The sequence below is a fragment of the Notechis scutatus genome, chromosome 1, assembly GCF_049901735.1.
Source record: "Notechis scutatus isolate UNSWTSFEM ecotype Mainland chromosome 1, rNotScu1.2, whole genome shotgun sequence".
Classification (NCBI taxonomy): domain Eukaryota; kingdom Metazoa; phylum Chordata; class Lepidosauria; order Squamata; family Elapidae; genus Notechis; species Notechis scutatus.
In genome coordinates this window covers 75,398,919-75,662,255 of record NC_142009.1, presented here as the reverse complement: position 1 = coordinate 75,662,255, position 263,337 = coordinate 75,398,919, and the positions used below count along the sequence as shown (strand labels likewise).

Sequence of the window (263,337 nt, the reverse complement as noted above, 5' to 3'; positions counted from 1 at the left end):
CATCATAAAAATACATTCATCATAAATCATGGGATACAACACTCAATGATAGTCATAGTCATCTAAATAAGAAATCAAAGTAAAGCATGCTAAGATACTAAATAAAACAATATAAATTGTAAGATACCAATAAAGCTTAGATTTATATACCACTTCACAGTGCTTTACAGCCCCCTCTAAGCGGTATACAGAGTCAGCATATTGCCCCCAGCAATCTGGGTCCTTGTTTCACCAACCTTGGAAGGATGGAAAGCCGAGTCAACCTTGAGCCTGGTGAGAATCGAACTGCCAAATTGCTGGCAACTAGCAGTCAGCAGAAGTAGCCTGCAGTACTGCATTCTAACCACTTTGGCAGCCCAACCACTATACAACCAGCAAAGTGAAAGCCATAAGATAAGGTAATAGGAAAGATGAGAAGAAGAATATTAATACAGCCCTACTAGACAGGGGTGGGATCCAACAGGGTTAAATACCAGTTCGGTGATTTACGATGTGCTTCCCTGCACACGCGCCTATAAATTGTCATCAGCATGCTGCGTGCACAGAAGCAGCCTTTCAAAAAGCCCCCTTTTCCTGCTTTTTAAACTGCAGCTGTGCGCATGGCAGCTGAAGTTGAAAAAAATCAGGAAATAAAGGTCAGGTAAGAGCCTGGGTAGACGGGTGGGCAAAAACATCAGCAGACATAGAACTGGTTCTATGTCTGCTGCTCTTCAGAGCTACTGGTTCTCCAGAGGTGGACAGGACCACCCCTGCTACTAGGTAGTTTGAAAGTGTTGTGAGAATTAATTGTTTAGCAGAGTGGTGGCATGGGAGAACAAACTCTTTGTGTTCTAGTTGTTTTGGCATGCAATGCCTATAGCATCATCTTGAGGGAAGAAATTGAAACAGTTTATGTCCAGGAAGTGAGGGGTCTAAGATATTTTCACAGAATCGCTAACTTTAATATCCTGCTATCAACAACAGTCTAATTCTGCATGAGAAGCAAAACTTACTTTTACTTCTGGCGCCTTTATACCAGAGTTGGTATTCAGCAGGTTCTGACCAGTTTGGAAGAACCAGTAGCGGAAATTTTGAGTAGTTCAGAGAACCTGCAAATACCACCTCTGGATCCACCCTCATCTATTCTCTGCCTCCCGAGTCCCAGCTGATTGGCTGGGTCTTCTTTTGTTGTCCTGCATAGGAGAACTGAGCTGGAAAGCAGGTTAGTGGGCCGGGGAGGCAATGGGATTTTGCAGTAACCTTCCCCTGCCACACCTACTAAGCCACACCCTCAGAACCAGTAGTAAAAAAAAATTGAATCCCACCACTGCCTTGTACTTTACAGAATGGATTTGATTTCTGCAAACGAGCAATGTCAGCAGGGGAACAAGAAGGAAGGTGCAAGTGTGACCCTCAAAAAGTCTGCTCATTTTGTACGTGCCGCTGTATGACACGTGCATGAGAAAGGATGGGGCATCAGTCACAGCACTGCATCCTCTGTCTTGAAGGTTTTGACGTACATACACACATATTATGTGCCAAAATGCCTGCTATGGTCTTAAAGATGAATTCAAACAGTTCCTGGAGATAAGTATTTGCCATTAATAGCAAGAGTACACATTTGGCCCTAAAAGTTCCTTATTGCACATATCATTCTGTCACGTGAGGAGTCTTCACGCTAAAGAGTGGATTTTTGCCATGTTTCATCTTTCAAAGCTTCTTTTATTTCCTTTGGCTAGTCAGTGTAGGCTTTTAGTTAATGATAATAGCTCATTGCTTGTTTGGTGCCGGTACTGAAACTTGCTCTGTGCTTTTTAAGAAGAGACCAAAACTTTATGGTTTAAGTTATTCCTTTTGAAATATGAGCTGTTCCAGGATAATGGTTTAGTTATGGGGAGCCCTCAGGAAATAATGACTCAGTAAGCCATTAGAGCGATTTTACCATATCAAGATAAGCACAGTAAAGCTGTGCCATTACAAGCATCAGTTGTATCCCAGCATAGTAATAAACGGACTGAGGATAAATGAAAGAACAGGGAATGCAGTGGTAATATGGGTTCTTCTGGAAAGCTAATGGTTGATTCAGACATTTGTTGGAATGAAAATTTATGAACAGCTTATACATATGTTTTTTTAAAGTAAACATATCATAGAAATACCTTTGCCTGCAATGCTTTTCTGATGAAACTGAATCTTGTACAATCAAGATATTGTAATGCTCCAATTGATTGTGGTTAAACTGATTACTTATTCCCAATTTCCCTTCCTGAGGAGATCTCTTTATTCTCTAATAGTTAAATCTTCATAATGATGAGCTGCCCCATTGCTTTTCTGAACGGGTGGGCAGTTGGGGAATTCTGGGTATTGTAGTCCATACATCTTAAGTTGCAAAGGCTGAGAAACATTGTGCTGTGCCAGGGGTATCAAACTGGAGGCCTGTGGGCCAGATGCGTCATGCACAGGCCACACCCACCCCAGCTCCACTATTGGAGAAAATGTCATGAAATGTCACATGATGACAACGTGAAGCGGCAAGTTTGGCACCTGTGTGCTATGCCCTTAACTTCCAGTCTCACTGGCTTGACACTCACACCCCATTTATTAACAAAGGCTATATTTTTTTGTCAATTGATTTAGCAATTAATAGTCTCTTCAGAAAGGTAGCATAGCAATTCTGCTTTTTTTCAAAAAACATTATGGTCAAAGGAGCATTGAAGAACATGCATTTGTCAGACAAAGGGACAATAAAATAAGATATGGTACTTTTTGTTCCAGGACAGGAAAATGCCTTCATGTGTGAACAAAAGTTGTTATTTTAAAGTGTAACAAATAAAACCTAAAGAAATTATATTCTGATAATCTTATTTACAAGGAAGTTGTTTTCAGCTGCTGATAAGAAAGATGTCTGTTCTCTTCTTTCCATTAATTTAATTTTTGTTATGCTTGTTCATAACTTGTGTTAAGGGGTTGTGCCATCAATCAGAAACTGGACTATTAGAAGTTATTATATTGAGAATTCTGTTTTTGATCTTTAGCAGTAATGGACAAAAGCCATATTGCTGCTTCATTTTGAGTAGTTGGTATGGAATTAAGAATCTTGCAAAATGACTGAAAATATAGTAGAAACCACAGTGTATATTGTGGCATCTTTCAATTTACAATTGTTGGAAGAAATATCCATCTGGTTCAATTCCAAGCTGGGAGAAAGACATTGGAAACATGGATGCTGATTGGAAAGATGATTTAATGATGGACAGAGCCACCAGAGTTTATGGTTCTGGTGCAGCTGACAAAATGGAGTTGAGAGTGAGGGTTTTTTTATACCTTCTTTGGGCTTTGTATTTGAGCTTCCTGTTCCTGTGCAAGACCAAGTATTCTATTGGCTGTTGTCAGATTCCTATGAGGTCATGTAGGGGTTATAGCTGGCTCTGTAGGCAAAAACGGAAATGCAAATCCTAGGTGCTTGTCTGAGCTAATTTGGTCAACCTCTGTGTGATGATCTGGGGCGCGGCACAAATGCAACACAGTCACATAAGTAAGAAAAGTCCCTTTAGTACCTCCAATTTAGCTCCCAATGTCCAGGTTACCTTCGGCTGGAGAAAAAAACTCTCCCAAGAACAGTCCTTAAGTGGAGGAAATTCAGTCCGAAAACAAAGTACATACAAACTGTAAATAAAAATCCACACAAACCACGCTGCAGTAATTAACTTGACACAGCAGGAGAAGGAATTGCAGACTTGAAAGGCCAGAAAAACACACACAGTTGGGAAGATGCCAGGAACTCAGATAAACCTCGACAATACCAGATAATTCACGATTTGCTCTCAACATTTGGCTGTGCACAACTCCCCCTTTTAAACACTATGTTCCCAGCTGCAGCTAATGAATGGATCAGGGCCCTTTCCTCCCTCATAAGCCACGCAACTCACGTTGTTCCCTTCTCCGTTCCTCCCTTCGTGCCCTAGGATGAAGAGGGAGTGGGCCTGGGTCTTCCTCCAAATTCCCTCTGCCTTGCTCTACCATTCCCCTCCTCTGCCCAGCCGGAATTTGCCCTTCCCCAGTTTCTTCCACAGCCAACAGAGCCACACTCCCACTCCCTGTCAGCTGCTCGGCCTCCCCCTCAGAATCAGATTCTGACAGGGGTATGACACTCTGGCTTATTGTTTGGACTGCTCTGAGGGTTATGCAATGAAGGGGCTTGTGTTCTGAAAGGGTGTTGGGCAGTGGCACAGTGGTTAGAATGCAGTACTGCAGGCTACTTCTGCTGATCACCAGCTGCCTGCAATTTGGTAGATCGAATCTCACCAGGCTCAAGGTTGACTCAGCCTTCCATCTTTCTGAGGTGGGTAAAATGAGGACCCAGATTGTTGGGGACAATTTGTTGACTCAGTAAACCATTTAGAGAGGGCTGTAAAAACACTGTGAAGCAGTATATAAGTCTAAGTGCTATTGCTATTGCTATTGCGGCTTAATGACTTTGTACTGTGTTGGATCTTGGATGACAGGTTGGTGATCTAATCCTTGGATGATCTAATCCTACCATTTTGCCTTTGTTCAGACTTTGCTGCAGAGTGTTTCAAAATATTTTGTCTTGAATGGATTTCTGCCTGCAGTATTTCAAATCCTCCTCTGGGAGGCCCATTTTTCCCCCTCCCCGAGCCTCTACATGGGCCCTGCATTTACCTGGGATCCAAAATGGGCCACATGGGGACTCCTGGGAGGGGTGGGGTGGGATGGGCGGAGCCAGGCAGGGGTGGGATTTGCCAGTTCACTGAACCATCCATAAAATTAACAACCAGTTCGCCTGAACTGGGGCGAACCAGTAGCAGCCGACCTCTGGGATATAAGGGGAAGTGGGGACAATAAGAGATGGCTAGAGCATTGCCAATCAGTGTAGTGCTGTGATTGCCAAATGGTTTCCTCCTTTGGGAAGATGTTGTTGTTTAGTCACTAAGTTGTGTCTGACTCTTTATGAGTCTGCCACTCTCTCTGACCCATGGACCTTAGCCCACCAGGCTTCCCTGTCCTCCACTGTCTCCCAGAGTTTGCCCAAATTCATGTTTATTGCATTGATGACACTATCTAGTCATCTCATCCTCTGCTACCCCTTCTCCTTTTGCTTCAATCTTTCCCAACACCTGGAATCCTTTCCAATGAGTTTTATCTTCTCCTTTGGTGGCCAAACTATTTGAGCTTCAGTTTGGGAAGATGGGGAGAAACATCCCCCCACCCCAAAAATGAAATACCAACACCATCCCCTGGGTGCAAACCAGAACAAAGGCAATTGGGATTGGCAATAAGGAAAGCAAAACCTTTGATCAGTTTTCTGTGGATTTACAGTAAGGAGGACAGCTGTAACTGAGCAGTGTGGAAGAATGCTAAAAAGATATTATAATTTTTCCTAAATGAATAAGCCAGAAGAATTCCTGACCGTTTCCAAAAACAAGTTTAGAATTAGTTTAGGTTTTGCCATAGAATTAACTCAGAGAGTTGGGCTAACTGTACGAAGTGGTGGTGGAATCACATGAGAAAAACAAATCTAAGCTCTCACATTATCTTTTTTGTGTATGTGACAAATACAGCAGTTTCATTTCTTTGGGTGGCTGAATCACCACACACAAATAGAATTTGTTTAGCTCATAAAAACGTTTTCCCATGCTTTTGATAGAAACTCACATGCAATATTGTTATTTTGTTTGTCATGATTGTTGTATATAGACATTTGCATACTCGTAATACTACGTTCTGATTGGACAACTACTGCCGCCAAGTGATTGGTGGTTAAACAACTGTTGCGATTGGTCCACCAAACGGCGGGAGGTTTAAAACAATGCCATTGGCCGTGAGCCGCGAGCAGCTGCTATAAAAGAGGCTGCCGCGGCTCAAGTTTAGTTGAAGTTACTGACATTTAATAAAAAGCTGAATTCAACTCCAGTCTCCAGTCCGTCTTTGTTCCACAACAGAACAATGATCATTATAAAGTAATCTATCTTCCCCTCTGAGCCTAACCTCAGGATATGTACTGACTTAGATAGTCATCCAGTTCCAGAGTTTATATAATTCTGTTCACACTGAGAGAATATGCATTTCATCATATACTTCATTTTCCACAATGTTCTCCAAGAGACATGCAAAAAAGGACACATAGAAATAAAAAAAAAACTCATTTGCTTGTTTCTCAAGAGTAGTGTTTATGAAGCTTGGCAGAATTAAGATATGTGGATTTCAATTTCCAGAATTTCCCAGCCAGCAGGCATTTCTGGTATTTAAAGTCCACACATCTTAAATCCTACCTAGTATCAAGGCTCTTAATATAACATATCTCTTCCAAAGAACTGCTGGTTGACAAAATGCTCACCATTATTCTTCATGATTGGCATTCACATTAATTTCTTTTTTAAAAAAACACACAGCAAGAACAACTCAGTGTACCTTACTAATATCAGGGAGTTTGTACCTATCTCTTTCCAACAAGATCTCATGACAGTTTGGTGGATGAAACCCATATGCATTACTGATGAAAACAATTCATTAATTTTTAATAAGGTGGTTGAGAAAAGTTCTTGCAATTAAGTTGTATTTATTTTTTAAAATCTCTCCAGGGATTCAATTATTATCTTCCCCAGCAGCATCTTGTCAATACCGTCATATCAAAGACAAACTACTGCATAAAAACAGAGTTTCTCTGTCCCCACCATAGGATACTCGCCAAATGCTGAACTATTGCTATTGCAATTCCCATGGTGTTTGCAGAAGTTTTTTCTTTTTAAACTTTGTGTTTTATTGAGAGTATCCACCGGTTTTTCTTTACCATTGTAAAACAGTTCCTTCTTTGTCGTTTTTCGATTCTACCATAAGGAAATGATAGTGAAACAAAAGTCCAAAAAGGGAAATATTAAACATAAACATCTACCATACATTCTTCACTTTGCTTGTTCAAAAGGGAATAAATCAGTTTAGTTGGGAAAAAGATACTTTAAACAATGAGGGGCCCAAAGGCTTGCAAAATATGGAACTGTAGCAGATATAAACCTAGCTCTCAAGAAAAGTTAAAACTGGGGGAGGATATGTTCACATGTGAAAACATTGGAAGAAAAATCCTCCTTGGATCAAATTAATATCACTGAAACAAGTAGAAAAGAACAATCAAGCTGCCTAATATGAACTGAAGGAGTAGATATCTTAACAACTGTCTGTGGAGATTCTCAAACATCCAGATCATGGTTGTTACACAGGTGCTATTTGACAACTGGACTTTCTTGTTTTTTCTTTGAAGATGTTTTACTTCTCATCCAAGAAGCTCATCCACCGGCCGTGAGTTTGACAGCCTTGTTTTAGACAGCTGTTGAGGCCACTTCGTGGTTTGTCTATGTCCTCGGGGTCACTTGAGTAGTGCAAATGGGAACTGCTGAAAGGACTGTGTGTGGAGCTTTGTTTTATGTGGGATGTTTCTGCCTTGTGTTCCTTCATTCTGTTAGGGATGAGTCTGTGTTGTCTCCATCTCAAACTGAAGCGCAAATGGCTCCTGTAGTCTGCAAATTTTTTTTTCTGAAAATCTGTTCATGAAAAACACCTTTGGATTATCCTAACAACAAAATATTAATGCTTATCTACAAAATATATTATGGTGTATCTTCTGAAAAGCCTTTCCAACAATTGTTCCAACAGAACAATTTATGAGATGCAAATCTGTTTGAATAGAGTGACACATATTATGCCAATGTTGTGCTGAATGGGGATAGAAATGATGATTGGACAAGAGAAAGATGTCAGAAGGATTCAGCCTTGTCATACAGGTCCTATTTTTAAAGATGAGAAACCAGCAAAGAAAAAAGATGAGTCATTAACATCTAGCAGTATATTTAGGGGGATAAAAGATTTGGGATTGGAGCCAAACTTCTAATGTGGTGTTTCTTAACCCTTGCAGTTTGAAGATGTGTGGACTTCAATTCCTAGAATTCCTCACTCAGTAAGCTGGTTGGGGTATTCTGGGAATTCAAGTCCATACATTTTCAAGCTGCCAAAGTTGAGAGATGCTGCTCTAATGATTTTAAAAACAGACTGATTTCCATGGGAATGGGAAAGCACCATAATTTTCTACTCCATATGTAGTTTTTTTATGTATTTAAAATATGTATAGGGCTACTTCTCTTAAAACCATAACCCTAGGCAGCTCACAATGGTGAAACAATATCATTAAAAAAGTAGCAAGAAAATCCTAGACAGAAAAACCTGACAGCACTATCCAACTCCCAAATGTGAATTCACAATACTCTCCTCCAGCCCTGACTTCATCCTAATCCAATATCTGGGTATAATTCATCTTTATATCAGAAAGCGTTTGATTTTTCATATTTCTTTTAGCTCAGATCAGCTACCAGTCTTCGCACACATAATATCCAGCATTGGTTACAACCATGTGATACTGTGTGTTTAAAAAGCCTCAGTTTTATTTATAGCTCCTCTAAAATGAGCATCAGCTCATCATTTCAGCGCAGAGTAGAATATTTGATCACTGAAGCTAATTTCAAATTTTCCACTTAGTTTCAATCTTCCTTGGAATTACATTGAACTATCAGACACAGTCACAAACATATACAGATTCCAAACGAAGAGTTTTTAAATCCTCCTTGCCATAATTTAATGCAGACTTTTATATTTCACCCTTGGCTTTTAAAAAAACAGACAAACAAACCCTTAGATATAAAGTTAAGGAAGTGTTATGTGTGTAGCTTATATCATACTATCAGTGCATGAAGTGGAACTAAGTGTTATTTCCAGTGGTGGGATTCCATTTTGTTTTACTACTGGTTCTGTGGGCGTGGCTTGGTGGGCATGGCAGGGGAAGGATATTGTAAAATATCCAGTCAGAGGTGGTATTTGCCAGTTCTCTGAACCAATTTCCACTACCGGTTCTCCAGAACTGGTCAGAACCTGCTGAACACCACTTCTGGTTATTTCCCATATTGTGCCACCTGGTTTAATGCAATGTTTATCAATCCTGGAAGTTTTCACTTCCCAGAATTCCCTATTCAGTATACTAGCATTTGAAATCCACATATTTTAATATTGCTAAGGTTAGGGAACATTGGTTTAATGTAAAGCATTGTTACAATTTGTTGGGTTAGATATTCTGGCTGCATGATTGCAAAACTAATGGACTGAAGGCACAAGGGTCTTGCAGTGGGGAGAAATGGGGTAATGAGTGGTCTTGAATTAATTATACTATTTTATAATAATTTCTTTATAAACACAGACTGATTTATTATGTACCATCAAGTTGGTGTGGACTTTCAGCCACTCCATAATATTTCTTTTTGAGGGTTTGTTCCCTTTACTACTATAATTGTAACTATCCATCTTACTGCTGGTTGCCTTCTTCTTTTCTTGACTTCCAATATACAGATGTAGTACTGCATATATTGTACGCTTTTAGCTGTATTTTTCTGTTAGTTCCTTTAAGTATGGGAAACTTGCCTGTTGATGATTAGGTAATTTATACCTTGAGTAGATTTAAGAATCTACATTTCTGTGCTTCCTTATCTTTGCTTCCACCCAGGATTAGTTTATTTCAATAACAGAGTCATTGTAAACAGAGTCAACAGACCCTCTTATATTAAAACTGTTATGTTGTATTCAAAGAATGCATCTGTAATATCTTTATATGATGAATCATATACATTTATTTTAGAATTATCTTGTATTCTTATTGCTTGTAAATCTTTCTGTTGAGCTTGCCTAATCCCTATAACCTGTTAGCTTTGGAAAATAAAATGATTGTTTGGATCCTCTCCAAATGTTGGCATGGATTGAGTGAATTTTTTTTAAAAAAATCAAATGGTCTTAAGACAAAGAATTTGCTCCCTGGCAAGGAACCTGACCAGAAGCAGAGCCGTTTCTTTGGGTGAGGGCCCAGTTTAAGGCAATCTCTCATATTAGATGTCCACTTACAGCTTGTTCCAACTTTACCATAACTGCTACTGTCTCTATTACTGCCTTGAAAGTCCCCAGTTTTTCAGGATTCCTTCTCTTTCCATCCCTATCTTCAACAATAGCAACAGCATTTAGACTTATATACTGCTTTAGAGTGCTTTGCAGCCCTCTCTAAGTGGTTTACAGAGTCAGCATATTGCCTCCATTTTACCCACCTCGGAAAGATTGAAGGCTGAGTTAACCTTGAGCCTGGTGAGATTTGAACTGCCAAATTGCAGCCAGCCAGCAGAAGTAGCCTGAAGTACTGCATTCTATCCACTGGGCCACCTCTAAATGTTACAAATCACAAATGCTGTTGCCATTGCTACTCTCTCTAATCGTAGACTGTGAGAATTTGTGTCAGAGATGCTGCAACTATCAGGCAATGTTCCAAAACACCACTGATGATGTCACCTATGAAACACCTACAAGAAAACAACCAAGCTCAGAGAGCAACCAAGGACCCCTCTTAGAAGATTTTTCTTCTTATTCCCTTCGTTCATGAAACATGCTCATGCTGTAGTGTTCAGCTTAGAAAACATGCAAAATCTATCCCTATAAACAATAGCATTAGAAATAAAACTTCTGGCTTTCCAAAGGGGTTAAAAAAACATACCTGCTCTAAAAAAAAACCCCAATCTGGAATGTTATAAACTAAAAATAAAAGTTTAAACTAAAAGAATTAAAAAATAAATAAAAGGAGCTTTTAAGACATACAGCCAACTGACTACATTTATTTCCTTGAAATATTGTTATCAGGATACCCGTATATCCAAGGAAACCTGGAACATGAGCTTCTCAAAAAGACATTTCTCATAACAAGGACATTTTTACAATTTTACCACTGGAATGGGGGGAGAGAGAGAAATAGAGAGGAGAAAATGTAGCTGCTACATAATAAGAAGAGCGCACTTGACTTCCAAAGGAGACTAGAAGGAAATCAAGGAAGGAAGGAAGAATGGAAGGAAATAAGGAAGGAAAGAAGGAAGGAAAGAAGAAAATTCCTTTGGAAATAACAAGGAAATAATGAGAATGATTGCAGGGCAGGTTTCAATACTGGGAATCCCATCCAAATGGGGAATTAATCCTGCTGGCATCTGGCCCTCCTTGCTTCTCATTTAGTCAAAAGGCATATTCTGAAGCAGTTTTCCTTCTCAACAGAAATTTTCCAAACTTCTTTTTTCCCCATTTATTTATAACCTGCTTTTATTATTTTTAAAAATAACTCAAGGCAGTGAATATGCCTAAAATTCCTTCCTCCTCCTATTTTCCCCACAACAACCACCTTGTGAGGTGGGTTAGGCTGAGGCAAAATGATTGGAACCCCAGGAAGAAACGGTGGGGAAAGAAATGAGAACTTTGCAAGGAGCATATCAGTGTCTGAACCCCGCATACAGTTTAATGCAGGGGTGTCCAACCTTGGCAACTTTAAGACTTGTGGACTTCAACTCCCAGAATTCCTCAGCCAGCAAAGCTGAGGAATTCTGGGAGTTGAAGTCCACAAGTCTTAAAGTTGCCAAGGTTGGACACCCCTGGTTTAATGCATAAGGCTGGATGCATAAGGCTAGATCAAGGAATAAAACTGGATAATAAAACTCATCCTGGAACCATTTAATAAAACTCATCCTGGATAATAAAACTCATCCTGGAACCATTTCTGTCACACTAAAGGCATGACTTTAGCTTTATATTGGAGTCAGGAGTTCGGGAGCCCAAAGTTTCCCTTTGCTATTAAGAGAGACATAAATGTTCTTGTCAAAATTCTTGTCAAGAGAGTGACACAATATGATAAATGAGAGCTAATTACTTACATCTTTATCCCACCAACAATTTGAACTAAGAATCTGTGTGTATGACCCTGCTCATAAGGCTGTAAGCCATTAAATACAATTGCCGTTTCAAGAAATGAACTTACAGGAAAGTGGCTTCTGTACTTTGGCCACAACATTTGAAAAGTGTCATCTTCTTTTTCTTAACGGAGGGAATTTTAAGAGTAGACTGTATGCTAAATGCCATTTCAAAGATTATGATGTTCAACAAGAAATATGATTGGGGAAATGAATGTTAGTTCCATGCATTTACTTTTATTCATCTTCTTACGTGCTGAAAGCAAACCAGCCTTTTTTTTTTTTTAGTGGTCAGGGCACAAATACAATTTATTCACCTCATAAAAGCTAAAGTGGATTCTTGTGTTGTGTGTGGAAGCTAAATCATTGCTCTTATTTCCTTGGCATAAAAGCGTGACACATTTTCGTGCTTTTGCCTAGATGCCTGTCCCCAGAGGCTATTGATGATGACTCAGTTGGTCAACCCATACTGTGGGCTTCACACTGCCATTTTCAAACCCTGAGCAAATATATCGAATCTCATGCTTTATCGGCTGTTTCTCCATCAGGTAAAAAGTCTTGGCGTGAGAGACAGGAGGTATAAAGCCCTCCCAATATCTTCATATTTCAATCTCACAATCTGAGCTTTAGATTTAAGTGGGAATTACTTTGCCAACGTTGACTTTTATTTAGCTAAGGGCAAGCAGGTATATGATTGATTGGAAAAAACACAGTTCAACCTGTGCCAAGTAGCAAGTGACTTTAAAAAACGTGGCTTGTGCATTAAACCCAAAGAAAGCATTTGAACAATTAAATATTAAGTGGGTTATTATTAAATATTATAACCCTCAACCCTGCAAGTCTGAAAAGTGTACCTGTGTGTTTTGTTATCATTTGTATTGCACTCACATGAAATTCTGAGCAAATTGGATTTTAATAACACAAAGTTAGATGCTGGGGGGAGTTTGCAGAATGTTCCGACATGCACAGTCTTATGCCTCTTAGATATCTTGTTCACTCAGTGCTTGAGGACAAAATGCATCTATTGAATTAAAGCCATTCTCAAGATTTCAGACTCAGAGGGGGAAAAAACTATACTTACAAAGAGGTATCATCCTAAAATATGTAAAGCATATAAATAATAGTAGTACAAATATTTAATTGCCAAAGATTTTCACTCATTGAAAAGGAAGTAACACAGGAGAACACTGTGTTTTGCCAAATCTGCTCAGCTGAATCTATATTGTCTTGCTTTAAAGATCTTTTAGAAGTTAGAACATTCTTCCAAGTTATTATATTAATGCAATGAGTATAAATAAGATATTTAGAGAAGGCAGGGGACAAATATGCAGATGTATCTCAAGATGTTTCACTGTGTGATACAAGAGGCAATATGGCATTCCAGTATATTCCATGCAAAGAAGCAAATGGGTGGTTGAATTTTACTTTGACCCTGATTATGGAGTAATATCACCCATGCTACTTGTGGGTTGTAAATGAATGTGAGGTTACAGGACAAGCTCTGGAGCTTATCTTGCACCGTCCTTCAACCATGGGAAATTGCCAGGAGATTCAGAATGATTGGAAAGAGAGTTGCCACTCTCTGTGCAGCATATGTTGTCTAACATAGATGGTAGGCCCAAGCCCATTTGATTATATCTAAAAATGTCACACATCTTTTAGAGGGGAAGCCACTCCTGCTGAATCCAATCACTCCTGCTCTATGCACAGAGATCTCCCAGACAAGATTTGAACACAAGAGCCTGCTAGTGATACAACTGAGCTGCAGGAACCCAGCAAATGCCCATTGACATCAATGTGAATGGGCATCCAAACAACAAGCCTAATACTACTAAGCGTATTTTATTGATTGATTGATTGATTTGATTTGTCAATTGCTTATAAGATAATAGGTATAAGTATAAACATAGTTATGAATACATGAAATGGATACATATAAGAAAAATAAAAGAAACAATAGGACAGGGATGGTAGGCACGTTGGTGCGCTTATGCACACCCCCTATAGACCTCTTAGGAAAGGGGTGAGGTCAATAGTAGACAGTCTAAGGTTAAAGTTTTTGGGGTTTGGGGAAGAAACCACATAGTCAGGTAGAGTATTCCAGACATTGACCACTCTGTTGCTGAAGTCGTATTTCCTGCAATCAAGTTTGGTGCGGTTAACCTTGAGTTTGTATCTATTGTGTGCTCTTGTATTGTTATAGTTGAAGCGGAAGTATTCATTGACAGGTAGGGCATTGCAATGTATGATTTTATATACTATACTTAGATCGGACCGAAGGCGACGTAGTTCTAGGTATGAGTAGTATGAGTATGGTGTTGTAATAGGACCCTGGCTTCCCCACAATAATGGCTAATGATTGTCTTTTTGATTCAGTAGACTTCAATAGGATGTGAAGGACTGCAGTTGCTTCAACAAGGAGCTCTCCAGCAGAATATAAAGCTATTCTGTTAATTTGCAGCTAACAAAATTGTGAAGCAAAAGAGAAAACAAGACTTGTTTCGCTGAATTCTAAAGGCAATAATCTCATCATCTAGGAAAGGAAATGATTCCCCCCGTCTCTCTCCTCATTACAACACCTATTACTACATAAAATAAAAACAGCAACCCCCCCCCCCCAATATCTTTCTGCAATAGCTGTGAAACATAAACACTATTTCAACCAGCCAGTCCCCGCCCCCAGTTAAAATTTTAAATCCCAGGAAAAGAGAGAAAGGCTTTTGTCTGCCACCAAAACAAATAAAGTGTGAAGCCAATCATACTGCTCATGGAGAAGGACAGCAATTCTGAACTCACACTGAGGTTGTTAAACTTCTCAGTTTAACTTAATCCCTTCAGAATCACCAGAGGCCCCAGTTCTGTCAAACCATTTACGCACACAGAATGTGTTACACAATTTTCCAGCTAGCTTTGTGATTTTCAGTTAGCTGAGAGGTATATTTCATATCCATGGAACAAATGTTTATGTTATTCCAGATGTGAACTTTGAAATCTCATAGAGGGATGAAATGCTCAAAGGAACACATGGCACACCGGGAGTCTCTTAAACCATGAAATTACAGTTGCTTAAACATGGCGCATGCACACATATATTGCTGTGCTGCACTCTGGCCAAGGGACTGAGGAAGACAGGAATGTTTTATATATGACAGTTATATGTACAAGTTGGGTTTCTTCTGACCAGTCCACTAGGAAGTTTTCCTGTTAACCTTTTCCAGCTGCATTTTGTCAGTGTTCATCAAATGTCAACTCACCTGTCTTTTAATTGACCTATTAACCAGCAGTTAACATTCCTATCTTAGGTTGCTATTTCAAAATTGGCTTCTTTATTTTTTTAGGTTGCTTACTCTAGTACAGGTATGCATCTTTCTCTAGGGTCATTTTTTTTGTCCATTCTGCTCTCCCAACATTTTAGCTATTGCCACAACATGTTCTTCATAGATCTGAAGGCAGCATCCAGCTAAATTCCTAGATGTAGGCTGTTGAAGAAATTGACTGCTTCACCATTGACCAGTGTCTATTATGAAGTAACATCAGGATAGATAACATCACACAAGGTCAGTTTTGTACCTCAGGGTACTCTGTATTCCCTTCCACTATATTAGTCCCCAAAGGGGTAAAGCAAAGATGCATCATGGCCCAAACTTTACTCAAATTTCTACATTTATCCCTTGGTAATAAAAGGAACACCACCCATTTATGATGGTTAACAGTATTATATCAAATATTATAAGGATAGTGTTGCCATCTTTTTTCAAATGGGGACAAGGTGATCCTCCAAGAACACACGTTGTAATGTAAGTTAATATGATCTTTTTTAAAAAAAATTACATTATTTTAAAGAGATTGCATCATGCCTGGAAAATTGAGGGCACTAGCATCAAACATACCAGGCTAGTTAAACGTTTCAGAATCCCTTTCTAAGCCTTGATGGCCTGGTCCAAACAGCTGAGATCTATGTCTCTGCAAGACAACTTTTAATGACTGACATCTGCTTGACTGTTCACAGAGGCAATGGGCACATGCTGAGTGCATTCAAAGTCTTCAGGGTTAATGTATTATCTGATTTATGATTTGCGGTTATTGCAACGTGCACCCCATGGAAATTGTTCAAAGTTCCTAAGATCTCTGCTCTTCTCTCTCAGATGTGTCTCCAATTCCTAGAAGCTGGCCTGATGTCATGAGAAGCCTAATTGCATTGGTCTTGCCCAAAATACTGATCTCAAGCAATAAACTAGTTTCTCTAAAGCTTTTTGGGCTCCTAAGGATTGCAGGATAACTTAATGGCTAATTGAAATAAATTCTGAAGCAAGATCCTGCAGATGTTTTGCACAATATTTGATCTCAGTTCTGTGAGAGGCAAACAGCAGATCTAAGCTCTATTCAGTTTAGAAATGTTAGAACATTTTTTTTCTCGGCAGCCTCACTAATACCTTATGCCCAAACCAGAAAGCTTTCTATGAGCCATACTTGATATCTTGCTCTTTTGAAGGAGAGATTTAATAACACATTGAAGCAAGAATGCCTATGTCCATGCCCACAGGAGAAGCAAATCAATGGCATACATTCTCCTTTGTTGCCTATTTTAATTCAATTGGCTCAAAGATTTAATTACATCTTTTTTTTTTAAAATACCAGGCACAGCTGAAGTGATGGTAATCTCGTTCCTTCTCCTTTTAGTGGAAACCTCAGGCATGATCTCCACTCCAGGGAAGCTTGATTGCAATTACTCTCTGATCTGTAATGCATTTCCTGATAACGATTGCATTAAACTGTAAGTTTTTTAAAACCTTCATATTTTACCAATTCTGTCCTCTCTTGCTTAACAGTTCTGGCAAATTAGTAAATTATTTTTGTGTTTTTTTAAAGAGCTTTTACAGTAATAACTAATTTTATTTATACAGTATTAATTACATGTTACACAATATTTTAGCTTATTTTATTCCATTTGGTTTATAATATTATACATAATTCCAGTCACTGGCTGTAATAAAGATAATGAAAATTAATTTTCCATCAGAATAAAAATGTCTTGTTTGCCTTTTATACATAACAAATGGAAATAAGAGGAAAAAAATAACCTCTCCTGGTGAACTTCATGCATGGCTATGTTGATAATGGAAAAGGTGCGCCTGCAACTCTTAAACTATTGGGAATATAAAAGTAGGAATAAGACTAGATTAGGAAGTTGAAAAAACATACTAGAAAATGGCAATGGCAAACCATTTCTATAGTGTTGCCAAGAAAACAACAGAAGAACAGAGTTGAGAGGGACCTTAGATGTCTTCTAGTCCAGGGGTCTCCAACCTTGGTAACTTTAAGACTTCCAGAGTTCAGCTCTTTTCCAGTCCTCTAATGGTTCCTCAGTGCTCCAGGATCTATGAATTATATGGTTGTGTTCATGTAAAACCAGTAATAAAGCTGACCTCAAGGACACCTTTTACCTTAGAAATGCCTTGAAATTAAAGTTTGTAGCTCCACTGGTTTTGTGCCAGTGGAGCTTATTTAATAATGATATGGCTCCACTAGAATTTTGTTATAGTACTGTTGGAAGAAATATCCTTCTGGGTTCAGTTCCAATTGGGGAAAAAGACACTGGAAACATGAAGGCTGTTTGGAAAGATGGTTTAATGGTGGACAGGATCACATGGCTTGGAGCTCCAAAGTGAAAAGGATGATCACATGCTTCAAGATGTTGGGTGAAGGAAAAGAAGGGAGGGCTGAGATGCTGAGAGTCCTTTATATACCCTCTGTTGGGATTTGAATTTGAGCTTGTATTCTGATTGGGGCCATGCAGGGGCAACTCTATAGGCTGTCCTAAGTGCCAGGCTTGGTTGATCCTTGCTGGATGATGATGTAATGAAAAGGTTTTGGGCAATTCCTATTACAGCTCTACCTGGAGATCTTTGTTATGTAAAATATTCTGGCCCAGGCCTTCGTGGCCCACCCATTAACAAAGGTGGGGGTGAGTTTCTGCTTCTGAGTTTCTACTCTTTTTAGGGGAAATATTCTGCCTTTTTAATATTTCTTAGGATATTTCATTTTTCTAGGAGAGGGGTGGGTGATAACTTCCTACAGTGCATACGATGTCTTTCAACATGTACGGAGGGAGACTTCATGCTGGTGAGAGAAAATGCTGTCGACATGGCCCAATAGTGGGTAAATGTAATTTAGTTTCAATTCTATATATTCTATCATACATTTTACATGTGCTATATTTCTGTGACCTATGTTATACCTATTTTATTCACTTTGTGTTGAATGTCTGTACTTTGTATGTGTTTCTGACACAAAGAACCAGAATTTTAGCACTAGAATTCTGTAATAATTGGAACTTCTCAACCATTTTTAAGGCTGGCACCATGTTTATGGCGTGACAGAAATCTGACCAGGAAAGGGTCAGAAATTGGATCGCTTTGGGAGGTTAACTCTGTTCAGGAAAATAACTAGTATCATTGAATCTGTAATTGCAACTTGGATTCAAGCTGTTCCTCTGCTCCTTTAGGAGGAGTACAATCCCATCTAAACCAGGAGCAAGATGCCACCATATATTAAAGAAGTTGGTGACAAGTTATTGGCACCTTGATAAAGAATGAAAGCCCAAGACAATTGCTGATTATAGGAAAGCAAATTTAGAATTCCCTTCATGTACAGTAATCTACAAGATTCAATAGCATCAGTTATTATGTTTGAGCTCGACCTGCTCTCCGCTATATAGTATCCGGATATTTCTTCACTACTGCTGCATCCTTGCAGACAGCCAGGCAAACTCTGTACTCTCTATGGATGACTGTTCCATTTGTTTCTTGAAGACAGAATTGTGTTTGATTGTAGTGAATGCTTTCCAGAACTAATGTCCACTTATTGGTTTTAATTGTTTCTCTTAGTTCATGAGTTGCATCATGCTCAAGCAAGAGAATTTTCCCCCTATTCTTCTTTGCAGGGCAGCCAAGTGCAAACCTATAATAACAGTGTAGTAAGGTTCCCTAAGGAGGAGACCAGCAGTTACTAAAGGTAGAATACATTTTTCCCTTGAGTTCTCAGATTATATTGGAGCTCTCTTTTTAGCGTTCCCCATGTACTTTTCTTTCCATAAAAGCAGCTGTGTTTGGGTTTAACAAAATTAATTCTGCAAAGCTGGGAATCATGTAGTGTCAGTTTGCTCAATTTATGCATGCTACAGAACATAGCTCTTTGTGGAACAGAATTTTTATTATCCAGGGATTATTTTTTTTCCCTTGCTAATTTATAAAATGCAGAAAACACTAAGCTCTGCTGACAATTAACCATATTTTTAACAGAAAGTAACCTTATTTATAATTAAGAAAATAGATCAATTATAGATACAGTTGTAGCTATAGAGAAATGACTCTTATAGTAAGAGTGGAGAAGCCTTGAATGAATGTCTAGTATGGAAGTAGAAAACAATCAAGTGGTCAGTTTTGAGTAGGTAAGCTTCTCCAACCTTAACTTCTCAAATTTTTGCAACAGTGAGAACCATCTTTTTCAAGAGAATGTCAGGCTCTTTTTCACAGTTTTGTGGAGTTTAAAAGTAGGAATGGGAGAACTTTGCTCCAAAGGCTTTCCATTCCCATTTTTAATTTCAAAAAATAAAAATATGGCTGAACTTTAATAATGAGAACCCAGGGGATTCATACAAACAAAAGGCTGGATATAATTCTAACAAGAAATAAATGAAATTTGGAAGGTTGAAAGGGCACAGGTAAGAAATTCTTGGCCTGATTCTTTCTGGGAGATAAAAGCACTAACATCTGTATTCATTTACTTAATTTTCACCAGATTGGGAAAAATACTGGGTGTTTATTCCTAGAAATGACAGCCATATTTGTTATAGCTCATTTCTCCATTAGTGACTTAGAACAGGGGTCTCCACCCCCTGGTCTGTGGACCAGCACTGGGCCACAGCATGCCAGGAATCAGGCCGCTCAAACAAGCTGTGCCTAAAGTGTAAAGCCTGTCCCCATTCCTGACACAACAATGCTTGGATGACTGTAGAAAAAACAACAACAAACTGCTAGTGGGGAAATAATCACAGGTAATTTCACACTCTGACCTGAATGTCTTTTTCCTTGGGTGGTGGATGGTTGTTTTGATGGTAATTTGTATACTTCAAAATGTGACAAGCCTTTTTGCTGGATGTGGGAACTCTGCTGCTACATAATGTGCAGGATTTCACCCCAACGTCAGGGGCCAAAGCTTTTTAAAACTACTTATCTGCGTTTTCCTCAAGTTGAAACAGGAGCTGATAGCAATGCATAAGTCCTTCTTTCCTCCTCCCTTTCATTCGATATAATTTGCTTCTGTCTTTTGTTATGAAGTCATATGTGTCGTAGCTCCAGCTGCTTCATTCCAGTTTAATAATGCAGCCAGGCAGCATTTTGGCTTATATTCAATTTAATCACTATAATTCCTTCAGCTTCCAATACAGGTCATGTCATGTCTGATTCAAAGTCTTTATTAATCTGATACGTTATTAATCCATTTTGTTTATTTTAATGCACCTCTGCTATTCTGTTTGTTTTACATACTGGTGCTTATTGAATTGAATTTCTAGTAAACATCAAATGTTTATGTCACAGAGCTGCTTTATGAAAAAGCTCCCTATTGACTTTGCCATAATTGGAGCCAAATAGATGCCTTTTCATATTTGAGTCATTAGTTAGCTGAACAATGGCCCATCCTGGCTGTCTACTCAGGTGGCTCTGTGGAAGCCCTAAGAATTTCAGAGGAAATGCAGAAGGACTGATGTACTTCATTTCCTGTCATTCAGTCCAACCTCCAAAACTATAATATAGAGAGAATACATTGCTATGAATTAGAAGTATCATTCTGGATTGCAAACCTCCCAGCAACTGCATGCTGATAGCAACAATTACCCAGACGTTTTTGCTACCAACTACTAGCTATCCAGAGTTTAGCATTTAGTATGCATTCATAAACTGAAGTCAGAAATCTGATTAGGCCTGGTACATATGCATGATTCTGACTTCTACATTTGGTTATTGTCCATATGAGTCCTTTTACATTTCCCCCCACAAATAAAAAGAAGGCAGGAGAATTGTGCCTGCTGCCCCTGTTTTTAATCTTCTACATGTTTATGTGGAGTTTGAAATATAGATATGGATAGATATAGAGATATACAGTATTCAAATGCCATCTGGATATATTGAAGATTTTTCTGATTTTTCAGGATTTTAGATGTTATGAAGAGAACACTACATAATGCACAAATAGTACTGGCAATTCCATGGCTGAATTCAAGGAGGTTAAGATCCAAGATCTTAAGGTTAAGATCTTCTCCTTTCTTCTCCCCACTCTACCCCACCTCCTGAAAATGAAATCATTTTAAAAGTATGAAAGCGGAATGACAATATTGCATTTAACTTAAGTAGCCTTTCATATCACCTGAGCTTGAAATAACTAAGGAAGGAAGACTGTTTACTTTGCTAGCTACATTTTAATCTCAAAGAGGAAATGAAATATGGGATGGGTTTCACTCCTCTCCTTCTTTACAGACTATTGAATCCTTTGCAAGAGATACACGGTCAGCAATCCAATTAGTATAACTATATATGCTGAACATTTCCATTATGAAAGGTCAATCAATAGGAATATTTTAGCAAATGTGGTTTCTACCAGATTTGGATCTTGAAATAACTCTGAGCGACTGTCACGTTTAGTGCTAATGGAGGAAAACCAGATTGTATTGTCGATGGAAGTTTATGAAGATGCTAAGATAGATGTCAATATTCAGTGTTGAGTTTTTGAATCCCAAAGGTTTTAACCAATGTAACAAATGAGAGATGGCAGTTTGGCCCCAGCCATGTTGGTATTTGAAAAACTGAAGACTAATCAGGCACAAGGATCTGGATGTGTGTGTTGTCAATATTGTTCCTTTGCCAGCCAGCAGATCTCAAAAAGCACGAACATTGTCTCATGCAAATTGCAGCAATTCATAATACATACCCCCTCAGTTGGAAAAATCATGATCATCATCATGATCATTGTGATCATCATCATCATCATCGTGATAATGATCATGATCATGATCATGATCGTGATCATCATTTTTAGCCATTGTCTATCCACTGCAGGATGAAGACCTCTTCCGCATGTTTCCAACCAATACAGTCCTGAGTTTTCTTTTGCTGACTGAGCCCGGAGTACTTGCTGATATTGTTGATCCATCTTGTTTTAGGTCTCTTTAATGGATGCTTTTTATCAGATGGCATCCAGTCTATGACTGCCTTGGACCACCTGCCATCAGTTCTTCTTGCTATGTGACCAGCCCATTTCCATTTCAATTCTTTTTTTTCTCTTGCAGGTCTTTTTATCTTGTCTTGTAATGCTGAGCATGTATCTTTCCATGGCTCTTTGCGCCATTTGTAGCTTTTGTATTGATTTTGCGAGGTTAGTGTCCATTTTTCACCAGCACATGTTAGAGCAGGTAACGCACACTGATCAAAAACTTTTCTCTTCAGGCATAGGGAGAGGTTGTACATGAAAATTATGCTTAGTTTGCCAAATGCCTGCCAACCACATTTAACACACCATTCAATTTCCTTTATTGTATCACCTTCCATTGAGATCTGTTGGCCAAGGTATATATAGTAGTCTACTATGTCTAGTTCTTCTCTCTCTCTCTCTCTCTCTCTCTCTCTCTCTCCCTCCCTCCCTCCCTCCCCCCTCTCTCTGTATTTATATGTATGGTATTCAGCTTTGTTCGGGTATTTTCCCACGTCATTATAGTTGTGCTTTTAAAGTTGTAGCAACGTTTTGGCAGAATCTCATCTGCCATCATCAGGCTTCTGTATAGTGTTCGCCTGTGAAAGTCTGACACACACAACGAACACAATACAGAAGCCTGATGATGGCAGATGAGATTCTGCCAAAACGTTGCTACAACTTTAAAAGCACAACTATAATGATGTGGGAAAATACCTGAACAAAGCTGAATACCATACATGTAAGTACCCGCGAAAACTTAAAAAAACAAATGTATGTATGTATGTATGTATGTATGTATGTATGTATGTATGTATGTATGTATGTATGTATTCATATTCCTTTCTTTGGTGAAAAGGTTGGAAAAATATGCTTTATTATACACATAGAGTCAGATGCCCCAATTCTTCCCTTTACTGAATGAAGGGGAAAAAAAGTAATTTTAATCAAGGAGGTCCAACTGGAGAAACAAGACTGAGGGAGGCACAGAGCTAACAGTGTTCCCCAACAGCCTCAGATTAAAGCCTGGCATTTACAGGAAAAAGAGAGGAAGGTCAGAAAGCAGAAAGACTTTGTTTGAAGATTATTCTACTTGAATAAAGTGACATATGCACTTATTAGTTTTATTTCTCTTGCATGTTCAGGAATTATATGTCCTTCAGCCTTTTAATCATATCTCAGACATGTCCATGAAGATATTATTTTTTACTGTAATATTCTGTTTGTTTTAATTTGGAATCTGTTCACCAGACGTCTGTCCAGCTGGGATTGCTCCATTTATAGTAAAGAGTAATCATCTTATGATGTGCCTGGAGCATTTTCTTTTGTAATTTTCTCTTGCCACGTGATCATCATGACTATCTCTGCTTCAATATCATTGTGCCCAAAACCTGGCTGACCTAAAGCAACCAAATAACTCTGAAGATGTAACATACTTTTAATTTGCATGAATGTGCTAAGGGGCCCAGTTTCCTGCTTTGTTCTTAAATGGCCAAGTACATAGACTACTGTGTATGTTTATTTCAGATGTTTTTTATGTTTTATATTTTAAAATGTTTTTATTGTATCTATTTTTTGTCATATCTATTTTTTTTTAATTACGAGCCGCCCAGAGTCATTGATGGATATGGGTGGCTATAGAAATTGAATAAATAAATAAAAATAAAGTGCACACAATACTATTTACAAACATTATTTATACACTATTAACATTTAAAATAAACATTTGAAGTTCAATATTTGGGGTTTTATGTTTTTCTTGTTTTTAAAAAAATACAATTTGATTTTGTTTACCTCTTGTGAGATTACTTTATTTAGCCCTAAACCGTATGCCCATACTGTGGTGCTATTGAAACTATTTAACTTTTTGCACATTTTTTATCCCTTTTATCATCTAAAAGGCATATTTACTATGCTACGCTAGTCTTCCAATCATCCCCAATGGGTGTGTGAGTGAGTGAAAAAAATAAAATGGATGACTACAACAAGATTGCTGAGTAATGAGTAATGGCTGTGCATCCTATCTTTCCCTTGCTATTAGATAGCAGTTGAACAGATAAAAAAGGCAATGTTTCTCATCTAGTGTTTTTTAAAAATAAAGATTAAAATACAGGGGAATGGAATAGAGAGCAATAAGATGAACAAAGTCTCTCTTTTTCTCTTTTGTGTTGTGTAACACTAACAAAGTAAGTAGTTTTACCTCAGATTATTTGCATTTATTGATTTGCATTACACGGCTTTTTCTCAAGTGTATCTCTCAGGGTCCCTGAAGGATTTTTAAAAAAAAACAATGGAACTGTTAGCACTTCACCTGATGGACCATGTGGCCTTTCCCCCCCTGGATATGGAGTGCGACTCTAAACCTGCCAGAGCTGTCTGGGTGCCATGGGAAATTAATGTAACAATTGCCTGAGTGGATGCTTCCCTTTCAGCTGACCCTGATGAACACTCTCTCGCTCTATAACAAAGCAACATGCTGATGTAATTTCCTATATGGATGAGTTGCTGGGTTTCATTTGTTCTGTGATCTGTTTGCTGGATAATACCTTTTCGTGGCATTTGTCTGCTTTCACTGGAAAGCTCATCCATATAAAATACAAAAAGCCTATCCTCTCGTCTCCACTTCCAAATATCAAAGTTATGTATTTCTAAAATAGTACTTCCAGGCATCTGTGCAACTTCTAAATTCCACCAGGAAGACATTACTGAAGCAAGCAGTTTAAATAAATTGGTGAGAACTGGGATTCTAACTGCCAGAAAATCAAAAACAAAGATTTTGATTGATGTTTCCTCAGAACATTGATTCTTGGAGCAGAATCACTGAAAGGGGAAGCCTTTGTAAGGCTTAGTTGTTCAGTCACTAAGCCATGTCTGACTCTTCATGACCCAATGACCATAGCATGCCAGCCCCTCCTATCATCCACTGTTCATGTTCATTGCATTGATGACACTGTCTAACTATCTCATCCTCTGCCGTCCCCTTCTCCTTTTGCCTTCAATCTTTGCCAACATCAGGGCCTTTTCCAATGAGTCTTCCTGGCCAAAATATTTGCGTTCAAATTTACTGTAAAGGTAGGTCCCCTTAACACCATGTCATCAATCAGAAGAGATCAGAAATAGCTAAATATAAATACTTTACTTAAACTGGTAAAAGCACAAAAATTAGAGTTCTTTAGATAAAGATTTGAAATTGGTGTGAAACAAGACCCAGGATTTTAGTGCAGGCAAAATCATCTCTAACCTGGATAGAATCTGTGTTGGAAACTCTTTTCATTTCTTCACACAGATTTCAACATTATTAGCACAATAACTTTTTCCCAAGATTTACTGGGTAAAATTCTCCACTATATTCTCTCTCCCTCTCCCCTTCTCTCCACCCTGTCTCTCCAAGCATACACATTTTTAATTCATTCGTAACTCCTGATGACTGCCTGGACAAATCTCTGCAGTTTTCATGACAAGATTTTGGAAGTGGTTTGCCATTCCCTGCTTCCTAGGGCTGAGAAAATGTGACTGGCGCAAGGTCAGTCAACTGGCTTTTTGCCTAAGTCTCACAATCTCCTGGTTTCTAGCCTGGTATCTTTAACTACTACACCAAATTGACTATATAGTCTAATGTCAATGTATAATAGAAGATGGAATAAGAGTTTGATAATGTCGATAATGGTTAGATGTGACCATTTGCTATGATTAAACAATTCAATAATGTATGGAAATTGTATCCAGTTAGTACTTGAATTATTCTTCAAAGAGATCTAGAAAAAACAATACACTGAAGGAGAGGTGCAGTTAAGATCCTAGATTGTGGAGTAGGTATGTTGTATGCATCATGAAAAAAATAAGATCCAGCAGTGACAAGGTCAGCCTGAATATACATTGGCTGCCATACATATTGGGAAAGAAAGGCCATCATTTGCAGCCAACATAGTCTATCAATGGTTCTCAACCTGTGGTGTGTGGGCCCCTCAGAGGGTCTGCAAGGGCTTGAAGAAATGTTATAATTTAAAGCTTGAGTTAAGGCTTAGTGGTTCATCAGTACAAAAGGTATTTAAAAGGAGATCGTGGTGAAGAAAAGGTTGAAAACCAACGGTCTACTCTAGACCAAGGGTCGCCAACCTTTTGGACCTCAGGGACCACCAAACTCATAATTTTAAATCCCATGGACCAGAGACCCTGGGAAAATCCCCCAAAAAGTCTGCAGGAAAATTCCCCATCTCATTTTCCTATCAATCGATCATTCTTTATTTGGGATTGCAGGATACTGTCTCCAGCTCCGTTCTTGGGGGAGAGAAAAAGAGAGAGAGAGACTTTTGGCTTCATGCAAGGAAAACAGAAGCAGCAGAAGTCTTTCTTTCTCTCCCCCCCAACTCCACCAGAAATTAATCTTTGTGAGACTTGTCGCACCAGCGCAGTCTCTTGGAGCAGGATGCCTTGCAGGGTCCCAAAGACTCATTTCTGGCGGAATTTGGGGGAGAGAAAGAAAGACCTTTGCTGTTTCCTTGCATGCAGCCAAAAGCAGAAGAAATAAAGAAGCAGAAAGAAACAGCCCAGTGGCCAGGCCAGGCACATGGGGCGAATGGGGCAAGTTCCCCCCCTCTGCCCTTTTCCCCCTCCCCTCACTACCTCATGTTGTTCATAATGCAAGCAATGCAAGTCTTGTGTTCCCACAGGCCATGTGGGTGGTGCAGCCTTGTGTTCCCACGCAGCCTGGATTAATTGCTTTGGGGGGTGCTTTGGGGTTGACATTTCTCTGCAGACCACCAAAATTTTCTCACAGACAACCAGTGGTCCCTGGCCCACTGGTTGGTGACCACTGCTCTAGACTGACCAAAATTGGCATAGAATGTTAGGTTTTGACTGGGGAGATCTAGGTTTTGTAGGTTCCTTCTCTTCAGCAAATTCACACATGGTCAAGAGAGAAACTGTGATAGGACTTTTCTTTCTGTAAATGTATTTATCAACTGTTCTCTAAGGAACTTTTTCCTCCTCAGATAAGTAGGACAACAAGGTATTTTCATTTATTTGCTGCCTTTAGTTGTCCTTCTCCAGGGTGGAATCAATGACAGTTTATTTAGAGCTAAGGTTCTCTATGCCACATTGAACAGTTCAAGAAGCTTTGCAAGTTTTTAAATCTTGAAAGAAATACATCTGAGAAGACATTTTGAAGAGTGTCATTTTATAAGAGGATTTTTTTTGCTTTCCACATTTGTGTGTATTTTAAGAAAAAGAAGTATTATTGGATCTGAATTTTGTGAACTGTCAAAAAAGGGAGGATTATTATTCTAGGCAATATAAAGAAATCTGAATATTATTCATTCTCACATAATAACAATTCTGGGAAGACTTAACTCAGAAATACATTTAAATAAAATGTATTGTATCTGATAATTAAAAAGTGATTGGAAATATAATAAAATATAATAAGAGGTTCAGAAGGAAGTCAAACAGACTAATGATATCAAATTAATATGTAAGGGGGAAATTAGCTTGCTGTTAATATGCTTAAAGGCTATTTGCAAGCATGTTAACCGTTCCAAGTAAAAGGTAATTCAGACATTATTCTTTTCATAGAGGCAAGTGTGATTAGATCTGGGTATATTTCCCCCTAAAATATCACTGTAATGTTTTTTTTAAAGGCAATGGATTTAATGATGTTATAAAACCCAAGATACAGGAAGAGCACAAAAGGGATGCTAAATATAAACTTTCTCCCCAGTGTTTGGAGGAAGCATGAAAGTGTTTAGCGTACACTGCAGCAAACAGTCATTTGCATAATGCAGGGACCTCTAAACCTGCCAACGTTAAGATTTGTGGACTTCAACTCCCAGAATTCCTCAGCCAGCCGTGCTGACTGAGGAATTCTGAGAATTGAAGTCCACAAGTCTTAAAGTTGCCAAGTTTGGTGACCACAGGTGTAATGCATTGAGTGACACTTCCAGGTACATTAGGAACCTGCCTATATTAGGTCAAGCTTTTGCCCCACTCTATCAAGCCTAGTGTTTGCTTTCAGCAGCACTCCTAGGACTCATATCTGGCCATAAATGGAATGTGCGCCCCCCTTCTTTTTTTAAAATAAAAATAAAAATCCAGGGCTCCATTCCTTGGGAAAACCAGTGGGGAAGTGACAAGTGGCTTAGTGGTCTGGGCTGGTCTGGGTCAGAACTTCTTAATGTTTGGCTGGGAAACTTCCAGGAAAAAAACAGAACCGAAGGACAGTTCTGATCCGAAGGGGTGGGACCCAGAAAATGATGGCAAACCACTTCCAAATTGCTGAGATTTTAAAAATGCACAGGCATGCCCATGAATTCATCAGAGAGTTTAATCCAGAGAAGTTGTATATTTCAGTGACAGGTGGAGCTTAGGTTAATAGCGGAAAGGGATAAATCCAATAGTGGAAGAGACTTCCCATTCTTCCCGCCTTGGCCCTTTTTTAAATTTCCCTCTGGCCTTCTTTTCTCTCTGCTCAGATAGCACAGGGTGCCAGAACAGAGTATTCATGGGAGACACCTAAATGGACATGCTGCAATTAAGGATGATTTGCAAGGACAAAATAATATGGGGAGGTATAACGAATGGGCTTGATGTAAACCAGATTTAGTATATTCCCTTTCCCCCTTTTTTAAATCTTAGGTCTTTATTTTGCTTACTGTTTCTTACTTCTTTTCTGCACTTTAAGGTAGTGCTTACCCAAAAAGAGAATAGGCTGATGGCTCTCTCTGTCTGTGTGCATATATATCCAATAGAAGAAAGGCAAGTGAGTGTTGTGACTGGAAGGATCGATCCTGCTGGGAGTTTTGACTCTGATGACTCTGAAGACGGAAGGTTGGAGCCTGCTGTGAATGTGGAGTCTGAATTATCAGAGGACACAGATGTGAGCCAGGAGGATGAGAGATTGTCGGAGAGACAATCCTCCCCAGAACCTTCGACGTCACTCATGCCGGCAACTGATCCACAAAATGAGTCAGAGGCTTCTAGTGGGGAAACTGACAGATCTTGGCTTGACGCTAGAACTAGGAGAAGATTGAAATGTCAATCTGAAGGGAGGTGTCAAGCCAGACATTGATTAGAGAGACTGACATGCCCATCCAGGTGATTTAAGGAGGCGTGCTGACTCTCAAACTTTGCTTGGAAGCAAAGTGTTTGATGAGTCGAAAGGATACATGTGGAGCGGCCTTGGTGATTTATGGACAATTCTGAATTACCAGACAGATTCCGGGAAGTCTGCCAAGGACTGGAAAACAGTACTGTTAACCCTTTTTAGTCTGGTTTTGTTCTTGTTTGAATATTTTGAACTCTGTCTGTATTCTCACTTGTGAATATAGGTGAGACATAACAAGTGAGTATATAATTCAAGGATATAAAATGTTGCATGATGCAAACAAAGCAGAGAGGACAATTGCTTTCCTTAAAATACTATATGCCCTAAGATTTGTGAGGGAGAAAAAAAAGTACCACTTTATGCAGTGTTTAAGTAATTTTTGGAATTTTACAGCACAAGATTAGTGAGGCCCATCAAGCTAGATGGCTGTCATAGGAGATTAGTCAAATTCATGGAGAATATGGCTATTAATAGCTATTATTAGGCATGATGGTTGCATGGCATCTTGAGCAGAGGTCTCCAACCTTGGCAACTTTAAGACTTGTGGACTTCAACTCCCAGAATTCTCCAGCCAGCTATGCTGGGAGTTAAAAGTCCACAAGTCTTAAAGTTGCCAAGGTTGGAGCCTCTGAACTTGAGCGAGATAGGCAATATCCAGACCATCCTTCTTTAAACCAGGGATCTCCAACCTTGGCAACTTTAAGACTTGTGGATCAAGCATAGCTGGCTGAGGAACTCTGGGAGTTGAAGTCCACAAATCTTAAAGTTGCCAAGGTTGGAGACACCTACTTTAAACTGACTTGAGATTCAGCTGCGGTTTTTTTTCTTTCAACAACTGAGTACAGACAACTATCAGCCAATTAGTGCTTGCTTGCTATCCTTTGGCCTGGTCTGTGCCAAAAGAAACACCTCTTTTCTCCTCTTCACAAAAAGGAAACAAAAGAATCAAAATATTAAAAAAACGTCCCACCCCTTCTGCATATCTTCTGTACACCAGTTGCAAATATTTGTCTATTATTTTGCAAATAAAATAAAAAAATTGGAAGGAGAAGCTGTAGAACAGTAAAATTGAAATTACTCTTTTGGTTCCCCATAATGGAAGTTGTTGACTACAGGGAAGTAAGAAGGGACTCACTGGGTTCCTGTCTTTACAGGCAAATAACTATAAAGCTATAAAGACAGAAAGCCAGTTAATCCTTGCTCACTTGCTAGCATTTTGTGTACTGACCACTGATGGTATTCTACCAGTTCGGGCTGGTTCTGCCGAGCCGATAGTGGTGATGAGCAGTTGAGACTGAACTGGTTCTCTCCACTGTTGGGCCCACCCGGGCTCCCATACGCACCTTTATCCTCTGCTTTTGAAGTGCAGCTGCTTTGCGTGGCACAGCAGACTGCCGCGCGGCAGCTGCTGAAGCAACCAGGAGAGGGCAGGCTTGCAAGAGGTGAGTTGGAATGCCCCTGCGCCTGCGCAAAGTGCGCATTTGGCGTGTGTGTGTGCACAAAATGTGTGCACGTGCGCAAAGTGTGCCCACCAAGTTACACCCACCGAACCAGTGGTAAAACTTTTTGAATCCCGCCACTGGTACTGGCCATGTAATTGCCTTTCCATGTCTCTTTTCTATTCTTCATTTGGTCAGCCTTGTAAGCCAGTTTGGTCTCTCTGATATTCAGTAATCCTTCACAGTGTACAAGATTGCATCGTCTTCATTGTCCTTCAGATATTCTTCCAATTCTCTCCCCTTCCCCCCTCTTTTTTTAAACTCCTAATGTACCTGTAACATTTCATACACACCTGTGCTCCTTAATAAGTAGTTGGTCAATGTGACTGTGTGAATGAAGGCCATGATTCATTGTCATTATTTTTCTCACTTTCCTGGTCAGGGCTTTTAGTTCTGCTTGGGTCCAGTCCATTCTTTCAGCTGTGTATCTAATGACTGAAATTGAATGTTATTTACTCCATTAAATTTGGAGTTTAAGATCTCCTTCACTCCCGTGATGAATTCATTCCTAACCATTTTCTTGGCTTTAGTATGTTTGATCTTGAGAAATGTCCAGGTATTTGTACTGATCTTCTTCATCCAGATTTTGTTGTTATTTCCATAGGTCATTTTGATTCCTACAGTTCTTACTGCTTTCCCATGTAGATGGTAAGGTTGCCTGTGTCCAGTCCAATCTCCCTTGTAACATCTTGGCTAGCGTTGATATATGTATGGCCACTGTTGAAGAGGGATTCTATTTCAGATGTATTTCTCACAGTTTCAGATGTATGTAAAAGGAGGTGGGATAGCCCAGCGAGTATGCTTTTGATATGGGGATAGCCATGGCTTGACTTGGACAGTAATGTTGACATAAGAATCAGTGCAGTGACATACAGTAATGGTAATAGTGATTTCATTGAAAGAGTTCTCTCTTGATATTAACCTCTCCCAGTCTATCACCATTGACTAGCAACTGTTTCTTCCATCGTGCCATTGATGTTCTGATGTTTCTACTGACTGCTGTTATTTCTAGACACTTGATTATTCAATCATGTAGCAGGGAATCAAATGCTTTCTTGTAGTCAACTTAAGCTTTTTCAAGTTCATCTTGTTTTTCTTTCGCAGTTTTCCAAAATCATGTTTTCAGTTAGGAGCTGATTTTTTTTTTTTTTATGCTTCTGCTGTTTGGGTGGTTTCCTTTCTGCTTAGAAGGAAAGAGTTTGTTTTGAACTAGATGCTGTTGAATTGCATTGGCTACCAGTTGGCAATTGAAAGATGTTGATAAGCAGGTAATGGGCTCATAGTTGCATGATGTTGCCCCTTTTGTTGGGTTTTTCATTATCAGGCAAACATTACCAGATTTTTACCAATCTTCAATTTCACCACCCTGCAATATATGGTTAAATTGCTTGGCAATGAGTGGTTGTAGATGGTTCAAACAAAAGCCATGCAATTCATCTTCATCTGGTGCTCAGCAATTCTTGATCTTCCTTGTCCTTTTCTCCATCATTTCTGCTGTTACGACAAGTTCTTTCAGTTCAGTTTCTTTTTTTATTTCTTATCCACCTCCTTTATCCAGGCTGCATTCTTGTTGTATTTTGTTGAGTTACCCCATAGCTGCACCTAGAATTGTGCTGTTTTAGATCCCCATTGGTTTATTTCAAAATTGAATTTAGTTTATTCCTAAAAATATTTTTTTAAAAAATATTTTTTAAAAAAGAGAAAGAGCAATTTAGGACAGGGAGCCTGCTAGAAGGTGTCTATGGAATATTGAGGCTTGTCAGCATCACATTCTTTGCCTGGGAATCATGTGATGGACGTGTGAAAGTTCTATGATTAATTATTGTGTGATGAGAGATAATCTGTAGCATAATCAGAGCCAAACCTGGAAGTGACCTAATTTGGCCACCATCACCAAGCTCAGAAAAATGACATGGTAAGTCAAACTATAAGGAGCCAAGTCTCAGTTCAAAAGAGGAATGGGAAACCAAAGCTGGCAGTGATGAAATTCTGCCTGTTCCCTGAGGTGACCTCCAGATATACTGTTATTACAGCCCCTGGGACTCAGCATAGCCCCCATCCCAATTCTCCTGCTTCTTTGAGAAATAATCATTTTGTTTTCCAAATCAACCTTAGTTGATCCTTAAAAGCAATGTCAGCACTGAGTAGTTAGTGCTTCAATGAGAGGCACCAGGGATTCCCAAGACTCTAATTTAAGGCTGGGAAATTGAGAAAAAAAAACATCTGGTGCCTAATCAACAGTGACTGAGTTCAAAAAGCTAAACAGGGTCAGATTTATTTATTTATTTATTTATTTGATTTGCCAATTGTTTACAAGATAATAAGTATAAGTGTATACATAGTTGTGAATACATGAAATGGGTACATATAAGAAAAATAAAAGAATAAGAGAAACAATAGGACAGGGACGGTAGGCACGATGGTGCGCTTATGCACGCCCCTACAGACCTCTTAGGAAAGGGGTGAGGTCAATAGTAGACAGTCTAAGGTTAAAGTTTTTGGGGTTTGGGGAAGAGACTACAGAGTCGGGTAGAGTATTCCAGACATTGACCACTCTATTGCTGAAGTCGTATTTCCTGCAATCAAGTTTGGTGCGGTTTACTTTGAGTTTGTATCTATTGTGTGCTCTTGTGTTGTTATGGTTGAAGCTGAAGTATTCATTGACAGGTAGGACATTGCAATGTATGATTTTATATACCATGCTTAAGTCAGACCGAAGACAGGCGTAATTCAAGGTTTTCTAGTTTTAGAATTTCAAGTCTGGTGGCATAAGGTATTCTACAACGAGTAGAAGAGTGGAGAACTCTTCTTGTGAAATATTTCTGGACTTTCTCAATTGTGCTAATATCAGATACGTAATGAGGGTTCCAGACTGATGAACTGTATTCGAGTATTGGTCTAGCAAATGTTTTGTATGCTCTGGTTAGTAGTGTGATATTACCAGAGAAAAAACTACGTAGGATTGGGTTAACAACTCTTAATGCCTTTTTGGCTATGTAGTTGCAGTGGGCTCTAGCACTTAGATCATTAGAGGTGAGTATTCCAAGGTCCTTTACAGAGCTTGGATCATCAACAAGATCTTGACTATTCAGCTTGTATTTTATTTTCTGATTTTTTTGCCAATATGTAAGACAGAGCATTTATTTGTTGAGATTTGAAGTTGCCATTTGTTTGACCATTCAGATACATAGTCAAGATCTTTTTGTAGGGTAGCAGTATTGTCTGTGGTATTGAACAGCTTTACATCATCAGCGAAGAGAACGCAATTGCTCTTAATATGATCACAGAGGTCGTTTATGTAGAGTATGAAGAGAGTTGGTCCTAGAACACTGCCCTGGGGGACACCACTATTGACAGGTACAGAATTTGATAGGACGCTCCCAATTTTGACCATTTGTTGTCTGTTTGCCAGGAATGCTTCTATCCAGTTATTCAGTTGTCCAGAGATACCATAGGATTTTATTTTTAGGAGTAGTTTGTCGTGTACCACTGAATCAAAGGCTTTACAGAAGTCTATGTAGATTGCGTCTATTGCTTTGCCCTGGTCGAGTTGTGTAGTCCATATGTTTTTGCAGTGTAAGAGTTGCAGATTACAGGATAGTTTTTCTGAAACCAAATTGTTTATTGGAGAGTAGGTTGTTTGTCTCTAAGTGGAGGATGATGGATTGGTTAATAATTGATTCCATGACTTTACAGGTGACGCAGCATAAGGAGATTGGCCTGTAATTTTCAACTAGGCTTGGGTCTCCCTTTTTGAAGATGGGGATGACTGTGGCTTGTGACCATAGGTTAGGCAAGGAGCCGGTCCTGAAAGATTTTTCAAAGATTATGCTTAGAGGTTTGGCTATGGCAGTGGATAGCTTTCTTAAGAAGTAGGCACATATTCCATCCGGTCCAATAGATAGAGATGGTTTTAGATTGCGTAGTGATTTTTCGACATTGTCTTCTGTGAAATCGATATGTATTAGATCATTGTTGTTATCTGTGATACGGCTAGGAAATACTGGGCATGATCCATTGCTGTTTACAAATACTGAGCCGAAGAATGTGTTAAAGATGTTGGCTTTAATGGTGTCATCGTTGCAGTCTTTACCATCAGGTCCTATCAAGGGAGGGATGGACCTTGAGTCTTTTAGTTTGTTGTTTACAAAATTGTAAAAAGCACGGGTGGAATTGGTGCTTAGAAGGTTTTCCTCTTGTTTAATGTGATAATTGGTGCATTCGGTCTTTATCTGGTGGCATAAATTTTTGTATCGGTTTTTGAAATTGGCAACGTGACCAGATTTGTTTTTCCGCCAGAGTGATCTCTTTTTGGATTGAAGTTTCCTTATTGATATGGGTAATCTGCTTTTTGTTTTGTTTTGGGAGTTGTTGTTGGAACATATAGTTTGATGACTCTTTTGACTTCAAGTAAAAATATGTTGTAATGGTCTTCAACGGTATTGCATCCAGTGAATAGAGATTGCCAATCAAGGGATGAGAGGTCGTTGTCTATAAGATCATAGTTGCCTTTTTGAAGTTACAATAGGGGATTACATCATTGTGGTGATTTTTGTGTGGACGTATGTTGAGACAAAAGTCAATCATATTGTGGTCACTACTGGAAAAGGGTTCTTTAGTTTGTATTCCGTAAATTAAGTTCAAACTGTTGCAGAAGATGTTGCAGATCTAAGAAGGCTCTGCAAACCCCTTCTGTATAGAAGTCAGTGCCCATGTGATCACCAGGAGTCCAACTTAAGGGAGTATTTATATTTGCCTGCTTTCCAAATTGTTCTTTAGACCAGATGTCCCTAAACCCTGGTCCGCAGAAGTGAGTGAAGCTCCTTCCGGGCACATGCGGGATCCAAACAAAATGCGATTCCCCTGCCGCCCCTGCCGCCCACAATGATCTGTGGAAAAATCACCCTCCATGGAACTGGTCCCTGGTGCCCATAAGGTTGGAGGCTGCTGCTTTAGATAGCTTCTGAGATAAATCAGGATGAACCCTATTATTTGGGTTCCCACAAACCATTACAGATGGTGGGGCATTAGGTCGAGGTATATTGATGATCTTAGAAATTCCCCAATTACTTTCTTAGCTCAGGTGTGTATGTTTAAATTTAGGTCTCTCAGTTCTAGGTTGAAATCCAAGACTCACCTTCTATTGAATTGATTAAAGTAGCAATTTTCATCATACTGGCTTCCATCTAAATCTTTTTATACCACTCACACACTACATAAAGAGCAATCTGGTGACAGAGTCACTTCCCATTCTTCTAAATGCAGCTGCTCTTACTCAAGTGCTTTTGATTGCTGCCTGTGTAACCCTTCCTCCCTCCCTCTCTTCCTTCCCGAGATGGTAATCTAAAAATCTGAATCGATGTAAACAGGAAGCAGAAGTAGATCCTTCAGATCTGCTGCTAATTCTTTTCAAGGATGAATAGATATTAGAATCCTTGAAAATAGTTTGGTTTGCAGCACACTGCATTTTTTCCCCCTACCCAGGGTTTTCAGATAATTTTGGAAAGCATATATGTTATTGACTTGATTATTTAAATTGTATTTTTATCCCTTCTTTTATTGTGGGAGGTTACCAGAGTGACAATGAAAAGAAAGCATAACTTTTAGAGAAGATGTTGAAATTCTAGAAAGAGTGCAGAGAAGAGCGACAAAGATGATTAGGGGACTGGAGGCTAAAACATATAAAGAATGGTTGCTGGAATTGGGTATGTCTAGTTTGATGAAAAGAAGGATTGGGGTGACATGATAGCAGTGTCCCAATATCTCAGGGGCTGCCACAAAGAAGAGGGAGTCAAGCTATTCTCGAAAGCATCTGAGGGTAGGACAAGAAGCAATGGATGGAAACTAATCAAGGAGAGAAGCAACTTAGAACTAAGGAGAAATTTCCTGACAGTTAGAACAATTAATCAGTGGAACAACTTCCCTCTAGAAGTTGTGAATGCTCCAACACTGGAAGTTTTAAAGAAGAAATTAGACAGCCATTTATCTGAAGTGTTGTAAAGTCCCTTCCAATTTCAGGGGTCTCCAAACCTGACAGCTTTAAGACTTGTGGACTTCAACACCCAGAATTCCTCCTCCAGTCATATTAGCTCAGGAATTCTGGGAGTTGAAGTCCACAAGTCTCAAACTTGCCAAGTTTGAAGACCCTTGTTCTACATTCTATATTATAAACAAACAAACAAACAAATAAATAAACAAATTCCATCTCTCTTGTGTAGGCTTCCGATCTCTTCTTGTTTTGATGAGATGAAGTACTAGAACCAGTTTTGCCCGCATATTTTAAGATTGATATTAACAACATGGAGTGTGTTCTGAAAAAGATGTCTCATATGGTGAAGAATTTATACTAAGCAGGGTTCTAGGCAGGGGTGGGATTCAAAAATCCCAGCTTCCAGTTTGCTGCCCATGGTGAGCATGGCCTATCAGAATTTCTGGGTCGTTTTTTGCCTTCCCAAGGGTCCGGAGCCTTCCTTTGGGTCTCTGGAAGGGTGAAAACAGCCTCCACCTGGGTCTGGAGCAGGGGTGGGATTCAAATTTTTTAACAACCGGTTCTGTGGGCATGGCTTAGTTGGTGGGCGTGGCTTGGTGGTCATGTGACTGGCTGGGCGTGGCCAACTCAATATCACTCACATCGAGGCACGCATCTCCTCACCTGGCCTCCCATGACTGTGGGGATGCTGCAACAGTCGTAAGTGTGAAAAATGGTCATAAGTCACTTTTTTCAGTGCCATTGTAACTTTGAATGGTAACTCCATACAAGCAAAGTACCAGCAAAGGAAGGAAAATAACCAGAGAAGTTCCTGAGACAGGAAGTCTAGTCCTGCCAAGCATGTAATAAGGGTTAACAGAGAGGCAGTTTCTGTAAGCAACACCAGAATGTTTCCTTCCTGCCTTCCTTACAGGATTAGGCCAGTAATTTCTTCTAACAACCGGTTCTCTGAACTGCTTAGAATGTTAACAGCCGGTTCTAGTGAATAGGTGCGAACTGTTGGAATCCCACCCCTGGTCTGGAGGTCCTCCAGAAGCCGGAAACAGGTCCATTTCCGGACTTCCGGAACTTCCAGGATGGCCATTTTTCACCTTTCCCAGGGTCTGGAGGCTTCTCTTGGGCATCTGGGAGGACAAAAACAACCTCCCCCAGGATCTGGAGGCCCTCCAGAAGCTGGGAACAGGCCTGTTTCCAGACTTCCAGAAGGCCCATTTTTTGCTCTCCCAGAGCCTCTGCGCAGACCCTGCACTTTACCTGCATCCAAAATGGGCCACGTGGAGACTCCGGGGAGGGGAGGGGAGGGGTGGGCGGGGCCTGCCAGTCGGTTCAACTACCGGTCCGGCAAACCAGATGTGAATTTAGCATTCGGTTTGCCCAAACCGGTCCAAACTAGCTGAATCTCATCCCTGATTCTAGGGGAAAAACCTGGATAGGATGACTGCATGACTGAAGATCCATATCAGTTATGCATATTTTTAAAAAGGGGAGGCTTCAATCTTAAAGTTGCAGCTGCTAGTTTGATATTTATTTATTTTTTGCACCTTCTGTCTTGCCCATGGATAGCCCGGGGCAGAACATGGCTAACAGGCAGAAAAGGGACTTGAGGGGAACTAAAGAAGCTGTCATCAAGGGCTGCTACAGAACAGAAAGTTGTTCTTACTTGCTTCAAAGTACAGGAATAGAAGAATTGAAAGGGTGCAGATTTCAGTGATGGGGTGGAAGGAGCTCAAAAAGCTAGAAACAATGGTAATACCTGCTAGAATATCAGGGAAGCAGAATAAATCTCTTTGCTTTGACAAGTGAATGAGATGATAGCAAGCCTTTGCCTTCTTTAAATTGTAACGCTTTTCTGGAAAAGTGTTCGGAAGTGTACTTAAAAATGAAAGGTTGCATTTTGGCTGGCAAGTGTTATATTGTTAAAATTCAGGGTGTTCCAAACTTTTGACAGGCAATTGTTCAGAGTTCAAACACTTAGTGATTCAAAGAGTTCAATGGCAGTTTTTTTCAGTGAAGGATACAGAGAACCAAAATCATATCCTATAAAATTTAAGTGAAACTTTATTATTGTCTGTTTCTATCAGGTGCCTGCATCGTTATGCTTTTTTTAAACCAAAGTCCTTTTTTGAATATAAATAATAGAAAAACAGCTTAGGAAGAGAATCATATAGCATCCTTGCCTCCAAATATTCATCCAGAGTTTGAGGAATGAATACACATCATTTGCCCTCTTTACAAACTTGATTGGCTGCATTGTATGGCACATTGTTGCATTCACTATGTTGATGTATTGGAATAAAATAGGAAGAGCTAAAAGCTACATCTTGAATCAGCAGGAAAGCTAGCTTGTAAGAAGCATGAAAAAAAGCAATTTGTCACAAAGATAAAGTTAATCCATTAACAGGATTAATAAAACTCTGCAAGAAGGAGCATGCATGCTCCCACTATCATTTATTTGATAATTATTATATATACTATTTGAGCTGCCTGGTGGCCCCTGTGGTAAAGACTCTCGCCTCCCACTCAGAAGGTTGAGAGTTCAGTCCTGGGTAGTGGAAGATGATTTTTTTTGGTGATTTCAATCTACCTTGGTGATTTCAATCTACCTCATATTGACTGGACCCTAAATGATTGTACAACTGAAATCATACACACAACCTTCTACAATGCTATTACAAATCTGGGACTGGAACAACTAGTAATCAACAACACTAGACTAAACAACTGCCTCGATCTCATCTTCTGCAATAGTTTGAATTTAATTTACGGAATACAAACTAAAGAACCCTTTTCCAGTAGTGACCACAATATGATTGACTTTTGTCTCAACATACATCCACGCAAAAATCACCACAATGATGTAATCCCCTATTGTAACTTCAAAAAAGGCAACTATGATCTTATAGACAACGATCTCTCATCCCTTGATTGGCAATCTCTATTCACTGGATGCAATACCGTTGAAGACCATTATAACATATTTTTACTTGAAGTCAAAAGAGTCATCAAACTATATGTTCCAACAACAACTCCCAAAACAAAACAAAAAGCAGATTACCCATATCAATAAGGAAACTTCAATCCAAAAGAGATCACTCTGGCGGAAAAACAAATCTGGTCACGTTGCCAATTTCAAAAACCGATACAAAAATTTATGCCACCAGATAAAGACTGAATGCACCAATTATCACATTAAACAAGAGGAAAACCTTCTAAGCACCAATTCCACCCGAGCTTTTTACAATTTGTAAACAACAAACTAAAAGACTCAAGGTCCATCCCTCCCTTGATAGGACCTGACGGTAAAGACTGCAACGACGACACCATTAAAGCCAACATCTTTAACACATTCTTCGGCTCAGTATTTGTAAACAGCAATGGATCATGCCCAGTATTTCCTAGCCGTACCACAGATAACAACAATGATCTAATACATATCGATTTCACAGAAGACAATGTCAAAAAATCACTACGCAATCTAAAACCATCTCTATCTATTGGACCGGATGGAATATGTGCCTACTTCTTAAGAAAGCTATCCACTGCCATAGCCAAACCTCTAAGCATAATCTTTGAAAAATCTTTCAGGACCAGCTCCTTGCCTAACCTATGGTCACAAGCCACAGTCATCCCCATCTTCAAAAAGGGAGACCCAAGCCTAGTTGAAAATTACAGGCCAATCTCCTTATGCTGCGTCACCTGTAAAGTCATGGAATCAATTATTAACCAATCCATCATCCTGCACTTAGAGACAAACAACCTACTCTCCAATAAACAATTTGGTTTCAGAAAGAAACTATCCTGTAATCTGCAACTCTTACACTGCAAAAACATATGGACGACACAACTCGACCAGGGCAAAGCAATTGACGCAATCTACATAGACTTCTGTAAAGCCTTTGATTCAGTGGTACACGACAAACTACTCCTAAAAATAAAATCCTATGGTATCTCTGGACAACTGAATAACTGGATAGAAGCATTCCTGTCAAACAGACAACAAATGGTCAAAATCGGGAGCGTTCTATCAAATCCAGTACCTGTCAATAGTGGTGTCCCCCAGGGCAGTGTTCTAGGACCAACTCTCTTCATACTCTACATAAACGACCTCTGTGATCATATTAAGAGCAATTGCGTTCTCTTCGCTGATGATGTAAAGCTGTTCAATACCACAGACAATACTGCTACCCTACAAAAAGATCTTGACTATATATCTGAATGGTCAAACAAATGGCAACTTCAAATCTCAACAAATAAATGCTCTGTCTTATATATTGGCAAAAAAAATCAGAAAATAAAATACAAGCTGAATAGTCAAGATCTTGTTGATGACCCAAGCTCTGTAAAGGACCTTGGAATACTCACCTCTAATGATCTAAGTGCTAGAGCCCACTGCAACTACATAGCCAAAAGGGCATTAAGAGTTGTTAACCTAATCCTACGTAGTTTTTTCTCTGGTAATATCACACTACTAACCAGAGCATACAAAACATTTGCTAGACCAATACTCGAATACAGTTCATCAGTCTGGAACCCTCATTACGTATCTGATATTAGCACAATTGAGAAAGTCCAGAAATATTTCACAAGAAGAGTTCTCCACTCTTCTACTCGTTGTAGAATACCTTATGCCACCAGACTTGAAATTCTAAAACTAGAAAACCTTGAATTACGCCGTCTTCGGTCTGACTTAAGCATGGTATATAAAATCATACATTGCAATGTCCTACCTGTCAATGAATACTTCAGCTTCAACCATAACAACACAAGAGCACACAATAGATACAAACTCAAAGTAAACCGCACCAAACTTGATTGCAGGAAATACGACTTCAGCAATAGAGTGGTCAATGTCTGGAATACTCTACCCAACTCTATAGTCTCTTCCCCTAACCCCAAAAACTTTAACCTTAGACTGTCTACTATTGACCTCACCCCTTTCCTAAGAGGTCTGTAGGGGCGTGCATAAGCGCACCATCGTGCCTACCGTCCCTGTCCTATTGTTTCTCTTATTCTTTTATTTTTCTTATATGTACCCATTTCATGTATTCACAACTATGTATACACTTATACTTATTATCTTGTAAACAATTGGCAAATCAAATAAATAAATAAATAAAAATAAAAATAAATATCAACCTAGCAGATTACTTAGATTTACACAGGGACGTTTTAGTATCTCTCTATCACACACACACTACTATCTGAATCAGTTCATAGACATGGAAGATCAGAGGACTATTTCTGAAAATTTTGTTGTGTTCTCATCCCATGATTTTAACTGGTGTCATTTAGAATCAAACCTTTCTCCAAGCTATCTTGATTGACAGTGAATCAAGGTCTAAGACATCATACTTACTTTTTACACCTTCATCTTTCTTGGGTGAATTATTTCATTCATATTTCCCTTTTCTATTCAATCAACTACTAACAAGGTCTAACAATATAAAATTATAGAATGCAAGGGTGGGACGGAATCTTGGAGATCATCCTATTCAACCCCCTGCCCAGTGCAACAACCCAATTATTCTAGCACAACTGACAGTTGGCCAATCCAGACTCTAAATACTTCTTCCACTACTTTCCAAGGTGTCTGTTTCACTTGAACGGTTCTTGTCATTGCCATTTGTTTTCTTGATGTGGACCTAAAACCTACAATATTCCCTTTTAGTTTAAATCCATTCTTTCTTGTCTTGCTTTCTGAAACAACTCTGAGTAATTCTATCTTCTACAAGACAACCTTCTAATATATGTTGATAGCTATGTCCCACCACAGTCTTATTTTCTTGAGAATAAGCAAACCTGGTGGTTCCACTCACTGCTCAGATAATTTTCCTTCCAAGCCCTAATTGCTATACTTTGCACATGCTCCACTAGTGTGATGCTTAGAAGTGGTTGCAGTGTTCGAAATGCAATCTAACCGATGCCCAGTAAAGAGGAAAAATGACTCTTGATCCTGATAACACACTTTGCTCATGCCAGCTGGGATTGTATTTGTTGGTTCGCTTGTTTTTATAGGTCTATCTTACTGTTGGTTCCAGGGGTGGTATTCAGCAGCTTCTGACCAGTTCTGGAGAACCGGTAGCGGAAATTATGAGTAGTTCAGAGAACCAGCAAATACCATCTCTGACTGAAGATTTTACAGTATCCTTCCCCTGCCACGCCCACAGAACCGGTAGTAAAAAAACTTGAATCCCACCACTGGTTGGTTCATGTACAACTTGATCCACCAAGACACCTTGATCCTTTCCACTATTTTATATTTGTTCTTCTTTAAATGCATCGTACTATTTTGTCCATTGGTTTAGCCTAGCAAGTTCCTCCTGAATCTTCTAAGATGTTCACTCTTTCCTCCTCTTTCTTTGTGTCATTTGCAGATTTGATAATAGTATATTAACCCCTTGTTCAAATGATTTATGAATATGTTGAACTGAACTAGGCCTAGAATGGAAATTTCTGGTATGCCACTCAATATTTCCTTCTTTATGTACAATGATGATTAATGCACACTCAAATTCAAAGATTCTCAAGAAAAATATTATAAAACATACATAAAATCAATACTGAAATTAATAATTAAGCATATATAAATAGGAATTTTCAATAAAGGAAGTTTGTTTTGTTTTGTTTTAATTTAAGATATGTTTGTTTGCAGAAATGGAAAGTTATAGTTTAACACAGGGTCCCCAACCACCGGTCCGCGGACCGTGCGATCAGCGGAACAACTCCTACCGGGCCGCTGGTTGCTGGGCGCCGCCATCTTTTTGATGAAAAAGTGCTTCCGGTGAGCTTTTCCGGTAGAAAGCTCACCGGGCTTTTTCATCAAAAAGATGGCGCGCCCAGCTGATGCGATACTGGGCATGGCGCCCAGCTGATGCGGAACCGGGCGGCATAAAAGGTTGGGGATCACTGGTTTAACATATCTTTAGTTCCAAAAAAATCAGTCTGAAATTCTTTTCAAAGAAGAGAAAAAATAAAGGGGAGGCAAATGTTTTATATTCTGGGGAAGTTAGAGACTAAGTTTGGATTGTCAAAGATATAATTATGAATTTACTGTTTTAATTTTGTGTAAAAATTATAATTTGATATCACTAAATTAAGATCAGAGTTGGTCATATGCACAAATATTTTACAACTCTCCTCCCTGTTTTTTGTGATAATCTGTAAGTCTTCCATGGATATTCCAATAATCTTTATTCATCCCTCTTATCTTCTTCCTCTTCTTTAATTTCCCCAAGAGTTGCTTGGCATGGTTGTTTTTCTTGTCCGTAATCTGCTTGCATCATATGCCCTGAGTGCATGGGTTTTTTTCTTGTTGATCCACATCCCAAGGGAGCAATCAATGTTTTACTAATTGTGGTTGTGGTTTATCCGTAGTATCATTCAGGCTCTTTTGACCTTTTCAGAAAATGAATAGAATACAATAGAATAACAAAGTTTTTGTTTGTTTAAAAATCAATAAAATTAAAAAAAAAAATAGAATAACAAAGTTGGAAGGGACCTTGGAGGTCTTCTAGTCCAGCCCCCTGCTTAGGCAGGAAACCCTATACCAGTGGTGGCTAACCTTTTTGGGCTCCTGTGCCAAAAATTGTGTGTGTGCTGGCGCTCACATGCCAGCACCCAGAAGGCAATGCACATCTCCCATGCCCCCTGCGCATGCGTGTGCAATCCCCCCTGCCTCCCACCCCCCCTTACCTGTACTGCACCTCACAGCTGATTTTTGGCTGTTTTGAGGCCTTTTTTGGTCACCTAGAGGCTTGAAAAAAGCCTCTGCAGGCCAAATAGGCCCGTTTCATCACTTCTGGTATTACAGGAAGTGACGAAACGGGCCTGTTCGGCCTGCAGAGGCTTTTTTCAAGCCTCTGAGAGGCCAAAAAAGGCCTCAAAACAGCTGATAATGAGCTGTGAGGTGCGCACATGCACAGCGAGGTAAGTTTGCCTGTGGCTCATGTGCCGGCACAAATGGCTCTGCGTGCCACCTGTGGCATACATGCCATAGGTTCGCCATAACGGCCCTATACCATTTCAATCAAATGTTTGTCTAATTTCTTCTTAAAAGCTTCCAGTGTTGGATCATTCACAATTTCTGAAGGCAAGTTGTTCCACGGATTGCTCTAACTGTCAGGAAATTTCTCCCTAGTTCTAGGTTGCATCTCTCCTTGATTAGTTTCCACCCATTGCTTCTTGCCCTGCCCTCAGGTCCTTTGGAGAATAGCTTGACCCCCGCTTCTTTGTGGAAGCCCCTGAGATATTGGAACACTGTCTCATGTCACCCCTAATTCTTCTTTTAATTAAACTAGTCATACCAAATTCCAGCAGTCGTTCTTTATATATGTTTTAGCCTTCGGTCCCCTAATCATCTTTGTTGCTCTTCTCTGCACTCTTCTTTCTAGAATTTTAACATCTTTTTTACATTATGGCAACCAAAACTGGATGCAGTATTCCAAGTATGGCCTATAACAGGAATTCCTGCTGCCACCTGCATTGCTGTTAGTGTTGCTGAAGGTCTGAGTCTTCCCATTGCATCACAGTTGTAATTAAAATATAGGCATAATTATTAGGGATAATAATGGGGGTGCAATCATCTATTTGTCTGAGAGAGATCTGGATTTAACTCAATTGCACTAAGAAACTTATCTAATTTTCAAGTTACTTAAACTTTAAATTAACTATTTTGCTTATCCATTTTTTTAATGACTTAAAGTTTAAGTTAATTAAATTTCAATTGTATGTTCTGCAATACGGCTCAACAATAAATTGCATGTGGGAGGTATATACATGTATATATTTCTTACAAAGCAAGAGAAATGCATAGTTGGAAAGCGATAACCAATTTATGTATATGTCAGTATATGCCAGTACACACAGACTTGTGCAACCTTAACAAATGAACTCATAATCCAAAACAAATTAGGTTTGTTTCAAACAAATTAACGTACAAATGTTTGTCCTGGTTTGGCCAAAAGAATATTCAAATAGTCTTTGATTTGCTTTAAAAATACTGAAGAATTAACACATTAAAAATACTGAAGAGCATCTTTAATTTTATAATAACAGAGCACTATTAAACATTCTAATCAAATATACAATAAAATAATTAAACTTCTAATACTAAAAGTAAGACATACATAAAATAAATAAGATTGAGTTTGAGAGATCCATGAAAGGTCTGAATTGTTCCTAATCAGTATATAAATGTGGAGCTGTAATAGATGAACCTATCTCTTAGGTTTGTTTCATAACATACTTGGAAAAGATTTTGTCTATGAATATAAAGTACAGACTAACTAATATAAGTAAATATATCAGTCAAGTCTGATATAAAAGTCTGCATGCCCCTTTAAATGAATGGAGATATACCTCCATACCTAGTACCAATATGTTTTAACTTAGGGGTGTCAAATCCAGTTTTACTGAGGGCCGCATCAGGGTTGTGTTTGACCTTGGGGGGCTGGGGTGGGTGTGGCCAGCTCAACATCACTTGTGGGGTGGCCAGGGTGGGGGTGGCCAGCTCAACATCACTCGTGTTGGGTTGCTCTGCCAGCAAAAACAGGTTCCCGAGTTCCATTTTCGGCTGCGACGGCTTCTGCCAATAAAAACAGAGTGCAGGAGGGCTGCCCATGGCCCTCCTAAGCTACGTTTTAACTGGCAAAGGCACCTCGGGCCAGTCCTTCACTATTGCCAAGGCAGCCCTACGGGCCAGATCTAAGCACCTTGCAGACCAGATCTGGCCCATGGGCCTTGAGTTTGACACCCCTGGTTTAGGTTGTTCCTCCCCCCCTCCCCCACTCATGACTGTATATAGTAAGATCAGATCTTATTTCAGCCTATAATGGCTAGAGACAACACATGTTGTTGTAATTATTAACTTGGTTGGTTACACAGTCAGTAAGATGTTTAGACTGGATTTGACATTTTCATCCACCTATTGAGTCCTTCCCAAGGACCTGGGATAGTAAGATGTTGTTGTTTAATGGTGTTAAAGGTATTGTCACAGCATGTAAGCTGTTCCAAGTAAAACTGCCTTTTGCGATTGACTGGTGGTGACTTTGTCAATGGCAATGGTGTTCAAGTGGTGCTCCAGATGTTTGGGGATTGCCTATCACTATTGGTACTATTGTTGCTCTCTTTTGCCACAGTCTTCCTATGTGCAAGCCCTTTGTATTTTGTAATTTTCTCCAGTTCTTTCTCTTCCATTCTGATGTCACCAGGAGCCACAACATTAACTATCCAGATTTTGCATTGATTTGTAGACCAGATCCGTAGTCTGGACCTTCAGTTATTTCTCAGTAAAAAGTAAAAATAAAAATAGAAGTTTGAAAATATTTGAGAATTATTCAGTATCTGTACTACTGAAGCAACTTCAGAAGGAACATAGTCATTCCCTGTAAAATGCTTCTTTAACATCCCATATTTTAATTTTATACATTTATTGTGTAGTTACCATGTAGTAACTGAGAGTTGCATGTCACTTTCAGGGAATCTTTAATGCAGAATAATTTTTGTAGGAAAATTCAAAGCAATTTGGAATGGGAGCTCTCTGATTCATTGCAGGCAAATAGCTGTATCTGTTCCAAAGATCTGGGCTGCCTTCATTGTGGCCACTATAGCACTGTGTTTCCAAAGTACAGACCAATATATGATATGGTCATTGCCATTCTTGAATATATTGCTACTGGTAAGTATAAGCATTTTCCCTAATGGTGGCAAGGTCTCAGCTTCTGTGGTCACCTCCAGATCTCATTTTCCCCTCTTTGCAATCTTTTTGTTGTTGTTGTTGTTGCTTTAAAATATGCTCTGCACTCTCTTTGTCATGATGGTAAATTAGTGACACTCCTATTTACACCACTACTAAAGTAACTCGAAGACCCTAAATCATAGCTGAGTGCAGCGTATCTGCTTATAGATGCTTTTTTCCCCCCGAGGAAGTGGAGGTGACAGGATGGTTATTATTGCCAGGCGCGTGTCTTACGCTGCTGTTTATGCAGAAGAGCATGCCATTTTTCTCATTCCGTTCTGGCTCCAGGCATGCCTCCTGCTGAGTCCTGCTGCTTGCCGTCTTCCTACCTGAACATGTGCCAAATCTTTAATAACCAGTGGTGATCTCAACCTCTTCTTATAATAGTTACTGCAGTTACCGCCTTAATTCGTAATCTCAAGGGTCTTGCGGTGGGACTCCAGGAGTTGTGGTCTTTCAGCACCAGAGCGGCGGACAGCTCCTTCCAGTAGGGTAAAAGAGACAAGAGAGACGCAAAGCGATCTATCTCTTCCCAGGATAGATTCCCACGGAGATCCGGGAAACGGGCTGCGTGGAGAAAGGCATCAAGTAGCTTTAGCGCATGACTCGGAGTTAATGAGCCACTTGCAAACTTCTCGCGTTGGATCCGTAGACTTTCGCGCAGCCTCTCGTCTTTTTTCTCAAAACCAACTCTGTGATTTTAAACGGCGGAGATCCTCCCACTTAAAGGCGGGGAATGGGGTGGTCTCAGGACATCAGGAGCGCTCATAAAACCCCACCTCTCGTTTTTAGGACTGCAGCTGTCATTGGCTAGATGAGGAAGTACTGGAAGAGATGTTAAGCTGGCTGCTTCCACCCATGGCTCTGCACACACACAGGGGCGGGTTGTGCCGGGGAGAACGGGAGGCTGGGCTCCGAGGTGGCGGAGGCGGTGGAGGAGGAGAAAGCGGTGGCGGAACCGATGTTTCCCCAGCCTGCTTGCCTACTTCGGTGACCGAGCCGCTCCTGCTGCTGGGTTGCTGCCTGCGGCCGGAGGATCCGTCGGAGCGAGGGCGGCTGCTGACGCCGCCGGTGGAGATGATGGCGGAGGGCGGCGGCGGCGGCGGCGGGCAGCGGCTCAAGGCGCTGTCCTTGTTAGAGGCAGCCCGCTGCCGCTATGAAAGCCTGCAGATTTCCGACGATGTCTTCGGAGAATCGGGCCAGGACAGCAGCGGCAACCCATTTTACAGCACCACCGCGGAGTCCCGCTCTGCCTCCGAGGAGGAGGACGAGGAAGAGGAGGAGGGCGAAAGCCCCGAGGGAGGACGCAGCCATCGGGGCAGGACTGGTGGACGCCAAGGCTCCAAGGCGTCGGCAGCGGCAGAGCAGGAGGAAAAGCAGCAGCAAGTGCAGGGTGGCTTGGAGGCGAGTTTCCTGAGTCCCGCGGAGCAGCAGCAGCGGGAGGAGGAGGAAGAGGAAGGCGAGAGGGGCTGGAGCCAGAGCCTGCGGAACACCCCGACCCCTTCCTTCAAGGATAGCAGCGGTAAATCGGCTCGCGTCTCCTGAATGACTTGGCCGGTGACTCAGGATGTGTGGGGTCTCTGTGCGTGCGTGCTGCAGAAGTAGGGCTCCTGTTCTGGAGGAGTGTGGGAGAAAGTGGGGTTGACGAAACGAGGCAGTGAAAGGTCGCCCGACCACCCCCTCCCCCCCAATTCGAGACTTCAAAAGCATCCCGGACCTCCACCTTAGAGGGGAGGGGGAGAATCTTTGGGTTAGGAAAGACGCCCGAATTCAATGCTGGGAGAGACTGTTTCTCCCCATTGGGTTGTTTAGAAGCAGCCCTTTCCTTAAATCAGTTCCCCTCACTCCCGTGCCTTCCAAATGCTTTGGACTCTAACTACTAGCACTCTTGGCTCGGTGATCAATAGTCATGGTGGCACATGGTAAGAGCTCAGCTCAGCTGGAGGGGGGGGGGAGTTGGCTGCCTGAAAGGGTTGCATTCACTTTATTTCCAGAGAAGTGTAGCTAGTTCGGGTGACCCTCTGTTGCATTGGAGCGATTGTGTCGCCTCTGCTCTTTTTCTGCAAGAGGAAAGGGTCAAGACAGGGTTTTGTGGAAAAGCACAGGCTCCTCAATTGTGGTCCTTGTCAGACTACATTGTAGGAATCAGGACAAGACTCCTTGATGGTAGGAAATTGTGCAAATGCAAGGAGGAGGCAGATCTCCAGCCAATGCCAGTCACTGAAATTTTATTATTGAAATTTCAAGTCAAAGTGAATATAATTCCGTGATATAAAATGGGAAAGTAGGAAATTATGCATCCAAATCTATTTGGAGGGCAGATCCTCAAAGTAATTACAAATATATAATGGGTTGCATAGATTCTGAAATGCAAAAATCCTGGCCTACTGAGCTTAAAAAGGTGCCTTGGAGTGTGACACTCTAGGTAAAGGGACAGCTGTCTACCATAACTCCCCTCAATCTGTTATATACATATGTTGGGGCTGTTGGCAATTCTGCTAGCTGTCCTCCAAAATATATTTCAAATAATCTGCATCTTCCAAGTAATATGAACTGTTGTGGTAGATCACTTTCTTACTGCAAGTACCTGGGTATTCAGCTGCTGAGCCCTGCCAGCTAATTGTAAAGAATTGGGCACTAACTCATAAACATCTGAATATCTTTTGGGCATCTGTAAAGAATTTTGGATCTCCAGGGTAATGGTGACAGCCTAGCTCTGAATGCACTCTAGTTTACTGAACAAATTGTTATTAACCCTTTGAGAGCTGGGGTCAGAAAAACAACTGCAAGTGGCTTTTTAGCTTCAGTTTTCTTTGGTTTCATTTTAATATTGTCAAGAATTTGGAAAGGTTTGCCTTTGGAAAACAATGTCAGAAATTGACAAGTGAATCACTTTTTCTTAATATAGTCAGCCTGCAAGTAAAGCCAGGATATGTTTGAGAGTAAGGAATTGTTGCTCATTGCTTTTGACAATTAGGGGTTAAATTCTGCAATTCAATGTTCCTTATTTGGTTGCCAGGAAGATACAAGTTGGTCATATAATATATAGCACAGAGCCAGCTTTTTTAATCTTCCTATCATGATCTGGTTTTCCTCCAAAACAAGCACATAATGCCAAGAGTCATTGAATAATGAACTGTGAGTTATAAACATTCATGCATGAATCAGCTATAAGGATAATTATAAAAAGTAGAACACATGATGCAGGATTCTGGCATTTTGCAATATTGCACAAATTGTAGATTTTAGTTGCTTTCACCTTGGCTGTATGTAAAAAACAAAAAGGCATTGAATTAATGTATGTAGCTTGTTGATTGTCTACATCAGCTGAGACTTCCAAAGATACAAGTTACGAAAGTCAAAGTTAGACCAGAAACCTATGCACAATTCTTAATAAGGTCCAACAAATATGGCATCTTACAATATATGCAAGACCAGATGTCTTTGGAAGGTGATAGTGAGGATGAGTGACATTTTTATTGTTGTGTTTTTCCATTTGCATAATGCAGTATCCCTTAATTATGTTGAACATTCGTTCTGCTTAGTTATAGTGAAGACTTTTGGACCATAGAAGGTGATAAAAACAAGTAAAATAAAGCTTCTTTTGATGATTTCATGGACACATCTGTGGTTTCCTAGCCAACTAAGTGATTCACTACTGCTTTCATTTGAAAGTTTTTCAAAATTATAAATCTAGCCAATATATCTGGAAGACTTTGACAGTCTGTTTTATCCTAGTACCAGCCAGGCTCCAATTTGCTTAGCTTCCATGCCCAGACAAGTTTAACCGGGTACTGCCACCTGCTGAGATACATTAGACAATAGATCTTTAGAAATAAGTCTCTTTAGAACTGGTCTAGCATTTATTAGAATTCTGAAGAGGAATAATGCTTTGTTTTCAGAAAATGATTTTCTAGCCTGTACTATTTTGCTCTGCTATTTTTAGAATAAAATATACAAGTGTGGGCAATGGCCTCTCCCAATTTGGAGGGGGGAAAAAAGCAAAGCTGGCCAACAACACAGAAAACATATACAGACACTCCACAAAGGGCTCCAGCTACCCTAGCCCAGGTCTGGGAGAACAGTCAGGTTTTTAAGCATCTGGAACACCATCCAGGTGGAAATCATCAAGATCTCAGAAAAGCTCTAATTCCATGACATGCTTCCTGGTTCCATGACATGCTTCCTGGTTCCTGAAAGGTAACTTAATTTAACTGAAGGCATTTGGAATGTGCAACCCTACTGGTTCATACTGACTGCAGTTACATGGTCCCTCAAATAATTGGCCCCTGTGTCATGCAGGGCTTTATAGGTCACAACCAGCTCCTTGAAACCACAACTGGTAGCAAGTTTGAAATCAATGCAACTCATGGACCACATATCACTTGGGCACACTGAGGCATGCCCATCATTGTCTGTGCTTTTGCATTCTGGACCAGTTGAAGCTTTTGAGGGATCTTCAAGAGCAGCCCCATTGAAGTAATTGAGAAGGAAGAATTACTCCCTGTCTGAAGGGCCTACTGATTCAGGAAAGAGTACAACTGGAAGTGTGCAAAGGCTCTTTTGCCCATAGTTGCCACCGACTTTTCAAGCAGGAGCTTTAAGTCTGTGAAGATAATCCTCCCCCAGATTGTGTACCACTCTTGAATAGATAAGTGATACCCTATCCAGGTTTAAAATGGAGTTTCCTTGGATCTAGATGACACTAGCAACAACTACTTTGGTCTTGACTGAGCCGAGTATATTTTTTCCATATCCAAGCATTGGGACAGAGCTTTCTCAGCTTCACTTGGCTGGCCTGGGGTTGAAACATATAATTGGGCATCTTTAGCATATTGCTTGTTGTTGTTGTTAGTTGCGAAGTCATGTCCGACCCATTGTGACCCCATGGACAACATTCCTCCAGGCCTTCCTGTCCTCTACCATCCCCCAGAGTCCATTTAAGCTCACACCGACTGCTTCAGTGACTCCATCCAGACACCTCATTCTCTGCCATCCCGTTCTTCTTTTCCCCTCAATCGTTCCCAGCATGAGGCTCTTCTCCAGTGAGTCCTTCCTTCTCATTAGGTGGCCAAAGTATTTGAGTTTCATCTTCAGGATCTGGCCTTCTAAAGAGCAGTCAGGGTTGATCTCCTCTAGGACTGACCGTTTTCTCCAGCACCATAGTTCAAAGGTCTCAATTCTTTGGTGCTCAGCCTTCCTTATGGTCCAACTTTCACAGCCATATATTGCAACTGGGAAAACCATACATGCTTTTGTAAGCAGGGTGATGTCTCTGCTTTTTTGTAGGTGGTCTAGATTTGCCATAGCTTTCCTCCCCAGGAGCAAGCCTCTTTTAATTTCTTGGCTGTAGTTCCCATCTGCAGTGATCTTGGAGCCCAGGAAAATAAAATCTGTAGCAAACCCCAAATCTCTCCCCCTCCCATATCATGTAGATGGTGAATGAGGAGGGAGGGTCAAGTCCTGAAATACCCCCAAAAGAAGAAATCTAAGGAGCAACATCTCCCTATCCCTTTAACTGGAAGTGACTGTGAATAGAGGAAAAGAACTGCAGTAAAGCAATTTCAAGGTCCCTGGAGCTTAGCCAGAAGGACACCATGGTTGATGGAGAGAGAAAGGAGCATGAGGATGGATGTACCACCCCCATCCTGGCTCTGGCACAGATCATCAGCAAGTACACTTTATTTATTTATTTTATTTATTTTATTTTGTCAAGCAATTATAAGATAACAGGTATAAGCATGGTTATGAATACATGAAATGGATACATATAAGAAAAATAAAAAAGAAACAATAGGACAGGGATGGAAACAGGTCTAGATAAACTGCTTCCTCAGATTTCTTGATGGCTGCAGCCTGACATCCTTTTCAATAACCTTCCCTTTTGCATCTATTTTGTATTAAGATACATTGGACAAAAAAACATTTTTTTATGCTTCAAGGAACGTCATATTTATTTTCCCCTAAATGTGGGACATAGCTCAAGAAACATACTGTGAATGTTGTTTGAGGAGGCTAACTCAGAGAAGATGAAGCTTATGCAGGCTAACCTTATATCTACAAGTTTTCCCTATTGCCGTTAGGATTGGCCGGAGTCCAATCAAAGTATATATCAGGATGGGAATCTGTCTAGACATTTTGGGAAGGTTCCTTTAACTCAGCCAGGCAAAGTCAGCAGTTACATAATGTTGCTGTGATTGCAACAAGGCTGTAGATAGAGCAACAGATGAGGAACTCTACGGTCCTATGAAAAGCCAGCCTTTCATTGGAGGTGGTAACTTGAGGCTCTCTGGATGTTGCTGAAGTGTAGCTCCTAGCATTCCTCACAATTAGCCTGCCGGGAGTTCTGTTTCAGCAATATCAAAAGTGCCACAGGCTTCCTATCCCCACAGGTCTTGGAGGGCTTTGTGTGTGTTGTGCTTTCATGTCTTAGAGCATGAATAAGCCAACAGAAACATAACCCATCTCTGGAATTTAGTTATAGCCCACCCCTTGTGAAATATTAAAAGTTGCCCTTTGGACCTCAGTATGTTCAGAAAAAAATATAACCTATTAATTTTAATTACGCTTACTTCTATTCTTCATGAGGTAAAAACCATGGAGTTAGTAAAATTGAGAACTGGAAAACATTCCAGATTGTATGAATTTAAGACAAATTTTATATTGCTTTTGTCTGAAAAATACTTTGGAATTGAGTTAGATACCTCTTGAGTCACACAGTTTTCTTCTCTCTTCAATTGCCTCACTGAATGGCAAAATGGTGTTTATGCTCAACTAATATTTTCCTTCTTTATATGTATTTGTTTATGAAACATATATGGCCACTTTGTACCATAACTCTTGGTGGCTCCCAATGTGAACAATAAAAGAAGTAACAAAAACCAGCATTCCAAAAAAGTCCAACCCCTATGGCCTCAGTACAAAAATAATCATAGTTCTGGGCTGCAGCCTTATCCTGTCCCAAGAAAAGAAGCCAGTTTTTTCAGGCCTTCCAAAAGACTAGAGGTGTAAGGGGCTGCTAGATTTCAGGGAGGAGACTGTTCCACAGGGCAGGGGCCCTTACTACAGGTAGGAAGGTGCACTGCTTACATCCTGTTAGATGACATCTTTTAAAAGAAGAGACCTGAAGGGCCCACCTTTTCTGATTAAATCGGATTTAGAAAGCAGAGCAAGGCTGAAGTAACGCAACAAATGGCAAACCAGAAATCAACAAAAGGACTGGATAGTGAAAAAGTTTCTAGACGTTTATGAAAATGATTTCTGTATGAGGACATTTCTATTCTAGAGGAATTCAGTGTGGCAATTGTGGTTCTTTTTAGCTTCACAAGTCAGGGATAGGTGGTGGCCTGCCCTAAATTACGTAATGGTTGTACTTTGCACTTAGCTGGGACAATTATTTACCCAAGTATGCTGGCAATACACCACCTCCAATGTCCTGTCAGATGGGAACTTGGCGTTTTCTACATTTTTTCCCTTGATGGATGGGAGGTTGTTATTTCTTTCTGTTCTGCTTGCTTTTACTTTTGAGGGTTAGGGTTAGGGTTAGGGGTTAATTCTGTTAACTCTTATTTCCCTGGTTTCATTACCTGGCAGACTGGGGTTGGTTAGTTTGTCCTCAAAAGAACCATGGACTCAAATTATCCTCTTTTAATTCCCTCATTGACTGTATGTAAGCATTTGTACCTCATGGTGAAAGCCAGTTTGTTGAAAGGGCTAAAGGCCAGAAACTGGGAGTCTTTAAGTCCTACCTTAGGCACGAATGCAGTGAGGTTATCGTTGGGCCGGTCTGTCTTTACATTTTTCCCGAACCAGGAAAAATACAGATTTGTTCATGTGGAGGACAGGAGTCAAAACTGATTCAAAGGCAGCTCCACCTGCAACTTTTTGTTAGCTCTCTTTGAGCCAGTCAAGCATGCTGTGTAAATTGGCCTATTGACTAAATTCACCTATTATATTTAACTACAGAAGACGGGAAAGAGAAAGAGAGAGAGAGACCAAGATAGTAGGCGTGAAAACCCAATTGAAACTGCACCCCTTTGTACATGAATGTTATGTGGATGCATAGACAAAGGGGTAGGGGGCTTTGACCATGTGGTCATGTTTGCTGCCTAAGCCTCTTACCCCACTCCAACTATAGTCACCCCTGCTTTATTATGAATTGTTAACTGTAGTTTTATTGAATAAATCAAAATAGGCTTGGATTGCAGAATAGACTAAGTCAAAGCTAAACAAAACATGTTTTGACGTGGTATGGATATAAATCCAGTTTCTGCTCCTTGATAATAAAATGAAAAAGAGCATTCTACTGCTTATTCCAGCTAGTCAAATCTTCAAAAGTGAATAGGAATACATGAAATACAAAGAATTGAGGCCTTGCTGTCTTGTAATGACTAAAAATCTGTGTATACCCTTAAGGAAAGTGAAATCTTGGTAGACCAGAGTTAAAGGAGAAAATGTACTAAGTACCTTCAGACAACTTCACTTTAACACACTTGTTACCATTTGCTTTGTTTTGCATTGTAGCATTTTGTGCATTTAAAAGTATTACATTAGTAATAGACGTATACATTAACAAGCTTCAGCAAAAGATACATTATCATCAAAAAGTTCATTGAAGCAGTTACCCATGGAGTCATTTACTCCATGATAATGTTATTAGTCATTCTCCCACTAGAAAAATGTTTAAAATGAACTGCTAATTTTATCTTAGAAAGGTCTAAAAGAAGGATTTTAAAACTGAGCCCCATGACTCCAGGTGGCTTCAATGAACATTTTTTTCACCCTTTTATACAATTGCAAATTTAATGCTTCTATATTTTAGGAAAGGAAGCAAATCAGTATCAATGTATAGTATATACAGTAATAAATATATATGATATGTATACAATAAATAAGGTATGCAGTGTTTTATATCTAATGGTGAATTCATGCTGAAAAAATTGTTTTTTGATTCAATAGGGAGTAGTGTGAACAAACAAGGAGGACATACATTATGGTTGGTTTCCTTCTCTCATAGCAGTGGTGCAGTGCTCAGTGGTTAAAACACTAGGCTTGTTGGCTGGAAAGCTGGCAGCCTGGGTTCGAGACCTGAGCACTATGCAACAGGGTGAGTTTCCATCCTCGCCTCAGCTCCTTCCAACCTAGCAGTTCGAAAGGATGCAAATGAGATCAGATAAATAGGTACCACTTAGGTGGGAAGATGATGCCATACTGGACACATGACCTCGATGGCCTTGAAACAGAGATGAGCACTGTTCCTTTATAGTCGGCAACAATTAGCAGAATAAAATCCACAGGGACTCTTTTGCCTTCTCTCATTAGGCTCCTCCCACTGCATTTTTCAGATCCACCCCATATAATAGATGACTTTCCAGAAGAGTGCCAGAGGTGGCATAAAGGACTACAGGTGACAGCAGGAAAGGTAGAAGAAGGAATCAGTGAAATTCATCTCTCCCCCCCCTTTTATAACACTTTTGTGGGATTAAACAGCTTTCTGTTTAATCTTTTTAAAGGACAGTTACTAGGTAAAACTAGATTGTTCAGACAAATGAAGTTATTGGGATTAGATGGAATGTGAAATGGATAATCTTCTAATTGATATCTACAAATTGTCGCTCAACCAAATCTTGCTAGAAGACTGGAAAAAGCCTATTTTTCAAGAAACAATTCTTTGCAGGCAGGAAGATGTCATGAAACGAAAGAACAAGCTTCCTCTAACAAAAGTTATCCTAACATTTCAAGAAGAATTGGGCTTCTCGTGCAATCCCAACTTCTACCATTTCTTTGAATATTCACAAACCTGTGAAGAAAGATAGTGGTAGAATAGACATTAAATATTTGGGGTGTTGTTAAGCCTTCTAGGTTGTCCAGACAAGAAGGACAACAGTGAATACTAGCTCTGTCTAGGGAAGGTTCCTTCTGAATAATTTCCCATGATCCATCTGCTTCTGTGGACCAAGATACCTTTTGCATGACAATTTTCTAATCTGTAGGCTCTTCCTCCAACTACCCAAGGACATTCCCGCATACTGTACCATTACAGGGTCCCAAGATCTGCTCATACTTAAAGCAACCAGGTAAGAGAATGTGTTCTTTTCGATCCAATAAGTGATTAATAGAAAAGGCCCTAGATAGAAATGATAATTTCCACAAAGAAGTAATGGGAACTAAGTATGAGGCTGCCAGACTGTTTATATGCCAATGGTGACGACCACAGGAATCACAAGTGTGTTTCACTATTGTTCCAAGGCCTCACTTGGAAGTTCTGCCAACCAAATTTGCATGATTTTGTGCATGCAAATGGATAAAACTTTGGTCGGGCATGAGGTGAAGTGACATGGCTGGTTTTAGAGGTAAAGTGTGTGTGGTGGACGTTGCTTCTCCAAAATGATTCAAAGGTGTACACACCGGAGGTGGTATTCAGCAGGTTCTGACCAGTTCTGGAGAACTGGTAGTGGAAATTTTGTGTAGTTCGGAGAACCGGCAAATACCACCTCTGACTGGCCCCACCCCCATCTATTCTCTGCCTCCTGAGTCCCAGCTGATCGACTGGGTCTTCTTTTGTTGCCCTGCACAGGAGAACGGAGCTGGAAAGCAGATTAGTGGGGTGAGGAGGGAATGGGATTTTGCAGTAACCTTCCCCTGCCACGCCCACCAAGCCATGCCATACATACCAAGCCATGCCTCCAAAACCAGTAGTAAAAAAAATTGAATCCCACCACTGGTACACACCTTAGTTGAAAAGAGGCATCTCCTTTACACATAGCCCTAGCAAAGGCATTGGATTTTTGGCTGCTGAAAGTCAAGTAAAGGTTCAAAAGGGCTGAAAAGGTAACAAAGGTGGCAGATAAAATTCAATGTAAGAAGGATACACTTTCCTAACGCAATAACCATTGGACAAAGCATTATCAACAGGCTGTATGTAAATATGGTTGAAATAATATGTAAATAATAATATCAGATGTAAATAAAGTCACTGAAGCCAGTAATGTAAAATATTCTGTGGCTTTGTCATGGCGAGGATTTATGAGATTATTAAACCTAGGTGAATTCTAAAACTGAAGGGATAACAGTAGAGCTCTGGATTATGACAAGGTTGGAGTCTACCCATCCAGTGAGGACATTAAGTTGAAAGTCCTGTCTCTCTCTCTCTCTCTCTGAAATGAGGAAGGAGAGGAGGAAGTGACAGATGGCTCCCCACCCTCACCCCACCCTGGATTGTAAAGCTGCCTCTTTTATGCATGGAAACACGGACTGTATTTTAAAAACTTTTTAAATTTGCTGCTAGGAGGATACTCATCAAAAAATTATTCCTCATCTTGGTGCCACCCGTGCAAAAGTCCCATCTCTTATTCTACCACTCGCTCTACATTTCCATATTATTCATTTACAAATTCAGTCACAATAAGAAGAACCAGGGAATTAAATTGTTTCATGGGAACCGGTTTGTCCAGTTTGAGAGTGACATTCAATGTTCTTTGGCAACGTATGCATAAATACAAAACCACTGCAGTTTAGTCTCATGAAACAGAACGAAAGTGGTATGTAGCACTGGAAAGTAGAAAGTTTAAGTGGACCTTGACAAAGCAACCATCCTTCCATAATGTTGGGATCCCCCCAAAATAATAAATTGATTTAGAAAAGAAAAATACACCATACATCACAATTAAGGACATTTGGGTTCATTATTTTGACTTTCATCAGCAGAAAGTATGTCGTGAGGAGAACTGCAGAATATCTAGCCACTTTTGTTTCTCTAGTTGTCCTTTTGGTATCTACAGTAGCTGTACAATTTTACTGCAAAAATAAGCAAGATTCATTCATTCACTCAATTTTGATGCAGCTTGACTTCAATGACTCTGGGTGACTCATGAAATAAAGAATAATATAAAAACAAGTAAATAGGCATAGATTAAAAATTAATCCAGCATAATAGGCAATAAGAAAAATCCTGAGAAACAAGAAGAAGAGCTGCAACCGAGAGAATGATCACTTAAGAAGAATTTGAATCTGAGGCAGAAGCAAAGCCACAGGAAATAGGTGATGCCCACAGGCCTAGGCCATGTAAGACTTTCTAGGTGATGATCAGCACTTTGAACTATACTGGGAACTACCCTGGCAACCAGCACAGATCATGAAGCAAAGTTGTCAAATGTGAACATGCCGAGCCTAGTCCATCACAACTGCTATGCTGCATTCTGGATCTATTGGACACCCCCAATAGATCCCAATAGAGAGGTCATTGCAATAGTCAAACTGCAAGACGACAAAGTCATAGAACATAGAATAATAGAGTTGGCAGAGGCCTTGCAGGTTTTCTAGTCTGGCCCCTATGCCATCCCAGACAAATGGCTGTCCAGTCTCTTCTTGAAAACCTCCAGCGATGAAGCATGTGCAACTTCCAGAGGTAAGCCATTCCGCTGATTAATTCTCACTGTCAGAAAATTTCTTCTTAGTTCTAGGTTCCAAAAGGCAAGGCAAGAAGCAATGGATGAAAACTAATGAAGGAGAGAAGCAACCTAGAACTAAGGAGAAATTTTCTGACAGTGAGAACGATTAACCAGTGGGATGGCTTGCCTTCAGAAGTTGTGGGTGCTCTAACACTGAAGACTTTTAAGAAAAGATTGCACAGCCAATTGTCTGAAATGATATAGGGTCTCCTGCTTGAGCAGGGGGTTGGACTAGAAGACCTCCAAGGTTCCTTCTAAAGATATTATTCTGTTAGGTTAGATCTCTCTTTCGTGAACTTCCACCTGTTACGTCTTGAACTGCCCTCAGGTGCTTTGAAGAATAGGTTGACCCACTTTTTCTCTGTGACAGCCCCTCAAGTCCTGGAAGACTGCTAACACACCACCCCTAGTTATTCTCTTTGTTATACTAGATATGCCCAGTTCCCTCAATCATTCATTGTATGGTTTAACCTCCATATCCCTTATCATCATCACTTCATTCTTTCTAAGGTCTTAGCATCTTTTTTATATCCTGGTGACCAGAATTGGACACAATATTCCAAATGTGGTCTCACCAGTGCAGTATAAAATGGTACTACCACTTCCTGTGATTTGTCTGCAAGGGTACCTGATCCAAAAAAAAGGTACTACTGGTATACCAGATGGAGCTCTTTCCATAAGTTACCTGCTCTTCTGAACTTTCTGAGATAGTTGCTTCTAATCTGTTCATTTAAAATTATGCTAAATAATACTGAGGATATATAATTATATGCTGAATAATCACAAAATAATCTGTTTATGGTAAAGGGTCTGCTTATTTAATTCAGGGAATATCTGTCTCCTGTAGTTTCTGCTCATCCTGCAGGATCAGACAAGAGTTGGCATGCTTTAGGTCCCATCAATTAAACAATAGCAATAGAAATAGCATTTAGACTTCACAGTGCTTTCCAGCCTTCTCTGAGCAGTTTACAGAGTAAGCATATTGCCCGCAACTATCTGGATGCTCATTTTACCAACCTTGGAAGAATGGAAGGCTGAATTAACCTTGAGCTGGTGAGACCCAAACTGCCAAACTGCTGGGAGTGGTAGATCAGCAGAAGTAGCCTGCAGTACTGCATTCTATCCACTGTGCCACCACGGCTCAATGTCATCTTATAAGACCCAGAAAGTGGGCTTTCTCTTCTCATGGTTGCCCTCTGGAACAACATACCTCAAGAGGTCTATATATGATCTTTACCCTGACCTTGTTTAGATGGGTCCCAAAAAACGGCTTTTCCACTGGGTCTCTTAAAGCAGGGTCCCCAACCACCAGTCTGCGGACCGGTACGGTCCATGGAACAAGTCCTACCGGGCCGCTGGTTTGCTGGGTGCCGCCATCTTTTTGATGAAAAGTGCTTCCGGTGAGCTTTTCCGGGTAGAAAGCTCACTGGAAGCACTTTTTCATCAAAAAGATGCGGCGCTACGCTTCGGTGAGCTTTTCGGGTAGAAAGCTCACCGGGCACTTTCATCAAAAAGATGGCGGCGCGCAGCGCTTCGGTGAGCTTTCCGGGTAGAAAGCTCACCGGGCTTTTTCATCAAAAAGATGGCGGCGCCAGCGCTTCGGTGAGCTTTTCGGGTAGAAAGCTCACCGGGCACTTTTTCATCAAAAAAGATGGCGGCGCCAGCGCTTCCGGTGAGCTTTTCCGGGTAGAAAGCTCACGGGCACTTTTCATCAAAAAAGATGGCGGCGCCAGCGCTTCCGGTGAGCTTTTCCGGGTAGAAAGCTCACCGGAAGCACTTTTCATCAAAAAGATGGCGGCGCCAGCGCTTCGGTGAGCTTTTCCGGTAGAAAGCTCACCGAAAGCACTTTTCATCAAAAAGATGGCGGCGCCAGCGCTTCCGTGAGCTTTTCCGGGTGAAAGCTCACCGAAAGCACTTTTTCATCAAAAAGATGGCGGCGCCAGCGCTTCCGATGAGCTTTTCCGGGTAGAAAGCTCACCGGGCTTTTCATCAAAAAGATGGCGGCGCCAGCGCTTCGGTGAGCTTTTCCGGGTGAAAGCCATTTCTACCCGGAAAAGCTCACGAGCGCATGCGCGCCATCTTTTTGATGAAAAATGCTTCTGGTGAGGTCACCGGAAGCACTTTTTCATCAAAAAAGATGGCGGTGCCCAGCTAATGCCAGTACCGGGCCGCGCCATAAAAAGGTTGGGGATACCGGGCGCGGCATAAGAAAGGTTGGGGATCACTGTCTTAAAGGAATGTTTCAAACTCAGGGCTGTATTTTTTTATTGCTGTTTGGGGACGTATACTTGTTATTTGTTATATTGTTGTGGATTTATTTTTTTATGTTGTATGCTGCATGCAGTCATTACAGAGTTGAGCGGCCTTAGAAATGTGACACATTTTGCCCTATAGAGGCATATGAAAATTTTTTAAAGGCAGATTATTTGAGAAGATCATCTAAGACTTTGAAACATTCAGAAGTGGTTCAGAGTCAGAAACAAGTCCCCTTCCTCTTGGGACGAGTTTGCAGACAGGTACAAATCAATGTCTTGAAAAATGTGTATTTACATGCAAAGAATAAAAGAAGTTTCTAACATGGTGGATTGTTATACAGGGTGAGAAATTACATATTTCTAAGCAGAAGTAATGTAGTATATAATAATAATATAATAATAGGTTTATATCATTAATGAGAGACAGAAACCAAAAACTGAGGACTAATCATAGCCCAAAATCTCTCCTCTGTCTAAATTTATTAACAACTTTCCCCCAAATTTACCTAAGGCAGCTCTAGGTACATACAAGTGGTGGGATTCAAATTTTATGACACCGGTTCTGTGGGCATGTCTTGGTAAGTGTGGCAGGGGAAGGATAGTGTAAAATCTTCAGTCAGAGGTGGTATTGGCTGGTTCTCTGAATTACTCAAAATTTCCGCTACTGGTTCTCCAGAACTGGTCAGAACCTGCTGAATACCACCTCTGGTACATGCTGTTTTTTATTATTTTTACTGGGAAATTTGAGTGGTGTCACATGAAGATGAATGAAGGGGATGCATTGTCTGCTGCAACAAATCTTTTGCCAATTACTGGGAGATTATATGCCCAGTCAACATGACTGTGTGATAAATGGGCTTGGCTTGCAGGTTCTTCCTTCATATGCAATAGCTCTCAAAAGTGGAGAGAAAAGAAGGAATGTTGGTTCATACTTGACCTTTGGAAATGGAGGTGTCACATTATTTCATCAGTACCGATTAATTTTGTCCTGTTTCACTTTCTGTGTTTAGGATTCCAGCTGAACAGAACTAACAAAGCCAGGATTCTCAGAAAATATTACAAGTCCACAAGGACTCATTTTAACATGCCAATTTCATATATGTATAATGACAGGTAGTCCTTGATTTAGAGGAACATTCATTATTTGACCATTCAAAGTTGCAATGGCGTTGAAAAAAGTGACTGATGACCATTTTTTAGGCAATTGTTGCAGCCTCCCCATGGCCACATGATGAAAATTCAGCCACTTGGCAACTGGCGTGTATTTATGACAGTTGCAGTGTATCTGGTTCATGGGATCACCTTTTGTGACCTTCTGACAAGCAAAGTCAATAGAGAAGTCAGATTCACTTAACAGTGTTACTAATTTAACAACTGCAATGATTCACTTAACAACTCTGGCAAGGGAAGTTGTAAAATGGAGCCAAACTCACTTAACAACAGTCTTGCTTAGCAATGGAAATTTTGGGTTCAGCTGTGGTTGTAAGACGAGGTTTACCTTGTATGTTTCAAAGCAGTTAGCTGAATGTTAAGTTTGGAGAATGAGGAGACCAGACATCTGACCAGTGACTTCAACTCTTTAATAATAACAGGAATCAGAATGGAACAGAGCAATGCTATGGGCAGCAGTAACCCCTTTATAGGGTTAGCTGCTGCCTGATTAACCAATGAAACTGCGCAACAGGTTCCAACTACTGACCAATAAGGACAGTCCCAAAAGTAACCAATCAGGGACTGGTTCTGGCCCAATCCCAAGTTGTTGTATGAGGACCAATCAATTGTGCAGGTTTTCAACCCCTAATTTGCATTTAGGTTATTTACTTTTATTGATTCACAACACCCCTCCCCCTTGGGTTCTGTTTGAGGGGAGCTGTGATAAAATCCTCAAGATAGGCAGGCCGTTTGGTCTGCCTGGAAGATTTTCGAGGCTCCATCGGGTTTTGTCCAACATCCGGTTCCGGTGGAGCGTTTGGATGACCATTGTTAATTTCTATTTCGCTGCACGGTGATTCCGTGCTGCATTCACTGTGGATGTCTCCGCTGCTGCGTGTTTCTTCGGGGTTTTGCAGTTCGTTTTCCCCTGTATTAAAGTTCCCTGGCGACATCAACTCCCTCCCGCTTCACGTTCCGGTGCTTCGCTGGGCTGTAGGGCTCCCGTTGACCCGCTATTAGTTGTATCAAAGTCAATTCCCTCGATACTCCCTCCCCCTTGAGTTGTTGAACTGGGAAGGTCATGGCCGCTGGGTGATAATCTCGATCGGAGTTGGTCTATGTGGCGTTCCACACCCTCCCATCGTCTGTTAGCAAGCGTGTAAGATCTAGGCCCCGGTGAGGTGGGTAACAGTTGCGGGTATCCATAATTCGGTCGCGGAAAAGTTTTTGGCAAAGATTAAATCGCCTACCTTAAATTCCCGGCATTTGCTGCTGGAGCCGATAGGTTTTTCTGGTGCGAAAGCGGGGTGGAGTCGGTCCAGGTGCGACCGTATTTTCCGCCCATGAGAAGTTCAGCGGGTGTTTTGTTGGTCACGCTGTGGCGTGATGTGCTGCAATAAGAGGATTCGATTGATTTTCTCGTCGATGTTGCCAAATTCCATTTTATGCAGGGTCTTTTTCACAAATTGTACCATGCGTTCTGCACGTCCATTCGCCGCAGGGTGCGCGGGCGAGGTCAGCGCATGGCGGATGCCCGATCAGCCAGATATTGTTCAAAGGGCAATGCAGTGAACTGCGGGCCATTGTCGAGACCAACACGTCCGGAAACCCGTGCGTGGCAAAGAGTCTGTTTAATTTATTAATAACTGAGTCGGTTGTAGTTGTGTGCATTCGATGAATCTCGAGCCAGTTGGAATAGGCGTCGACAGTAATCAGGAAAGTGTGACCTTTGGTAGGCCCGCAAAGTCAATATGAATACGGGACCATGGTCCCCTCGGCGTTCCCATTCGGTTGGGCTTGCTTTCGGTGGGGCGTTGCTGACGTCCTGGCAGCGTTGGCACGTAGCGACCCAGGCCTCGATTCTTTTGTCGATTCCCGGCCACCAAGCGTAGCTGCGTGCGAGTGATTTCATCCGCACAATACCGGATGTCCCTCATGCAATACCGCCAGCACAGTCTGTTGCAATTTGGTAGGGATTACGACTCGATCGCCCCACAAGATACAGCCTTTTTGGGAAAACAGCTCGGTTTGGCGGGCTTTGAAAGCGCCCATTCAGGTGCAATTTGGTCCATCGGCCACCCCCGTTCAACCCAGCGTAGTATGTGTTGCAGAACTGGGTCACGTTTTGTTTCAAGAGCAATGTCTCTAGCCGTCAAGGGTGGTGCCTGTAGAGATTCAATCTGTAGTGTTGAGAGGGTTGGGGCTGGATCCACAACAGCGTCTGGGAGCGGTGTTCTGCTCAATGCATCGGCGTGGAAAATCGATTTCCCGGGCAGTGCTGAAAAAGTGTAGTTGTAGGCCGCCAGGAATTCAGACCAACGGGTCATTCTGGGGGACAATATATCGAGGGTTGGTTTATTACCCGCAATGATCCCCAGTAACGGTTTATGATCAGTGATTATTGTAAAGGCACGACCATAAACATATTCGTGAAATCTTTTTACTGCAGCAACAATAGCTAAAGCTTCTTTGTCCAGCTGACTATAATTGCGTTCAGCTTTAGCTAAGGTTCGCGAAAAAAACGTGATGGGGGCTTCCGCTCCATTTGGTAACACGTGGGCCAGAATTGCCCCAACCCCAAAAGGCGATGCATCACACGTGATAGTAAGCGGCAGAGTCTCGTTGTACTGCATAAGTACTGAATCAGAAGTTAGCAATTTCTTTATCTGTTGGAAAGCATGTTGTTCCCTTTGTCCCCAAACCCACGTTGCTTTTTTGTCTAATAGTCTATGCAATGGTTCAGCTACTGTTGCTTTGTGGGGTAAAAACACATTATAGAAATTGATAAGTCCAAGGAACGCCTGTAGGTCTGCCTTGTTCCTCGGAGTGGGTGCCTTTTTAATTGCCCGTAATTTGTCTTCGGTGGGATGAATTCCTTGGCTGTCCAGGAGGTATCCCAAAAATTCTACTTTTTGGTACATAAGTGGCATTTATCTTTTTTTTACTCTGAGGCCTGCATTTTGGAATCTTCGTAAAACCTCTCTGAGTCGTTTTCTAGGGTGTCTTTGTTAGGTGCGGCGATGAGTACATCGTCGAAATATGGGACAACGCCTTTTATCCCTTGTAACAACCTTTCCATTAAACTCTGGAAGATTCCAGGGGCGCGCTTACTCGAATTGGAGCCGGTTGCATTTAAAGCGCCCCTATGTGTTACGATCGTTTGTGCCTCGGCTGTGGTTGGGTCTACAGGCAATTGTTGATATGCCTGGGCTAAATCTAGTTTGGCGAAAACTTTCCCGCCGCCCAGAGAATGGAGTAAGTGTTGCACTACCGGTACTGGATAAGCACTTTGCTGCAGTGCGTGGTTTAATGTGGCCCGGTAGTCTCCGCAAATTCTTAGGGACCCATCAGGCTTGATTGGCGTCACTATGGGGTTTCCCAACGGGCATGGTCGGTGGGTTCCAGTACGCCCTGCGCTATCAGCTTATCGAGTTGTTCGTCGATTTTAGGCTTTAAGGCGAAGCGGCACCGAGCGCGGCTTAAGGCGGATGGGTGCTATTTCAGGGTTCAAGTTAAGCGAGATTGGGGTCCCCTTATACTTGCCTAGTCCGTTCGCAAAACGTCTTTGAAGTCTTGCACGAGGTCTTCCTCCCAATCGGCGCTTTCGGCCTTGTGGACTCCGGCTACAGTGATTCTAAGCGGCCTGAACCATTGGAGGCCTAGAGAAGACTAGGCCTGTCGCGATCCACGACAGTCAGTGGTAGTGCGACGGTGCGGTCCTTGAATGAGACCTGGAATCTGCAGGACCCGACAACGGGGATTCGGTTGCCCTGATAGTCTTTGAGTATAACCCTTTGAGGGTTAAGGTCTTGGCGGCGAATCGTTGGAAGGAGCTTTTGGAGCGTTTTCCACGACACCATCGAGAGGGAAGATCCCGAGTCTACCTCCATCACGCAAGGTTTGTTTTCGATGGCGACCTTTACTCGGATTTTCCCGGCATCAAGGGATGTAGCGTGGCCTATGGTGATTGTTTGGTGGGTCTCTTCCGCCTGGTTTCCTCACGCCTGGTGGAAGTGGTGGACGGCTTGTTTCTGTAGGAGTGGTTCACTTTTTCTCGGTGTGTGCCGAAGAATCCGGAAGACTGGAATTCGGCCTGTCGGGGTTTGGAGTTCTGTTTGCTTCTGCAAACCTTTGCGATGTGACCGCGTCTCCCGCAATGGTGGCAAAGTGCGTCAAGGAATTTGCAGCCGGATCGTGGGTGATTCGCTCCACAGCCGGCACACAGTCGAAATGAGTGTTGTGAGGACTGCTCTCTCTCCGTTCGAAGTCGGTTTACCTCTTCCTCATCGCTGTCGGACGGGGACTCTAGGTCTTCGTGGTGAGTTGATACCGGTGTCTCTCTGAGCGGCGAGGTATCAGTGGCGAGTTTACGTGGCGGTGCGTTGGTGCGGCGCATTTGGGCTGCTGACTTCTTTGTCGCCTCTGCTGCTGAGGCTTCTTTAAGGGCATCGGTGAGGCTGATGTCCCCCTTAGCCATAATTTTGCTCTGGATAGCACCGTCTTCTAGGCCCAGAACCAAACGGTCCCGGAGGGCTTCTTCCAGGTCGGCCCGAACCCGCAGAGGCCTCCTAGGTTCCAGAGGTCCGCGATGTAATTGGCAAGGCTTTCGCCTTCCATTGATCCCTCTGGTAATATTCGTGTCTTCTTACTAGGGTCGATGCGGAGGCGCATAGTGAGCCCGTAGTAACGGCTCGAGGATGTCCCAGTCCATTTCTTTTACCTCTGCTGGCTTGGCAAGCGACTTTGCCATTTTAAACACGGTTGGCCCACAATGCGTTAGAAAGATAGCTCTTTTTTTGCCGGTTGTTGCATCTTTCAAATTGTTAGTTTCCAGAAACATCTGGAACCGATCCATGTAGGCCTCCCAGTCTTCGGTCTCTGGATTGAATGGAGCGGGTGGTACGGCACCGCTGGCCATGTTGCCGTTGATGGTGCGTGTTTGACCACGTGCTCTGTAGGTTGCTCTGTAGGTTAGTCAGCTCTTCGGTCTCCGCATCCCACCTTCGTCGCCAGTGTTAAGTTTGGAGAATGAGGAGACCAGACATCTGACCAGTGACTTCAACTCTTTAATAATAACAGGAATCAGAATGGAACAGAGCAATGCTATGGGCAGCAGTAACCCTTTTATAGGGTTAGGTGCTGCCTTATTAACCAATGAAACTGCGCAACAGGTTCCAACTACTGACCAATAAGGACAGTCCCAAAAGTAACCAATCAGGGACTGGTTCTGGCCCAATCCCAAGTTGTTGTATAAGGACCAATCAATTGTGCAGGTTTTCAACCCCTAATTTGCATTTAGGTTATTTACTTTTATTTATTCACAACACTGAATGCATGGAAAAATTGTACCAGAGACACAATGGTCTCTTTCCAACTTGGAGGAAATAAGGGCAGTTTGCTAAACCTCTGAAGCAAGCAGGGACAGCACCATTTAACTCTGCTGCAGGGAGAAACTGTTCAGCTTGAACATTGCTGGGAGCTTTAGCCACATTGTTAGCCCAGGAATACTTAAAAGTTGTTTCCAAAAAAGGCCTTTTGTCCTAGTCTGCCTTGTAAGTTTCAGTAAAGGCAGTAAATCCTTCAGAAAGATTTTGTGCAGAGCCTTCCAACTGACTCTTATCCAGGAGTCCAAGTCCTTATTGATAGAAGCCAATTTGCTCAAAAAGCAAAATAACTATTTGAGCTTACTAAACAGTAAGAGGAAGCATTGCCTGCCCATAAATTCAGTGGAGCCACCCTGAGTAAAAAGCCTTCCCCACTTTCTCTTTTTGCCTAGTCTTAGGAGCCGTGGTGGTGCAGTGGTTAAGTGCAGTACTGCAGGCTACTTCTGCTGCCTGCCAGCTGCCTGCAATTTGGCAGTTCAAATCCCACCAGGCTCAAGGTTGACTCAGCCTTCCATCTTTCCGAGGTGGGTAAAATGAGGGCCCAGATTATTGGGGGCAATAGGCTGACTCTGTAAACCTCTTAGAGAGGGCCATAAAGCTCAATATTGCTATTGATATTGCTAATGCTTGCTTCAATAGGTATAAAATAGAAGTTGAAATAAAGAGGTGGCAGAGCAAATGAAGAAACTAGGAGGGAATTAGTAGATCATATTTTAAGTAAGCCAAGACCTCTAACAGATGTTGGTTTTCTATTTTGTTTGAAAGGTCCCATTCAAGCACTCCAGTGATAGAAACAGTGGTAGAGGTAGAAATTGGCTTATGTACAGTTTCCTCACACACCAGGAATTTCTCTAGTTTTGACTGGTTGAATTAATAGGTGGTTGTCATCCAGACGTTCCTCCATGGCAGTTCTTCCTTTGGCCCATCTTACTCAGACAGATTCCTCAGGCAGACTACCATTTGCCCCCCTCCTTCGCTCCTTCTTTCCTTCTCTCAACAATCAACCATTATTGCAATTCTGTGATGTATATATATATGTATATATATAGCCTATATTGCCATTCAAAAAGAAATTAAAACAAAGTTGCTCATGAGAATGGCTTCTGGCAGTTTCCCATCTTGCTTCGCCCCTCCTTACAATCTGCTGGACAAAAAGCTTGCTGAGGCAATGCAGGATTGCACTGGGGGTGGAGAGATACTGGAATAGGAATAGACAATATTATGTTAACTCACAAACACTTTCCTAAGTTTTATTGTGACTATGTAAGAAAACCAGGAAGTCGCCAACAGTCCCTATTGGCTTCAAGGAATACTTTTGGAAATGAATAGTAGAAAGGGTAATTTCTGGCAGGAATCTGACACACCACTTCCAATTTAGATCCATAGTTCATTCTAGATTCTCTTCACCCACCCCTATGTTTTATTAATTGTTTTAGAGAACTCTTTAAAGAGTTGTGAGTAATGTAATGTGTAGTTGGGTCCTTTAGAATTCCTAATTTATTTATTTTATTTATTTATTTATTTATTTTATTTATTTGATTTGTCAATTGTTTACAAGATAATAAGTATAAGTGTATACATAGTTGTGAATACATGAGATGGGTACATATAAGAAAAATAAAAGAATAGAGAAACAATAGGACAGGGACGGTAGGCACGTTGGTGCGCTTATGCACGCCCCCTACAGACCTCTTAGGAAAGGGGTGAGGTCAATGGTAGACAGTCTAAGGTTAAAGTTTTTGGGGTTTGGGGAAGAGACTACAGAGTCGGGTAGAGTATTCCAGACATTGACTACTCTATTGCTGAAGTCGTATTTCCTGCAATCAAGTTTGGTGCGGTTTACTTTGAGTTTGTATCTATTGTGTGCTCTTGTGTTGTTATGGTTGAAGCTGAAGTATTCATTGACAGGTAGGACATTGCAATGTATGATTTTATATACCATGCTTAAGTCAGACCGAAGGCAGTAATTCAAGGTTTTCTAGTTCTAGAATTTCAAGTCTGGTGGCATAAGGTATTCTACAACGAGTAGAAGAGTGGAGGACTCTTCTTGTGAAATATTTCTGGACTTTCTCAATTGTGCTAATATCAGATACGTAATGAGGGTTCCAGACTGATGAACTGTATTCGAGTATTGGTCTAGCAAATGTTTTGTATGCTCTGGTTAGTAGTGTGATATTGCCAGAGAAAAAGCTACGTAGGATTAGGTTAACAACTCTTAATGCCTTTTGGCTATGTAGTTGCAGTGGGCTCTAGCACTCAGATCATTAGAGGTGAGTATTCCAAGGTCCTTTACAGAGCTTGGGTCATCAACAAGGTCTTGACTATTCAGCTTGTATTTTGTTTTCTGATTTTTGCCAATATGTAAGACAGAGCATTTATTTGTTGAGATTTGAAGTTGCCATTTGTTTGACCATTCGGATACATAGTCAAGATCTTTTGTAGAGTAGTAGCATTGTCTGTGGTATTGAACAGCTTTACATCATCAGCGAAGAGAACGCAATTGCTCTTAAAATGATCACAGAGGTCGTTTATGTAGAGTATGAAGAGAGTTGGTCCTAGAACACTGCCCTGAGGGACACCACTATTGACAGGTACTGGATTTGATAGGACTCTCCCGATTTTGACCATTTGTTGTTTGTTTGATAGGAATGCTTCTATCCAGTTATTCAGTTGTCCAGATATACCATAGGATTTTATTTTTAGGAGTAGTTTGTCGTGTACCACTGAATCAAAGGCTTTACAGAAGTCTATGTAGATTGCGTCTATTGCTTTGCCCTGAGTCGAGTTGTGTCGTCCATATGTTTTTGCAGTGTAAGAGTTGCAGATTACAGGATAGTTTTTCTGAAACCAAATTGTTTATTGGAGAGTAGGTTGTTTGTCTCTAAGTGGAGGATGATGGATTGGTTAATAATTGATTCCATGACTTTGCAGGTGACGCAGCATAAGGAGATTGGTCTGTAATTTTCAACTAGGCTTGGGTCTCCCTTTTTGAAGATGGGGATGACTGTGGCTTGTGACCATAGGTTAGGCAAGGAGCTGGTCCTGAAAGATTTTTCAAAGATTATGCTTAGAGGTTTGGCTATGGCAGTGGATAGCTTTCTTAAGAAGTAGGCACATATTCCATCGGTCCAATAGATAGGGATGGTTTTAGATTGCGTAGTGATTTTTCAACATTGTCTTCTGTGAAATCGATATGTATTAGGTCATTGTTGTTATCTGTGGTACGGTTAGGAAATACTGGGCAAGATCCATTGCTGTTTACAAATACTGAGCGAAGAATGTGTTAAAGATGTTGGCTTTAATGGTGTCGTCGTTTGATCTTTACCATCAGGTCCTATCAAGGGAGGGATGGACCTTGAGTCTTTTTAGTTTGTTGTTTACAAAATTGTAAAAAGCACGGGTGGAATTGATGCATTAGAAGGTTTTCTTCTTGTTTAATGTGATAATTGGTGCATTCGGTCTTTATCTGGTGGCATAAGTTTTTGTATCGGTTTTTGAAATTGGCAGCGTGACCAGATTTGTTTTTCCACCAGAGTGATCTCTTTTTGGATTGAAGTTTCCTTATTGATATGGGTAATCTGCTTTTTTGTTTTGTTTTGGGAGTTGTTGTTGGAACATATAGTATGATGACTCTTTTGATTTCAAGTAAGAATATGTTGTAATGGTCTTCAACGGTATTGCATCCAGAGAATAGAGATTGCCAATCAAGGGATGAGAGGTCGTTGTCTATAAGATCATAGTTGCCTTTTTGAAGTTATAATTGGGGATTACATCATTGAGGTGATTTTTGTGTGGACGTATGTTGAGACAAAAAGTCAATCATATTGTGGTCACTGCTGGAAAAGGGTTCTTTAGTTTGTATTCCGTAAATTAAATTCAAACTATTGCAGAAGATGAGATCGAGGCAGTTGTTTAGTCTAGTGTTGTTGGTTACTAGTTGTTCCAGTCCCAGATTTGTAATAGCATTGTAGAAGGTTGTGTGTATGATTTCAGTTGTACAATTATTTAGGGTCCAGTCGATATGAGGTAGATTGAAATCTCCAAGAAAGATAAAGGGTATGGGCAGGATGTAGCCCATGTTAGTAATGTATTTAGCTTGTTTACATGTTCGATGTCATAATCAGGTGCTCTGTAACATAGTAAGAATCGGTTGTGATATTTAAGGATAGTTCACAGATGATGGTTTCAGGAAGGGTAAGCTCCTGGGTAACTTGGATATTTTTTAGATGTATCTAAATGTATCTAAACATTTATTTAATAATGTATCTAAACTGGATATAAACATACCAATACAAGAGTTATGACTAAAACAATTATTTTTCTTGGATTAGTGACAATAAAGTAATCTAGATTCTGAATCTAACATTTGGACATAATTAATCTTTTATGTAATTTTAAGCAGTTTGGAATTCTGTTCTTTGAATTACAGTGAGCTAGTTTGTTATTGGCATTTGTAATGGGATTGCCAATGGTATGTTGTGTACAGTATCTGTTCAGTAATAACTGCTCCATTTTAGAGCTGTTTATTACTGACTGAAAATAGTTATTTTTTGAGCGTGAAGATATGATTGATGGAAAGGTTGTTGTCAATTAAACACAATGAAGCTCGTGTGCAGGATATGTATTTGAGTGAACCAAGCCTGCCAGTGGATGGCATTTTTTAGAGGTTTATGGCCAAGAAAACATCTAATGCAATTTGATTCCACAAAAAGCAGAGTAGAATTTGGAGCAGAGAAATAATTTTGGGTAAAGAAGAAAAATCTCCAGGAAGAGAGATGTGTGATATCCTGTTACTTCTTCTTCTTCTTCTTCTTCTTCTTCTTCTTCTTCTTCTTCTTCTTCTTCTTCTTCTTCTTCTTCTTCTTCTTCTTCTTCTTCTTCTTCTTCTTCTTCTTCTTCTTCTTCTTCTTCTTCTTCTTCTTCTTCTTCTTCTTCTTCTTCTTCTTCTTCTTCTTCTTCTTCTTCTTCTTCTTCTTCTTCTTCTTCTTCTTCTTCTTCTTCTTCTTCTTCTTCTTCTTCTTCTTCATTGCAAAGTTGTGTCCAACTCATCATGATCCCATGGACAATGTTCCTGCAGGTCTTCCTGTCCTCTACCATCCTCTGGAGTCCATTTAAGTTCACACCTACTGCTTCAGTGGGCAGGACAAGAAGTAATGGGTGGATTGTTAAAGAGAGACATTAAGGAGATATTTTCTGACAGTAAGAACAATTGATCAATGAAATAACTTGCTCCCTGGAGTTGTGAGTGCACCAACACTGGAGGTTTTCAAAAATGGACATGGACAGCCATTTAACCAGGATGGTATAAATTCTCTTGCCTTGAGCAAGGAATTGGACTAGAAGATCTTTGAAGTTCCTTCCAGCCATATGTTCTATGTTAATCAAGATTTTTCCTCCTCGGTCCCTAAAGAGGCAAGCTTCTAATTCATTGCCAGGCACAAATCACTAGTTAAGGTCCTGACTAGTTCACTACCAGCTTACTTAAGGGATCTTCTATTCTCCAAGTAACTCCCATCCTAGTAGGCTTGATCTATGTCTCAGACCTTAGCAGGCAGCTTTTCCTTCTTTCCCCTTGGCACAGATAACTCTTTCATGGCTTCCTCTGGCAGTCCTTATCCCAAATCATTACAGAGTTATGGAGTGTGGATTCACATGAGAAATTATTCACTCTCCCTTGCCTGATGAGAACTCTGGTTGACAGCCTGATTCAAATGGAAGACAGAGAGATAGATCTATGTTTACATCAGAAAATCCATCTGCTGTTATTTGTCACAAAGCAAATAATTTTAAGACTTCAAATAATCAACTTTAATGGGTGGAAACATAACTAAAGGGATGATATCTTGCCAAGGGACCTTGGATCACATCCAAGGTCAAGAAAGCAGGAGGAAAAACCTGTTCATTCAAATTCTTTTATTTACAGTATAAAGGGACTTTAATGGGTGCCATTAAAAAGGTTTTTGGATGTGTTTCAAATAGATTACACTGAATCAATTAAGGTAGTCCTCCAGCAATAGCTGTCATCCAGATATAGGTCCTCACATTCATTCTAATCCCACTATCATTGAGTTTCTTTGGAGAGCTAATCAAAATTAAAATATTACAAAGAGAACAAATTTGGAATAACAGGAAAAGAGGGTTATGTTTTTTTTTCCAGATCTTTCTTTCGGTGTGATGTAGATACAAAGAGAATTCTAGTTAACTCATCTAAAACTTACTGCAGTTGGGCAAACAATAAATTTGAAAAACAAACAAACAAACAAATATTCCATATTTGGTTGTCCATGAAAATTCGCAAGAGGAAATTGTATAACTCTAAAAGACTATTAATTATCTCAATTACCTCAGAAACGTTACCGGTTTGGAGGATCAATGGATCTATCAATCATCATCATTATTGTTGTTGTCATCATCATCATTATCAGGGGTGGGTTTCTACCGGTTCTGTCCACCTCTGTAGAACCGGTAGCTCTGAAGAGCAGCAAACATAGAACCAGTTCTATGTCTGCTGATGTTTTTGCCCAGCCGCCCACCTGGGCTCTTACCTGGCCTTTATTGCCTGCTTTTTCAACTTCAGCTGCCGTGCGAGGCACAGCTGCAGTTAAAAAAGCAGGAAAAAAGTACTTTTTCAAAGGCTGCTTCTTGGCCCGCAGCGCTGCTCAGCTGTCCAGGCCCCAGGCTGATGACAATTTACAGGCATATGCGCAGCGTGCAGGGAATCAAATCGTAAATCACCTAACCTTGTAAATCATTGAACCGGTAGTTAACCCTGTCAGATCCCACCCCGATCATTATCATTATCTTTCCTTTATTTTGTCCTTTACTAGTAGATCAGATAATACTTAAATTACTTTAGAAACCATTCAAAAAGAATATGCTCTTCCCACCCGCCCCCCAGTCACAGAATTTCACATCTAGGAATTAAATTTTTTAATGGAAATATAGAGCAAACCAAGAGTATACATGCAATCCTCAAATAGCAATGGTTCAAAGTTATGACAGTACTGAACAAGGGGGACTCACGATGGGTCCTTGAAATCCTGGCTGTTGCAGCATCCCCAGAGTCACATAATTGTGATATAGGTACTTGGTACCAGGCTTGTGAATTACAATGTTGTAGTGAGCCATGGTCACATGATTGAAACTTCCAACATTCCCTGCAAGCTTCCCACAAGCCAAGTTAATGGGGAAGACAGAAGGAAGTACAAAGTCATTCCTGCTTCTGTTGCTTTTTTTACCCATCCATGCTCTGTAGCATCAGCCTGTGCTTCAGAGCACCTACCCACAGTACCTCCTTCCCGCCCCAACATGCACCCACCACCTTGCTTGTCTAGGACTCTTGCCTCACTTGAAATATGCTCAAGACTTATTTATTTTTTACCAGCATGCTCGATGGTTAATTTAGTGGAGACATTGGAAAATTGCTTCAGTTTTACTTTCTGGTTGCACACAGAAAGTAAACATTATTTTCTTTCAATAAAAATATCCTAGGTATCCCAATTATCTGGGAAATTATACTTTAATAGTTCCTTGCTAGAAGAAACACAGCTTTTTAGACCAGCATGATGATGATGATGGTTTTAATTTATATGAACACTCATGCACTATATGACTCTAGGCAATTTACGACATTTAAAATGGCCCCCAAATACATCTGCAATAAAAATGCAACTAACTAGTAGAGACACACTTGATATACATAGCACTAGGCTTAGTCATTCACAAAACACACATTGACATATCCTGTTGGCTCACATTATGACCCTGAGCCCTAGGAAAAAGCCAGGTCAACCACTGAAATTTTCCAGAGGGAAATGCTATTCCACAAAGCAGGTGCAGCAACATAGAAGCAATACTTCCTGGAACCTTTAAGATGATACTACTTAATAGACAGGATGTTTAGATAGCAAGAGCAATAGCATTTAGCCCTAATATACTACCCCCTAGTGCTTTACAGCACTCTCTGGGCAGTTTACAATGTCAGCATTATTTGCATATTGGTCCCAACAATCTAGGTGCTCCTTTTATTGACCTCAGAAGGAGGGGAAGGCTGAGTTAACCTCGAACCCCATCAGGATTGAACTCCAGGCTGTGGGCAGAGTTTGCCTGTAATACTGCATGTAATCACTGTGCCACCAACTTGGGGGTGGTTACTTTGGGATTTAAAGAATTTATTTATGATAATAGCCTATGCCTCCTGGCAGAAAAAGATATATGAATCACAATTGGGAACCCTTGAAGGGTTGAATGATGCCTCCAATGTTATGTCAGAACAGTTGACAGTACTGTTTAGCAGCTTCTTTCACTTCAATTGGTGGGAAGTTCCTATAAAGTTGGTACTGTTAATGAAATAGTAGCCTGCAATAAATACCTGTCAGCACACATTAAGCAACATGCCACGATTGAATTTTTGATGATGATAGAGTCCCTCCAATTGAAATTCACTTGTTGGGATCTGCAGGTTGTTTATGGTGATAGAATAGAATAACAGAGTTGGAAGGGACCAACCCCCTGCTTAGGCAGGAAACCCTGCACCACTTCAGAGAAATGGTTATCCAACATCTTTTTAAAAACTTGCAGTGTTGGAGCATTCACAACTTCTGGAGGCAAGTTGTTCTAACTGTCAGGAAATTTCTCCTTAATTCTAAGTTGCCTTGATTAGTTTCTACCCATTGCTTCTTGTCCTGCCCTCAGGTGCTTTGGAGAATAGCTTGACTCCCTCCTCTTTGTGGAAGCCCCTGCTATCATGTCTCCCCTAGTCCTTCTTTTCATTAGACTAGACATACCCAGTTCCTGCAACCATTCTTCATATGTTTTACCCTCCAGTCCCCTAATCATTTTTGTTGCTCTTCTCTGCACTCTTTCTAGAGTCTCAACCTCTTTTTTACATCGTGGTGACCACAACTGAATGCAATATTCCAAGTGTGGCCTTACCAAGGCATTATAAAGTGGTATTAACACTTCACGTGATCTTGATTCTATCCCTCTGTTTATGCAGCCTAGGACTGTGTTGGCTTTTTTGGCAGCTGCTGCACACTGCTGGCTCATATTTAAATGGTTGTCTACCAGGACTCCAGGATCCCTCTCACAGTTACTGCTATTGAACAAAGTACCACATATACTGTACCTGTGCATTTGTTTTTTCTTGCCTAAATATAGAACCTTACTTTTTTCACCAATGAATTTCATTTTGTTAGATAGCGCCCAGTGTTCAAGTCTGTCAAGATCCTTCTGGATCTTGACAGACTTGAACATTGACAGACTTGAACATGACGATTGTGTTCAAATGAGTACTGTGTATCGCTGGGCTAAAAAATACGTAAAGATGGTGAAGCAGGAAAGACTGAATTATGGGATCAACAATAAAGTGGATGACCTGTGACTGCAACCAATGAGCTTTGCATGAAAAAGTTTGGCAAACTGATTCAGGGTAGACCCCCTCAAAAGAAAATGGCTGTCAAACTTGGCATTTCACAAGAATGTGTGGGTCAACTAATATTGATGGTCTTCAATGTCAGGAGATTAGTGCAAGATGGGTTCCTCAGATGCCGATGACAAAGTTGAGAGTTTCAAAGAACTGAAATAAATCAGCAACTCTTGTTACCTTATGACAACAAAGATGATGAATGTCTTCATGGTATTGTGTCAGCCATAAAAAACATGGACTCATCATTATGACTCCCAAATGAAATATTCATCCACAGAACAGCATAGAATTAGAACTTCGGCTTTGGCAGGAAAACACATGGATATGGTTTTGGGGTGGGTGGGTGGCACATTGTTTTCCACATAACGTTTCTTAAACTTAGCACCACTACCTATTTATTGTACAGGTAGTCCTCAACCTATAGCCACAGTTGAATATTGAAATAAAAACAAAATCTCTTCGATCATAATAGCATCAATCAACTATTATGTAATATCTTAATCAACTATTATGTAATGAGATTTTAAAAACTTTTGAGACTTTTACAAAAGGAGTGGAATTGACCTGCAAAAATTAAACGGTAAAGCATACAGTTAAATATTTGTTAAAATATTTCCCTGTTCCTTGACACAACTAACAATATAAGTCAAGGCCCACTTCTGCCACTTCCACCTCCACAACAATCCAGTGGTTTTCTCTTTCAATTTCCTTCTACCAAGCTATATTTGCTCTTACGTTACTTTTTTTTTCCAATCAGCATGCTGTATGTCAGGTCTGTTTTTCCCAGAGGTCCCGTCCATATCTAACCCATTTTTAAACTCAATGTTTCTTCTTCTACCATACCAAATTTGGTCCAGCTCAAGGTTGACTCAGCCTTCCATCCTTCCAAAGTTGGTAAAATGAGGACTCAGATTGTTGGGGGCAATATGCTGACTCTGTAAACCACTTTGAGAGTGTTGTAAAGCCTATGAAACGGTATATAAGTCTAAGTGCTATTGCTGTTGCTAAAATATCTATGAAAATGACAGCCATTAATAAATCCCATAAATACTATCCCTTTCCCCCAAATTTTGGTTTTCAAGCAAAATAATTTCATAATTAGGAGACAATTTTATTGAACCAAATTGCTTTGGCTTTGGCAACCTAAGGCAAAATAATCTGATTTTTGAAAGCAAAAGGGGGGGAGGGGAGAGGGAGAGAGAGAGAGAAGAAAAGAAAAGAAAAAAAGAAAAGAGATTTGTATTACATTTTCTAGGGCTCTTGGCCAGGCAGTACACCATGTAATAAATGAGACAAACAATAGAAGAGACATGGAATCTGAATTTCCAAATGGCTATAATGCATTCCTTTCTATTCTTGAAATAAAAATAGAAACTTAATCATGAGCAGGTGCTTGAAGAACAGTGTAGTCTTTATATACTCCAAATAGAAACATAGATATGATCGAGGATAACTGATTCACTGAAACATAGTGTAGCTCATTAGAGTAATGTGCTGGGAACAAGCCAAAAGAGGCATCGCTCAGCCTGGCAGAATGGTATTCTGCCAAGCCAGGAAACTCATACCAACAGGTAGGAAGGAAATGGTTGCCCTCTTAGTTTTGCTTCTTGTCTCCTCGTTTTCTTTTCATTCCCTTGGTATTCTCCCCTCTCAACATTTAGACTGCTGGCTTTGCAAATTAACCCTGCGTTTAGATAGAGAGATCACTACTTTCAGGCATCGGGGACCGAATGGGACATTATAGTGAGGTTTTCAAATGTAAGCCATGTACATTTTTCCATGAGGGATGTGCCTCCCCCCCCCACAAGATGAAGTTAATTGGAGTGGGTGCTGAATATTATTGTTGTTATTTTTGGATTGGAAATGCTGATGGATCAGTAATGTTTGTAAAAGTGGTGGGATTCAATTTTTTTTACTGGTTTTGTGGGCATGGCTTGGTGGGTGTGGCAGGGGAAGGATACTGTAAAATCTCCAGTTAGAGGTGGTATTTGCCCATTTTCTCAAAATTTCTACTACTACCGGTTCTCCAGAACTGTTCAGAACCTGCTGAATACCACCTCTGGTTTGTAACATTTGAACTGTACACTAAGAAAATAATTGCACTTTGAACCGGTTGAAACGTTTGCGATGTCTTCAAAAGGAGCACCCTGTAGAGCAGTGGTTCCCAAAGTGGGCGGTACCGCCCCCTGGGGGCGGTGGGATGCTTTAGGGGGGCGCTAAGAGGCAAGGGGGCTGGCAGGGGGGCGCTAAGAGGCAGCAGGGGGGCATTCGAGGTGCCGGCCCTGCAGGTTCACTCATTGACTGTAGCACCGCTCCAGAACCAGTGCCTCCAATGCAGAAGCAGTGACACATTACATGCCACCACAGCCGCGTTCGATGCGCCGCCCCCCTGCCGCCTCTTAGTGCCCCTCTGCCGGCCCCCATGGGGATGCTAAGAGGAGACAGGGGGGCATTCAAGGCACCGGTCCTGCAGGTTCAACCATTGACTGTAGCACCACTCCGGAGCCGGTGCCTCCATTGCGGAAGCGGTGACACATTATGTGCCGCCGTGGCAGTGTTCAATGCACCGTCCCCCTGCCACCTCTTAGTGTCCTCAAGGGCACCAGCAGAGGGGCACTAAGAGGCAGCAGGGGGGAGTTTGAGGCGCCAGCCAGCCCTGCAGGTTCACCCAATGAGGCTCCAGCTCCGGAGCGGTGCTACAGTCAATGGGTGAACCTGCAGGGGCGGTGCCTCGAACGGCCCCTTGCCACTCCTTAGCGTCCCCAAGGGGGCCAGCAGAAGGGCGCTAAGAGGTGGCAGGGAGGTGGTGCATCAAACGCTTCCGCATTGGAGGCACCAGCTCCGGAGCAGTGCTAGTCAATGGGTGAAACTGCAGGGCCGGCCGGTGCCCTCCCTGGCCACAATTTTCACTTGCTGTTCTAATACAGCCATGAATCCAGAAGAACCCATATCATAGGCTTGCTCTTTGGGGAGGAATGTGAGTGTTCAGAGACAAAGCTGGAGCAGTCGACAGCGAGCAGTAACTTTCCATCTTGCAAGGATTTAATTTGACCTTTGTTTTGACCTAATCAGGCTTCTGCAGCTCCAGGCACTGGGTCAAAGATTTCCATACCATCTTTGGTCTAGTCATGTGTGGCAGTGTACAGCTGACTGACAGATAATTTGTGCATTTGTGTACAAGCGGGTATACATGTGCCTTTGAGTCATTGTTGATTCCTGGTGATTGCCTAGAGTAGTTCTTGGTGACTGTTTTTTTTGGGGGGAGTGGTTGCCATTGCCTCCCTGAGCGTGTTAATGGCCCAAGATCACTCAGCTGGCTTTTTTTTTAAAGACTTTTTTTTAAAAAAAAATCCTGCCTTTTATTATTTTTATAAAACCTTCCTGTCCCCCCACCCTGCCTCCTAAAAATCTTGTGAAGTGAATTGGGAGAGACTGGACCAAAGCTACCCAACTGGCTTTCATACCTTAGATTGGACCAGAACTCAGTTTCCCAGTTTTGAGCCTGGTGCTATAACCACTACACCAAACTGACTCTTAATACTTAATAGAGATAAGACATTACCTGAAGCTTATTTCCCCCAAAGACTTCAAGCAGATGTTAAACAGCCTGCTTAACACAAATGTGGAATCCTGCACTAGAGTAATCTTAGGCACAACCACTTTTTCCCCATCACACTGATTAGAACCATTGCTTAGAAAGACAGACTCTGTAACGCAGTGACTCCAAGCCCTAACTCTTGCAGAAAGTCTACAAAGATCCTATGATATTGAATGTAAAAAGTCTAATGGAATCAGAAGGGTGTGCAGCCTCTCCCAACAAGTCATCCAATATGACCACTACTATTTCTGCCCTAAGCCAAGCCTGAGTCATGGCTATATAAGGTCTTGTTGTTAGTTGCCAAGTTGGGTCCAACCCATCGCAACCCCATGGACAATGTTCCTCCAGGCCTTCCTGTCCTCTATCATCTTCTGGAGTCCATTTAAGCTCACGCCTACTACTTCAGTGACTCCATCCAGACACCTCATTCTCTGCCGTCGTCCCCTTCTTCTTTTCCCCTCAATCGTTCCCAGCATGAGGCTCTTCTCCAGTGAGTCCTTCCTTCTCATTAGGTGGCCAAGATATTTGAGTTTCATCTTCAGGATCTGGCCTTCTAAAGAGAAGTCAGGGTTGATCTCCTCTAAGACTGACCGGTTTGATTGCCTTGCAGTCCAAGGGACTCACAGAAGTCTTCTCTAGCACCATAGTTCAAAGGCCTCAATTCTTTGACGCTCAGCCTTCCTTATGGTCCAACTTTTCATAGCCATACATTGCAACTGGGAAAACCATAGCCTTGACTATAGGCACTTTTGTTGGCAGGGTGATGTCTCTGCTTTTTAGCATGCTGTCTAGATTTGCCATAGCATATAAGGTCTAAAAACTCTTTTAAGGTCTCCACAGTGAGACCTTCTCCAAACCCTTCTCTGAAAGGCAACATAGGAGATCACCTGATGTTTACTTAAGAGATGATTTCTTCAGAGGAGATCCCCCTCCCACCTTTTTCAAGATCGTCAGTACCTCCCAAAGAAGCATTCATAACTCTAAATGAAAAATGGGATATCTTTTTCAAACAAAATGACAACTCTTTAACAAGCCCTCCACAATCCTAGTAATCCTTGCTGTCAACTAAACTTTTCAGGGAGTAAACGTTAGTATTGTCTTTATTTTGACATGCTATTTTATACTGATAGAATTTCAGGGAAGGGAGGATGAGGTAATGATAGCAGAAGTGTTGAAATGCTTGATTTACATGTTCGCTAAGACCAGAGGTCTCCAAACTTGGCAACTTTAAGACTTGTGGTCTTCAACTCTTCTGGGAGCTGAAGTCCACAAGTCTTAAAGTTGCCAAGTTTGGGGACCCCTGGCTAAGACAAATGAATATAAAGTATTAATATCTACACCAGCAAGAACTCTGTTAAGCAAAAGGCTATTAAAACTGGGACTAGTACCCTTCATGTTGCAAGTCACACATTTTATTGGGAAATGCAAGAAAATATACTAAATATGTTAGGGACTGTATAAAAGGAAGTTGCTGGGAAGCTATTTCTGAGTTCGCACTTTATGAGACCACTTAGAAATATTTTTTTATTTTTTATTTTTATTTATTTATTTATTTACACTGATCAAAAAAAATAACGGGAACACAAAAATAAGACATCCTAGATATGAATGAATAAAATATTCTTATTAAATACTTCGTTCATTACAAAGTTGAATGTGCTGACAACAAAATTACACAAAAATTATAAATGGAAATCAAATTTAGCAACCCATGGAGGTCTGGATTTGGAGTTACACTCAAAATTAAAGTGGAAAAAAACACTACAGGCTGATCCAACTGTGATGTAATGTCCTTAAAACAAGTCAAAATGAGGCTCAGTAGTGTGTGTGGCCTCCACATGCCTGAATGGCCTCCCTACAACACCTGAGCATGCTCCTGATGAGGTGGTGGATGGTCTCCTCCCACACCTGGACTAAAACATCCCCCAGCTCCTGGACAGTCTGTGGTGCAAGGTGGCGTTGGTGGATGGAGTGAGACATGATGTCCCAGATGTTCTCAATTGGATGCAGGTCTGGGGAACGGTCGGGCCAGTCCATAGCATCAATGCCTTCGTCTTGCAGGAACTGCTGACACACTCCAGCCACATGAGGTCTAGCATTGTCTTGCATTAGGAGGAACCCAGGGCCAACCGCACCAGCATATGGTCTCACAAGGGGTCTGAGGATCTTATCTCGGTACCTAATGGCAGTCAGGCTACCTCTGGCGAGCACATGGAGGGCTGTGCGGCCCCCTAAAGAAATGCCACCCCACACCATTACTGACCCACTGCCAAACCAGTCATGCTGGAAGATGTTGCAGGCAGCAGAATGTTCTCCACGGCGTCTCCAGACCCTGTCACGTCTGTCACATGTGCTCAGTGTGAACCTGCTTTCATCTGTGAAGAGCACAGGGTGCCAGTGGCGAATTTGCCAATCTTGGTGTTCTCTGGCAAATGCCAAACGTCCTGCACGGTGTTGGGCTATAAGCACAACCCCCATCTGTGGATGTCGGGCCCTCATACCACCCTCATGGAGTCTGTTTCTGACCATTTGAGCAGCCACATGCACATTTGTGGCCCACTGGAGGTCATTTTGCAGGGCTCTGGCAGAGCTCCTCCTGTCCCTCCTTGCACAAAGGCAGAGGTAGCGGTCCTGATGCTGGATTGTTGCCCTCCTACGGTCTTCACGTCTCCCGATGTACTGGCCTGTCTCCTGGTAATGCCTCCATGCTCTGGACACTACGCTGACAGACACAGCAAACCTTCTTGCCACAGCTCTCATTGATGTGCCATCCTGGATGAGCTGCACTACCTGAGCCACTTGTGTGGGTTGTAGACTCCGTCTCATGCTACCACTAGAGTGAAAGCACCGCCAGCATTCAAAAGTGACCAAACCATCAGCCAGAAAGCATAGGAACTGAGAAGTGGTCTGTGGTCACCACCTGCAGAACCACTCCTTTATTGGGGATGTCTTTCTAACTGCCTCTGCTTTCCACCTGTTGTCTATTCCATTTGCACAACAGCATGTGAAATTGATTGTCAATCAGTGTTGCTACCTAAGTGGACAGTTTGATTTCACAGAAGTGTGATTGACTTGGAGTTACATTGTGTTGTTTAAGTGTTCCCTTTATTTTTTTGAGCAGTGTATTTTGTCAAAAGCTTACAATACAATAGAAATAAGAATAAACATAAGTTTAAATAGAAATAGGAACTAATAAATGGGGACAATAGGACAGGGACGGTAGGCATGATGGTACACTTTTGCACGCCCCTTACAGACCTCTTAGGAATGGGGTGAGGTCAATAGAGGATAGTTTGAGGGTAAAGGAGTGGGGGTTTGAGCAGGTGACAACAGAATCAGGTAGTGAGTTCCAGACATTGACCACTCTGTTGCTGAAATCATACTTCCTGCAATCAAGTTTGGAGTGGTTTACATTAAGTTTATATCTGTTGTGTACTCTTGTGTTGTTGTGGTTAAAGCTGAAATATTCATTAGCTGGTAAGATGTTGTAACATATGATTTTATGTACTATGCTTAAGTCTAATCTTAGCCAGTGTAGTTCAAGGTTGTCTAAGCCTAGAATCTCAAGTCTGGCGATGTAGGGTATTCTGTTGCGAACAGAGGAATGTAGTACTTATAAATATGCGCATGAGTTTTACACAGGTGAAATCCTGCAGTTACCTCCCAGATTGTGGTTAGGATTTCTGTAGAGATCTTGGAAGGTAGGCCTGGTCTGTATCCAAAGGCCTGGTGCCTTGCCACTCAAAATGGGTATTCCTGAATTAGATTGATCAGCCACCTGCTTTTGCAACAGATATTTTCTCATGGGAAAAAATAAATTTGGCTCAGCTCTTTGGTTTTCTTTAAATCAATGTATATCTTATTTAATCACTCCATTAGACAAGGGAAAAATATTCAACGTACAATATGAAAAAGAAGAAGAAGAGATGGTCACTGGTTGCATTTGATCGATAGCAATTATGACAATCAGCCAGACCTATTTCTGTTTTATTTATTACATCATCGTCTTCTTTTAACAACCCCATAATCCCTTGCGGAGTGGAGTCTGGGCAACTGAATGGAGCGAGCCAAGTGTTTTAATGGCTGGATGCCCTTCCTGTCACCCATGCGGAGGTCTGTTCAGCAGATATATTCTTAGTGTGCCCAGAGAGAGAAATATCTACCTCTACTACCTAGGATCAAACTCACAGCCTCCTCTAGGCCACCACACCACTCTGTTTTATTTATTACACATCTCTGTTATATTAAATATACACGTTATTGGTTTACCATACTTATTAACAATGTGCAAAAAGACTGAGACTGAAGGCCAGATTCTGGCAGCATGGGCAGAGGCAGGGAAATTGTGGGCAAATGGATGCAGTTAACAACATCTCCAGATGGATGAGTTTCATCCTGAACTCCTTGTGTGAAGCAAAATCATTGAGTTTGAATGGATTGGACAACCATTTATCTGAAAAGGTATAGGGTGTCTTATTCGAGCAGGGGGGTTGGACTAGAAGATCTCCAAGTCCCTTCCAATGCTATTATTCTATGTTTTATGATCCTGCAAATAGCCAGCTTTATTTGGGTTCCAAATACAAGGAGCAGCCAGTTCTTTTGCTATCAGGCAGTCAGAGATGGAGCAGAGAGAGTTATACACGGGAGCTCTGCCTATGGTTTTGATGAGATTCTATAAGTAGCAAGCCTGTTCTTTGTTTTTAAATGTAGAAGTAAATAGGAATTCAGTTGCTGGGGCAAAGGAAAAATAGGACAATGTTGTTCCTTCACTGAATTGTAATTATTGGGTTCATGAACACAACACTCGGTAAGGGGAAAAGAATATTAGCTTCATCAGAATTTGTTCTGTTCTTTATATTTGTGTTGATTACATTCTATTTTAACTTAGGGCGATAGAAGTTATCTTAGTCTCTTTTTAAAAAGTATAGTTCCATTAAATGAAAAGAGTTTATTTATCATTAGAGTGCCGAATGGAGTTAATTTTTTTAAAGAAAACCAGCAAATTGTTGTTACACTATTGTTGTTTCTAAAGACAATGTACGTCATATGTCATAAAACAAATTGTACAAATCATGTTCCTAAATTTTCTTGATCAAACCCATAAAGCATCCATTAAGTTGCACACTTTAATTCACTTGGATGTGACCCTAATTGCTAACTGTGTCCCAAATGATTATGTTCAGAATTGGTACTGTAAAAAAAATAAAAGAACAAAGCACATACTGAGAAAGGATACGCAGGTGATGACAGAAAAAGGATAACAGATCCATTATGTTCACAGAAAAGGTTTTATGGTCTATGTTCTTTTCTTAGTTGAGCAAAGAATTATCTCTCATAATTTCAAAGCTTTAAGTGGAAACTGAAGTCGGGAGCAGTGGTGAAGGGGAGGAATTTTTCTAAATGACTTCAAGAATGAAAATTTCCATCTGGCTTGGTATTTAAATCCTGCAGCTATAAATAACAGCTTGGACTGAGAAACTGTGGCCCTTTTATTATGGAAAAAAACTACTCTCACTTCCTCCCTTGATGGATAAAGGGAAGCATTGAACTAAGAGAGCAAAGGTTTGTGGACAAGCCCTTTGTTTCCTTCAATAGTATTAAAATAACATTAAATACTAAGAAAATGTGTTTATAGGAAAAGAAATGGCAGGGCATTTTGATGAACATTTGCAAAACTGTATTTCAATGCTAGCTCTGGCCAGATGCCATTTTAAGTGATTGGAAGAGGAAGAATGCTGTGTGTACATGCATGAGGCTGCCTCTCTGTGGGAATTTAATCCGAGCAAGTTTGAATGGAGTAAGTTATAACAATAACCAAAAGGAGATCTACTTTTAGGATATATAGTATATGGATAGGCAAAGCATCCATATTACTACATCCTACCAAGAGAAGAGTTATGAGCATGTGTTTTGTGTATGAATGATTTGGAAATAAAGGCAGAAGGAAGAGACCTGAGATCAATAAACTCTGAAAGCACTATTTCTCAGCCTTGGCAACTTTAAGATAGGTGGAGTTCAATTCCCAGAATTCTCCAGCCAGCTGTACTCATTAATTGAGATGAGCAGTTATATACTGTAAACGGACTAAATAAATACTTTTACCAGTTTAGAGAAAACTTGCTTAAAGGCAGTGGTGGGATTCAAATAATTTAACAATCGCTTCTCTACCTTAATGATTTCTTCCAACAACCAGTTCATCAAACTGCTCAGAAAGTTAACAACCAGTTGTCTCGAACTGGTGAAAACTGGCTGAATCCCACCACTGCTTAAAGGCTCCAATCTACAGGTAGTCCTCAACTTGCAACCCCAGCTGAACCTAAAATTTCCATTGCTAAGCAGGACAGTTGGTTAAGTGAGTTTTGCCTCATGTATTTCTTACCACAGTTGTTAAATGAATCACCACAGTTGTTAAATTAGTAACACAGTTGTTAAAAGAATCTGGCTTCCCCATGGACGTAGCTTGTTGCAAAAGATGATCACATGATCCTGGGACATTGCAACCATCATAAATAGAAGCCAGTTGTCAAGCATCTGAATTTTGATGACCGTGGAGATCAGAGGTGGTATTCAGCAGGTTCTGACCAGTTCTGGAGAACCGGTAGCAGAAATTTTGAGTAGTTTGGAGAACCGGCAAATACCACCTCTGACTGGAGATTTTACAATATCCTTCCCCTGCCACACCCATCAAGCCACGCTCACAGAACCGGTAGTCAAAAAAAATTGAATCCTACCACTGGTTGTAAATGTGAAAAATGGTCATAAGTCCCTTTTTTCACTGCCGTTTTAACTTCAAATAGTCACAAACAAATTGTTGTAAGTTAAGGATTACCTTTGAAATGGGGATTTTTACAATCATTTCATGAGCATTGCCATTTTAGGTCATGCAAAATATAAAGTGAGATCGATAGGTGTGGGGTTTTTTTTTTTTCATTTGCTTATCCAACAAAAATGATTTGAACATTTGAAGAAAAAAAAAAAAACATTTTTCCCAAAAGCGGTAGCACAGAAATTTCAGAAACATAGAAGGTAGTATAAAAAGCTTCTGCAGAGTTTTGTCTCTCCTTTGGTTAGCACAATTTCCTTGTGATGCTTTTTTATATAAAGGTTTCCTTTAGCTCTAGAAAGACTAGCATATAAGCGTCTTGAATCTGTATGAAATCTGATTGAAAAGCTCCTTTGTTCAACTTGCTGAAGAGAAGAAAAACCAAAAGAAAGGATGTTGTGAAGCAAAGTTTGAACTGGGGCAACTCTCAGCACAAGCTGCTTATAACTGAAATTCCAGAAACAGATTTTCGCTCAAGCAGATTTGCAAGATATTTTTATTTCTTTTCTGATCCTTTTCCCCATGTGCTTAGCGATAGCAGCCAATATTTTCTGATGTACCTTAAAATTGCTGTATTAAACCACTATTATATATTTCCTATTATTATTTCCGAGCTCCTTTTATATTTGCTTTTGAAGACTTGGGTTGCATTTTTAATTTCTATTTTCCTAACATTTTCATTGAAGATTTCAATATACTTAGCTTTAGATCTTTCTTTATCTGCTAAGTGTTTTGCTTTCTTCTGTTCAATCCTGCCCAATTCTCAGAGTCTGCCTGGAGAAATCCCTGCAGTTTCCTTGGCAAGGTTTTTCAGAAGTGATTTGCCATTGCCTCCTTCCTAGGGCTAAAAGAAAGTGACTGGCCCAAGGTGAACCAGTTGGCTTTGTGCCCAAAGCAGGACTAGAATTCATGTTCTCCTATTTCTAGCCTGACATTTAATCACTACACTAAACTGGCTCTCATCTGCCTATATACTTCATTTTTCTGACCTAAATAGTTTGCTTTAATGCTACCCTCTCATAATTTCATTATTGGTCATATCTTAGAATCCACGGAGTTGGAGAGAGACTGCACAGCCATCAGAGATGAGGGAACTGCTAGGGAAAAATGAACGAATCTTACTCACTTATTTCATTAGCCAAAGAACATCTTATCTGGAGTTTTCATAAAGCAATTATCAAGGCAGGTAGCCCATATGTAAGGAGAGTTGGCTTCCACATATTTCTATGTAATTTTAGCATGTTGTTGTCTACACATATCATAAAGTGAGAAAGACAATTGTGAGGTGATAAATTGGTCAGAAATAATATAGGAAGGAAGGAAGGAAGGAAGGAAGGAAGGAAGGAAGGAAGGAAGGAAGGAAGGAAGGAAGGAAGGAAGGAAGGGGATGGAAGGCTTATAGGTCTGTCAGATTAACAATAATGAAGATAGTAAATTAACAGGTATGTACATCTTTTTCCCCTACTCCCCCCTTGCATAAGTTGGGTGCATCTTCTCCAAAATGTTTAAACATTATCAGACCATTAATACATCATCCCCAGCAATGTCAAAGCCGTCCAAGATATTATCATAATGAGATCAAGGACCTCAGTCAACTCCTACACAAATCATGAATTATATTGACCTGACAGATGAAATGTTATCTTCCACCTAAAATCTAGTTGACAGGATGCTTTATTGAATAGTAAATCTCTGACTCAGCTGAAATACGCATTGAACCAGTTTTAGGAGTAAATGTAAAGGCTTCCCCGTTCCCCATGCTTTGTTTTATTCCTAAAAGGCTATTTAAAGAAGTTTCCATCTCAGTTTGATGGCCCCCAAAAGGAGTGACACTAGAATCCTTTTAGTGCTTTTAATATGGAATAGTTCTTTTCCACTGTGTTCAAGAGGTTCCCTTTGACCTTAATGGAATACAAGGAGCTTCAGAGGAAGGGAAGAGAAAGATCTGTTGTGTGAGCTTGCCTTCTGCCTGCAACATCCTGGATATCACCCAGCGTTTCAGTAAATAGGGCAAGCAAGAAAAGACAGATGGGCAAGAGAGAAGTGGAAGGAAGGCAATATCACCCAGCGTTTCAGTAAATAGGGCAAGCAAGAAAAGACAGATGGGCAAGAGAGAAGTGGAAGGAAGGCAATAAAAATAGAACAGAATCCAATGAGGATGCAGATGAAATAAGGAGGTAAGAGAACAGGGACATAAGGAAAGTGGGTGGTGGGTGAAAAAGAATAAGAAACTGAATGGGATACATTCACTATCTCCCCTTCCTCTTTATTTTTCCCCCATTTCTGCTAGAGCAATGGACTTGGCTCTCTGGTTATTCTCATCATCCAATTAATGTTCATGTATACATATACATGGCCAAAAAAAAAGGATCCTGAGAGTTTATAAGAAGGATGGCATAAGGAATAAAGCTGTTACAGAATCTAGTAGTCCTGCTATAGATACTTGGAAACCTTCTCCCAGAGGGGAGAGAAACAGACTGTGACCGTGAGATCTAACAATGCTTCAAGTTCTAAGCACATAGTGCTTATAAGCAGTATTCTGAATAAGGGGAAGTAAGTTTCCTATAATCTTCTCAGCTGTCCTCACCACTCTCTATATGGACTTTCTATCTGAGGCACTGCTGCCACCAAACAAAACGGTGATGCAGTTTGTTAAAACACTCTCAATTGTGCCTCTGTAAAAAAAAAAGTGGCCAGGACAGAAGGAAAGATATAAAATGCTATTATCTGCCTTCTGAATCCACACATATAGAACTGAGCTGAGGTCAGCACTGCAGACAAATGGTGTTTAAATCTGGATTCCAATTCATTATTAAAATGCATTACACTATTCCACTGTGCTGTAAGTATGAATTGGACTGCTGGATATTTCTGTGGAGGCAAACCCTATTCAACTGTCCAAACATGGGATCAGTAAAATATTTAGCAGAGAATAGTCATGTTTGACATACATATTTCAAAGTAAAACAAAATCTCAGTAACTATTTTTGAAGATATTGAACCTATAACTTTTTTGGACACTTGCATAGTGAGGAAGATCTTTAAACTCCTTATTTTATTATCTGCTTCCCAAAATAAAGAGTTATTTAGTGATGGAAGGAGCTAAAAGTAAGGAGGTTCTTTATTAAAAGGATAAGCTGTTGAATAAGCATGAACATCACTTTGAGACAATACTGAATGTAAGTACTTAAGATGATAGGAACCTAACTAATTTTTCGAGTAAAGACATCATGAGTGTTAAGCCTTCTGTAAGATTTATTAGGAAACCAATCTAAAATCAATAACTTCAGAGAATCCCAATAGTGTAATAAAGTTTCTGTACAAATGAGGCCATGTCTTTCTACATCTGGAACAATGGCATCTTAACTGGTATTCAATTAATCAGAAACTAATTATAATTCCAGAAGACCGTATCTTGTATGTTAACTTCTTTGTTTTTCATTTACATGATTCATATTGCTAGGCTAAGGAATGTACTATAGAAGGAAGATATAGCTTTCAGCTTTAAAAGGCATTTCACTATTCATTGAATTGAATTTATTTGCAGCTCCCATGCATATAATGTGGCTCTGTAGCTGGATGTAGAGAGATTGCGCAGGCAAGAGGCCTGTTTTTCCTCTGAGCAAGGAGAGACAGAGGAGGTCAATTGTGGCAATTGGAAGAAGAGCAGTCCCAAGGTTGAAAAGAACTAAGGGTCATAAGCAGGCCCCCTTCATAAGCATGCATCTTGGCAAGCGGTCAAAATACTGATCTTTTATGCTATCATTTCAGAACAATATAATAGCACTTAGACTTATTTAGCACTTCACGGTGCTTTACAGCCCTCTCTAAGTGGTTTACAGAGTCAGCATATTGCCCCCCAATAATCTGGGTCCTCATTTTACCGACCTTGGAAGGATGGAAGGCTGAGTCAACCATGAGCCGCTCAGAATTGAACTCTAGTGAGTGAGCAGTAAGTTAGCCTGCAATACTGCATTCTCACCACTGCGCCGCCATGCCTCTTACCTGATTTACACAATAATGACTTACCTCATAAATTATTTTACTCATATGATTATCCAGTAATACAGTATTGATTTTCTCACAATTATTGTGTGTGTGAGATATGTTTCCTTGTATGCCTCCTGAACAATGCAGGCACCAGAGAGGAGTTTGCAGAGATGGCGTTCTATCACCAAAGAAGTCTTATACCATTTCTAAATAAACTTCCTCAATGCTGCTGGCCTGTAGCAGCTAGCTAATTACAGCTAATTATGAAAATACTAAGTCAGATTGGATTTAGTTATAATTTAAGTGGGCAATCATGAGGAAATCACAGGACTGTAGGCCAGACTTGCGAACTGAAAATGAATTTCTCTACAATTTTTGTGATTGTTTTCTGCATACATCATCAGTTCAATCCAAAACTAAGGAGCAAAACAAAATTTATCATGTCCACCCATTTTATAATTGGCTACTATGGCCAGCAGAAGTAAGACCTGTAGTTCTTATCTGTAAGTTCAGATATTTGATAGAAATATTTTTTTGCCTATCATCATATCTAACTCTATGTAAATGTGAATACAAGTGATGCTTCCCAGGTGCCATTTATACAAATGCAGTAATTGCAAAATGTTTTGTTTGGGTCAGATCAGAGCTGGTAACTCTGAGGCAGCATGCCAACTGAACAAATTTATTGTACTTTAGAAAATAGGAAGACAGCCAGCACTGAACTTTGAAAATTAACTTCTGTGAGAGGCTTCTCTAGAAATCAGATAAGCTCAGTGGATATGCCAATAGCTTAAACTTGAAACTGAGAAATTCCAGCTATGATCTTTTTGAAAACAATCACATATAGTAAATGACAGTAATAAGGTTATTCCTCTGGGGACTTCTTCTGGAATATGGGTTCTTCACCTGGGGTCCCCTGATCCCTGGGGTCTTTGGATAGGATACATTTCAGGGGATGCATGAACTTGGATGGGAAAAAATACATTATTTTCACTAACCTGTAACCGAAATTTAGCTTTTTATTAAATATTGTAAATAGACATCAAAGTAATTTCGTCCCTATTTCTAGACTCCAACATTTGTTAAATTCAGTAAATTTCACTATCTAAAATTGATTGGAAGGAGGTGCAATGATTCAGCTCCTGCCCACCTAGCAGTTTGAAAGCATGCAAATGACATAGATAAATAGGTATCACTTTGGTGGAAAGGTAACAGCATTCTATGCATTCTGCCTTGGTACATAGTTATGCTGGCCACATCACCATAGAAATGTCTTCAGACAACAGTGGCTCCTCAGCTAAGAAATGGAGATGAGTTGGATACAAATGGACAGGAGAAATCTTTATCTTTAAATTTGATTGACTGATTATGTAGTTGGTGCTGATTCTTAGCAACTAGATAGATAGATTTTCTCCATAATGATCTATTCCTAACCTGGTTCTTCGGGTTTCACCACTGCAGTTGAGTCCATCCTTCTTGTTACTGATTGTCCTCTTTTTCTGTTTATTTCCACCATTCCCAACATTATAGTCGTCTCCAGAGAGCTAGGTGTTCAAATAATGTATCCAAAATAGCATAATTTGAGCCTGATTATTTATACCTCAAGTAAATGCTCTGGATTGATTTTTTTGATGATCAACTTGGTTGTTTCTTTGGCCGCTCATGGAATTATCAGTAATTTTCTCTACGCCAAATTTCTAAAGCATCAATACTTTTTCTATTCAGTGTTATCAAAATCCAACTTTTGATTCAGTAGAATGTCACAGGGAATAAGCTCTCTTTTTATGATCCTGTAATCTCTTAATTCAGAGTAGAGTCAAAAGTGACTGGATGAAGCTGAGCACTTACTGGACAAATGCCCTTGCTGACACCATGAAGTTCTTAGCAGTTATTTTTTCTTAATGAGTGTCACAGAAGATGACATTAGCTAAATACTAATTACCCTGAAATCTGCATATATATTATTATATTACAGATGTGTTATATTTAAGTACTTTGATAACTATATTTAAGCATAACTGGTTTCCCACATAATGCAATCTGTACCTATGTTCAGATAAGAGATCTATGACACGGAAAGCTTAAGAACTTCTGTTCCAGAGAAACCTTCGATATTTCCACTGTTTAAGGAAATGGACCGTGAAGGTAAGATTTTATGGGAAGGTGTCCTTCTTTTCCTTTAGGTCATTGGAAGAGGAGCAGGATAAAAATCTGGCTAATATGAATAATTTGAGAAAAACTGGTTACTTTCTCCAGAAAGTAGGTCATGCTAGGAGTTCTTTACCATAAAGTAAATGGCAAACATTTGCCTTCACCCAACATTTTCTGATAATAGTGAATGGAGAAAGAAGACCTCTTCCTATAATATTTTTAGCTGGCTCTGATTAAGCAGACTTAATCTTGAGGGATTACTGAGGAAGATTTAATAAAAATTTAATAAAGAGATTAGGTTAGGCTAATCCCTTCCGTTTTCTTGGAAACTTAGGGACACTGACTTGTAAGTATCTAGCTTTCCTCTTTCTACCCAATTATTATTATTTTCTTTTGAGTTTTTTGCACTAAGTTAAAGATCAATTGATAAACAATGCACCTTGAGCAATGTTGTCTTCAAACACATACAGCTGATGAAGCAAAGGGCCATTTCCCTGAAGAATGTCCCTGTCAAGGGTGTGTGTGGGGAGAGAGAGAGGGAGGGAGGGGGAGAGGGAGGGAGGGAGGAGAGGGAGGGGGAGGGGAGGGAGAGAGAGAACCTTGTGAGTAGCACTATGGTGGCACAGTGATTAGAATGCAGTATAGTAGGCTAATTTTGCTGACTGCCAGCAGTTTGATCCTGACCAGGTAGACTCAAGGTATACTCAGCCTTCCATCCTTCTGAGATCAGTAAAAAGAGGACCCAAATTGTTGGGGGCAATATGCTGACTCTGTAAACTGCTTAGAGAGGGCTGCAAAGCACCATGAAGTGGTATATAACTCTAAGTGCTATTGCTATATGACTCTCAACACTTTTTGAATAGCAATGGCCAAGGACAGACAGGGTTTAAAAAATAAAATACTTGAAGGCAACAGGAATATTAATCCATTAATTCAGATTTTGTCATTCAGCCTTTCCAAAAGTACTTTCTCTAGAGTGATGGAAGTGATACTTTCATAGATGGAGATCAGGAAATTGGAAGAAGACCCATTGTAATGATATTTCTTCTGTTCACTTCTCTTCTTTTAGTTTCAATTCCCTCATTTTCTCTAGAGAGCCATGTAGACTAACTACTGATTCACTTTACTCCAGAGAGCCGTATTTGACAATTACTGATTCACTTTACTGTGATTTATACTATAATTCCTAGTGGAAACCTGCTTGTTCAATGGTGATTTAAAGTTGGCTTATTTTTATAAATCACAGATTATAAAAAGCAATTGTACAATTGTAAATCTGATTGTGTTATATAATTCAGATTCATTATCTGTTAGAATCAGGTGACATGAAGAATGACAGCTTGCCTCAAATGGAAGAAAAAAGCATATTAACCTTTCATTGCAATAACATAAGACAAGTGGGCAAACTTTCTCAAAGTTGGAAAGGTTGCATTTAACATTTGAATGACACAATTTTCTGCTTTTTAAAGGGGATTTCTGTGGTATTTTCATACATTTTTATCATGTTTGTGTTGTCCAGACAGTTTATAGTTAATTGGGAATTGGGATAGTTAGTTAGGAATTGGGAACTGTCCCCTTAAGGGAGTGCGTCATGATAATGTAGTTAAGGCATCCTGGGAAATGTAGTTCATGTCATGTGGTCACATCTTTAATCCTGATTGGTCACTGAATTGACCCTATAAGCCTCTTTTAGAAACTATAGTTTCTTCAAGTTTACTAGTAGAAGGGTAGGAAAGTGCACCTCAAATTATAGGGCCCCAGAAGGGAATTTAAGGAACACAGATAACTAATGAGGTATAAATTGCCAGTCCCTAATGTAAAAGAGGAGGAGCAAGCCTATGAATCTGAGATTTTTCATTTTCCTAATGCTAAACCAGGTCCACTTAATAATTTCTGGATGTTTTAGACCAGGGGCCCCCAATCCCTGGGCCACGGCCACTACCGGGATCGTCGCCTAGTCAGAACTGGGCCACGGAAGTGGCAGTCAAGTGCATGTGTGCAGCTCTATTTGTGCAAGCGGCTTATGCAGAACCATGCCTTCTTCCCCCACCTCTCCACAAAGCTGGAAGGGTTGCTGTTTTAGACTGCAGCTCCCATCTCTCCTAATCAATAAAGTTGCAGAACAAGGTTGTAACCCCCCCCCCCCAAATATGGCAGGTACCAAGTTGCCTGTCCTTCTATTAAACTGCAGTTCAACTTTCTGACTAAAATAGTTTTGTTTATTATTGTTTGGAGCTCTATACACGGCTTCACAGCATGTACATCATGCTAACCATAAGGCACTAGTACAAAATGTGGGAGGTGTCAGTAGCACCTGTTGACACACAGCTCCTATTAGAAGCCAGTTATACTTACAATCAGAGGTGGTATTCAGCAGATTCTGACCAGTTCTGCAGAACCGGTAGCAGAAATTTTGAGTAGTTTGGAGAACCAGCAAATACTACCTCTGATTGGAGATTTTACAGTAACCTTCCCCTGCCAAGCCCATCAAGCCATGCCCACAGAACCGGTAGTAAAAAAAAAAATTGAATCCCACCACTGCTTACAATCAACCCTGCAAATAAGTGTGGGGTTATTTCTTCCCCTAAAATTCACCGGTCGCAGGGTAAAGATTTGATCTGTGATGTGGAAAAATATAAATCGAAGCCTGTATATGTTGGTAGGACAATAACTTTAGTTTCTTGTGTCTCCTTTTCCATATTTCTGTTTTTTAAAAAGGTGGTTAAAATGGTAACATTATCAGTATGTTGTATCTCTGGTCAACTATTGCTTTCAACTAGCATATTTATTCAGTGTTCCTTTTGGGTGAATAGTTGAATCGTGACTGCATACACAAAAATATTGCCTGGAACATATTCCCTGAAAAATGTATTATTACCCTTTCCTATCTTCCATTAAACTCTTTTGCTTATAGAACTAGAAATTCCCTGCTAGACTGTTAGGTGAATCACAGCTTTTAGCCTTTCTTCTTCTATTTGGATATCTCTGTTGCTCTTTTGAGCTTTTGCCGATTTGGAAAAAATAGTAGAACCTGAAATTGATGTGGTTTTAAGTACATTTTAGAATCTTTTTCTTCAATGGTATATTGCTTGTAGGACAACTTCAATTAGATAATTATGTTCTTAATTCTACTGTATTATATTGCCCACTTAGCTTTAAGGATGCCCATTAACTACTATGAAGGTTTTCCTACTACCACCCATCAGTTTTAATGGGGCAAAAACTACAGTCGCTACGGGAAGATTAGAATATGGCTAAGCATATCCTTAGCATATCATGCATACTTCCAACTGATACCCCCAACCTCACATTTAAGGATACACTATTTCAATTGCTGAAATTTCTATAAATAAGAGAGATAATCACTTTGAAGAACTCATTAGACTGTAGATCCCAGAAAAGCTAAAATGGGCTTTTGTCTTCTTAAGCTTCTTGTATTTAACCCATTAGTATTCTGTGACACAAGAGAAAGAAGAGATTAAAAATACCTTTAGGAGTAATATTCATAGATGCTCAGCTTTTTTGAAGAGAGTTAAAAGGAATGTAGATCTGGTGGATGAATATATGTGCTCTGAATTCTGTGAATGGAAAACTTTCTGTAAGTCTGGATACAATCCAAGAAAAATGGTTTTCTTCCTTTTTTTCCTGAAATCTTGAATACGATCCAAGAAAAGATGGTTTTATTCTCATTTTGGAGACTCAGTGTAAACATTGATTTAGGTATTGACTGTAAAAATGGACTACACGTTTGCAGTAGTATTGCAGTAATTGGTGTTCAATTCCAATCCAGAAATTGTGAACTGTGTCTAAATCCCACTGAAACTAATGAGAATTTAACTCACTTCTCTTTTTAATCTTGAATGGAAGCTAAAGGTGGACGACTTTTCCTTTTACCAGATTAGGTTTCTGTTACTCTTTTGGATCTGAGAGTCTTTATTGTCCTTTTCAGTGGTATGTTAGGGATTTTCTTCTAAAAAGAAGAAGGCAACAATGCGACCAAAAATGAAGGACAGGAAAAGAAAGCTAAATTTCAGTTGATTTACATCTTTTATTTGAAGTTATCATAAACTCTTAGAAGTTTCACAGTCAAGTCCATATGAGGTTTTTGTGGCAGTAAAATGGAAGCAATTTGCCACAAGCTTCTCAGATATTTTTTCTTCCCAGGCTAACCTGAAGCCCTTGTGATCTAGGAAACTATGAACCAGGTGTATTATTGTGTTAATACTGACCATCTCTGTGATTCTTTCCCCCTTCCATCATATCAAAAATTACATTTTTGATCAAGTTTGGAAAGGGCCTTCGCTACTTTCCCTCAATAGTTTTGCCTCTGTTAAACAGGGAGTCTAAAATAGTGTTGAATCATTTCATTTTCTTTTTTTTTTCAAATTAGTTTCATCCACAGGAGGTAAAAAAATGTGTCTGTCTGTCTTTTTGGATATTTGGGTGGATTTTCATTGTTATTTCTAGGATTATCACTGAAAAATGAGGGTAGTTTTTATTAATATATTTTAAAACCTAGGACTCCTGGATACTTTTATAATCTACAAATCGATGGTTTTATTAGCATGGCAAAGAGGATAAATTTATGTAAATGGAAAGAAATTTATCATCCTGATATTAAGGAATGGATTCAAAATATGAGACTATTATCTATTTTTTGAAAAGTCTTTGTGTTCTTTAAATGAGATATTGAAGCAATATGGTCTAGATTTAATAAAAGAAAAGCTAAGGACTGAATTAATTTTACATGTCACCAATTTTACAATGAAGGTGATTTGGATATTTTTTCTTCTAATCAAGAGTCTCCTTCTCCTTTTCTTCCTTCTCCTTCTCCTTCTCCTTCTTTCTCCTCCTCCTCCTCCTCCTCCTCCTCCTCCTCCTCCTCCTCCTTTCTTTTATTTCAATCATAATATATTTAACCCCCCCTCCTTTTTTTAACTGTATAACACTAACACACACACACCAATCCCCAACGGTGTTGTGATTTTCTATATTTTACCATAGGAAAAGAATTAAAAGGCTGCGGATTTGTTTTTCATAAACATAGATTGACTGAGTAAGCAGCCAGGAATCTGTGAAATAATCTATTGTTTGGAAGACTCACATTTGCAAAACTAGGCAGTGTAGCATTGGATTGATTGTTTTGCTAGGTGAGTGTGTAGCTTTCTAAGCTGCCTATAATGTATTGCATTCAGTGCAGTTCAGTTGGCAAACCAAATGTGCCAATTGCTCCCCCCCTTCCCCCACCAATTTGCCTCTGCAGACTGGAACTACTAGTGAGACTACAGCAGCGAGGCTCTTGTTTATCAGATCTAGAATGCAGCATTAAAAATACATTCATATTAAAATCTTGTCAGGTCCCTTCCTGAATTCTGATATTGACTTTATAGTGAGTAGTGTGTGTGTGTGTGTGTGTGTGCATGCACATATGCATTCAAGTTTTTTTTTAAAAAAATAAGAAGTATGGTTTTCTTTCAGTGTCTTGTTTCCTTGTTCAGTGGTTTGAACACAAAAGCTTTTTTGCATGATTTTTTTTTTTGTCCAAGTTCGGCCAAAAGAAATTTGACAATTGAAAATGCAACAGAGAGGAGGACATGAGGGTTTCTAGTCTTAGAGATATTTCATAGAACCAAGATGTTTGATCTGACAATACTATCTCAAGTATTCTTTATGGAATAAGGTGCTTAATTCCAAAATGCTCGGGTTTGTTCATTTCCTCTTTTTTTGTCACACTAATCTGGAACTTTACTGAATCACTGTGGAGGGATGTCAAATAACTGAGATCAACAATGGAAACAGCAAATCCCATGCTGGTAGAGTTTTTCTGCCAATTCAGGGATAGGTAATGGGTGCTTCAACTTAGTGAGGAAGGTGGCTCAAGAGTTTGTGGCTTCCATGACAACTATGGACGTATCCCAGGTTATTGTTGGCCAACATTTATATATTAGGAGCTGGATATCAGATTAGTTTTGTTTCAGAGCAAACATGATCTGATTTTGGAAAACATTGTCCAATCTATTGCTGTGGTTAAGTCATTGTCTAATTGCTTTTTGGCTGGCTGGGTCACTCCACCTGTTATATCCAGCCTGCCTCAAGCACCTGATGGGGCTTTAGATTGTATTGTGTTGTATTGCCCCTTTATGGCTTCTCCTCTTGTCAATCTTGGGCTGTTCCTTGGTAGGAGCAGCTCTGGGAGATGAGATGCTAGAGCACTGGAGGAAGATGAACAGCAAACATTGGTAAGAATCCCTATTAAGAATCCCTATTAAGATTTGGATGACAAAACTACGTTAATTTTTCACTCTTGTTGCATTTGCTGATACCCCCTGTATGCTCTGCTTAAGGACACCCAGTCTCTGCTGAGGAGGACAGTTCATAGGATTACTGCATGACCACTGTGATGAATATTCTCACTATTTGGCAGAAAAAGTCACTTGAGTTCACTCAGAGTTGGATTCTGACCTTGATATTAGCCTGGAAAAAAGGTTGATTTGACTATTTATGGTTTAGGCCAGTGGTCGCCAACCAGTGGGCTGGGGAACACTGGTGGTCCGCGAGAAAATTTTGGTGGTCTGCAGAGAAATGTCACCTCCAAAGCACCCCTCAAAAAAAATTAATCCAGGCTGCGCGGGAACACAAGACTGCGCCGCCCACATGGCCCATGGGAACACAAGGCTTGCGTTGCTTGCATTATGAACAACATGAGGTAGTGAGGGGAGGGGGGAAAGGGCGGAAAGGGGGGACTTACTCCACTCACCCCACGTACCTGGCCTGGCCACTGGACTGCTTCTTTCCGTTTCTTTCTTCTTCTGCTTTTGGCTGCATGCAAGGAAAGCAGCAAAAGTCTTTCTTTCTCTCCCCCAAACTCCACCAGAAATGAGTCGTTGGGACCTTGAAAGGCATCCTGCTCCAAGAGACTGCGCTGGCGCAACAAGTCTCACAAAGACTCATTTCTGGCAGAGTTTGGGGGAGAGAAAGAAAGACTTCTGCTGCTTCTGCTGCTTTCCTTCCATGAAGCCAAAAGTCTCTCTCTCCCCCCCACCCCCGAGAACGGAGCTGGAGACAGTATCCTGCGACCCCAAATAAAGAATGATCGATCGATAGGAAAACAGGGTGGGGAATTTTCCTGCAGACTTTTTCTCAGGGTCTCTGGTCCACGGGATTTTAAATTATGAGTTTGGTGGTCCAGGTTGGTGACCCCTGGTTTAGGCTGTGTGGATGTGCAAATCTTCAATAGTTGTCCTCTTTATTTTTCCACAAATAATCACGATCCGGTATCAGCTGTGCTTGTCCTTTCAGATGGGCAGAGACAAACCACTGGGGAAGACAAATGAGAAGGCACCACTGTTACTGGCCTGTTTGTCAGTGCTGTGGCAAAACAGAGAAAAAGAAAGATGCTACAACATTGTGAATTGGAATTTCAAACCAAATCCCCCAATTCAAAGCTTCATCCAGACCTGATGCCTGGCTTGGTAATAAATGCAAAAAGGATTTTAGAATTAGAGTTGATCACAAGCTGACTATGAGTCAGCACTTTGATAGTGCTGCTAAGAAGACAAATGTCATTTTGTGCTGCATCAATCAAACCATTGTTAAAATTCTACTCTATTCTGTATTGGTCAGACTTCCGGGAGAAACAGTCCTCACTGTTTCCTCCTAAGTGATGCTCCGTGTACATAGGCAACCTTCTGGATTTGAACTCACATTTCGAATTCTGAGAGCACATAGTGCAGTGGTCACCAACTTGTGGGCTGTGGCCCACTAGTGGGCCATGAGAAAATTTTGGTGGGCCACAGAGAAATCTCACCCCCAGAGCACCCCCCCCCCAAAGCAATTAATCCAGGCTGCGCAGAAACATATGGCTGCGCCGCCCACATTGCCCGCAGGAACCCTCCCCGCCCACTAACTCCTTACCTAGCAAACTTGCCTGCTAAATTGTTATTTTTCCTTTTTCCGACCATCTTCTGTTCTGCTGTGCCGAGAGATTTAGATTAGCTAGGAAGCAGGAAATGGTTGAATTTCTTGCTTTCTAGCTAGTCTTTAGTTCTTCGGCTCTACTTTTAAGCACAGCCAAACCTCCCTTAGGACTGAAGGTTCTATTATTCAGTGCAGACTCACGGCAAGCAAATATGAGAGACTAAGCTAGCCGATGGCAGATAGATAGATCACTGAATGATTCTGTGAGCAACTCAATCTGCCTGCTTGCTTTGCCTGATTTGGGGTAAAAGTTGCTCTTTTTAAAAAAAATAAAAAATCAATATTTACATACATGATGTGTTGTGAGTTAATTTTGTGAGTTTGCTTGCTAGCAAATTTTATGAATTTGCTTGCAAGCAAATTTTATGTGACCGACTGAGCTAGTCAATGGCAGATAGATAGATCTCTGAACGAATCTGTGATCCTGTGAGCAACTCAATATGCCTGCCTGCTTTGCCCGATTTGGAGTAAAAATTGCTCTTTTTTAATAAAAAATTCAATATTTATATAAATATTTATAATATTTGCATACAAGCCATGCCCAGCCAGTCACATGACCACCAAGCCACACCCACAAATTAGGCCACAGCCACAGAACCGGTTAGTGGTCCCTGGGATCTAAAATTATGAGTTTGGTGGTCCCTGAGGTCCAAAAGGTTGGCGACCCCTGATCTAGTGGGTACTTTCCAAAAATTCCTACTATGGAATACAGTACTTGCCTATTCATAAAGTTATAACAGTTATAACAGTGATCTTGGCTAGGTATAAAACGTCAATTTACTAAGAGTTAACTTGCTTCCTACTCTGTCCCCAATGCAGAAATATGGGATCTTTCTGGGATTCAAAGCAGTGGTGGGTTTCAATTTTTTTTTACCACCGGTTCTGTGGACGTGGCTTGGTGGGCACACTTTGCACACACGCACGGGGTTTGCTACTCACCTTCTCCTGCAATCTTGCCCTCTCCCTGTGTCTTCAAGAACTGACACATGGCAATCTGCTGTGCCGCGCGAAGCAGCTGAGCTTCAAAACCAGGAAATAAAGGTCAGTATAGAGTCGGGACGGGCAGGAGGGCCCAGCAGCTGATTGTGGGAGTGAACCAGCTAGCTCAACAGACGATCCTCGGAGCTACCGGTTCAGCCGAACCAGGCCAAACCGGTAGAATACCACCCCTGATTCAAAGGCCTTTCAGGAGAGCAGTCTAAAACAGAGAAGCTTGGAATTTGCTTTGCATAATAATATCAATTTAACTGCTTTGTACCAAATGATGGATGACGATGATACTAAAAGAAGTTTGTTTTTTTAAAAAAGAAAGTCAGATGGGGCAAGGAACCTGGTGGACATCAAAGGCAACATTTTGGAGATATATTTTTGCTCCACAGTATCAGGTTACCTTTCCATGAGCTTTGGGACAGGGAAGAGGAGGTCTTCCTTGGCATTAGATTGGTTTTCTCCCATGAATTTTGTGGCATCCGTGGTTGGATGGATCATTCATATTCACATTTTATTACACAAGAGAAACATGTTTTGCAAATAAATTGAAAATGCTTGTATGCAGAAAACTTATCTGCGATGCAAATAAGAACCACCATCATAATCATTTCTCAGAAAAGAACGGCATTTCATTGAGCTATTAAAAAGACATTTAAACAAAAATGGGGGAAATGATTTTATGCTTCCCATTACCAAATGGTGTTTTTGTGTGTTAATAAATATTAGCTGTTTTTCAATGTACAGAACTTGTGTAACTTATGGCCCTTCAGATATTGTTGAGCTACAGATCCCAGTAACACAATTCATTGATTAGTGGTAGTGGTAATGACTGTTAAAGTCTGTAGTTCAGCAACATTTGCAGGGCCAATTCTCCCACCCACATACTTCTATTTAGAAGTAAAGAAACTGAATCTTATTTCATAACAAGTAAGCTAAATTGTAAGTGATACAAATATTTCAAGTACATACAAAAAATAGAACAGAGTTCTCTGGAGATTGTCTAGTCCAATATCCTACTCAGGCAGGAAACCCTATATCAGTGGTGGCTAACCTTTTAGGGCTCCTGTGCCAAAAATTGTGCACGCGCTTGTATGCTTGCACTCACGTGCCAGCACCCAGAAGGCAATGCGCGTCCACTCCACGTCCCCTACGCATGCATGCACAAGCCCCCACCCCCCGTTGCCCCCTTACCTGCACTGCACCTCACAGCTTTTTTCTGAAAAAACTGGAAGTGATGAAACGGGTCTAGATTTCGGTCTTCAAAGCTTGTAGAAGCCTGCAGAAGCCTTCCTCATGCCTTTGGGAGGCCGAAAAAGGCCTCAAATGGGCCGAAAATCAGCTGTGAGGCATGCACATGCACAGTGAGGTAAGTTTGCCTGCAGCTCGTGTGCTGGCACAAATGGTTCTGCGTGCCACCTGTGGCATGTGTGCCATAGGTTCGCCATCACGGCCCTATTCATTTCAGACAAATAGTGTCCAATCTAATCAATAGAAAGTTTTAAGAAGAGATTGTTTCTCCCTTGAAAGAAAAAGGACCATGTCACTTCATGAGACAGCTTAAGGGATTGTTTCATTTGAAATTTCTTCAACGCTTCTTATGGACCTCAGAAAAATAATGTGGAAATGATCAAATACAAAGCCACTGGTATTAGGAAGAAAGATAATGAGTCTAGAAGTCTTTGGAACTCAGACTTAATGTATTGCTTTGCTTAAAGTAAAATGTGTAAAAATCACTGATGCCTAAATAAGCCAATTTAATGCCTTATGACCAGATTATAGTTGCCTAGAGAAATGTAGAATTATTAAGAAAACCGAGTGAACATTTTCACTCTCATATTAAGTTTGATTCCACTAAGCTGATCTCTTGACACTGCTTTTTTTCACCTTTTTCATCAGGCTTCTCTTACTTCAAGATGTACTAATCTGTGCGAAACTGATTAGAGATGCTTATCTACTTATCTCTTACAATCCTTTCTCTCAAAGTATGAAGGAAGTCTATGAAAAGAGTTCCTTAAGATATCTTTATTAACATCTCATGCCCATCTTTCCAATAATGCAAACCTACTTTTTTAAAAAAACAAGGCAGCCACATTGGGTAATAAAAGTATGAAACTCAGCCCATATTTTAGCGTGAACCCTGTTGGAAACAATGAAGAGTTGTGGCATTAGATAATAATTTTCAAGTTATAAATTAAAATTTAAATAATTCATTGTTTGGAAATGAGACTTAAGGGCACTTTCTCATTGGGGAACTTCAACAGGCAAGCAGCATTTCAGCTAAATATAGAAAAAAGTCAAAGAGCAGGAAAGTTCTTTCACCAGGAACTTTTAATTAAAAAAATATCTCTACTGTCCCCTTGATTTCTTTCCTTCTTCAAATCTGTTCAAAAATATACAGTTGGATAAGAAATTCTGGTTACTTTTACTCAAAAAAACCTACATTAAGTACAAGCACATTAGCAATTTATAGAATCGATAATATTATTTTGTGAAATATTATCTTACGCGTGACAATAAGCTATTTCTAATTTAATAAAGATATTCTTTTATATTTTAATCATTCTTATTTATAATCCATAGAAATACCTGTTAGATCACAGCTAAGTCAGAGGTGGTATTCAGCAGGTTCTGACCAGTTCTGGAGAACCGGTAGCGGAAATTTTTGAGTAGTTCAGAGAACCAGCAAATACCACCCGTGACTGGAGATTTTACAGTATCCTTCCCCTGCCACACCCATCAAGCCACACCCACAGAACCGATAGTAAAAAATTTGAATCCCACCACTGAGCTAAATGCATTTTTAATGAAATCGGTTCAATGTTTATCTAATGGCAAAGGAGACTTTCTCTTTAAAAAGTTAATGATTTGACAAAAAAATTGACTACATGTACACTTCTGACTAAATTAGTTTTGTATATCAGTAGCATTTCCATCTACAGTAGAAGTGCCTTATCCTCTTAACAATGGGTATAATATATTACTGAGTGCCAATTAAGAAACAAACTGTAGAAACAGTGCTTCCTTGAGTGAGATGGACTAAGTAGCCTAATTACACTGTTTCGGGGTTCTGCTTCATTGCAAATATTCTGAATGTTTGGAAAAATGAGCTTCATTTCTACATTTTTCCCTTTTAGGTCCAACTCGCAAAATGCCACCCACTTCCAGTGCCATGGACTTCTTCCAACACTTTGTTCCTGATAATGTGCTAAAGAACATGGTGATTCAAACCAACTTGTATGCCAAGAAATACCAGGAACGGTTTGGTAGCGATGAGGCTTGGATGGATGTCACCCTGATAGAAATCAAGGCCTTCCTTGCGTATATGATATCTACAAGCACTCACCATTGTGAGTCCGTCCTCAGCATCTGGAGTAGTGGTTTCTATAGCAACAAGAGCATCGCATTAATCATGACTCAGGCAAGATTTGAGAAGATTCTTAAATACTTCCATATTGTGGCCTTTCGTTCGAGTCAGACGACACATGGCCTCTATAAAATCCAGCCCTTTCTGGACTCTCTGCAACATAGCTTTGACTCTGCTTTCAAGCCTTCCCAGACACAGGTGAGATTTGATTTCTGTGTTGTGGGAAATCTTACTCCTTTCTTGCACTAAAACTCTAAAACATTCAATGAATAAGCAAGAAAACCTAATCTGTAAAGAAAGAGCATGAAATGCTCAATTAAAACAGAGCATGTGTCAGGGTTCCGGCGAGCTGAAAGCATTTGCATGTTTGGTTTCTCAAGAGCACATCTAAAATTTTTCAGGGCAAACAAATCCAGGCTTTAAGGTTCTACTTCTCAGTGGTGTACAAATAGTGATGGTGGGCTTGATGGTGGCCTTATGGGGATCCACCTTCCCTTGAGCCATGTTCAGTGGTGGAATGGTGTGGGAGACAAGGAGATGTTTCCATTGTGGAGAAATATCTCAGCAACACACAAACACCTCCTGAGTCTTTCCAGGGAACCTACAGTGTGGGGTGAGTGATGTGGCTATATTAAAAAAGAGGCCCCTGAGTTCCTGGCATCTGCTAAAACAAAGCCAGTGGCCTGAAAAACCCACAGTGGCTCCTTCTGTTCTCTGAATTTTCTGAAACAGAACTGAGGAAAGAATTTGACAACAGTGCATCCCTTAGAGATATATCACTCACTGGTTCAGTTGACATGATGAAACTGCTTAGTTTTCCTTCTGCATTTATGAAATCCAGGCTGGGCATAAGGCGATTTCACACTTCACTCTTGACATACCTTACTTTTATGAAGCTCCTCAGCTTCATAAATGTAAGCGGCAGAGAGTATGGGATATAGAAGTGAGACAGAATATCTGAAAAGGTTAAATCATGGCAACTGGACCAAAGGTTATTAAAACCAAGACATTTCATTATTCATCCAAGTAACTCCTTCAGTCAAAATTTGGGTAGGCAGAGTGACTGAAGAAGTTACTTTTGACTGAAGTACATCTACATACTTCAAAAATGAAATGCAACATCTCCATGGCTTCCCTTATAGAGCAAACAAGGTGATGTGTATCAGTGGTGGAATTCAAATAATTTAACAACCGGTTCTCTGCCCTAATGACTTCTTCCAACAACCAGTTCACCAAACTGCTCAGAAATATAACAACCGGTTCTCCTGAACTGGTGCGAACTGGCTAAATCCCACCACTGATGTGTATCCTTCTTCAGCATCATGGTCTTGATTCCTATAGTCCTTCAGTGAAGGAGATCCATATTTGAGCATGCCATATGTCTCAATTGAAATTAAATACTTCTTGAGTCATTCTTTATGCCTGTACACACATGCATACAATTCTGATCACTGGCTTTTTCTATATGTCCCCTGTTGCCAGCTTTTGGGGCTTTGAGAAGCCCACAAGAAATGTGCTTGTGTGAGTACATTTGTACAAATGTGCTTATATGATAGAAAAGAACTAAGAAAGCCACCTATCCTGCCTGATGGTTATTAGGAAAGATATAAATGAGCCAAGCACCTTAGGTAGAAGTATAAGGTGATATAGTAAGAAAAAAAAATTATTAGGCCATTTTAATCTTCTCAACCTGTTTCCCCATTGTCTTCCCACTTGATTGAATTTCAGTTGTCATTTGGATGACAACAAGTGAAGGAGCTGATATTTGAGCCTAATATTTGCCTGCTAATATTATTTGAAAGGATTCTCTAATACACTTAAAATGGATTTGAGATATGAATCCTGCCTCATGCTTCCATTTTCATGCTTCAAATGGAAATAATTCTGGCAGATTGGAGGCCTTGTGAATGACACATCATCATGAAGCATATGCAAATCCATCCTGAGTTTAGACAGATACATAATTTGATTACTAATGTGCCTCCCCTCTTAAGGTTTAAAATTCTTATGTTTATTTTTTGTAAGATGGTTGCCTCCCAGTAATGTAATTAAGATGAAGCCAGAATAAACAGGATAACCCTATACCAAAATAATTAGTTGGTGGGAGCTACAGATTTTAATTTTGATAGCCATAAATCACAAGAATACCTAATTCAGCATCGGTCTTCTAACTATACTATTTCTTTTTATAACTAGCTGTTAAACTAATTTGAAGTTATGAAATCCCTAATATCCCATCATACCCTTTTTTTCTAGTACAATCACGTATCAATTTGAAAATATTCTTTGAATTAGACTCTGTGACATGCTGTCTCCCAATTTATGGACTTCAGTTATCATCATCTCTATCCTGGACAGCCACCGACTCTGAGATGATGGAATTGAAGCCTAACACACTAGAATGCAACTACTGTTCTCAAATGATTGCTCTGAAAGTTAGTGGTAAGACTTGGTAGTTATTACATTGATACAAGAAGAGTCATACACACCCTCTTGCACTCAGGGGTAGCATAAGAAAAAGATGGTTTTCATTTAAAAAAATCATTTGTATCATTGAAGAGAATATAGGGGGAAATATATGTTTGTCAATTAGAAACCTAGTAGAGTCCTGTTCTGGTTTCAAATACTGACTCACACATAATTTCTATGGTAGTTCATGGTTTACTCAATGCCAAAGAGATGACAGTTAAAGCATGCAAAACAAAACAGAGTCTTTATCAGACATTTGTCTGAAGTTTTGTTTTAACAGGAACACACAGAAGAATAGCCCCCAAATCAGTCAAAGATTCCAAGAGCGGAGTCAGGGTTGTCAGCCAGACCAGAAGTCAGAATTTCACACGCATAAACCACACAAATGTCATGCAATAGCCAGAAGTTGCTTCCAGCAATGGAACAGGGTTCAGAACTGCCTCCTGAATCAGTTTGCAGCCATTTGTCATTACTCAATGAGATTTACTCCCTTACTTTGCAAAAGCCTCAACAAACTTCTCTGATCTGCTCTCCATTCTATTCACTGGTATGGAAGCTGGGTGGACTTACAATACATCCTCACTTGACTAATCCAGCTGTTCAGGTAATGACTATTTTTGGTCAGCCTCGTGTGATTCTTCACTTTATCTCTCCTGAGGTTGATGTTCCATTGGTCAGCTGGAACAGCTTCTTAAGAATCAGATTCAAAGTCTAAGGCCTGGGCCGTGACACATAGCACTTTTCCTAATTAACAAAATTTATTACAGAAAAATCTATATTAAATAATATTTTGCTAATGTAATGATCATGAACGGCCTCATCCCTGACTCTATGTCATTTTCAATATGATACAATCAATGTACCTGATAATTCTATAAAAGGTTTCTTTAAAATGCAGAACTGAAAGGTCCTCCCCCACTCCCAATATAAAAAATACAAATTCCTTCAGAAGCAAAGTCTTTTTAGTATCACAGAGCTACTTCAAATAGCTACTACAGGATGATGGTAGTCCCAATAGAAATTATGGTAACAGCAGCTCTTCCTTCTGTGCACTTTGCCTGGATATTTGCATAAACATAACCCATACATAGGATTACCAGATTTGGACTGTAAAAATCTGGATGATCACTAGACACTGTAACCCTTTACTGCCAACATTACTTTGCTATGATCCTTTACTGCAAATGTTTCGATTTCTCCAACTCATATTTGAAAGTCTCAATAATTTCTGCTTTGATTCTGAGACTGATAAAAAGCAATCAATGGAATTAAGTCATAACCTAGATCATTGTAGTAAGATACCACACAACAAACATACTGAATTAAGTCAACATTTTTCACTGGTATCAATCCAGCATTTGGATTCTTCTACATCAGGAATGGGGAATTATGGCCCCTTTGTGACCTGTGGACTTCAACTCCCAGAATTCCTAAGCTAGCATGGTTCCCATTCAGTTCCCCACCCGTGTTCTAGATGATGGCAACTAGGTGCTGAGACTTCAAGTAACACTTGTCAATGCGTTGTATGAGACACTCAAAAGTTTGAGCCTCTAATCTCTAATTATCCTTTTGGATAATCTAAATGAATATCCTTTTAGTTCATTTTCTTTTGCTATGAATATTCTTTTGTCTATGGCCACAATTTGAATAAGAACTGTACAACATTAAACAACTTTTATAAAATCTGATACTTTCTACGAATCTGTAATTGACCGTACCTGGAAAACAGCTACAGCTTTTCAACTGGTGCTGCCTCTTGGCTAGTCTCTCTTTCAGACTAAAGGAAGGATACAGACAAGCAGGTTTAATACTGATTTTGAATGAATTATTCAGAACCCTTTAGGTTTGGCACCTCATTCTGTTGACAGTGTTTTTGGTTATTGAATTTATTTCCTAATGTACCAAGTGTGACTATTATTTTACAGTGGTGCATAAAACACTGAAGAGAGACAAAATAAACAGTGCCTTTCCTAATAACAAAAGGCAGTTGCTGGAATAAATATTGTGTTACATGTAGCATGTTGGAATGTGGGAATTAAATAGTCAGTATTTATTTAATTTATATGATAGCCTGTATCTTTTTTGCAAGGGAAGGGAGGCTTGGATCTTGTGAGAGGGAGTTCCAAGATTCCAATTCAGAATATGGAAAAGTAGGACGCAGAATGGATATATTATTCATTGACCGTGGTATCATCTCTTTCTACCTATGGACCCTACCCTGGTAGATGGGGAAGGAGTCTTCATTTGCCTGTTTTTAACTAAATATGTCTCTGTCTTTAGGGCGGGAAAGGAACTTCCTAATAATTTCTGTCTCTCTTCTATTCAAGACACTTTAGGTAGAAATGAAGCTTTCCTATCCCATATCTTTCTTTTTAAAGATCCAACTTTTACTTCAAATCCTAACCAATGTCTTAAGGCAGGGGTCTCCAACCTTGGCAACTTGCTGGCTGAGGAATTCTGGGAGTTGAAGTCCACAAGCCTTAAAGTTGCCAAGGTTGGAGACCCCTGTCTTAAGGCATGCAGTTGTCTGTATCCAGGGCAACTATATTATGAGCTTTTATTTATTCTTTTTCAGTTAGACCTTTTGCTACTTAATTATCAAGTATTATTTTAGTATTCTGCATTTACTTCTACTTGGGAGCACATAATCTAATAATGACTGGTGTTGAGTTGAAGTGTCCGACATTATTTTAAATATAAATGTTGGTTTGTTATTTCATTATTTTTTATTGCTTTATGACTGTTTTATTTATTGTTTTTGTGGTTGCTTATGATGGGCAGCCATATAAATCTTTAAAATAAATACATAAATCTATCCTGACTAAATGGCTGCCATGATCTCTTTTAACTTACTTACTGGGATACCTGGGTTTGTTGGTTAAAATATTCTTAAATGAATAAATGGTTAGATGATGATCTATAGCTTTTTGGGGGAGGGAATATACAGGTCATCTATAGACTCAGTCAAGTTTTATTTAAAACAAGGACTACTGTCACTTTTTAGGTGATCAGATGCATACAGGTTGCTCCATTTATCCATCTCTAGATCCTTCCACCCTAATTAATTTTTCCCCATGGTCCCCAGTCTGAAAAAAAATTGCCTAGATACAGATTATTCCAAAACTTTATAAAAGTCAGCTATTGACAGTGGAAAAATTCAAAAACTCACTGTGCCCTTTTCCACTTAAAAATCAGATTGTAATTCATGGTACCCACTTCCGTGACACCAGGGGAGACATGATAACGATCTTCCAATATTTGAGGGGCTGCCACAGAGAGGAAGGGGTCAAGCTATTTTCTAAAGCACCTGTAGGCCAGACAAGGAATAATGGATGGAAACTGAACAAGGAGAGATTTAACCTGGAAATAATGAGAAACTTTCTGACAGGGAGAACAATCAACCAATGGAACAGCTTTCCCTCAGAAGTTGTGGGAGCGCCATCACTTGAGACTTTCAAGAAGAGATTGGACTGCCATTTGTCAGAAATGGTGTAGGGTCTCTCACTTGGGTGGGGGGTTGGACTAGATGACCTATAAGGTCCCTTCCAACTCCGATTATCTTTATCTGTTCCATCCTCAACTCAAAATATTCTTCAAAAATGAAAAAACAAAAAACAGAAACAGGACAAATGGCAGTGTGGATTTGCATAATGGGATTAAAGGGATGTGCTAAAACACTGACATACGTTATGCCTAATTACCTAATGTAAATGGAACCACAATAACATTACTTCAGGAAAGAACTCTTAATTTCTGATATCTGCATCCTCCATCCCCAATTCCTTTTACCATTCCATATGCATAAAAAAGCTAAGAAGGAAACAAAAAGACCAACACCCAGATAAGCAAGGATTAACATCAGGCAAACAAGCAGAAAACAATACCCTAATTGAGAAACTACCAAGGATAAAAAAAAACACCTTCATCAACACTGGCAGGCCAAGTTAATGTAGATAAAACCCTACACACCTCTTGCACTGATAATGTTACCTAGTTGGGTAATGAAATGTCTGCAAACAACCAAGAGAGCACTAAGGACTCCACAATTCATCCTGTGCTACATATATTCTCTTTTGTCAAGACAGTCCTTTGTTTGACTAGATAACCTTTTGTTTCCTTTTTTTAAATGCTTACTTGATAGTTTTGATGCTGTTGGTATCATCTGGAGAAGTAGAACACAATTGGCAAAATCCAACATGCACTTGGGCAAAGTTTAACATTCTGATGGGAATTACAATTACCAAGATGAGTCTTCTGGAGGAATCAAGTTCATTATAAGCATTGATGAGCCACGGTGGCGCAGTGGTTAGAGTGCAGTACTGTAGACTACTTCTGCTGCCTGCCGGCTGCCTGCAGTTTGGCAGACCAAATCTCATCAGGCTCAAGGTTGACTCAGCCTTCCATCCTTCTGAGGTGGGTAAAATGAGGACCCAAATTGTTGGGGGCAATATGCTGACTCTGTAAACTTCTTAGAGAGGGCTGTAAAGCTCTGTGAAGCAGTATATAAGTCTAAGTGCTATTGCTATTTGAAAATTTGTCAGTGCCAAAGAAAACACTGCAATTTATGATGGTGAATTTTTTGTTCTTAAGATGACCTGGACAGATACCACAACTGAATGTTCTGATCTACATAATTAGAATACGTATTCAGCAATCGGAGATACACTTCAACAAGATTTATGATTTAGATAATTTATAATACCTGGTTCATGTTTTTCTAGACATTGTTCACTAGCTTCTTTGTTTCATGGAATATTTAGTATGAGAATTGAGGTCCATTGTTACAGTATATATTTGATGGGTGAAAAATAAGGGAGGATTTTTTTTTAAAAAAAAATCAATATATCTGGGCGACTTTCTAATCCATTAAGTTGGGTAGACCACTTGTATAAGAGATTGATTTGATTTTGGCATGCTTAAGGGGATTTCTAAAAATGGTTTCCTAGCCTAAGACCAAATAACATTAGCATATTATGACTTTAGGTCCTCCATGAGCCTCTGATTGATGAAGATCCGGTTTTCATTGCCACCTGCACAGAGCGAGAATTACGTAAGAGAAAAAAACGGAAATTCAGTCTCTGGGTACGGCAGTGCTCATCAACCGGTTTTATATGCCAGGTAAGTGCCAGAAGAATGGACTGCTAAGTTCCAAGCCACCATTTAAAGAAGCTGTGTAGTCTGCTGTAACTTTTAGTAGACTTTTATCCTATACAGAAAAAATAGATAGATCCAAGTTTATAAACATGTGATTCATACCCAGTTGAAGTTTCCCTAAGATATTGAATAGGAAGGGTTTTTTTTAGTGAAACTTCCCTAGCAACAGATGATTTTATATAGAAAGTATTGAAACAAGAATAGTTCTAAGAGATTTCATTGTCATGGGAATGCATAAGCCACTGTTCCAACCTACCTTTCAAAATGTATGTTTTAGGGACTAATCTCCGAGTACAAAATGATGGATGGTATTAAATTCCATTCAGCAGTGTTAGTTCATGCTATGGCTACATCAATTTGATGGAGTGTAGCAATTTACTTCCACTGAGATCCTGGCAATTTTCTTTGGTATCCATTCCTTCTGTTGGGTTTTCTCCCAAGTGAACATTACGTTATTTATGGGAAGTTGTAACTTCCCATCTTTTTTTTTTAATTAACTGGAATATTTCTCTTAATATTTCTCTTAATCTCATTAAGGGGTTCTTGTGCACTCAAAGAGCAGGATTTTCTTTGAAAACTATAAATAAATGTAAATAAAATTATCCTAAACTCAAGAGATAGGCCACCAGTCCTGTTATTTCTCCAGGAAGCTCATCCTACTGTTAGTTTTGTCCATTGCTACATATATGTTTGGACTCAATTACCAGTGATGATGAGTGCACTTTTGGAAGATCTGAAAGAACAGTTTGGGATAGATTGTCAAAAAAAAAATCTACTTTATTGTATAAAACTGAAAACTGATGACATGTCTATCAATTATCCAACCAACCAATCAATCAATCAACCAACCAACCAACAAATCAATCAATCAATATGTTTGTTTGACATGGAGAGCTAAAATTCATACTGTAGGAAAGTTTGGACTCAACTTATGGGCCATGACTGGTATTTGACTGGTATCTGGACTGGTATTTGAAATTCCCATCTTTCACCTTTTGAAATCTGTCATGATCACCAGTTCACTTGTTTATTGCATTTATATGTTTCCTTCTTTCTATGAGCTACAATAAACTGGTTTCCAAAGGTTATTCCTGTCATTTTATTCTCAAAAGAATTTGGTTATTCATAGAAGGCATAGAATCACAGGACAGGAAAGGAGCTTAGAGGTCTTTTGGTACAAAACTCTGCTCAAGGCAAGACCAGAACTGGAAGCAATATTCCAAGATGGGTCTCACTAGTGCAGTAGAAAGCGGTACTATTGCTTCTTGTGATCTTGATGCTATCCCTCTGTTGATGCAGCCTAGGACTGCATTGGCTTTTTTGGCAGTTGCAACACATTGCTGGTTTATATTTAAAGGACTATCCACTAGGGCACCTCGATCCCTCTCACAGTGACTACTGTTGAGCCAAGCATTGCCTATTCTATACCTGTGCATTTGGGCTTTCCTGCCTAATTGCTGGACCTTACCTTTCTCACCATAGAACTGTATTTTATTGGATAGGACCCAATGTTTAAGGTTACTTTAGTTAGCTTAGGCTAAGAGAAAATGATGGGAGGACCGAGTCCAAATTCTCCAGTTTCAGTCCAGGATTTCCGTCATGACATTGCACTGTTAAGTCGTTTCCTACCCAGCCATTGATCCCAACTATTTATAGAGTAGCTTCATACCCTTCATTGTAAGATTAAGTAATATTAGGTTTTGGCCATGGAAAAAAAAGGCATAATAAAGCAGTTCCCATGCCTACGTGGGCAAAAGAGGCAAATGAAATTACATGTATCACAATGTTATGGCACACATGATTCAAATTAATAATGTAATCTGTTATGTTGCTGCTGATGCCATTTCCATAAGTTGTGTTATTTGCATGATGAAAGCTTAAAGCATGTGACTTCATGGTGGCTTGTACCAAATGTACTTATGAGAGCTGAGTGTGCCGAGAGATGGGGAGCTGCCTAGTGAGTAACAGAAAGCAAACTCTGGACTCTCCAATGAAGCTTATTTCATCCAATCCCTTGACCATGCAGGAACAGGGTTCAACAATAAAAAACAGACCTTTTGGAATCTTAGCAATGCAAATAAAGAAATCAAAGTACCCCTCAAAATCTAATATCTAACCAAGGGAGTAAATAGGTCTGGTTGCAGTCGTTTATTTATTTTACTTATTAAGAAAATGTCCAACTCACTTAGCGTGACTCCAGGCAGCTTACAGAAATAAGAGCCCAATACAAAAATCCAATAAATCCTCACTCCATTGCTGAGAGTAATCAAGCCAACTACTTGATGGGTTCCCTATCACCCTGAGGTCCTGCTAGGTTTGTTGGCCAGGCCTGAGGCTTGTTCTCCTGTATTCACATAATCTCAATAAGCCTTCTAGCCTCAGCATATCAGCGCCTCCTTACCTGAGCAGTCTCTGGTCTCGTCCTTTCCTCTAAGTAAGGCTTCGTAGCATGAGGAACCAGCTCTCTTTCCTGCCTGGGCAATGAACTCAGTCCTGGCCAGCCAACAGGGAAGGGTGGGAAAATTTACTTATACAGGCCTGGTCAGGCTTATCGAGCAGAACACTTTCTCTGTAAGCTTCTCTTTGTCCTCCTCTGGCATCTGCCACCTCCTTCCAGCTTCTTCTCCAACCCTCACATCTGCCTTTCCTTTGGAGCAGCCTTTATGCCTAGCAAGCACTGAGTTTGCAGGCACCCATTGTCATACTCACAAGGAAGCCGGTATTTTCCCTTTCCCATGCTAAGTTATTATGAAAGCATGTTTTTTTTTAATTTAAGCAATGTGCTGTTTTGCTTTGCATGGTAACAGGCACAAGACAAAGGCTATCGATGATAAAGCAAATCTGGCAAGAATGTAGCCCTTTCAAATATACTAGGATGTAACAGTAAATTATGTTCTGTCCATCCTCATTAATATATATCATCCAACTCTTAGGTCAATGAATGTGAATAGTATTCAGCACATCAACCTCAACAGCGTGGAGAAAGGAAGGCAATTGACACTTATGTTGGCTTCCAAATAACATTCACAATAATCTCAAGAGCTTTTGTTTATCAGCATCTTGAGAGCACTTTCTTAACATTAGAAAAGAGTCATGTAGGAAAGGATTTTTATGAAGTTTTGAAACAAACACATCATTGGTTGCAATGACATATGTGGGATTTTTTCCCCCCAGTGACTATATACTTAAATGCATATTTGACTTTATGTTGATGATCTCCTGGGTGCATTTATAGAAAGGCCAAGTTGAAGTCAACCATTTATTTGGAGACTGCCTGCTGTTCTGTGCAGAAGGAAAACAATAATTTGCTCAGTATTGTGACAAAAGCTTTAGTTGTGGGGAAAATGATTAGTCTTAGCCAGAGATATAATTGAATTAAAAGAGAAGAAATTGCATTCTCTCTCTATATCTCTCTCTCCCTCCCTCTCCCTCTCTTCCTCTCCCTCCCTCCATATATAAATGGATGGATAATTTGTAGTTAAGTATATTGGAGCTATCAAGCCATTGCATTAAACCATAATGTCCTCTTTTGGACATGGTATGTTACTTGAACATAGCAGCTGTGATTTATTAATTAGGATTTTGCTAATTCCTCTGTGCCCTGGGCTATCATCACCCACAGAGGAATACTTGCCTTATTTTTAATAGCAGTCCCACCCCCATTGATCAAAGGATAGAACCTTCAAACTGATCTTCTGACATGAAACTGGCATTTGTTAACCTCATGTTAGACATTCACATCCCTCTGATCTAGTAGCTTTCAGTTGCCTGTTTTGGATTTGAAGAGAATCTAATTATATGACTGTGTAATGACCAAGACTTAGCTTGTCTGCATAGGAAGATTAAAGTTCAGAATTTGGAGTTTAGAACCCCCTTGAAGCTGCAAAAATGGCGGTCCTTGAGAATTTGGGATACAGTCCCAGATGTTCCCACTGAATTGTACATATTGAAGTTGCAATGGGCCAAATTATTAAATACAAAGGAATAATAAGCTTGCTGCATTTAAATTACAAAATAAATAAATAAATAAATAAATGGCAAATGACAAATAAAATAAAATCTCATTTTGGTCCTTTTGTGCCCATCTTATTCTCCTTTTTGTCATGTTGCACTTCAGTGTATAAATCAAAGCCAAGGGCACTTTTCAAGCCATAAAACATTGACCATCTGTGCTTTCAACATCAAATAAGAGGAACAGTGCAGGATAATAGGTAAAAGTCAATTTGATCTGCTTTTGAAAGTGAACTGGCCTGATTTTGATGGAATATATGAATTTAGTTAACTCTCTAAGAAAGAGGACAAACTTTCTGGCAGACATCAAGCTTGGAATCCCCAAATGGACATCTTCTACCTGAGTCCACTGTTTCTGTGGTCATTAGCTGTAAATTAATGTTGGGACAATTTTTATTCTTTTCCATTCATGAAATCCTTTACTCCCTGTTTTATTCCTGATTTTTTTTTTCACAAGGAGTAAAAGAAATGTTTAATTTTGGAAGAGGTGACCAGGGGGATTCTGTTTAGTTCGCCTTTCTTCTCATTTGATTCATGTTCTTACAAGCATACAATTGTCAGGGTTCCAAGTAGTACATCCATAGCAAACAGAACTTTAGCAAACAGAACAGTAGTTTTATTGGATATATCATATTGGCACAGGCTGGTGAAAACTGACTCTGAATGTTCCCACATTTTCACCTAATTAAAAGTAAAAGTTTTTTCTCTTCCCCAAACAATCAGTCCCATAGTCTAATCAAGGTGTGGTCTGGTTGCCTGGTAACTTCATTCTTCCTCTCTCCGACCACCTGTGGGAATGTCCTTGGTTCCCAGGAGAAAGTATTTTGTTTTTGCTACAAAACCCCAGCTATCTCTATTCTCCCCTCCCTATCCCTCAGCTCCAGTGTGGCAACACTGAAGCCTCAAAATGGCTTTGGCCAGGTTAGCTTCAAGGTTGACAACGATTGCTTCCTCTGGAAAGTTGCTCTTTTCCTTCGTATAGTTAAATTTACTCTCCAATAAAAAGGAGAGTTTGATGTTTTCATATATATGCACAAGGGCCTTTTTAAAATGAACAAAGGAAAACAAAAGATTAAAATATGCCTTAAGCTATTTCCATTGGATGTAATAAAGTCATGCAACCTTTTATTTTTCCTGACCCATGCAACCTTTTATTTCTCCTCTCTCCCTGTTGAGCACTAAATAAGTGCTCAGTTCTTTGCATTTGTTTTGCTCTCCTGTTGATTTTGTCCCTTCCTTGTCTCAATGGAGGAGAAAAAATAAAGAAAAACAGTGGACACATTGGCTATTATAACCTGATGAAGGGAGAGGATTTTATAGTTTTGTCCTCTACAGCTTTAAATGATTTGTTGCTATCCTATCTGTGTTGGACAAGAATAAACAAATTTTCTTGTTTATGCTTTTATAGTTTGATTATTGTTTTGGTACCTTTAGGTCCATTGGAACTCCCGAAGAAGCCCCTGCAATTTTCTTGTGTGTGTGTGTGTGTATGTGTGTGTGTGTGAGAGAGAGAGAGAGAGGAGGGAGGGAGGGAGGGAGGAGAGAGAGAGAGAGAGAGAGAGAGAGAGAGACCTCCTGGTTTCTAATTTGATGCCTTCACCCCTATACCATTACTCTTTTTAGTCTGAGGTAGGCTCAAATATTTGACAATATTTCTTCTCTGAATCTTTTTAGTTTCATGGCTCTGCTTCTCGAATGCATGGAAGTGAGACCTATGAGCCAATTTAGACTTTCCTTTTAAATTGTCATTGATACTTGTACATGTTTCTTGGCTTGCATTTTTACATTTGCTCCTGTTGATATGCATGATCAACAACTACATTTTACTACGTATTTTATGAATGTGTCTGCTCCTCCCTCCCTCCCTCCCTCCCTCCTTCCTTCCTTCCTTCCTTTCACCTATTTGTAAACCTATGGACATTTTAAGTAGAAATTTACCAGTGCAGGTTAATGGATGATATTGCCTGCCCTAATTTTGAATAGGTCTGACTCCCAAACCTTAATTGATTTACTAGCTCTGCACTGAGAGTGAAAAATATAAGCCTGGGGTGAATTTCCTTTTCAAGGGCAGAACTGTAGGAGAATTAGCCATCTGTCTTTTTTTAAAATCAAGCAGCAGTGAAGAACTAAACAATCCCTGTTATATAAACCCAGATTCAACAGTTATGTCTGTCTGAAGAAAAAAAAAACCAATAAAAATACAACAAATTAAAGCTAAACATTTGTATCATCTATGCTTCTTCACTTCTTTCCATAGTGGTATATTTTGATATAACATATGCAATTTTACTTTTAAATGTATTTTTTAAAACAAATGTAAACATAAAGGTTTTGTGCACTATAAAGACCTGTGCTGATGCAGTGGTTAGTGTGCAGAATTGCAAGCTAACTCTGCCCACAGCTAGGAATTTGATCCTGATGGGGCTCAAGATTGACTCAGCCTTCCATCCTTCCAAAGTCAGTAAAATGAGGGCCCATTTGTTGAGGGCCATATGCTGACTTTGTAAACCACTTACAGAAGGCTGTGTAGCACTATGAAGTGGTATGTAAGTCTATTGTTATTGCTACTGCTACTTGGGCATAATGGTAAACTACATTATGAGGGAAATAAATATGAGTTTTTCTTTTTAATTCTTAGATTTCCCTCTGCTTCAGAAAAGTTATCAGGATAGGTTGGATTTCATTTAATCAACCTCTAAGGTCACCTGGAAAGTGATTAATTTTAGAGCTCTTTTGCTCAAAACAAGTCAGATCAATAAATCACAATTTAAACTGGTGTAGCCACAGTGTGAAGTTGAGCTGGCTGTTTTTAAGCTAAACATCCTTAACTCAGCCAACATGGCAACCTGCAGTTAGACTACAATACAAGCAAAACTTCCTGGATGATTATGGCTATATAGTTTGTTTCATTGCTTGAGTGGAATCTTTGATCATTTGTTGACACCTCTCCAGGTCTGAGATGGCATCAGCTATTGACTCTATGGGTGGATTCTAGAGTAAAGTTTAAAGTAAAGATAAGTTTAAACTCTTGCTTCTTGAGGAGTGAAATTGTGACCTTTCCTCTAATGAAATTGGGAATATTGTTCCTTTTGTGGCATTGAGAGAAGAAAACTGACAAAATATTGGGGAAAGGACCATGCAGTTAAAATCTCATCTTGCCCCACTACCAGTAGGCATAGTCAACTGGGAAATAAACAAGATTGGAAATTGCAAAAGTTTAAGTCCAATTCTGGAAGGTGCCAGGAGGGAAAGGGTTGGTCAATAGCATGTCATAAATCTCTTTGTACATTAACTTTTTTTCCCCTTGCTATTCTCTGTCCACCCACCCACCCTGTTTCTTGTTAGATCTATGCCCATCTGAAAGAAAGCAGTGGGACTGAGGGTCTGGATGCTTTGAAGAACAAAGCTCAGCTTCACAGCATAGTGGCCAAGAGTCTTTGTCAGAATGTCACAGGGAAAAACTGTATCATCTTCACTGGCCCCAGCATTTCCAGCCTGAACCTCTTTGAAGAATTTGAAAAACAAGGTTAGTTGCCAGGCAATACATGGATCTTAGATCAGTCCTTTGTGGGGCGCCTGGAACCATCACGAAGGTTACTCTTATTACACTGCTAAATATAAATATGGCTCTCCCAGTGAAACATAATAACAGGTTTCCTTTGTTATTATGATAAATTGGAGATCATTCGTGTCTCATTGTTGAGTTTTGGGGCAGGGACAATAGTAGAATCAGGGATAATATAGCATTTCTGGACCAATGAAATCAATGAAAGATGGTTTGTGCATGTTCTATGTTTGGACTTCTGCTAGCCTTCATGCTGTATAATCTCTAGGAATCCATATTATTTATCCTTCTTTCAGGTTGTGTTGAAAGTTAATCTCCCAACTTTTTTTTATGTTTAAATTTCATTTTAAAGCAAATGGCTGGCTTTTCTCTTTTGGTTGGCTACAAGACTGACATGGAAAATGAAGTCTTATTGGACATACAAAAAAAATGGTCGATGTTTTCAAATCAAAAGAGAATTACAAATAGTAAACCACTGAATATTTTTTTAATCATTTGATATAGAAAGCTTGGATGAATCTTGTGAGAAGGGACAAAAAAGAATCAACATCAAGTTTTATAATATTATTTGAATGGACTAATGATTAAGATTGTTAGAAGTGAAAGAAATGTATATAAAGTTGGTTTATTTAATCAAGATTAAAGTAGATATGGTATTATTTCTGGCAACCCTAAATGGACTTTTGCTGACTGATGATGCTTTAGAAATTTATTGATAGATAAGAGATGAGTCAAACACACACACACACATTTACTATATACTTAACTTTCTTTTCTCTACATTTATGTCACTTCCTTTGCAATTTTTACTCTTTCTACTTTTCTTTTTTTTTAGTTTGTGCTAGTTTTACTATAGAAATTATAATCTTTAATAAAATTATTTTTTTAAAAAGTTTAAACATTGGAATTTGTAGCTAATGTTTGGATTATGAGCCTGTCCCGCCTTCTCCCTTCCTCCCTCCCTCCCTTCTCTCTCAACACCTACATACCAGACATCTATCTAAATATGTTCAGAACAATTTTATGGTTCTCATCCAAAAGTCAGTTCCATTGGCATCAACAGGGCTTTTTTCCCTTTGTAACTCTGGAGAGAATTGCAGCCTCATTTGTCTACTTTTGTCATCACTTTTTCCAAAACAACTCCCTTGGCTTCTCTGAGAAAGATCATTAGAAGTTGCCATCAATAAATCTTCACACAAACTCAGTCTCTCTCTCTCTCTTTCTCTCTCTCTCCCTCCCTCCCTCCTCTCTCTCTCTGTCTCTCTGTCTCTGTCTCTCTCTTTCTCTCTTTCTGTCTCTCTCCCTTCCTCCCCCCTCTCTTTGTCTGCCTGTCTCTGTCTCTGTCTCTGTCTCTGTCTCTGTCTGTCTCTGTCTCTCTCTCTCTCTCTCTCTCTCTCTCTCTCTCTCTCACACACACACACACACACACACACACAGGAAGAGGGAGAGAAGGGGGGGATGGAAAGACACCCTTAGTCTTTATTGTCTGTTTTGAAAAAAAGCCATTTGCTGTTTGCTTCAGCAGCAAGGTCACTCAAAGTGACAAGTGCTATGAAAATAGCTACTCAAAAGCTATTGAAGAAGGAACCAGTTAATGTGTAGAGGGTATCACCATGGTGGCTGCCTTGTTTTTTTCTTTCTTAGACTGAGGGTGAGATGAAGGGTTTGATTCTGTGCTTGGAGACATTCAGTGAACCACATTAGATGAAGAACCAGCATATGATCAGACTGTGATCATCTGGATTGCCTTCATGCAGTCCAGTTTCTGCACTGTTGTGTTGTGGCATAATATTGTTTTGGATGAAACATATGGTTTAGACTTAAAAACAAAGGACAAGACAATTGATTCAGTTAAATTTTATTGCATGTTCTCATAGTCACTGTCAGTTGTTTTACATTTTGCACATCTCATTTATTAATGTGGTCCATAGAAGAGCTTCTTCAGAGGATTTTAAGCTATAATTTCTCTTTTAATTTTAATAAACAATCAGAAATTTGTAGCACAGATCAGGGTGGTTGGAAGCCATTAGCTTCCAAAATGGTGGCTGTGATGGGTGAAGTTCTGATTATCCAATTCTACCCACCATTTTGGAACCATTGACCATTGATGCAGTTGCTTCTTAGTAAGATTAGGTGTCTCTCTTTCACATATGTGTACACCAATAATTTCTTGTGATCAAATAATATGTTTATCTACTAGATTTTCTTTTTTTATTGGTTTTTAAGACAAACATAGACAAACAAAACATAAAAACATCAAGCCATCTTCCATATATATACATGCAGTGTGTCGGTTGGTTTACAAATTGTTTTGTGCTTCCACTTCGTAGTCTTCAATCACGGTTATATTGTATACATTCTCATATTTTCAATCAAATATTAAATACATTAATATCATTCTTAATCAATCATTTGACTACACTTTTATTCATTCATATTTTACTTAATTTGTTTTATGACAGTTCATATTATCAGCTCAAATCTATCCTACAATCATTTTGTAGATACAATAAGAAAAGAATACATCTTTATATATTTATTATTTTCTAAGAATCTACATATTTCATTACCATGTTTTATTGTCTAACCATTGATAGAATAGATCCCAAATTTCATAAAATTGTTTATCATCTCGTTCTCTGATTTCAAATGTCAATCTACTCATCTCAGCACATTCCAATATTTTCTTAATGATTTCCTCCTGTAATGGTATTTTCTCATTTTTCCAGTTTTTGGCAAATACAATCCTAGCCTCTGTTAATATATTTACAATCACGTACTTCAATTCTTTACGATATATTTCAGGCAAAATTCCCAATAAAAATATCTCTGGTTTCAAGTCTATATGCTTTTTTGTCATTTTTTTCAACCACGTGTGGATTTTAGTCCAATATTTTTTGGCATCCACTCAAGTCCACCACATATGGTAATTTGAGCCAGGTATCTGATGACATTTCCAACATTTTTCAGATTTGTTCTTGAACATTCTTGCTCTTCTGTCGGGGGGAAATGCCACCTGTAAAACATCTTATACAAATTTTCTTTATATGCTGTTGACATTGTCATTTTATAATTTTGAGACCACAGTTTTGCCATTTCTCTAGATCCAAAATTCTTCCCCCAAGCAATCATAGTTTCTTTAACTTGTTCTTCTTCTAGTTTAATTTCTAATAAATATCCATACAATTTTTAATCACCTTTTCATCAGTACCTGTCAAAATCTTATCTAAATCAGTCAGTTTATCATAGAAACCTTCTGTTTTAGAGTCTTTATCATACCTTGAATGTATTTGCGCATATGAAAACCAATTCATCTTTATACCTTGTTCCTCTAATTTTTGCATAGATTTAAGTTCACCCTTTTCATTCAATATTTCACCATATCTAACTGTTTGTTCCGTTTTATATATTATAGGATAAGAAAATGCTTCAATAGTCGATAGCCAGGCTGGAATTTTCAAATAACATTGTCTTTTAATCTTCTCCCAGTTTAACCACAGAGACTCCCGTATATAATGTCTTTTAAAATACCCTGTGTTTTAGTTCCTTTGTACCATAAAAAAGCATGCCACCCCAGCAACAAATCATGTCCTTCTAATGTCAACAATCTAGTATTTCTTAGTGTTATCCATTCCTTAACCCACATCAGATTTGTAGCTTGGTAGTACAACTCCCAATTAGGCAAACCAAATCCTCCTCTAATTCTAGCAACTTGCAAAAGTTTTAACTTTATTCTCGCTTTCTTACCTTGCCATATATATTTCAACACAATTTTATTTAAATCTTCACAGTAGTCTTTTCCAAGCCTAATTGGAATTGTTTGAAACAAATATAAAATTCTGGGTAATATATTCATCTTGATTGTTGAAATTCTCCCTATTAGTGACAGTTGTAAATTTTCCCATTTCGCCAGATCTAGCGCTATCTGCTGTTTAAGTTTGATATAATTATTCTCTTTTAGTGTACTACATCTTGCTGTCAAATATATCCCCAAGTACTTGATCTTATTCGTGACCTGAATTTTCAATAGGTCTGCCAGTTCTTCCTTTTGTCTTAATAGCATATTCTTTGTCAAGATCTTTGTCTTATCTTTATTTATTTTCAAACCAGCCATCTTTCCATATGTCTCTATCTTTTCTATCAATTTTGATGCTGTTTCTAAAGGGTCTTCTAAGATGAAAACCAGATCATCCGCAAATGCTTGCAGCTTAAATTCTTCCTTTTTGATTTTCATTCCTTTTATATTCTTTTCATCTCTAATATTTCTATTTAGCACTTCCACAGTTAACACAAACAACAAAGGTGATAGTGGGCACCCTTGTCTTGTTCCTTTTCTTATATTAATAGAGTCTGTCAGTTCTCCCTCTATCATTACCTTTGCCGTTTGCTTATAGTATATAGCTTCTATTGTTTGAATAAATTTTCTAGCAAAACCCATCTGTTCCAATTCACATTGTCAAATGCCTTCTGTGCATCTAGAAATATCAGAGCCATTTGTTTTTCAGGATGTGCCTCATAGTATTCCAAGGTGTCCAAGATTACTCTCATATTATCTTTAATTTGTCTCTTTGGCAGAAATCCATTTTGATCAGGATGGATAAAATTATTTAAATATTTTTTAAGTCTTTCTGCCAATATTGAAGCAAAGATTTTATAATCTGCATTTAGTAGAGAAATGGGTCTATAGTTCTTAATTTGTAATGGGTCAGCCTCCTCTTTTGGAATAAGTGTAATATAGGCTTCTGACCATGATTTAGGTATCTTCTTTAACATAACTTCATTTATAACTTCTAGCAATGGAAGATTCAACGATTCTTGTAATGTTTTGTAAAATTCTGCCGGAAGTCCATCTGGGCCTGGTGCCTTTCCATTATTTTGCTTCTTGAGTGCTTCAGTTAACTCCATCATCGTTATATTGCTTTCTAACATTTTTTCAGTCTCTTTAGGTATCTGGGGTAAATTAGCATTCTGTAAGTACTGCTTAACTCTTTCCTCATCAATATTCTCTTGCTTATATAATTTCCCATAGAAGTCTTGAATGATTTCCTTCTTCTCTTTGCTACCATGGCAAACTTGGCCTTGGTCATCTATTAATTGCAATATTTTCCTTGATTCTTTCTCCTTTCTCAATTTGTATGCTAACCTGGTTTGTTTGCATCTTCAAAGTAGTTCTGTTTAGCACCTCTAATTTCCTGTGCTAATTCTTCTTTTTCTATTTGACCCATTTTGTGTTTAATTATATCCATTTTTAGCTTGATGTCCTTTTTCTGTGGCATTTTCTGTAGCTCTTTGTCAAGTCTTTTATGCTCATCCTCTAGGGCCTTAGAGGCTAGCCTTTTCATAGTATTCCTTTTCCTTGTATAATCTATTATCGAGCCTCTAACATATGCCTTCATTGTATCCCATACATTCTGAATTGATGTATCTTCTTTTTTGTTTTCTCTAAAGAAAAAAAGCCAGTTCTTTCTCCATCCACTGTGTGAAGTCTTTTTCCTTTAAAATAGTATTATTTAACGTCCATCTAGATCTTCTTTTTTGTCCTTTCCATTTAATTGTCATTGGATTGTGATCTGCCCAAGTACTTGTTTCAATATTTATTTCTTGAATGTTAGATATTAATTCTGTCAACATCCATATCATATCTATTCTGGACCGTGATAAGTGTCTATTTGAATAGAAGGTATATTGTTTAGTTTTAGCATTTCTTTCTCTCCATGTATCTTTTAAATTTATTTCATCTACCATTTTAAAAAAAGATTTTGGGAGAGTCTTTCTGCTTTGCTTTATTGTTTTCTGTGCTGTATAGTCCAATTTATTGTCTACAATTCCATTAAAATCTCCCATCATAACTATATTAGCATAGTCCAGTTCAATTATTTTCATATGTAATTTTTTGTAGAATTCTTCTTGTTTGTCATTCGGAGCATAAATTGCAATCAGGAGTGTTTTCATATTATTGTCCATTATTTCCACCATTAGTATTCTTCCATCATCATCGGTATAGATCAATTTTTTTGGGGTAGTCTCTTTAATATATAAAACCACTCCTCTTTTCTTACATTGGGTCAAGGAAGTAAATATTTTCCCTAATTTTGGCTGTACCAACAATTGTTCATCTTGTTTTTTAATATGTACTTCTTGTAGACAAATTATATCAAATTTTAATTTCTCTAGTTTATGAAAGGTTTTCCTTCTTTTAATGGCTGAGTTAAGTCCATTTATATTAATTGTAATCAATTTTTTCTCTTCCATGCTTATATTTTATAGTTAGGTTTAGCAGCTCTCATAGATCTTAGTTCACGTTGTTCTTTGGCTTCCACCTTTCCACCTACTGCGCCTTCTTTTTCAGTTGCCATTTGGCAGTCCTCTTGGAATTCAGTTAGTGAGATCTCTTTTTCTGCCTCTTCCTCTTTCCTTCCAAAAAATTCTGTATAAAATAATTCCGCTTTCTCAATTGAGTCAATTCTATGTCTCTGTTCTTGCCATGTGAACATTAAACCTTCTGGAATCAGCCATCTATAATTCACCTCTTTTTAAAGTAGCATTTTAGTCAGAAATCGGTATTCTCTTCTCATCTCTCTCACTCTTCTGGGTATTTGTTTCAAGACCACAATCTCCTTGTCTTTGTATTTCAATGTTTTCTCTTTTGCCACTTGCAATATTTGCGTTTTAATGTCTTTCTTTGTAAATCTAATGTGAACTTCACTTGGTAAGCTATTTCTCATCGCATATCTTGTGAAAACTCGATAAACCTCATCTATTCCATCCTTCATCTTCTCTTGAGTTATTTCCAAAGCTTCAGCCAGTATTTCTATCAACTAGGTTTTGTCCTTTTTCTTCCTCTACGTTTTGGAATCTGAGGTAGAATTCTGATCTATCCAACTCCCATCTCAACATACCACTTTTATCTTGTTCAACCACTGTTAATCTATTATCAATATCTCCAATCTTCTTGTCTCTTTGTTTATCTTCTTCAATTTTTTGGAATCTCTCATCATACTTCAACATCATTTGTTGGATGTTCTCCACTTTTTCATCCGTTTTCCCTGTTCTTTGTTCTTTGTTCAATGTTCTCTGTTCTTTGTTCAATGTTTTCTGTTCTTTGTTCAATGTTCTCTGTTCTTTGTTCAATGTTTTCTGTTCTTTGTTCGATGTTCTCTATTCTCTTTTCAATATTCTCTGATCTTGCTTGAATATTTTGAATTCCTTGCATAATCATCTGCAGAGTCACTTTTTCTTGTTCTTTTTCTTGCTTTAACATTGTCTGTATTGAATGTTGTCCTCCAGATGGTGGAAAGGAAGAAGTCGAAGTTGAAGAACCAGGAGCTGTAAATTTCCTACTCATTTTAAGCAATTCAAAATCTTCAGGTTCTTCTAAACCTTAATCCAATTGTGAAGTAACCAATTATAGTTCAAAATAAAAATAGTAGAAAAAAGAAGCCCAATAATAATAATAATAATAATAATAATAATAATAATAATAATAATAATAATAATAATAATAGGGGAGGACAAAATTTCTTCAGGTTCTTGTATACCTTAATCCAATCAATAGTTAGATAAAGAAAAAGACTTAAGAAAAAAAGGGGGGAAAAAAGGAAAAGGAAAAATTCTTCAGGTTCTTCAACACCTTAATCCAACTGAAAGGTCTCAAATAGAAAAAAGTGCATAAGAATAAACCAGAAAGGTAGATGTAAAAAAAAAACTCAGTAAAGAAAAAAAAAAGGCTTTTAAGGCTTTCCATTTAAAATAAAAAGCAAATGTAGAGATTGGACTTCCAAAAAAAAAAAAAGAAAGAAAAAGAAAAAGAAAGACAAGCTCCAACAAAGCCAAAAACCCAAATATTTATTACAAAAAAAAAAAAAAAATTAAAAAAATACAATAAAGCTGGTGAGGAGGGATAGCACAACTTAGGAAAAGTAAAAAGGGCACACTGCACTTTGTTTAATTATCCAAGGCTCCTATTATAACTCTCTTCTCCAAAAACTTATCACCTTTTCCCCCCCTACGGTTCAACATCAGACTCCAGCTGTTGATAGAAACCCAGAAGAGCACCTGCAATAATACTCTCCCATGCTCTTCCCTCTATCTTATCAAATAGCAATGACCTTGAGAAAGAGTCTCAGTTCTTTATTTCTCAGCTTTGTCTGGTCACAGGGAAATAGAATGTTTTCAAGCCTCTAGTTGGCAGTGTTACAAAGTTTCGTTGCTCTCACTTTCCCCCTCCTTTTCCGAGCAGGATATAATAAAAATTAATAAAAAAAGAAAAAGATATTTTTTAAAAATGAAGTAACTAAAGGGAGCCTCTAGCCTAAAATATTACAAAATCAAAAAGGACAAGAAAAAAATAGATATAAATGAAAAAACCAGTCCAGTTTTCAAAATACAAGATCATATATAGAAAATCCAGCAATGAGAAAAAAAACCCAAAACATTACTTTGACATTCCTGTTTAAAATAGCCGCTTAATTCCTTCTGTCAAAACTTTTACAGATTCTTTCTTTTCCTTAGGGTGTCCTTTCAGATCTTAGAATTAAAAAAAAAAGTTCTCACCAAACCGGCACATTCTCTCTTTCTGCTCTCTTCCATTTCGGAGCTGTCCCAACTTCAGCAGCTTTAATGGCTGCCTCTTTGCCGCTGGCAAGAAGAGCTTCTCCTGGATCTACCAGGGACTTTGCGGTATCCCTGGGATCGACAGGATGCACTCTTCACTTTCACCATCTCTTCGGGATGGTTTAGTTCCGATAGGACTATCCAGGAGCAAAGATATCGGCAGCGATCTCAGACCTCCAAGACCGCATGACATATCGTCGCGATGCCAGCTCCACCCTCCCGTCTCAGCTAGGTTTTGTCCCTTTTCTTCCTCTATGTTTTGGAATCTGAGATAAAATTCTGATCTGTCCATCTCCCATCTCAACATCCCACTTTTATCTTGTTCAACCACAGTTAATCTGCTATCAATATCTCCAATCTTCTTATCTCTTTGTTTATCTTCTTCTTCATTTTTTTGGAATCTCTCATCATACTTCATCATCATTTGTTGAATGTTCTCCACCTTTTCATCAGTTTTTCCTGTTTTTTTGTTCAATGTTCTCTGTTCTCTATTCAATATTCTCTGTTCTTATTTGTATATTTTGAATTCCTTGCATAATCATCTGCAGCGTAACTTTTTCCTGTTCTTTTTCTTGCTGTAACATTGTCTGTATTGAGCGCTGTCCTCCAGATGGTGAAGAGGAAGAAGTAGAAGTTGAGGAACCAGGGGCTGTTAGTTTCCTACTCATTTCGGACAATTCAAGATCTTCAGGTTCTTCTAGACCTTAATCCACTTGTGAAATAACCAATTGTAATTCCAAGTAAAAATAGTGGGAAAAAAGAAGCCAAATAATAACAATAATAATTAAAAAAAAATTCTTCAGGTTCTTGTATACCTTAATCTACTTGATTGGTTAGATAGCAGTAAAACTCAAAAATGAAAGAAAAGACCATAAACACACACACAAAAAAGAAAAAAAAATTAAATCCTTTGAAAAGGCAGAAAATAGAAAATAAAAAACTAAAGAAGAGAAAAGAAAAGTTCTTCAGGTTCTTCAACACCTTAATCCAATTAAAAAGTCTCAGGTATAAAAGGATGCATAAGAAAAAAAAGAAAGCCAACCAATATGGAAGGTAAATAGAAAAAAAATACAAGGGAGGGAGAGAGAAAAAAGAAAAGAGACTACTCCCTTAAAAAAAGGGGGAAGGAAATCATTAATACTAAAGCTTTTCCTTTAAAATAAAATGCAAACGTAAAAATTAGACTTCAAAAACAAAAAGAAAGACAAAAACAAATTCCAAAAGACCAAAAATCCAAATAGCTATTACAAAAAGTAAGCTAGTAAGGAGGGGGTTCGTTAAAGTAAGAAATAGCCCAGCTTAAAAAAAGTAAAAAGAGCACACTGCACCTTGTTTGATTATCCAAGGCTTTTGTTAAAATTTATAACTCTCTTCTCCAGAGTCTTATCACCTTTTTTTTCTATAAATTTCAACACCAGACTCCAGCTATTGATAGAAACCCAGAAAAGCACCTGCAATAATACTCTCCCATGCTCTTCCCTCTATCTTATCAAACAGGCAATGTCCTTGAAAAGATGTCTCAGTTCTTTCTCAGCTTTGTCTGGTCAAGGAAAAAAAGAGATATAATATTTCCAAGCCTCTAGTTGGCAGTATTACAAAGTTTCTTCTGTTTTCGCTTTCCCCCTCCTTTTCCAAACAAGATACAATAAAAATTAATTAAATAGGGGAAAAGATATTTAAAAAGATGACTAGAAGGGAGTCTCTAGCCTAGAATATTATACAGTCAAAAAGGAGAGAAAGGATAGGTGGGGGAAAAAACCCAGTCCAGTTTCAAAATATAAAATCATGTGTTAGAAAATCCAGCAATGAGGAAAAAATAATAAAAAAAATATTACTTTGACTTCCTGTTTAAAATCGCCACTTAATCACTTCTGTCAAAACTTTTACAGATTCTTTCTTTTCCTTAGGGTGTCCTTTCAAATCTTAAAAGTAAAGAAAAAATTCTCACCAAACCGGCACACTTTCTCTTTCCGTTCTCTTTCGTTTTGGAGCTGTCTCAACTTCAGCAGCTTTAATGGCTGCCTCTTTGCCGCTGGCAAAAAAAGCTTCTCCTGGATCTACCAGGGACTTTACGGTGTCCCTGGGATCGACAGGATGCGCTGTTTACATTTACCATCTCTTCGGGATGGTTTAGATCCATTTGGACCGTCCAGGAGCAAAGATATCAGCAGCGATCTCAGACCTCCAAGATCGCATGCCGTAACGTCACGATGCCAGCTCCGCCCTCTACTAGATTTTCTGACCCCATCCTTTAATGCCATTAGACAATTTCAAAACAGTTTCATGAGAGATGTGACTTTTGTACAGATGATACTTTTTTTTTACAACTAATCAGAATAAAGGAAAAGTGTTGTTTTAATTAACTCTGGATTTTATTGTCCCAGTGGGGAATGGAATGGAAGGATTTACATTCATTAGAGGTCTCCAGGTGCTTCAAAAGGATGCAAATGACCAGCTGTCTGCAAGGAATATAAGTCCTTCCATTCCCCACTGTCCTGTCAGAGTTGAAAAAGCTTCTTGGATGAGAAGCGAAACGTTTTTCAAAGAAAAAAACAAGAAAGTCCAGTTGCCTCCTGAAAAAAAAGCACCTTTGGGACAACCAGGACCTGGATGACTGAGAATCTCTACAGACTTCTGGTTTTTATTGTAATTGCACTTTTTAGTTTGAAGATTGATAAGGTACATATGGTTGTGTAGCATTCCTAGGGATAATAAGTAACTAAATGGTAAAATTAGTTATGTCATCTAATACTGGGCATGTCATATTCCCTTCTGAAATGAATAAACTACATATCAAGTCTTTCAGATTTTAATGCTTGAAAGTGTGGAGGAGAATAGGACAACAACTAGTGTTTGACTGAGGTGGAGTATTTGTTTGGAATCAATTTTGCTAAATAAAAATATGACTTAGTTCGTGTTTTTATGCTAGAACCAAAAGGTGATAGTATTCTAATGCAAACGTTTTATCATCTTCCAACTACAGACATTTATTGCTGTGGATTGCTAAGTACAAGAAAAAGTGACTGTACAGGGCTGCCTTCCTCAATGCTAAACAACCCAGAGACCCACCAGTCTCGAGGACATTACAGGATAAAAATGAAAGGAAATATGTCTTTGATCTGCTGGTACAACAAAGGCTACTTTAGATTTTTGACCAATGCTTATTCTCCGACTCAACAAGGTGAGTGGTTTGTTCTAAAGATGACTTCTTTCTATGACAAGGGGATTATGTAAGGTCTGAACTGTAAGAAAATTGAACAATCTAGGTTAGAATTTAGAGCAGAATAAAGTTAACTGCATCTTTCAATGCCATGCATATACTTTATAAATTTAAACCACACCATCTTGGAACAGTAGCTTGAGAGATTGAGGGAAAAAATTTCTGCTGTTACTTAAGACACTAGTACAGGAAGGGTTAATCATTCTCTGTTTCTGTTATTCATGTGGACTTACACATTTGCTATTGTTACTTCATATATATACAGTGAAACTCAAAAAATTAGAATATTGTGCAAAAAGTTCATTTATTTCAGTAATGCAACTTAAAAGGTGAAACTAATATATGAGATAGACTCATTACATGCAAAGCAAGATAGTTCAAGCCATGATGTGTCGTAACTGAGATGATTGCGGCTTACAGCTCATGAAAACCCCAAATCCACAATCTCAGAAAATTAGAATATTGTGAAAAGGTTCAATATTCTAGGCTCAAAGTGTCCCACTCTAATCAGCTAATTAAGCCATAACACCTGCAAAGGGTTCCTGAGCCTTTAAATGGTCTGGTTCAGTAGGAATCACAATCATGGGAAAGACTGTTGACCTAGAGATTTTCTAAATATTGGGAAACTAATGCTGTGTAGGAGGAATGTCCAACTTTTAAGACTGTAAGACTTCAACTCCCAGAATCCAACTTTCCTTGCTGTCTGGGGAATTCTGGGAGTTGAAGTTCACAGGTCTTAAAGTTGTCAAGGTTGGATATCCCTGCTGTACATATCCTACTTCCCGTGTATTCTTTGAATACTGAACCAGGTATCTTCTCAATAAGTTTAAAATCAGGATGGGATGCCCTGCTGCCCATTGAGTCAACAAATCCAGTAGTATTTTCAATCAGCAGTATGGCATGATGATATGTTATGCATTTTGGTTGCAACAGGAGTTATCATTAAGAGGAAGAGTGGAGAGATCCCATGCCCTCTGGCAGTGGAAGCCTTTGCTGCTCATCTTAGTTATATTTGCAAATATGATGACAAATATAGCAAGTAAGTAAACAACAATTTATGTGGTTGGAAGTGCGAAACATTTATTAATTATTTAAACAAAATTCAGGACCTTATATGACTGTGTAGCAGCAGAGTGAAATACGAAATTACCTACCAACTTTTCATTCTCGGCAGGATATTTCTTTTTTAAAATGTAATTGTTTAAGTAGGTAGTTTAGCAACTTTTAAGTATTTGGACATAATCTATGTACAGTTGTTTATTTCCAAAGCGCACTTGTCAAATCTTCAGTTCTGCAGTACTTCAAAAAATTCAAAGGAAATACAGCTAGTTTAAATAAGATCACTGTTTAATCACATTACAGGAATGGAAATTTAAGTTCTAAGAAAAGATTGGGGAAACTGAACATTATTAGCCTTAAGAAGAGAACCTAAGGGAATATGGTAGGACTCCTGAAATATTTGAAAAACTGTTACATACAAAATAAGACTACAATATGCTTCCTTTCATTTCAGAGGGCATATAATAGCACAGGAAAGGAGATTCCAACTCTTTCCAACAGTAAGAATAGCTTAATAGTGGAATCACTTCACCAAATAAAGTGATAGCTACCTCTTTGTTCTGTGCATCCATAGACTTCTGGGTCCTCTATCATGGATGTTTTATTTTGGATTCCTGAGCTGAATTTAGACAGGGATTGGTGGTGAATTTAGACTCAATGAACAAGCAGACATCTTCCAGTTGTATGATTCTGTGGATTTATGCTAGTGAATAACTGTAAGAAAGATTGAACTGATTTGATTCTGTAAACTGCTATAGATTTGTATCCAATAATTAAAATCATATCCTTACATTTACAAATACAGGAAAAGTAGCAGCTAGACAGTGCAATACTGCAAGTATATTTCAGCGTTCCAGAAAAACCCAACTCCAATTAAAAACTCTGAGACAGGCATTTTCTCAAAGTTTCCTTTTATTAGAGTAGTTATACTACTCTAAGCACATCTGGGAAAACCCGAATCTGAAAGTTCCGGGTTTTCCTCCAATAAGTAAAAAATTACAAATCCACCCCCTGCACCCATCATTCCATTACATGCCCCAATCACCATCCGTTCCAACTTGAGACATCCCTTCTACTACTCCTCAGCCAGGTGCAGGAATAACATGACCTTGACTTTAAAGAAGAATGCTATTATGTCTAACCACATACGCTCCATGAAATCCCTCCTCACAACTTCCCACGCTTAAGAATATGGCAGCGTGGAAGCTTCTGGTGCTATGGCTTCCAAAGCTGACATAGGGAACTACACATTTTAATGTTCTGCCACATGAAAAGAGAACCACTTTGGTCTTCCTTTAAGCCTATTTCAAAATTATTTCAACCAGATGAAATAGCTTCAGTTCAACTTTGTATCCTAAAGATGGCATATCCAATGTAGGTATGGAATTCACAAGGGGAGAAATAGAGGATATCTATTTGGCATATCTTTGGAGGGGAAGGGGGAGAAATCTCTCATTTTCTCCCTGTTCCCCAAATCCAGTGGCTTAAGCAAATTTTCCTTGACCCGGCCACTTGTGATATGACCAGATCACTTTCACCTTAAAAAGAACTTTTGTTGTTAGTTGGGAAGTCATGTCTGACCCATCAGGACCCCATGGACAATGTTGCTCCAGACTTTCCTGTTCTGGAGTCCATTTAATCTTCTGGAGTCCATTTAAGCTCATGCCTACTAATTCGGTGACTCCATCCAGCCACCTCATTCTCTGTCGACCCCTTCTTCTTTTGCCCTCAATTGTTCCCAGCATTAGGCTCTTCTCCAGCAAGTCCTTCCTTCTCATTAAATATTTGAGTTTCATCTTCAGGAATTGGCCTTCTAAAGAGCAGTCAGGGTTGATCTCCTCTAGGACTAACTGGTTTGATCGCCTTGCAGTCCAAGGGATTCTTTGGTGCTCAGCCTTCCTTATGGTCCAACTTTCAGGAAGAACTAAGGCCTACAAAAAACCAGTGATAGCCATTCAACACATGAATCACATCAAGTCACAGAGTTGAGCAAACAAGAATTTTTTTGCCTGACTACAGACTTGGGACATTTCCCAAATGTTTCAGGAAGGGAAAGGCAGAACCTGGCCATAGATCTCAAGCTTGCTCCCTGGCAGGCTTGAAAAATTACTGGTATTCCCAGCTTTTCAAAGATCATTGACTCTCCAAATAAATGTTGGAACTGTAAAATGGCAGCAGGCATGTCCAGAAAATTCAGGCTTGTGGCAGAGAAGTTTTCATTTATTAATAGATTTTTCAGCTGCCCTTCAACTTCTGTCTCAAGGACAGTTTTTAAGCAGACCATTAGTAGTCTCAATTCTTATGCAGTAAAATAAGTGGAGAGATTTGTGGCAACCTACTGCAATAAGCTAACTTTTCATAGATCGACAATGTTGTGGGCTGGGGAACATGGAAAAAAACTTCTTCCAAGGTAGATGGGCAATTCAGAAATTTGGAAAATAAATAAATATAAATAATGTCCCCCACACTTTTGATATAATATGGCAGTTTTCCCTGGTCTGGACTACCAAGAGTCCCAATCAGTGTGACCCATAACTTACCAGCTAGATTCTGGAAGTTTGGGTTCCAATGTATCAGAAGAATATCCATTTGTGAAGGTTAAGTTGTGGGAACATTGGCTCAACAAATGTGATAAAGTGTATATAGTACATGCCGTTCAATTAATCCCTTTAGAGAACAAGAGATTGTCCATCTGAGCTGATAATGTTGTGATCATAATGGCTTAATGGGACTCTATTTCCAAATTGTTTTTTTCTTAAGCTAAAGAAAAACTGTAATAGCTACATTTTCAGTATACAGATGTATTTTTGCCAAAAAAAAAGGGGGGGGGGGAGAAGGGAAGAATATTGGTATTTAGTCTAACTGCAGATAGAATAGATTGTCTGACCCAAGGTCATTGAACACTCTTATTGAATGGTTTTTCCCCCCTAAATTATCTATAGTTTATAGGTGGTTTTAGAAATAGTGATGGATCGATAGGAGCCACTTATATCACAGCGTCAGAAAACCATATCCGTTTCTGAGTGGCATAATAAAAAATAAATAATAGCATGTGTGATTATAAATATATTGTGTTATAGTTGATGTTACACGTGGTGGGCTTTTTAATGGGCTATTTTAATGGGCATGGCTTGTCAATTGTCATAATCTTCTGGAATAATAAATTCCAAGATGGCAATCACACTTCTGTGATTAGGCCATTTATGTTCAAGGTACATTTTGAACAATTTAATCCATTGTTTTAATGAAATAAAACATGGAATAAATAAAATGAGACTCTACCACTATCTTGTGCCAAGGAAAAACAAAAGTTAAAGACATTGTACTTGTAGTGCTCTAAAATAGTAAAGCTGGCAAGGCAGGGATCTGGATTGCTTAGATTAGACAGAACTGCTATGTTAAAATTCAGCAGTTATTTGCCAATTTGAAGGTGTATAAAGGAATGACCAAGAATCTGCTACCCAAAAAGGACAGCAGGAAAAGATTTAAGATTTAAACGACTGAGATATAGGTATATGTTTTGGTTTCTGTGTTGGCATCAGACAAATCTTCTGAGTGTATGCAACTTTTTGCAAGCCATAAACTAACTGCGTCTATGAAAATTTCTGTGGTTATCTAGATTGTAGAACTGAATGTCTGGAGGAGGAGAGATTTATAGTCATTCCTATCCTGAATACCCCCCCAAAAGTTGTCAGCAGAGTGTACCATAGACTGGAAAGTGGAGCAGTGGGATGGGACTCATTGTTCTGGCAGCTTCCTGAACCTCTACAGAAAAAGGAAAGAACTTGGCAAAACCAAGCTGAGGCATTACTTATTCAGGCCCTTGTACAAGAGTCCATTAAAATTTATTAGGTGGAATTCTTAGAAGCTGCAACCCAATTCAGTTTCTAAGGTAATATTTGCGTGACCTGCTTTTGCAAAATTCACAGGAGTAGTTGTAGCATCACACTAATCTGGCTTTGTGCAAGCAGTAAAGTTGCCGAGTTGGATGGTGGATTGTTGAGCACTAATCAACATCCAAGAAAAGAGCAATACTGTGAAGTATTTGCCTACTTTGAAAACAGGAAATCAGAGCTTTCAAAAGTATCTATTGTGGCTGTTCAAAGGCTACATCCAAAAAAAAAAAAAAAAAAGGCTTGGTTCATTGGTTTATTTTAGGACTTCTAGAGTTCATGATTGGTTCTTACTCATTTAGTTTGATGTGACTTTGCTCCCATCTCTAGAGTATTGACACATAAAGGCACTTCACCTATGCTTTAGAGAGCAATGGAAAACTAATGTGAATCTGGGACACAGTGATTCCTGAAAAGAAAAGAAAAAACAACAACTATGAAATTATATGAAATACATCATATAAATCCACTAAGAATAAATCAATCACTGATTTTAAGATTGTAGTAGTAAATATAACATACAACTTGAGATCTTCATTTAAATGCAAAAGACGGGCTGGGCTGCTTCTTCACGGGCCATCTTATTTCCCTTATTCCTTGAAGCTTGAAAGGCCTGAAGCATTCAACTTAGGAAAATCTCAATATTGCAATATGAGAAAACCTAGTGAAATCAGTAATCAACTTTCTGCATCCCCACCACCTCCGATTTAGATTGCCTACTGGTTTACAAAGCATTGGGACCAGGTGAATTGACAGAACAGATACACAGCTGAAAGAACCTTGGATACTGAAGTGCTAACAGATTCTGGAAGGTGACAGGTGGGGTATCATGCTGTGTCATTCACAAGTATCTTGGAAAATATTGCATATTTAGAGCACCCTGCATTTGGATTCTACTACTTTTTGAACATATCCCTTCCTTTTTGACTTAAGACATATTTTAAAAAATCATTTCATAACCTCACGGTTTTCTCTCTCTCTCTCTCTTTGGTGCTTTCTAGGTATTTCATTTCTCATAAACCAAACAAGACCTGGCAACAAGTCTTCTGGTTTTCCATCAGCATTGCCATAAACAATGCTTACATCCTGTACAAAATGTCTGACGCCTATCCTGTGAAAAAGTACAGCCGAGTACAGTTTGGTGAGAGACTCGTAAAGGAGCTGCTTGGATTGGAGGATCCCTCACCAGGCCATTGATGGATCCTTCTTCACAGCTTAGGCTAGGAGTGGGGGAGATGGAGGAAAGAAAAGGGAACGAACTCTGGGATGCCAAGATAGGTAACTTACTATTCCATGTGACAAAATCACTAGGGAAGCCCTTAAGTAGGTTGGTGTCTTCCCAATGGCCTTACTGATGTTCAAAGGGCCCTCAAGAGAGCACCGTATGAAAGCTGCACGTGTGAGTGCAACACAGGCACCAATGTATCAGAAATGAATTTATGTTAGCTATTCCTCAAACTGATTTTTCAAACAGGATGTTAGTTGTCACACAAATCCTCTTTCCTATCCCTTTTCAAGCTAGAAAGGCTCAGCAGTTCCAGTTGGGCATGTTGTTGGGTGGTTGTTGTTTTTTAAATCAGTGCACAATGTGTAAAATTATGCACTGCTGTGTGGCTGAGAAGAGGTTGCTAGAAGAGAAATATATATATATAATATATATTAAAAATGTAAAAATCTATTTTGACAGCCAGTGATTAGGCAATGGCAGATGAAGACAGTAGACTGAAGATTTTATTTTGTTGCAATGCTTTTAGATTGTAAAAGGGGGTATAATTTTGACAGAAAATGCTTTTTTTAATATAAAGGAACAGTGAGAATCTGAAAAGTTTACTAAGTTCATTGTGCTATCTGAAGTCAATTAAACTCCAAGATTAATTTCAGTTATGCCATAACAAAAGCATAAGAGATTTAATTGCAAACTTCTTATATCGGGGTGTCAAACTCAAGGCCCAGGGGCCAGATTCGGCCCACTGGGTGCTTAAATCCAGCTCATGGGGCTGGCCTGGAAATATAAAATGACTGGCCTGCGGTGCCTCTGGCGGCCAAAACGGGCTACATGCAGGGCCCCTGCGCCTCGTTTCACACTCTGTGGCCTCTTGCAGCATGCTGACAGCCGAAAATGGGCTGAAAAGTGGTTCCAAAACAGGCCAAAAATGTCTGAAAAACAGCCCCCAAAGGGGCCTGAAAACGTCCTTAAAAACAGCCCAAAAAATGGGCCGAAATGGGCCAAAAACAGACTCCCAAAAGGCCAACCGAGTGCTGCAGGAGGCCATGGAGGGTGAAAATGAGGTGCAGGGGGCCGCACACGGACTCCAGTGCCCCGTTTGGCTAGCAGGGTACCTCAGGAGGCATCCGTCCAGCCTCCCACAGCCCACAAAGGAGAACTACAATGCTGATCCGGCCCTCAAAGAAATCCAGTTTCACACCCCTGTCCTATATTATTCTTCAGGCATTGAATTTTTCTACACAATCTGAGAAACATAAAATATTCTCTGAAGAACTAGTTCCTCCTTAATTGTAGCTGGATCTGTGCTCCCCTCCCCCCACAGTGCTGCATAAACATACATGCCAAATCCAGAAATAGTTAAAGGTAAAATTGGAGTTCCCAAACCTAATGATATATACCGGTAACTCTAAAACCAAATGACATAAACAGTTTTTTGAGGGTTGATGAGTCATTTGTGAATTTGCTGAGCAAGGCAAAATATATTTCCAAGTGTTATTTCCATTTGTCCTTTAAAAAACCCTTACACAAAGCAATTTAACATTTCTAGATGCTGAGAATTATCTAAGTACCCTTTTATTTGAGGATTGACCTAAACCGAATGGACTTCAACTTCCAGAATACCTCAGCCAGCAGATGTGGCTGAGGAATTCTGGGAGTTGAAGTCCACAAGTCATAAAGTTGCCAAAGTTGGAGACCCCTGACCTAAACTGTACACCTCAATACTGCTGAATGAATACTGTTCATGAAGTGACTTCCCAAAAGTTATGACAATGTTTTCTTATTTTGCTCAGTTAACATCAGTCTTGTCAGCTAGCTTTTTCCCAAAGCGTTTACTTCATTATGGTTCCATTGTATTGGCCATCTTGCTGCCTTGTCATTTATGACGAACTAGACACTTTTCTTGGGGTGGGGGGAATCATTGCAACACTAGACAATCAGAAACATTTGCATGTTAAACTTTGTGATGAACCAGTTCCAAAGCTTTAAAAAAAAAATTGTTATGCCTCCACTTCAGCATAAAAGGTGCTGAGAATCACATGGCTGCCAGCCGCATGTGGGCATGAAAAAAAATTGCACAGAATGAAATTATAGACTTTGACTGTAGCATTGGTTTGTGTGATAACAAGTTAAATATTCAGAGATGACATTCCCTTTGAAAGCAAGTTATCACACATGTGAAGATGTGTTTAAGTACCTTGGTAATTAAGTACTACTTTCATGATTGTTTAATAGTTAAAAGCCCTATCTGGAAGGAAAGATTTGGGAAGGCCACCACAGAGATTATATCAATGTAAACCTCTTTATGTCCTCTGTAGGTTTTGATGGGCTCAGTGTTAGGTGCTCCCAATGCAGGAGCTGGTAAGTATGTGAGGTGGTGCAGTTTGAATCAATTGCATTTTTTGAGTATTTTTAAGGGCAGTACCCAATAGAGAGTGTTACAGTAGCCTAGCCATCTGGTGACAGGGGCATGAATTATTGTAGCTAGCTCTTCTGCCTCAAGCCAAATTGCAAATTATATACTAACTGAAGCTGGGCATAAACAGCATCCACCTTCTATTCCAGCAGAAGCTGTGAATCCAGAAGGATCCCATGTTACAAACCTACTGCTTGTCCATCAGGAAACTCTTAGTGATGACCGGCAATCCTGATGTGTCCACAACTGTTCAGACTTAGCGATTTGGCAATCAGAATTTACAATCCTCCAATAAAAAAAGCCATCCTATTTCCCCTGGGCTTGAGTTCTATTGCTTTGGTGTTGGAAGTTAAGGAAAGGTAAGGCGTTGGTTTGTACCCATGTTTCTGCATTTATTAATGGGGAATCCAAAATTTGAACATCACCTTGTGATGTGTCCACTGTCATACCCTGCACTATTGAATTGGTAGTCATGATGCTTATAGAAAAGGAAGTGACATAACATTTTAAAGCAAAAATTAATCAAGAACAAAGAACTTTAACAAGGAGTCTACAAAACTGAATATTAGAAAGATGAAGCTGACTTTGTGACCCATCTGTCCTTGTATGCAATTCAGCTTAAAATTCATCAAGTTAATTCTATCAAAACTCTGTAATAGAGTAGCCTTATGCAGTTCTATGACAGCTCATTTTTGTATCAGAAGTTGTAGTCCATGAGAAAAGACTTAAGGCAGCTGAGATTGTACAGTCAGATGTGAAGCTTACAGCAAATTTACCGTTTGGAATTTTGTGCTGTTACCTCTTGCAATCCAATTGGAAAAAAATAGGGCTAAAGAATTCAATGAATCACCAGAGGTGATATTTGGTGGGTGCACTTTTTTTTTAAAAAAAGGAAAATATAGTAGCTTCTGAAGGCTAAGGAGACAAGGGGCCAGTGACATCATCACTAGGAAGGCAGAATTTAAGGGCCCTTTCTTGTATTTTTTTTATGTCAGCTTATTGTAATAACGTACTTATTTTAGTTTATGTCACTCTGTACTCTACTATGCTGCTTTATCGCCAAATTTAAATAGGAGTTTCAAGGTTACAAATATAGGGAAGAGGTTTGAATCTACCGTAGTATGCAATCCATTTACCCACCCACCCATTCCTGACCTACCTATTCCTTAATAAAAATGAATTATGAGTTTTAGGTCAGCTTCCAATGAAGAATCTTATGCTCTCCATCTATGATAGATTTCAGTTCCTACATCTTTTAACTAGCATGGCTATTAGCCCCCAAATTGAGGAAGATTGCCCTGGTTACTGAGGCACTGACTATATATTGGATCCTGAGATTGCCCTCTTCTGATAGCCATTAGCCAATGGCAACTGCCAATAAGCAAGGAAGTATTCAACAGTTAATTAGAAAATGTCCATTGAGATATAGTCATGTCTTAATCAGTTACACTTAAGTTAGTTATTTACTATGTTTATGTTCAGCTTTGAAGGCTTTTTTTTTACTTTGAAAGAAGATTTTATTATTTTAAACATCTTAAAGATCTTTCCCCATTTAAGCCAGGTTTAGACTTTTGTGTCAGTGCATGTCACGGAACATATGTGTCTGTCTGTCATTCCAAGACAATTGCACGTTATATGTCTATAAAAGTTACATTCTGGCTAGGGGGCATTCAAACCTCAAAGCACAGAAAACATAGATGGATAAACCAATCAGCATGCAGGATGCACATCTCCATACAACATTTAGTGGAGATTTGGGAATTGTACAAGTTGGGCAGTCTGCAACCATCTGCAACCTACACTTACCCATCAATCCCTTCACAGCATAGATATGTGTTGACATCTACACACAGTTGCGGACAAGTCTAAATCGAGCTTTACACTTAACCCTGGCACAAACACACTGTCAACCTTTTTATTTCTGCCATGCTGTCATTTCACCTACAGACTATCTACTGAGTGTTATTCCCCCTCCCCTTTTTTTCTGGAACTGTCCAAAAATAGCCATCAGGTATGTAAAATCTGTTAGGCTTTGTTACCCATTTCTTTGGAAGGATGATAGAGGACTGCAGTGACTGGAAATAGAGGCAGGATAGGAGTCAGCCATACACCCTGGTAGAGTCTTCTGCCAACTCAAGTATGGTGGATAGAACCAACTCCACAGTGTAAGGGGGAACAACACAATTTTGCTTCAAAATAGTTAACATTTGCAATGTAGAATGAAGTTTCTTTATTCAAACTTTCATTTGTTGTATAATGCCTGTTTATCTAAAGCTTAGTTTAAGGATGTTTCCCCCCCGCCTCCCAAAGAAGGGTAAGCAGGATTTCAGCCACGTTGGTTGATCATTAAAATCTTCCTACTCACCTCAGATAGACTTCAATTAAGTACAAGGACACTCCTTAGCAAGCAACTCCATTTCATTTAACACAACATGCTTCTTATAGAATTAGCTAGTCTTACTACAGGGGTGTCAAATCTGTGTTGTCACAGCGTTGTCATGTGACATATCAGGATTTCCCCCCTTCACTAAACTGGGCGGGGGCGGAGCCAGCACGTAACGCATCTGGCCCATGGGCCATGAGTTTGACACCCCTGTCTTAGTGACTTATTTATTGTGGTGAAAAATTCTTGCCATAGATAAAGAGCTGATTGATTTGTTTGAATTAACATAGGTTAGCTTTCCTCAACTTTAACATAGTTGAAGGGCATGGACAAGTATTCTTCTTGAGAAAGACTGATCTAGATGTGTTTCAACATTTGAAACTCTTTAGTCTTCATTACTTTGTTTTATCAATTTCCTTAAACATTATTTGTTGGGACTAGCAATATTCAGCAGGAGGACTTGTCTGCCATGTCGAGTTGGGTATATAAGATAATACTGATAATATTTCATTCTTTAAAATGTGAACTTGTAGTCTTCCTTGTACTTTTCTTGAAATTTAGAATTTCTATACAAGGATCACTAAGCATACCAATTTCCTCTCAATCTCTCACTGATTCTTGACAGCAATGTTCCTCTTATAGATTTGTAGACTGCTCCTGAGTTCTCCTGTCAGTGCTTAAATTAGGATATAACCCTGATATAACAGAAGAGTATAAAAGTATTCAAGTTAAGGATGTAGTTATATATTCAACGCTGAACTTGGGGTATTGAGTTATGCATACATTTTTGTAAAGACCATCCAGATCGAGATGGGTATAGTGGTGGAAATCACTGTGACAGTAAGCGTTTAAAAGATGCTTTTTTTCAAAAGGCAATTTGGACTTTTTTTTCCTTGAGGAAAATGTTTCACTTCTCATCTAAGAAACTTCTTCAGTTCTGACTGAATGATGGTGGCGGCGGAGGGAAGGTTTATATTCCTTTGACACACACACACACCATTTAGCCAAATCTGAAGTAGCTTCTTGGATGAGAAGCAAAATGACTTCCTCAAGGAAGAAACAAAGTTCAGTTGCCTTTTGAAAAAGCACCTTTAAGAAATCATGACCTGGATGACCGAGAATCTTCAAAGATACTGTATGTGACAGTGGGCCTTCCCTAAGAGCTATCCAAGGGGCACATAAACCCACACTGTACCTTCCATGGCACACTAACACATTTATTGTCATTCTGTGAGATCGTGGCACATAACCAACAATTCACTCAGTGACACTAAATATCATTTGTTTAAAAAAGTGTAAATTATCATACCATGGTTTAAGAAGTAGAAAAAAAGCATTAAAGCAGGTCATGTAACATTTTTTTAAAAGTGTGAAAACACTACTCTTTAAACTCTTCTTATGACTGGATTTTAGTATCATTTTGTACCCACTAGATTGGCACTGAGGTACAGAGCTCAGGCAGCATATTAACTGGACAAAATGAAAATAGCTCTTTTCTGGATGGTAACGTGAAACTTAGGAAACTGAATAGGTGTGGATGTTCAAAATACCAACTTGTTTCAGGACATGACAAGATCTGAGATTTTTTTTTTTTAAAAAAAAATGATTTTCCCTTGAAAAATTTCATGACACAAAATTTAGTGTAGGAGAAATGCAGAGTAGAAAGTAACATTCCTAAACAACAGATGGAAGGACACCTGCCTTTATGATCATGGATCATAAACATTTTCCAATCATTTTGGTAAGCAGAAAGACCAATGGAAAGTGTCATTTTCCTATTCTTCTAGCAGCTCTTAACTCCTATCATTCATTCTCAAAATAATTTTGTAATGGCATTTACAAATTAATCTGCATTAACATGTACAATTAACAAAGATCCTGTATTCCACCACAAAGTGGAGTGAGATGGGGGAAGAGGAAAATAATTGTTGCAACTTAGCTTATTTTTTCATATTTTTGACCTTTTTTTCCTTTCTTTTAATCTGACATAGTACCAAAAAGACATTCAACTCAGAAAATAGAAAATTTAGAGGAGATAAAAATAATCAGCCTTGGTAAAGCATTACTATTAAAATAGCATTACTATTGGTTAGGGAAAGTGAAGGACAACATGAACTAGACGGGTGCAGAAGTCCAAAACAATTGATGTAGAGTTCACAGCTTTGTAAAAAGTAGTATGAATGTCTTATATTGGTTTAGGAAATGCTGTACTTTTCTGGTTATTGAGACCTCATTCTTTTCCTCTTCAAAAATAAAAGCAATCAATATAGGAGGTCCTTGATAAACAAAGCCAGAAATGATCCAGGTCTGTTCCATCTATGCATACTACAATGTTATAGCTGCTGCACTATCGGTCAACACACAACAGCAAGAGCTCAGGGGCTGATTTCAGTAAAACAGGCCAAGCCATCATATAGGAAATAAATGGGATATTTGGAAGGGAAGCCCTATGAGCTATAATTTTTTCCTTTCCACTTTTGCAACGTACGTGTCATTAAATGAAGTAATACCCAGTACACTAGTGTAGTGCTGTTATTGTGAAAAGTGTGTTCAGCAATTGTGTGTGATCAACTCTGCTCACCCATCAGCGGCTGAAGTTCAGTCACAAGCTTCCTTCACAAAGTGTGTTGAACAAGAGGTTTTTGTTAAACCATGTCAATGCCGGATTAAACGTGCAGTGTTGTTTTCTTATTTGGGTTGAAACAAAATATTGATTTTATACATATGCATCTATTCAAGAAATGCTTGTGTGGAAGCCCCTACACATGAGTACGGTTCCCATCTGTATTTCTGGCTCTTTGGTTCAAGCGAGGACCTAAATTTTTGTGACTGTTTTTTGTTCTACACAAAAGCACGCTTGCAATAAATTTTTAGAGGTTTTCTATGCCATGAGTTAAATTCTAAAATGTGAAATGTGGTAACAACACAACTCAATGGATTTATATCACTCTGATGTCATGTGATTTTTCCTTCCACAAAGTTTGTCTTACAGTCAACAACTTTGAAATACAGTCAAATATAGATTATAAATTAGTTTTCCTTGTCTCATTTTTCCTGGGGTGAGGAAGAACTTTGGGTCAAAGATATCAAAGCCACAAGGTTATGGGTTGGGCACTGGGTAAAATGAAATGGGAATGCTGCAATATTCATATTAAATTTAAAAATTAAAATAGTGGTTAATGTCGATATCAATCTGAATAACAAGCTATCAATAAGTGCCATTTACTCTTTGAGGCTAACTTTCATACTGATCATGCTATTATCTCTCAGGATAAACAATGTTGTGTAAATTGCAAAACAAGAGTAAGAAGTTGTGAAAGAAGGAAATGAAAGGTATGTAATAAGAGTAAGGGAAATCTAACTGAATGTACTTTACACCGACATCATTTGTTATATCTGCCTTGTAAAAACACTGAATTAAATTTAGAAAAAAATTGCCAAATAGCAGAATCATCCAAAACCTCAGACATTGAATGAGGTGCAAATTTTAACTCAAAACCTGGAATTTAATTAATGTCTAAGTTGGGAACAAAATTTCATTCTTCCCTGGAATAAGTTACATTTGTACCTTTACTACTAAAATAATAAGTCCATAGCTTTAACTTGGAAATAACTCAACAGCTGTGCTAAATGGTGTCTTTTTGAATCCAAAAAGTGGTTGCTTGAAGTGCTACAATGTTGTGATGCATGCCAGCCAGCCAAAAATATTTTTATTTTGGGAAGTAGCTGAAAATATACATTCATAATGAACCTCTAATGATGCCAAAGGCAATAGCAGTCATGTGTCAGATCTGAGAGTGCAATATAGATGTTTCACTAGCAAATGCCAACAAGGCATGATTTCCCCCTCTCCACTTGTTAAATAAGCATCATTTGTGATAATCACAAATAGAATGACCAATATAAATACACTGAATTGGAAGTGTGGGTTTTGTCCCGTGAAATGCATTTTTGTTATACCATGTGGGGAAATTAATTATCTTTTATCCCAGCTGCAACATTTCATCATCATCCTAATTCCAGATATTTGGATATAAATCAACCTTGCCTGGCATATTAATCTACCTTTATGATTCTATCACAACTAAATAACCACAATGGATAGTTATAGGAACAATTATTTTTTTTCAAAGTTAAATACAGAAACATGCTTGTTATAGAAATGAAAAGGAGCATTTTAGGAAATAAAATTATTGAATCTTCAAAAGCAAAAACAAAACAAAACACCATAATCATGCTATTTCAATAAGATTAGACACAATAAACCTATAGGATAAATCCCTCCAATACTTTAAGCAATATTTCATGCCTATAATTCGTGGCAGTCTTAAATACTGTACAGCACGTAGACATTGTATGAAAGCCAGCCTAGTATGGTAGCCAAAAATCAGAAGGAGAGAGATATTACTTTTCCAGACTAACAAATTAAAGTTGGCAGATGACTGCATATATTACATTAGAGGATGTGCCAGCAATGCACTTCTTGATTCTATGTTGGACTAACAGGTGATATGTTATGCAGAAGAAATAAAACTCAGATTTGACATCTGACAAGGACTAAATATCATAGTATTTCAATTTTCCAGTTACTCCTTGACAAATCTCAAAGTAGCCATCTTGGAAGTAGGAACAATTGAAAAAGAGATTGCTAAACTCACATGCATCAAAAGGTTTTAGGCTATCTCAGAAGGTCTCAACACATTACAAACTGTTAATCGATAAGGTACTTATAATTTGTCTTACATCATCTGATGCAACCACCGTTTTCTTTCTCTGCTTCCCACAACCATGCTTCCACCTTATCCCAGTCTAGCGGCCACTCCAATGCATCTGATGGAAGTCTGTTGTGGCCCACCATATCTTGTCTTTTAATAAAATATATTGATCTGGAAAGATGCTACTTGAATCCTTCTGATACAAACAACAGATGGAAATCCTTTGATTACCATTTCAAGGACGCATAAAATAGAGCTACAAAGAGTACCTCCCCTGATACTCTGTGAAGTCAGTTTAGTACTCTTGGCATTAACTGTTTCATGTTGATTCTGGATAGAAAAAAGCACAACACCATCTAAACATGATACATACAGTAGCAAAACCTCTTAGCGTATCTAAGGATATATCATAACGAATATGGGGATGGGAAGCATCTAATCATTATTTAACATTTCAAAATATCTTTAGAAAAATTTGTTTCATTTACGTGTCATTGCAATCTGGTACAGAGATCTTTGAGGATACTGGATTTCACTGAAAGTGACACTTTTAGGAACAAAAAAAAGTGGATTTCCTCTTTGTTGCAGTCAGGTCAAAGTTTACTTCAAAATTATAATTCAAAATTATTATATCTTATATGCCAATACATGAATTCCTTATGCCTGCAGTTTTTGGTTTAGGAGCTTCATTGCAAAACAGTAATGAAGAGACCTCAATTCTGGCTTAGGTGAAAAGAAGTACAATTATTCTTTGTTCAACCACACAATTTTTAGAACAGGAAGGCTAAGCGCTGTACTCTTTGTGCCTGACAGATTAATTTCCTGCTCGCTGGATGAAGCACTACTAACAGGTTACCCAAGGACAATGGCTTTTCAATGAAGGCTCATGAACTGGACACAGTTGCATAAGTTGGGTGGCAACAGGAAAATCAAAAAAGAAATCAATTGTTATCCATGAGGACTTACTGTTTAGAAGATTAGCCTAATATTACACCATGGTCCTCTTATTTTGCTGCATTCCAATTATGGTTTTCAATTCTACTTCCATGAATTAAGGTTTTTTAAAAATAAATTTAACATGTTCATTTATAAAAGTAGTTCATGTGCACCAATTTTCTAAGTGTAGAATTCAACTGCTGAAATCTACCAGCTTTCAACAAAAAATGGAAATTTATATATTTGCATTCACGTAGTAAGGTGGACAAGTCAGTAACACTCACAATGAAATAAAATGAACACATTTTTCGTTATGCTTTGCAGTCTGAAACAGAATTCAATTGCATAAACAAGCCCTTGTCTTAAGATAAATTTGTCTAGGAAAAGAAAGTTCTCCAAATGTTGCTTTTGAAAAATCAAATAATTATGACAGGTAAGCAACTATGATAGTGTGCAGAGACTGTAAGGCCCACCATGTTTAATCAAATACCTATATTAATATGAGGATGTTAAATTAAACATCCTCATCCTCTTTTATTTCCAATTTTAGTTTTTCCCATTTGTTTTCAAAATTAAAACACTAAGATCAAACTTGCCTAAAGTTGTATTGGCGTAAGTGATTGATGAGAATACCGCATTTCACTGAACATTTTAATCTTTAAAGAAATACAAATTATGTTTGACTATATTTTCCATGCCATTTAAATGTAGGCAGATTGTGAAGTGCTCCTTAACTCAAACAAAATTAAGGTAAAATAGCTGTATTAAGAAAGGCTTGTGCCCACTGTTTTAGATTTTTGTTTACAATATAACAATTGCATTCAGTAGTAAAATGCTCACTTGAATCAGTTCTCAACTAGGAAAATTGGGGAAAATCAATCACAGGTGACGTGAATATAGCCAAAGGTTGGGTTTTTAAAGTCCCCATCCTCACAAGACAACTTTCTAACTATTTGTGAAGCACATGCCAAAATTGTCCCAAGTTCATTGTTAACTGTGGACATTGTGGCAGATAAAGGCAATAGGTAAAAGTTGACCAACTGGGTAGATCAAGAGCTGTTCACTAAAGTTCATGTACACTGATCAGGTGGGTCTTCAGCACACGCAGACAGAATGACAGCAAACTTTGTTATCTTATCTATAAAGTATTTATTTTCTTAAGTTAAACAAACAGTTTTTTCAAGGATGGTTTCCATCTATAAAATGAACAAAGTACAAGCTCTGTACAGCAGATTTTAAAGAACCAACAGAAATAATTTTCTAAACCACATTTAATTCGTAAAAGGAAATGTACATGTACCACCATTATTTTTGCTTTAAAGTAGCTTAAGATTAGGACAGAGATGACATGGTAACTGGTTATTAAATTTCCTGGTAGTTTATAATAAAAAAGATCAAGGAAAGGTTCAACTATTTCCTGCATCTAACTTCAAAACCTACCACCGACTGCTTCTGCGTATCGTCAATTTGCTTGAAAATCTTTTCCAACAAGGTATTTAGTATTTTTGCACTGATAAGGAGGGGTGCAAAAGCAGTGCTTGGTACACTACACATGAAGTTCATAGTTGTGTAAAAAAAAAAAAAAAGAATGTAGTCACAGTAAATAACTTTGGCACACTGTGTCATGTAAACATAGCTAGCATCACATTACTGCATTTTCTGATCCAGCATCCATGCCTAATGATCACTTTCATCCCTAGAACTTGAATACAACACATAGATAACATTTAAGACTTTTTGGAAATCCTGCTAACACACCTGCTTAAATATTAGTCAAGCTAGTAGCTTTTCAGAATTCAAAACCAGCTATTTATGGATAGCTTCTACCTCCACCTCTCAAAAAAACCTTTACAATTTAGCTTCCTTTATCCTCAAAAGTTCTTCCTCCAAAGTCCTGGTTTATAATTAGTTGCCTACTTAATAAGCACTTCAGTGCTCTCCCCCAATGCCCCAGTTTTATAAATGAATGTTACCTTCATCTCATGACTTGGGCAGCCTTAAAAAGAATGAATTTCAAAAAAAAAAAAAAAAAGCAAAGACTGCATTTATTATTTTTCCTGTCAAGGACATAATTACACGAGAGGTTTTAATCACAGGGAGGCAAATTTAGTTCAGAAAAGAATAACATTCACATTGAGCCCATCAATGGAATCATCATTCTTAATTAAAACAATGTAGTATCTCAATATAGTATCAACAGACACAAATTCAAATTCAAAGGTTCACCGGCTTATCTGAAACATTGCAAAACTAGAGTCCTCATCTGAGTGGAAAGATGCCCATTTTTTTTGCAACGAATATTGTGGCCGTCATGGAAAAATGCACTTTACAGAACACTCAAACACAGGTAGAACACTGGAGATGAACACAGTCAAGGAATGATTGCATAATAATTTACCTTTTGTCATTTTGTAATCATTGGGGAGAGGGGCATGTTCTGTGAACGTTTTCATTTCTGTTTAAAATTTTACATAAACTGTGTTTTTTTTTTAAAAAAAACAACCACTTGATGAGGACAATACATGCAGAGATGGCATTGCTCCAATACAGAAATAGCAGAATGGGGCCATCACTTCCAAAGTTTTACTTCTGCACCAATGTTGAGACATAGTGACAAGACATAAAGAAAAACCTCAAACCATGATACTCAAGAGCAGATGCCTCACAGCTGCAACGTTGGTCATTTGTAATAGGCTTGCTTGTGATTTCACAAGAAGGCTATTTGTGGGTCTTGTGCTATCTGTCATTCTGACAACTTTTCAAAAGGAGTAAGAAACGGTAAAGAGGAGAAACCAAGAACCGAAGCCCCAAAGCTGTGTGTGTGTGTGTTTTTTTTAAACCTTGTTTTCAACACAATGTAGTCTAAAGTTGCTCAGTACAAATACACAAGAGTTATCCAGAGCACACGGCACGGAATTCCTTGAACAGAAGGTGACGCTTATGCTGGTGAGATGAAGCGGGCAAGCCTCCTTCTGCCATTCCATCAACCTCTGCGACGGAGGTCTGACCACTTTCAGGAGAACGAAGTGCAAAAAAAAAAAAAGTAAAAAAAGGCACACTTTACAAAGCAGAAGCATCCAGTGTTTGCGTGTGAACACAAGGCAGCGGCACAAACTCGCATCTTCACAAAAATGTTGTTCTTCCGCAACTGTCCAATCTATGTTCCAGTCAAGTGTTAAAACGCTTTGTTGATAAATTACAGGATGATGAAAAATTGATAGAAAGTTGTAAATTTTGACAATATATATTTTATATATATATATTTATATATTTATATTTATATATAGCGTTTATATCTAGAGTCTCATAGAAAAAAAATCCAGGGTCCGATATACCACGCACACATGGCAAAACCTTCTGAATGATGCTTTTGACAGCTGGACTACCACAAACACCTATTTTTATGTAAAGGGAGACTGCTCGTGAGGTTCTTCCAGACACTTCTCTCCCAAGTATGCCCTTCCCTTCCCTGTGTTGAAAGGAGGTTTCTACCATGTACCTGTGGTTTCTAAGGATGTTAATCGTCTGCTCAGAAAATACCGGGTTGAAGGTGGAGAGGAGCCAACAGTCCTTGATGGAAGCGGGGTGGGGATGATGAGCACTGCTTCAGCTACGTTTGATTAGATGATGGCAGGATCCCCAGTTCCTTTGATTTCCTTATGTTCACTTTTACTTTTCAGACAAAGATGGAATACTGAGGTATATAAAGTATCAGTAATGCAATCAAAATGTTGCCCAAGGTTTAGGAAATGAGACAGTTACTTCTGTCCGAGCATTTCTACTGCTGTAGATTCAGTGTGAACTTCCACTGCTGTGACAGCGAAGGACTGCACACTTCAACAGTCAGGCCACCATTTTTGGCATTTCGGCTGTCTAAACACAAGTTGTTGCCCACGTACCGCAGTTTGGTATTGCTTTCTATTTGTTCCCATTTCTAGGAGGGGGAAAAAAAAGTTACGCAGATTAGATAAATACACATTTTTAAAAAAATAACAAATGAGGTTCCTATAAGGTATTTATTTATGGGGCATACAGGTAGTCCTTGACTGGGCATCATGCAACCAACCTTTTGTAAACCTTCTGACAAGCGAAGTCCATAATAGGAAACTCAGATTCACTTAGCAACCATGTTACTGATCTAACAATTGCAGTGATTCACTTAAGAATTGTGGCAGGAAAGGTAGTCAAACGAGGCAAAATTCACTTAGCAAATGTCTCACTTAACAACAGAAATTTTGGGCTCAATTGTGGTTGTAAGTCGAGGACTACCTGCATTAGATGGGCTCCAAACCATCCAGCCTGCATTCAAAGGAAAACAAATTTCAAGCTCTTTAAAATGTCTTCATACGTAACATAGTTTTATGTCATCTGCTCTGCTCTGCTTTTTTTTTTTTTTTGCAAGCACACTGAATTTTTCTGTTCCATAGTCCTTCCAATACTTAGGTAAGGACAAGTTTTGCAAAAACTATGCAGTTTGATGTTGTCTTCTTAGAATCTATACAGCATTATTTCTGAAAGAGCCAGAATTGGCTCAAAGGCCAGCAACAGAACATAAATGGGCACTAGACATTTATGACATTGACAACAGAGTGTTGATCGACCTCTTCTCTTGGACTGCAATCTTAAATGACACAGCAAGAAAGGGTTAAGAAAATGAACCTAGACAGTTCTGTCCAGGACTGTCTCCCAATCCTGAGCAGTTTTTACAATTTACTCATCTGGATGGGTGCTATTGTTGTAGCACTGCTAAGCTTTAAACTATCCTCTGAAGTGGGAGGGAAACAATCAGAAGGCTAAGATAAAATTAAAAGCTCAAAAATAAAAGGGAATTAAGGCAGCAAGGAAAGCTCACCCACAGAGGGTGGTATAATGGAAGGCATATAGAGTACAGGCAGACTAATGAATAGAGAAATTTTAATTACAGATAAGCCACCTTTAAAATATTTTTTAAATTTAATATAGAGATTCTAGTTCTTCGACGTGAGCTAGAAAAGACCCAAACCTAAATATTTCAAAAAGTAAAAAGCACCACAGATTGCTGCAGTTTTTTTTTAAAAAAAAGAAAAAGAAGAAAGCAACAAGTAAAAATTATTTGGCAAAAAAAACCCAAATACAATTAATTGTATATTGCCTGATAGTAGAAAAAAAAGTCTTTTAAAAAACCAAATCTTAAACTATGAAAGTCTCCCTAACTTTTGCACTGCAGTGAAACTAATAATGTGATCGTTAATTTTCTGGAGTTCATAGTTCTGATTTTCCAGCATTTTTTGCTTCAAGATGGCAATAGGTGGTGTGGTACTAGTCAGAAAACCTGGCACTTCACCCTCTGCAGTTTGCTTAATAAAACACTATAATTAGACAGTGCTTATTCATATATGCAAACTATGCATACAAGCAGTGGGAAAAGTCTGAAGAAAAAATTACCCTGGATAATTAGAAGTAACCAATTTAACAGTCATGTCATGTGGCATAACCAGGAGAAGAGCAGACATATAAATACAAAATGGCAGTCGGCTGCTTGATTTCTATGAACAATCTTCACCATCAAATAGATGGGAATAGAAGTAGAGAAGTGTCATTTTTGGGAATCTGAAGGTCACAGTCCTTTGAGAGACATAAAGAACGCGGCCAACACAAAAACCTAAATTTATTTCAGTTTCATATTAGTTCAATTTCAATTAAAAAGGTCAGCTCAAATTAATGAAACAATTCAGTGATTGGACTTTTACATTCAATAAACGTGCTCTTTGGTCTCACTGATAATTGTAATTTTTCAACATTTCTTCAAGCTACACCAAGGGCTGCATCTGTGGCTTCTAGGAGCTGTAGGCAGCCTTTGAGACTCAGGTTGTAGATCCAGACTATAATGGGATTGCATTTATAACAGCACGTCAAAAATCCCACAGTGGAAAAATCCCAAGAGTTCAGAGTTGATAAGGAGGGACCAGGCTAGAGGGCCATATCTCATCTTGGAGAACATTCAAAACTGTGGCTGAACTCCAGGTACTGACCTGTCTACTATCATTCTCTCTGCAGCCCTGAAGTTTGATGAGTGATCCAGCAGCTCGATCCACCACCGTAAGGCACAAATCCATATGCTTCACTGACTTGTCCTTTGTTAAGGCCCATTCCTGGAACATAAAGCAATGACACAGAATTACCCCCCACACGTACACATCCTGCCTGAAATCATTCCATCTCTTTTCATCCTACCTTTTAACTACCCAATTTTTATTTTGTGGGGGAAACTTATTTAATAATGAAATGTTGAAGAAGTAAAAGGGAAAGTTAGAAATCAAATACTTAACTACTTTTTCAGAGCAGCTTTTTTTCCTTAACATTTCTAAATATGAAATAACACAGTGGGGGTTCTAGCATTAAGTTAAAGGACATTAAGAAACAAGTTCAAGGACAGAAATCTTTTATATTACGTATTACAAAATAAGGCATTCTAAAATTCTCTAGCAATGTTATACTTAGCTTTGATTGTACAATTCAAACAACCTTATGTTTATTAACACTTCAGAAAATATATTTTTAAAGTTTTAACTTATTTAAGCCATCATAGTGTTACCGGTAACAATTTTTGATTTATATTGCAGTTAATATCTGTGTTTCACATTATTCGCATCTCATAATCAGAGGTGGTGTTCAGCAGGTTCTGACCAGTTCTGGAAAACCGGTAGCGGAAATTTTGAGTAGTTCAGAGAACCGGCAAATCCCACCTCCGACTGGAGATTTTACAGTATCCTTCCCCTGCCACGGCCACCAAGCCACGGACACAGAACCAGTAGTAAAAAAATTTGAATCCCACCACTGCTCATAATGCAATAAAATAATTACTGGGGAAGAGGGAGTAAATGTCTGACTTCATTTGACACTGCTGGTAACTTGCATTACTTTTTTTTCCTTTGGGGAAAAAAAGTCAAATAACATTTTTGGGGGGATGCTTGATATTAGATCAGAATATGTTTACATTTACTATATTCACTAGATCTGTAGCAATCTTTAAGCTTAACTAGAAATAATTTGTCATATACCTCCATCTGCTGGTGCTATGGCACAACAGCACTCAGTTATCATACTTGCCAGATAAGACAAGCCTCATCTCGCTACAGAAAACAGAAACCCAGACAGAAATCTTATGTCATGCCCAATTTCTCCATCTATCCCAAGTCAATTTAAATTTGCCACTCCAAAAAACAAACTGGAGTCGATCCTTCTACCCTCAAATAAACATCTGTGAATGTGATCTACTTCTATATCTGTGTTTTTCACACACACACACATGCCACACTCTAAAAGAAGGGAGAAAAATAAATCAATGCATCTTAATTGAATAATCAGCTATTTGGTTAACATTAATCTCCCATAAAATAAAATACCCTATGTATAAAATTGATTCCCATTTACACACACCGATGATGACCCAATTTCACACAGAAGAATGAAGAAAAATATTTAGCAGCACCTTCCTCCCTCCCTCTTTCCAGCCAAAATAACAGGAGGAAGGAAGAAGAAGAGAGAATAGAAGAGAGAAAAAGAAAATGGAGATGTGAGGAGGGTAGGAATAGTAGGAACTGAAAAGGGAGGGAAATAAACAAGAAAGAAGTGCTCTCTTGATGTCAGAGGCCAGGCAGGCAGCAGGGATGAGCCTCCAACTTAAGGAAAAGGCATCCAAGCTGCAGCCATTTGCTCTTCAGCTTCTGCTCTTCTTCTCAGAAAATGCAAGGAGCTGTACTTCCCCTTCATAAGAATTCATAAAGGGAAAAGAGGGGGGGGGTCTTCCTCCAGAGTAGGTCACTTACCTATCTTTCATTCGGAAAAGAAATAAATCCATGCAACTGAGAAGGGCAGGTCAACTAAAATACTTTTTCGTATTTCATTTCTCTTCTGTGTTTCTTCTTCTTTCAGTTTTAACCTCTATTTTTTCATACCTCTTATATTAAACATTTTCTAAAGTTTATATTACTAAGGTGATAGTATGTATATGTGTGTGTGTGTACGTATGTATATGTACAATATATATACAACACACACACTCACACTCAATGGTCCTGAATGGAGGGATTTACAACTTGTGCCCGAAGTTACAGATATTGAGACGTCCACGGTCATACGATCAAAGTTCAGGTTGAGATGTTACAAAGAATTAGGACTCAAGTTGATTTTTTTTACTCCCATTTAAGAACCAAGTGATGATTTTTTGAAGTACTATTATGATGCTTACCTGATTTCCCCCAGCATTATGACATTCATAAACACCGACAACGCCATCTGCAAAATGGCCTAATGTGTCAAGGCAATTGGTTCCTTGCTGCAAAGCCCCAAAAGCTATGTCCTGGTGATCAGGTACCCTGAGGAGAGGGAAAAAGAGAGGGACTTCTTAATTCTAATCAAAATGCAACTTTAAATACTTATTCTACTTGGTATCAATGTTAGATATGCATCTACGCAATTCAATACATTTTTCCCGAGTTTCAGTTTTACTCAGTTTCTCTCACCAAGTCCCCAAACTTCCATTCTAAGCTCCAGAAGAGCTGGAGATCTTGAGAGCAATGATATAGAGTAGTCTGCAATTACAACAACAGTTTCTCAATCAGCAGGTCCTCAAACTTCAATGGATTTAAAATCACAGTTGATAAAGAAATGATTTATTTATTTATTAAAAAAAATTATAGCCACCCAGCTCACACATGGGTGACTCTGGTGGCTTACGACAACTTCGGGCGGCTTACAAGGTTATTTTAGCATACAATTAATTCTGCCACAATGTACTTGCTGATTAAGCTATAAGAAAATTATATTGTATTGATTGGGTTAAACATATTACCTTCATTAAATAAAGGAATGTAAATAGAACTAACTGCACATGATCATCAATGCTATTTGTTTTCTCAATGGTGTGGACCCAATCTTATTCCCACCCTGAAAATTACTTCCTCTTCAGGAATTCCCACATTTAGGAGATAGAGAAATGATGAGGTTAGATTTAAGGTTATGCAAACACTTCTATCATCTGCTTTGGCTTTTCATATCACTACTGTACAATCAAGATTATCTGGTTCTATCATCAAGGTTTCCAATGAGTCAACAACTCTCGGAGGAAAAAAGGGATGACTAACAATGCAGAAATGCTTCCTTTCTTCAAGCCCCAAATCTGACTATGGCAACCGACTGATTTGGCTGCCGAAGAACAACCCTCTATGACACATGGGCAAAGGGCAGTCAGAGCTTGTCTTAGGCTGATATTCCCCACCTAACCATGCTGCAAGTTATGAAGACATTAGATCAGACAGAAAAGAGATTAGAAGTGTGAGAATCAAGGATATAGCTTATTGATCTATTAGATTCAGTAAGTCCTATGGATGATAGCAGGCCCCAGTAGAAAGAGATATGAACCAAAGTTTTCAGCTAGGATGAAAATATACCAGAACTATTTGCAATCCTGCTGAGCTGTTGCTAACTGTGAAAACATATTTTTGCAAACTATGCACTTAGATGGATAAGTTTAAAACGGGAAGAATGAAAGTGTTGGAAATGAGGAACTGAAAGTAATGTACACAGGTGTTTAAGGAAAGTGAGTTAGTGAAGTTGTGAAGCGTGTATGTGGTTAGAAGAAAAGTATAAAAGATAGGGTTGGAGATCAGCTTGGGGCCCTTTGATTTATGGCAGTCCTTGCAGGACCTGCTGTATGTCATTGGACCCCATTGCAATGGCTTATTAATGTAAGAGTATTAATGTAAGAGTATTACTGCTATTATATCTTTTATATCTATTCATTTCTTATGTTCCAAATTATTAGAAACAATAAACCTCTGATCTTAAAGTAAGAATTTTTGTTTGTGTTGCTGTCTGTTTCCTATTGGTCTTTTTTTATGGCAGAAGGAAGGCCCAGAAGACAAAAAAAAAAAAATCAGACTATATTTATCAGTCTGGCATCAGTTAAAATAATTTTATACAGGAATAAAAACTTACCTCAATTCAGGATATACATTTTCAAGGTACCACTTGAATGGTTTGCAGTTAAGTCTCTTTCTCAACTCCATTCGGCTTTGAATACTATTGAGAGAAAAAGCTTTTCATTGCATCTAAAAACTACCCCAATCGAAAAGCTATTTTTATGGACAACCTATTATTTAAATAAGAAGCTGGCAGCTAAGTATTCTCTGCAACTTTCGGACCTCAATTCCCATCATTCCAGCTGCCCTAGCCATTAGCAAGCAGAAGAAGTCCAAAACTGGGCAGAGTACCGTCTTGCCTTCTTCTGATTTAAGCAAAGATTAAAGATAAGGTTGTGTGCTTATTTTAATACCATTAATTTCCACCCTGCTGCTTCCAGAAAATAGGCTCAGATAGCTGAAAGAAATAATTGGACTTACTTGCCATAAGGTACATTTCTGGCAGAAGGCACTGCTGCATAATAGAAATTTTTGTATTCATCCATCCAGACTTCTGCTGCTCTGCGTGTATTTCTGGAAATAATTTAAGGTATTAATTTTGTTTCCTGGTATTTGTTTACTCCTTTAAATAGCGAAAAGCCTTCCACTTTAAGAACACCACTATGCAGAATAAGTTATCTTTCAAAAAGCACAACAATTTGTTGGCTTTGTATTCTTTAGCTCCTTTCTTCAGGATTTGTGTTTGTGGAAGGAAAATGGTATGAAGGATCACTGTATTTTGGCAATGAGTCCCTACACTTAAGACTACAGAGTACATCTAGCACTGTTCCGTACTCCAAAACCCTGGCTAAATAGGAGTCATACTCATTTATCTTGTACAGAGGCACAGTCTCATTTTTAAGACATAGTTACCTTATGCCTTCAGGACATCTGTGCTCTCAGGACAACTCACATGAAAAAACAGATTATGTAATCTTTTCTAGACGCTTCATCATGTCTCCCCAAAACTATTGAAAGAAGTGGGACTAGAAGGGCTGCAGTATTCCACTTTCCCTGATATGATTCTACCTTTTAAAGTATATCAAGCACATTTCTGGCTATTCAGAAGAGTTCTCAATCTCCGATTCCCTTTGTTCATACCTACTACTTAGCAAGCCCCAAATCCTAAGACTTCTCTCAATAGGATCCTTTCCAGATTTGTCAAAGTTAGCTCCCAGATTTCACTAGCCAAATACCATGTTATTAAGCAATTTGGTAGAAAGGCTAATGTTTAATAATTAAGGTACATCCATACAAAGTTTGATTATATGTTGGAGATACATTGATTCTTTCTCTAAAAAAAAATTGGAAGAAACTGCTGGATCACCAAGGAATATATTAACACATGAATGGCATACAATAAATGTATCTGGAAACAGTTTTCAAACTTGAAAAAATACTATATACTAGATCATACATATGTAATGATCTAGACTATAGCAAATCCTTTTTATAATTATTCATATTATATAATATATGCTATATATATGTGTTAGGTATAACATTGATACCAAATATGGTTTGGGTGAATAAATATATAAAACTTAGATATCATGGTTTAAGTGCTTATCACTTTAAGCACAATGCTGCAGGCAATTAGCCGATTAAGGGTGCGGTTAGAAGTTACAATATAAGGAAGCATTAGAAGCTGGAAAGCTTACTGCGACTAACTGTGTCTTACTGTGACTAACTGTGATTACTGACTGTGAGTGCCTGTGACTGAACTGTTCTTGTTTGCTACTGTTTGCTGATTTACTGCGTAATTCTACTGTTCTACTGTTTGAACTTCTTGCTGAATATCCAGCGATTGTTCCTCTGGAGAGAGGCACCAGAGGAGGAGAAGATATCTTTATCGGCTGATAAAGATATTGCAAGGACTATTAACTTGGACTATACTAGTGAGTCTTACTGGATGGAAATACTGTGAATGACTTAATGGACTGAATGATAATGCTTTAAACTCTAAATGGATTAAAAACTATTTAAACTACAAACAGTGTTTGTGTTCAGTGTGTGTATACTCTGGGGCCCTTCCACTCTCGTTGGCTGCCTGGCTTGACTACTGCTGCAATACTCTGCTAGGGGTTAATCCCCAAACCCTAAAAATATGAATAATTATAACAAAGGATTTACCATAGTCTAGGCCCGTGATGGCGAACCTACGCAGAGCCATTTGTGCTGGCACGCAAGCAGCAGGCAAACTTACCTTACTGCGCATGCGCACGCCTCACAGCTGATTTTTTTTTCTGGTTGGTTTGAGGCCTTTTTTGGCCTCCCAGAGGCTTGGAAAAAGCCTCTGCAATTCTCAAACTGAATTATAGGCCCGCTTCATCACTTCCTGCAATACCAGAAGTGATGAAATGGGCCTATAATTCAGTCTGAGAAGCCTTGCAGAGGCTTTTTCCAAGCCTCTGGGAGGCCGAAAAAGGCCTCAAACAGGTAAGGGGGTGAGGGATTGCTAGCACATGCGCAGGGGGCATGGGGAGGGGCACGTGCATTGCATTCTGGGTGCTGGCACACAAGTGAGGGCGCACTGGCAATTTTTGGCACAGGAGCCCAAAAAGGTTAGCCATCACTGGTCTAAGCCATTACATTGTTCTGACAGTTTGTCTCCAATGTTAACAATAATGTTGAAAGTTTTCAAATTAACTATCAAAAACCACATGTAAGCTTTTGCTGCCCAATAAAGCATTTTTATAATGTAGATAAATAATTTATAATTTAGATAAATAAGTAAAAAACTTTTTTTACATTTCTGATGATGGGTATTGTTTTGGTTATGGACTTGGTTTTGTTGTTTGGTGAAAGACCCCATCTCTTGATTATATTTGCTAACAACCATTGATGTGACATTCTTCCTAGCTGCTGTGCATGTTAAGTTTTGTATCTATGATGGAAATTTGTTTTTAATTTATTTTCAGATTGTTTGCTACCTAGAGTCACTTGCTGAGATAGATGGCCATTTGGATTGAATGAGTAAATCAATCAATCAATGTTACTGAGACTTAAATTTACCTTGCAAAAACAGTCCCACTTCCTCCTGGAAAGGTATAAGGATGTTGCTTGCGGAAGACATGACCAACTCGGCTACATGGGATGATTTCAAGACTCCCACCGCATTGCCACACACGAAATGAAATCTCTGCATTCAGAAAATAACCAATACACAGAATAGTTTTTCCCCACATCTTCCTACCGTGTTTCTCCAACAATACGGCCTCCACCAATAGGAAGGCCCAGCATGATTTCTAGGCATGAGGTGAAATTAAGCCCCGCCCCCAAAATTTAAGCCTATTTAAACCATGCGTTTCCCCACCATTTCTCACATCGTTTGTTAGAACTCCACAAGGTGAAGAGAAATGGGGGGGAAGGGCGGGGGGGGGAGAAAACTTGCCTTTAGGAGTGCCCTGCAGGTAGCCTAGGCTAGAATACCCCGATAGCCGATAGAAGGTCCCTGAAGGCAGAGTCCCTAGCCGCTTCAGGATGTGGCGTGGCTACCCGTGTCCCCTCACCTTTAGGGCAGTCTCTTTTGGGCGATGGAAGCTCCCCAAGTACAGTCACCAGCCACTTCGATCGGCCGGTAGATGTGGCCTCGGGACGAGCGCACACACACACTCCTCGCCCCGAGGCCGCTTCTACCGGCCGATTGAAGTGGCTGGTGACTGCACTTGGGAGCTTCCATCACCCCAAAAAGACTGCCTAAAGGCGAGGGGACATGGGCAGCCACAGCTCGCCCAGAAGCGGCTGGGGACTCTGCCTTCAAGGGAGCTTTCGTCTGCAGATAGAAGCGGCCTCGTGGTGCGGGGAGTGTGTGTGTGCGCTCGCCCCGAGGCGGCTTCTACTGGCCGATCAAAGTGGCTGGTGACTGCATTTGGGGAGCTTCCATCGCCCCAAAAAGACTGCCTAAAGGCGAGGGGACATGGGCAGCCACAGCTCGCCCAGAAGCAGCTGGGGACTCTGCCTTCAAGGGAGCTTTCATCTGCCGAAAGAAGCGGCCTCGTGGCGAGGTACGTGCGTATGGGCTGCTCTAGGTGGGGGAGGAAATTAAGTCATCCCCGAAAAGACGGCCTAGCCGTTTTTTCAGGGGTCAAAAAAAAAATACGGCCCAGCCTTATTTTGTGAGAAACACGGTATGCATCCTTCTTTTCCAGCTAACACGAATACATTTTTTTTTAAAAAAAGGGGGAAAATCCCCTGCTTTTAATTGAAAAAATGGGACAGGAAATCAAGTTCACCTTTTAATTGAAAAATGAAGCACATTTAAATTAAAAATTTCAGAACACTATGAAGTTATTATATTTCTCTATCTGGGCCACTTTTTGTATTTGCAGTTCAAAATCCAGTGTTTAGCAGATAACCACAATACGGACATCATAAAATTACTTGGATTTTATATGAACACCTAAGTGCCAGAATGAGAAAATGAAGTTGAGATTTATGATTAAGCATAAAATCACAAATGCTCCTAAAGTATCAGTTTCTAGACTAATAAAACAAAATTAGTTTAATGTGTTTAAAGAAAATACCCCAATGATGAGTACTCCTATTAACTACATGCCCTACTTTTAAGTATTTAAAATGCATGGAATATCTTTATAACCTTGTTAAATAAAACACTTTGACAAGTATTTTAATTAACACAGAATTTATGACTTTTAAAAAGATAAAGATCCTGTGTCTGCTTTCTTCAAACATTACCCTGACTTTCTACTTCATACTTTTTTAATAGAAAAGTTTAATTTTACAATGGAGCCCTGTTGTGGCTGAATATTTGCCAATAACTTAGTTTAAAATATTAACTGCTGCTTTAATCCATTCCAGGCAGAGATCTAAAGACATGAACTGACTAAAATGAGGCTAAGATTTGCTAGCCTTCAAAAACAATGCTGTAAGTAAAAAATGCATACCTAGGTTTTCTCCACCCCATACATCCATCATCATATCATACTTCCCCAACTCTTCAAAATAAGGTTTGTCCATCACAAAAAGTCCACCAGCTATCATTGGTGTTCTAAAAAGAAGGAAGAGGTAAAGTGCAGACAAGATACATCATATAAAAAAACACATTATATCTTAAGGTTCCAAATGGGTATTTTCTGTCCATATTTAAAACTATTCAATTCCTTTTTAGCCATCTATACTTATTGCTCCAATGGAAAACTCTATCATTCATTCATGAACTCAAGGTTTATATGTGGTCTTAATTCCTTAGATGTAATTTTCGATGTATAAGATGTATAATTGGTTATAGGAAATTTCTGAAATGCTATATAGAATAATACACAATAATATCAAGTCATAATTATTCTGTACAATGTAAGTTGGTTCTCAAATAATGTTATCTCTGAATTATTTTACTAGCATTTTCAATAATAGATTCTCCCAATGATCACCATCCAACTTAAATAGACATTCTGCTTCCTTGTAACAGTCATGCTTTCAAGTCTATTTTTCACAGAATTTTATAGAATTATACAATTCGCTCCCAGTGAGAACAATGCACAACATAATTTTGTAGCAGTACCAATCTGGATACTCGCATGGGAAGAGAATGAATCCTTTTAATAATAATTTAACAATACTGGAGAAATTAAATTTCAGCCTATCTAAGTTTGATTATTAGTAGTAATATAAATTAATATAAAAGTATGAACACAAGATAAATATATATCTCTTTATCTCTCGTTGCACCTTTTTGGTTCCAGCACACTAATATGAGATCAAGTAACTCTCTGTCTGCTGATCTGGCCACCATGTTAATTAGAGAGCCTTGCATCATTTGTTCTCCTTTCCAGGCGTGGTTGCACAACAAGAAAGTAAGCCAATAAATCAAGGCTCACACAAAATAGATTTCAATTCCACACATGCTGTTAAACATTATAATTTGCTTTTTTGATAATGTATACAACTGCATGTATATCTTGTGCAGATAAGTGTTTCACTATGTATTATTTCCAGTAATAGTGTCATATAATAATGAATGTTAAGGAGTGTCAATGCAATACAGTTATTGTAAGGTACGAAAATGGCAGAAACCAGTGATGTCTGTCTTCAAGTATGCAGTATTTTGAAACATTTGGCAATACTGGGTTGTATGTTCTATGAGGTATCAATTTAATTCAACAGCAGCCTGCCAAGTCTAACTTTGGAGGCGGTAACCCAAAGCTGCACTTACTAAAAACAACAATATTGTTTTGAGAGGGGAAGGATGTTGAGAGGAACATACTTTATGGGAGCAACTGGATTTCCTTGCCGTGCTCTTCTTTGCTCAGGTGTCATGTAATCCCACTTGAATACCAGATTCCAATCAAAGCCTAAGAGATTGCAGGAAGAAACAGAAGGAGAAAAAGACCAAAGTCGCAATGTACATTCCTGGATATTAATACATGTCCCCCTTAACTTTTGCCTAGATATATAGTCATTGAGTTATGGATTGTAGATATGAAAGTGTTCAGATATGGTTTAACTCCAGGCTCAATTGCCCCGAATTTTACTGTTATATGACACTTTCAGAAACAGATATTATAGAAGTTAAAATGACAAGACAAATTTGAATGCTTTTCAAATAGAAAAGTGATATTTATCAATTTAAACATTAAAGTAAATAATGTCCACCTTATTAAAAAAGAAAACTTTTATTTCCTAATTCCCATCCTCTTTTACGAGATTACCACAAAAAAATATTCTTTACAATTTCAGCTTAATTTGGATTGCAAGAAACCCTGCCAGATTCCCCAGTTTTGAAATGTCAATAGGCAATCTGAATATTTATCCCGTTTGATTTTTGTGTATTTTGCTATACTTTAAAACTGTTTTGACTTATTTTGTGCTTGGAGGAAATCACAAAAGAAATCTGTGCGTAAGCAGCAGGTATCAGCTGATCTGATCAAGAGATGGCACTGAAGTCAGAAGCTCAAATCTGTGTTTCTTGTCTTCCCTGCCAATTCTTCTACCTCCAGTTGCTATTTCCAAAATTGTTATTTTAGCTTCTCCGCTCCCACAGCAGATACCATCTGACTACATTTGAAGGAATGGCAATCCACTGACACCTCCTCAAGCTTCATGGGAACCATCTGTTGCTTAAACTCCTCTTCTCCAAGAACTGTCTTTGGCAGAAACCACTTTCCAGCTATCATACAACATCAGAGTATAACAATGAGGGGAGTGGGAATGCCTGGAATGGGCAGCCTCCTGCTAACTATCCTCCTGCTCATATTGCTACTACTGTACTACTCAGCCTGTTATACAATAGCTTTCCCCTCTGATAACTTATCAGAATGTAAGCTGCTGAGTCCTTCCATAAAAGGTAGATTAAAACTATCTTCCATGTTAATCATGCTAAGCATCTTGCAGCATGTAATTTCCCAAAGATGTCACAAGATGCTACGTTTGTGTACAATTTTTCAAAAGCTGTTTAGTTGCATTCTTAGCATTTTGAGCACATATGACTTTCAGGCAACCAGCAGTACTTTTCCATGCTAATAGAAGACCATACTTAAAAAAAAAAGATCCAATTTCCACCATTGGAAATTATAGCCGTGTCATTTGAAAAACATGTTTCATTTTAATACTACACTGTGGTGAGTAATAGAGCAACATGCTGAGCTTACCAAATCTTCATTTACAGCAGAAAGATTATATTTCACTGTATTTCACTATATAAAATGCTTCACTATATAATAAAATTCCATTAATATAAAAATAAAGTTAAAAGCAATCATGAATGCCAAACCTCAACATGTACATACACTGCAGTAAACATTAGGGGGCTCTTTTGGAACATGAATCAGTAATAGAGTGCAGGAAAACCTGTAGTGCCAGTGGTATTAAAGAAATACTACTGACACTAATGCATAACATGAATATATCAGCTCGGTTTGATCAGAGGATGATAGCAGACCAGGCACTGAGATAACCTGTATGGTTACAGGACCATGCAGATGTGGCCTTTTAATTTTTTTTTTTCATACTGAAATCAAATCATTGCCACCTATACTCCAATGTCTCCTTTTGCAACCCTTTTCACAATTATATGTGATTCCAAATTGCATAATTACTGACAGCGTGTAATTATGCTGAGAATCGCAATATATGAGCAGCACTTTTATACTCAAGACTATCTATTATAGCACACCAAAATAGACTGCCATGATCATCAAATATCCAGAGCAACAAACCCTCACAACAGATGCCATACAGTATTTCAATGTGTAACAGAATATCCAGGAGAGGTGATGGATGATGTCAAGAATACAAATGTGTTCTTAACCTAAGCTACAACAGACTTTGACAGCAATGCCTCTGACTATTATTAGGGCTCCAGATTTCCCTCTTTGCTTTTCACCTTTGAATTCAAGAAAATTCACATCTAGGCTTTCCTAATTCATTTTACAAAAGAAATGAAGGACAAATATGAAAACCTGAAATCAAGAATCAATGCTGAGTGTTCTTCCTTATCTTTTTTTAGACCCTCAAATACTATAACATTGGCTATTTCACCATTGGTAAAATATTATATTGCAATTGATTCCCCACAGAGAGTTAAAGAGAAAGTATATTTGTTTAGCTCTTCACATTATGCCAGATTTTAGCAAAGCATGTTTTTAAAGGAACATTACATGCAGACATAAATATACTTTTCTCACATTAGATGGGATGCAGAATCATGGCCTTATTTAATTGTCAAGGAACCGGCTATATATCTACACAGCACCAGTACAGATGTCAATAGAATGGAGAGATAAATGGCAAAGAATGCATCAAAAATATTTTAAGATTCCAATTTCTGTACTTGTATCACATATTGAGAAACAAGATGGAATTTGCATCATGACATATATCATCATTGGGATGCAAACTTGGCTTTCTGTAGATGACTCTTGATTATATTATCCTGCAGCAGTTGATGACAGTGTCAGGAGATGGAGTGTACATAATATTCTGAATTTGAAACAGTGCTTTTGATTTCAAAGCAGGATGTTCCAACAATTCCAGAAGTGATTTGAATTCAGAAGAGCTCTGAATCAAATTCAAAACAGCTAGCTCAGGGTTCAAAAAGGGATACCCAACTCTGTGATTTCTTCCCTAAACCCCAAAAACTTTAACCTTAGACTTTCTACTATTGACCTCACCGCTTTCCTAAGAGATCTGTAGGGGGCGTGCATAAGTGCACCAACGTGCCTACCATCCCTGTCCTATTGTTTCTTTTATTTTTCTTATATGTATCCATGTATTCATAACTATGTTTTTACTTATACCTATTATCTTGTAAGCAATTGACAAACCAAATAAAATAAAAATAAAATATTTAAAGATCAAAAACGCTCAAGCAACCCACTTCAGATTTAAAGCAGATGAACATTCCAAAATGTTCAAGTTCAATATATTTTGAGTACCCATGATCAAGAGGCTTGAAATTAATAAACAACGTGCTGGAATTCCCAATCTATTTTTTCTTTTTCATCTACTTAAGTGAAGCAATTAACATTCTGCTAGATAAACTTGACTCTTGGTGACTTCAAAGGCACAATGACGTAGCTTTCTCAGCAGTTGAGGTGGATGTGATTTGATATTAACTATCTTCTCTGATGTTCTTTGAACTTCTCAGTTTAGCCCAGTGTTTTTCAACTTTGACCGCCTGAAGTTATTTGGACTTCAACTCCCAGAATCCTCCAACCCCGCATGCAGGTTGGGGGATTCTAGGAATTGAAGTCCACACATATTCAAGTGTTTAAAGCTGAGAATCACTGGTTTAGCTGATAGCCCTAGAATAGCCCTGGTAGTTTCACCCACTCCAAATGCTAATCAGTTCTGATCCTGATTAACTTTTCTTGAGGTCAGTTTGGTGCTGCTATCTGAACTGAATGAATTCTAATCCAAGAATAAATAACCGATAGTCATTTGCTAAGCTTATCCTAGAATTCGATTTCATTCCAGTCTGGATATATAGTTATGGAGAAATACCAGACTTTCAGGTCCCGAGTGTAAATTCAATACCAGATACTGAATACGTACATCACTTAGGAGGGAATTATTTTTATCATTTTCACCACCTTTCCTGGAATATATAGAAATGTTTTAGAAAGGAAGGAAAGGAAAACAATATGTTTTATTTCAATTTCCCAAGTCTCCTTGACAAAGCTGAGACACGAACCTCACAGGTTCAGAGTTCTTAGATACCACATCTGAGCCCATGGAACTATAAAAACACAGAAAGTTGTTCTGTAGTGTGTCAGGATATTTGTATGTATTTTCTACAGCATCTCTTCAAGACCTTAGGCAGAAATGTTTCCCATCCCTTAGAACTGGGCCTTTTAGCAAGAAAGGCTTTATTCCCCTGCAAGATTTCTATTGCATACACTGACTAAAAACATGAACAAGATCATTGCTCTAAAGGCTGGGAGCATGCTCTGACCTTTTACTCCATTTATTTACGCAGGAGGTAGAAAGGTATACGTTTCTCAAACTAGGATCTGGATTATTGCAACACATTTAGAGACCCTGGAAAGATTTTATATTCCAATAAAATACTTACCGCCTTTTAAATCAGCCGAGGCCCCCACATACTGGAAATTGTCCATATTAATTACATCAATTATAGGGGATACAACGCGGGTCTTATCCTGAAATACGTTTCAAAACAGAAGTTAATGAACAATAGGCTCTTGCGTTGTTTTGAATATTAAATAAAAACCATGCAAAAACATGGATCTTCTTTAGGAGGTTAGCTTTTAAATCCAATGCTATCCACATATACAGTGGCTAGCGTTGAACCCACCTACCCTCAAGAAAAAAGAAATTCTACCCTCCTGCTCTAAGAACATGCTGTTTGCTAGAAATTAAGTACAGTAGGCTTGCTGAGTTATTTTGCTCACTCAGTTCAATTCTCAAGGAAATTAAACGTTATAAGTTGTACAAGGATAGGTTTGAAAAGGCCTTGGATAGCACAAGGTTATGGTTATTAGCCTCGCTCCCATAGTATCTGCCCCACAGTATCTGCCTGACTGGTTTGGTCTGATTTCTTCAGCATTTACTATCTGTTTGACTTTGTATGCATTTGTTCTTAAGGCTTGGTCTTGTATGGCCAGAATTTGCCCCTCTGTCTTTTTCTTCAACTTTCTTGCTCTTAGCCATTGCTAGGTCTTTATTAATTGTTATGTTTCAGTACCACTTCTTTCATTTAGAATTCAGTCGATACACACTGATTTTTTTTTTATTTAAAAAAATAAAATGAAAGTGTTGCTTAAAATTAAATGAAAACTACTTCAGGTAGTCCTCAGCTTATAAGCAGAATTGAGCCCAAAATTTCTGTGGCTAAGCAAGACAGTTGTTAAGTGAGTTCTGCCCACACTTTACGCCCTTTCTCACCACACGTTGCTAAGTGGATCACTGCAGTTGCTAAGTTAGTAGCACGGTTGTTAACTGTCTTCCCCATTGACTTTGCTCATCAGGAGGTTACAAAAAGGGATCACATGCAACCACTGCAACCACCACAAATATGAGTCAGTTTTCAAACGCCTGAATTTTGATCATGGAGATGCTGCAATGGTTGTTAATGTGAAAAATGTTCGTAAGTCGGGGTTTTGGTTTTTTTAGCGCCGTTGTAACTTCAAATGGTCACTAAATGAATGGCTGTAAGTGATGGACCACCTGTATTTTTCAATGCAAAAGAGAATCCAGAGGCCAATTTTAAGAGACCACTAAGATTATTTCTTGCAACTAACCTCAGCTACTCTCTCCAGGAGAGGCTCCAGCCAGTGCTCATTGCATTCACAGTGACTATCCAAGAATGTAAGAACTTTTGCTTGTGCTGCATCTGCCCCTCGAACACGAGAACGCATCAGACCTGAAAAATCAAGGACACATACTTGGCTCGATTGCATTTTGCAATCAACTGCATTTTTACTATACTGCCTACTATATTTTTCTCCCTCTGACATTAATCTACCTAACAATCTGACAGAAAGACTGGTAAACCAATCAGAAGCTTTCCCATATAAAGTACCTAGGAGGACTTCAACAGAAACAATCTTCAGGCACTTTAACTTAGAGCAGTACAAGAAAGTCATTAGAAAAATCAGATCTCCACTTCGGAACTGTTGATTTAAGAAAGGCTTCCATGAAGATGTTGATTAAGGAAAAAAAAGTGAGCTGGAAAACATAATTTAAAATAGCTATCAGATGAAATGCCTTGCCTCCATTGTGCAATCTATTTTCTTCTACATTCAATGTGTGCAGAAAGAGAAAATTACTCTTTTAACCAAAGCTTTAATCTTCATATTGTTTCCAGTCCTAACAGGACACTCACCTTCCCGGCGGTCATTTCGAAGTATCTTCACTTTCTCAATTTTACCTAATAAAGCACCATCCTCAGCTAGAAAAAGAAAAGAAAACCAGTTAATTCTTTATCTTGAACCAAGAAACTGTCACAAAGAGTCTTCCCTCCTTGGAAAGTTCCTAAGTTTCAGAACTAAAGCTAATCTGATTTCCTTCAGATTTCCACTATAAGGCTATTTTGCAAGTCTGAATGATGACAATTTCATCTTGAAAAAGTAGAAGAGACAGCTACTTAAGGCAGATTATGGCATTAAAGATGCAAGAAAATAAATGCTTTGGAAACTAAAATCAACCTAGGACCCTAGATAAATGTATGCCCAGTCAACTCAGAGCTCCAGCAGTACGGATTACAAGTCCCATAGTCCTTTGTCAGAACAACATAACATCTCATGTATTGCACTAAATAACAGCCTTGTAAAAGTACTTACAATCATTGCTGTAGTCATCTACTAATATAATTTCCTTAATAAGATGTGGTGGGCTTTTTTTGAGAACACTAAAAAGAAAAGAAATTGGATAAGAATAATCATCTAGTTCAACGCACTGAGAAAAACTATGTATTATCACTTTGTGGTAGCCCTTTGTGGTTTAAGAAAGTGTTGCAGAAATACCTGACAACAGTTCGAAGGAGAGCTGATCGGGCCTCATTGTGAAAAGTGATGATTACACTAGTGGCTGGTAAGTCTACCCGCCATTGTTTGCGTTGACACCTTAAAAGGAAGGACAAAAAGGTTTCAAATGGTAGTGCCACTGACATGGAGATTCTCATTAAAAGCTGACCTCAGATATATCTGTGTTAGATCGTCTAGGGAAGGAGCAAGAGCAGAAAGATTGAAAGAAAGAATGGGCGTTGGTTCTTACCTGACACGCCATTTCTCTGGAGCCGTGAGGATCATCCAGAGAGTGGGAGGTGCTTCAGTCTGCGTCGTTGTAGGCTGAGCTTAATTACTGAGGATTGCTCCGCCCTTCACCACGTGGCTGCCTTGCAATCCCCAGTTTACGCGAAGTCGAGAGTGAAGAGAAGATCTTGCTCTCATCTTACTATGCTAAAGGGTTTATTGGCGAAACAAGACCCCACCAGACGGAAAACTTAATAAGGGTGGGGCTGGATGATCCTCACGGCTCCAGAGAAATGGCGTGTCAGGTAAGAACCAACGCCCATTCTCCTGGGAGCCGTTCGGATCATCCAGAGAGTGGGACATACCAAAGCTTGGCTGTCCTACGGGAGGGAGTCCGTCTGGTCCTGCAATCTCTGCGGTTCCGCGAGGACTCGCTGGAGGACTCGTCTACCAAGCGAAGCCTCCGCCGAAGCAAATATGTCGATCTTATAATATCTAATAAAGGGAGATGGGGAGGCCCAAGTGGCCGCCCGACAAACGTCAGCAATTGGAACCTGGGTGGCCCAAGTAGCCGAGGTAGCAGCACTTCTGGTGGAGTGTGCCGTTATTCCGCTGGGAATGGGCAGGGCCTGGGACAGGTAAACTTGGGAAATAGTAGCTCTAATCCAGCGGCCGATGGTTGTGGGGACACTTTGTGGCCTAACGATTTGGGCTGAAAGGAAAGGAATAGGGATTCGGATCTCCTGAAGGGCTGGAGTACGTTTAATGTAAATGTAGAGAGCCCGTCTTACGTCTAGGGTATGCCAAGGCTTCTCCCTTTCCCGCGAGGTTGGGGCAGAAGTTCGGAAGTGTGAGTTCCTGTGCCCTGTGGAAGGCTGAGTTGACCTTGGGCAAGAAGGTAGGATCCGGCCGGAGAACTACCGGTCGGCATGGAAGATGCAAAGGTCCTTCCTCACCGACAAGGCCGCTATCTCTGATATTCGGCGAGCCGAAGTTGGCCACCAGAAACACAACTTTGAATGTTAGGAACTGGAGTAAGGATTCCCTGAGCGGCTCAAAGGGGTGTTTGGTAAGGGCCACAAGGACCTTATTGAGGTCCCAAGTGGGGTATCTGTGAACTGATGGGAACACAGGTAGTGGCTCCCCTGAGGAATGCCCTAATGCGAGGTGGAGGGAAGGGACCCCAGATTGCCACAAGCAATGACGGTTGAAAGGGCTGCGACCTGGCGCCTCAGGGTGTTCGGAGAAAGACCTTTCCTCAGACCCTCTGGAGCAGGATCCCCAACCTTTTCGACGCCCGCGGCCCGGTTCCGCGTCAGCTGGGCTCGCGGCCCGGTTCGGCGTCAGCTGGGCGCCGCCATCTTTTTTGGCGAAAAATCACTTCCGGTGGCGTCACGGAAGTGATTTTAAATCAAAAAAGCGGCGCCAGCGCTTCAGGTGAGCTTTTCGGTAGAAATGGCTTTCTACCGGAAAAGCTCACCAACGCTAAGCGCCGCCATCTTTCTGACGAAAAATTGCTTTTTTACCAAAAAGATGGCGGCGCCCAGCAACCAGCGGCCCGGTAAGGCTTGTTCCGCGGCCCGGTACCGGTCCGCGGACGGCGGTTAGGGACCCCTGCTCTGGAGGAATTCCAACACTTGAGCTATGGATGGTGGCGGGTTGACCTGGAAACCCTGGCACCACTTGCAGAAACTATTCCAAGTGGCATTAAAGATTCGGGCTGTGGAGGGTCGCCTGGCGGCTAGGATGGTATCAATAACCTAGTCCGAAACTGCTCCTTTCTTAAACGCTCCCGCTCAACCTCCAAACAGCTCGCTGGATCCACTGCGGTCCGGGTCTGGAGGGGACCCTGAGAAAGGAATCCTGTTCGGAGGAATTTCCCAGGGAGGGGCCATCGATAGGTTGCGGAGGTCCCATGAACCATGGGCGCCTGGGCCAGTAGAGTGCCATCAGAATCAGTTCTGCTGTCTCGGAGATGAACTTCTGGATGGCCCTGAGTACCAGGGCTACGGGAGGAGAGCATATAGAAGCCCTGTGGGCCAGGGGCAACGGAGGGCGTTGTAGTTCTCGGCCCCGTGGGAGGGATACCTCGAGAAAAACCTGGGGAGTTGAGTGTTGAGGGGGATGCAAGGAGGTCCACTGACGGGAGGCCGAACAGCCCGGTCGCCTCCTAAACAGTGACGGGTGGAGCGCCACTCGGACTGGTCCCCCGTGGTCCTGCTCAACCAGTCTGCTTGGGTGTTTAAGTCCCCTGAGATGTGCTCGGCTTTGAGAGAGAGAGGAGATTGCGCTCCGCCCAACGGCAGAGGCGCTCGGCCTCTCTCATCAAGCGGATGGACTGGGTGCCCCTTGTCGGTTGACAAGGGCCTTGGCGGTGATGTTGTCCGTAAGTATAAGGACATGCCGCCCACGTACCTGAGGGAGGAAGTGGCGTAGGCCCAGGTGGATGGCGCGGAGTTCCAACCAGTTTATACTGCATGCCCGTTCTACCTGAGACCATCTGCCCTGTGTCGAAGGCGAGTGGATGTGAGCGCCCCCTCCGGACAGGCTGGCGTCTGTGGTGAGGGTGAGGCGTTGGGGCTTCTTGAGGCCATGTCCCTGTTGATGGCGGGACTGGTCCACCAGAGGAGAGACGTGAGGACCTTTGAAGGCACCTTGACCGTGGCCTTTGAATTGCTACTGCTGGACCGTTGGAACGGAAGCAGGAACCACTGTAGGGACCTGGTATGTAACCGGGCCCAGGGAGCGATGGAAATACATGAGACCATTTTACCTAGTAGCTTAGACAGATCCAAAAGTGTTACCCTTATTGAACGTCTGATGTGTGTGATGGTTTCCTGAATGCTAGGAATCTTTCCGAGGAAGGGAAACCTTTCCCGAACTGAGTCAATGACGGCCCCCAAGTGGGTGATCCGTGTAGAAGGTAACAGTTGGCTCTTTTTCCAGTTACCGGAAACCTATGGTCTTGGAGGGCAGAGAGGGTAGCTCTGACATCCTTCTCTGCTTGGAGTCTGGAGTGGGACAGGATGAGGATGTCATCCAGGTAACAATGGAGACGAACCGGGAGGTTCCTGAGGTGGGCCGCCAGAGCCGCGAGGACCCTAGTGAAGGTCCTCGGGTTAGAGGCCATCCCAAAGGGAATGGCCACATATTGGAAGTGGTGGTGGTTGTAGCAGAATCTGAGGAATATGGAATGGGAGGGCCGGATTGGAATGTGGAGATACGCCTCTGAAGGTCTATAGAGGCTAGCCAATCCCCTGTCTGATGCCCAGGAGAATGGACTGCAGGGTGTGCATCTTAAACCTGCGGTAAATCAGGTAACGGTTGAGGCGTTTCAGGTCTAGAATAGCCCTCCATCCCCTGAGGATTTGGGGACCATGAAGAGGTGAGAGTGAAACCCCTGCCCCGCTGGGATGGTGGGACGGGTTGTATGGCCTGTATGCTAAAGAGATGCTGAATGGCTGAATCCATTAAGTTGCATTTAGTGGGGTCCCTCGAAGGGGATGCCATAAAGAAGTCAGGGGGTGCGCTGGAATTGAAGCGCGAGACCAAGTCTGATGGAGTCCCGGACCCCGGCATCGAAGTGGAGAATCCCATCGGTCAGCGAAATGCTTGAGGCGTCCGCCGATGGGAAGGAGGGGCGAGGTCTATCTGGTGCGCCGGAAGGGCTACCCTCCGGAGCCCCTGAAGGGACGTCTGTAGCTGCCGCCCCTCCTGTTCCTGTCACCTGGATCGGCTCGATCCTGGGGCTGGAATGGCCGGAAGGAGGGGAGTCTCGGATACCTGGGCTGGAAAGATGACTGGTAGAAGGGTGGGAGGGACCTCTCCGAAGGCTGGGGGCTCTTGACTCTGACCTCCGAAAAGGGGGGAAGAAATTTTTCTTACTTCGGGTTCGGATAGCAATGGCTCCAGGGCGGCACCAAAGAGTCTGTCCCTCTTAATGGGGCAGTGGCCAGCTTAACCTTGTTTTTATGTCCGCCTGCCAATGCTTGAGCCAGAGCAGGCGGCGAGCTGTAACGTGAGAGGATATCGCTCGGGCGGAGGACTTCACCGCGTGGTAGGTGGCGTCGGCCGAGAATTCTGCTGCGGCCGTCAACTTTGCGATTTCCTGATGTGCCCTTGTGTTAGAGGGGGAACATGCTGTTTCACTTGGCGGAGCCACCGGATCGAGACCTGGTGAAAGGGAAGCGGCCATGGCCGATCTAATGGCCCAGGTGTCGGCCTGATGAGTCCTACGTAAGGCCAGTTCGGACCTTTTGTCCTCGGGTTTCGGGCTTCCAGGGGTCACTGGAAGAGGACGAGGATACTGAACCAACGAAGGGCTTGTCTACCTCGGGAGTGTTAAGCAAGTTGCAAAAGCTCAGCTCGAGGTTAAAGAACCTCTTGTCCTGGCTGGATGGGCAGGGAAGCTCTTGTAGAGTCCAATTGGTCTGAAACTAGGTCGTGGAATATGGGTGGGGCCGGAATAACCTTCGACTCCACCACGGGCTGCCTAAAAATGGCGTCCTCTTGTCCCTCTGCCGGGCGGGGAGCCGGAGAGGACTGAACCGACAGGCCAGAAATGTTCTTGGCCTTAAAGAGTAGTGATTAAGCATGTGTGGCTTGAACAAACCCAGAAGGTGGGTTGATCGGGAGTGAGGCCCTCGTCCTCGGACATGTCTCCTTCTATCGGGCTATCTCCGATAGGGGTTCCCCTTGTGTAGACCCCCATTCAAGATCCTCCTCCTCCCCGAACCTATCCAGGTCCTCTATAGCCTCCTCCATTTCCCCTTCTGGGAGGGGCTGTCCCCCCATAAAGGTACCTGACCATGGATAGGGTCCAATCTAGGCGAGACCTGACTGATGGCGAGTCGTGTTCGGGCGCCATCGAGGGGGACCGGACCTGTACATCTGTTGAATGCCCTCTGCTATCCCCTGGCAGATAGCCCGTTCCATCCATGCCTGCATGAGCGCAGAAATCTCGACAGTGGCGGCCTCCTCCTGGCGCAGACCAGCAGCCGTGGGCGTGAAAGTACTTCGGCCGTCTGGCTGTTGATTCGGGACCTGGCGTCCCAGGGATAAGCTGCGCCTGGAGAGGGAAGAACAATCTGGGGAGGGGAGGGCTGGGGGCACTGGGTGTGCCTTTCTAGATCGCCTGTCAGATTCTTTCTCCAGTGCCCTATGACGCCTTAGGGCGTCTCTCTGAAAGCCTTGGAAGTTTCCTTAGAGGCTTCCTTAGCCTGTCTGCGCAGGTGGTAGGACTTAGATCTGGCCTTCAAAGAAGAGCCTCTAGTGGAATTGTCATCTGCCATTATAGAAGAAAGGACTCTAGCTCCAATTTAAGGCGGTTGGCTCGCCAAGGTTTCGACCTACAACAAAGGCCGGGTGTCCTTTCAGCTGGCCCACGCCCCCTTTTGGAATTTAGATATGTAAGTTCTACAATATTATTATTGTTATAATTATTAATATAAATATATATACATGCGTATAAGCACTGTATATGTAATCCAATCAGTGTTGGTAATGCGTTATTGCCAAGTACCAATAATATATATGAAAATATATATATACCTCAGAAAACATATATATGTATATGTATATAGTTATGTATCATTATCATTTTTATTATTATTATTATTATTATTATTATTATTATTATTATTATTATTATTATTATTATTATTATTCTTTTTAATAATAATACTTTTTGACAAGAAATAAACCGGGACCTGTTCAGCGCTCCCAGGAGGGAGTGACCCCAGATACGGTGTTAAATTCTCCAATTGTCCAAATGAACGCCTGAGGCTGAAGTGAGGCCTCTGGCAGCTGGAGCTCCCAGGCAACCACCGGGAGGGATAGGCTGCAATTCCCTGCCCTGAGCTGCTGCGGAAAGCCAACAATTTGCCAATATCTAAGAATGCAGTAAGTTCTCACAGGCTGGGAGGCCTATGATTAGAAGACTAGTTTCTTCGCAGTCGCAGAGGCCTGTTACAAAGCGCCAGCGTGGCGGCGCCCAAAATGGCGGCCGCCCATGATCCCTTTAAAAACGGGCCTCTCAGGGCAAGACTAAGCCTCTCCGGCAAACCTGGAGGCCGAGAGAGGCAGCGAGACAATTTTTCGCCCCTTTTTGGGGGCGATCGGCGTCGCGGTGGGGGGATCACCAGCTGCGCTTATCAGCGCGATCGAGTGGAGCCGCTACAATAGCGGCGAAAAAGTGGCAGGAAAGGAGCCGAATGGAAGGGGGAGGATTGGCGCCGGAGCGAACGCCCGCTCCCTATCCCCCTGGGGCGAAGAACGCGCTCCCCTGCTATAGCCACCCCAATTGCGCAGAGGCTAAGGAGAACCGAAGCAAGGCAAACCTGAAGTGAAATTTTTTTTCTTTTCTATAGCTATTAAAAGGAACTTGAATCGGCCAAAGAGTGGAGAAATGCACAGCCTAATCTCACGAAGGCTGAGCGTAAACTGGGGATTGCAAGGCAGCCACATGGTGAAGGCGGAGCAATCCTCAGTAATTAAGCTCAGCCTACAACGACGCAGACTGAAGCACCTCCCACTCTCTGGATGATCCGAACGGCTCCCAGGAGAACAACTGGCATTCTCTAGGCCAGGGTTTCTCAATCTTGGCAGCTTCAAGATATGTGGATTTCCACCCTCCTGGGGAATTCTAGGAGTTGATTCCACATACAGTATCTTAAAACTTCCAAGGTTAAGAAACACTATCCAAAGCTGTGGTTCCATGTGCCCAAATGAGCCCAGAAGACTGCTTAATATATAGTTTGAAGACTATAGGAAATGTTACAAGCTCATCACTAAGATGAGGGGTCCCCAACTCCCGGTCTGTAGATCGGCACCGGTCCACGGCATGCCAGAAACCAGGCCACACAAACAAGCAAGGCCCCATCTGTGGGATTCAGGCAGCATGCAAAACCACACATACCCTCCAGTCTGCGGAAAAACCTCTCTCCACAGAACCGGTTCCTGGTGCCCAAAAGGTTGGGAGACTGCTGATCTAGACAATCTTGCAAGTCTGAGCCATATTCATGGCTGTCCCAAAGGCACTTTTCAAAAGGCAACTGGGCTTTCAGGTTTTTTTCCTTGAAAATGTTTTGCTTCTCATCCAAGAAGCTTCTTCAGGTTAGCAATCATCTAATGATCAAATCTAATGGGGAATGGAAGAATTTATATTCCTTAGCAGTCATCTAATGAATCTCCATAAACATTTATTCATGGGACAGTTACTACTGAATGTATTTATCAATCATGTATTCTTGTGTTTCTGATCTTTATAAGACATTAGCTTGGTCCCAATCTTTCAGTTTATAAAACAGAAGACTTATTGTTCTTTCCAAAAATATAAAAGCACATTCATTTGCTGTATTTTTAAATTTAAATGTGCTTTTAGAATACCTGAAGGAGAAAGTCTCATTTTCTGCAATGTCTCAGAGCTTAATAAATGTAGGCATTTCTAAGAATGCTTTCTTCTACGATTGCTTATTGAGAATAAACCTGAATTACTGCTGAAATATGCTGCATCATGTTTTTTTTTCACTTACAATCCATGCTATACTAAGTTTTATCAATCCTGGGGGAGGAGGCCCGGTATGACGGCAAGAGTTTCACAAAATATTCAGTCTATACAGGGTCTAAAACAGATAGGTTATGATGTATCTGCTATCCTGCTTCCTTAAGAGGTAGACAACTTACAAGATATAACAATGAAAAAACATGTAGCTCAACAAAATTATACCATTAAAAATATAAATGATTCACATAAAGCTAATCAAAATGAATTAGTTTAGCAGTCTAAGAGGAATGTGGAGCTAAGTAAATCAAAGGCCAAATGTTTATAAATGACCTGGCTCATAAAATGTTAAGCTGCCTAAAAGTTTCATAGACAAAAAAGGACTGATGATCTGGTTGTCCAGCTTGTCATCTCAGTAACAAGCTTGTAACATTTATACGGCAGCAATCTTCAATCCAAATATTAAGCAGCCTTTTGGGTTCATCTATTGTTCATTCCCAAAATTCCAGAATTAATTAAAGCAGGTGAATATTTCCCGTGCCACTGGACCTTTCCTTAATAATAATTGGAGCAATTTTCAAATGTTTTTGTTAACTGCATAACAAGCTCATAACTTGGCATCAATGTGTGCATCTGATGAATTCTAATTCTAGTCTGAATACTGAAGACCAAATTTAGAATAGAAGGATGCTACATTTTTTTTCCTGTTCCCAGTATTTTTTTTAAGCAAGGTGATTATTTCTTTATCAAAGCAAAACAATTAAACATAAATTTAAAAAAAATCAAGATCACAAGACGAAATGCATCAGAATATTCCGTGTGATAAAACTAATGTGCAGGCTCCCTGTTGCTATGGGATCTTCAGGCCTGTGGAAAAAAGACATGCTTGGAGGGCTTTCCAGAATCACAGATAGTGAGAAGTAAAAAGGAGCCAAGAAATAAAGAATATGTATCTTGATTTTGCCTCATATGTGAGGCAGTTATCCTGCATGTTTATTTGAATAAATATTAATATGCCGATTTCATTTCTAATAGATGTTTATACAGCGTTAAGTAAAACAAAACATCCAAAGAGTTTGAAAACAGATTAACAGTGACATTAAAATCAGTAAGGTGGAATTAAATCTTCAGTATCCCAGTTAGGCAAGATTTAGAAGCCATAATAATGCCAAGCAGGGAAATAATTGAGATGCCAGTGCTGACACAGTATCAAGGACGTTGCCTTTCTAGCATATTCCAAATCAAGCAGGTCTTGTACAGACTATATAATTTCTTAAATTGCTTTGTATTCTTTTAGAATTGCCATTCAGTGCTGTGCATTGCTGCAACTTAGCAGAGAATGTTATGACAGAAATATAAATAGGATCAAATAATCTGAGCTAACCACTACTGAACTCTTGAGAGCTGCAGCTGAGCAATTTGCTTAATATTCATTTTCTACTTCGGGTACTTTTCAACTTGGGCACTATTCATTACAAGAAAACAATTTCTAAGATATGTGGTACTTACTGATCATGCCTTGTGTCCTGAACATTTCTGTCCATTCGTAATTTATCACTCTCCACTTGATTAAACTTATTGCGGGCATATGGGTCTTGACCAGCTTTGACCATAGTGACTCCAACATAAGCATCTTGGTCAAAGTCTTGCCACCTAACTTTTCCTAAGAAGAAAAACTGGTATTAACGGGAGACCTAAGACAAATTGTGGCTTTGGTAAAACACTTTTCAGTATATAGACAAACATAGCCAAGTTCTCAAGGACTAGCAGCAGATGACATCTCTCTTCCAAGCCCACTCAAACATTAGTGTACCTCCTACACTTGTAACATTGCTGTCACTTTTTAAATTCTGGATGGCATCTCTACTCTGGTCTGCTTTTTGCTTTGAAAGAAAACAGAAACTGAACAGCTGATGTATGGTTTTATCTTTTGGTACTTCTGCTTGTGAAAAATGAACAGGGTCATAACTGCATTCTTCATCAAATGCATTACTGAGTATACCGTGATTCCGTTTTATCTACTCTTGCTGGGGTAGGAAATGTTTTAGCAGCTGCATGTAAATCAATCTGTCTTCAACTTAGCTATTAGCAATACAGAAGTTCCCTGCTCTACAACATTGTTTGAAATATTAAAATTATTTCAATGCCAGCACACAATACAGAGAACATTAAATGTTTTCAAAGAACAGCTTCTGAAGGCAATAGGATGCGTATGTTAGGATCATTTTTGCCTTTTTTTACTTGCAGAATGCTTTCTTCTCGGATCAGCCACTAAATTTTATTTTATATAAGCTATTTATATCCCAACTAAAAACCCCTTGAATAATCTTACAAATACCCGCAAAGATCTTTCCATTCAATCTCATGGTACTGTAATAAGAAAATGGATATTTGATTCCCAGATTATTAGAAAAGCTGTGACAAGCCTGCATTCAGCCATGTCTTCCTGCTAGCTGGACAAATGTCAAGTCTTCCACACAGAAGCCCAAACAAATACTTTGTGTTGACTTGTACTATCTTTGCTGATAAGGAGTGTTAGTTTAGATTCCCCAAAGGAAAAACTGCTGGTAGGAAATAAGAGGAGCCGTGGGTTGAACTGGCATCAAATGAAAGACTTGAAACATTAAAATATAACTGTCTTCCCATTCACTTCATGTATTTGTTTTGTGATTGCATTCATATTATTCTCTGTATATCAGAGGTCCCCAATCCCTGGGCCGCAGCCCATTAATGGGCCTTGAGCTGTTCGGAACCAGGCCATGGAAATGGTGGGCGAGCACAAGAGCACACATCCCCACTTGCATGAGCAGTGGACGAGCATGTGTGCTCCATTTGTGCAAGGAGGGGGCACCGCTAATGGAGCTGCACGTGCATGCCTGCCGTTTGCACCCAACCCCTCTCCCCCCCGCCTGTGTGCAAAGTCAGAACAGTTGGGGAATTCTGCTGCATATGATAAAATCATTTCAACTTATTCCTCACTACTGGTCATTCATTTTTATATTCAATCCATACTTCTGAGATATTCTTTTATTCTTGATCCTCTTGTTTTACTGCACATGCTTTAATAACCCATGCCCACATTTTTTTATTTAGTTTTATGTTTTTCCTTACATATTCAACTCTTCATTTGGGTGACTAAGTTGGCTGGCTCACCCAAGCTTTATAGAAGACTACCAGAACGTAAACTAAGTCTAACACACTGTACTGCTTGTGGTTTTTATTATTTATTATTTATTATTTACAATCTCTGCGTAATATCTATAAAAAATCTATGTTGGTATAGCTTATCAAAACTATTCCAAAGCTGGCCCAAAGCCACTTAACTTGAGATAAATTTTATTTTTCACAGATTGGTCCCAACAGTGATTACAATTCTATTCCACAGTAAGCTAGTGTGTGAAGTTTTTTACTATTATGATTTGCTTACTTTAAAAGATGAAAGGAAGCACAGTCCATTTGATGTTTTGGTACCTTTGACTCTTCAGAAACATTCCCATTTCAGATCTTTCCTTTTTTTTTTTAATCAGTCAAGAAGATTAGAGGTTTTCAATAAGAAGACAGTAAGGTTCCCAGAATCCTAATTGTTGTGGCACAATGATTCAGATGGATTGTTTTAAAATCTTTTCAGTGGGTTAATAGTTCTCCTTTTAACAGTACAGTCCTATAAGGTCTACTGAAAAATAAGCCCCACTGAATATAGTCAGTTTTAAGCTAAAACTAACTATGCCTTCAAAAGTTCTTACATTTTATCCTTGGAAGTCAAATATATGAATACATAAAACAGAATTCTTAAATGTATTTCTCACCCATCATTGTCTACTTCAGTCAAAATACGCTTTCGATCTTTTCTTTAGATTAGTTATATTTACTTCTGTGTGATATTTTAAAAGTCACAATCGACTACTTCAGTACCTGGAGGCAGGGTCTCCATGTTTTGTGACTTTTCATCCCCATTGCTGTGTTGATCTTTCTTTTGTAATATGTTGATATTATTTGGATCCTCCTAGGGAGAATGATACAAACACAGATTAATCATTAAAACAGCACTTCAAAAAACTGTTCCACAAAAATAGAAATGGCTATTTTTACTTTTTTGGAACCAAGGTGTCTTTAACATCAATTAAAATGACAATATCAGCAAGAATCATCACTGATTCTTGTGTACAGAGTACACAATACACAACTTGTATTGTGCAAAATCTAAAGAGCTTGACACATCCCATTTCAAGTTCAAAGCAGCTGTTCGGACCACTTTTGAAACAAACTATTTTTTCACATCTCTATTCATTCATCTCAGGCATTTTCCAAGTTTTTGCTCTATAACATATAATGGCATCAGTTTCAGTCCTCTAACAAATCAGTTCCCTGTATCATTAAGATGGTCCTCAATTAACAACCACTTGTTCAGTGACTATTCAAACTTACAGGTGAAACTGGAAAAATTAGAATATCGTGCAAAAGTTCATTTATTTCAGTAATGCAACATAAACGGTGAAACCAATATATGAGATAGACTCATTACATGCAAAGCAAGATAGTTCAAGCCGTGATTTGTCATAATTGTGATGATTATGGCTGATATCTCATGAAAACCCCAAATCCACAATCTCAGAAAATTAGAATATTACATGCAATCAATAAAACAAGAACAATATCGGACCTCTGAAAAGTATAAGCATGCATATGTATTCAGTACTTGGTTTGGGCCCCTTCTGCAGCAATTACTGCCTCAATGCAGCGTGGCATGGAAGCTATCAGCCTGTGGCACTGCTGAGGTGTTATGGAAGACCAGGATGCTTCAATAGCGGCCTTCAGCTCTTCTGCATTGTTCGGTCTCATGTCTCTCATCTTTCTCTTGGCAATGCCCCATAGATTCTCTATGGGGTTCAGGTCAGGTGAGTTTGCTGGCCAATCAAGCACAGAAATCCCACGGTCATTGAACCAGGTTTTGGTGCTTTTGGCAGTTTGGGCAGGTGCCCAGTCCTGCTGGAAAATAAAGTCAGCATCCCCATAAAGCTCGTCTGTGGAAGGAAGCATGAAGTGGTCCAAAATCTCCTGGTAGATGGCTGTGTTGAGCCTGGACTTAATGAAGCACAGTGGACCAACACCAGCAGATGACATGGCTCCCCACATCAACACAGACTGTGGAAACTTCACACTGGACTTCAAGCATCTTGCAGTGTGTGCCTCTTCCTCCAGACTCTGGGTCCTTGGTTTCCAAATGAGATGCAAAAGTTGCTCTCATCAGAAAAGGGGACTTTGGTCCACTGAGCAACAGACCAGTTCTGTTTTTCTTTAGCCCAGGTAAGACGCTTCTGACATTGTTTGTTGTTCAGGAGCAGCTTGACAAGAGGAATACGACATTTGAAGCCCATGTCCAGGATCCGTCTGTGTGTGGTGGCTCTTGATGCACTGACTCCAGCCTCAGTCCACTCCTTGTGAAAGTCCCCAACACTTTTGAATGGCCTTTTCCTGACAATCCTCTCCAGGCTGCGGTCATCCCTGCTGCTTGTGCACCTTTTTCTTCCACACTTTTCCCTTCCACATAATTTTCTATCAATATGCTTTGATACAGCACTTTAGGAACATCCAACTTCTTTTGCAATTACCTTTTGAGGCTTTCCCTCCTCATGGAGGGTGTCAATGATGGTTTTCTGCACAACTGTCAGGTCAGCAGTCTTTCCCATGATTGTGATTCCTACTGAGCCAGACTGAGGGACCATTTAAAGCAGGGGTGTCCAACCTTTCACCTTCCCTGGGCCACATTAGAAGATGAAAATTTGGTTTGGGCAGCACATAATTAAATTAAATAATTAATTAAATTAAATTAAATTAATTAAATAATTAAATTAAATTAAATTAAATTAAATTAAATTAAATTAAATTAAATTAAATTAATAAAATAAAATAAAATAAAATAAAATAAAATAAAATAAAATAAAATAATTTATTATTTATTATTTATTAAAAATTATTTATTTTTTATTTTATAATTTTCCGCCAAATTTTGCGGGGTGGTTGGGGGAAGCTCGCCTGCCTCACGCCTACCTCTCCTCCTGCAAATTATTTATTTTTTATTAATTTTCCGGCCAAATTTTGCGGGGTGGCGGGGAGGGGAGGAAGAAAGCTCGCCCGCCACACGCCTACCTCTCCTCCTGCAAATGCAGCAGCGGGGGCAGCGGTGGCGGGGGCAGAAGCAGCAGCGGCGGCGGCAGAAGCAGCAGCGGCAGCAGCAGCAACGGGGGCAGAAGCGGCGGCGGCGCGGCGGGGGCAGAAGCAGCAACGGCGGAAGCGGCGGCGGGGCAGAAGCAGCAGTGGTGATGGCGGCAACAGCAGGAGGTGGCGGGCGGGACTTTTGGGCTGCGGCTGCCCGCCTTTTCTGTTGCTCGCCTCGCCGCGCCTCGCGCCTGCCTCTCCTCCTCCTCCTTGCTGGATCTTTCATGAAGGTTGGGGTGGGCGTTGGGTCCGCATTACGAGCGACCTGGGCCGCATGCGCCCATGGGCCGCGGGTTGGACAAGCCTGATTTAAAGGCTCAGGAACCCTTTGCAGGTGTTATGGCTTAATTAGTTGATTAGAGTGGGACACTTTGAGCCTAGAATATTGAACCTTTTCACAATATTCTAATTTTCTGAGATTGTGGATTTGGGGTTTTCATGAGCTGTAAGCCACAATCATCTCAGTTACGACACATCACAGCTTGAACTATCTTGCTTTGCACGTAATGAGTCTGTCTCATATATCAGTTTCACCTTTTAAGTTGCATTACTGAAATAAATGAACTTTTTGCACGATATTCTAATTTTTTGAGTTTCACCTGTATAATGCTGAACAAATGGCACTTGTGAACAGTCTCCATCTTCTGGCTGTTGTAGCTCCCCACACCTCATGGTCACATGATCATGATCCAGGTGCTCAGCTACTGCCTCACATTTACAACTTTGCAGTGCCCTGCAGTCATGTGTGCAGTCACTTTCAACTTTCACTGCCAGCTTCTGACAAGCCAAGTCAATGGAGAAGCCAGCGGAAGGTTGAGGGCAACTATGTGATGTCTCATTTTTTTGCTCTGGATATGCTTCAAGACAGAAATTGGAAGTGCTGGAATTGCCAATGGCTAAGCAGCATGTTCATATTACATTGTTTTATGGCCGTGTCACTTAGCAAAAGAAATGCTGATCCCAATTATTGTTGTTAACCAAGGACTACCCATGTTAGAAAACTATACAATTAATTTCATTGCCCCCACTTCATTAATTATCCAAGTCAGAAAAACCTATTTACATACAATGGAATGAAAATAGTTCAATTTATTCACTACAATGGGGTTGAAAAAAACTAGCCTGGCAATAAAAAGTGGAAGGAAGTAGAAAAGGTGGAAGGCAACCAATAAAGTGGATGAATAAAATCAAAGAAATCACCAGAACGTTAGAATTAGATTATCATCAAGATTATCAGAGACCAATAAAAAAGGGAGATGGGACACATTTGTTCATATAATCACCAAGATCGGATCCTACCTAATCACAAAAATTAACTGCTACAAAAATCACCATATAGCTAGAACAAATGGTTTTTCCCGCCTTGTCAAATTTCAGGTTTTAGAATGCTTTTTATGATGTTCCACTTCAGTTAAAAATACTTTTTAATTTTTCTGAACCCGTATTTGTTATTCTATATTAGAAAATTCCCTAAGTAACACATAAGATTCAGACAATTCTAAGAAGCAGGACTTGTAAAGGGCTTGTTTTCTATGTCACTGCACTTTAATTTGCAACCATGGGATTAGGCAGCAAGATTTAAAATATCTTGCCGTTTTGTCCCAAGCAATTAATTCTCAGCACTAGTATTGCAATGAATTCTCAGCACAAGTATTTATGGGGAAGTCACAAGACTACTAGATATGCACAATGAGTAGAGTACTTTGAAATACACAGAACAGAAAAAGAAGCCTTTTCAGACCAAAGATGTTAGGAATTGGCCAGATAATTGTGACATAGCTTGCAATAGGGTTAGATTTATATACCACTTCACAGTGCTTTACAGCCTTCTCTAAGCCCTTTACACACAGTCAGCATATTGCCCCCAACAATCTCAGAAGGATTGAAGGCCGAGTCAACCTTGAGCTAGTGAGGATCGAACTCCTGGCAGTGAGCAAAGTTAAGCTTACAATACCGCATTGTAACTACTGTGTCACGGTACTGCACGGCTCTGGTGCACCTGGTGAATCTAACCTTTTTACAAGTAAAAGGTTTTTCAAAAATTAATTATTGAGGAATAATTGACCTCCTAAGGACAACTTTAGTCCATAGGCTTGGATATCTGCTGTGCAGATCCTGCTGAGTTGACAGAACCATGGTCTAACATCATTGTTGGGAAAGACTTCAAACCTATAGGTGTTGAGAAAGTAGACAGGATTCCTGGAATTTGTTTTCTTAAAGTTTTCGTGGGTACTTACATGTATGGTATTCAGCTTTGTTTGGGTATTTTCCCACGTCATTATAGTTGTGCTTTTAAAGTTGTAGCAATGTTTCGGCAGAATCTCATCTGCCATCATCAGGCTTCTGTATTATGTTCGTCTGTTCCTGGAATGTTTATTTATTTATTTATTTATTTATTTATTTATTTATTTGATTTGTCAATTGTTTACAAGATAATAAGTACAAGTGTATACATAGTTGTGAATATATGAAATGGGTACATATAAGAAAAATAAAAGAATAAGAGAAACAATAGGACAGGGACGGTAGGCACGTTGGTGCGCTTATGCACGCCCCCTACAGACCTCTTAGGAAAGGGGTGAGGTCAATAGTAGACAGTCTAAGGTTAAAGTTTTTGGGGTTTGGGGAAGAGACTACAGAGTCGGGTAGAGTATTCCAGACATTGACCACTCTATTGCTGAAGTCGTATTTCCTGCAATCAAGTTTGGTGCGGTTTACTTTGAGTTTGTATCTGTTGTGTGCTCTTGTGTTGTTATGGTTAAAGCTGAAGTATTCATTGACAGGTAGGACATTGCAATGTATGATTTTATATACCATGCTTAAGTCGGACCGAAGACGGCGTAATTCGAGGTTTTCTAGTTTTAGAATTTCGAGTCTGGTGGCGTAAGGTATTCTATAACGGGTAGAAGAGTGGAGAACTCTTCTTGTGAAATACTTCTGGACTTTCTCAATTGTGTTAATATCACATACGTGATAAGGATTCCAGACTGATGAACTGTATTCGAGTATTGGTCTAGCAAATGTTTTGTATGCTCTGGTTAGTAGTGAGATATTACCAGAGAAAAAGCAACGTAGGATTAGGTTAACAACTCTTAATGCCTTTTTGGCTATGTAGTTGCAGTGAGCTCTAGCACTTAGATCATTAGAGGTGAGTATTCCCAGGTCCTTTACAGAGCTTGGGTCATCAACAAGATCTTGACTATTCAGCTTGTATTTTATTTTCTGATTTTTTTACCAATATGTAAGACAGAGCATTTATTTGTTGAGATTTGGAGTTGCCATATGTTAGACCATTCAGATACATAGTCTAGATCTTTTTGAAGGGTAGTAGTATTGTCTGTGTATACAACTACCTTTTCATTAGATCCATGTCTCTCCTAATTGGTCAAGAGAACCTGGTAAGTGAGGTATGGACAGGATCCATAGCAGATTCATCCTTGAATGAAGGGTTCCATCTGATCTTAAATACACTGATGATATCTAATTATATATCACAGTCCCTGGCTGCCTGAGTGATGCCCTCAAGATTATGACTTGATGTCTAGAGACTGAGGGAGTCTATGGAAGAACAGAATAAGGCTCAACCCTAGCAAAACTAGGTAGCTGTGAATTTTGAAGCTTCCTAGACCTCTAATTCTGAATAGTATTGAGAATTACACCTTCAGGAAAAAAATCTAATGCAAAATCTGAGGGTGTTCCTAGATTCATGATTTCTGCCTGATGAGAAGATTTCAACCATGGCTCAGGCATTGTGTGCCAGTTGTTCCCATTCCTAGATCAGGAGGTACCATTCATGGTCACTTATGCCTGGGTCTTCTTGTGTGTGGATTACTGCAATGTGATCTACAAAGGACTGCACTTGAAGATCCCTCAGGAGCTCCAACTGATCCAGAATGCAGTGGCACAGGCACAACTCAGTAGAGCCATGTAATACTGCTAATTTGCAAGCTCAAATGGTTGCCTTCTAGGTGCAATTCAAGGTTCTGTTTATCATATTAAAAACCTTCATGGCATATTATTTGAAGAGTTTACTACCCATCCATCAAGACCCAATAAGAATGCATGCTCTGGGTCCCATTTTTTAAGCAATGTCATCTTATGGCACCTAAGAGAATGGCTTTTTGATGCATAGTCGGTATTACATATATATACCGGCTCTATGCATTAGTATTCCTTCTGAGAGTCAGGTATTCCTGATCCTTCCTGTCTTCTCCATGGCTTTGAAAAAACTAGAGTACTTCCAGGCATTAAGTGCCAGGGGTTCATATTGTTTGAATTGTTTCCAGTGTAATTTATTTTTTATATGATAGTTTATAGTTTTACTGTATTTATTGTTATTTAAACTTTACACTGGGCTGAGTTGTTCGCCAGGAGGATGGCTATAACTTTGTAAACAAAGTTAAGGATTGTTAAGGTTGTAAGTCAAGGATTACCTGTACAATATAAGGGAAGTCAACACAATTGAATTGAGGTGACCCAAGATTTTACCCAAATAAAGAAAAGTTGAAAGATTTTTCTTATGTTGGTGAGCTTGCATTACACTGAAATTCATTCAGCAAGTGTGTAATGCTGCTGATTCAAAATTATCTGTACTGTGCTAGTTGACAACTGTTCCTAGTACAAGCAGGAGACTTTCTCAGTTCTACTTGGAGATGACAAGAACTGAACACAAACACTTTATATGCAAGGTATGATTTATGGAAGGAGTGGAAGGGGATAAAAAGTTATGTGTATGTTACCAGAGTAACTCAAGCTTAAAATAAGCAATAAAGCACTTTAAAGTGAAATATGAAATAATGAGTCTGTTACACAGGAGAGTTTTTGAACATCTTGGCTGTCCCCAGTAAGGATGAAAAATGAAGGGTAAAAGTGAAGCCAGTCCTGCTGGTTCTTTTGCAAAGGGGTGAACAAGATTGGTTTCACTTGTGTCCAGCCGCTTCTCACATGACAAAGCAGATTAAACATTGTCAACAGAAAAAAACCCTGTGTAGAGACTGTTAATAATCATATTCCCATTAGGTGAGAAACAATAAAGTTAGAAATTAGAAGTTTTGGACTGAAGGAAGGATGGACAGATCCAGAGTCCTTAACAAGCAATTAATGCACTGGAGTTGCAAAAAAGTCACACATGTTAAAAAGGATAACAACAGAGCCGTTTCCCAAGAATAAACTTTCATACACAAAGAAATTGGCTTATGAAATGCAAAGTCAAGAGAAAGCAAAAATAAAAAAGAAATTACAAATATTTAGGCTAACCAAGATAGCATGACACCAAATACCCTACCATGTTTTTTATTTACAAGAGTTGATGGAAAAGCTACCCAAAGCTATACAAACACTAGACTATTCACATGTTTACAAAAGAAGAAAGTCACATTATTTAGGCAAGGAAAAGGTTATATCATCTTTCTTCTGCTATGCAGGGATTAAGTAAATTTACTTAATTTTCTACATAAACTTCACATCATATAAAAATGTACAAAACTGAAACAGATAAAATATGATTCTAAATTAAATGTCATTTTGTAGGGAATTTAACCCATGAAATTATTTTAAACTCTCTGAATAACCCAAAAGTTTGCTATTTTACCCTTAAGAATTACAAGGTAACTATGGCAAAGTGGAGAGCTCTCCTCACTCACTATGTAACACTCTGTTTCCCACTGTAGCATAGCAGTGGTCCCCAACCTTTGCAACTTGTCGGCCTGGTGTGGGAGATGGGAACTGGACCACACAAGCGACAGGCCAGTGGGCGTTCAACTTGCACAAGTTAAGCGGCATGCGCATGTGCGTGCGTGCTGTCCCGCAACTCGGGCAAGTCAAGCTGCGCTCATGCACACGCTCACCAGCCCACCGCTTGTGCAGCCCAGTTGCAAACAGGACAATGCCTTGGTGTTGGGGACCCCTGTAGTACAGTATAGGCTTCCATATCTGTGCTGTAGAATTTTATATGACCATTAGTCAGTAAAGAGATAAAACTAGCAAACATTTTACAACCATGTAGTATACATTTGGATTTCTGCAGCACAGATATAGCAGCTCAGATTTTAAGATAATAAAATTTTCAATCCACAGTTAAACACTTCACATACTATAACAGTAAATCAGAATCCTTCTGTATCCAGGGCACAGGGTCTGTACTATGTCTTTCCTCTAATTGCTTGGAATTCCATTAAAAATTAAGGTTGCTTTCTACAAAATATTTCATGCAAGTTACTGTTTTCTAATTTTGAGGATTGTTTAGGGAAACATTCCCAATGCATTTTAAAACCTGATAGTGTATTGAATCTGGAGATATCTGAGGATGTCACCCACACATGAAAAAGGAAGATTTATTTAAGAAAGTGTTTTAATAAAATTAGAAATGCAAGTTCTAATTAAGTAATCCCAAGCCTCACAATATATCATATAGCTTTCTGAATAATAATTTTATTGTTTTTAAAAAAAGGGAATCAAAAATTGGAGAAAAATTGAAATACAATAATTAGTTTTGATTTAAGTTTACTTTTGCCATAAATTCAGGCATACTAAATTTGTACTCATTCCCTAAATTTGTGTGAGAGAAAAAAACATTTTTATCTTTGCAAAAGTGGCTTTTTTGCCTACCCCAAAATACCAATCACAAAAATTCAGGCAAAGCAAAAAAATGTTTATTAAGGAAGGCTTTATAAGATACAAAAACAAATAATACCCCAAAAATGCAATCAAACAATAAAAGACACTGATTACTCATGAAAATTGAACTATAAAAACATTGATTCTAGATAACATTCCATGAATGGCTAATTTAGAGTTATATTAGTCCCTTTGGCAATTGAGTTTATAATTTCGCTAAAACTTCAAGAACTTCCAGAATACACTCTCTATTGTATAGTTTATGAATGGGTTGGTTTCTGCACATAAAAGAAATGGCTTTGACTAAAACAAAAACATGTGTTCTGAACTTCAAAAGGAGGCATGGATGCCATACTAAAATGCTAATGTCACCTTTATTGAAAGGCTAATAACGAAGACTAAAATTCCAGATAACAATTATTTTTCAATGTTCTTCAGAATTTTTTGATGAAAAATGGAAGGATTACTATGTATACTGTCTGACTTCCTGAAGAACATGGCAGGATATGCATATAACAAAGTAGAAATAAAAGCAAACCATGAAATAATTCAAGTAAACAATGAGGAAAGGATAAAGTCTCCATAGTTTAATAAAGATTAAAAAATACACCATTTCTCAAGATTTACTCTAGAAGATATTCTGTTTTAAACTACCTTGTAGTAAACCATCTTTTTTTTTTTTACTAAAGAAACACATTTTTGAAGGTCGTAGCAAATGTAATTTATTCTCAAGCTTTCCAAACAAATATATGCAAAACTAGTAAATGGATAACTTTAATAAAAAATAAAATAAAATAAACTAGACTATATTTACAGGCTAGTAATAACCACTAGAGTCATTATTAAGCTGAAAATTAATTCTAGCACATTTCTATGTGACAAAAGCACTGCAAAAATCATGAACATCATTTAGAAAACAGACTATAAGGGACAATTAAAAAGGCATGCTAGTACTCCAGTTTTAATGCATATATTTTAAAATGTATGGTGCCAGGAAAATCAATGTCATGATTATTAAGTATTGAGTACACTGTTAATAAGGATGAACTTAACGTTTTTAAAGCCACTGCAAAAGAGAACTGAATGAGCCAAAAAAGTCGATGATTAATTCTGTAGATAAGAAGACAGTGGGAGGTAAGTGCCATCTGTGAAATTTTGTGATCTTGAATTCACTACAACAGCAGCCATTGTTTATTCAGTAATTATCGAATAAAGAGAAGAGGGAGATGAAGAAACAAAATCACATGCCACCAATTAAGTGTAGGGGGAGGGGAAAACCTGTTTATATAAGGAAACAGACTTTGAACATCTTGCAATGGGCAGGCAGATGAAAATCAACTGAAACCAATCTGGAAAATACCTTACCATCTCTAAACTTACCCTGCAGCTTGGAAAATGCACTTTGAAGCTTCTCAGAGTTATGTGGGAATGGCGTTGGGAAACAGTGTAAAGAGAGGGCAGCCAAGGGAATTGCTAGATAAAGGGCAAAATAGACCATAACAGAAATATGGGCAGGGCAAGAGACTCAAAAGAGAACCTCCCTAGTTTCTTGGGAGCTCTCAAAAAGATAGGGAGGCAGATATACTTTCAAACTTGCAAGATTCTATTAATGTAACCTAACAATAAAGTAGAATTAGTTCATCCGACTGCATTTTTCTGTCCAGAGTACCTTGCAAGAATGATAGTTAAAGGGGGGGAGGGGATCAGATTGAACACTTAAAAAATACATAATAAGGAGCCCTATTATACAGTATTCAGTGATTGTGCAAAAAGTTTCACACAAACTCACCAACATATGCACAAGTCATGATCAAGAACTTCTGTCTGATTTTTGAGTGAGTGATTTTCTAATTATAGCTAGGAAGGATGATTGGTCTTCTGAATAATTCTTTTTTCCTCAGACATAGAAGGAACTGCAGAGAGGAGGAAGGACAAAGAAAGAAAAAGTGCAGAAGCTGCCCAAACAGTATTTCAAGGATACTTGAAAGTTGCTATTGACTCCCAATTATATCTATTTTTAAGGTTGAGGATAAGGTAAAATGTTAGGGTATTGCTATGACAAATATGAATTGTATGTTATTTCAAAATAACTATCTTAAAACATGGAGTGGTTTTTAAAAAATGTAAAAATGGGCTAAGGTACAATTGTGGACAATTTCTGTGATTAAGATGAAAGGTTTAACCTAAAATGTTTTTTTTTTGTTTCAGACAATGTCTCTTTTGACAACTGATATACCATTTAAACAATGGCAGAAGGATATAACTAAATTTGTATGGCAGGGGAAAAAACTTCAGGTTAAATAAAATGTATTACATGATGCAAAGGAAAGAGAAAGATTGGGGAAACCAGATTCATTTAACAACTGGTTCATTTAACAACTTCAGTGATTCGCTTAACAACTGTGGCAAAAAGGTTGTAAAATGAGAAAAACTCTCTTAACAACTTGCTTTGCTTAGCAACATAGAGTTTGGGCTCAATTGTGGTGATATATTGAGAGTTACCTGTAAAGGTTACTGAGTTAGAAAGACAGGATCTGAGATTGGGAAGGCATGGATATTCTCTATGGTAAGATAAAACTAAGGTTAATACAGGTTTCAAAAATCGTAAGGTGAGCCATTCTTACAGTATGAAACAAATGTAACGTGTCTTTGTGATTTTCAGCACAAGAAGCATTTTATAGATAAGAAATTCTAAGTAAACATAAATGATTAACTTACCAGGAAGCACTAGAATTTGTGAAATAAAATCAAGAGATGATTTGACAACATACAGTACTTGTCAATTATTTTCTTAGGTACAATCAGAAAAACTTAAAGTGGATAAAGGATTTTACTCAGGTGACAACAACAGACAGTTTTAGAGTGAAATAAGATAACCACACCATCAGTTCCTAGAGATCTACCAATACATCATGTATGCCTGACATGTTTAAAAAGCTTAAACATTTTGAATACATATAAATACAATGATTCAAAAATTTTTAAAGATTGTGCAATAGCAATAGCACTTAGACTTATATACCACTTCACAGTGCTTTTATAGCCCTCTCTAAGCGGTTTACAGAGTCAGCATATTATCCCCAAACACTCTGGGTTCTCATGCAACTGAATTATAGGATTGCATTTAAAGATTTCTGAATGAACATCTGCTTCCACACCTATTTTGAAGGGAGAGGCACTTTTTTACCCCTTCCCCTTTTAAAAAAACTTGCCTCAGAAATTTAGTGAACTTTCCAGAATGTCATAATTAGTGATAATTGGGGGGGGGGGGAGAAACTGACAAAATGTGCTGTCCCTTTCACCCACTTAGCACAAGCCCCTAGCAGAAAGCCACTTTCAACCACCAATGTCTTTCTGTACATAAAAGGGATCCAATCCAAAGGATCAAAACATGAATAATAAGAGGTAAAACTATTGACTCGATAGCCTCAGATTCTATTTCCTAGGAGGGCAATCAACACAAATAAGAATTAGAAGGTCATGGCTCAGAAGAAAAACAGAACTATTGCACAAACCAAGTAGCCAACCCTCTCACCTGCCTGCCCGCCCATAAATGGAAATGAATACATTTCAAAACACTCTTGCTTTTAAAAGCATTACTCAGTTTGACTCAAACTATTTCCCATCTGCTAAATGTGCTTTGACTCCTAATTAATACAAATATATTCAGAATAAAAAACTGCAACGAAACCTGTAAGAGCCGTAAAAATGAGGAAGACTGGAAAAGTATAATAAAGTGAGCTAAATCCAGATCCAGATGATTAAATGGACATGTTCTTTAGATCCCTTGACGAAAATATGAAAATGGTTTGCTTCTGCTTTCTTCTGGATTTTTTGTTTATTTGTTTGTTTGTTTTAAATTCCCAGTCTAACTTTTCCCGGTGGATCCCTTCACTGATAACTTCTGATAGAGAAGTTTGTAGCTGGTTATTTACATAAATTTGGGTCAGTCATTTTTTCTCAGCCATCCCATCTCATAAGGTTGTTACTGCAGGGAAAATGGGAGGTAGATGCATTAGTGTATGTGCACTGCCTTGAAACTGACTGAAATGAAAGGTGGAACAAAACATTAAATCAGAATAGCCTTTCAGATCTCTGTCAGAGAACCCACACTTGCATACATGGTGATATAGTTGTAGCTGCTCTTTGCAATATCATTTAGTCTCACATAGAACAGCAAGGAAGAATAATTGTCAGTGGACTTGGAAAAACTTGGAATTTGCTTGGTCACTTCTTTAATCCTTATAGACAGTAGCCAGAGGATTTGACTGCCACACATTTCTTTCCATTCCTCATTGTGGTAAGTCACCAATTACTACTTTTCTGTAATTCATGGATTCTATATCCTGTTTTGCAGCATCTCTTTTTCTTCCTCTGAAAGGAAAATTCAGAGCCTTCTTCCTCCCCGAGATTCTAAATATTGTCTTCCGAGTTTGTTTCTTCTCTGTGTCTTCCTTTTGGTTGTTACCCTCAACCATCCACAGATCCTGCTCTTTTGATTGCCTTCTAGTAGCACTTCTTTAAAAAAAATCAGGAAGACCTTCAACCTCCCTCAATAACTGAAGTGCTCTTAGCCAGGGGTCCCCAACCGCCGGTCCGCGCCCAGCTGACGCCGGAACCGGGCCGCGGCGCCCAGCTGACGCCGGAACCGGGCCGCGGCGTCGAAAAGGTTGGGGATCCCTGCTCTTAGCCATTCACAACTCCAATCCACTGACTTCTTCATGCACTGCTAGAAGCTTGTACTTATTCCAAGTATATGCTAAGTTATTTCAAACAGCAATATAAACTTATGACAAGCAAGACTGAACTACTAAGATTTAATAACCTTTATTTTTGCTTTTTTAAGGAAGCACCAAATAAAAATGTTTTCTTCCTTCCCTCAGGTAATCCAAGTTCATATTACTGATTTAGAGGAAAAATGACTTAGGTATATCCCCTTTAAACTATCCCATCAATCTCCCCTGGCAATGTTCTGTTTGCTCTTTGTGGCTACCTTATATTCCTCCTGCAAGCTCTACTTACTCTCCAGGAAACAATTACTAAATCACTCAAGAAGACAATCAACAGCTGTTAGTATAGAATACCTTTTGGGCACCAGAGACCAGTTCTGTGGAGAGGTTTTTCCATGGTCCGGAGGGGGCGTGGTTTTGTGTGTTGCCTGCACCTGTGTATGGAGCTTCACATGTTTGCACAGCCTCCTTCCTGGCATGACGTGGCCCGGTGCTGATCCATGGACCGGGGGTTGGCAACCCCTGGTATAGAGCAGCAGTTGCCAACTGGTAGGCTGCGGCCCACTGGTGGGCTGCGAGAAAATTTTGGTTGGCCGCAGAGAAATCTCACCCCAGAACACCCCCCCCCCAAAGCAATTAATCCAGGCTGTGCAGAAACACAAGGCTGCTCAGCCCACATGGCCTGTGGGAACCCTCCCCGCCCACTCACTCTTTATCCAGCAAACTTGTCTGCTAAGTTTCTGTTTTTCCTTTTTCCAACCATCATCTGTTCTGCTGTGCCGGGAGATTTAGATTAGCTAGGAAGCAGGAAATGGTTGGATTTCTTGCTTTCTAACTAAGCAAAGCCGAACCTCCCTTAGAACTGAAGGTTTGCTTGCAAGCAAATTCAATGCAGACTCACAGCAAGCAAATTTGAGAGACTGAGCTAGCTGATGGCAGATAGATAGATAGATAGATGATTCTGTGAGCAACTCAATCTGCCTGCTTTGCCTGATTTTGGATAAAAGTTGCTTTTTTTAAATGAAAAATTCAATATTTACATGCATGTTGTATTGTGAGTTAATTTTGTGAGTTAGCTTGCAAGCAAATTTTATGTGACAGACTGAGCTAGCCAATGGCAGATAGATAGATTTCGGAATGATTCTGTGAGCAACTCAATCTGCCTGCCTGCTTTGCCTGATTTTGGGTAAGTTGCTCTTTTTTTATAAAAAATCCATTATTTATATAAATATTTATAATATTTACATAAAAGCCATGCCCAGCCAGTCACATGACCACCCAGCCCCACCCACAAATTAGGCCACACCCACAGAACCAGGTAGTGGTCCCTGGGATCTAAAATTATGAGTTTGGTGGTCCCCGAGGTCCAAAAGGTTGGCGACCCCTGGTATAGAGAACTTGCAACAAGCAGCTCTTCAGATGTCCTCAAAGCTACCATGCAATACCCTTCTGGTCAGAATGCTTTCCTCTTCCTTCTTCCTATTCATTTTCCCTGCTTACAGATGAGGGCAACACACTGAAAATATTACATATTAGTATTCAAGCCCACTACACTGGAATGAATTCTGATCAATAGCGTCTTTCGCGTGCTCATGTATTAACTTTTTCCTAAATCAAGGTACATAAATGCAATAAAGCTGACTCACAACTTTCATATTATTTTAATTAATAGCTCAGAACTGACAAGCCTAGGCATATTGCAGCTCAGTGAAATGACATATGTTTTGTATTTCACAGGTTTGGATAATCATTTCAAGTCTTCACAGCTGTAATAAATTATGATAGTAGCATAAGTAAAATTCTTATGCTCCTAGGAATATATTAGAGGTGGGCTTCAGATTCAAGTGCAAAAAAGATACATTAGAGTGTGTTGGGAGCACAGTGTGTGTGGTACCTGCAACTCTTCCACAAAGTTGAAAATTTGCCTGGGACAGGGTGGATGTGTTCCACAACTGTTGCATGATCCTGTGGCAAAAACAGCAAAATGGGCGTTGGTTCTTACCTGACACGCCATTTCTCTGGGAGCCGTGAGGATCATCCAGTGTGTGGGAGGTGCTTCAGTCTGCGTCGTTGTAGGCTGAGCTTAATTACTGAGGATTGCTCCGCCCTTCACCACGTGGCTGCCTTGCAATCCCCAGTTTACGCGAAGTCGAGAGTGAATAAAAAAAATCCTGCTCTCCTCTTACTATGCTAAAGGGTTCATTGGCCGAAACAAGACCCCACCAGACGGAAAACTAATAAGGGTGGGGCTGGATGATCCTCACGGCTCCCAGAGAAATGGCGTGTCAGGTAAGAACCAACGCCCATTCTCCTGGAAGCCGTTCGGATCATCCAGTGTGTGGGACATACCAAAGCTTGGCTGTCCTACGGGGGGGACTCCGTCTGGTTCTGTGATCCCTGTGGTTCCTCGAGGACTCGCTGGAGGACTCGTCTACCAACTGAAGCCTCCGCCGAGGCAAATATGTCGATCTTATAGTGTCTAATGAAGGGAGATGGGAAGGCCCAAGTGGCCGTCCGACCAACATCAGCAATTGGAGCCTGGGTGGCCCCAGCTGCAGAGGTAGCAGCACTTCTGGTGGAGTGTGCCGTTATTCCGCTGGGAACCGGCAGGGCCTGGGACAAGTACGCCTTGGAAATAGTAGCTCCAATCCAGCGGCCGATGGTTGACGGGGACACTTTGTGGCCTAATGATGTGGGCTGAAAGGAGAGGAATAGGGATTCGGATCTCCTGGAGGGTTGGGTACGTTTAATGTAAATGTGGAAGGCCCGTCTTACGTCCGGAGTGTACCAGAGCTTCTCCCTTTCCCGCGAGGGATTGGGGCAGAAGTTCGGAAGTGTAAGTTCCTGTGCCCTGTGGAAGGCTGAGTTGACCTCGGGCAAGAAGGTAAGGTCCGGCCGGAGAACTACCCGGTCGGCATGGAAGATGCAAAGGTCCTTCCTCACCGACAAGGCTGCTTTCTCTGATATTCGGCGAGCCGAGGTAATGGCCACCAGGAACGCGACTATGTATGTTAGGAACTGGAGAGAGGATTCCCTGAGAGGCTCAAGGGGTGTTTAATAAGGGCCACCAGGACCTTATTGAGGTCCCAGGTAGGGTATCTGTGAACCGTTGGGGGACAAAGTTAGTGGCTCCCCTGAGGAATGCCCTAATGCGAGGGTGGAGGGAAAAGGACCCCAGATTGTCAACACAATGACGGTTGAAAGGGCTGCGACCCGATGCCTCAGGGAGTTCGGAGAAGACCTTTCCTCAGACCCTCTTGGAGGAATGTCAACACTTGAGCGATGGAGGGTGAAAGCGGGTTGACCTGGAAACCCTGGCACCACTTGCAAGAACTATTCCAAGTGGCATTGTATATCCGGGTTGTGGAGGGCCGCCTGGCGGCTGGAATAGTATCGATAACGTGGTCAGAAACTGCTCCTTTCTTAGACGCTCCCGCTCAACCTCCAAACTGCTAACAGGAGCCACTGAGGATCCGGGTGCTGGAGGGGACCCTGAGAAAGGGATATCCTGATTGGAGGGATTTTCCAGGGAGGGGCCACCGATAGGTTGCGGAGGTCCGCGAACCATGGGCGCCTGGGCCAGTAGGGAGCCACCAGAATCAGTACTGCTTTCTCGGAGATGAGCTACTGGATAACTCTGGGGACCAGGGCTAAGGGAGGGAATGCATATAGAAACCCTGAGGGCCAGGGGCAACAGAGGGCGTTGTAGTTCTCAGCCCCGTGGGAGAGGTACCTCGAGAAAGAACCTGGGGAGTTGTGTGTTGAGGGGGGATGCGAAGAGGCCCACTAACGGGAGACCGAAAGGCTTGGTCGCTTCCCTGACCAGTGATGGGTGGAGGCGCCATTTGGCCTGGTCCACCATGGTCCTGCTCGACCAGTCAGCTAGGGTGTTTAAGACCCCTGAGATGTGCTCGACTTTGAGAGAGAGGAGATTGCGCTCCGCCCAACGGAAGAGGCGCTCGGCCTCTCTCATCAAACGGATGGACTGGGTGCCCCCTTGTCAGTTGACAAGGGCCTTGGCGGTGATGATGGCCGTGAGTATGAGGACATGCCGCCCGCGTTCCTGAGGGAGGAGTTGCGCAGGGCCAGGTGGATGGCGTGGCGTTCCAACCAGTTTATACTGCATGCCCGTCCTACCTGAGACCATCTGCCCTGTTGCGAGAGCGAGTGGATGTGAGCGCCCCCTCTGAACAGGCTGGCATCTGTGGTGAGGGTGAGGTGCTGGGGCTCCTTGAAGCCATGTCCCTTGTAGATGGCGGGACTGGTCCACCAGAGGAGAGACTTGAGGACCTTTGGAGGCACCTTGACCGTGGTCTTTGAATTACTCTTGCCGGACCGTTGGAACGGGAGCAGGAACCACTGTAGGGACCTAGTGTGTAACCGGGCCCAGGGAACAAAGGAAATACATGAGACCATTTTACCTAGTATCTTAGACAATTCCAAAAGTGTCACCCTTCCTGAACGTCTGATGTGTTTGACGGTTTCCTGAATGTTAAGGCATGTTTCCGAGGAAGGGAAACCTTTCCTCGAACTGAGTCAATGACGGACCCCAAGTGGGTGATCCGTGTAGATGGTAACAGTCGGCTCTTTTGCCAGTTTACCAGGAACCCATGGTCTTGGAGGGCAGAGAGGGTAGCTCTGACATCCTTCTCTGCTTGGAGTCTGGAGTGGAACAGGATGAGAATGTCATCCAGGTAACAATGGAGACGAACCGGGAGGTTCCCGAGGTGGACCGCCAGAGCCGCGAGGACCCTAGTGAAGGTCCTCGGGGCAGAGGCCAACCCAAGGGGAGAGCCACATATTGTAAGAGGCGGTGGTTGTAGCAGAATCTGAGGAATTTGGAATGGGAGGGCCGGATTGGGATGTGAAGATACGCCTCTGAAAGATCTATAGAGGCTAGCCGGTCCCCCTGCCTGATGCCCCGTAGAATGGACTGTAGGGTGCATCTTGAACCTGCGGTAGATCAGGTAACGGTTCAGGCGTTTCAGGTCTAGAATAGCCCTCCATCCCCCTGAGGATTGGGGATCACGAAGAGGTGGGGGTAAAACCACTTCCCCGCTGGGATGTTGGGACGGGTTGAATGGCCTGTACGTTGAGGAGATGCTGAATGGCTGAATCCATTAAGTTGCGTTTGGTGGGATCCCTCGAAGGGGGATGCCATAAGGAAGTCAGGGGGGGGGACGCGCTGGAATTCAAGCGCGAGACCAAGTCTGATGGTGTCATGGGCCCAGGTATCAGAAGTGGAGGGGTCCCATAGGTCAGCGAAATGCCTGAGGCGTCCGCCGATGGGAAGGGAGGAACAGGGCCTATCTGGTGCGCTGGAAGGCTTCCCTCCGGGACCCCTGAAGGGCCGTCTGTAGCTGCCGCCCCTCCTGTTCCTGTCATCTGGATCGGCTTGATCCAGGGGCTGAAGTGGCCGGAAGGAGGGGGGTCTCAGATACCTGGGCTGGAAAGGGGACTGGTAGGAGGGTCGGGAGGAACCTCTCCAAAAGGCTTGAGGGGTTCTTGACTCTGACCTCCGAAAAAAATGAGGGGAAGAAATTTTTTCTTGTTTCGGGTTTTGGATAGCAATGGCCCAAGGGCGGTGCCAAATAGTCTGTCCCCTTAATGGGGACAGTGGCCAGCTTAACGTTGTGTTTTGTGTCCGCCTGCCCGTGCTTGAGCTGGAGCAGGCGGCGAGCTGTAACGTGAGAGGTTATTGCTCGGGCGGGGAACTTAACCGCATGGTAGGTGGCGTCAGCCGAGAATTCTGCTGCGGCCGTTAACTTGCGATGTCCTGATGTGCCCTAGTGTTCGAGGGGGGAACATGCTGTTTCAGTTGGCAGAGCCACCGGATCGAGGGCCTGGTGAAAAAGGAAGCGGCCGTGGCCGATCTGATAGCCCAGGTGTCAGCCTGATGAGCCCTACTCAACGGCAGTTCGGACCTCTTGTCCTCGGGTTTTAGAGCCTCCAAGGGGTCACTGGGGGAGGACGAGGATACTAAGCCAACGATGGGTTCGACTACCTCGGGGGTGTTAAGCAAGTTGCAGAAGCTCGAATCGAGGTTAAGAACCTCTTGTCCTGACTAGGTGGGGCAGGGGGAGCTCTTATAGAGTCCACTGGTCTGAGACTAGGTCGTGAAATATGGGTGGGACCGGAATAACTTCCGCCTCCACCACGGGTTGCCTAAAAACGGCGTCCTCTTGTCCCTCTGCCGGAGGGGGGAGAGTGAGGAGGACTGAACAGATAGGCCAGAAATGCTCTTGGCCTTAAATATCCGGGATTTAAACATGTGTGGCTTGAACAAACCCACAAGGTGGGTTGATCGGGAGTGAGGCCCTCGTCCTCGGACATGTCCCCTTCCATCGGGTCTATCCATACCCCTTGGTGTATGGACCCCCATTCAAGATCTTCCTCCTTCCCGAACCGAACCAAGTCCTCTATAGCCTTCTCCATTTCCCCTTCTGGGAGGGGGCTGTCCCCCTATAAAGGTACCTGACCATGAGTGGGGTCCAATCTAGGTAAGGACCTGACTGATCGCGAGTCGTGTTCGGGCGCCATCGAGGGGGGACCGGACCTGGACATCTGTTAAAGGCCCTCTGCTATCCCCTGGCGGATAGCCTGTTCCATCCATGCTTGCATGTGCGCAGGAATCTCGACATAGGCGGCCTCCTCCTGGCGCAGGCCAGCGGCCGTGGGCGTGAAAGTGGCTTCGAGCATTCGTCTGGTCATTGGTTCGGGCACCTGGAGTCCCTGTAAGCTGCGCCTGGAGAGGGAAGAGGAATCTGGAGGAGGGGGGGTGTGCCTGGAGGTAGAAGGAAGGGGGCTGGGGGCACTGGTTGTGCCTCTCTAGATCACCTGTCAAATTCTTTCTCCAGTGCCCTATGGCGCCTTAGGGCGTCTCTCTGAGAAGCCTTGGAAGTTTCCTTAGAGGCTTCCTTAGCCTGTCTGCGCAGGTGGTAGGACTGAGATCTGGCCTTCAACGAAGGGCCTCTAGTGGAATTGTCATCTGCCATTATAGAAGAAAGGACTATAGCTCCAATTTAAGGCGGTTGGCTCGCCAAGGGTTCGGCCTACAACAAAGGCCGGGTGTCCTTTCAGCTGGCCCGCACCCCCTTTTGGAATTTAGATATGTAAGTTCTACAATATTATTATAGTTATAATTATTAATATAAATATATATACCTGCTTATAAGCACTGTATATGTAATTCAATCAGTGTTGGTAATGCGTTATTGCCATGTACCAATAGATATATATGTATATCTCTATATAATATTTCATTGTTATTATTATTATTATTATTATTATTATTATTATTATTATTATTTATTTATTTATTTATTTATTTATTTATTTATTTTTCATATACAAGAAATGAGCAGGGATCTGTTCAGTGCTCCCAAGAGGGAGTGACCTCAGATATAATGCTAAAAATCTCCAATTGGCCAAATAAACGCCTGAGGCTGGAGTGAGGCCTCTGGCAGCTGGAGCTCCCAGGCACAAACCGGGAGGGATAGGCTGCGATTTTCTGCTCTGAGCATGCTGCGGAAAGCCAACAAGATAGCCAATTAAATTGAATCTGCAGTAGCTCTCATAGGCTGGCAGGCCTACAACAGGAGCTAGCCCCTTCGCAGCCCAACGAGGCCTATTAGAATGACGCCCGTTATACACGCGGCGGCGCCCAAAATGGCGGCCGCCACCTACTCTTTAATCCCGGGCCGCTCAGAGCGCTACATAAGCCTCTCTGGCACACCTAGGAGCCGAGCGAGGCAGCCAAGTAATTTTCGCCCCTTGCTGGGGCGATCGGCGTTTTGGTGGGGGGGAACACCAGCTGCGCTTATCAGCGCGATCGATAGAGCCGCTATGAGAGCGGCGCGAAACAGGCAGCAGGCAAGGAGCCGAATTGCAAGGGGGGGGGAGGATTGGCGCTGGAGCGCGAAAACCGCCCGCTCTCTATCCCCCCTGGGGGCGAAGAAACGCGCTCCCCTCTACAGCCACCCCAATTGCGCAGAGGCTAAGGGAGAACCAGGAAATAAAGGGCAAACCTGAATAATAAGGAATCTGCTTGAATCGGCCAAAGAGTGGGAGATACACAGCCTAATCTGACGAAGGCTGAGCGTAAACTGGGGATTGCAAGGCAGCCACGTGGTGAAGGGCGGAGCAATCCTCAGTAATTAAGCTCAGCCTACAACGACGCAGACTGAAGCACCTCCCACACACTGGATGATCCGAACGGCTTCCAGGAGAACTGTGCTTTTGGAATAAAATTTGAAGCAAAGTTTATGTACTGGCCATCAGTTGTCCAGATTAATCAAAGGCCTTACATATGATACTTGAAATAATTAAACGTGCACACGTGCCAGCTACTCCCTTCTATTTAGGCATCCATATTTTCTCCCTAAAGTTCTTTTTTTAAAAAAACAATTTTTATTCAGTTTTTCACATTAAAAACAAAAATCTCTTTTTAGTGGACAACATATTTCCAGGTCATCACCTTTACATACAAATATGACAGTAATTATACATTCATATATGCATACTTAATTCTATTATTACCTTTTCCATTCCAAATTTTCAGTAAGGAGAGAAACAAACACATTAATTCTAGGCTCTTTCATTAATTTCAATCGAGACATCTTTTTGTTTCATTTCAATTATTTCAAATATAATCTGTTAATATTTATTTTAAAAATAAAGATAAACAATATGTGTTTGCATAATAATAATAATAATAATAATAATAATAATAATAATAATAATAATAATAATAGTTACCAATGTCTCTCCTTGCTTTTAAATAGCCTATGTTAACTTATTAATTTAGTTGGTTCTTTAGTCTGTCATATTCCCTTTCCATTACACATTCTTTTTATAAATTCTAGTTTAATACAAATTAACACTTAAAAAAAAAGTATAGGTTTCCCTTTTACTGCTTTGAGTGTGACACCTCAATGATTAAAATATACCTTTATTCCCTCATCTTGATTCCCAATAAACCATTATTTTTAAGAAGTTACAATAATAATCATTACATCTTTTCATTTGGATTCCGCAGCATATTTTCCCTCTTTGATTTTTAATAAAGAGTTATCAGTATCTATATTACCCTATTTTCTAAATATTTTTAATTGCAGAAATATTCTTATTACCCCTTGTCACCCTGCAGAATCCCCTTTTTAATTCATCAACCATTATCTCTGAAAAAACAATTTCTTTTCAACATTTTACTATTTCCGTATTTCTTTATTTCATGCACCTGTTTCTTACTGCTTCTCCTCCCCCTCTTTTCCCCATATCTTTTCTCATTCCAGTTTATATCCCTCTTTCTTAATATCTTCCTTTCCCCTTTTCTGCTGGGTCTTTCTGCCTTTCCCGACTTCACAGGTATTCCCTTTGATTGTCTTCTTAAATCTCAACTTTTTAACCTTCCTTCTTTCCCCACTTCTTTGTAGTGTTCTTTGTGTTAACTGTCCATTTAAAATGTCTTCTCCTTGAGTCGACTCCTCCTCCTCTGAAGCTCTTTCTTCTTGTTCTTAAATCGCCCTTTCCATTTTTTCTAACACAGACCAAAGTGATTCGCCTCTTTCCTGTAGTAATTCTCTCATATTTTTAAGTTCCATTTTTAATTCCCGAAGAGATATCATCATTACACACTCTTATATTTTATGATCGTTAAAGTCCACAAAAAAACCCACACACTTTTACTTTCCTTCTTTCTTCTTTCAATTTTCTAAAGTTCTCAGTTATTCCAGCCCAGGGTCTATACCAAAAACATCAATCAATCCCACAGTCAGTTTTTCCTTGCTTTTTCCTTTATTCTGGTTCTGCTTTCACTTTCTAAGATTCTTACTTTGTTTCAATATTTCTTTAATGTTATATCCACACATTTCATTCAGAAACAGGATGCTTTCCGTTTTGTTTGAGCTCAAGTTTTTGTCAAAAGGTGGCATTTTCCATTATATAAAGTCTTCACCTTTTCGCCCTATTTTTTTATTTAGGGTTTTTCGAACCTCAATATTCCAGCACAGTCCAGTCTCCGATTTGTAAACTTTATTATTATTATTATTTGACAATCTTAAGTCCAGCTTTATTTTATGCCTGTTTATTCCCAAAATATTTTAGTCCAATTTAGTTAAATCTTTAGTTCCAGCTTCTTCCTTTCCCGTTTCGAAGCCCCGCTTAGCTGTCAAAAATATTTTCTTATTTTTTTCCTGTCCCTTTGTAATTTCGCCACTCACTTTTCTTTTCTTAAAATTTCCATATTACCTTAATCCCGGGGTACTTTTGTTTAGTTGTATTGCCCAGTTGTCCTGGTTCAGATGTTATCCACCTCTTTCTTCCCTCCTGCACAAATCTTAATCCAGCTGAGTCCTCCTCTTTGGGGTGGCCATTTTAAACCACCGCTGCAGTCGTCTTTGGGGGGAAAAGACCAATCCCAGGGGGGGAGATGCGGCTCCCCTCAACCTGGCTTGTGGCTTCCCCTTACTCTGCCGCCCCTCCAAGGCAGCTTCAGCCCCTAATCATAATGATCGGGGCTCTCCAACGAAAGAGCACGGACCATAGCTACAGAGAGTCGCAATCTACGGTCCGTCAGTGAGGAGGCTCTGCCTTTTCCCCTCCCTAAAGTTCTTTAGAACCCAAGATTCATCTGTCACCATTATTTTTAATGATTTTATTCCAAATAATTTTAGCTGATAATAAGAGGGAATATAGCTTAAGCAGCTCTGACATCTACAGAACAATGCTGCAATCTTTGCTGGAATGGTACAAAACTAAGCTTAAATTCTTTTCTCCCAAGAAATTCAAATGCAGGTCAAAAAGTTCTTATGTTTTGAATGAGCCAGATAAAAGCAACAATGTTGAAATAAACTAGACATTTCTTTTAAGGAATGAACAAGACTAGCAAATTCCATTTCCAACTAAATGAATTCTAGAATTATAAGCAATTTTGATACTGTTTCCTCCTATGGTAAAGAATTCTATTAAGCAGCATGAAACTTCTTTCAAGTCTTGAAATATGTATTCTGTTATTTATGAACTACTTACTATTCTGCCCATTAACTTGCTTTGTGTGCTATCTTCAGTGGCCATCTGCAAAACAGCACATATTTCTTTTTGAGGAACAGGCCGTGTCACTAATCTCATTGCATTTTTACCATATTTCATCTGCCCATATTCCCATTCATTTTGGCATATTTATTTTAATGTTATTCTTCCATTCTTAATTACCAAAGCTTAAAAAGATAATTCATTTAATTTTAGGAATTACTGAAGCATAGCTTCCAGGGAGATTGGCCTTTAAAAAAAAAAATATTTAGGCAATAGGTTAGGAACATTCTATCTTACAGAGCCATATTTTATTCTATGTTGCTCCTTTTTTAAGGCCATAGCTTTACTTGCTTCTATTCAGAAATTAACTATTGTGTTTCTGTAATACTTTTATTGGAAGGGAGGGAGATTCTGCACCTGTATTAATGAAACCCTGTAAAAAAGTATAGTTTGGGGGTGGGGGGTACCCCATTCCAAGAGATTCACACAATGAAAAAAATAAAGGGGGGGGGACCGATTGAGCTGTCAGATAATCAATTAAAGCCCAGGAAAATAAATTGCTAAGGAGATAATTGATAGCTCTCATTATTTTGTTTTTAAAGAGGACAAGGGAATCTCCTTTTTTCTGTTTTGTCTTTCATAAAAAAGAATAGGAGCTGGCTGGCTGAAAGCAGGATAAGAAAAGCAGCCCAAATTCTTAGAAATCCAGGTTGAGAACAGGAAATTAAACACTTGGTATCAGTGAACACCAGATAAAGTATGGTTGTGTTTTTATTTTGCTTTATTTTATAGACAAGGAATTGGGTTGTTGTGTCTCTCTATTCTCTGTCTCTCACTATCTCTGTGCATGGAGAGAGAGATTTTAGGCTGATAGAACAGATAACTGAAATCGATTGTACAGAAAATTTTGGTGTTTTTTTCCATTCTCCTTTTGTATCTTTGAACTTCTTTCTAGCTCTTTCAAGCTTGACATATATAATAAAGAGGCAAATTCTTATAGAAAAATGCCACTCATTCTGGAGAACGGGACCAATGGAAAGCATCTAGTCAGTTACTAAAGAATGCAAAATTGCCACTTGCTTCCTCCCAATTAATGGGGAGAAGGATCTCTCTGGAGAAAAATTTCTGGGGACAATGTTACAGAATCAATGTTTCCCAGGAATTGCAGTAGGATTGTAAATAAAGGGCTTAGAGATTTTCTTGTGGGATCCCGTGGGGCAAAGCTCACCTTTTCTTATCTATGTATTCAGGTTAATAAGCTGTTACAAAGAGGAAAAGTATACCCAAAGCTACTGTTTGCAGCTTTAATATACAAAGTAATTCTGTGATATTTAGGCACAAGCAAATTTACCTGAATTCACTGGGTGAATAAGCATGTATAGGACTTCAGTTTGAAACTGAACAATATATATATACAAAGATCCCAATGAAACAGGAACTAAGGCGTACAGATTTTACAGCTACTGAACATAAGCAGATTAAAATACAACCCTCTCATTGCACTACTGTCATTTTTAGTATGCTTTGTAATTAATTAATTCAAAAGTCTAGCTCAGGGATCAAAGATATGGCATTTCCTATCCATTCCTCAGAAATAAAGGAAAACATAAGATGGAAGCATAAAATACTATATCACATCCATTTTGAATATTGTATGTACTTTGGTATAACATCATGGTATAACAATACATTGATATTGTTTTAACTGTAAGGCTCTTAATATGATTTATTAGGTATAAACAGTATGTTAGTGCTCTGTGTGTGTGTGTGTATGTGTAGGCAGCTAGGTAGGTAGGGATATGTGTGTGTACATATGCATACATATGTTCAGGGATATTACTCTTATATTTATATTATTCACTAAAATCATATGCAATGATCTCAAAATAATATAAACTCTAGAGAAAAGTGAAATCCACCAAATATTTGCAAATGTCTAAAAAGCGTGATCTCATTAAAATAAGATAAAAGTCAGTGCAGTAACAGAAAATCTAAGCCATCATTCAAAACAGAAATCATTCATTCAGAAAAATCATTAAAAATCCTTTCATTTCTGAACATGCTAGACTACTGGGGTTTTAAATGACATGCAGGAAAATCTTTAAGAAACATTCTCATCTCTTGCAAATCAAACAGCTAGCTATTCAAGATTTTTTATTTTGAATGATCAAAAAGATAAACTGGATCTGAAGATGTCTGTCTCATCTTGTTAACACTGGATGTTTACTTTGAACAATATATAATTTAAGATCAAACTGTTTAAAGATCTAGGCATTTAGAACAAACTGTACTAGCAGATGAGAAAGGGAACAATACCACAGAAAGAAACCATTTTAAATCAGCAATATTACTTTTACTAAAGATAGGAAATTACTAAAATCATGGAGCAAATGAATAAGGACAGCAAACAGATGTTTGGAAAAGGAGTTTAGATGAGCAGAATAAGGGAGAAGAGAGACTGCTGAATGAATACTACTATGTACTATATTTATTTATTATTTATTATTTTCTATCTCAGTCAATGACTTTGGGCAGCTTACAATTAAAAAATATACTGCAATTAAAACAATAAGAATGTTTTAAAACAAAAACTATTTTGAAAATCCAAAATTAATATATATGGCAGTTGAGATACTTGGCCCATTAACAATAAAGCCAGAAAATGTGGACCTTAGCATATTCAGCATCTCAGATTTATGAACGCAGCCAGGTTTATAGAGTTTAACAAAAGACTACCATTCTAATCTTCAAAGAGAGGATATTCCACAGCTGGAGCCACTGCAGAAAAGATCCATCTTCTAATCCCTACCAGTCTATACACTTTAGGTGACAGGATCTGCAGCATGCCCAATCTGCAAGATCAGACTGAATGGGTGGAGACTTTGGAACAAGGTGGCCCATCAGGTAATTCCATTTTTATTTCCTAAGTATTGCTGATAGCACATTGTATTGCTTACTGCTGACCTTCTTAAGGTATCTTCAGGAGACATATAAGGAAGCCAGTTCTATAGAAAGCAAGATCATTACATGAGCAAATCTGTTAAATGAGTTTGGCATGGAGGTCGAGAAGCAGGAAATTTCTCAATAAATCCCACTGACTAAATCTGAAACTGACTTGCAGGTGCATTTAAAAATTATAGCCTACAAGAAAGAGACGGAAATAATGGATTACAAATGAAATTAAATGAAGATTTTAAAACTTTATATAGATATACAGATAATAAATCAGAAGAGCAGTATGGATAATTTTTTTGCTTTGGGTAAACAAAAGGGATTTTTGTTAATGGAGTTATCACAATGGAATTACAAAAGATGACAAGAGCTTTGAGAGAAGAAAAGAAAAATATATGACACACAGTGGTTGTTAGAACTTTCTCTGAAGAATGTAAAGATTATTGGGGAAAGAAAAATAGAATAAAAAATTGGTTTATTTTATCAAAGTTAAAATAATGAGTTGCTAGATCTGGTGATGTCTAATAGTTTTCAGGGACTGGAGGATGGCTATTTCTGATCAATCGCTCAATCAATCAATCAATCACTCAATCAATCAAGTTCAATCGCTTTTTGACTGGGATTAGACTTTGACTATTTGAAGAGAGGAAATAGGGAGAGTGTTTAAATATAAAGGAAGGATTCAAATAGGGTGTAAAAGATGACATTCAAAACATTTATGTTGTTATTTCTGATAATCCTTGCTGATTAATAGAGAGAGATGAGGTCCTAAGTTGGGGCTTTCAGAGAATGGGGGAAATGAAGAAGTGTTGGCTGTATTTTAGGAGACATTGATAAGTTATTAATGTTGATAATATTCGCTGGGGATGCAGGAGGAAGTTACTACTTTTAATTTTGCTGCATTTTAATTTTTTTAAAAAATAATAATAAGTAGGTCTTATTTGTATAAAATAATCTTTAATAAATTATTGAGGAAAAAAAAGGCAGGAACGTTTTCTATGGTTTATTGTTCATCAGCAGAACACGGAGGTAGAGGGAACTGCTTTACAACCTTCAGAAAGCTGCTGTCTTTATATATAGATATTCCCCTGAAGACAAGAATTGCACATGCTACCGGTGCAGGCAGATTGTCCTCATGAAAAATAAAGTAAAAGGACCAGAGGCAAAACTGTCTACCTCCCCACTTATCCAGGAAGATGGAGAATTGTTGATGAGACCTATAAAGAGCTTGTATCCCAGAAGAAAACCAAGTACGGGGGGGAGGGATGAAAAGATGAAGTAATATGACTCTAAGATCCAAGCTTGGTCAAAAAGAGTTCTTTATTATAAAATCTTAAGATAAATTCCAGAGCCTCACTGTTGATGTTTGTGACCTCCTGGATGAAGAGCAACTACCACAAGTCCCTGCCCTGAAGCTGAAAAAGCAAGCATTATCAGTCAGAAACACCCTGCTGAACAGAATGAAAGCAGGAATCTGTTGGCTGGATGGACTGTACAGAGAAGTGGGCTGCTTCCCTGGAGTATAGATTCAGGACTGAACAATCTCTCACCCCTAACTCTTTAAATCCACTGACAAATTTCTCTTATTATTGATCCTCATGGGAACAAACAGCAGAACGTTGAAGGTATCATAAGGGTATTGTGAAGTGCTGGAAGGAGACTGAAATGGCTGACAGATCATATTCTTCATTTCTTCTTACAAAAGAACATGGAAGAGCTAGGTTACAGGTAACACAAGTGGGAACTTTTGTGACTATGCCATCTTGAGATTCAGAAATAAAAACGTAAAACATAGTTGTACAAGAACACCAGATTTCAAGAGTCCCTATTTCAATAAAATTAAAGTAATGCTAAGCAAGAAACCATGGAAAGAAATTTTCTGGTCAAAGGGCACACAGTAGGGTTGGGATTTTTTTTCTTCCAAAAATCAGATGCAATAAGGACAATCACATGCCATTCCAAGTAGGAAAACAGAAAACAAAATAGGAGATAACTTAGTAAACCACTGGGAACACCTAGGGAGCTCTCAACTGAACTAGGAGTCAAAGAGAACATGTATAGTAAACAGAAGATGGCTTTAATGGGATCTGGTTTTTGAGCAGGGGGTTGGACTAGAAGACCTCCATGGTTTCTTCCAGCTCTACTCTGATTTTGATACATGATTAATCATCAATGAGATATTCCAGCAAATAGTTACCCTGGAGATTAGAATATCAATCAGAAGCACAAAAGGAATTTAGATTTTCAGGGAAAAGTAAAAGCAACAAATGGTCCTATTTTGGTAACATAAAGAAATACAAGTAATCTTTGTCCTACACCATAATGGAGCTTTCTGCACTACTGAACAGATCACACTAGGAAGCAGAATTGAGCAGTCCATCCCTGAACCACACAGCTGTGTCCCATAAATGCCCGCCATTTCAGTGCAATTGCAAGTAATTATGGGCACACTGAAAATGTCAGCCATTTTGGAATGAGTGGCCTGGTCTCTTTCCACAATGTGAGGTCTGGACATTTTCAAAATCCAGGTGTACAATGGATGACTGAGGAGTGGGGAGCAGGCCCAAGGCCTAGGAGGCCCAGCAGGATGGGGTGTGGGGAGAAAGGAAAGGGGAGCACTGCAGCATTCCTGCAGCCAGTCATTAAAAACACTGGAGTTTTTAAAGAAAAGATTGGATAACCATTTGTCTGAAATGGTACAGAGTTTCCTAGGGTTGGACTAGAAGACCTCCAATGTCCCCTTCCAGCTCCGTTATTCTGACTGCAGGGGGTGCTTTAGGGCTATGACTTCGAAACAGAGTTGTATATAACTTTTGGGGGCTGTCATAAATTCAAACATTTGCTAAGTGAGGACTATGTATAGTACAAGAAAGAAAAATGAAGAAATAGGGCCAGTGCTACAAGAAGATAGTAAGAGAATCACAGGTGACAGAAAGACAGCAGACCTCCCTTAATATTTACTCTACTTCAGGCTACTTCCTTAAAGAGGACTGCTTTCAAATGGATCTAAGCAGAACTGGTAAAAGGAGAGAATGGCGGCCCTGGGTTAGTAAAGCAAAAGTAAGGGAACACCCAACTAGCATGAATGTGATTAATCCCCACACGTCATGAAGAGGTTTATGGATCTCTTCATCTCAAAACCCCTTTGAAAAATCAGGCAGAATGGCTATAATGTCCAAGGACTGGAGAAGGCTAAATATATTTCCTGTCTTCAGAAATGTGGGTGGGTGGGAATAGCTGGATAACTATAGACAGGTTAGCTTGACATCAACATCATGAAAAATTTTGGAATTCTGGATTATTCAAGCAATTGGTTTATGAGCATTTAGAAAAGAATTCTCTGCCTGACAGGAGCTAGTGGTGCTTTCTCAAGAATAAATTATGCTAAACCAATCTAACCTCCTTTTCACATAGAGCGGCCAGTTTGATAACCAGGAGAAATAGAAATCTCAGCTTCAGCAAAGCATTTCACAAAGGGCCCCATATAATTTTAGTATGGAAGATGACTGAAAGTGGGCTAGATTATCCTACAATTAGGCAGGTCCGAAGCCGGTTAATCATATATCAGCACAGTATATCGCAGTGGGTCCAAGTCAAATGGGAAGAAGGAAATGTAATCAGAGAACTCTGCTATTCACTGAATGAATAAAAAAATAGATGAGTATAGCATCAAATTTGTAGACAGCACAAAGATCAGGCAATAACCAAAACTTTAAAGAACATTATTGAGGTTCAGAAGAACTTTTCAGATGAACAGCAGTTAACATCTACAAACAACTGACTAAATAAATCTATAAGCATAGAAAAAAAGAAAAAAAGAAAACTCTACTAAAATAAAAAGGAAAAACAGGTAACAAACTCCTTCCTATTTGTCACATTGTAAAAGTACAACTGACAGCAGGTTTCCTACAATTATGATAATCATGAATGAAGACAAATATACATCACCCAGGATAATATTGCAGGATCCGATCTGGGTCTACCACTGGACCAGAGATTTATTCTTCCAAGCTTTGCATCATGATAGAACCTCAGGGAACTTCTCTCTCTCTCCAAAATGTGTCAGAGAGATATTCCCTGAGCATGGGCTCCAGCACTAGTCCAAAAGCTCAGAAGACTAAACCTCTGGTCCCGGTGACCAACCCAAATTAGATCCTGCAATTAAGATAATGCATGAAATCCATCCAGATTTGATAGAACTGTTGTTCCTGCCTTTGACGTTTCACTACAGTACTTTTAATTTTATACATAATCTTTTCTAGCCTGATGATTGTAGAAGCCTTATTGATCCACATCTTATCTGTGGAAGAACTGAAGAATCTTGATAGGCTGGAATAAAGGACAGAAATCAGATGGATTAACCTCAACAGGGGCAAGGGTGAAGCTCTACACTAGAGTAAGACAAATCATAGGCAGGAGTATAAGATGAATGAGGGATATACTGTATACAGGGATAGCAGGGTTGGTTGGATTTTGCTTTGAGTATTTGTAGTTTTCATGGTAATGGTTTCATGTGTAATGTTGAGAGTTCATGTAGTGTCAGCAGAATAACAAACGTCACAAATTTTGAATATTCCTAATTCAAATGTTATGGTTTATATCTATCTAGTATTTTGCCAAAGACAGAAGTCTCTTTAAATCAGCAAAAACTGAAATAAGAAAGTAATTTTTAGAAACTGGCTCCTTGCGTCTGTCTAGTAGCTCAGCAGCAGCCCCCACTCTCCCTCCCGCTTAGGCTGCTTCATAGTGTTTTCAAAGATTCCACAAACCTTCCAAGAAGATTTGAGAAGAGAAGAAAAAATTACCATGGATTACTTCCAATCAATTATTCTATTTTTGGAATTGTTCACTGAATGAAAGACTTTTTAAAATGGGTCATAAGATGATACAATATTTTGCATATATGTGAAGTGTACTAGAATTGCCTGAAATTAAAGCAAAGATACATTGCATTCACAGTAATTCAACTTTACAAGCAGCAGAATCCTGAGCCTGTTGACCACTAGAAAAATGGATGTAGAGGCAGTTAGAAGAATTCTGTGCTTTTATTGCCTTTCATTGCCTAAAGGTACAGGTAGCCCTTGACTTAGGACTATTCGTTTAATGGCTATTCAGTTATGATGATGCTGAAAAAAAGTTAATTATGAAAAGTCCTCACACTTAGGACACCTATGTCCCCACACTTATGCAGCGGGGACTGCAATGTCCCCACTATTGAAAGATCAAAATTTAAATACTTGGCAACTAGCACGGATTTATAATGGTTGCAGCATCCCAGGATCACGTGATTACCATATGACTTTTCCAGGGGGTCTCAGACAAGGAAAGTCAAGAGAGAAGACAATTTGCCTAACAGCAGCCATGTAATTCACTTAATTATGACCAAAACAAGCAAAATCGTGGACTTAATGGCATCACTTAGCAACCAGGTCCAGTCCCAATTGTGGTCGCTAAGTCAAGGACTACCTGTATGCAGATTCTTATGTAACTTGCTTTGTATTGGTGACAATTTGTGTAACTCAGAGCTTTCGTCACCTTATTCCTCTTCTCAATTCATCTCCATTTAATTGTAACCCTGATCGACACAATTCTGGTTTTCACTGAATTTGCTCTGTCTCCCTGATGGAGAAATAGCACATTATAGACTCATTATTTAGGCCAACTTAACTAAACTTAGGCTTTCAATTATTGGATTATTTCCTCAATGAAGCACGTCTTTCTTTTCCTCCATGCAAGCACTAGCCTCCTTTAGAAGAAGACTCCTAAATTACTTCGGGTTTCTATCTCTAAGCATTCTTTCCCCTGTAAAAAGCAATCTGCCTCAGCAGATAGTTCGATGGAGATGTCAACTCAATGTACAGCATCTGTGAAAAGGGCAAATTCCATAGTAGGGATCACTTGGAAAGGGACTGAAAATAAAACTGGCGAGGCAGTAATGCTCTTAGCCAAATCTATTGTACATCTGTATCTGGATTAGAGTGGGTAGTTGTAGCTGCCACATTTGAGAAAGAACAGAGTTGAAAATAATAGAAGAAAGCAATCAAAATGATTGTGGATTCAAGCACTTTCTTTATTAAAAAAAATTAAAAGGACTACAACATTGGTAGGAGTATATAGAATGATTCTTAACACAAAAAAGCAATTCTCCAAACACTCATGAGGCTGATGGGAAGAAGATTTAGAACGGCCAAAGTATTCTTTTTTTTGTACAGCATATAATTAGTTTGTAGAAATCATTATCACAAAACAGGGCAATGACTACCAATGGCTTCTAAAGATGACTGAAAAATTCCAATGACAGGTCTATTGAAAACTATTAATCTTTAAAACTTGATATTACCTCTACATTCAGCCAGCATGCCTCTTGTGCAGTTGCAATTAAGTTGGAGAGGTATGTCTCCCATCTTGGACTTGTGAGTACCCTATAGGCATTTAGTTGGCTATTGTAAGAAATAAAATGCTGGACAAAGATCGATCTTGATCTGATTCAGCAGAGTTGTTCTTATGATCTTTTTAGTTTATATGTTATTAATCAACAGTTCAGCTTTGATATTAATATTTCAGAAACTGAACTGCCTAGACTACACACTTTTAGATTGGTTATCACAATATATGTATGAACAGTTGTGGAATGTACTGAGGAAAAACTGAACTACAGAACTCTAGTCCAGGCTAATATTAATAACTGTACTGTGATTTACTGCTTGGGAGTACCCCCATTACCAACAAAGATAGCAAGATGGTGGCAGTTCAGCTAGTAAGGCTAAGCAGGTCTATGAGTCCATGTAAGACATTACTCACCATCTACAAGTCCTCATTCAGACTCTTCAGCAAGACCCTGCTTATGCAGACCTGCTGCCTGAATCTCCTAGTTTAAAGAGCGTGTGATGGTTAAATGACAATTTCTTATTCTTTCAATCACTAATAGTAAAACTGCCATCTAATAACAAGAGTAGGTTGCAGACAAGGCACACCTTCAAGCAAAGAAGTTTTTGCAACATCCTGCTGTTGGCTAGAGAGCCATAAGCTTCTTTCTAAAAAAACACTAACACTTAAAATCCAAACCTATATGTTGTAGTTTGTTTGAAAAAAAAGGAATTAACTTGTTTTATCTGTTTTGAATCAAAATGGTTAAACATTAAACCCTGTACAAATTAGTTTCTCAAATAACTCATAAAAATCAAAGCATGGTAACACTCACAGGGATTTGGGGGTCAGGAAGTCTTGCTGTATGTTTTAATTCCTGGGCTTATTTTTGACCTGCCCTTTTGCCCTGGGAGTATTTCTTTCTAAAAATTATGTTGTTTTCAGGAAAGAGGTATTCCAGAGAATATTCCCAAGTGTTTCATATTGAAATGCACTTACTCTGAAAGTTAACTCAATTAGTTTATCACTTAAATCTGTAGACTGAAAAGATGGTGTTGGTGTAACGTCAATGTCACTGGACATACCAACACCATTTCTCCAATCAGCAAATTCAAGTGATAAACTAATTGAGACAAATAAAATTAAATCCTAAAGAGACCAAAATAATGAAAGCATAGGATTCCATGTGGAATTTTGGTTCTACATGGCTAAATGTTGGTAGTGTGAACAGTTGATGGAGTTTTAATAATTTTACAATTAACATGCCTACACATGAGTACCTCCAGATCCATATTAAAGGAACTTTCACCTGCAATTTCTAAAAGAAAAGCATCAATCCTATCACAGCCAACTCATGTCAAATGTAATTTGATATTTATACAACTTCAAAAATATTCAACATTGACAAAGCAACTGTGATAGATGATTAAATTAGTTATTTGGACTACGGATAAGCAAATAGGGTATTTTTGCACAGAAGGTTTACTAGCCAGCAAAACATTCCATTTCAAAAAAATTAATCACAGAATTTTAAAAAATGAACTCAATCTCCAGAAAAGCAAAATCTTTTTCAGGACAAGCTCAGCTTCTGTTGACTTACATGGACATCACCATGCAATTCGCTTGGCATAATACCAAAGTCATTTTCAATGGCCTTCTGCAAAGTATTTTCATCTTCCTAGTCTAGCATACGAGCTCCCAAGTGGTCTCCAGCCAAATCAGGGCTGAATCTACTTGGCTTTCTAATTCAACTAAAACCAGCTAACTGCTGTCAATCTGGGCCATATAATATAATACGCTTTACTGTTCAATGTAGCAATTAATCTGGTTCAAACACTGACCTTAGACGTAATATCAGTGAAAGTAATATTAGGATTGCAGTTTACCAGAAAATCACTGCATGGAAACAGAATTTTTTTTCCTCTGTTTCTAGTCCTCTCAGGCACAGTGAGATTGCTCCATTCACTGCTCTCCAAACTGGACTCCTTGAAGGAAGCGCAAGACAGAAATATTCCAAATATAATTATGGAGGGAAATGCTTGTGACAACCTGTTTTATGCATAACATAAAAAGGAAGCTTATAATCATGTACAACTAATTTCAACTTAATAACTTTAACATTTCAAAATTATTACACCTTAATCTTTCCCACAATCATTATAACCACAGGGGCTATCTGATACCCACTGGGATAAAGGTTTAAGATACTACATAGTTTATACTTGTAATGAAGGAGAAAGTCATTTCTTTATATTTCTTTTCTTTTTCTTTACTATATTTTTATCTGTCTTTTCTATTTCTTCTGTATTTTTTATTCTTTTAGTATGCTTATGTTATTTTATTGTAATTTCTAATAAAACTGTTGTTTAAAAAAGGATACGCCCAAGCTTTTAAAAACATTACAATTGTGCATACAACTTCCGAGAAAGGAGTGCTTTTCATTTAATCATGATTTCACCCACGGAACCGAAGTTGAGAAAGGCTACTCTAAAATACCCTTGGGCTAGATGCAATATTTTGCATATTCTGACATTAATTTTAAAATGACTATTCAATTGGGAAAATGGTTTTAATGAAATTGAGATTCTGAAAGTTTGTTGCTCGACAAACGAACAAATTTTAGCAAGAAAAGTTCTTTAAAGTATTATTTTTGCCTGCTATGTGGCAACAAGTCTTCCCTAACAACTCTTAATGTTATTCACTTCCCAGTACTAGCAGATGACACAATCACATTGATGTCAGCATCTTTTGTTAAGAGAGATGAGTCAGAACAGAAAGTTCCAATTTAGTACTACCATAAGGGTGCTTAAAAAGTTCTGACTCCTTTCAAATGTCTAATATTTCTGGATAAATATGACCTAAAACATGTTCTGTTTTGCACACATCCTAAAACTACATAAAGAGAACCCAATTAAGCAAATGAGTTTAAAATATTATGTTCATCGATTTATTGAGGAAAAAGATCCAAAGCTTTATACTTTATTTTTTTTTTAAAAAAAAAGAATAGTCAGGGTTTGACTAAAATGAAAAGCTGCCAATCTTCTCAAGTCTCTTTCATCCTGAGGTCAAATGCACCCAGGGGAACAGTCCCTTTTTTCATCTTGAATGCCCTTCTTTCTGTTGGGTTTTTGAAATCCGTGCCCCCCCCCAAAAAAAATAAGACTGGTCTTATTTTTGTTTGGGCCCCAAAATAAGCACTGGGAGTTATTTTCAGAGGATGTTTTTTTTTCCCTATGTATGGGCGGCCCACTTCTTCTGCTTGTTCATGGCAGGGCAGGAAGCTGTACGATGCGCTAGTGTAACCGCCACAAGGCAGGGGGTAGAACTGCCCAATGCACCCCCCACCAGGCCATCCATGCCCTGACACCTGCCTTGCCTTGCCTCACACCTGTGGCACCAGCAAACCACTCAGGCTCCTGCTCCTTTGTGGCTGCACGCAAGCGGAAGAAGTGGGTCAGTGGCCATGTGTGCTCCTGCTTCACAAGACTGCTGGTAATGCCACTGCAAAGCAGGTGCCCCAGGCCATGGATGGCCTGGCTGTGGAGGCCCTGAGGTAAGCTGGTGTGGGGCGCATGGGGCAGCTTCACCACCACACTGCCTCACCTCGTGGCCACGGCACTGCAAGCAACCAGATGGATGGGTGGTTGACTGGCTGCGCAGGCTTTTAAGTAGGGCTTATTTGGGGGGGTTATATTAGGCGCACACATAAAAACCATGCTAGGTCTTATTTTGGGGATAGGTCTCATTTTTGAGGAAACGGTGTTTCTGTGTGTACATATACATACACACACATACATAAAAATATGGAAATGGGGGAGGGGGAGAATAAGTGTCAGATCACCTATAATTGCAATTTAACAACATTGAACAGGCCATCCATATTATTTCATTAACCACCATAAAAAATTTATTATTTATTTAATTCTATAACCATAATAATATATTTATTTCTACAACCATAATAGAGAGTCTTTGGTTGTTTTCTATATTTAATTCTATAACCATAATAAGGAGACCTTGGTTGTTTTCTTGCAGATGTTTCATTACCCAATCTAGGTGAACATTATCAGTTCTACAGTAGCACACCAAGGACTCTTCATTTCAACCCTGAAGTACAAACATTCTCCTTTATTGGTTATAACCACAATAGTATAAAACATTCCGCATCATATAAGAACAATATCACTTCCATCTCAAGATACTACAGGGCTGGAAAGATTACCATTCTTCCATGATTGAAATTCAAGCTATTCTGGCAGCATTAAAACAGTGAAATAATGTGAATGAAATCCAACCATTTGTTTGTCTGTTGCCTTAACTCTAGAAGAGGAAAGCAGCATGAGAAATCAAACCATTAAACTTCCCACATGGCCTTACTGCTATCAAAACAGCATGAAAACATTACCATAAACAGTAATAATTAACTATTCTTATGATGCATAAAACCTCAGGCTTTGCTGTTTTCAGATCAATGGTTTTTAAAAGAATGCAATTCAGGACAGAAGAGCTGCGTGTTCATTTCAGCACAGTACAAGATGAAAAAAGAAAACTTATCAAGCAGATTTGAAAAAGATAATCACAGGGGCGATGGGAGAGACGATGAATATAAAGGGGAAATCTACAGTTCATTCTTGCTTTAGATTAATTTTAAGCAAACACTCCCCTGGGGGACACCCAGCATACAACCAAGAATGTTGCCAATTTAACTGAAGGGTCACATTTCAAGCTATGATTAGAGATTGTTTGATTGTTCTAAATCATCAATTGAAGTTTTAAATATTCCAAAGTAATTCTACTGATGGGAGCCATTTAATTCTTATCCTAAATTCCTAAAATATTGGTACAGGTGGTCTTCAGCTTACAACAGTGTATTTAGTGCAGTTCCACTGCAATTATAAAAAGTGTCTAATGACCGCTTGGCAACTGACTCCTATTTATGACAATTGCAATGTCCTGGAGTCACGTAATCACCTTTTGCAAACTTTTGCTGACAAGCAAAGTCAATGTGGAAGCCAGATTCACTTAACTGTATTATTAATTTAACTGCAGTGATTCACTTAACCACTGTGGCAAGAAAAGTTGTAAAATGGGGCAAAATTCACTTAACTACTTGCTTAGCTACAGAATTTTGGGGCTCAATTGTGATCATAAGCCGAGGACTAACTGTCCTTATTTTTAGGCAATAATGTTTCATAGTGTGAAAGTTTTTTCCCCGATAGGGCAAATATATTTTTATTGTGGGAAAGCAATTTCATCTAAACACTTTGTTTTATGAAAATAAAGTGGTAACACACATGTACTTTTTATTATTTCACGGATAAATACAGGTAGTCCTTGACGTACAACAATTGAGCCCAAAATTTCTGTTGTTAAAGCAAGACAAAAATTAAGTGAGCTTTGCCCCATTTTGCCATCTTTCTTGCCTCAGTTGTTAAGTGAATCAGTGCAGTTGTTAAGTTAGCAACATGGTTATTACGTGAATCTGGCTTCCCTATTGACTCTGCTCCTCAGTAGGTTGCAAAATGTGATCAAATGACTCCAGAATACTGCAACCATCATAAATATGAATCAGTTGTGAAGCATCCAAATTCTGATCATGTGACCAAGGGGGTGGCTGCAACAGTTCATAAATACGCAAACCTCCAACAAATAACCAAAATAATTCTTGGATGCTGCCTAGTTTGATAATGAAATGTGTTCAAGAAAACAACCGAGCTCAGGAGAGCACCAAGGACCCTGCAATTCAACCCTGAACTACAAATATTCTCTTCTATAAGAACCAAAATAATTCTAAGCAAATGTATTAATTGACTATAGTACCTCAGAAGCATCCACGTGTGATAACCATTATTTTTTCCAACATTATTTTTTCTACATCAGGGGTGTCAAACTCAAGGCCTGTGGGCTGCCACAGGGTGCTTAAATCTGGCCCACGGGGCTGGCCTGGAAATATTAAAGGACCGGTCCTCAATGCCTCTGCCAGCCAAAAGGGGGCACAGGGGGAGGCATGCGGCCACCCCACAGCCCATTTTCGGCCAGCAGAGTTCTCAGAAGGCTAGCACCTATGTCAGGGGTCTCCAATCCCCAGTTCGTGGACTGGCCCCAGCCTGCAGCATGCCAGAAACCAGTCTGCGCAAACAATGGAAGCAGGATGCAGAGAGCACACAAACCCATGCCCCCCCCGGTCTGTGGAAAAACCTCTCTCCACCAAATGGGTCAAAGGTTGGGGGCTGTTGATCTACATTATCTCATAGTCTAATAAACTAATAAATCTAGTCAAAGAAATCTAATAAAATCAGCCACTGACATGAACAATTCAAAACTGAATCAGCAATTATGGACATCACTAGAAGCTTCACTAAATAGGAAAATACCCATTTTTATTTGTAGGTGGCCCTAATTTAGCAACTGCCTTGGAGAGCAATAGTTTGCAGTTACAGTGGTAATGAAAAAATGATTTGGTGACTGATGTCCATATTTGTGACCTTTGCAATATCTCCCTCTCTCTGTTACATGTTCACCATTAGAGTCAGTTAGCACATGTTCTCCTGTGCCTGACCAATGTTTTCCCCCTCCTCCTTGCAGAGCTGATAGATTTCCTAAATAAGCTTTTTTCTGCAACACAGAACATGCCTAAAAAGTGCTAACCTCAAGTTAACAAGCTCAGTTCTGTGACCTTAATTACCCTCTTACAGTAAATGTTGCTGCCTGACACTGATAAGATCCTAATCAGTTACATACTGAAGTCTTTTGTTTGGCTCACAGTCAAGAGGATATCAGATAAACAGCCAGAGTTAGTGCATTTTCCTTTCAATGTATATTCTCCACTGCGGACCTGCTTACTCTCTTGTAATCCCTTCCTCTCCAATGAATGTAAAGATGAGCATTATTTCTTTTCTTGCTAATTATCCCAGCACCAAAGTGAGCACTCCAAAGGACAGAAGAGCGAGGGAAAAGCTATAGGATTTGCCCTATAACACCGAATTCCTTATAAGTCAAGTTCCAGTTTTCATTCCAGATTTTTTTAAATAGGAATTTCCAATAGTACTAAAATATATATGGGCACACACATATATCCGAATAGCTACAACATCTGAATGAACGCACACAAACCCTATCACGAATATACTGCCTATCTGGATATGCATCCAAGTTGTTGAGAGAATGTGTGGTGTTGAAGACAGTGAAATATTAGTGTCCTGAACTATAATATGCTATCATGGCTCTTGAAGGGAATATTAGATAAAACTAACAATGCTTTCTTTTCTAATCATGTTCAATGACATTTGATAAGAAAATCCCTATTCCTAACTCCAGAATATAAAGAAAGCATTAGATATTGAACTATAAATTTAGACAATGTAAGCACCATGTGCATTTTTTCAAACTGCAACTGTATTCCTGAATATAAAAATAGTATGATCTGTCCTCTTGAAAAGCTTAAGAAAAATTCTACCCTTTAAAAAAAAAATCCATTTCTAGACACCACAATGGCAAAATAACAGTGTCAAATCTAGAACAACTATATGGAAGAAATATGTCCTCAGTAAAAACCAGAACAGTCCTTTTCCCTACTGCTATTATTTTTTTTACAATTCCCATATATGGAGACTACATATATGGAGACTATAGGTAGTCCTTAACTTGCAACCATTTGTTTAGTGACTGTTAGAAGTTACGCTGGCACATAAAAGTGACTTATGCCCATGTTTTACGTTTACGACTCTTGCAGCATCCCCATGGCCATGTGATCAAAATTCGGACGCTTGGCATCTGACATGTATTTATGACAGTTGCATTGTGATCACCTTTTGCAGCCTTCTAATAAGCAACGTCAAAGTGGAAGCCAGATTCACTTAAAACACCGTATTTTTAACAACTGCAGTAATTCAACTTAACAACTGTAACAAGAAAGTTGGTAAAATGGGGCAAAGCTCACTTTAACAAGTGCCTTGCTTAGGAATGGAAATTTTGAGCTCAGTTTTGGTCGTAAGTCAAGGGCTACCTGTATACTTCTTTATTAACTACCAGTTTCCAAACTATTTGACATACATAGTTTCCTGGTGTCCCACAGCAGTACAGTATTGTAGGAGGGGTCTACAAAAAACGTAAAACAAAAAATACTCACTCGTATAGCCCTCCACTGACAGAAAATGTCTCCCAAAACCCTTCACTCTCGGAAGAGAAGCAGAAGACAGACAAATATGGGTCTGACCTAAGTGGAGACTGAAAGGAAGACTGCCAGCTGATACCAGTCTCAGTCTCTCTCTCTCTCTCTCTCTCTCCTTGTAGGTAGTTTTTTCTCATGAGTTTTTCTCATTGCAATCTATTGTGACTGATTGCAATTCCTACAAGTATAAGTGCTCCTGCCCCATAGCTAGCCCCACCGTATTGTATTTGCCCCTGCTGAAATCAAAAATTGTTGAGGAAGTGCCGTTACAAACATTTATATATGTACATCAATCTCTTTCATCATGTTTTTAAACAATGTTTAAAACTTAATCCCTCAGTATTTCTTTTTATATATCACTGACGTAGCTCAAATTTAGCAATTTTAAAATGTTGTGGATTCATGCCAGCTGGGGAATTCTGGGAGTTGCCAAGTTAGAAAAACACCAACCTAGCTTTTACTAACTTCTGGCAAAGAAGTTCAAAGGCTTTTTGCAAGTCCATTATTTCTCACTGATACAAATTCATATTTGAGATTATACTTGTCATCAATAAAAACAATGAGTGTCATCATGAAATAAAAGTTAATTAGTGTACTGCAAAAAGATGCCAATTAATTTTCAGGTACTACTTATTCCCTAAGTCTACATTTAATAAGTTGGGGTGGGAAGATTTTCAAGTTGTCCATAACATAGAAAATTCTGTACAAATGAACAAAGATCTACCCATATCAATTAGCAATTCTACCACTCTAGAGATGCTGGGGCAGGTTGAATTGACCTTGAAGAAAGAACACTTTCATTGTGGTGTGTTAATGCTGATATTGAGGATATTGTTGTGGTTTGTTACAGCTTTGTATTAATCACTGTACGTTTTAATACAATTACTACAGAACTGTAAACTACTGGGGGACACTTTCTGATTGAAATGGCATATAAGCCTTAAAAATGTGACAGGATTAGGGAGAGAGGCCTAGAGAAAGAGACTGTGCAGTCCTGAGTTGGATGGGGGAAGAGGTTCAGAGTAGTCACACCCTAGAATGACTTAGGATGTATCTAGTAGGTTGGAAGATTATAGCTTTAGTTTGGCAAGATTCTGTCCACTAGGTATAGGCAAACAAATGACTGAATTCAATTGGATTTCACTGTGTCATCTCTGAACTTGGGCCTGACAGAAATAGATAAATGCTTCCCATAAAAAGTGTCAAGAAGTCAGATTAAATTGCTTATGTAAGTTACTAGCCAAGAGCTTGGCACAAAAACCAATAGCTAACCTGATTGTATTGTAAAAATTTCTAGTATGTCAGCCATTTCCATGATTAGAGGTCCTGGGGTGAGGAGTGGGGGGGGGGGCATATGTATCCCTTGCCTTCCTCCCAGATAGATCAGGGAAGTTATCACTATTTGATTGGAGTTAGAGTACTACCACCTTTTTTGAAGAAAGAGACAGAGTATCCTCTCTTGAAGATATTCTCCTTGGACTTGACCATATTATATATCTATCCTCCACTGTACTACCAAAGGAGTATTCCACCAAAGGAGAGTTGCTAGTTATACACCGTACTGATGCTGAGGGCATAATCAGGTTGCCAGTAAGCTTCCATGAATTTCCTTTTTATTTATTGGAATAGTCCTTGTTCGACAGCCATGAATAAGCAAGATAGAATTATTTTAAAAAAATAAAACACAAAATTCAACTATATAATGGCAAAAACAATACCAGCACTATCTCTTAGAGCAGGCAGTATACAATTCAAAGTGCTGGTTTTAACATTTACAGCTCTAAATGCCATGGAAGCTGAATACCTACAAGGTGATCTACTTAAAATCAATATTATTTACTTATTTATCATATGTATATCCTGCCACAATCATATAGCTTACTTGTGCATTCAGGTGGTGTGTGTAAGGTTCCTCCCCCACATGAGATGCAGTAAAAGTGAGAAACTCCTGTTTTTCATTAATAGAATCAACCCAATGTAATGGCCTCCCACCCGAAAATTAGATGATTTCATCATTTCTGACCTTTAGAAAAGCCTTAAAAATAAGGTTGTTCAGGAGGTGATTTATTTAAGATCTGACATCAATATGCTTTTATTACTGTTTATTACATTAATTCATGATATGGTTTAACAGTATTTTTATTATTTCTACGTTATTATTTTCACCCTCGATCTGGGAATTGGTGATATACAAAAACCCTGAACAAATAAATAATGCATTAGCAGCTCAAAATCATAAATAGGACTCATGCAGACAGATTTATTTAAATTAGTGTTATCCATGAACAATTTTAACACAAAAACAAATATTTTATTATTTCGTATGAGAAAAATGGTTATGACTACAAAATTTTAAACATTTTTGACGCTGTCAGTAATAACATACTAATGCATTTACAACTATTTTAATATTTACGTGTTACCTACAGAGAACATTGGGAAGCTAGCAAGAGAGTCACTCAACACCAAGATGGGAAAATATCTTCTCCTGACTGAATAACAACAAAAAATATTAGTAGGTAAATCCAAAATTATTAACTATATAGACAGCACTAACAGTTAATATAGTTAGAAGAATGTATTGTCAATTTCTTGAAATCATGCCCCAAAACCTGCCTATCAATATAATTACCCTGATAATGCCTACATTTGTTGAGTTTTTTGAGGGATTTGATATCATATAATACAGCTTTAGTAATGATGCCATGACTGATATAGTATGATAGATTACATATATTTAAAAGATGCCACTGAATCTGAATACCAATAAGGGTTCTTGTTTAAAAACCACATTTTGTAATAGTTGAACAAAATTTACCTATCAATCTTCAACTACATGTAACAAGTCTAATTTTCTCCTGCAAGTTGTTTTTCAGAATAAATTGCAGTAGTAATTTCATGAGTTGTCACTCAGATCAAGCTATCATCATGTGATTAAGCACAGCCAGCTAAATCAAAGTAGATTGGCCAACCACTAATATCGTTTCCATCTTTTCACAATAACATTATGGCAAATAGCCAGCAAGCATGAAGTGTAAATTCCTAGTACTGACTGGAATTTGTGCAGATTTGCAAGGATGTAAAAGACAAATTTGTCACTATTTTAGGGACTCTAAAAAGATGATATCCAAATGACTGAGTTCTATTTACAAGAGAACAAGCTTGTTCTTTTTTTCTTTTGCTAGAATTATAGTTCACCTACCTTACTTGCTAAAAGGCAGCTTGACCTCTGTAGCTTGATTGAGATTTCAAAGTTATATAAAAGCAAAAGCAGTTTTTTTTTTCATATAGAAAATCCAGATTTAGACACACTTCATTAGGAGCAATCAGACTATTACCAAATTGTGAAACAACTGTTCGGTTCTCCAGGACTTTTCTAGACACTACTTGTTAAACTAAGCAAGAAATAAAAAGGCAAGGAAACATTTCCTCTTGTAAACCTATTGGTGTTTAATTACAGTGTTACAATAAAACATGGGGTGAGATTGCATGCAGTTAAAGATTAAATTCTATAGTATTAGGTTCCTGGTTTCCTTTTGTATGGATTTCTATTTAGACTGTCAGTTCTATTACCAATTTGGAACATGGCACTATGGGTACATTGAGCACACACAGAGCTCTCTTTCTGAATTACTGTACGCTGAATTACAATTGTCAACTTCCCTGACAAGTTCCTAAATGCAATGGTAGTTGGGACAAACTGTTGAATCTTTATTTAAACCCTTTTTGAAATCCCTATGAGACAGAGACATGGCAGACAAGTCACTCTACAGTCTAGGAATCAGGCAAATTCACTCACCCTAGTCTAGAACAAACAGAGAAATCTCTGAAGAATCAAGGGCAAATGATCCTACTTCCACAAGGCCTGGGAAAGAAATCTACCACCAACTCTGCTCGCTACATCAGTTATGAGTTTTCACAATGTCCTTTCTGTCATATTTACATTTTAGCTATAATGGGGTATGTATGTACATACATGATGTTGTGGATTGGGTACAATGGCTTCCATGAAAGGAAATTTCTGAATCCTCTACTCCCAACTGTACATCTTCCTTACAACACTTAGAAACTCAGTATTTTTGCCACCAGTCACTTGACACTAGAGCGATCCCTGTAGTTTGACCTAACAAGTAGGCATGTGCTAAAAGAAGGCATACTTCATTATCTATATCACAATCAAAGAACTAGAAGGAAGCTGAAAGTATGAAAAAGAAATGACCACTTCTGAAGAAAACATTTCAATCAAGGGCTTGAACTTCCACAATCTCCCACACATAGCACAAAGTCACAAACCCCTCATCACAACCCATAAAGGAAAATAATTCTCTACCACCTCTAGATTTTGCTAGTCCCTAGCTTGCTATCTAATTTCCTGACCTGCACTTCTATAAGACAAGACTACTTTTTCTTATCTGGCATTTACTTAGTTCCAGAAAGTGCTCATAAGAGAAAAAAAATGAAAAGCAAAGCAAACTGGATCTAGCCCTCTCCTATTTTAAGGAGCACCTGGGAGAGGGTACTTCCACTCCTGATCCATTATATATAAAGTATCATATTTTTTGTCTTATATCAAGCTGTATCCTCAGACTCTCAGATGTCACATTTTGCATTTACTACACTGAAGTATTTTATTTCTATATATTTCATTGTTTTAATACATCTTTCCTGAAATCACTAGAAAAAACATGTTGTGTGTATATTGTGTATTGAGTCCAGTATGTTGCACTACAATTGAAGGCAAATCTAGATAACTGTTGAATTTTATTTTTCATATTGGGGGAATGGTGTCTTTATCCCATGAATATAACCTATACATACTATATAACCATGATCGTGAACCTATGCCACACGTGCCGGAACTGGCATGCAGAGCCATCTCTCCAGGCCAGCCATCGCCTCTTGCTCTTCTGGGTTCTGGTGCGCGCATGCGTGCCAGCCAGATGGTTTTTGTGCTTGCATGCATGCTGACCAGCTGGTCTTCGTGCACGCGGGAGTGCCAAAAAGCAAAAGACCAGCTCCCAGTGCACACAAGTGCAGACCAACTGGTCTTGCAGTTGCTAATGCACATGTGCACATGGAGACCAGCTGGCCAGCCAGTTTCTAATGCACATGCGTGCACTAGCTAGCTGGTCTTTGCGCGCGCACACTCGGTGCCTTTCGGGACGCGTGCACTCCCGTTTTGGTACTCGGTGCCGAAAAAGTTAGCCACCACTGCTATATAACAACACCTAATCCAACTAAATCTGCATTAGTCTAAAACTTTAACTAAGGCAGACCTTATAGCTGTAAAGTCATTTTTCTTATGGTACCCCACTCTAAAAGAATGATGAAAAATGCAAAAGGTTTTTGGGATGACATTTGAACCTAATAAGGGTGTTGCCTAATTCTAGATCTTGGAACACCAAGATATTTTCCAATGCAACATGCTTCTCTCAAACTGTGGCAACTTAGTTACAAAATATTATTTGTACTTGAAAACAAATACTTGAGTACTCACTTGTTTTCCACTCAGCTGAAATTAAGAGTGAATCTACCAGAAATGACTATATACTGAAATATATGAAGAGAAGTCCATCATTTGTTACTTTCTAATGGCTGTATTTCTTAGTAGAAAGAATGGTAGACCTGCATATCCATGAGGAAAATATGAGAAAGGTATGTAGGGTGTGTTCACTGGCTTATAAAAAATAGCAAAGGTACAAATAACAACAAATACAAATAGTAACAGTATGCATGCCACATGGAGTTGTACAAAATTAAAGGTACAGCATAAATCAAATAAATATGGAAACGTTTCTATAATCCATCAAAGCAAAGGGATATGGCTACCATGCTTAAAAACAGGACATTGTGTCACATCAGTTTGGTTTTAAAGGATGCTTCATCTGAGACATCAATTAACTGAAACACATTCTCAAAGAGACATAAATATAACACAAAATACAGAAGATTTACCTTTAAAATGATTAAAATAGCCTAAAGGAGTCTAACCTAAGTGCTTTCTTAGCAATTCCAGATAATACAGGGTTATTTCTTACACCATGACATGTTTTAAGGTATTAGGGAAACAAAAAAAATGAAAAAAAGGTGGAGCAATTCAACTATTTTTACACATTACTGAAAAACTGCCAGTAATTCCTCATTCAGCAGATTCTTAGTCACCTGTCTAGCAAAAAAAAAAAAAAAAACATATAAAAGTATCACTTAAATAGCACACTGCCATAATTACAAGTTATTCCTCTTCAGTTAATTAAGTGATCTAAGTTTTATGCAGCCTTATATTTTTATCATGCTCAGTGAGATTTTTTTTCTATTATTTGGGACATGATTCCATTTTGTGTATATTAATACATTAGAGAATACAATATTCCCAAAAGGTATCCTTAGCATATCCTTAACATTTGTTGAAAATAGACACATAGTATATTTTAGAAAGGATGCACACTATCACTTGGCGCAATATTACAGCAGATTGTTGTTACTAATGTCAACCATCCTCTTGATTTCAGGAAATAAATAATATTTGAAGAGAAAAACATTCTAGTTTCTTCTGCAGTACTGAAAAAAAAAGATTGGGATCTAAATTTCTCATCCCATAAATGAAAGTGCCTCAGAAAAAGCTTTAATTTAGTGAAACAATCAGAAGAGAAAACAAATGTTAGCAGTTCCTCTGCCTCCAGTCTCTTGTGCCTTTTGAAAGTTTATTTCAAAAGCCTCAGGAAAATGTGAGAAAATATGGAAAAGGGAGGTTTATAGATAAGGGTGCCTCATTTCCATTAGTAGTTTCACCTGAATAAACTTCTACCTAGGAGATACTCCTACAGGTGGGAGCAGCACTTCCTATGAACTGAAGTAATGATGTACATTTTGAAAATATAGAAATATTAGTTTAATTCTGTTGTTTAAACTTTGTTTTCTTATACCTTAAGGATGCAGTCTGCAACAATCTGAACATAAGGATTACTTGGATAACTAATAGAATTGTGTGATTACTGTACTGCTTTCAATATAAAAAAAGCTATAGTTGTATCGTAAATTGCTACAGACTGCATATTTATATTTTATTTATAGAGTTTTACTTATAGTGAATGAAAGATATACCACCCTAAAATCTGAATATTAAAATAATAAAATCACATCTCTAACAATAATGTCTGCATTATTTTATATATCAAAACAATGCAATCTTGCCTCAAATAGCAATGGCAGATGAACAAATTTTTGTGACTGTCCCAGAGATCATCACTGGCTTATCAGTTAAAAGGAGAAAAATAGAGGGTTAATTAATTAACAGAGATGTCATTAAATTATTGTGCCTAACTGAATTAAAATGACAGAGGAGGACATGCACGACTGATTCTATTTCTCCCAACAGACCAAGGCAACAGCATTTTTGTAGTTAAGATACTAAATCTCCCTTTTAATGAAACTTGGTCAACTTCTCTCAGGGATTGGACAAGGGATGTTGGCAAAGTAGAAAGCCAGTAAAAAAAGGCCCACCAAATAAACTTGAACTGTAGAATTTTGGGTACAACATACATTTTTCTATAAATCTAAGTCAAAACTCATTTTTTCTTCTATTTGAATATAAAATCAGTATCCAATGACCAAAACAATCTAATTTATGTAAAAACTTCAGATGGAACAAAAATGTGTTATTTATATTTCTCTAAATTAGTAAAGAAATGTAGTGAACCTGACATGTTCTCCCTGCATGAATGTCTTCCCAAAACAGGTCCAGTTAATTCTAAATAGCAATGAAAGAGCAAACCTGACTTTGTAAAGGTTAGTACCACCTACTTACCTAAAAAAATAGTACAATGTAACAGTTAGTGCTGGAATGAGAGCCTTCAAAGAAAGATACACAAAGCTTAATGGTTTACCCATTATCTCAAAGACTGATCTACTTCAGAAACTACTGTGAGAGTAAAATGAGAGAGAAACCCAAGCTCGCAAATTTTCCTGGAGATCAAGGACAACTTAAATGTAATAAATATTCCATCAGTTCAGTTTTGTACAGATGTCTGTAAATATAGTCTTGTACTTTGCTACTGTACTTCACTTTTGCTGTAGTTCCTATAGACTTTAAATAGAGTTGTGCTGTGATCTGCTTTTGAAGGCAAAAGGGTATTTCAAAGATCATATGGATTCAGCTGTAATACCTGTCTGCAATTCCATAAACTAAGACTATTTTCCCAGGATTTTGCAGGAACTGCTGAAGGCAGTTTTACAGAGTTGCATATATGTGCTAGGTTCACACCTGTGAGCACTCCAAAGCACTTCCTTGCCTCCAAGTCTATCTTTTGGATAGTGGGGCCTCTAAATAGGCCAATCTTCTTATTTAAATAATAATAATTGCATGCCATAGTATTAAAACTAACAAAACTGATGAAAAAGCAGAGCAGAAAGAGTTCAAAAGAGCAATAAAGAAACTGGCTGAAACTAGTAGAAAGTACACTCAAGAATAGTTTCTGCACATAAAAACACCTCTGCAAACTCATCTACTGTTACACTTTGTAAACTCAAATCACAATCTATTAAAATTGATCTTTCAATCTTGTAATGATATTTTTATGAGTAATTAAACAGTATACATTCTGTGAACCCATTAAATGTTCTAACAGCAGAATTTTTATTCACAAAACACATACAATGTGTCATGTTTTCTTTCAAGGCTTGGCATTCCATGCTAAATGAGCCTTTCAGAACAATTTCAAAAGCCATTACACTTACATTCTTCTTCCCATGCTTAGAATTACTAAGCCATTCTAAAAGTTGGGATTAAATATTATGCTTCATTGACAGAAAATAGAAACCTAAACCACCAATCCATATATAATTGTCAATCTCCCCCATTTGTGGTCATATTCCTTCAATACTATTGGTCATTACTGTACTTTAGGACTTTTTTTCCATTTTAGTTCTTTAAGCATTAAACTTTAAGGTATTCAGCTTTGTGAATATTTCCTATTACAGTCCCATTTGCTTTATCTGTAAAAACACTTGCTATTATATTTATGCTAACCATAAAAACACATCTGACAGGCTTCTTTGCTATATCATAACACTAATGTTTGCAACTGTTGTTTGGGCACAAGGAAATGAACTATTTGTTAATTGGTTAATTAACAAAAGTTTAATTTTGAATCATACAATGAATAATCATTTGGACTGAAGATCTTGATTCTCCAAATAATGTGAGGTAACTATCAATATTCCTCACACAATTAGCTGAAGGATCAAATTGAACACAGTATTCTAACATTATCTTTAAATAGGAATAGTGCCAAATGTATTACCTGTCCACTGAATTGTCATTGTACACCCCTTAAAAAAGAATGTTTGATAGTTGCATACATGTATGTTTGTGTGTGCATATATAATGAGCAGCCATTTCCACAAGCACATATTCATACTACTTCAAACAGCTACATCAGGAACTTGTTGAAGAAAATATGTAATGGAAAAGAAGGAAGTGTTCTTTATTCTTGGGAAATTTCAACATAAGATTTCTTCCCCCAGGGTTCCATTTTCTTAACGTAGGTGAACAGGGAAGTGGGGGTGGCATTCTAGAGACATTTCAGCAAATGAAAACTATCCTAGGTTTCCACACCTTCAATCTGATGCCAGCCTTGCCATTTTAACTCCCTCCCAACGAAACTAGTCAACCATAGGGAAAATGGAAACAGTCAGCAATGGAAAGACAGAAAGAAATGGTTAACCCCACCCCCCTCAGGTCTTTCTCAGTAGTGGCAGTAGTAGAATTACCTTACCCAGTTAATTACACTTAAACAAAAAAAGACGCTAAATCAGTGAGAGAAATAGAAATAAAGATGAGGAAAGCTGACCCAAATGGGTCTCCTCCAAGGATACATACAAGTTCCAAGAGGAACTGCCTCGACTACCAGTAAGGATCCCATTAAGGGCTCCTCCAGTCCAATGAGCACCGAGAGGGTTGCCAGCTTTCTCCCATTACCCTAATAATCTTCCTCCCACGCTCATTTTCCCGCAAGCCGCGACGTGGCTCGCTCCAGTTGGTTTGGACGCGGCCCCGGCTAATGACGAGTCAGAAACCAGACTGAAGTCCAGAAAGGAACCATCTGCTTTTTTTTTTTTTTTAAAGAAATCCTCTTGATAGGGGACTCGGGAGGAAAAAGCGGGTCGTCCCCACCCCGGTCTGAAAGAAAGCCAGGAGGAGGCGAGAGGGACTAGAAACCCCCTTCCCGCTGGCCCGGGAATGTCTGTGCGCTACACACACACACACACACACCGCCGAGCCCGTCGTAGAAGGCGAGGAAAAGCAGCCGCCTCACCTCTACTTCTCAAAGGAGAGGAGGAGGAGGAAAGCGAAACGTAGCGTAGATGGAATCACGCACACCCGCACTGCACCGAGGCGAGAGAGAGATTCGTCTTCTCTTCTCAGAAAGATGAAAGGCAGAGCTTTTCCCTCGCTGGAAAGCTCCTCATGCCTTGGGCTTTCCGCTCAGGAAAGGGAACGGGCATCCCGCCGCCATATACACACCACACATCACACACACAGCCTTACGGCAGGTTTTCCCCCGCCGCTTCTCCTCCGGACTCGTTGGACCACACACACACACACACGCCCCTCCGCCGTACCACAGCTTCCTTCTCCCCCTCCCCTCCAGACGCCCTGGACCGTCCACGCCCATCATCCGCAGCCATGTTGCCGGGGATGATGGGCGCGACTCATCCTCCCCTCTCCCCGAAGGGTCACCGCCTAGCTGGGGCGGCCAGTTCTCCTCCCACCCCGCTGCCCAGACAACCGGGGTCGTCGGGGGAAGAGACTCGGAGGGAAAGTCGCAGGCAGGCTGGCGGGCGCCACTTCTCCCTCCATCGGGGAAAGCGGCCGGGGACGAGACGAACGGGAAAGGAACCGGCGGGCGAGCCGGAGGGGGAAGCCCTTTTTTTTCTCTCCCTCGCTCGCCTGGGTGAGAAACTAGTCCTCCCCGGACACACACACACCCACGACCCTAAGACTCCCCACGCCGAAGAGCGGAGTTTAGAGCCTCCGGGTGAGCCCGGAGAGGCTCAGGAGGAAACGCCGGCTGCAGAAGGACTCCCTCTCTCTCCGCCACAGCAAAGGCAAGCGGTTCACCCGCCCAGCCTGACCCAGCCGAAAGGCACCCCCGACGGCGCCCGGGCGTGCGGTCTCCGCTCCCCTTTTCCCCTCTTACCTTCCTGCCGCCCCCGGCCAGCGCGGCGCTTCCCCCAGAGTACATGTAGTAGGCGATCCCCAGCACCCAGAGGAAAGCGAAGCAGAGCAGCAGCCGAGACCTGCGCCGCATTATTCTCCCGCCCGCCTAAACGCTGAGCAGTGGCACCAGCCGCCGCCAGGCCAGCAGGAAACGGGCGGCAGCCGCTGCCTCTATCACCACCGCCGCCCGCCGCCGCCGCCGCCGCGCAGGGTCAGGGGGCAGAGGGCGAGCGCCCACCCCCTGGCCAATCGCGAGCCGCGTCGCCCCGCCTCCCGGGGGCGGGGCGAGGAACGTCGCCCGGGCTGCCGCACGCTAAGCCTCCTGGGGTCCCTCCGGCTCTCTCGGCCGCAAGAGGCTGAGGCGGCTGTGGGAGAGGGTTGCGCCCGGCAGCCGGCTCCCTTGCCGGGAAGTTCCGTTAGGCGCTGCTAAGGAGCGCCATCCCTCCTCCTACAAGGGGTGCCTTGTAGGGCTGCTACTTCTGCATTAGCTACCGCAAGCGGTTGCGAGTCGGGGAGCCCATCTTCCCGTTGGGGTTGTCAAAATGCCCTTCCAAATACGGAGAGCAGAGCGGGGGGCACACTGGATTCCCCTTGGTGGGGGCCGGGAGTGCGGGGGGGGGAGAGTGGGATACCCAATTCGGATTTCAGCAACGTGGCTCCAAGCCTCGCGCCCCGTCGAACGGGAATCTTCCCGGGTCTGATCCCTAAGATCAGTAGGGTAGCCTAGGAGAGAGAGATTGTGTAATGCGTGTTTTCCTCGCCGAGTTTTTACTGTCAGAGAAAATGCGTTTTAGGGGCTGCAGGGAGAAGTTGCAGGCTACCCTCATGAAATTTTTGCCCTGGAGACAGTTGGGACCTACTGATTTCCAAGCACACTTGTTTAGGATTGTACTGTTCCTGACTCATAGCAAGGAGGGATGGAATCCAGTACAGGAGCCCAGATCATCAAACTTGCACTTGCACACTGGTTCTGTGCAAAGATTTGAGCCTACAGAAATGCAATGACTAAATGATACTACTAATTAATAAAAAAATTGACTGATTTGGTTGTGGGTTTAATATTTGATATTCTGATAGGGTTAGTTATTCGGGGAATGTTATGAAAAAATAATACAGTTATTGGGTTGCATTTATTAGAATGATAAAAATAGTATAAGGGACATCCTATAAAATATTCACAGTAGCCTATCTTTATTTGTATACATCAAAGCTACTGTTTTTAAACTAAGAATAGAATAGTCTTATCATGATTTGTCGAGGGACTAGAACCCTAAATTGACATGTGCCAGTAAAGCATAATGTGCTAACAAGAAAAAAAAAAACTAGCTGGCTAGTGTCATTGAATTAGGAATGAGTAGCATATAACAAGGATGCTACCTATGAGTGAGATTCACAGTAACAGGAATAATATGGCAAAAACCAGTATGGACAGTCAGTTGAAAGGAGAGAAGATACTTTTTGATATTCCCTAAAACCTCTAGGTTTTTTTTAATGAAACGAATAAGACCCAATAGTTTAATTCATTGTAGTTATGATTGTCTAGCTCTGCATGGTACATGGAATGGGCATGAGGGAGAAATTGAACAATATGATATTGTCTGCCATCACTGCATCAGTTGACACATGAGAAACATGGGGACCCACTACATATAATGCCTACCCTGTAATATGAATGGAGAGCTTCCCACATGCCCGTGTGGGAATCATTGAATACAAATCGTCCAAAACCCAAAAGTATATGGAGCTGAATGAATGTATCATGGCTTCATGAAACTTTAAATAATAGATTATAGCAAATACAGGAAGTCTAATTCCTAAGATTTCCTCTGTTTCTATTGCTCTCTTTGCAACTTCCATGTCCTGTGGCCCTGAGTCATTCGATTTCATCATTTTTCCTTATCCCAAACAACCTCTACAAATTAGGTCACCTAAGGAACTCATATCACAGAAGGCTTGGAGGTTTGTTTTTTGTCATTCAATAGATCAGGAGTGTCAAACTGGTGGCCCGTGGGTCAAATGCATCATGCGCAGGCCACACCCCAGCTCCGCAAAGGGAAAAAATGTCACAAAACTTCACATGTTGGCAATCTAATGCCACGAGTTTCACAACCATGTGATAGATGATTCCAAAGAAATTTCCAATAGTTTAATTCTATTTTACTGGGTAGAAAGGGGGAAAAATGAGCTCCCATGTTAATCGCTGAATCTGCCATTGGAGATTCTTTAGATTGCTGCCTATGAATAGTTTGGAGATGAAGAGACTGCTTGGAGAGTGTTATTTTTTACCTTGCTAAATATAACTTTTTGTGCTTGTGTGTGTACGCACAGTATTCTTCCTGTCTACTCTGTGAGTGACAAAGAGTTTTTTATACCATTATTTTAAACCATTTTGAAATTTTGAAAAACCTGGCCATTTGTCACAACTCCATGAAGATGAAATCCTCTCAAATAGTTTACTTTGAGAGGATTTCTTACAAAGGACTATTGTCAATACCCCTATTTTGTCTCACTGTTGTGGGATACAATATAGTGCTACAACCAGAGGATGCAGCTATTTTGACAAACAATCAACATTGAATTGTTTCCTACATATTGACCAGTCTAGTAAAAAAAAAAAAATTCAGGATGAACTGTAACAAACAGCTGCCCTGTATATATATATTTTTATCATGCTATTTCTTTCTTTTCTTCCTCCCCCGACCCTTTGCCAGGAACCTTACCCTGAAAAGAGAAGCCAAAGCACAGAAACATAATTGTATTAATAATTTATTGGAATTAATTGCTTATACACCTCACTTACAAAAAATAATTGAAACCCGAATCATTCTCTTTCTTACATATACAAGACAATACAAGCACATACACACATAATGCACGTTGTAAGGAAAGAAGGAAGGAAGGAGGGGAGAAATGAGATAGGAGATGAAATGACATGGCATGATATGATATGAATGAGTAGTGGCATTGAGAAAGATAGGAAAGGATAGAAAAGAAAAAAAGGGTTAAATGGAAGAAAAGTAACTAACATGGTAGGAAAGGAAAGGAAAGGAAAGGAAAGGAAAGGAAAGGAAAGGAAAGGAAAGGAAAGGAAAGGAAAGGTAAGACCGAAACCTGTTTAAATGTTACATAAGTTTAAATTTGTTAGACAAAGAGCAGCTAATCTTTCCTTAGCTTTGCCCTAGGGAGATTCGACCAACTGCATGGTATTGTTTTCCCTTTAACAATTTGTACATTTCTTCTTTTAAATTATAATTTAATGTAAATTTTAAATCGTTCATCCGCATATTTTCCCATTGTTCAAGCATTATAGGATCCTCTGTGGTGCAGTGGTTAGAGTGCAGTACTGCAAGCTACTTTTGCAGCCAGCTGCCTACAGTTTGGCAGTTCAAATCCCACCAGGCTCAAGGTTGACTCAGCCTTCCATCCTTCCAAGGTGGGTAAAATGAGGACCCAGATTGTTGGGTGAAATATGCTGACTCTGTAAACCACTTAGAGAGGGCTGTAAAGCACTATAAAGCAGTATATAAATCTAAGTGCTATTGTTATTGCTATTATATCCAAAATTCTTTGCCCACTGAACCATACAATGCTTTACATATTCATTCTCCAAATTCAATTTGAATAGCAATTTATAAACCTTATAAACCTGTCCCATTGTTACCAGACAATAGAATTTCCAGTTCATTTTTTACAAAATCAAATCCGTAACTTTTAAAATCTAATTTAAAGCTTTCTTTCAATTGTAAATATGCAAACCAATGTAAACACGTCCTTCTAATTCCAACACCTCTTTAAATTGGAGGATACGGTCACCATAATTTTTTTAAAAAAATTGACTATAAGTCCGCCAGTCTGATTTTGCCATCATTTCTTTTCTAAAAAAGGCTTCTTGGGGTCTTCCCAAAGGGGCATCTTCACAAAGAACCTTATTTTACATTTATTCTTAACTCTTAGGATGGCATGTCTTACAAAGTGATTGTTGAAATCACCATTTACTTTAACCTTATCATACCATAAATAGGTGTGCCATCCAAATCTTAATTCACAACCTTGCAGCTTCAAGAAATCACTTATTTTGGAGAATCACCCACTCTTTTACAAACAGCAAGTATCAAAGTACAATTTTAAATCTGTAAACCCAAACATCCTCTTTCCTTAGCATCTTGCAATAATTTATATCTAATTCTTGTGGGGAGTGGTTTACCATATAAGCTTAGAGATGTCCACCTGCCATTGTTTAAATGCAGTATCACTTATAAATATTGGTAGAGTGTGAAACAGAAAAAGCATATTTGGTAAGACATTACAATTTGTACCTATTAATAAGCCTTTTTTAGTATCATTCCAAAGAGGCACGAAGTTATTTTGAAACAATTTACCATAGAATCTATGTTTGTCAATGTAACTCCCAGGTATTTCACCCTTTTCTCCATCTTAAAACCCAACTAAGGATTTGAAAAGTCATATTCTTAACAAACACTGTTGTTTTCTGCTTATTTAAAGGCCCGCTAAAGCTGCAAACTCATTTAGGTTCTTCATCAAATATTCTGTACCGAAACCTGTTTAAATGTTATATAAGTTTAGATTCATTAGACGAACAGCTTATCCTAAAGAGCAGTTAATCTGATTAATCTCTCCCTAGCTTTGCCCTAGGTAGATTTGACCAACTGCGCAACATTGTTTTCTCTTTAACAGTTCATATATTTTTTATCCAAAATGTAAGCAAACTTTATATACTACTGCAGTTGGACATCACTGTTGCTAGGTTAAGTCAGGCTATCTACATGGTTAGGGCAAAATCTTATTTTCAATATATTACTCTGCTGTTGTCACACTTTCTGGTAATTTGGCTTTCATCTTAACTGACTATGATGCTTAGATAAGTTTGAGCTTCTTTTTGGGAGAGGAAATCAGCTGTCCTGGATTTCCATGTTTTTGTAACAAGAGGCCATGCCCAGAGTGATTCCTCTGAAAATCAAGGCCATGTCCTGAATCGTAAATCAAGTTATTACTCTTTCTCTTTTCATTCTTTCTCTACCCATTGTTTTTAACACACTGCTCTCCCTGAGATTGAAAAATCCTACTAAACGAACTTGGGAGCTGAAACGTACTTTTTCAGTGCTTTGTAATTCAAGATGTTAATAGACCCAAACATTTTCAGCCAAGCTGAAGTTTTTAAGAATGAGATCACTGCACTTTTTGCTGGATCACTACAATGTTTCTGTAGTTTTTACAATGTTATTGTTTTACAAGGCTGATTGCAACCATGTAGTGTTCTTTTAGTGACAATAACAAATGTGGGGGGAGATATACAGAAGTAAACAAACTGTGCACAATAATATAAGGATGCTCCCAAATTCAAGATTTCTTATGCAACAATCATAGTTCTTTTGCTGAAAACTGAAAGCAATTACCACTGACTGTTTTCTCTGTGGTATCTGCTATTTTGTTATCTATATCTCATGGTTTGTCTGCAAAATGGACATGACATACAGTAAAATCTTGATAAAACAAACCTCCGTTTAATGAACTGCAGGAAAGTGCCAATCCCACAACAGCAGAGGTGATCATATTAAAAGGGCAAGAAAAAGGGCATATTAAAATGGCACTGAGCTTCATGACTAGGAGGCCTGAGGCTTACTTTCATGCATGCACATAGTGATTGGATAGGCTTTTTATATTATTGCAAAATTATTTTTAGTATTAAGGAATATCCCTTCCTCCCAAATAGTCTGTTAAATCAGGGTTTTCCTTGTATATGTGTCTCTTTTAAAATAAGTTTTAAAAGTAAATGTTTGCCAGATTTTAGGATGCCAGATTATGATACCCAACAATGACCATTGAGTAGTCTCTCTGGTGAGATTGGGTGCTGTTAAAATTGTAGCTTGTTGGCATTGCTTTTACTTAATTAACAAAAGCAGTAGAAGTAGGTTGGAACGAAGGCATGCAGCACTACAGAGTTGGCCACGGAGAAGGGATCTGGCATGAAAGCGTAGGGAAACATAGGGCTGTTTTAAGGAATCATGGCCTTGCCACAGTCTAGTCTTAAAAACAGCCCTGTGTTAATCTGACACACATTCCCTTATTGTGGAGCAACTGAAACTTGGCCAATCATGCATCATTTAATAGTAAGATGTGGACTGATCGGCCTTGATACCATATTCAATAGGCTGAGAGTTGAATTGATTTCTCAATTGTCTTGGCAGGACCAGTAAAGAAATGCACCATCCCATTAAGCCATTTTTATGACTGTTACAAAGTGCCTTGTCCCACAAGATGTTGGAAGCAAAAGCCATCTCCTGCTTCTCCTCTTGGCTGGTCAGAGCCAATGTAGCTCAAAAATTGTTTTTTGTGACTAGCTGGCATACATGGGTACAAAGAGGCAACTAATAGGACATTGTCCTCACATTCCCCAAGCAGAGCCAGGAGCAGTGAACAAACAAATATTGTTGTTTCAGCCTGAGGAAGAATAACAATAAGCACTTCTCCAGAGGAGCCATTTCTGATGTTCTAATGTCTTTATTTATTAATCATATACACAAAGTGCTAAATCCTTAAAGGACTTGGTTGTTTCCAAGATAAAACACATAAAGAGATAATGTACACAATAAACAATTGTAGAAGAAACATCCACAAAGTACTAGCTTGTTGGAGTTTCAATGTGGCTGTCCCAGTGCAAAAACCCAAGTAGACCGTCAATCTTAATACAGCAGGATTCCCCATATGCATCTGTGCATAATGACCTCAGCTGTAAAGTAGATCTGGACATTTTCTTCTTGATCGATTGAGTTCACGCATTGCACTTATTTGGAATATACTGTAGTATAATATGTAGACCCAGACAATGTGCCTGCAGAGATTCCCCCCTCAAAATTACCTTTGCAGTTATCTTAACGCTTACTAGAAAGGTGATTATGATCACTTTTCTGCCCCAGGCTTCCCTGACGTTGCCCTCCAGTGCTGTGAATTATAATCTCCAGTCCAGACATGTGGCTGGAAATTAAAATAGAGTTCCAAGGCTAAACACCTAAAAAAAGGTTCAAGCAGGAAAAGGGCGTTTTTATATCTATGCTAAATATGCATATTGAATGTTAAATGGTGACCAGTGATTCACTTTGCAATCAATTTACATGATGAGTAATTAGGAAATTCCCTGAAGTATGACAGAAACTATACATCTGCAAACTACAGTATAAATTTGCATGAACTTGCTTTGAGTTTTGAATATGAGAGTTTCATTGCATTAGGTGGAATGAAAGAAAACAGCAAATATCAATAGGATATTTCGAACACGCAGGCCCTTGAGAATTTTAGCCCTTGACTTGAGAAAGTCTTGGGTTCTCCTTGTTTTGAAGCTTCAGAAGCCTTTGTTTGCAGAATTATCACTTTAAAAAAAAAAAGATAACGTGGGCCTTCTGATTAGCAGTCACTTAATTATTCTGAAGTCACTTGGGCTGAAGATCACATTTTTGAAAGACAAAAAAAAAACCTGAATGTGTCCCAAGGGCAACAATACACTCATGTTCTCCTTTGGAGACCCAATTTTCATTCTTCTGAACATAATCACCAAATGCAGATTGCTAGTACTCTCCCTGGCAATAAATGACTTAGTTATTGCTGGCTGCTTATCACAATTAGTTTTGTTGCTAAGAAAATGGACTTGGGCAACAGGGGGAAAAACAAGCATGTTTCTCAGATGTGACCTACTTACATGCCAATAGTTCAGCTCTAGTATTTCTTAGAGCAATAAATACTGTGACTTGAGCCTATTATGTTCCTCTTCATGCCTTGCATTTATGTGGTTGGTTGTTGGCGACCTTTTTACACAACATGATCGAAGGCCATGTTTCTCAACTCAGCAACTTTAAAATGAATGGACTTCAATTCCCAGAGTTCTCCATCTAATATACTGTGCTAGGAGTGGAAGTCCACACATCATAAAGGTGTTGAGTTTGAGAAACACTAAGACAAATTCATGCTTTCATTCACTCAGACAGATAATATGCTTAGCTTTAAAGTTCTGTCTCAAAGCCTTTACCCAGACAGTAACTCACTCAGCCAAATCTTATCAGTGGTTTTGGCAGTGCCCTATCCCACTGACTGGGTGAGAAATGCATAGCCCTCTGTACTTTCTTCAGAGAGCCTGAAGTTCCCATATACCTTTATTTAGTGAGAACTTTTGCACTGCTCCCTCACTAACAAGCATGGCCAACACACAATGGTAGGCAAAACTTTGCCTCTGCAACCAATTATCTTTAGTTAGAGAGCTCTGCAAATAGAAAGACTTGCTTTTTTAGCTGTATTTTCTCTCCAGCTCTGTGGGATTTTTGTTTTAGTTTGGTTTTGGAGATTCATTAAGTGATATTCAATGGTGCTTAGGTATGACTGAGTGAAATAAATTGAACCTTGTGTGTCATGCCCCTGTCGGAGTCTGAATCCGAGGAGGAAGATGTACAGCTGACAGGGAACGGGAGTGCGGCTCCGTTGGCTGTGGAGGAAACTGGGGAAGGGCAAAGTCCGGCTGGGCAGAGCAGGAAAAAGGTAGAACAAGGGAGAGGGAATTCAGAGGAAAACCCAGGCCCACCCCCTCTGCATCCTAGGGCACGCAGGGAGGAATGGAGGAGAGAGCAACGTGGGTTGCGTGGCTTACGGGGGAGGAAAGGGTCCTGATTCCCTTCATTAGCTACACCTGGGAATGAGAGTTTAAAAGAGATGCAAGCTGAGTGCAGCGTCTGCTGGGAACAAACACAAGTTTATCTTGTGTTGACTTTTTTTATCTGCATTGCTGGCATCCTCCCAGCCTTGTTGAATTACTGCCGTTAGTTCACGTCTGGAATTCCTTCTCTTGCCCTTCCGAACTAATTACCTCATCTTGCCTTGATTGAACTTATAGTTACAGTTTTTGTTGACCACATTTTGGACTTGATTCTCTGCAACCAAAGGCTGTTCCTGGGAGAGTTTTTCTCTAGCCCAGAAGGTAACCAGGACATTGGGGACAAAGTTGGAGCTAATAAAGGGACTCCTACTGATTATCTGACTGTGTTGCCTTTGTGCCACACCCTGGGTCATCACACTGTGAATGATTGGATCTGGAAATAATAGAAATCCAAGGCTAAACATCTAAAAATGTTCAAGTGAGAAAAAGATGTATATGAATGCTAAATATGCATGTTGAGTGTTAAATGATGACCAATAACTCAGGGATAATCCTAACCCTCCTCTTCATTTCTTTCACCTTGATATTCCATCATCTCTCCTTGCCTTGCTACTGCCACTCGGCTAAACTTCTTACTTTTGCCATGATACACGAGTCCTTCTTTTCCCTTTCTTTCCTATATCTTCCCCTTCTAGCTACTTCCTTCTCTACACCTCATCTTCAGCTTATGTTCTGATCTTTCTGTGGATGGTTGGCTTTGGCTCTGTGGTGCACAAAATTTATTATTGTCTTATTAGACGATATTAGATTTATACCCCACCCTTTCTCAAAGCATTATACATGGCACCCTCTCCTCAAATTCACCCTGACAATAACAACCATATGAGAGAGAATGACTAACTTAAATTATAGAATCATAGAGCTGGAAGGGACCTTTTAGGTTTTCTAGTACACCCCAAGGCAGGAGTCCTTATACAATTTTTATACTGAGTCCTTATACAATCCCAGACAAATGCCTATTCAATCTTTTCTTGAAAACCTCCAGCGATGGAGCACCGAAAACTCTGGAAGGCAGGCTGTTCCATTGATTAAGTTTCAAGTATTGAAAGACCTCAGTTATGTCTCCTCTGAGCCTTCTCTTCATTAGGCTAAACATATCTAGTTCCCTTAGGCATTCATCATACGATTTACCTTCCAGACCCCTTATCATCCTTGATCACCAGGGAAGGACCTGGACTCACCAGTCACAATCCAACACCACTCCACCACAGTACTTTTACAATGAAGAAAACATATTGTCAACAAGCAATATGAATTCCCAGCCAGAGAATGTGGCTAATCCATTGACTCAATATATTGGAAAAGGAAGGCTGATTTATCTTTTCACTGCATGCCATGTCACCAGTCCTTCACAGCTGCTTCTAGCAAAGAGAAGTAAAGATGACAAAAAATGCATTTATACATTGCCTATATCACATCCTCATCATTCTGTTGCAACCATAATATGGTTAGTTCCATTTTGGCATTGTGTAGGTTGTGTATTCTATGAATTACAATACTACAGCCTATAACATCATGATTTATGACTTATGTGTGATTTAGGCTGTTATGACTATTATTAAAAATATGGATATAAACAAACCATGCCTTAGGGTGAGCTGCAAATCCAGTCCAAAAATCCAGTCTCACCAAGGGCCTCATAGCTGATAGACTGTACACTTTCTTATATATATATATTTATATAATTGATTTACATTTTTACCTTTTTACACATTTTATATTTTATATAAATCTTTAAAATGTTACTATATTTTAGTATATCATAATTATAAATACATTTATATTGGGTAATATTTTATATTTTATACAATTTTTTTTTATTTTGTTTGATTTTATTTTATTCACATTTTTGACATATTTCCTTTTCTACCACAGAGATCAGCAAAATAGAATGGGCACCATCTCAAACTAAGAACTGGGATATATTTCTTCTATTTTTGCCATTATATCCTTCCTTTGGTCTATGAACTCAAGACCTCATAGAGAAGAATCAACAATAATTAATAGGGTTTTAAGCATGGATCTCCCAATCTCAGTCCAATTATTACATTTTACTGATTCTCTCATTAACTATCTTATTTTAAGAGAGACTGAAAGCCATTTTGACTTCCAGGCTGGTTTTTAACATGTATTCAAAATTCCAAAGAGAAAATGATGTCACTATTAGTCACAGCTAGTTGAATGATCATGTTGTTTGTCTTTTTGCATTCTGTTTCAGTTGCAATATATTTCTGCACTCCAACATCGTTCCGATATCTGTTTTACTCTCAAGGGTTCATATATGTTGCAAAGAATTCAGTTTGCTTGCTGAATTCAAATATAAAGAACAACAATAATTTAAGGAAGAATCAAAGTGAATAAGTGAAGTGAGTCATACATGGAAGTTCTGAATCTCATTAGTCAGTCTTAGCTCTCATGAATTTTAGCTACATAACAAGGAAATTATTTATTTTGATGAATGGCATTAATGCCCTAAGCTATAACATCAGACAAGGTGAGATTAAATAATATATTCAGTGATAAAAAGTAGTATGTGCCAGACCTGTGAAGGAGAACAGTAATTCTTTATGAACTGTGACTGTACTTCAAATATATCTAGATCTAGTTTATCATTTTTCCCCATTTCAAATATCTACCAAATCTACTGTGCATCATTTAAAGATCTAATGGAGCCTGTCAGAACAATATAAGGAACATCAACAAATGGAAAGCATTTCTCATACACCTACATAAAGCTACATAAAGCTCCCTTAATAGATTTCCTTGATTGCTTGATGGACTGATTGTAATTTCCTAGCACCAGATTTCAAACAATTCCCAGTCATATACAAAATGCCCAAAGATGATATCAAATCAAGAAAACAGTGAAATAAAATGCAACTAATAGAAATCACAGAACAGTAAAAGAATTCATTTTATTACCTAGGGATGACGTTCAGCCAATGCATCTCCACTACACACCTGGATGGGCTGGTGTGCAAAATAGGATGACCACATCACTTCACTGGCCCAGGAGTAGCTAACAATTCCCATCCAAAAGAAAGGGAGAAATTCTGCTTCAAGCCAGGAGCAGAAAATAAAACTTAAAAGAAATCAGAGGTGCTCCCAAAGAAGCAATAAATCCTAAAATCATGGTTGTGTCAGTATGCTGTATGAACTTCTGAGTTAATGGGGTATGGCCAACTATTTGTTATTTTGCAAGTAGTCTTTACTTAAGACATCCAAGCTTGTATAATTTGGATTTAAACTGAGGTTTGGTTGTGTTGGAAGAAATATCCATCTGGTTCAGTTCCAAACTGGAAAAAAGGCACTGGAGACAAGATGGAGGCTAGAGGCTGATTGGAAAGAGGGTCCATTTATTGATGAACAGAACCACGTGTTTATAGTTCTGGTGCAGCTGACCACATAGAGTTGAAAATGAGGGATTTTTATACCTTCTCCTGGGCTTTGAACTTGAGCTTCCTATTCCTGTGCAAGAACATATATTCTATTGGCTGTTGTCAGACTCCCATAGGGCCATGTACAAATGCTAGGAGTTTATCTGAGCTAAGTTTGGTAGAAGTTTGGACTGATGCAATGAAGGGGGTTGGTGGGCAATTCCTATTGTGGCTGAGGGCTAACCCTACCTTTGTTCAGACCTTGCTGCAGGAAGTAATGGTTTACCAAATCTGTATTTCTAAAAGCTGGCCTCAGCTTAGTATCTGCTTGGGGGGAGGGAGCTGGGCCTCTGAGTTTCTGTCTCCCTTAAGATTTTTATTTCTCTTTTAGGGGAAATATTTTATCCTGCTTTTTTCATATTTTTCAAAATATTTCATTCTTCTAGGAGTGGGTGCTAACTTTCTACAGTTGCATTTCCAGAGCAGACCAAAACTGTCTTTACCTTCAGCAGGAAGTGCTACCAGAGGCACAGGTAGGACTACAGAACAGCTGATAATTTTGTTCGTGGGAATTTTTTTTAAAAAAACCAACTATTAAATTTCAAAGAAAGATAAACGACAAAGTACTGCACCAAAAACAAAAGATTTAAAAAGCCATGGGATTTGGTTTTTTTTTCAGGTCTCAGAACATTACAAACTAGCTAATAAATAGTTCATTGAAACTTGCAGCTTGAAGCATTCCTACACTCCAGAGGCCAAAATATCTGTGCTAGGGTAACGTATCAACCAGAAAAATAAGCAACATAAAAGATGGTACAGAATGTAAACATAAGTGGGTTGTTCTCCAGAATAGTTTTGAACACCATCCTGAAAGCATTAAGGGCTGGGGAGACTCTTTTGATCTCCTCCCAGAGGCTATTCCGAAGCATTAGCATTACTACTGAGAAACAGCATTTCCTAGATTTGGCTTCCTTTACTAAAACAGCCACAGTTTGTTGGGCTCACATATTATGGTAAGCCATAACCCATAATTTAGAAATAATATTGGTTGGGTTCACACAGCGCCCTAAGACTAAACAAATCCTATTAACACTCAGCATAAGAACCAGTGGTGGGATTCAATTTTTTTTACTACTGGTTCTGTGGGCGTGGCTTGGTGGGAGTGGCATGGCTTGGTGGGCATAGCAGAAGGATACCATAAAATCTTCATTCCCATCCCACTCAAGGGGAAGGATACTGTAAAATCTCCATTCCCATCCCACTCCAGGGGAAGGATATACTACAAAACCTCCATTCCCTCCCCACCCCACTAACCTGCTTTCCAGCTCTATTCTCCTGTGCAGGGCAACAAAAGAAGACCCAGCCGATCAGCTGGGACTTGGGAGGCAGAGAATAGATGGGGACGGGGGCCAGTCAGAGGGGATATTCCAAACTACTCAAAATTTCTGCTACTGGTTCTCCAGAACTGGCCAGAACTTGCTGAATACCACCTCTGCTAAGAACTATCTGTTGACAGTTCTCATTGCAGACACAGTAATTGCCCTCTATTTGTGGTGAGTCATTTCTTCAGTAACAATACCATTTTTGAGAGAAAAAAAGATGTCCCATCTGAACACAACTGATGCTGGCTAAATGATGCCTGAAGCATCATTGCATGTTCGGCCAATTACCATCTCCCCCCCCACACACACACCCCGCATTTGCATGCTAAATGGTGAACCATAGAGCTAGTTTCTTCTTTCTGATGGCATCTGCTCTGATCAGGAAAAAAAATGCATTTTATTTTTAAAAATTAAAGGTTGCGATTCCAAAATTAAGTCAGATGTGGAAGAGCTCTCTTCTGGAGCTACCTTAGAATGCACATTATTAGGATAGGCTTGACCTTCTGATGATCTTCTTTGATGATGATTATAATAATTGTTGAAGAGTTCCTGAGATGATAATCAGCTCTTTCCATGTAAATATTATTTGATATAATTGACAGAGGAAGTGTTACATCAGTGATTGAAGTATACTGAATAAAACTAATGGAATAGAAATATAAAATTATAGGGGAATTGTAGAAATACTCTGCCTCTTGACAGAGAAAGTAACATTGAGTTAAGAAGTCAGCATACTTTTCTGTGTGTCATGTTGTTGTTTTTTTACATTCAGCTCCTGGTCTAGCTCCAAACAGTTCATTGCCCAGTATACCATACCTCTGGAATCCCTTCAGCAAATAGTTCACATGGAGCAACTTAATTACAATTTACACTAGATTGCTAACTCATAAAAATAGGATAAGCACATTAAGACGTCTGATATCGCAACTGAAATCTCAGTTCTGAAGTTCATTGACCATAAAATCAGCACGAAACATGAAATAAAATTATAACAACATTCAAAATCAAGCAATGTATGGATGTAGTGAATTCCAATGTTAAGTTTTAAGGAGCATACACTACCTATTTTCCTGTATCTCAGTGTTTTAAAAGAGACATCCTAGCAGAATACATCTTGTATATGCAGAAGTTCCAGAATGCCATCTCCAGTTATACAGGTGATGAGAAACATCTGAGACGCATTGAGAAGTGCTATCTGAATGAATATTGCTGGCTAAACAAGTTATCTAACTTGTATAAAGCAACATCATATTTGCAAACTAACAGAAATAATACAAAATCCATTCCAGTTGGAATTCAGACCTAGGCATGAGACAGAAACTGGCCACTCCTGTGGATGACCTGTAATGAGAACCTACATGTGAACGGTGCAGTACTCTGGCCCTGTTAGATCTCTCAGTGGCTTTCTACACTATAAATCATGCCTGTGAAAGTTACAAATTCTGCAGTGGTTCCACTCCTTCATAAACAGGCTCTTGGTGTTGGTAGAATAGGGGAAAATGTCCTTCTAGTGAAATACCAGTGAACATTTCGGTGTTAAGTAACCAAGAATTCAGACCTTTCCACTACACCTTTTAACATCTATGTAAAGCCATTGGGAGAGGTTCTGTATCAGTTTGGAGAAAGAGGGAGAGAGGGAGAAAGGGAGATATGGAGATGGAGATGGAGATGGAGAGGGAGAGGGAGAGGGAGAGGGGGAGAGAGAGAGAGAGAGAGAGAGAGAGAGAATACACAATTTGGGGCTGCTCCTGGACTCCCAACTCCTGCTGAAGCAACATGCAAAGCCCCAAACAGAAGAGGCTGTGGGGAATTGGGTCAACTCGCTGCAGCAAAATCACCAGAGCCGTCTTGCCACAGCCATCTCTCTGTTGGCCAACTTGCCATGGGGCAACACGCCACGGCCAACTCACCAAGGGACATCTTCCAGCAAGACAATTCCTTGTAAAATAATTCAATCTGATAAATGTTATCTGCCACTGTTTCTTTGACATTATTTCAATTGCCAAAAATTGTATTGCGTTGGGTTGGCCATGGTGAAATGGGTGGGACAAGATGGCTGCGATGAAATGGCCATAGCAAGATGGCTGTGGTAAGTTCTCCTTGACCCAGGCTGTGACCAGTTTTAGTTGGCCTATCAGTTGCAACCCTTCCTAGATCAGGATATGCTGAATCCATCTTAAGATTCTTGTAAGTTCTTAGTCAGACTGTGGTGATTCACTCTGCATAAAGTTACTCACTGAAGATAACTTGGAAGCTATAACTGCAGCAAAATACAGTTCCCTGCTTGCTGATTGGTGGAAAACAGCTTAGCAGAATAACATCTACTACTTTGCAGTAGTTGCCTTAATTGTCCAATTCAAGATGCTGGCCTTTATGGCACAGATCTTTGTTATCTTTAGGGCTATCCACTCTAGAATCCATTGCCAGTCTAATTTAATTTAACAAGAGTTAGTCTCAGAAGTTTACCTTTGTAGTAGTAGACACCTTCCACTGGAACAGCTTGACTTCTAGAGTCAGAATGGCCCCAGTCCTGTTCACAATTAAGAAGGCAACAAAAATTATGCAGTTTCACAGGGCATTGGGTGAGGACAATCCACAGTAAGCAAACAGAAGCGTAACACTAGTGAAATATTGATGGTTTTAAAGTAATTTATATGTTATCTGTTATTTATATTTTTTGCAATACTGACTCTTTGTTCTTAACAAATGGTGTGTTCTAAAGAATATAGAAAAAAGCATGATTACATAGAATGACCTTATCTTCCATAAAATATTGTAAATAAGACCATGTGATCCACAATGAAAAATTCATCTGGAACTTACCTAGAAGTCTGACCTTTTCAGAAATATGCAATAGACAGCTCCATAGAAGAACATGTTTTTATGGCTTTTTAAAAGAGCAGGTTATTTTGATGTAAATAAAATTAGATCTGATACGCAAATCTATTATAACATAATGCACATTTCCTATAAACAGGAGCAAAGAACCCTCAGATAAGTTAGCACAGACAAGTAGTAAGGCATTGTGGAAATTGGCCCCAATTATTGGAGGATAGCGTGCTCTTTGCACCTCCACAATGATGTTAGCATTTGATTATTTTTATTTTACTAAATTTAACTCTCCAGAGTTGCTGGGAGCTGGGCAGCATATAAATTTAATATAGTACGGTTAGTCCTGTGTACTGCTTTGTCACACAGTCAGCCGAATGTTTAGATTGGATTTGGCGTTATTATCCACTCATTTATTTATATTTATTTGGCATTTTCATCCACTTATTTATTTATTTATTTGTATACTGCTCCTCTCACCAGAAGCATCTCTAGGCAGCCTAGAGACATAAAATTAAAATGCACTGTAAAACATTAAAACAAATAGAGATCTTAAATTTAAAATTCAGTAAAAATAAAAGTGTCAAGTCCTTTCCTAGGATGTTTATGTTCTTTATTTTCTATTACTTTGTCTATTTTGTGTTTCAACAGTTATCAGGTGTTAACAATCAAACACACACATACAGATTTTGAGCTAACTACTTTAGTATGTTCTGCCTGATACAGGCAGAATGATACAGGAACATTCTGCCTGATACAGGCAGAATGATACAGGAACCTCCCCAGTCTGGCAGCGTACTCCTGGGAATAATTAGGTAAGGCTCCAAGGAACTTAGGGGGCATCAGCCCTTACTCAGTGATTCCAGGCTAGTTTCATACTTGATCCCTCTTCCCTGCCAGGCTGGGTGCTTCCCAACATCAGTTCTTGCTTGCAGACAAAAATATTTCTTGAAGATATTCTAATATACCATTGTTGCTATTTTGTCATGCTGTTGTTTGTAGACAGTCTGAAATCTTGAAGCAGTTAAGTGGTCCACTGTTCCTTCAGCTTCTTTGCAGAAACAGAAATGAAAGGAATGACTAGTAATCACTACAGTTTACAGAGTATAGAGAGGAATGAGTGATAATTACTATTGATTACAGAGTCCAGGAGCTAGTAATCATTGGCTATTCATAAGAGCCAAATGTTTGTTCTTAACCAAAAAGGTCAGAAACACTAGCTAGGGAGGAAGAAACATTTTGTACTTTCCTTTTGATAAATCCTTGTAGGTAAGCCTAAAGGATTTATTTTGCAGGAAATTGGTCTCCAAGGAAGAATTATGCGGCCACAAAACTGATATTGTGAGCTGGGTCAGTGCTTCTCCTTTTCCAAATACAACTTACAGTTTCCATAGATCTGTTAAGCATCCTAGCAGGTTATTCTTTCTTTGGAATAGGAAGCCATACTTGTTTGAGACACTACAGACTCTGAGCCTGTGTTAGTGCTCAGGTCTACTTAATTTGTGGTTGTTCCAGTCTCAGATGTCATTCAGAATGGCACTGCTTCATTTCCCCAAGAAAACATTTTGGACCAGTCCCCCTTTCCCATACCTGGTTGTTGTTTTGGGAAGGGAGGCTTAACAGAGCGTTCATGTGCAAAGCAACAGATCCTCTACAACAGGGGTCTCCAACCTTGGCAACTTTAAGCCTGGAGGACTTCAACTCCCAGAATACCCCAGCCGGCTTTGTAGTAGTAGTAAACCACTGCTCTCCTAACATTTAGCCACTGGTTCAACAGCAGTTGGAGGCTGGACAGCAGACTTTCAGACATGACTTAACTAAATCTGAATCTTTAGGAAGAATGTAGGCAAGAAGGAAGCAATAGTTGATTACTCCCCCCCTGCCCAGACAAAGAATTCACAGCTTTTATGTATCAATGTTGTAGAGTTTAACCATTTCTTCTCCCATCTTTCTTACTAATGGATACTTGGAAGGGGTGGGATTCAAAATCTTTAACAACTGGTTCTGCTAGCATGGCTTAGTTGATGGGCGTGGCTTGGTGGTCATGTTATTGGCTGGGCATGGCCAACTCAGTATAACTCACATTGAGGCACGCATCTCCTCACCTGGCCTCTCATGACTGTGGGGATGCTGCAACAGTCGTAAGTGTGAAAAATGGTTATAAGTCACTTTTTTTCAGTGCCATTATAACTTTGAATGGTCACTCCACACAAGTAAAGTACCAGCAAAGGAGGGGGGAAAAATGCCAGAGAAGTTCCTGAGACAGGAAGTCTAGTCCTGCCAAGAATGTAATAAGGGTTAACGGAGAGGCAGTTTCTGTAAGCAACCTCAGAATGTTTCCTTCCTGCCTTCCTTACAGGATTAGGCAAGTAATCCGAACTGCTTAGAATGTTAACAACCGGTTCTAGCGAATAGGTGCGAACCGGTAGAATCCCACCCCTGATACTTGGTGCTTCACTTGGTGGCCTAGTGTTACTAAAATATATTTACATAGCTGTCTTTAGTAGACTCGGAACCAACTCACCAGCTTCACTTTTTGCAAAAATGGTGATCTAGATGGACGTCTCTCAGATAAGTAATTTGTATAACATCACTGGCCAGGGATACTTTTTTTGGTTATTCAACTGCTAAGTCATATCCAATTCTTTGCAACCATAGCCCACCAGCACACCCCAACCTCCAATTCTCCACTGTCTCCCATCTTCTAGGTCTCCATTATGTCTCAGTGTGTTTTTGTGGATCAAGCCGGTGATTTTGCTTTTGTGGAAGCCGTTGGCTGTCAGTACCCTAACCCTGGCTAATGCCACCCACAAACCCAAACTATGGTTAAGATACATCGATGACACATTTGTGATTTGGCCCCATGGAAAAGAAAACCTAAACAATTTCCTAACACACCTAAACAGCACACACACCAAAATCAAGTTCACCATGGAAACGGAAACAAACAAACAACTACCATTCCTAGATGTACTAATCTACAAAAAAACAGATGGCACACTAGGACACACCATATACCAGAAGAAAACACACACCAACCGCTACCTCAATGCCCAATCCCACCACTACCCAGCACAGATAAACTCCGTGGCCAAAACACTAATTGCCAGAACCAAACGCCTGGCAGACAAGACACACATAAAGACTGAACTATGCACCCTGACTAAAGTACTGACAGCCAACGGCTTCCACAAAAGCAAAAATCACTGGCTTGATCCACAAAAACACACTGAGACATAATGGAGACCCAGAAGACGAACAGACCTATGGAACAGCTGTCCTGCCCTACATAAGAGGTACTACAGACAAAACCAGTAAGATACTACACAGGCATCACATCAAGACTGCCTTCAAAACAGACAGAAAAATAGCAGCCATCCTTAGAGACCCCAAAGATAAAATCGACCTGGAAAACCAAGGCATATATGAAGTCCCCTGTGCATCATGCCTCACCACATACATTGGACAGACCAATAGAAGAATTAGTACCCGCTTGGATGAACACAAAAATGCAGTAAAAAAGCTGGAACACACTTCCTCACTAGTCCAACACATGAAAGCCACAGGTCATAGCATCAACTTCAATGGCACCAAAACCCTAGCCACTATAGAAAATCCCAGCCACAGAATTATCAGAGAAGCCATAGAGATTGAAAAAAAGACCTGAAAGCATGAATAGAAGAGATGATTCCACCAGACTGTCCATTATTTGGAAGCCTGCACTCACAAACAAAAAAAAATCACACCACTAGCCAGGCAAACACCTGGGCACAAACAGATCCCCCCTGATACCTCCAGCTCAAACACACCCCAACCAGGCAGCCAGATGAAACCTAGCTTCCTAACAAATGATAGCCGTTCATTTACTCAGAGCCAAGCTGTACTAAAGGCCTCCAATACAGGAACACAGTGTTGCTAGCCAATCAAAACACAAAAAGAGCCACAAAACAGACAGAAGATATTAGAAACACCAATCAAGCAGAACACAGCAAACTCCAAGACCAATAAACACAGACCAAGACTCCCAGCCAATCAGGATGAAGAAAAAACCATTCTAGCACAGCAGTATGCTAGCCCCAAATTTAAAACTGAAACAACTGTAAAAGTCTGACTCACAGACGAACACAATACAGAAGCCTGATGATGGCAGATGAGATTCTGCCGAAACATTGCTACAACTTTAAAAGCACAACTACGATGACGTGGGAAAAATTGAGAGTTTGTATAATGAAAATGCTAGCACTGATGCTCATTGCTTCAGCAAAATAGCTAACTGGTTAGCTGCAATTTCCAAAAATTGTCTGGGCGTTTGTCTTTTTCTGAATAGCAAAATATTCTATTTTAGAAAAGCAGGGGAGATTCTATTATAGCAAGGAGGATTCTATTCAAGGGAGAACCTACACTAAAATTATGTTGTGCAAAATAATGTCAAGCACAAAAGATCAGGTCCACATGTGAAGGTCCAGTTAAACTGATTTATTGCTAATCGTGCCTCTGCATAGAAATCTCAAAGGTGCTTTTTCAAGAGGAGCTGGACTTTCTGTTTTTTGTTTGAAGATGTTTCACCTCTCATCCAAGAAGCTTCTTCAGCTCTTCAAAGAAAAAACAGAAAATCCAGCTGCTTCTTGAAAAAGCACCTTTGGGACAACCATGACCTGAATGACTGAGAATCTACATAGATATCTGCACAAGAATCTTCTCCACTAATAATTAGTACCTGCTTGGAGTTACACAAGGTCCTTGGTATTCAAAGGTGGTTAGACTTCATTTGCTTGTGGCTATGTAGGGTTTCTAGGTAGATCCCTCTTTTAATTCTGTCCTCTGATTCTGTCATTCCTTCTCCTACAAATAACTTTTTCAATCATGGGTATTTCAGTGCAGTTATTCTGAAGGAAGCAGCAATCCATTACTAAACAAGTACCAGAACATTAACAAGGCTTTTGCTGCACAGTAGTAGGCAAATACTGCCTCCCCCCCACCCCAAGAAGTAATACTGGTAATAAGTGAATTAGACCGGATTATAAAACTGCTTGATATAATGTTCTATTTAATCCTGAGGTTAAACCAATCCAGTTTTGAAGTTGAACTACCCAACTGTCTGTGTAATGCAAACCACGTAACTGAGCCTAAGTGTGATTTATTTAACTGTAAGTCTTTGAGGCCACTCATCCTAGTAACTGTTTTAATTTTCACATACATCTCTGAGGCCATGACAGAGAGGAAGGAAAAATGGGCACAGATGGATGCCTCCTTCAAACATGTCATTAGTGCCACTGACTCAGATCGCAGTATCATATTTTTCCCCCCTTCTTCTCTGCTGATTATTATTTTTTAAACAGAGAAGTGCTAGCTTCCTCATCTGCTCTGTGATGGATAGAAAGACCAAAATAATCTCTGTGATATATCAGATTGGGTTATCCAAAACTAGACTGCTGATATAAAAGAGAAGGTTGCCAAGTCATCCATGTGAACACAGCCAGTAAGGAGTACCAGGGACATATCCAAGAGACAGACAGACAGACAGACAGACAGACAGACAGACAGACAGACAGACAGAGGCAGAGACAGAGAGAGAGAGAGAGAGAGAGAGAGAGAGAGAGAGAGAGAGAGAGAGAGAGAAGTCTTGATGGCAGTTGTGACCATTTTTTATTTTTATTTTTATTTATCTGATTTTTCAATTGCTTGCAAGATAATAGGTATAAGAATGAATATGAGTATGAATACAGGAAATAGGTACAAATAAATGGGGACAATAGGACAAGGGCGGTAGGCACGATTGTGCACTTATGCACGCCCCTTACAGACCTCTTAGGAATGGGGTGAGGTCAATAGTAGTTAGTTTGAGGTTAAAGGAGTGGGGGTTAGAGGATGTAACAACGGAATCAGGTAGTGCATTCCAGGCATGGACCACCCTGTTGCTGAAGTCGTACTTTCTGCAATCAAGTCTGGAGCAGTTTATATTGAGTTTGTATCTGTTGTGTGCTCTTGTATTGTTGCGGTTGAAGCTGAAGTAGTCATTGACTGGTAGGATATGAAAATCAAAGTCCCATCCTTTGTTACGTGCATCACATGTAAAAGGGAAGGGCTTTAATCATGTGGAGTATTTCTAGGTTCAAACAGAATTTTGCTTTAGAAGAGTACAAAAGGACAGGCATTGCAAGGACTCAGTGCTAGAAGCATTTCTACACCTTTGGCCAGTGAGTCAGCACAACCAGCATGATAGTGAATCCTGATATTTATCTGCTTCCAAAAGGCAGGTGGCTAAGCTAAGTGAATAAAACATCTTTGGTGAGTGTGCTGAGAAGGTCTACTGGATGCCTCATATTTCAGAGCTGAGTTCCTACTCTGAAAGAATGGCATAAAGGCATTGAGCACCGAACTGATCCGGAAATGAGCAGATGCCAACATAAAGTCTGACTTGGGAACAAAAGCGGAATGAAAACTACCTCACCAAGCAAGCATGAGGTTCATTTGAATATGGTTTTCCAGCATTTTTTTCCCTCGGGCTTTTTTTAGCTGTCCTTTTTGCATATTTTTTTCTTGTACCCATTTTGGGAAATTTTTGCTTAGAGGTGAACCATCTCACAAAATTTTGAACAATGGCAACTTTGACATATTTCAGGAATTTAAATGGAATTTAAATAGTGGATTTAAATAGAAACGTTCATGTAGCTAATTTCACACCATCTTTTTTAATAGACAAGATCTACCTTCAATGCTTCTGAAATGTGACATCTTGATTCATTTGAGTATTAAAAAGGAACTGGCTTATAACTAGAGGAGGAGCTGGGGCACTGCACATTTTTTTTCTTCCTCACCGCATTTATTTATTTATTTATTGAATTTATATTTATATTATATTTACCTTAAATTTATCTTTAAAGTTACCTTTAAAAGCCCAGGTAAGCTTCTCAATCCTGTTTTCTTATCCCTATTCTTTTGCCTGCTCATAGATATTTAGAATGGGCACAGTCTAGATATAGACTAACTAGGATAGCGAACTATTCTCTGACAGCAATTCTGAGCTTTTATGGGTTGTTCCCAAACATTCAGTTACAGCAATCAGTGTGATCAATGGTGGCATTCAATTTTTTTTACTAACAATTCTGTGGGTGTGGCTTGGTGGGTGTGGTATGGCTGGCTTGATGGGCATGGCTTGATGGGCGTGGCAAGGGAAGGATACTGTAAAATCTCCATACCCACCCCACTCCAGGGGAAGGATACTGCAAAATTCCCATTCCCTCCACACTCCTGGAGGAAGGTTACTGCAAAATCCCCATTCCTTCCTCACCCCACTAATCCCACTTCCAGCTCTGTTCTCCTGTGTAGGGCAACAAAAGAAGACCCAGCCAATCAGCTGGGACTCGGGAGGCAGAGAATAGATGGGGGCGGGGCCAGTCAGAGGTGATATTTGCCAGTTCTCTGAACTACTCAAAAGTTCCGCTACCGGTTCTCCAGAACTGGTCAGAACCTGCTGAATACCACCTCTGAGTGTGATGCTGTTGAATTGGTTAGAACTGACTTCAGATCACACCTCAAATTTGAAGCTCGCTGACAGTACAATCCAATGCTTCAAAATAAGTTTTAATTCCTATCAGTGTCAACAGGGATATGTTGTCAGGCCCAAGCCCAAGAACAACACAGCAAAACCAATTGAGTCCAGTCCTTTACTTGCTTACCCCTTATGGACAGAATCTTGCCAAATTAAATGTATAATCTTCTAAACTTTTAGATACATCCTGATTCCAGGGTGTAGCTACCCTGCCCTTCTCTGCTCCTCCCTTCCTGTTGGAATATATTGCATCCTCCTTGGGAAAGTTCTGTGCCGCCAAAATTCTTTTTTGCTGCTTCTCTAGGTGCACATCCCATCCCATCTGTTTTCTCCTGGATTAAAGCTAAAGATGGACAGAGGAATTTAGGCTTCAAGTGCATCAGAGAAATCCTTGAACAATGAGCATTTTCCTAATTTGTGCATACCTATCATTAGTAGCATTTTTAGATGCTATATCCATTATGTACTACTGTGATCTCTGCCAAGATGGAGTCTCTATCGGCAGATCCTGCTATTAATCTCTAAAAGAAATCTGTGGTGGAGCTCTTTTGAATCTTGACCTATGATTTATTAATCTAAGTATGTAGTTGTTGGGTGAATAAAATGGGAAGAACCTTTTGAATAACAGAACAGAACCCTCTGATCAAGTGGGAGACCTCATACAATTCTGGATAAATGTCTTTCTAACCTCTTATTGAAAACCACCTGTGATGGAGCACCCACAACTTCTGAAGGCAAAGCTGTTCACTGGTTTATTGTTCTCACATCAGGAAATTTCTCCCTAATTCTAGGTTGCTTCTCTCTTTGATTAGTTTCCATCCATTGCTTCTTGTCCTGCTTTCAGGTGCTTTGGAGAATGGCTGACTCCTTCTTCTTTGCGGTAACCCCTGAGATGATGGAACATTGCTATCATGTCCTTCTTTTCATTAAACTAGCCATCCCCAATTCCTGCAACAGTTCTTCATAAGTCAACAATAAACAG

The 263,337-nt window shown here is 39.6% G+C and overlaps 2 protein-coding genes across 2 annotated transcripts; one reads left to right on the top strand and one right to left on the bottom strand.

The window, feature by feature from the left end:
* Positions 1 to 48,167: 48,167 nt before the first annotated feature.
* Positions 48,168 to 147,966, top strand: PGBD5 (piggyBac transposable element derived 5). Its single transcript, XM_026669468.2, has 7 exons — positions 48,168 to 48,887; positions 106,696 to 107,123; positions 114,378 to 114,512; positions 121,905 to 122,085; positions 133,721 to 133,918; positions 134,891 to 134,996; positions 139,911 to 147,966. Exons 1-7 carry the CDS (start codon positions 48,200 to 48,202, stop codon positions 140,104 to 140,106), a joined length of 1,932 nt encoding a protein of 643 aa, XP_026525253.1. The 5' UTR covers positions 48,168 to 48,199; the 3' UTR covers positions 140,107 to 147,966.
* A 3,743-nt stretch (positions 147,967 to 151,709) lies between these two features.
* Positions 151,710 to 238,716, bottom strand: GALNT2 (polypeptide N-acetylgalactosaminyltransferase 2). Its single transcript, XM_026669469.2, has 16 exons — positions 238,480 to 238,716; positions 185,114 to 185,204; positions 182,711 to 182,864; positions 173,473 to 173,571; positions 173,290 to 173,357; positions 172,833 to 172,898; positions 172,249 to 172,370; positions 171,060 to 171,147; positions 166,752 to 166,839; positions 165,433 to 165,536; positions 163,541 to 163,667; positions 160,967 to 161,059; positions 160,563 to 160,646; positions 158,815 to 158,941; positions 156,596 to 156,715; positions 151,710 to 154,518 (listed from the first exon to the last, which is right to left on the bottom strand). Exons 1-16 carry the CDS (start codon positions 238,588 to 238,590, stop codon positions 154,363 to 154,365), a joined length of 1,698 nt encoding a protein of 565 aa, XP_026525254.1. The 5' UTR covers positions 238,591 to 238,716; the 3' UTR covers positions 151,710 to 154,362.
* Positions 238,717 to 263,337: the final 24,621 nt, after the last annotated feature.

What these genes read in the sequence shown, in the direction of transcription:
- GALNT2 (XM_026669469.2), bottom strand. Translation starts at nt 238,590, where the DNA reads ATGCGGCGCAGGTCTCGGCTGCTGCTCTGCTTCGCTTTCCTCTGGGTG. An exon ending in TGGCCGGGGGCGGCAGGAAG is followed by an intron (nt 185,205 to 238,479) that starts GTAAGAGGGGAA and finishes CATTCTCCCTAG; the next exon opens with GAGGATCCAAATAATATCAA. An exon ending in GAGAGAATGATAGTAGACAG is followed by an intron (nt 154,519 to 156,595) that starts GTCAGTACCTGG and finishes TCCCCCTCCTAG; the next exon opens with AAATGGGAACAAATAGAAAG.
- PGBD5 (XM_026669468.2), top strand. Translation starts at nt 48,200, where the DNA reads ATGTTAAGCTGGCTGCTTCCACCCATGGCTCTGCACACACACAGGGGC. An exon ending in TGAAGAATTTGAAAAACAAG is followed by an intron (nt 122,086 to 133,720) that starts GTTAGTTGCCAG and finishes TTCCAACTACAG; the next exon opens with ACATTTATTGCTGTGGATTG. An exon ending in TATGATGACAAATATAGCAA is followed by an intron (nt 134,997 to 139,910) that starts GTAAGTAAACAA and finishes GGTGCTTTCTAG; the next exon opens with GTATTTCATTTCTCATAAAC.